Source organism: Schistocerca americana, chromosome 1, assembly GCF_021461395.2.
Source record: "Schistocerca americana isolate TAMUIC-IGC-003095 chromosome 1, iqSchAmer2.1, whole genome shotgun sequence".
Lineage (NCBI taxonomy): Eukaryota > Metazoa > Arthropoda > Insecta > Orthoptera > Acrididae > Schistocerca > Schistocerca americana.
Genome location: NC_060119.1, coordinates 801,456,975 through 801,745,332, shown reverse-complemented (window position 1 = coordinate 801,745,332; position 288,358 = coordinate 801,456,975). Strand labels below are relative to the sequence as shown.

At 41.0% G+C, this 288,358-nt stretch overlaps 1 protein-coding gene across 2 annotated transcripts; it reads left to right on the top strand.

The window, feature by feature from the left end:
• The first annotated feature begins 93,520 nt into the window (after nt 1-93,520).
• Nucleotides 93,521-268,177, top strand: LOC124612637 (ecotropic viral integration site 5 ortholog). Of its 2 annotated transcripts, XM_047140946.1 has the most exons (19): nt 93,521-93,963; nt 203,069-203,344; nt 217,501-217,598; nt 218,170-218,288; nt 218,585-218,713; nt 220,311-220,481; nt 221,851-221,976; nt 224,892-225,010; nt 229,249-229,363; nt 230,719-230,877; nt 239,968-240,204; nt 247,357-247,530; nt 248,232-248,393; nt 249,941-250,123; nt 251,337-251,483; nt 255,108-255,203; nt 255,329-255,427; nt 257,762-257,808; nt 265,614-265,748. In XM_047140946.1, the coding sequence occupies exons 2-19, from the start codon at nt 203,163-203,165 to the stop codon at nt 265,618-265,620; spliced, it is 2,370 nt and encodes a 789-aa protein (XP_046996902.1). In that variant the 5' UTR covers nt 93,521-93,963; nt 203,069-203,162; the 3' UTR covers nt 265,621-265,748. The 2 variants fall into 2 exon arrangements, with proteins under 2 accessions (XP_046996902.1, XP_046996894.1); XM_047140938.1 differs by lacking the exon at nt 257,762-257,808 and having other exon boundaries at nt 265,614-268,177.
• The last annotated feature ends 20,181 nt before the right edge of the window (nt 268,178-288,358 follow it).

Here is a 288,358-nt window from a genome sequence, read left to right as displayed (position 1 = left end):
GCAGGTGCACAATCACCATTGAAGAGTCTTGTGGAGAATATAGTAAATCCATAAACCACCACTTGTGCACTCACAAAGTTTCTGGAATTGTCCTTAGAACCAGCAATGCTGTTATCCAGTCCCTTGCTGAATTATTAACACACGTGCAAACACTATCAGTCCCTACTTCTCACATATTGTCCATGTACTATGACCAACAGAAACATGTGCAGTGAAACGTTACTTAATTTAAAGAACTGGTAACAATTACAATTTGGTAACATGAGAATACAATTACAAAGGTACAAAATACATCATTAAAGAACATAACAATACAGATAACATTTGTAGTAAAACAGGCGTTACAAACGAATAGAAATAGACATATACATCAGTGGAATTATGACATGAGTACATACATAAAGGATCACAATAACTTTTGAAACATCAACTTCACACATGAGCATTGAACAGAACAGAATTAATAATGTCTAACATCTTTACAAAGTAAATAACATATTATTAATGCCAATTATATTCGAGGATAACAGTATTCCTCATCATAGTGAATGTAGCTTAATATTAAAAGAAGAAAAAATTCTATGAAACTACACAGAGACAGGAAGAAAACAAATACACAAGGGTACACAAACACATAGTGGGATAACACCAATAGGAAAGGACAGGGTTCGTTTTCAGTGTCACATTTGGTACTGCAGTCCAACCCAAAATTTCATATATCTTTCCTCTTATTTCATCCTTTGTTTCCACCAAAAAAAATTCTATCTAACCATGCTTTCTGTATTTATATGTTCACACATTTCTTACCTCAACATTTATTTCCAAGAAAATCCTACCTAAACCTGTTTTCTGTATTCTAACCATATTTCTTTCAAAAGAAATATGGCTCATTGTGCAATACTCATTTAGGCCCAAATCGTTTTCATATAACTTTCAAAGCATTCTTTCCCTATTCTCCATAGTTAGGTTCTTATATAGTCTACCCCCTCTTAAGCTAACTTAAATCTACTGAGCTCAGATACTAAACTAAGGAACGAGGCAATGCAGCAGCACATAAAACAATTAATATAAACAGCAATAAAAAAATGGAAAATCGCAAAGCAAGCTACAGTAAATCTAAATTACCAAGCAATTCAACATTACAACTAATATGAGGCAATGCAGCAAACAAAAAATAAATCTGGCTTAGCAGAGTAACACAAATTAAAGTTCAGTAGCACTATGCCTGGCAAACAGCAGCTTATATCTAAACATGACATAGCTCAAGCAGAAAAAATAATACACTAAAGATAACAATGCAGATAAGGGAAATGTATAATCACATCTTAATGTCTAAGTAATTAAAGTGGTGCACCACAAGAAGTTATTCTACCAAAAAGTTACCAATTACTTGAAAAGAAAATTATGTGTCCAGTTACTGTTACTAGTCCCTTCTTATTGTTCTTTCCTTTCCAAGTGCTCCTTTTTTTTAAAGAATGTGGATCACAAAATTATTATTTAATAGATCTGTTGACAGAAAGTGTTCACATTAGCAAATGCATTTAATTTTATTTTATGAAACTAATGCTGTAACACAGCTGGAAAACAGGTATCAAATGAAATAAGCAATTACGCAAACCAAAGCATAAAAACATCATTCAATAGCTATGTGGCATTTCGTAAGTCAGCAGCTCTCAACTCTCGTAGAAAGACACTTGTCTTTATCAGGTGTGCAGATGTACGAATATTTCCCATCAATTCATAAGCATTTCAGTAATTATCACAAAGTACGAGTAATCATATGTTTTCAGGTAATGAGCGTGTAGGATTTGCGATGCTTTCTCTAAAGGAATGGCAATGGCCAGGATAATGGCCTCCCTTTTTTTTTTTGTTCTACCTGTGCCGCTGAAAAGGGCTCGCAATAATGGCTTTTTCTCCAGGCGTCTGACACAGCTGGGTGCCCGCGACGCATTACGTGCAGGTGGTCACTTAACTTTCGTACGGAAATACTTACGACAGCAGTTTCTGCTACTGTTGCAGTCTCATATAAAAATATTTCACAGGTCAAGAATTAGCGTTGCAAATCTGTAGAAACAAAATCCTATAAATATAAGTGTCCAAAAAAAATATTCGTCAGCATTGTGATACAGTCACACATTTCATAACTCTTAAAGTACGTTTCTTGGTTTCCAACATCCTTTTCATAAATCAGAGTCCCTAAACACTACTCATTATTCCTTACCTCATTATACATATACATATTCGTCGACACTTCTTCAATATTTCATCGTGAGAAATACGTAGCATAATAAACATTCCTCAACAACATAATACACATCGTCGTCGTAATAATAACATCATAAAACTTCAGTCAAATCTCAAAATCGTCGTAACTTCCTCCAATAATTTCTAAGCCTAAAAAGAATTCTCTGCTCATTTAAATAGTGTCATCTACCTCAAACGTACTTTAAAAATCATGATCTCATACCAAATACATCATTCAAAGCTCTCATAGTATCACAATGGTTCCGAAAAATATGAACAGTTTACAAAGTACAGACAAAATACAGTTTCATAAGTGTGAAGTTATCCAACTGTGTAATTGCGTAGCCCGCATCTCGTGGTCGTGCGGTAGCGTTCTCGCTTCCCACGCCCGGGTTCCCGGGTTCGATTCCCGGCGGGGTCAGGGATTTTCTCTGCCTCGTGATGGCTGGGTGTTGTGTGTTGTCCTTAGGTTAGTTAGGTTTAAGTAGTTCTAAGTTCTAGGGGACTGATGACCATAGCTGTTAAGTCCCATAGTGCTCAGAGCCATTTGAACCATTTTTTGTAATTGCGTAAACATGTGTCACTGATGTAGTAAAATAAATGTTTGTCTCTCTCAGTTAAATGATCAGATAGCTGTGTAGTTTGTGTGTTAGAGAAATATGGTACCGATGTGTAAAGTTGTATAAGCAAATACCATATTAGCTAGGGTTCCTTGTGCTTGCCAAACACATGGTACACAAAGTAGGCGTGTACCCCCCTGAGGATTAATGTAATTATACTCCCAGGTGTTACAAATTACAGCAATGGAATGAAATGTATCACGGAAAACTTTCTTTGTAATTAAAAAAAAATCTTTAAAAATAAGTGTTTTAAGTATAAGATTAATCACTGAAATGCGTGTCCTGTAGCGCTAAATGTGCATATTGTTGTAAGATAATCTCTGTGGAAGTGTCGTAGTTATTTTCCTCCGAAAGCTAAGTTCTGCAGAAGCCAATGTACTTACCACATGATAAACAAAAGTGAAATGCTTTGCGTATAGATATCGTAGTTATTATGCTTATTGGCGTGATGAAGAAAGTACTGTTCAGTAACGTATTGTTGTGCCACGAAAAAGGCTGTCTCATTGTTGCTATACCACAAAAGTTACTACTAAAACATGTTTTTCTTTCCAGAAGAATTCAGAAAACTGTGCAGATATAAAACAGATACACCGCAAAAGCAACATTGTAAATTGTCACTCATTAGTAGCGTCGTGATAAAAATCGTGTAGCTGTCACATAAACTAACCTCTGTGTCATCTGGTATCTCTCAGAAAGCACTTTAAATTCAGAATGTATTTTCAAATGAACCAAAATGTTGCATTAAAATCTCATTAGCAGTACTGGTAAATGTTCTAAGTATGTGAGCCTTATAGTCGTTACGTAATCGTGCAACAAACAAGCAAGAATACACACACAATAACACTGTGTCGTCTGTCCACAATAACAATGCATTCGTAATTTCTGTTTAAATAAGTTCTATTGGTTCTTGACTGGATATTTAACTTCAAACATTGTTGCATATTAACAGATTCTAAGTCTGACAAAGCATATTAGTAATGTGAAGCGAAAAATTTTATGGCAAAGACTAAGTTAAAAAGCAGATTATCTTTCAATAAACGGTTTTACATGTGAAATGTGGTGTAAACCTTTACTCTTCCTAGTACGCAGAGTTTCAACTTTAACGCAATTATCATGTGGTATGTGTCGGTGAGGAGTGCTAAAATTTTTCTCAAGGTTAGCGTCAATGTTATTTTTCTCTGAGCCAGCCGGCGCACGCGGCTGCCTGCGGTGTGAGTCATTGTCTGTTCCTTTGTTGGCGCGCGTCGTTATTGGGATTAGGAGACCTAGCTTCTACAAATTCACGTTGTCGAAAGTGCCCTGCTCTGTTTGAATCCCGCCAGTTCTGATGAAATTCAGGTCTGTCGTTATGATTATCTCATCTGTCGTCATGTCGGTAGTTCCTGTAGTTTCTTTCTTGTCGGTTAAGTGGTGGAGAATTTCTCCCTGAATCGTAACTGCGCGCTGGACCGTTGCGTCTAAAGTTATTCTGTCTCCCGTAATAATAATTATTTTCGTTCCCATATTGTCTGTTTCTCTGATTGTCTCTGTGATAGTCACTACCGCGGAGAGGTGATCTTTCCCTGTAATTATTACTACTCTGCCAACGGTTGTCGTACGGGTGGTGTCTATTTTGGTCACGATTTGCGTTGTAAGAATAGACCTGTTGTGCCAAGTTATTGTTTCTGTCGTCACGGAATTGTGATGGATGTGACCTGTAGTGATTGTTTTCCTGTTTTCGCATCCCGCGACTGTCTGTGTCAATTTCCAGTTCTTGTAACAGTCCCTGAAAAGCCTCAATGTCTTCTTTACAACGTCCTGCTAAAATAATATGTCGTAAATGTTCAGGCAATTTGAGTAAGCAAATGCGGATGAGTTCTGAGGGGCTGTATGGGTTTAAAAGATACTGATTCTTATGCAACATGTCTTCAAAATATTTGACAAGACTGGAAAATTCAGATTGTTCAAAGTGTTTTATCATCATGATACTATGTTTTACTCGGTCTTGTGTAGCTTGTGACCAATATGCTGAAAGGAAGGCATGGTAAAACTCTCCTTCACTGTGGCAATCGTGAATTACCGATCGCATTCTTACAGCTGGTTCATTCTCCAAGTAGCCACACATAAATTCTAATCTGTTTTCTAACGACCAGTTGGGAGGAAAACAATGCGAGAATTGATGGAGCCATGCTTGTGGATGAATGTCGTTGCCAGAATTCTTAAATGTTTTGAATTTACGTGTAGTAATGAACAGCTTATAGTCAAAATCATCATGTCGGCGAGTCGCATATCGGTCATTGTTAGGTCGTGTCGGCCGTTCCATCCCAAAATTCGGTGCACATTGCCAATTTCTTTCATAACTTCCGAAATGCCCTGTGTTATTATTTTGTGGCTGTTCCGTATTTCTGTGTCCCTCTTCCCGTATTGGGGCGCGAGTGTCCTCTGAAATACGTAATTCTTGTACTACTTGTGCCAACTGATCTTGCACTTCCCGGATTTATCTTTTGTACTGTATATTGATTTGATTTTGATTTTGTTTGAATTTTCTTATTTGTTCATACTCTTCTGTGTCAGTGAAGGCTACAGGTGTTGTGTCATTCAGATCATCCTCTACCTTTGTAGATAAGTTAGTGACCTGATCCGAAAGTTCGGCTACTTTCTCCGATAGTGTACTTATTTCTTCAGTGTGTTTTTCTGAACCAAGTTTCAGAATATCTACTGTGTCCTTAAAGTTTTCCTGAGTTTTTGCAAGTTGCGTAACCGAATCGGTAGATGCAACTGAGTCAATTTTAGCCCACAAGGTCTCATGATTTTCATGAACAATGGTTTGCAGTTCTTTTATGGCTGCTTCGTGATTCTGTAATGCATTTTCATGCCGCGAAAAAATAGGTTGAAAATGCTCACAAATTTGTGTTTTTACGTCATTACAGACTTTTTGACATTTCGATTCAATGTTATGTAACTCAGTAGTTAAATCTTCACGTGTTTGTTCAAGCGTGGTGTGAAGATTTTGTTCCATTGCGTCTAACTGTTGCTGTGTTTGTCTCTGGTGTTGTTCCATTGTGTCTAACTTTTTAAGATTTTGTTCCACTGTGTCTAACTTTTTAAGATTTTGTCCCATTTGTCTCTGATTTTGTTCCATTTGTTGCATTAATTGCAATAATAATGTATTAGTGTCTGGAATCTGTTTCTCTACGCTTTTCGGCAGTGCATTTGCACCGGCAACATTCACATTTTGACAAGCAGAAAATGTGTCTTGACTTATTTGAGAAAACGGTGATGACCCAAAACCTGAATCTACAGTATTTGCGATATTGTGTTCTGTCATTCCCGATTCCTGAGGCGAGCTGTTGCCGACCAATCGATCGATAACGCTTCCCTGTTCACTACCTGTTTCACTGTCTACACCATTGTTTGCCGCCCGCTCCATTTCCCTATGTGCAATTACCAAATTACTACTTTGAACATCAGTTAATTCATTACTCGGTGGCGCTAACACACTGCTTTCGTCTTCACTGTCATTTCTCAGTTTACTTTGGAGCCTAGTATTACGTTTTTCACACGCCATTATTGTCACAGTATTTCACACGACAACACAGAAAAACACAATTTGAAGATCAAAAATAAGAGAACACATTAACATAGCACTGAAAATAATATCTAGTTAATTGCAGCTGCGAAATACTTGGTGCAAATCTACATGCATGCCACAACTGTTTTACTGTACAACAATGAAAGTCTGCAACTACAAAGGAAATTATCTCTATAATTACGCGCTAGCAATAAACAATAGCTACACTAATTACACAAACTACAAGAAAAAAATCAGAAGATTCCAGTGAGGTATCCTCGGCTAAGGGTCGACATATGAAACGTCCCCTTTGAACAATTTATATATGACTGTGCTTAAACTGACACACAATATTTTGTTAGCGCAACGCAATCTGACTTTCAAAATTCCCTACAAAAGAATGGCCCTGACTAACATTAAACTATACCTTTCACAAATCACTTACCTCACAAAAATCTTCGCTGCTCAAGCTACTGCAATACAGCGAGCGCCACTACTGCCAGCTAAATAAAAGATTCAAACTATGGAAGGCACTAACTACTGATAGGGATAGTTAGCAAATGAAAGATATTAGTAGAGAACAAACAATGTATTTACCTTGATATCATCATATATAAATATAGCAGTTCATGACAAATTACAAATCTCCGCCATCTCTCTCCCCACATCCACCACTGCTGGCGGCTCACCTCCAACTGCGCAACGCTATGCGCTGTTCACATCCAGCTGCCTAACACTACAATGGCGAGTATTACAACAATGCAAAGCAGCCACAGACTGCACACAGCACAGCCAGTGATTTTCATATTGAGCGCTACGTAACGTTGCCAATAAGAAAACATAAACAGCCTACTTACATAGAGAAAACATAAACAGCCTACTTACACGTCATACTGATAAATGGGTTAGTACTACCAAGATCGTCGCAGTTTTGACTCGACGCTGTAACCACTTAAACAACATCATGCCGTTGTTGTGGTGTTCGGTCCAAAGACTGGTTTGAGGCAGTTCACCTTGCTGCTCTATCCAATGTGAGCCTCTTATCTCTGACTAGCTGCTGCAAGTTACATCCTTCAGAATCTACTTGTTGTATTCATCTATTGGTCCCCCTCTACGATTTTTACTCCCCACAATTCCTTTCAGTACTAAACTGATGGTCCATTAATGTCTCAAAATGTTTTCTGTCAACCAGTGCCTTCTTTTGGTCAGGTTGTCTCCCCAATTCTATTCAGTACCTCCTCATTAGTTACGGGAGTTACCCGTCTAGTCTTCAGCATTCTTCTGTAGTAACTACGTCATTTGTCCTCTCAATCTGTGAAATGTCATTTCATTTTCTCCTCCCTTCTGTGTGCTTCACTTTTTTGTCAAACTATGTACAGGGTGTGACGGGTATAAGTACAGATATTTCTTATGTGGTAAATTAATAAATCAGTGTGTTGGTTGATTTTCCTCTGCGTCGAACAGTATTCCCACTATCACGTCACAGACTTTACGACCAGATGATGGTGATGGTGTTGGATTTGTGGTGCGCTCAACTGCGCGGTCATCGGCGCCCGTAAAAAGCCTTAATTTTTACACAGTCCAATTTTTTACACGGTCCAATCTAGCTACTGTCAAGAATGATGATGATGAGGATGAAATTATAAGGACAGCACGAACACCCAATCTCCGGGCAGAGAAAATCCACACCCTGTCCTGGACGAGACTCTGTGATCCAGAGGTAGCAACACTAGCCAATACACGACGAGCTGAGGACCTTTACGGCCTGATGTTTTCATCACGGACGTAACTGCACCGTGAAGTGGATTATACTGTCGTTATAGACTACCCTTTTACCTCCATGCATCCATACTTCAATAGCTGACCTGTTCCAGAGAGGAAAGTAATCTTTAATTGCTTGCGTGTGCCGCGAATGTGTGGAGTTAGTACCCAAACGTAAAAACATGTGACTTGTAATAGCTATACTTGTTAGTCTGCAAACGATGTAATTAATAATTTAATGTTGTTCAGTACACCGTCCTCGGTCACCAATAGAAATATCTTCACTTACACCCAGTACATAACTCGTGCATTCGCGTATGTCAGTTGTAATAGACACATCAAAAATGTTTTGCATCACCTCGGTTCCGAGAGTTCCGGAACCTCTACATAAAAATCATTTACGCCATTGTTATTGCTCATGAAAACCACACATTGTATGTTGACCACCACACAGGGAGACCTTCAGAGGTGGAGGTCCAGACTGCCGCACACACAGCTACCTCTAATACCCAGTAGCACGTCCTCTTGCATTGAAGCATGCCTGTATTCGTCGTGGCATACTATCCACAAGCTCATCAAGGCACTGTTGGTCCACATTGTACCACTCCTCAACGGCGAATCGGCGTAGATCCCTCAGAGTGGTTGATGGATCACGTCGTCCATAAACAGCCATTTTCAATCTATCCCAGGCATGTTCGGTAGGGTTCATGTCTGGAGAACATGCTGGCCACTCTAGTCGAGCGATGTCGTTATCCTGAAGGAAGTCATTCACAAGATGTGCACGATGGGGACGCGAATTGTCGCCCATGAAGACGAATGCCTCACCAATATGCTGCCGATATGGTTGCACTATCGGTCGGAGGATGGCATTCACGTAGCGTACAGCAGTTGCGGCGCCTTCCATGATCACCAGCGGTGTACGTCGACCTCACATAATGCCACCCCAAAGCTTCAGGGAACCACCACCTTGCTCCACACGCTGGACAGTGCGTCTAAGGTATTCAACCTGACCGGGTTGCCTCCAAACACGTCTCCGACGATTGTCTGGTTGAAGGTATATGCGACACTCATCGGCGAAGAGAACGTGATGCCAATCCTGAGCGGTCCATTCGGCATGTTGTTGGGCCCATCTGTACCGCGCTGCATGCTGTCGTGGTTGAAAAGTTTGACCTCGCCACGGACGTCGGGAGTGAAGTTGAACATCATACAGCCTATTGCGCACAGGTTGAGTCGCAGCACGACGTCCTGTGGCTGCACGAAAAGCATTATTCAACAAGGCGGCGTTGCTGTCAGGGTTCCTCCGTGCCATAATCCGTAGGTAGCGGTCATCTACTGCAGTAGTAGCCCTTGGGCGGTCTGAGCGAGGCATGTCATCGACAGTTCCTGTCTCTCTGTATTTCCTCCACGTCCGAACAACATCGCTTTTGTTCACTCCGAGACACCTGGACACCTCCATTATTGAGAGCCCTTCCTGACACAAAGTAACAACGCGGACGCGATCGAACTACGGTATTGACCGTCCAGGCACGGTTGAACTACTGACGACACGAGCTGCGTACCTCCCTCCTGGTGGAATGACTGGTACAGATCGGCTGTCGCCCCTCCGTCTAATAGGCGCTGCTCATGCATGGTTGTTCACATCTTTGGGCGGGTTTAGTGACATCTCTGAACAGTCAAAGGGACTGTGTCTGCGATACAATATCCACAGTCAACGTCTATCTTGAGGAGCTGTAGGAACCGGGGTGATGCACAACTTTTTTGATGTGTGTTCATCGCTCCTTCCCTGGCTGCTTGTAACTCTTTCAGTTTAGTTTCGTGGTTTTATGAAACGTTACCGTCTTTATTTTTATCGTCTAGTATCCATTATTATCGATAAGGTGCTCACTTGAGCAGTTTTATCTGCACCACGATGTCATTTTCAGCGTTCTTGAAATAACCGAAGAAAGGATAGAGGGGGACGTAATTATTTCTCCCATCGGTGAATGGTATTGCGAACTGACTGTTTTTGTAACAAATTTACTTCAATAAAATGGCGAGTGTTAAGTTATCGTGGTGCGGACTACATTTATTGGTAATCTGTTCAATTTATTCATACTGATATTATCAGAAAGACGCTGAAAGAGAGCATATCCAACAAAGCAAAGAAAGGACTTTTTCTGCCTGTCACACTGAAGATTACACGAGACAATGCCAACCTCGAACACAAGGAGTACAATACAGCCTGTAGCAAAACATTGTCGTGTGCGTATTTACGGTGTAAAATAGACGGTAGACACCACGCCTTAAAACACTGTCTGAATTCAGCCGGGGTAGATGATTGATCTGGATAAAAGAGACGAGTTGTATGTTGAAGGCAAGGCATCCAAAGAAGAAAAGGATCGGACTATTGGAAGACAACTGCATTCCGTCTAGAGGCAGATCCTTAGTTTAAAACGACTTTTATGTGTCGACTGTAGAGAAGGAGAAAACATGGGAATGACGAGGTAGTAACCGCGGGCTGGCTGGAATCTCACACGGCCAGGTGCTAGCTGTGGCTCCAGCCAGCAGTCACACAGCGTCACCTTCTGCATGTACGCCAGTGTGCTGGCTGGCCGTTCCAGAGATTTGTGTGATGGCTCTGTGATTTGTGCACGAAAGAGTCACTGCACAATCTCCCTCAGAGACGACGTAGCAGAAAATTTCTGTTTACTACACGCAGCTGCAGCCAGACTGCCTCAGCGGCTTTCTCTGCGCATGTAAGGGCTTGACAAAAGGATGTAAACGCTGACCTGAGAGGTGCATTACAACCTTTGGCATACAAATAGTGATTGATCTAGCTGGGGATCGATTACTCTTAATCCAGAATGTTGTTGAATGAGGAACTGTAACAATCGTGGAAGAAAGATTAGAATTTTACGTCCGGTCGACAGTGCGGACATCAGAGACAGAGCACAAGCTCGGGTAACGAAAGGATGGGGAAGGAAATCGGCCTTGCTCGTTTCAAGGGAAGCGTCCCAACTTTTACATGGAGCGATTTAAGGAAATCACGGAAAACCTAAATGTGGATGTCCGCACTGGGGCTTTAACCATCATTTTGCAGAGGGCGATTCACGTGTGCTGAACACTGTGCCACCTTGCGCGGTGGAGGAGAATGAAAGGCTGTTCAGTGTTTTTCATGACAGTCCACAGTTTAACACTTCTACTTGATTATTATCTACTCGTCGGTAAAGTAATCCTCGAAACTTCGAAGACAGATGAACTAACTTATCAAAAGGGCATGTCATCTGATGTTATCTAGAATCATAAGTAGAAGGTTAAAACGAAATTTTTCTCCACATTACTGAAAAATTCGTAGATTGCCTGGATCTTCATGAAGTCTGCGGTTTACAGTGAAAGTGATCGGTTCCAGTTTTTAAATATTTATTCTTCCGTTCGTAACAGCTGATCAAATTCATCATGACACATTGCAAAGAGGTCGAGTTGTACAGTATGTCTTCGTAAAACAACTGACTGGTTCACAAATCAAGAAACATACTTTTTCACAACTTTAAATCTTAGTGAAATAATATTCAAGTAACTAACACAGGTTACACATCGAGATATCAGCTCAAACTGCCCGTCCCAGCAGCCTCGCTGCTTCCCTATTTATATATTCTAAATAATGTAAGTAGTAAAGAAGTTTTGCTATTTGGGGAGCAAAATAACTGATGATGGTCGAAGAGGATATAAAATGTAGACTGGCAATGGCAAGGAAAGCGTTTCTGAAGAAGAAAAATTTGTTTACATCGAGTATAGATTTAAGTGTCAGGAAGCCGTTTCTGAAAGTATTTGTATGGAGTGTAGCCATATATGGAAGTGAAACGTGGACGATAAATAGTTTAGACAAGAAGAGAATAGAAGCTTTCGAAATGTGGTGCTACAGATGAATGCTGAAGATTAGATGGGTAGATCACATAACTAATGAGGAGGTATTGAATAGAATTGGGGAGAAGAGGAGCTTGGGGCACAACTTGACTAGAAGAAGGGATCGGTTAGTAGGATATGTTCTAAGACATCGAGGGATCACCAATTTAGTATTGGAGGGCAGCGTGAAGGGTAAAAATCGTAGAGGTAGACCAAGAGATGAATACACTAAGCAGATTCAGAAAGATGTAGGCTGCAGTAGGTACTGGGAGATGAAGAAGCTTTCACAGGATAGAGTAGCATGGAGAGCTGCATCAAACCAGTCTCAGGACTGAAGAACACAACACCACAAATAATGGATGGTCACTTGGACCATTATTACTTAATAATGGGAATATATTTTTAATCGTATTTACAATTAAAAGTTCCAAAGCTAAGATGTTCTGATTACACAGAATAATACGTCTAAAATTACATAATTGAATAATATGTGAAATTTATAATGTAAAAATGTTTTTAAATGTAAAAATTCCATCTAAATATGAGTACAACAATGGACTTCACAAAAATAATTAATACACGCTAATTACACAACGACTCACATTCCTAACAATAATTGAAGCTGAGAGGGTAAAACGAAACATGTTTTGATTGATAGAATTTGTAACAGATGCCTAGAATTTTATAATTAGGCGTATATCTGGTTACAACAATGCGAGTTTAATTAATAAAGTCATTAAGACGGAATGTTCTTTACAGCTTTCATCCTGAATTTACGTTTTACAATATGTGCCTTCATTTGCAAGCGACAGAATAACTTCTTGGATAAGTAAACTACATTCGTAAAAGTCCAATTATTTGAGTAATTACAGTTAGTTATTAATACCATATATTATATTCCTACCATTCTCACTAATTCAAGTCTTTCCCATTACTACAATGAATGCCACAGTTTGTTAAAATAAGTCGTCGTTTGTTTTATTTTTTGATAATGTCTGTTATTTAGTCTCCAATTTAGTGTCCTTTTTATGAAATTCACGAATCACCACAATACCAATCATTTTAAAGTGAGGTATTGTACTACACGATGTCAGGGAATCGAAGTTTTCATTAAGTCTTTGTGTATTAGGTATATTACAACAGGAACTCGAAACTGTTCAAACCTAACGATTTTGGAGACCAGGGAAGACGTGCCTTGATGCTCGTCAAACTAACAGCAAACTGTCAAAAGGAAGTTCACTTGGAAAACATTTCCTAAACGACTGTACAGAGATGTGTATAATACTCTGTAGCTTGCAATAAGAATATGAGTTCTGAATGCCAAATTTTCAAACGTAAGGTAAAAACTTCCTTCTGATACACATCTTGTATTCTGCACAAGAGTTAATCGCAGAGTGCTTACAGCATTTTCTGTATTTTGTAGCTTATTTTTTCGTGAGTATGTGTACGTTTGGTCAGCAGCCTGTGAATCAAATGTATGAGAAAGGGTAGGCGGCAGGGGACGGGGCTGAGCGGCCGACCATGAGAAAGTTAAGCAATGCATCAATATTGTACTAGCGTGTCAGGTTGTCAGTATTATCAGAGCGATATGATAAGCCTTTGTTTGAGGGAAGGCGGCAGTTTAGCGAACGCTCGATAACTAGGTTCCGCGGTGACGTCATTCGGCAGCACGGCATTCCTGAGCCGTGACGTAGGCGCTGGGCACCTTGTCCACGCCGCCTGTTGCTGCTATGGAAACGACACAACGACTGTTCTGTGACAGAAGACAGTCTTCCGGAAGCGTGACCGCCTCCTCGCCCGGTCGTCACTCAAGCAACAAGCAGCCTTTCCGTGGCAACGCGTAAATCGAATGCTGCATTCCTCACTGAAAAATACTTGCTGTCAATAATGCCCTCTCAGCGTCTTCAGCTAACTGTTTTGGTAATCCTAGATTCCAGTTTCTATTAACGCCTCTTGCGTTGTGAACGACCTGCAACTCAATCAGTCCTTATTTTGTTACTAGCTTCTTGCCAGCCGCTACGCCAGCCTACATGTATGTCATACACGAGGTGTTCCAAAAAGAAAAAAGAGAAAAAAACACCGGCATACTTTAGGGACAGGTTCCTTATACAGAAATAAGCAAAAAATATCTAGTAAATATGGGGTCTAAAACGCGTACTTTAAGAGCTATGAGTACTTGTTCATCTTCGCTAGTGTGAAAAACATCTCTTCTAATGAAAATGTGTTCATAACTCGTAAGGTAAGCTTTTTAGAGCCCATGTTTACTACTCGTTTTTTCCTTGATTTTGTCCATACTACCTCCCCCCAAAATATTAAAAGCAAGCAGAAGAGATGTGTTTCATAGTATCGAAGGTGAACAAGCCGGCCGCCGTGACCGAGCGGTTCTAGGCGCTTCAGTCCGGAGCCGCGCGACTGCTACGGTCGCAGGTTCGAATCCTGCCTCGGGCATGGATGTGTGTGATATCCTTAGATTAGTTAGATTTAAGTAGTTCTAAGCTCTAGGAGACTGATGACATCAGATGTTAAGTCCCATAGTGCTCAGAGCCATTTGAAGGTGAACAAGTGCCAAAATCTCTTTAGGTATGCGCTTTACCACCCTTGTTTACTGGATTTTTTTTTTAAGGAATCTGTTTGTAAAGTTTGTCGGCGTTTTAATGAGACGACCATTACATTTCACGTTGGCAACTGATTGTCCGGTATTTAGCACTATGTTACTCCAGACAGGACGTTACATGTATCTGAGTATGATCTTTGGCCCGAAACCCGCTGACAAAATTCATGGCTTTCTATAGTGCTTTCTTGCGACCTAGTTGACACATTGAACAACGCAGAGGCAGATTGCGGTTCACGTTTTTAAAATATTCGAAGTCAATCAATTACAAGAAATAAATACTAACAGATAGCTTATCGACGTTTCTATATGTCACCCCTTCTCATCGTCACCCCTACCCATAGCGGTACTAGGAGTATCTTACTATTGTATTGGTTGCGTTAGAACAATTTATTGATTTGCTGCCGGTTTCGGTCAACGACCATCAACTGGAATCTGAGTCAACGTTAGAAAACAGAGATGACAACAAAATCTCAATGTGCAAAACGTCATAAAGATACGAAAATACAAAACGTAACTTACGAAAAATTGGCAAATTCAAGCCACGTGTCGAACACGTTGTACCACGCATTAGCTATCAAACTCATGAATTATAAGAGAGAGCCGGCCGGTGCGGCCGAGCGGTTCTAGGTGCTTCACTCTGGAACAGCGCGAGCGCTACGGCCGCAGGTTCGAATCCGGCCTCGGGCATGGATGTGTGTGATGTCCTTAGGTTAGTTAGGTTTAAGTAGTTCTAAGTTCTAGGGGACTGATGACCTCAGCTATTAAGTCCCATAGCGCCCAGAGAACAATAGTAATCTTCACACATCAACAATCTTCGTCATGCACACGCCACAGGACACTGGACATAAGTAATTTGGACACAGCATGAGCAGCCAAAGTACTTGTAACCTCAAAGAAGAAACCTCCATGAATCACGATATATAAAGATGAAAGCAGTCATATTACAAATATTACTGTACATACATAAGTCATATTTGTATAAAAATCTCAAGTATTAATTGTCAAAAACATTTTCGTATTTTTTGACAATTAATGTATACGCACATCACAATGAAGTATTTGTTTAATAGACATTATATGACAATAATGTAAATAACGTAAAAAGTGGCAAAAATCTTTGAAACATAATTAAAATGAAAGTGTTAAATTCTGAGTGCAGCGTATCATTCAGTGTATCACATGTCTCAACAGACGGGAACCCAGGAGCAATTGATTCAGATGTAGGTGCCCAGTATATCCCTGAGAAGTTACATCATCATTACACTTTTATATCAATCTTTCTCACACCCACCCTCGCCGATAGCGGTGTCATATTCCCAGAGTAATTTTTTCCAGCCAGCAAGGGATTTGTGTGCCAAGTTTGGTAGAAAATCCTTCAGGCATTACAGAGATACGCTGATGTGTCACCACATTTTCTCTCTGTACTCACACCCCTCCTCCTTCATTCCCTTTCAAAATGTTCAAATGTGTGTGAAATCTTATGGGACTTAACTGCTAAGGTCACCAGTCCCTAAGCTTACAGACTACATAACCTAAATTATCCTAAGGACAAAAACACACACCCATGCTCCAGGGAGGACTCGAACCTCCGCCGGGACCAGCCGCACAGTCCATGACTGCAGCGCCTCAGACCGCTCGGCTAATTAAATAAGAAGTATAAATAATGAGTCATGTATGTACAAAAATTGTTTGGTTCCAGATGTTTCTGAGTTATGCTTCCATCGCACCCTTTATTCATCTCCACCCTCACCACAATGCAACGTGGTGTTTCTTACCACCACAGTCGTTGTTCACCGCCATAACATGCGAAAGGGCTGGAGGGCCACATGACTACATGGTACCACTTCCACACTACCCAGAACTTTCCAAAGAACCCTGTGGGCCATTTTAAGTAATTTCTGATACATTGACGGAAAAAAAATCGCAACACCAAGAAGGAGTTACGCGACAAAAACGAAAGTTCGTAGGTGTGTTTCTACATCTGAAAGATGGTCTCCATTCACATTTCGCGCCAGTCGCCAAAGATGGCGCTAGGAGCGCCAATATGACGATGCCACTCAGGTTTGATTTAAATACACGTGTAAAGACCGTCAGCGTTTCTTACCTTTGAAATGGGACGTGGTGAGTCAATGTTAATCAAAAGTTTCTTTAAGGAGACAGGGGCGCCACTATCAACACTCACTGAGTTTGGATTGGGTCGTGTAGTAGGGCTGCGGCAAGCTGGATGTTTCTTCTGCGTAACTGCAGAAGGACTTAGCACGTATGTAGCCACTGTGCATAATTGCTGGCAGCAGTGGTCACGAGAATGTATAGTCTCACACTTTACCTGTCATTTTATCTCTAGTTGTCGCAAATGTTTATATGTAACTGAGCAAGTGGTCTATATGCATCAAAGACTAATTACGTCTACGAGAGAGAGAGAGAGAGAGAGAGAGAGAGAGAGACAGACTCATTACGACTGCGAGAGAGAGAGAGAGAGAGAGAGAGAGAGAGAGAGAGAGAGAGAGAGAGACTCATTACGACTGCGAGAGAGAGAGAGAGAGAGAGAGAGAGAGAGAGAAGGGGGTTATTTCTGACTCGTGATATAAAAACTCTGTGGATATAATGTGGAACGTTATGTGTACTCTGAACTTGTGATTTAGCAATTGTGAAGGGGAATCAGATGGTATGACCGCAGCTGAACTGTAATTAGCAGCATTGTTCGAAGCTGCCATTTTGAATGTGGAACGTAATTTGATTGATTATGATAAGATTTCATCTCACACAATTTGATGATGTATCCTAAAATCTAGCTATGAAAATCATTTATACAAAAATACAATTTCATGAATGGAAAAGGTACGTTCATTTCTTTGGTTATTTTAACTCCGCCCTTGCCCGTGGCTCATACCTTATTTGGTGTGTCGTAACTCGTAGGGAACATTGTACCCTGGGAAATCAGAAAAGCCTGAACCATGATCGTTTATGCTCTATTTTGAGAGATTAATTTCCGGACTTTTATCGAAATTAATACACGACATGGACACCGATTCCCATGCTGCAGAGTGAGTACGAAATTGCACCCAAGACGGCTTCCTCACGGCGTACGATAACGCCTCGACTATTTTAAGAATTTTCAGAGACGACGATCGCCGGAATTCTGAAGAGCCACAGAAATTTTATTCCAGATGCTGACTTCGGCATCGAGAGGTAGACAGATTATGATTACAAACTCTAAGTGACCTTTACATGCCATTAATCATTTTGGTTTACAGACTTCAGAATTAAAACAGAAATTAAATAAATACCTGGGAGAGTGAGAGATATTTATGTAAAAAATATTGGGGAAGCAACTTCTCTTTCGCAAAAGTTTCCGTTCAAGTAACCAGATATTTTTCAGTCTTCTTGCTCACACGCAATTAAAATCTTGTAATACTTCACAAACTACCGTTACAGAAGTTTGTCTACAGAATGATAGCAAAAATGAAAAACTATCCTTTACATAGAACAGCAACAGAGTGCTTTCCTCTTCCATCCATTTGGCAGACAATTAAAAATTGATTATGGATTATATCCTGAGAATTAGTAGCATACGAGAGAGGGACAGAAACATCGAATTCTCAGCGAGGAAAGTGAAATTTTGGATCAACGGTGCTTTAATGAAAGCCTCCATACCCGTACACGTCCATCCGCTCGATACAATGTGAAACGAGACTCGTCCGACAAGGCCACATGTTTCCAGTCATCAACAGTCCAATTCAGGCGAGGCGTAAAGCTTTGTGCCGTGCGGTCATCAGGGGTACACGAGTGGGCCTTCGGCTCCGAAAGCCCACATCGATGATGTTTCGTTGAATGGTCCGCACGCTGAAACTTGTTGAGGGCCCAGCACTGAAATCTGCAGCAATTTGCGGAATGGTTGCATTCTGTCACGTTGAACGATTCTCTCCAGTCGTCGTTGGTCTCGGACTTAGACGATCTTTTTCCGGCCGCTACCATGTCGAAGATTTGATGTTTTACCGGATTCCTGATATTCACGGTACACTCGTGAAAAGGTCGTACGGAAAATCCCCACTTCATCGCTACCTGGGAGATGCTGTGTCCCATCGCTCGTGCGCCGACAATAACACCATGTTCAATCTCACTTAAATTTTGATAATCTGCCATTGCAGCAGCAGTAACCGATCTAACAACTGCGTCAGACACTTGATTTATATAGGTGCTGCCGACCGCAGCGCCGTATTCTGCCTGTTTACATATGTCTGTATTTGAATACTCATGCCTATGCTAGTTTCTTTGGAGCTTCAGTGTAATTGCAAAAGGAATTCTTCCAGATGAAGTGAAAATCAGTGCGATAAAGTACTTCGCGGTGCCTCAGAATAAAAAGCAACTGAAAGGATTTTTGGGCTTAGTTTCATTCTTCTGCAGGTTTATGCCTGATCATTTCATGAATGCCGAACCGTTGTTAAATCTGCCCCGAAAGAAGGTGCAGAGGGTGTGGACCGATTAATGTCATCGAGCTTTCAATAACATTAAAAATGCGCTTGTGAACTCGTCTAATTGTTCCATCCTGATATTTCACTGGAATTTTGATTATTAATAGATTCATCACCTGCTTGATTAGGCACATCTTTGTTTCAAACTAGGATCATAGACGGCGAGTAAACCTTATGTCTGGTTGCGTTTGCAAGTCAGATATTGTCCAATTGTGAAAGAGCCTATACAGCAACAGGGAATGTGGTGCTGGCAGTGTTCTGAGCATTTGAAAAATTTCAATATTATTTATATCTATCAAGAACCACCGTTTATTGCAGCCATCAGTCTTTGAGTTTCCTGCAAACTTATAAACTTCTACACGCAAGGTTAGTCCGATGGAAACTTTCTTTTGCAAGATTATTGGTTAAAAACAGTCTTGGTTGCAATTTTAGTTTTTTATTTTTCAACGACGCGTTTCGCCTTATTTAGGCATCTTCAGGTTATCTACATAGAAAACAGAGAACAAATACATCTATTTAAGAATCGCGATCGCGTTGTGCAGACTTGGATAACCTATAAGCATGTATAAACAGATCACCTATTAAAAGAGCAAATACCTTAATTTGGTATTTCTTAGACGAATCCTTTAGTCAGTGCAGCCAAAGGGCATCGTCAAATGTATCAGGCCAACATCGTCTTCGTTAAACTCAGTAAAAACTAGAAATATAAAATAGTAAAATCATTAGCTTTTCTAGATGGACGCGAGAGGCACCAAGATGTGCATAAGGCGTTCCCGTTCACAGGAGCGAGTAACAGAGTAAGATGGGGGCTCAAGTAGTAAGCATAATGCGCCACAGCGTCGTGTGCCAGTACTGAAGCCTAATACAGAATCACCTCAAGTGGTGGCGCTGCGACGCAGCAGTGATAAAAATGGGAGATCGTAAACTGGATATACATACCCACAAAAACTTTATAAATGTAATGCACATAAAAACATTGATTAAATGGAATTACTAGGAGAAACACCTGTGCATAATTTATCCTAAAATTTTGACGAAGTAAAATATAAACGAAGGCGGTAAATTTAAAATGAGAAAACGAGGTGGATAATACAGCACACACATGCAGTACATAAACAGACTTTTCGTATCCTGTACCACTAGAACGAGAACATTAAAAACACAGGACTGTAATTTCAGGTAAAGAGGCCGCCCATATAACACTCAATACTGCGTCATTCGGAGCTAGAACTTCTAGCAAGAAAACTTTCTTTATAAAATACAAGTAAAATTATTAGGCTTAAAAAATACACACCAACGTGGAAGGTGGACGTTATGCGGGTAAACTCCCCCCCCCCCCCCCCCCCCCCGCCCTTTTTTTAAGAGCTACATTGAACTGTGTAAAATGCGTCATTTAAGGCGACAAACTCGCAATTATCCTATCTGAGTCAAAAAACCCTAATGGCTTGGCTAAGAAGACGACATAAGACCAGAGAGGAACAGGGCTCATATTTAGGCAGAATTACGAGAGCTCCATGATTACATTAATAACACCGATTTCATAACTTCTAAAAAGGCCTGATTGGCGCCAAATATTTGGCCGTTAAGGAGAGACAAATCTTTGTCTTCCATATGCCTAAATATTTCAATTTCTTCCAAAATGTTTAACTTCTTATCCTTTTGCGCAAAATTCAAAATCTTAAGATTTTGTACTTGCGGAGGACTATGGCCACTGGCTTTAAGGTGTTGGGCAAAGGCAGAGTTCTGTTCTACCTGTCCCCATCTATTAAGAAGATGTTCTTGCAAGAGTATAACTTTTAGATAGTTCACAGAAGTGGCCACTATGATATTGTTGCTGACGCCTTATCACGTGTGCCAGAAGGTTTTGACACAGGAAGTATGGGATGACGAACAGTCATCTGAGTTCCCAGTGTTGCTTATGGAAGACCAACTATATCGAGGGTATTACGTAAAGTGGTATAAAGATATTGCTAGTCTTCAACAAGAAGACACATGTTGGAGTCAGATTCGACAAAAATTAGGACAACCAGATCAACAGAAGATTAGTCAGCTTTACAAACTGGTGAATAATGTCTTATTCCCTAGATGAAGTGAATATGTGAAAACTAGTGTGTATGTATACCAGAGGAGTATGAAACAAAGTTAATCTGGTATACCCCTTATGCATGAGAACACCTTGTTGTACTCAAATGTGCAGCAATGCTAAGTACCTACTGTTATTTTCCCAACCTCCACAGAAAAGTGCAACTTGAGTTGAAGCATTGTGGTGTACGTCAAAGACCAAAGCTCGTCAATCGAGGACGAAGGCGCAGGCTCCATTCAATTCTTCCGGAAAAGCCTCTTGCGTTTGTACCAGTCAATGTTTGTGCTCGATGGAATTTCCAGAAAGCTGACTGGATGAAGTTTTCAACGGAACTGGATAAGACCATTCGATGGATACCTCCATCACATAATAACTATCAACGCTTCATTGGTGCAGTAACAGCTACAGCTAAAAAGTGTATGCCAAGAGGATACCGAAAAGAATATGTTCCAGGACGGAACGACGAAAGTGAAACACTGTACCAACACTTCCAGCAAAGTGTTGACCCAGAGATAGCTACGGAACTATTGTCCAGCTTGGACATGCCTAGGAGGCAGAAATGGACAGAAACAGTCGAAAATATGGACTTTACCCACTCGAGCAGGAAAGCATGGAGTCTTCTGTGAAAACTGGGAGGAAGTGCACCAGCATGCAGAAAAAATTCCGAAGTAACACCAGACCAAATTGCTTCCCACATCATTACTACCTCAAGAGTACCTCCTGACAAGAAACATACAAGACATATCAGACGACAGCTTCGTGACCTGAAAAAGAAGGTATCTCCCTCATCTGAGTATACCCATCCCTTCACAGTTTCAGACATTGACTCTGGACTGAAGGACCTCAAACCTCTTAAGGCGCCTGGATTCGATGGTATCCATCCAGAATTCCTGATCCATATGGGAGGAAAAGCTAAGAAATGGCTGGCAGAATTCTTCACTGACATTCTGCTGACTGGTCAACTTCCATCAGAGTTTAAAAAGGCGAAGATAATATCTGTTCTGAAACCTCGCAAACCCAGCAAAAAGGTAGAAAACTATCGCCCCATTTCCCTACTCAGCTGCTGCTACAAGCTTTTTGAAAGGCTAATATATAACAGAATAAGTAGCGCTATCTTAGAGAATGTTTCAGTTGATCAGGCAGGCTTCAGATCAGGGGGTAGCTGCTGCGACCAAGTATTGTCTCTCACATCCTTCATAAAGTCAGGATACCAAATGAAGCAGAAAACATCTGTGGCATTTGTTGATCTAACTGTCGCCTTCGACATTGTGTGGAGGGAAGGTCTTATCTTCAAATTTCTCTGCATCATACCCTGCAGAATAATGGTTAGACTGATTAACAGCATGCTAAGTGATCGGAAGTTCCAGGTAATCAGTGGAAGCAACATAAGTAAGGAGAGGAAGCTGAACAACGGATTGCCTCAAGGATCAGTTCTCTCACCCTTACTGTTCAACCTATATCTATCTGATCTACCTGACACTTCGTCCAGAAAATACTGCTATGCCGATGACCTGGCTCTAGCCGTAAAACACCAGGAAATGAAGACAACAGAAGAGATTCTAGCCAATGACCTGTCTGCGTTAGATAATTACTTCAAAATCTGGAGACTCCAACCCAGTGTGAGTAAAACAGAAGTGTGTTGCTTCCATCTTAATAACCGGTTGGCGAACGTAAAACTGGAAGTAAGTTTCGGAGGCAGAATTCTTCGTCATAATTGGAGCCCAAAATATCTTGGTGTCATCCTGGATCGTACGCTATGTTTCAAATAACACCTTCTTAACTTAGCTCAAAAGCTGAGGACTCGAAACATCATCCTCCATAAGCTATGCGGAACTACCTGGGGATTTTCAGCAACCACCCTGCGATCTTCAGCTCTGGGCTTGGTGTACTCAAGTGCTGAGTATTGTGCACCTGTTTGGATGAACAGTCATCATACAAGGCTTGTTGATACCCAGCTGAATACGACAATGCGCATAATATCTGGCGCAATCAGCTCTACTCCAGTTTATTGGCTTCCACTGTTAACCGGTATAATGCCTCCTGATCAACGCAGATGTACTGCCCTTATGAGAGAATACCACAAGATCTCCAGGAATTCTAACCTACCCGCGCATAGCGAACTGCCACTTTTAAATCGCAAGAGACTGAAATCACGCCATCCAACTCTGTGCGATGCTGCTGACATGGTTGCTAAGAGTTTCAAACCTCTTGAAGAATGGAAAGGTCGGTGGGAAGCAGTGACAGATGTGCACCTGCATAACATCTTCTCAGGTGCTAAACTTCCAAGTGGATTCGACTTACCACGCAAGACCTGGACTACTCTCAACAGAATCCGTACCGGCCATGAGCGATGCAGGGATGCTCTCTTTAAGTGGAAGAAGCTGCCTGATCCAGCTTGTGACTGTGGGGCTCCATACCAGACTGTTCACCACATTGTCAGTGAATGCAGGATTCGAGCCTATCACGGCGACAAAGAGGACTTCCTGCTAGCAACTCCAGATGCAGAGGACTGGATTGAAGGACTGGATATTCAGTTGTAAAGACAAAAGTTTCTTGTGTGTCAATATGTACATATGTATAGGTAATTTAATTTCATGATATGTCTGTATTAGCCATACGCTAAATAAATAAATGTGCTACGTTATTCTGGTCAAAAGCATGGTTTAAATATTTTGTGGGATTTTTAAACGCTTTTACAAAGAATGTAAAACTTTATCCGTTGAAGACAGCCATGAGTCACCCAATCATAAACAGATTAGTTAACGATTTTGTTCCAAAGGTTGGAAAGCCTGAGGCGCTTTTGTCAGGTAGTGCTGCAAATTTTACTTGTTACAAGTGGACAAGCACTTTAACACAAGAGGAGATAAAACAGATACTAGCTTCACGCTATCATCCAGGAGCGAACCCAACGAGCACGTCTCAAAAAATAAATAAATAAATAAATAAATAAATCTGGAAGTGGCAATTATCATACAATGGACCGTTTGTAATTGTGAAGACTCCAAACCCTGGTGTGTATTTATTGGTGCGTCCAGCAAGTTTCTACATCAGAAGACTGTATCTCAAATGGTTCAAATGGCTCTGAGCACTATGGGACTCAACTTCTGAGGTCATTAGTCCCCTAGAACTTAGAACTAGTTAAACCTAACTAACCTAAGGACATCACACACATCCATGCCCGAGGCAGGATTCGAACCTGCGACCGTAGCGGTCTCGCGGTTCCAGACTGCAGCGCCTAGAACCGCAAGGCCACTTCGGCCGGCGACTGTATCTCCATCAGGATGCTGAGAAATGTTATGTGATGTGATTAACTATGTGAAAAGGGGTATGATGATTAAATTCATAGTGATTAGGAATTACATAGTGAGGAGTGATGGACTACGATTAAATTTACAGTATTTGTGTTTGTTGTTGGACTATGATGCACTAATAGTGAGATCAGAGTTACTAATGAGACACTATGCATCACACAGTGAGTGCTTTAGAGAAATAATGTAGTGTTTATCAAGCAATTAACTAATTAATTCTTTTTATTGGTGACCAAGTCAATTGTTTATTTTTAGGAAGAGTGTATATGTATTTGTAAGGCTGTATGATCTTCAATTTTTGCTATTGAAGTTTTGATATAGGACGTGCCTATGTGTTTTAACTACTTAGGTTTATGCATCATAAGTTAGTCTTTTGTGCGAGAGGAAATGCACTTGAATTGACTGAACTTACCCGAAGGAGTTATTCTGATTTATAACGATGGTAACATTTTAGGAACTTGCAGGAATCTTCGACAATGTTTGTGTGATTAATTTCATTTCAAATGATCATGAATGTAAGAGCAATTAATTTGTCTATTTGCTCTAAAGTGAACTCAGATACGGACATGGTCTGAACATAAATAAGAAGACATAGGCATTTAAGAGAGAAATGTATGATGAAAACACAGAAGTGGTGTGAAGACAAGGTGATTTATAATCTTCGTTGGAAGCGTTTCCCAGGTGGAATATTTACTTTGGATATACAAAAAACTGCCCTGTCTTTCTATTAAGGATGGTATGTGATATCAATGTAGAGAGAGGAGTCCTAAAATGAAAGGAGACCCTTCTTGAATATCGGCTTATTCATATACATGTGGTATAATTTAGAAAGAGCACTGGATGATCTGCCGACCTCATGTAGTCCAAGAACACCCTAATGTAATGAAATGATCAAGAGAAGTGATTTCCTTTGGAAAGACTTATTTAAAAATAGATAAACTCGATTGCTATGAAGTGGACACTGCAGTGGATCATACCTCTTCCGAATCTACTGAATACATGAAGGATTCAGTGGAGAAATGTGCTACTAACCTGTTCTTTTGCGGTGCCTAGGAGAAAGGTCTCCGAAAGTTCCAGTGTTCGAAATTGTTTCATGTCCTATTGGTCCTGTCTGGAGCCACGAGGTTCGAAATTATTCCACTTTCCTACATCCTGGTTCCTGGTTCCCAAAAGTTTCGTCCTACACCAGTCTCCAACAATTCCAGTCAGCCTCCAACATCCAGCCATCCAACTGACGACCAACTCCATCCACCTCCATCAACCTTTGTTGAATCCGTATATTCAAGCCAACAGATCGTTACTTTGTATTTGTTTACTGAACTGTTTTAAACACACAAACTGCCGTTTATGTGCTTTTAGTAATCAAACACTTTACCAGACAGAATTAAAGTTTTAAGATATCCACGGTGATTTGTACATGCTATTTTCGTTTTCCGTTTTCTGTGTGTAATTTTCAAAATTTTAATATCCATCTTATTTACATATCGCGAATAGGTCAGTGGTGCGAGTCTCTATTCTGCTGTTTTCTATTGTTTCCGTCTGTAGTACAGCTCTCTAGCGGGTAGACCTCCATTTATTATGATCTTCCATGGTTGTATGGTAGAGTGAGATATAAGCCTCTTCACTTGTGAAAGTCAGCAACCTTGTACCACATGAGGTAGCTTTCGTGAACCCATGCTTCCCTAAAGAGAATGTTTAGAGATTTTGTAAAAATGGTTAAGGTACCAAGTTTTGGTCTGTTTGCAAATGAACGTGGTTAATAATTATTGATTCTCAGTAAACTAATAAAATTGGATAATTCCTTTTTGATTGGTAGCAACATAATTTAATTGGCTCCGGACGGCCACGTGGCACTGCCGAAGGGAATACCATCGTGTTCGGCGTATGGCTTTCGCGCATTGTACTGCATCTGCAGCAGCAATCTGAGCAGCAGTTGGCACCACACTGACACAACAAACTGTTACAAATCGGTTAGTTCAACGACAGCCCCGAGTCAGACGACCCGTGGCGTGCATTCCACTGAGCCCAAACCACCACCATTTGCGACTTCAGTGGTGACAAGCGAGAGCTCATTGGAGAACAGGAAGGAGATCTGTTGTGTTTTCTAATGAAAATTGGTTCTTCTTTGGTGCCAATGATGGCCGTGTGTCGTTGAGAAGGAGGGCAGTTGAGGGCCTGCAAACAACCCGTCTGGTGCTAGATAAACTCTTCGCACGCCTAGAGTTTACAGTATGGCCCAGAATTCGATATGGTATGGCATCAGAAGAGCCCTCGTGATTATTCCACATACCCTGACTTAGAATTTGTACGTCAGTCTGGTGTTTTGACCCATTTTGTTGCCATTCATGAAGAGCAATCCACGTAGTGTTTTCCAATAGGAAAACACTCGCCGACACACTGCTGTTGTAACCCGACATGCTGCCTTGGTCTGCTCCAACACCAGATCTGTCTCTATTGGGGCACATATGGGACATTATGGGATAATTCCAGCGTCATCCACAACCTGCGTTAACGGTCCCTGTATTGACCGACCAAGTGCAACAGACAATGAACTCCACCCCCACAAACTGACATCCGGCACCTCCACAACAAATACACGCGCGTTTGCATACTTGCGTTCAACATTCTGGCTGTTACACAGATTATTAATGTATCAGCATTCCACACTTTCAATGGCTTATCTCACACTTGCATTAACCTTTGTTCTTGTTAATCGCTTAAATATTTTACCTAGACAAATGTATTCCTGAAATTTCATTACTCTACTTTAATTAGTTTTTAGTGTTGCGATTTTTTTCCGCCAGTGTTTCGCCTGGTGAGCATAAGCTGTTGCACTTTGTAGTATTAATATATTCAACGTTCTTGTCGATTCTTCAAAAATGGTTCAAATGGCTCTGAGTGCTGTGGGACTTAACAGCTGAGGTCATCAGTTCCCTAGAAATCACAACTACTTAAACCTAACTAACCTAAGGACATCACACACATCTATGCCCGAGGTAGGATTCGAACCTGCGTCCGTAGCGGTCTCGCGGTTCCAGACTGAAGCGTCTAGAACCGCTCGGCCACGACGGCCGGCTCTTGTCAATTCTTTTACGTTTTCTCTAATATATGGAAACTATTGTATTCCTTCACCATGCTGCTGTCTGTACAAAGCGCTAATCTCTCTAGATGACAGACGGCATTAGAAGGTTACGCAGCATTCCAGGAACTCTGGACAGGAACTGTAAGCAGCTCCCAGTCGTTGTGGCCACAAGGCACCTGTGTTGGGCCGTTTCCGGCGTCTTCTTGAACCCAGGTACGTGGGAATCGTTACGGCGTCCCGCGGCCGCGGCGGTATCGACCGCGCCCCAAATACAGTCCAGCAGGGGCGGCCCCACGGCGCACTGCACTCCGACCCCTCTGGCCAAGTGGCCCACTCCGGGAGTCCTTACTGTCTCCCCCCACACGCCGATCAGCCCGACGCCACTCACTCCGACTTTCGGAACTGGATATCTGAGACGCAGAAACTTGATACTACTGCTGCGAGTCTCGTGCTCCTGACTATGCCCACTCAGCTAAGTTTTGAATTTTTGTCTATGATAAGGAATGGTATTTGTGAGTTAGTTAAATACACTCTAAGACCAAACACACACACACACACACACACACACACACACACACACACACACACACACACAGACAGATACACACACACACGCACGCCTGGCCTGCACACCGAAGGCACAGAGGATAGTGCGACTGCAAGGACTCATCCCTTGCACGCTCCCCGTGAGACCCACATTCCCACCTTAATGTCCACACACTACATTCGTAGTGCCCCTGCCCATTACAATCATTACTCGTTGCAGACAATCGCTATACGTGATGTGCGTGTACAGACAAACAAACGATAACAATTTCAGAAAATTTGGTGATTTATTCAAGAAAAAGAGCTTGACACATTAAACAAGTCAATGAAATGATAGTGCACCTCTGGCCCTTATGCGAACAACATCTCGGCCTGGCATTGATTGACAGAGTAGTTGGATGTCCTCCTGAGGGATGCCGTGCTGCCGGCCGTAGTGACCGAGCGGGTCTAGGCGCTACAGTCTGGAACCACGAGACGGCAACGGTCGCAGGTTCGAATCCTGCCTCGGGCATGGATGTGTGTGATGTCTTTAGGTTAGTTAGGTTTAAGTACTTCTAAATTCTAGGGGACTGATGACCTCAGAAGTTGAGTCCCATAGTGCTCAGAGCCATTTGAACCATTTTTTGATGCCGTGCTATATTCTGTCCAATCGGGGAGTTAGATCGTCAAAATCCCGAGATATTTGGAGGGCCCCGCTCATAACGCTCCAGTTCTTAGTATGAGAGATATCCGGTGGCATTTCTGGCCAAAGAAAGGTTTCACAAGCATAAAGACAAGCAGGAGAAACTCTCGTCATGTGTGGACGGCCATTATCCTACGGAAATATGAGCTCTGGATGGCTTGCCATGAAGGGCAACAAAACGGGTCTTAGAATATCGTCGACATATTGCTGTGTTGTAAGGGTGCCGCGAATGACCATTAAAGGGACCCTGCTGCGAAAAGGATTGGCGCCTCAGACCATCACACCTGGCATATGAAGATGGTATCTGTTCTTTCGGACATGTTCGAAAGAACAGATACCAGCGGTGACCATCCAGCACTCTATAATGGAATGATAATTCAATCAATATCCTACGCTGCCGACAGGCGTTGATATATATCAGTGGGGACAGTGGAAAATGGGTGCCCCGATCGGGACTCGAACCCGGGATCTCCTGCTTACATGGCAGGCACTCTATCAATCTGAGCCACCGAAGGCACAGAGGATAGTGCGACTGCAGGGACTCATCGCTTGAACGTTCCCCGTGAGACCCACATTCCCATTTTAATGTCCACACACATTCGTAGTGGCCGGCCGGAGTGGCCGTGCGGTTCTAGGCGCTACAGACTGGAGCCGAGCGACCGCTACGGTCGCAGGATCGAATCCTGCCTCGGGCATGGTTGTGTGTGATGTCCTTAGGTTAGTTAGGTTTAATTAGTTCTAAGTTCTAGGCGACTGATGACCTCAGAAGTTAAGTCGCATAGTGCTCAGAGCCATTTGAACCAACACATTCGTAGTGCCCCTGCCCATTACAATCATTACTCGCTGCAGACAATCTTACAGAGTCCCGTAAGAGTTTGGGTAATACGTGTGCATCCGCACACAAGAAGAAAGTCAATGGCTGGTGCAAGGGATAAGTCCCTGCAGTCGCACTATTCTCTGTGCCTTCGGTGGCTCAGATTGATAGAGCGCCTGCCATGTAAGCAGGAGATCCCGGGCTCAAGTCACGGTCGAGGCACACATTTTCCACGGTCCCCGTTGACGTATACCAACGCCTGTCGGCAGCGTAGGGTCTTGATTTAATTCTCATTTCATCGTACCTGGTTGTCGGGTGAAATGGCGGGCGACAGTCAGTTTGGAATCCTACCGCCACCCAGGGCGCCTCTAGACACCTCTTCGGCCTGGAACCTCATTGACTGGAGTACAATTTTCTTAAGTGATGAGTCCCGTTTCGAACTGATACCTGATGACCAGATGAAGATGTGTCTGGAGACGCACCAGACAGCGATGGGATACCAACCTGTCACCCGCCATACGGCCGACAACCAGGAGTGATCCTCTGGTGTGCCGTTTCTTTTCATAGCGAGATTCCTTGGTTGTCGTCTGCGGCATCCTTTAAGCGCAAATGCACGTCGACGATATTCTACACCCCGTTTTGTTACCGTTCGTGGTTAGCCATCTTGCTTCCCAAACCTTATTTTGGCCAGCAAGGTCGCCGCATCGCTTCCCAGTTGATAACCTCTGGAGCATTATGAGCAGGGCCCTCCAACCAGCTCGGGATTTCGACAATCTAATGCACCAGCTGGACAGAACATGGCATGATATCTCTCAGGATGACATCAAAAAACTCTGTCAATCAAAGCCAAGCCGAATACATGCTTGCATAAGGCCCAGCAATTGACCAATGCGTTATTGACTTTCTGAGTTTGTGAATCTCTTTCTCCTTTATAAATCATTTGTTTCTCAGTACACGTACATCACATCTACCGAATTCCGTCCCATTCGGATAATACTTTCGTGGTGTGTCTTCTCCTTTTTTACTTAGGGTGTATATGGAATAACTTATTGTCAAAGGCAGCTTATTCGTGAAGCACAGTACCAGTAGTGACTGAAATAATGGTCAACTGATACGATATAACCTTCCTTAATCGGTCACCAACTTCTTGCAGACAGGTGGTAAAATATGTCAGATAAACATATAAGCTGACTATTACATGAACAAACGAAAGAGGCACGTAGAGGACAACGAAACAAGCATATAATGTCAATAAACATAGGTCCGGAAACCAGTGGTTTCCCCGATACGACGTACGCACAGGTGCAGTCATGCCAAAATTACAACACTCTTAATGTCTAACATTCCTTTTATTTCGAAACACCGCATGTGAGTCGTAAATCACAACGACGTAAACTGCCTTCCATTAATTTTACCATCAGTATCGATACATATTAACGTGGTAAATGGCGTTTCGGCAAGTGTGTCTAATGTGGCTATGCTAGAGGGTGGCCGGATGTCCTTCCCGTCACTACCTCTTTACCCGCTGGGATGGACTTTCGTTTAACCGAGATGGGACTTGGGAACCAGACCGTGCTACACGACGTTCGTTGTTTTTATGGTGAATGCGCCCTGTATCTCACGTGTTAATTAATCATCTTCCAAACTAATGAATTAGGAATCCTAGGCAGGCGTTGACAAAATGCTAGTTAACCCTCCAAAACAATGAACTGGGAATCCAATGATTATTAAATGGTCTAAGAATCACACTTACATCGGTTTATTTCTATAAAGTTATTCATAAAACAATTCACGAAAATGGTAGTATTTACATTATAAAACCTTGGCACATTTTGCAAAGGGGCTCTGGGGGCGGGGGGGGGGGGGGGGGAAGGGGAGGGAAGACTAATAATCGAGCAAGTGAAATAATTGCAGTCACAAATATGCACTATGATTGTCTTTATGGTAACTGAAAGACAGAGAGTACTTCAAAAGGGAATACGTTATACCTGCGGTCGGAGAGGAAATCAGGCAATTCATGGAATCTAAATTTAAGTTTTCAAAGAAACGCTTCATATAATCAGAGCACTATAAAATGACTTTAATGTCCCTTCACGTCGTCTTGCTGTTACGGCTCGATATCACCACAGTAAATTGTAGGTGGAGGCTGAAGAGGTTGCACATCAGTCCTTGGAGGCACCAACGACCCTCACCAACGGCAAAGTGTAAATCTGTTCGAAATAAGTCCCTCTGGCGGTGGCAGGCGATGGAGGCTCCCAAAAATCAAGTTTCTTGAAGAGGATTGACCGTCAAGTATTAAGTGATGTCTGATCGAATGTTTTACAATTGTAGATGTCGCATTGGCGCGTTTTACTTTTCATACTGCATTCTGATTGGCTGGGCTTCTATCTTCCAAATGCGGACACGTTAAAATGCTCCTTAAAACACACTCCTCCCCTTCCCTAGGCTATCTTCTACTCGGTAAACTACTAATATGCAATCTGCCATTTTACTCTCTTTTCATCTCCCTCTGTGACCAATGAAGTAGCTCCTCGTCAGCAACGTCAAACGTCTAACCTCCACTTCATTCATGTTAGCCAATCCCTGCAGTTCTTGAATCGTGTAAACATTTGGTTATTGTGAAGTCAAACGTCTAGTGATGTCTCAAGCTTTCAAATGCCCAAAAGCTGCAGGTCCCTGTTCCATTCTTGAGATGTATATCTGAGGTGTCCGGTGCCTTCTGGAGAAAACTGAGCTGTCTGCTTTTGTGACAATAGTGCATCGGAGCGTGGAATGTCAGATCCCTTAATCGGGCAGGTAGGTCAGAAAATTTAAAAAGGGAAATGGATAGGTTAAAATTAGATATAGTGGGAATTAGTGAAGTTCACTAGCAGGAGGAACAAGACTTTTGGTCAGGCGAATACAGGGTTATAAATACAAAATCAAATAGGGGTAATGAAGGAGTCGGTTTAACAATGAATAACAAAATAGAAGTGCTGGAAAGCTACTACAAACAGCATAGTGAACGCATTATTGTGGCCAAGATAGACACGAAGCCCACGCCTACTACAGTAGTACAAGTTTATATACCAACTAGCTCTGCAAATGACGAAGAAATTGATGAAATGTATGATGAGATAAAAGAAATTATTCAGATAGAGAAGGGTCACGAAAATTTAATAGTCATGGGTGACTGGAATTCGGTAGTAGGAAAAGAGAGAGAAGGAAACGTAGTAGGTGAATATGGATTAGGGCTAAGAAATGAAAGAGGAAGCCGCCTGGTAGAATTTTGGACAGGGCACAACTTAATCATAGCTACCACTTGGTTCAAGAATCATAAACGAAGGTTGTATACATGGAAGAATCCTGGAGATACTAAAAGGTATCAGATATATTATATAATGGTAAGACAGAGATTTAGGAACCTGGTTTTAAATTGTTAGACATTTCCAGGGGCGGATGTGGACTCTGACAACAATCTATTGGTTATGAACTGTAGATTAAAACAGAAGAAACTGCAAAAAGGTGGGACTTTAAGGAGATGGGACCTGGATAAACTGACTAAACCAGAGGTTGTACAGAGTTTCAGGGAGAGCATAAGGGAACAATTGACAGGAATGGGGGAAAGAAATACAGTAGAAGAAGAATGGGTAGCTTTGAGAGATGAAGTAGTGAAGGCAGCAGAGGATCAAGTGGGTAAAAAGACGGGGCTAGTAGAAATCCTTGGGTAACAGAAGAAATATTGAATTTAATCGATGAAAGGAGAAAATATAAAAATGCAGTAAATGAAGCAGGCAAAAAGGAGTACAAACGTCTCAAAAATGAGATCGACAGGAAGTGCAAAATGGCTAAGCAGGGATGGCTAGAGGAAAAATGTAAAGATGTAGAGGCTTATGTCAAGAGGGGTAAGATAGATACTGCCTACAGGAAAATTAAAGAGACCTTTGGAGAAAAGAGAATCACTTGTATGAATATCAAGAGCTCAGATGGAAACCCAGTTCTAAGCAAAGAAGGGAAAGCAGCAAGGTGGAAGGAGTATATAGAGGGTCTATACAAGGGTGACGTACTTGAGGACAATATTATGGAAATGGAAGAGGATGTAGATGAAGATGAAATGGGAGATACGATACTGCGTGAAGAGTTTGACAGAGCACTGAAAGACCTGAGTCGAAACAAGGCCCCGGGAGTAGACAACATTCAATTAGAACTACTGACGGCCTTGGGAGACCCAGTCCTGACAAAACTCTACCATCTGGTGAGCAAGATGTATGAGACAGGCGAAATACCCTCAGACTTCAAGGAGAATATAATAATTCCAAGCCCAAAGAAAGCAGGTGCTGACAGATGTGAAAATTACCGAACAATCGGTTTAATAAGTCACGGATGCAAAATACTTACGCAAATTCCTTACAGACGAATGGAAAAACTGGTAGAAGCCGACCTCGGGGAAGATTCCGAAGAAATATTGGAACACGTGAGGCAATACTGACCCTACGACTTATCTCTGAAGCTAGATTAAGGTCAGGGAAACCTACGTCTCTAGCATTTGTAGACTTAGAGAAAGCTTTTGACATTGTTGACTGGAATACTCTCTTTCAAATTCTGAAGGTGGCAGGGGTAAAATACAGGGAGGGAAAGGCTATTTACAATTTGTACAGGAACCAGATGGCAGTTATAAGAGTTGAGGGACATGAAAGGGAAGCAGTGGTTGGGAAGCGAGTGAGACAGGGTTGTAGCCTCTCCCGAAGTTATTCAATCTGTACATTGAGCAAGCAGTGAAGGAGACAAAAGAAAAATTCGGAGTAGGTATTAAAATCCATGGAGGAGAAATAAAAACTTTGAGGTTGACATTGTAATTCTGTGACATCGTAATTCTGTCAGAGACAGCAAAGGACTTGAAAGAGCAGTTGAACGGAATGGATAGTTTCTTGAAAGGAGGATATAAGATGAACATCAACAAAAGCAAAACGAGGATAATGGAATGTAGTCTAATTAAGTCGGGTGATGCTGAGGGAATTAGATTAGGAAATGAGACACTCAACTTAGTAAAGGAGTTTTGGTATTTGGGGATCAAAATAACTGATGATGGTCAAAGTAGAGAGGATATAAAATGTAGACTGGCAATGGCAAGGAAAACGCTTCTGAAGAAGAGAAATTTGTTAACATCGAGTACAGATTTAAGTGTCAGGAAGTCGTTTCTGAAAGTATTTGTATGGAGTGCAGCCATGTACGGAAGTGAAACATGGACGATAACTAGTTTGGACAAGAAGAGAATAGAGGCTTTCGAAATGTGGTGCTACAGAAGAATGCTAAAGATTAGATGGGTAAATCACATAACTAATGAGGAGGTATTGAATAGGATTGGGGAGAAGAGAAGTTTGTGGCACAACTTGACTAGAAGAAGGGATCGGTTGGTAGGACATGTTCTGAGGCATCAAGGGATCACCAATTTAGTACTGGAGGGAAGCGTGGAGGGTAAAAATCGTAGTGGGAGACTAAAAGATGAATACACTAAACAGATTCAGAAGGATGTGGGTTGCAGTAGGTACTGGGTGATGAAGAAGCTTGCACAGGATAGAGTAGGATGGAGAGCTGCATCAAACCAGTCTCAGGACTGAAGACCACAACAACAACAGTGTCTCTTCCACTCCTGGGTTGCAAAAGGTCAGAACAGAGATGGGGGCCATGCACCTCAGGTGATCATATCTGTTTTTGCGCGATGCTCAGAGTGCCCCAGTGCGACATTACAAAAGGCTGTCCAGAGACCCATCCAGGCTTTTCAGCTGCACTTTCCCAATGCGTTCTGCTGCGAAATGGCTCCAGTGGTGTCGGTCTTCTATACTCCCCTGGGAGTCCGGGTGCTTCTGCACTCCCCTAATCCGCTTTCAATTGATTGACACACCTAATCATTATAAACGATTTCTATAAGGTATGCAAATCCGAATAAAGAGCAAATGAAGAGTAAAGTTATATTAGTCAGATAATGACAGTCACTAGTACTGTTATTTGTCATATTCCTCGGCATCGATTAAGTATTCCGACCAAATGGATCTTTCATTATGATTTTATATACGGGGACTATTTCTGGAAAAATGGTCACATAACAACTGGTATTCACCTAGTGAGAGACTGCTTGAAAACCACATCCAGGCTTGTCAGCACATCAGCCCTCGTCATTAATCCACCAGACTGATTCGATCTGTGGCCGGCATGGCCACCCAATTCCCTGAAGCACGTGATAACACACACGACTGTCCGGGCTGGTTCAGTCGTACTGCGTCATATCAGTGAAAATATCAGATTCCAGACTTATGTTTATTGCAATTATTTTCATCTTTTGTCTGTACCTAGGCATACCCCGCGTAGATGTACTTGAAATGTTCCCGTCGGATAGAATATTCTGTGAGCTTTACGGTGTGCATCCAGGACAGCAATACTTTCTCTTCCGACGTTTAGATGTATAGGTTTCATCCATGAGCTTAAGATAAAATCGTTGCAAGCGACAAATCAGAAGATCCACTGCGCTGTGTACCGTCAGATAAATATGCATGCTTGGACATGCATAACTTACCGCTGGATAAAGAGTTGTGGCAAACTTTTTCAATATAAAATTAAAAATTGCACCGATAAATGATATAACGCTTGTGTACTGGGGCTACGGAAATCATTGGTGCTCAGTGCTGTTGTTCTCTTGAGTTCAAGTAAAAGTGGTGCGTTGAATTTGCTGTAATCACTACAATGACCAGCAACTGGTAGAACGAAACCTGGTAATTTGTAGACTGAGGTAAAAAGTGTCATTCCAATTTGTAGACTGAGGTAAAAAATGCCATTCCAGTAGCTTGCGATACTACTTATTCTGGTAAATCACTTGTATCGAAATGAGCAATATCACAAAAGACCAATTATGTCAAAGGTTCCTACTTATCTGTCCCACGTTTGGTTGATGTACCTAAGGATTATAAACGCTTTTGTCCTCTTCTGCGCTAACGTTGGGCAGGTGAGTTCTAAACTGTACCACATGCGCCACTGTTCTCAGAACCTAAAATACTATCTTGATTGGCCGAAGATTTTTTTTGAAACGGAAACAGAAGATTCAACATAGTCTTCGTTAAGTCTGTAGAATAGGAGGTAGCCTTTTGACTAGGTTCCTCAGATCGTCATTAGCCCTCAGATCTTCATTAGGCTATGCATAATGGAAAGTATGTGACTTTCTCATATGGGTCAAGTTCGCTCTAAATTTGAATGCAGTGTAAGTTACGCAAGCCAAATACCTCATTCGAATGACATCACCAATTGCTTCAATTATAACCTGAAAAGTATTGATGACATTGGCTGCCCTGGGGTACTAGATGTGCATATATTTATTTTTGGGCCTGATTCATTCAAATATTAATGTCTTAATGACGTTGAGGATGTTTTGACTTGATGTTTTAACAAATTACCTACTGTGATGAAATAAAATCAAAAAGACCATTAAATCATCCACCTTGAAAATTGTCAAATTCGAACCAACCATCTAAGAAATTACATAGGTCATCATGCTCAGGCATAATAAAGCATCTGGAGGGAACTAAATAATGATAGCTCTTACAAAGATGAACAAAACTGGCTACAGTCATTACAATTGAGCCCTTAGGGAGTGCTAAGATACCATCCAAATGGCAGAGCCCACTCACCTACACAAGAAAGAAGATAAGATTCGAAAAGCATAGCCTATTGCACACAAGCTCCCTTCCGAAGTACTTCAAAACCAAAATCAGTAAAATTGAATCTATCAGAGGGCAAAACTATGTGGTCACATTTGTTGATTACAAAAACAACGTATACTCAATGGACCATATATGTTTATTCAATATTCTGGAAGAGATTAAGTGGTTGATACCAGCGAACTTCACAAACGCTGTGTCGAAACAAAAATTTATGAATGAGAACAATTATAGATAATACTGGTGTTAGACAATGTTATGGACTTCTTCCACATCTTCTCAATGGTGTTTCGAGAAGACATTTACCTGATTAAATGAAAATTACAAATAAAGTATAATAAACAACGAAAATTAAATGAGATGTTATATTCGTGTATTATGGAATTAATTTCATATCAGAAGAAGGAGTTAATTTAGTATTTGTTGGTTTAAGAGAATACTTCTTACTTTCAGTCATCTTATGTGTCAAGGAGTGCCAATGTTTTTATTAATCTCAGATTAACGGTCTAATGTTTAACTAAAACCTCAGCTTGACTTATACAGTTATTTTATACATAAATTTAATAAAGTATATCACATGTACTGTATTTCTACATACCTTACGTCACGTTCTATGGCCTCACATTAGCGCTGTATAAGAGCATGTATACCATGTTGGTAATAGCTCTAGTCCTGTGCTCGTAGCAATGTTTTCAATGCATGAGTGTTTTCTCATCATGTTCAAAGTTTGTCCCACGCAGATATACCTTTAGTGGCCCAAAACAAATGAAAGTTAAAGGCACCAGGTGTGGGATACAGCGTGGATGAGGCAATGATGTCCAGCCGAATCTGGCAGTGTGTTCCCGGATTCTGAGGCGTTGTGGATGTGTATTGTCGCATTTACACAAGATTTCTTTTGAATTCTTGTTAGACAAAACACGTCGGAAACAGGTTGAGTTTGTTCAGAGTATTCGTACACTGATCAGCCAGAACATTATGGCCGGCCGGAGTGGCCGTGCGGTTCTAGGCGCTGCAGTCTGGAGCCGAGCGACCGCTACGGTCGCAGGTTCGAATCCTGCCTCGGGCATGGATGTGTGTGATGTCCTTAGGTTAGTTAGGTTTAATTAGTTCTAAGTTCTAGGCGACTGATGACCTCAGAAGTTAAGTCGCATAGTGGTCAGAGCCATTTGAACCATTTGATTTGAAGAACATTATGACCGCCTACCTAACAGCCGGCATGTCCATCTCTGGCACGGATAACAGCGGTGACGCGTCATGGTATGGGGGCAATGATGTCTTGGTGGATCGCTGGAGAGAGTTGGCAACACATCTGCACACACAAGACACCTAATTCCCATAAATTTCCGAGAAGGTGGCGATGAGCTATGACGCCACGTTCAATCACAACCCAGTTGTGTTCGGTCGGGTTCAGATGTGGCGTGTTGGGGCGCAGCACATCAGTTGGAACTCGCCACTGTGTTCCTAAACAACTCCATCATACTCCTGGCCTTGTGACATGGCCCATTATCTTGCTGAAAAGTGCCACTGCCGTTGAGAAACATGATCATCATGAAGGGGTGTACGTCGTCTGCAGCCAGTGTACGACACTTCATGGCCATCATGGTGTCTTCCACGAGCTCCACTGGACCTATGGATGCCCATGTGAATGTTCTCCAGAGCACGATGGAGCCGCCGCCAACTTGTCTCCGTCCAGAAGTAAAGGTGTCAGGAAGCTGTTCTCCTAGAAGACCACGGATTCGCACCCGCCCATCGACGTCATGAAGATGGTATCGGGATTCATCAGACCATGCAAGGCCCTGCCACTGCGCCAACGTACAGTGCCGACGGTATCGCCTTTTCTTATTTCTAAAAAAGGCTATCGCTTGGTTGGAAGGCTGCGTCTGCACAGTAGAAAAATTCAACTGTAGTTTCCAACGAATATTACTTCTTTAGACTATTGTGACTGCGTTCACACAGTGTCCCAGTAAGACCATCGTCACTGTAACCTGTTGCTACGGCGTGTTCCGTCTGTGCTCCTACAAAGCTCTGTTACCACAGCACCTAGCAAGCGAGTTTGTGCGCTCTTTCTGTGCGTGACACGCTCTGATTTGAATTCTCGGAAGCGTCCGCCTCGGTTCCCGGAGATTCCCAGATAAATCGCGGCGTCGTCCATACTGCCTCTAACGACCTGCTTATCAACAGGAAGTTGAACTGTTGTTCTGTTCCTCCTACTCGCGTCGCCTGCCGAACGAGCCCCGATGACAATCTGTTCATAGCTTCCACTGGACACCGTATGACTACAGTAGAAATAGCTTTGAGCGATTCTTGAAGGCGACGACAATGGACCTCGGCAATAATTACGCTGCATTCCGCTAATAGGAAGGATGTACACTATAGGATGAAAAAACGACGTACAACGAAGGAATTGCCGAAATGTGACGAAAATCTGTAGATGTGATGTATATGTACAGGCAAACAAATGATTACAATTTCAGAAAAATTGGTTGGGTTTTTCGATAGAAAGAGCTTCACAAATTAAGAAACTAAATAAAGCGTTGGTCCACCTCTCGCATTTATGCAAGCAGTTATTCGGCTTGGCATTGATTGATGGTGTTGCTGGATGTCCTCTTGAGGGATAACGTGCTAAACTCTGTCCAGCTAGCGCGTTAGCTCGTCAGAAATCCAGAGCTAGTTAGAGCGCCCTGCCCATAATGCTCCAAACGTTCCCCACTGGGGACACATACGGCGACCTTGCTGTCCAAGGTGGGGTTTGGCCACCACGAAGACAAGTAGTAGATAGTCTCGCAGTGCGCTGAAACGTAAGCCGAGGGCGGGTTGCCAAGAAGAGCGAGAAAACGAGGCGCAGAATGTCGCCGATGTACAGCTGTGCTGTAAGGATGCCGTCGATGACCACCAAAGGGATCCTGCCATGAAATGAAGCGACACACCGGACCATCGTTCCTGGTTGTCGGGCTGTATGGCGGGCAACAGTCACCTTGATATCCCACCGCTGACCGCGAGTCTCCACGCACGTCTTCGCTCTCAAATGGTTCAAATTGCTCTGAGCACTATGGAACTTAACATCTTAGGTCATCAGTCCCCTAGAACTTAGAACTACTTAAACCTGTCCTTAGGTTGCTTAGGTTTAAGTAGTTCCAAGTTCTAGGGGACTGATGACCTCAGATGTAAAGCCCCATAGTGCTCAGAGTCATTTGAACCATTTGTACTGTGTTACGATTTTGGGGATTGTAGCTTCCTGACAGATTAAAACTGTGTGCTGGACCGAGACTCGAACTCGGGACCTTTGCCTTTCACGGGCAAGTGCTCTACCAACTGAGCTACCCAAGAACGACTCACAACTCGTCCTCACAGCTTCAATTCTGCCAGTACCTCGTCTCCGGGGATTGTGTTACGGCACTGTGTATTGAGAACATCCATCTTAAATACCGAAAATGACAACATTTACAACAGTATCAATTCTGTTTTCAACAACAGCCCACATTATTAAATTTGTAATGCGCAAACACACACACACACACACACACACACACAACCTCCACCCTCCTCTTCTTATTTATCACAAAAACTTAGTCACCATACCATACCATAAATAATTAGAAACCATGACATTCTCCAAATGAACAATGGAATGGCCTCATTTACAGATAGAGCATCACACCAACTGCTTGTACGCATCTGTCAGCTTGAGACTATGTGTATATCAACTAACAGCACAAATTTTTATTTTTAAAGCGTAACTAATGTATTACTCCAACCTTTACTTACTTATAACATGTAACAGATATAGTTTTAAGAAGCCACTGCTCTGAATAACTTTTCTGTCCTCCAGCACTCTTTTCACCCTCTGTATCTGAATCTCTCTCTCTCTCTCTCTCTCTCTCTCTGGCTCCATCCTCCCCTTCATATTTCCCTTGTATTAATTTAGTTATTTGCGTCTTTTGTTTGATATTTTCCAAATGAAAAATAACGTACCCAACTTACAAAACTCAGTTGACCAAACGAAATAAAACCAACAATTTGTACGCGTTGTCAGCCTGATATTACATATGTCGGCTCATATCATTAAGAGTATATCTATTGCACATCTATAACTCACTATTAGTATGTTACTTCAGCATTTACTGAGTTATAACGCGTAACAGACGTAAGTTTAACAAGCCCACAGCTCTAGCATATCCAAAACTAAACTCTCCATCTCGCAATCCTCCCGAATCCCAGACAAAACTTTTATTTGTGTACAGTTTTACCACTGTTGGGAACACAATTATTGTATTAGGGTTTGCAACATGACACTTAGTTATATAAACGAGTATGAAATTTAAGCTATATAAACTTGACAGAAAATGATTTGTATAACACTTGAAATATTTATTTTAACACATGTACTCATCAGCTCATGCAAAGATCTCCAAAATCCTTTAAAACGTATTCTCAAATAATAGTATTGTTTTGCTATATATTCTTTGCACTTCGAGATAACGTTTCTGTTTTGCTATATGTTATTTACACATAGTAGTTTCCAGACACCATTTCTGTTTACAAGGTATAACAGTTTATTTGTGATTTAGTACAACAGAGAACGGAGTCTTTGACCACTAGAGAAATTCTGCTTTATTTCTTTATTTTCACATTTAGATACACGTGTATTTTTAGTCGAAACCTTCCCAAAACCATATTCTGAAATAGTCTTCTTGTTTCTCCACTAGACAGTGTCACAGGTTACCTCAAAGTAGTGACACAGCATATACATGTCGCACTAACACATGTAAATCCACCTGACGACGGGCGTACAATCCTTCGAAACTCTTTGTGGATATAAATAGTGAGTGTTTGTAGTTTCATTCGACATCAGTAACACTCACGGTAACGACTAACCTAAAATATTCTCAATGAAGCTTAGTAGCTGATTTGAAAGTCAAATGCTTGGCATTTCAGAGCAATCACATAAAGTAGGTAGGAGTAAAACCACCTGTACTGTGCATATAAGGAAATATTACGTAGTGAATTTCTCATTTAGAAATAGTATTTGAGTATTCGTTGTATGTCTGAAGATTGTCTTACGCCTTGTGTAACAAGGAGAACCAGCTCGTGTCAGAATTCAGCAGCGATAGACTTGTGGCTCATCGAGATAGCTGTTTATCGTTCCGCGATATTGCTGGTAGCATTGATCAGGCATCGCACGACTTCCATGCGATAGGTTCAGGATGGTCATACTCAATATCATGCTGCAACTCAACGGCTCCATGTGATTGCCTCCCAAGGGGATTTTCTCATGTATACACTAAAAATCGCAACACGAAGAAGGAGTTGTGTGACATAAACGACAGTTGGTACCCATGTTTTTTACATCTTAAAGATAGTGCCGATTCGAATTTTGAGCCAGTCTCATAAGAGTGTTTATAGTAGCGCATCTATGAGGATGCAAATTAGGTTTGTTTTAAATACACGCTGTAACGGTCATGAGATTGGACGTGGTGAGTCCCTGTTAATCAAGAATGCCTTTAAAACGACTTAAACGCCGCTGAGAATTTTTCCGGGTTGTATGGCCGTGGTCCATGAAACGCTTCAATCCCTGACTTTTCGTCAAAGGCTACGTTGGACATCTCCGGAGGTGCTCCTGGTTGTGTTGAGTCGGCAAGACTCGGCCCAACTCGGAGCACCTCCGAAGATGTCCAACGTAGCCTTTGACGAAACGTCAGGGATTGAAGACTTCCATGGACCACGGCCATACAACGCGGAAAAATTCTCAGCAGCTGAAACATCCGGTCGCGAAAGTTTTCATTGTATGACTTAAACGCTGATATCAGCACCTCACTGACAAGGGAACCTCCCCATCGCACCCCCCTCAGATTTAGTTATAAGTTGGCACAGTGGATAGACCTTGAAAAACTGAACACAGATCAATCGAGAAAACAGGAAGAAGTTGTGTGGAACTATGAAAAAATTAGTAAAATATACAAACTGAGTAGTCCATGCAAAGATAGGCAACATCAGGGACACTGGGATGCAAGCTGCTCCGTGGTCCCGTGGTTAGCGAGAGCAGCTACGGAACGAGAGGTCCTAGGTGCAAGTCTTCCTTCGAGCGAAAATTTTAATTTTTTATTTTCAGTTTATGTGACAAACGCTTACGTTTTCATCACTATTTTGGGAGTGATTATCACATCTACAAGTAAAACAAAATCGGGCAAGGTAGAAGAATCTTTTTACCCATTCGCTAAGTGTGCAAGCAGGGCCGGCCTTAGCCATCCAGGTGCCCCGGGCGAGTCGTCCAGTTGGCGCCCTTTATTGTATAAATAGCGAACCTGGCAGTGCTTTGCAACACGGTATTTGACTGTTTTCTAGAAATCGTCTTAAGTGGTTAATGGCGTCATCTTATGATCATAACATGGTTTTTTCCATCGTAAATTTGAGTATTTTATTTTTTTAAATGGAAATGAAATCCAAATAATCTGAAAGCCCGCTAAGACGCTCCATGTGAGTCTTGTGTAGCCTGTGACGTCAGTCCAGCATGCTGCTGTCGCTGCCGTAACAGTCAGTATAGCAGTGATATATTGTTTGGGCATTCACGTTTTGGGAAATTGTCTAAAAATATTGCGTAGTACTGCACTGTACATCTACAACAACTCCAGAAAATTGTTTTTGCGTGTTCCAAACAAAGAAAAGGTGCGTAAAATGTGGTTGAAATAGGCTCGTATATCCCAAATATTTCTTTTCTTTTCTGAAGCACCCCTGTACTAAAGCGAACAAAACAAAACAAAAATTATTCAAATTGGTCAAGCCATTTCTTTGTTTTGGTGAGACTAATACACAACAATTGATTTTTATATATAGGAGGTAATATGTATAACGAAAAAACACTAATTTTGAATTGGGTACCATATTTTTATTGAATTTAATATAACTGTAAGCCATAAACCTATATTTTCTGTCAGTCATCTGAACACAAAACATATTACGCCTAATGAAAAACAATTATAAACGACTAAAATTTTACTTTTCTCTCTTTTCTGTCGGCAAAGTCTCTGATCAGATTAGCAAAGTCCAGGTTTTCTGCAACTTCATTTTCAATGGACAGTGAGGCCAAACTGGTTAGTCTTGTTTGAGACATTGTAGACCGCAAGTACGTTTTTATCAACTTCAATTTGGAAAAACTGCGTTCGCCGCTTGCGACAGTCACTGGTATTGTTAGCAAAATACGTAACGTTATCCAGATGTTGGGATATAACTCTTGAAGATTATGCTTTTTTATGAAGTTTAAGGCTTCAATAGGCGTTGCCTGGCTGTCTTCGAGATAGGGTTGCAGGCCTAAAATTTCGTCGCACAGCAAATTTCCATCAATATCTGACTTCATGTTGACAGTTAACTTTTCTTGTAATTTAGAACAGCATTGTATTAGTTCTTCTTTGTTTTGATTTTTTTTAATGTCAAACAAGAAACTCTACGTCGCAGAAAATTCTTGCATCTGTTCAAATCTTTCTTTCATGGATATGTGCACGGTGTTCAACAGTGCATTGAAAAACTCTACTTTAAACTTCTTTTTTGGGTCAGTTATTTGATCATCAACAGCCTCTTCACCCGGCCTGCGTTTAATACGTCTTAATCGCATTTGTGGTTTAAATAATGGCGTATCAAGATCCGAAGCCAGTTCAGTTGCTGTTACAATAGCTTGTTCGAAACCTGCTTGTCTATATGTTTCCAAATAAGAGCAACATTTGTCAAGGATTCCCATAAACTCGACAAAGTTGATTGTGGGTGACTGACTTGCTTTACTCACAACGTTAATTTGAAACAGAACATCATACCATGTCACGAGAGAAACAATGAAGCTGAAGTCTTTTAATAGTCCTCCTAGTGTTGTCGCTTCGTGTGACACCGCAGCATCGCTTTGTTCAGTAGCATCGGCCAAGGAAACCAAAGCGTCATGCATATCGCATAATTGATAACGAACCGCTTTGACACTATCAATTCGAGCTTCCCAGCGTGTGTCACTTACATTTTTCAGGGTGTATATCTTCAAATGGTCGGTCAAAATTTTCCATCTATTTACCGATCCAGCAAATAGATTAAACATTTTTTGTAACATTCCGAACAGTGTCACGGATTTTACTGATGATTTTGCCGCATCACACAATACCAAATTATAACTATGGCATCCACATGGCACAAAAAAAGCTAGTGGATTTAACTTCTTAATTCTGTTATGGACGCCTTTATTTTTCCCCTTCATGTTCGCGCCGTAATCGTAGCCCTGTCCTCTGCAGTCATTAATGTTAAGGTCAAGATCACTCAATGTTTTTAAAATGCTTCCTGTGAGGCCTTCACCGGTTGTATCATCTATTTGCAGAAATGAGATGAAATGTTCTTTTACACTTACGCCATCCTCTGTTATGTCGGCGCATCTTAAAGTTGTCTAAAGTTGTTCTTTGTGGCTTATATCTGGAGTACAGTCAGCTATGATTGCATAATACTTTGAACCCTTTATGCGGGATACGATTGTACACATAACGTGTGATGCCATGAGTTCTATTAATTCATTTTGTATATTTTTGCCGCAATAATGGTCAGCCAAATCACCATTCAATGTCAGTCTGACGTGCTCTTCCATGATTGGATCAAACTTTGCCAATAACTGTACAAGACCTAAGAATTTTCCATTATTTGGGGTAAATAATTTATCTGATAACCCTCTGAATGCCATATTATTTTCTGCCAAATACAAAGTAATGTGCATCAATCTTTGAAGCACATTGCTCCATCGTAAACTTTCTTTAGAAATTAGCTTTTGTTCTTCCTTGTCAATAGTTAATCCAGCTTTAAACCTGATTTCAGCTTCAGTCCATTGAGTAAATGCTTTTTTGTGGTTAGGACTATTTTCATGCAGTTTCAGAGCTTCACTTAAATGTTTCCAATTTCTGAAACCCACAGTGGTAGTCAAATTAGTAGTTGACTTTAAATCAAACAGTCGACAACAAAAGCAAAAGACACTGTCGTTTGATACAGAATAAACTAGCCACCGTCGTCTGATAGTTTCTTCGTTTGATAGTTTTCTTGTGTAATGAGTTGAAGAGAAATGACGCCCATTTTCACCTTTTGGAAAGTTATTTAGACATACTTGTGAGGGTCCACATATTATAATGCGATCTATATCTCTAGCATTAAGTACTTTTGGCCACGTACCTACATCAGAAACATTGTAATCTTTTATTGCAAGAACGTTGATACTTTCATCGACCACAGATGTCATGTGTTGATTTTGACTTGGAGAAATATCAGAGGATTCATGCAAAGATGTACTGCGCTGGTCAATTTGATCACCTTCAATAGGTGATTGTATATTTTTTGTGTATAATTGTTCACAGTCTGAAGAAATATTTGCTGATACATGGACTTTTGATTCAATATCTGAAGTATTTGCCTTAGAATTTCCTTTAAGGTACTTATAAATATTCATGTGCTTTTTAGTTTCTTCAAGAACTTTTTCTTTTTCAGCTTTTCTTTTCCGATTTTCTGAACCAGAAAGCTTTTTTTTAATCATTTCCTTCTCTTCTGGCATGATTTAATAATTTGACAAATTATTGCTTGGACACGGCTCTATTTCGCGACCACAATATTCGATCTATAACAAATAAAGAAATTCACCTATCAGTAGACGTAACTAGAAAAAAACCTGAACTGAAAGATAAAAATGTTTTTCGCACCTACCAGAAAATTAAAATGTTGACACAATCACGACACTCGTTTCACTCACAATTATTCAGCCACGAAAACATGACCGCTGCCTCCGACTCTTACTGACAATTACTGACATGCGGGTGCAAATCGTAGCGCTGCCAACATATGCAGTCTAACAAACATTGTGTGGCGCTGTATTATTTCCGTAAGTTAGAGGAGAATTCTCTATGAATGCAATGCACGCATTGTATGATCTGTTAATTAATGTACATGAGTCATTAAGTCACAAATATTCGATATAAATACATTCGTATTAATTAAATCATAATGTAATGTATATTTCACAGTCTGTATTTTCTTTTATTTGGAGCGACCGGTAGTTTCTGTTGTAAACGAGAGATGGTGCGGCTGCATGGGCTCTTCCTTGTTGCAGTTCTTGAAGCAAATAAGAGAGGCGCTTTGGTAGAGCCCGTGCTAGCCCGCGTCAAACATGGATGGTTGCAGACAATACGAAGATTGCATTTAGCATGATTTCTCTTCTGCTACCCCGAATTCATCGCGCATTCGTGAGATTAGCGACGTATGTTGAATGAGACTGAATAATATTTTAGTTTCGCGAAATGGGTGATTGTAAATTGTAATTTTTTTTTTTACATGCGTTTAGTACGTGGCGCCCCTTGGGCCCCGGCGCCCTGGGCGACCGCCCGAGTCGCCCCACCCTAAAGCCGGCGCTGTGTGCAAGTTAGGTGGGTCGACAACATATTCCTGTTATGTGACATGCCGTCACCAGTGTCGTGTAGTATGTATCAGACGTGTTTTCCTGTGGAGGAATCGGTTGACCTATGATCTTGCGATCAAATGTTTTCGGTTCCCATTGGAGAGGCACGTCCTTTCGTCTACTAATCGCACGGTTTTGCGGTGCGGTCGCAAAACACAGACACTAAACTTATTGCAGTGAACAGAAACGTCAATGAACGAACGGACAGATCATAACTTTGCGAAAATAAAGCAATTAAAATTTTCATTCGAGGGAAGACTTGAACCAAGGACCTCTAGTTCTGCAGCTACTCACGCTAACCATGGGACCACGGCGCTGCTGAGCTCGGGCTCTCCTTGATGTTGCCTATCTTCCATATGAACTACTCAGTTTGTATATTTTACTAATTTTTTTCACGGTTCCACATAACTTCTTCCTGTTTTCTCGATTGATCTGTGTTCAGTTTTTCAAGGCCTATCCACTGTGCCAACTTATAACTAAATCTGAGGGGGGTGTGATGGGGAGGTGCCCTTGTGAGTTTGAGAGAGGTCATGTAATACGCCTGCGAAAAGCTGGATGTTCCTGCTACGATATTGCAGAAAAACTTGATAGGAATGTAGCCACTGTAGATAATTGCTGGCAGTGGTGGTCACAGGAATGTACAGTCGCAAAAAGACCGTGCTCCGGAGGGCCACGTGGAACTACCGAGAGGGGAGAGCATCGTGTTCAGAGTGTGGCTCTGGCGCACCGTAGTGCATCAGCAGCAGCAATTTGAGCAGCAGTTGACACCACAGTGACACAATGAACTGTTGCAATTCGGTTACTTCAAAGACAGCTCCGAGCCAGACGCCCTGTAGTTTGCATTCCGCTGACCCCAACCCCCGCCATTTGGGATTTCAGTAGTGTCAAGCAAGAGCACATTGGAGGGCGGGCCGGAGGTCTGTTGTGTTTTCTGATGAAAGCTGATTCTGCCTCAGAGCCAGTAATTTCTGTGTGTTGGTCAGGAGGAGACCAGTTGAGGACCTGCAACCAACACGTCTGCGTGCTAGACACACTGGACCTGCGCCTAGAGCTATGATCTGGGGTGCGGTTTCCTACTACAGCAGGAGCACTCTCGTGGTTAACCCACGCACCCTGACTGCAAATTTGTACGTCAGTCTGGTAAGTCGACCTACTGTGCTGCCATTCATGAACAGCAATCCATGGGGTATTTTCCGAAAGGATAACGCTAGCCCACATGCCGCTGTTGTATGCCAACATGCTATACAGTGTGTCGACATGTTGCCTTGTCCTGCTTCATCACTAGGTCTGTCTCCAGTGGACCGTATGGGACATCATCGAACGACAACTCCTGCGTTATCCACAATCAGCACTTCAAATGGTTCAAATGCCTCTGAGCACTATGGTACTTAACGTCTGAGGTCATCAGTCCCCTAGACTTAGAACTACTTAAACCTAACTAACCGAAGGACATCACACACATCCAGGCCCAAGGCAGTATTCGAACTTGCGACCGTAGCAGCAGCGCGGTTCCGGAATGAAGCGCCTAGAACCGCTCGACAGCGGCCGGCTCACAGCAGTAACTGTCCCTGTATCGACTGGCCAAGTGTAATTGGCATGGAACTCCGTCCCACAAACGCACCGATACGACACAATGCATGCTCGTTTAGATGCTTGCATTCACCATTCTGATGGTTACACCGGTTATGAATGTACCAACATTTCACATTTGCAATGGCTTATCTCGCGCCTACATTAACATGTTATCTTGCAATGTTAATCACTTAAATATATTATCCAGACAAACGTATTCCCGAAATTTCATTACTCTACAGTAATTATTTTTTGCTGTTACGATTTTTCCCGTCGGTTTATTTTGTTCCGAACATACTACATACTCGAGCAGCTATTTTAAACAGCTGCGGGAACTGTTCATGAGTGATATTCTCGTAGAAGATTTCCCACTGAGCTCCGACCGTATTTCAGGAAACGTCTTTTCATACCCACTGCAAAACTAGTTTTAAAAACATTAAAATCTAGGCTATTAAATCCATTGTCAGTTTTTCTTGATGCAGTAATTTACCAACAGCCATATATAGTTAAGGCTCACCGGCCACTTGACCATCCTCTTCTTCTGTGCGAATGCACGAACAGTGCCCGAACTCTTACGGGAATCAGCAACGCGCCGCGAGTAATGAGTATAATGGGCGGGGGCACTACGAATGTAGTGTGGGACAATACGTTGAGAATGTGGGTTTCGCGGGAGGCGAGCCAGAGATAAATCCCTGCCAGTCGCGCTATCCTCTGTGTCCTCGCTGGCTCAGATGGTTGAGGGTTAGCTGCCCTCTGTAATAAAAAAAAACTGAGTTAATGGATCAACGATGAACTGAAACGGGTGTCTTGCGACGTCCGCCCCGAGCAGATGAAACGAACGAAAACGAACAAAATGAGATTAAAAAAAAAAAAAAAGATGGATAGAGCATCTGCAATGTAAGCAGGAGATCCCGGGTTCGAGTCCCGGTCGGGGCACACATTTTCATCTGTCCCCGTTGACGTATGTCAACGCCTGTAAGCAGCTAAGGGTGTTCATTTCATTGTAAAGCCATATGTATTGTAAAAATTTATTTTATGAACTTCTTCTGTGCTACCAGTTTCGGCATATTCGTAAAATCGCTATACGTGGAAGGAGCCATATAACTGGATCCGTGAATCAAATCGCTATGCAACAGCTCTTGGTGGCCAGGCGACACAGACTTCAAACCGCCCCAGTCTGTGTCGCCTGGCCATCAACAGCTGTTGCATAGCGATTTGATTCACGGATCCAGTTATATGGCTCCTTCCATGTACAGCGATTTTGCGACTATGACGTGTGGGGCCTGAAGATGGCATCAATGTAATGCCGGAACTGTAGCACATAAGAAGTTCATAAAATAAATTTCTACAATACATATGGCTGTTGGTAAATTAATGCATCAAGAAATAAATGCCAGCCGTTGTCCCACAGTCCATAATGGATCAATAAAGATTGTCTGTTTTCTCTCACAGCATGTACCACAGTAACAAGTTCATCGAATTCTTCGTTCACTGTCTCCTTCTCCAGATTTTTCCCATGTACAATTAGTCTAACGGTTGGAAAGTGCAAACACGAATTTTCTGAAAGTTACTTTGTCTTGAACTGAAGCTTTTAAGGCAACATGAAGTACTTGGCACCGTTTTAATACCCATTGAACGTCGTCAAACTCTTTTACTAGCTTTACTTTCATATTGATGAATAGCGTCATTTCTTTACGCATGTTAAACGTTCGAAAACAATACCTCGGCTCAAGCAGCGTTCTTCACCAAAATAAGGCACATCGCCATATTGACAGACGAATTCTTCTAGGAAAGATGTAAACTATCGATGCCCCAAGCCAATCGATGTGAGTGTTTGCGATTTATGACTGTAGATTTTGCTAGCAGTTAAACATGTGGAAAGCAGCGTATTGCTAGTATTTCCTGCTTGGTACCAACCTCTTTCGGCTTTTTTTCTTTCTTCATCAAAGCAACGATTCCACACTGGTGACCAGTCATTCCAGAAGTTCCATCAGTTAGGATCGTGGTTCAAACTCTCTGGCAGATTAAAACTGTGTGCCGGACCGGGTCTCGAAACTGAGACTTTTACCTTCCGCGGGCACGTATTGTACCACTTGAGATATCCAGCCATGACTCACGACCCGCCCTCACAGCTTTACTTCTACCAGTACCTCATCTCCTGATGGTACTTTCCAAATTTCACAGAAGGATACTGAAGAGGTCCACCCTTTGTTCCAGGAGTGATAGTCCCGCTAGGTATGCCGGGGAACTGTTAAGTTTGGAAAGTAGGAGCTGACACATTGGCGAAAGTAATGCTGTGAGGGCTGGTTATGAGTGGCGCTTGGATAGTGCAGTCGCCATCGGCGTGGTATCGGCCAGGGGTTTGCCAAAATCTGTAATTTAAAAAAAATGTAAAAAACTGAGGAAAGAGTTAATCGTTAGAGTTTGAGAAAGCGCCACACGACATCAGCACAGGACCGATGTCCCGCAAAAGAAAGACGACGGAGAAGCAAACGGGAAGAAAAGGTGAGCACTTGCCCGTGAAAGGTAAAGATCCCAGGTTGAAGTCTCTCTCCGACACTGAGTTTTAATCTTCCAGAAAGTTTCAAATCAGCTCACACTCCGACGCAGAGTGAAAATTCTTTCTTTTGGGAAAGTAAATATGTCGTCAGCTGTACACTGGGACCAAATCAATGAGCTCTTCACCACGTTGCACTCAGTGTCAATAACTCTCAGAAAGAAAGAAAGCTGAGCAACATCAGTTACCGAATGATTTCCTCCAATCTCTAAGATAAAAAAAGCATCTTTATTGCTGTCTTTCAACGTGGCCACCACGTCGTTCGCCATTCATCTAATACGTCTGCAAAACGAATTTCCACTGTTCATAAAATAGTTAAGCCTGCCACAAAGCAATAACTCATGAATCCTCCATCGCTGAACGGATGCGCTACTTTCATTATTTTGAGAGCGATTTGTTAGCTCAGTTTCTTTGAAGAACCATCGTGCATCGCATCTTTTTCTTCCTGCAAGAATGTTGCGAGAAGGAGATGAAATCGATGCCAAAACCACATAACGCGTTTACAATAACAGTAATATTTTATGAAAAATGACATACGCATACTTACTCCTTTCTCTCTGTTTTGATTTATCTCCATAAGATTGGCTTTCCTTTCTCCAGCTTTCAAACTGATACTAACTGCTCATGAAGAAGTTAGAAATTTCGTTTCAAATTGCATTTGTTCGCACGTATAATATTATGTCACAAAATAAACACTGAGGAACGCTTTTCTTTTCAATAGAATATAAATTTACTTCGCAGTGTTTGTTGAAACGTAAGGATTCATTACATTTTCGTTCTGAGGATCTTAACTCTTTCTCAGCCATATTTTTCTCCCTAGATACGTGTTATTACTACAAACGAGTCCTTAACGTAGACAATTCTAACGATACAACGTTACAACGAGCGTGTCGGTTTGTAAATAGCGGCGTTAGAAACGGCTGTCAGAGTTGGAGTTGGTGGGGTCTGAGCGGGAGGTGGGGGGGGGGGGGGGGGGGTATACAATACGGATTTCCCTGACTTTGGTATAGTTTCTACCACAAAGTTTTAAAATCTCTTTTTCCAATAATACTTTAAAGTTCTCAGGTTAATACTTAAGCTCGGGTTTGTATGTGTCTGGTTGGTCTCTGAAAAACTGGTATGAAACTGATATTGGTATCGGAATATGTAAATCTCAGTGCAAGGCGACATAACTGAGTTAAATTTAAATTTTGAACAGAAGAGGGTTAAGATACTAAACTTGGATCCGGGAGGAGCTGGTTTCAAACTTCATCAGGTCATCTAGATTTTTCGCGGTTATCGTAAATCGTGTAGCAACTCTGTATTCCTAGGACAGAAATGTATGTAACTGATTGTAAACATACGTGTGAAATTACTTCTTGTGTTGGTGATTCTATTTTCGTGTGATCTGATTCCAGTCATGGGAGTAGGTACTACCTAAGATTCAGATCGTAACTACAGTTCTTGGGAAAGGAAGGCTGACTGCTACGTTAGGAAGAGATCTTCCTGGAAACTTCCAGATGGTTTAACTTGCATACCTCTCCTGAGTCCTCGTCTGTTCACTTGGTCACGAGAAACGTCTGCTGGTGGAACTGCGGGGCGATTACGCTTCTGGAAAACAACGAGTCGTCTGGAATCGGGCTGTAGTAGAATTAACTTTCCCATAGCCAGAAGCATATGACACCCAAATATGGAAATTCCGATCTCAGCCTGCTTCTCGGGATATTTGATTGGAACAAGAACATGGTGGCACCAAGAGGACTCGCACAAGCGACGAGTTCGAAACGAGACATGCCACTGCAGGGAGAACATAACAACGGACGAACCAATGAGTCATTCACGTATCTGTGAACTTATTCCATGTGTTCGTACCTCCATTAACAGCCTGCTATGGGCCATCGTGTCAATTGCTTTCCGGAAATCTAGAATCATGGAATCTGCCTATTGATGTTCATCCACAGTTCGCAGTATATCATGTGGGAAAAGGGGCAAGCTGAGTTTCGCAAGAGCGATGCTTTCTAAAACCATGGTGATTCATGGACATAAGCTTCTCAGTCTCAAGAAAGTTTAATATATTCGAACTGAGAATATGTTCAAGGATTCTGCAGATAACCGAAGTTAGGGATATTGGTCTGTAATTTTTCAGGTGCGTTCTTTTACCCTTCTTATATACTGGAGTCACCTGTGCTTTTTCCCAGTCACTTGGGACTTTGTCCTGGACGAGAGATTCACGATAAATGCAGGCTAGGTAAGGGGCCAAAGCCGTAGAGTACTATGTAAAATCAAACTGGGTTTCCATTGGACCTGGTGAATTATTTGTTTTCAAATCTTTCAGGTGTTTCTCTGTGCCAGGGATGCTTATTACTACGTCGTCCATAAGGGATTCTCTGCGGTGGTCAAATGACGGTACGTCTGCAAGATTCTCTTGTGTGAACGATTTCTTGGACGTGAAATTTAAAACTTCGGCTTTCTTTCTGCTACCTTCAACTGTCACACCAGAGTGGTCAACAAGAGACTGAATGGAAGGTTCAGACCCACTTAGTGATTTTACGCAGGATCAGAAGCTTTCCCGGGTTCCTGTCAGTCTTTTGCAAAGGTGTGACGGTGGTAGTTGTTGTACGGTTGGCGCATATGTCATCGATGCACAGTCTCTACTAACGTTCGCTTGTCGTCGTTTGTGCATTCTCTTTTGAACCTAAAGTACAACAGCCTCTGCCTCCTCAGCGTCTTCCGAATTTCGTTGTTAAACTATGGTGGATATTTTCCATCCTTTATCCACTTACTATGCGCTCTCAAGACCACGATTTGCAATCTGCTTAAACTTTCCCCATAATTTCTCTATATCCATCTTACTGGAACTGAGTAATGTCGCCGGCCGGAGTGGCCGAGCGGTTCTATCTTACTGGAACTGAGTAATGTCGCCGGCCGGAATGGCTGAGCGGTTCTAGGCGCTTCAGTCTGGAACCGCGCGACCGCTACGGTGGCAGTTTCGAATCCTGCCTCGGGCTTGGATGTGTGTGATGTCCTTAGGTTAGTTAGGTTTAAGTAGTTCTAAGTTCTAGGGGACTGATGACCTTCGCTGTTAAGTCCCATAGTGCTCTGAGCCATTTGAACCATTTTGAGGAATGTCAGTTCACTGTGCAAGTGAAATGCTAACAACAGATTATCTGCTCTATCTAGCAGAAACACTCTGCTAGCCTTCTTCACCGATTTATTAACTTTCGTAATCATAGTTACTATAATGACTTCATGACCGCTAATTCCCGTTTCTATACTGACATTTGCCGATAAGGTCCGGCTTATTTGTAGCTACAAGTTCTAAGATATTTCCATTGTGTGTGGGCTGCCGAGCTAGCTGCTCAAGACAGATTTCAGAAAACGTGTTGAAAAGTTTTTCGTATGGCTGTCTGTATCCCCTGTAACGAATCCGTAGACATCCCAGTCTATACTCGATACGTTAAAGTCGCCTCCAAGTTGTATTTCATGCTCTGGGTATTTACACGCTACTGACCGTAGACTTTCTTCGCCTGACTCGGTGGCTGGTAAACTCACCCAAAAATTAACTTGGTTTCACCCATGCCTGTTATATGCGGTCAGATAACTTCACTATCACACTGAACTTCGACCTCAATAGAGACAATATGTTTGTCAACTGCAATGAACACTCCCTTCCTATGGGGTCTAATCTGTCTTTCCGATATACGTTCCATGACTCGCTAAGTATCTCAGAACTTTCCACCTCGGGTTCAGCCAGCTCTCGGTGCGAAGAATAATGTGAGCGCGAGAACTTTCATGGAGCGCAGTAAATTAGGGAATTTTACTAAGAATACTTCGACACTTTACCGATAAAATGTTGACGGTCGAAATGTCTTTATTCTGAACGCCGTCTGACTTCCTGTTGCCGTGAATCTACTGACGAGTGTTCATCAGAGCACGTCAAACTACCGCTAGCCTAAGAAACCCTCATGTGCACTCCACAAGCACTCTGCTACCCGAGTAGCTGCTTCCTTTGTGTAGTGCGCTACGGACCTATCAAGAGGAGTCCTAAAAATCCCCACACAATAATGCAGGCCTAGAAATCTGCAGCCAAGACCGTCACAGAGTCGACGAAGCCTTTGTTTGAGACCCTCCACTCGGCTCCAAACCAAAGGACCCAGATCAACTCTGGGAACTATGCTACAATTTCCAAGCACTGCTTGCACCCGGCACGTCCGATGGCAGCAGTCTTCACCACCTCCGCTAGCCTCCTGCATGAACTCAGAATGGCCTCAATGCTTCGTTCCCTGATGCATCACATTTTCATATCACAAATAATGGCTCTAAGCACTATGGGACTTAACATCTGAGGTCATCAGTCCCCTAGACTTAAAAATACTTAAACCTAACTAACGTAAGGACATCACACACATCCATGCCCGAGGCAGGATTCGAACCTGCGACCGTAGCAGCGGCGTGGTTCCGGACTGAAGCGCCCAGAACCGCTCGGCCATAGCGGCCGCCCTTCATATCACATTCCTAACATCTTCTCTTTCAGGATTGTACGAACACGATGGCGTGTTTTATTGGTTCTTAGTAATCAGTTTGGCGCCCAACTCAATGAATTCAATGAGCCCTCTGAGCGTAAACTAACCCCACATAAATAAAGTACTCTAAAAATTAAAGTCTGAAGATCCGTTTCATTAAATTAAAACAGTTGTATGCAGACACACCATTTCTGCGCCCAAGATGAGGTGAGACGTGACAAGTGATTGAGGCTTTTGACGGGATAGTTTCATTGCAAAAGTACACTGTAGAGTTCATACAGTCCAAGCTGGTATTTCGTCACTAATGACTACATCGTCGGTGGAGCGTTAAGCCGCTGTCTTTTCCGTCCTTCCATCGGATCCACAGACCCCTGGAATGGTGGCCTCCTGCCAGGCCCCGTGTACGGGGAGTCCCCGAACAGTTCATTAGGCGCGGTAATTGGCCGCTGCCGCGGGATGGGCACCTTCGAAAATAATTAATACGTCACGGGGGCAGCGGTGGAGTGGCGAGTGCGTGCCAGGGCTGCTAACGGTGTAGTGGCAATCTCAGGTGCGTCCGCCCTGCCACTCTGCCGGCACCGCCTGTCCCTAACCACCTCGTTACTCGCCCACAGGCTGCAAAGTAATTTCGCAGCGCCCGTAGAAGTAAACGTGCCACGTGCGTGCAGCGTTCCGATAGAAAGCGCGTCCATACGGAGTCTCACAGTCACGGATTGCGTTCAATGTTACTGTCTCTGTACACATTGGTAATACAAATTTCTCGTATCGTTATTGTGCAGGAGGTTTGGTTGGGCTTGGGGAGTGGGCGGCACTTCATCCTTTTCCTGCTGGCCGGCGTGGCCGAGCGGTACTAGGCGCTACAGTCCGGAACCACGTGACCGCTACGGTCGCAGGTTCGAATCCTGCCTCGGGCATGGAGGAGTGTGATGTCCTTAGGTTAGTTAGGTTTAATTAGTTCTAAGTTCTAGGGGACTGATGACCTCAGAAGTTAAGTCCCATAATGCTCAGAGCCATTTGAACCAACCATTTTGCTGCTGAAGACGAGCTTTCTGCATTCCGTGCTGAGGCGGCTTTTGTTACGACTGCTCTCCGGCCGATATGAAATACTTATCATCCTATTTTTCGAAATTTGTTAGATGAAAAAAAATTTGATTTTTGCACTTCTTACTGTCTAGGAACTGAATTCCTTTTCGTTATCTGTCATACTTACTGTGCAATATCAAGACGGCCGGTATGGCCGAGAGGTTCTAAGCGCTTCAGTCCGGAACCGCGCGACCGCTACGGTCGCAGGTTGAAATCCTGCCTCGGGCATGGATATTTGTGTGATGTCCTTAGGTTAGTTAGGTTTAAGTAATTCTAAGTTCTAGGGGACTGATGACCTCAGATGTTAAGTCCCATAGTGCTCAGAGCCATTTGAACCATTTTTGTAATATCAAATTAAGTACAACATTGCACGAAATTTTAAAGAGTTTGCAGAAGTAAAAACGCACTGCGCAAACTTTGCTTATGGTTGATTTCATTCCATACACTGCAGTGAATGAAATGTAGGTATGCTACCGAAATTTGAGAGGAGAAGGATATCTCATTTCATTCTCGAATTATTTATATCCGAAGGACGGTAGCGTGCGACGCGCTCATTCACGTCCTTGCTGTTCGCGAACCATGCGATCATAACAAACGTCATATCTCATAAACGGTTCGAGATACCGAAACGAGGTTTGCTGCAAATGATAGCACGCAGTGGAGCACTTACGTTGCACGATAAAAACTAGGAACTTTTTTATTCGCTGAGATATGGGAGTAACTCGTCCGCAACAGTGAGAGGTCGGCGGCTCAGGAGCATGCAGACGTCCATAGCACTGTAGGTAGACCCAAGCTGCGCCCGTGTGCACGTCCACAGCACCTGGGACACGGCATAGCAGGACGTGTATACACGCCCACAGCATCGAGGGTTAGCTTCGCAGTAAATGCTGAAATATATCAAAATTTTCTAGCTGATGCTGAATTGATATGTCTGTCTGACAGGACAGGGTTCGAGTACGGTTAGCACAGATTTTTTTTTGTAAGAATGGTGGGGGCGTTAGGTGCCAGGAGGGGAGGAGGGGGGGAACTACCCTTGCCTATTCCTCACAGTGTATGTACCTTGTATTTGCGTGTCTGCTACGCTATCTCCGATGTAGAGTACGATTTAGTGATATGTAGTGATGCATTGTCAATACTCTGCAGGATAAATAACGAAGAGTAATACGCAGTAATTGCCGCTGTTGAATGAAAATGTATCGCAGACTCTGCCATCGGAATAACTTCCTGAACCTTTTGCTGCCAGTGAAACCTTTTATAGCGCTCTAATTTTTTTTCTGTTTGTACTTTTGTACAGGAACTAGTTCTTGTTATTGACATAGCACCATATGACATCACTACTTTTCTAGCCCCGTTATTAACAGGAACAACTTCTATATACCTTCTTCTTTGAGCATATGAAGATTCTGTTTTCCATGCATGTCTTTAGTTGACATTACACTGCAACAAAGATAGTATTTTTGGAAAAACATTTCATCAACAAGCATCTTATCTTTTACCTACTTACTCCTTTCTTTTGTAATTTGCAAACACTTCGCAAGGATTATGTTGACCACCACAGTGAACCGCGTCTACTTGTCTTCACCTGAAAACTCGTAGAGGAAACATTTTTCAGTATGTCTGTCTCAGTACGTTTGCGTAGTGTTTCTTAGAAGACACACAGCTATAGTCCTTGCAGTTTCGTCTCATGTTGCACATGAAACCAGACAAGGAAGTGCAACTATGCACAAGTAAAAATGTCTTTTTATTGCAAAATTCGCTAAAACCCCTGCCTTCCTTATCAACATGAGCAACACAAAGATATCACACTATGCAGACACTTTAACACAAAAGCTTCAACTACACGGACTCTCATAAGAAATTACCTACACGAGAAAGCTACGGTGAAGACACCTGGCATACTAGACGCCCAAATGACGTCAATCAGAAAAGGCTTCTAATAGGCTGGAGCCGCACGAGGTCACCATGAGTCGTGCCATTAATGTGTGCTTTTGTGTTGCCGATAGAAAATAAATCAGTTTAACTTTAGTGCTTCATGTTCACAAAATAATGGACGAAGTTACAACTTAATCAAAACGATTTATTTTGTTCCTGCAGTTCATAGATAACATCACCGTTTTCGAGTCTTATGACAAGCTCTGATAAATTGTAAAAATATGTACTTAATTTCTTTACCTAATGGCTGCAAAATACTAGAAAAGTGGACACATCAGAACGTAAGTTGTCTGTTGTTATTCACTATGACAGAATTTAGTATAGATAGTAGCTAGTTAACTCCCATAGCCGTAACCAATCTTTGGCATCAAATGAACATTGCACATTGTTCCAGAGTGCATTTCCTGAAAGCAAAGCAGTTAAAGAAATTAAATTGCTGTGCATTTTTACCTGTGCAAGCGAACGATGCTCTTACATCTGCTTGTCGCTGATAACATCGTCGCACGACATGCTGATAATAGTTTCACCAAAAATGGTTAGTTTAAGTTTTAGAAACCTAAATAGATATTGTACCTTACGTTAATGTGTTTAGTGCTAATTTAAGTAATCCTACAATCCAAACATACTACACGATATAAAGCTGTCTGCAAGGAGTTTTGTTTAGTTTTTCTACTACACAGATGTCGTGTTAAGTGTTTCAAACAATTTTATGCTTGATTTTTTTCTATTTGTTTCCTTCACGGTGCATTGTTTATGTTTTATTCAGAGAAATATCGTTCTTTTATACTACACCGTTGTGAATTTTAATGAGATGATTTCGCTTAAGCCTAAATATGGAAGCATAACGCGAACATGTCAGAGATTTCCGTATCTCGATTAAAACTACATACTTCTACTACATTACAGTAAGTTCGTCGGGGTCTGGTGTTATATCATTCCAAATATCAGTGGCAAACACAAATTCAGATTATATTGTTCATAAAATGCTGCCGGAGATACAAAACGTTATGAAATTTTCTCGATGTAACTAGTCTACTGCTGTTGGGTTGCATGAAAGACTGTGCTGTTGTAGGAGTATCAACCATGGACGTAAAAATGAGGGGAGTTTTCATGACGTCAATATCTTGAAGCCGACGTTCGCCATCTTAGTTGCCACAAAACATTACCTTCACGTTTTTTTGTACAATCCACTGATGACAGTGCCACTATAGCGGAGTTCTGAACACGGTTCTCCGAAACTCCTTCACCAAAGAAGATGAATTAAATATTCCTGAATTCCAATCAAGAACAACTGCCAAGATGAGAAACACATAAGTAGATATCCTCAGTGTAGCAAAGCAGCTTAAATCACTTAATAAAAGCAATGCTTCCTGTCCAAATTGTATACCAGTTAGGTTCCTTTCAGAGTATGCTGATACAATAGCTCCATATTTAGCATTTATATACAATCGCTCGCTCGCAGCTAGTTCCGTACCTAAAACTGGAAAATTGCTCAAGTCACACCAATACCAAAAAGGGAAATAAGAGTAATCCGTTGAATTCCAGGCCCATATCACTAACATCGATTTGCAGTAAGGTTTTTGAACATATACTGTGTTCCAACATTATGAATTACCTCGAAGAAAACGATTTATTAACACATAGTCAGCACGGATTCAGAAAACATCGTTCTTGTGAAACACAACTAGCTCTTTATACCCATTAAGTAATGAGCGCTATCGACAGGGCATGTCACATTGATTCCATATATTTAGATTTCCAGAAGGCTTTCGACACCGTTCTTCACAAGCATCTTCTAACCAAACTGGTGCCTACGGAATATCGCCTCAGCTGTGCGACTGAATTCGTGATTTCCTGCCAGATAAGATATCTGTATGGTGCGGAAAGTGGCAATTGACCCTGAATAAAGAAAAGTGTGAAGTTATACACATGAGTACTAAAAGAAATCCACTAAATTTCGATTACGCGGTAAGTCACACAAATCTGAAGGCTGTAAATTCAACTAAATACTTAGGGATTACAATTACAAATAACCTAAACTGGTACGATGACATAGATAATGTTGTGGGTAGGGCAAAGCAAAGACTGCGATTCATTGGCAGAACACTTATAAGATGCAACAGGTCTACCAAAGAGACTGCCTACACCACGCTTGTCCGCCCTATTCTGGAGTAATTGCTGTGCGGTGTGGGATCCTCATCAGGTGGGTCTGACGGATGACATCGAAAAAGTCCAAAGAAGGGCAGCTCGTTTTGTACTATCGCGAAATAGGGGAGATAGTGCCACAGATGTGATACGTGGAGTGGAAATCATTAAAACAAAGGCGTTTTTCGTTGCTACGGGATCTTCACATGAAATTTCAGTCACCAGTTTTCTCCTCAGGTTGCGAAAACGTTCTGGTGGCACTCACCTACATGAGGAGAAATGATCACGATAAAATAAGAGAAATCAGGGCTCGCACGGAAAAATTTAAGTGCTCGTTTTTCCCGCGCGCCGTTCGAGTGTGGAACGGTAGAGAGGCAGCTTGAAGGTAGTTCATTGAACAGCTAAACACAAATCATGTAATTACATTGGACATACCGTTAAACAATTATAATATTTACCTCTAGTAACACATGCAGCTACATCGTCGTCATTGGATATACCATTACACAATTATAATATTTACCTCTAGTAACGTATGTGGCTACATCGTCGTCATTAATTTAAAAATCGCGTGCCATGCTCGTCAAACGTCCTCATCTAAAATATAAATATGCATGAGGTGAAAGAACTTATGAACAAAAGTATTACCGCGTTATTTAAATGTCGCGTCCAGCCATAAGCACTAAGAAAAAACACTTTCTTAGTTCTTCTGGCTGCATGTGACATGTAAATAACGTGGTAATGCTTTTGTTCTCGTACGTTCTTTCATGTCATGCACCCTTACGTGTACGTCCAGTGTAACCACAAGATTTGTTGGTAGCTGTTTTTTGCTACGGTGTGTTGCTATGCTTTTAGACACACTTGAAAATGGGCAATGCCCGAAACCGGTAACGTGAAAAAAAATTATACACAATCTGGTAGATAAATGTCGTTCTTTATATTTAGAACAGTGGGCTCTGAATTTGTCACACCCTGAACGTCGTCAGTTCCGGAGTACTGAAACTTTTGTTATAGTTAGTCACAAAAATCAAGCGATATTGTTAGTATGACACAGGGTTTGGAGGATTTTTCTCTGACTATAACACGTGTAACATTCAAATATTAAGTTCTTGTGGTAAATATAACCGTTTGCTATCATGAATGCTATAAGTGATTTGCAGTCTCTCAGTGACCGTATGTGTTGATGCACTTTAGATACGTTATCTGCTTTAAGTTTGTTTGGTCTAGTGTTATGTTTCCTCCGGTCTCTAGGTGTGCTTTCCCTGTAGAAGTCAATGCCTTTGTGAGAGCAATAAGACGTCTGTTGATGATGCCATACACAACCAAGACTGTAGGTTGACCGAACTGAACATCCTGTTTTTGTCCATCTTTATTAATACGCACCTTAGAGACATAAGTAAAATTATGACATGAAGCTTCAACTGGATTTTTCTTTGGTCTTCGTCCCTTCACTGGTTCTACACTGATAAGTTCAGTCAGGTGGGTTTTGTGTTCTATAGAAAGCCATTTCATTGAATTCTTTCATTAATCTACACTACTGGCCATTAAAATTGCTACACCAAGAAGAAATGCAGATGATAAACGGGTATCCATTGGACAAATATATTATACTAGAACTGACATGTGATTACATTTTCACGTAATTTGGGGGCATACATCCTGAGAAATCAGTACCCAGAACAACCGCCTCTGGCCGTAATAACGGCCTTGATTCTCCTGGGCATTGAGTCAAACAGAGCTTCGATGGCGTGTACAGGTACAGCTGCCCATGCAGCTTCAACACGATACCACAGTTGATCAAGAGTAGTGACTGGCATATTGTGACGAGCCAGTTGCTCGGCCACCATTGGCCAGAAGTTTTCAATAGGTAAGAGGTCTGGAGAATGTGCTGGCCAGGGCAGCAGTCGAACATTTTCTGTGTCCAGAAAGGCCCGTACAGGACCTGCAACATGCGGTCGTACATTATCCCGCTGAAATGTAGCGTTTCCCAGGGATCGAATGAAGGGTAGAGCCACGGGTCGTAACACATCTGAAATGTAACGTCCACTGTTCAAAGTGCCGTCATTGCGAACAAAAGGTGACCGAGACGTGTAACCAATGGCACCCCATACCATCACGCCGGGTGATACGCCAGTATGGCGATGACGAATACACGCTTCCAATGTGCGTTCACCGCGATGTCGCCAAACACGGATGCGACCATCATGATGCTGTAAACAGAACCTGGATTCATCCGAAAAAATGACGTTTTGCCATTCGTGCACCCAGGTTCGTCGTTGAGTACACCATGGCAGGCGCTCCTGTCTGTGATTCAGCGTCAAGGGTACAGCAGCCATGGTCTCCGAGCTGATAGTCCCTGCTGCTGCAAACGTCGTCGAACTGATACGAGGCCGTTGGGATCCAGCACGGCGTTCCGTATTACCCTCCTGAACCCACCGATTCCATATTCTGCTAACAGTAATTGGATCTCGACCAACGCGGGCAGCAATGTCGCGATACGAAAAACCGCAATCGCTATAGACTACAATCCGACCTTTATCAAAGTCGGAAACGTGATGGTACGCATTTCTCCTCCTTACACGAGGCATCACAACAACGTTTCACCAGGCAACGCCAGTCAAACTGCTGTTTGTGTATGAGACATCGGTTGGTATGGGTATACTTTCAAAACCTCAAAATGAAATTCAGAAATAATATCAAGCAGGTTAGTCTCGAAAAAGTGCAACAGACAAGTTCTGGCAAGTAATACTCTGGGAAATGAAGCTAATGGGCTGTGGTTAAAAAGATACAATAACTTAACGTGAGTAACAAGTGTGAAACGACGTGCTATTAATTAAACCTGTATTAAAATTTATATGAAACATCTTTTTAAGAAGCATGTACATGCTACAGTGGTTTGGCTATCATTACTAAAAAAATTACTTACATGCTTGTTGAACCAAAATATTCATTTTGCACGGTTTACGCTATTGACACAGTTCCTTTATTCACAATGCGGTCTTTTGCACCAACTACTATATGATGCATTAATTTTAATTCTCATTAACACCATCAGAGCTACGTATTGGCGACATTTTTTGAATTGCAAATTGCTGGAACTTGCTTTCTGTTACTGACCACACACTGAATGGCACTTCATGGGTAGAATTTCACAGTGAGAAGATGTATAAACTACCACGAAACTGAGGCATTGGCAGTCGAATAAAACAAGAACTCAGTTACCTCCGTGCAGCTCTGTCCGTTCGACATTTCAACAATCTTTCACTTTGTTGAGCTCCACGGGTTGTGAAAGCATACTTTGCTTACTTCTTTCCTCATTGCATACATCAAGGCCTAACGGGGAAAACGGAGTTTACTGCTAACGTGAACATAAACATGTTGTGCATATGATTTGAAAGTTGAAAATGTAACGAGTAAGAATCAGAAGGCAAACAAGCACTGTTTTTGCAGGTCAGATATCGACGCAAATACAGTGACGAGGATTTAAATGTATTACGAACGAATCCTTTTCATATCAGATACTTCTCTTCTTGGTTATTTGTAATGTGTCAACAAAAGAGAAAGTTATATTTGTGAGGGCAAATGTGTGGTATTACTGGATCAAATACGCATATAAGACCACAAAAACGTTTGAAAATGCCTTCCTGACACAGTGTTATTAGCGTTTTAGTACTGTAATACTTACTATTTAAAACGACTGTCGCGTGCACGCGACAGAAATTACGAACAAAAAGGAATCGTAAATAATTTCCTCGTAAACAACTGTCCACCAACGCCTTGGGGCATGTGACATGGCGGCACCGGTTCAAAACTGCGTAACGTTCGTTTCACAACACTTACCGCATGCGTGACGTCATGTACAATATCAACGACAGCACGATCGGTTACCGTCTTCGTGACCAGGAAGAATATGAATGCTATTTTTCTTCGTTTCAATCACAGCAATTTAAGCTCTTCTCTTAGATTCCTGCCTGCACTCGGAAATCGCCACATATTCGGAAACAAAAGAGACAAAAATTTGTGAGAAGAAAGAATACGAGTTTAATTGCAGTTCGTTTTAGTCGCAGCATTTAAAGCTGTATTCTTAGGTTCCTCCTTAACCATACACTCGGAAATCGCCACATATTCGTAAATAACAGCAAAATACTTGTAACATGGAAGAATTCATCCTTCCTTCTCTAATCAGACAGATGTCCAAATAATATCGAATATTGCAGAAGACACCTGCATTGCATCCATAACGAAGCCCCAAAACGTGTTAACAACGCCGAAATAAAAAAAAAAAAAATGCGTATGGCGAGATGCGAACCTCCATCTTTCTACTCCAGAAACAACGATTTTATTTACTGCGCTAGCACTTAAACTGTTGAAACCTTTGTCTCTAGTCTTGGCTATCACAATACCTTGAAGGCTTATATCATTGATGTGTTATTAACTGACATTAAATAATAATAGTGATGTGTTAGTGATAAATTTTCAGTGGTCCGTTACCTTGAAACGGCGTACTGAAAATTGTAATACAAGTGCGTTTCATGCTTAATTTGTAAATTATTGACGATATCAACTCACTCCTAAGAGAGCGCTCTTATATGGACGCATTAGCCATCAATAAATCATTATGTGATGTTATATTACAGCAATATTTATGATAAACCGTTCCAGGAATGACACGTTTTCATAAATCTCCGATATGCGTGCATGAAGCCTTGCGAGACCCGTGTCGAGGGCTAATGAGAGTCGACAACTGATCGCGCTGTCGTCGATACTGCGTGTGATATCAAAATGACATCAAGTATGCGGGAAATAGAGTGAAACGAGCATTACCCTCAAAACAAATTACAGCATAAGGCTGTAGCGCAATCTCCTTCTTTTTTTTTACCTCCATGCTGTCAAAGAAATAGTTTGTAAGGTCTTTGCTTCGAACAATGGAAAGGCGCATCAAGTGCGAAACAAAGTTGGTTCGCAAATATGTCAGTCTGCGTGAAGTGTTCTTGCACAGTTCGAGTAAAGCAGTTAAATATGTGGCAGGTCGGAGCAGTTGGTGAGTGACGAGAAGGGAAATTAGTAAAATTAAGTATGAATCTGAAGTTGAGTCAAACAATTTAACTAAACACTTGACGCTGTGTTATGATTTACGTACGTAGTGATATCATTCTAAGCAATATGCTGTGTTCTGTATTTCACACGGCAAGATTTCACGGTGCTATGGTGTTAACATGCTAGTGCACGATTCGGAGAAACCAAAGTTAACTTTTTTGTCCAGAAGGTCGTCATTATCCTTCTCTTCTCTAGAAATTTCGGGTCTAGTGTAGCAGGGAATACAACCCGTCGGCTTTGAACAATGACGTCACAAGTCGCCAGAGAGCATGTATTACAAAGATGAAAGAGCTGAGGAGAATGTTGAGAAACAAAGGAATGCGAGAGAGATAAACATTGATCTTGTCAAAAGCCGAGAAGCGATTCTTCTTAGTGTTGTAGCTCCCTTCAGTAGCTGATAAGTGTTTTTTGGCTTTAAAAAAAAATCTCACGAGATAGAATAAACTGATTCTACTTTATTAAGCAATCAATAAAAAAACTAAAACATAACAGCAAAAGCTCTTATGTTTTAGTTTAGTTTTTTTATTGATTGCTTAATGAAGTAGGATCAGTTTATTCTATCTCGTGAGATTTTTTTTTTAAAGCCAAAAAACATTTATCAGCTACTGAAGCATCTGTATCTTAGGATCAGTTTATTCTATCTCGTGAGATTTTTTTTTAAAAAAGCCAAAAAACACTTATCAGCTACTGAAGCATCTGTATCTTAGGATCAGTTTATTCTATCTCGTGAGATTTTTTTTTAAAAAAAGCCAAAAAACACTTATCAGCTACTGAAGCATCTGTATCTTAGGATCAGTTTATTCTATCTCGTGAGATTTTTTTTTAATAAGCCAAAAAACACATATCAGTACTGAAGCATATTGGTGGAATAAGAAAGTGAAATATGGTAAAATAGTGAAATATAGATAAACAATCGCTTTTAGATTCACATTCAATTATTTTAACGATAGCGCTTATTAGAACACAGAACTGCTTTATTATCTATGCCTCGAAGTGAAGACATTACTATCTACGACTAAGGAATGACGTCATTGTTCAAAGCCGACGGGTTATATCCCCTGCTACACTAGACCCGAAATTTCGGATATAATCGAAGTTTTCTAATTTTGACAAGAAGCTGTCAGCAAATTCTTCCTTCCTCTGAAATAGTTGCGTTACATTATTTGTGTAACTTTTCATAAATAACTGTAAAGTGAAAGTCCTACATGTAGAAAAGTTTTTTCAGTATTACAACGCGATTTTCTCAAGATTCGATAGATGGCACTTCAGTTGTCTTTGGAACTGGTGTAATGAGGTCTAGCATAAACAAAGCCACGTGGTACGTCGATAATTCCTAGAACTCTGAGACAAGGTTGCCAACGTTCCCTACACTTGAACTATATTGCAGTCTACCACTTTCATTAAAGGAAAATTTCTCCACGTCCGACTGTCGGAATCCTACAGGTCCAGCCCGTATCTTGGGGCTTGGAGAACAAGAGTAAGGAATGCCATCAAAACTGACAGAGCGACAACGACTTACTGTGACAAAACGTCCACCATAACAATGTTACGAGGATCCTTCGATGTTGAATCGTCTTATCTATGAACGGCAGATTTCCCCAGACGTTAAACTGTTATTCTTCGTTTCTGTAGGACAGCACATCTCTTTGAAAAATGGCGTGCAGAGATGCAAGGCTCTGTCGGTGAGAAATGTACAAATTCTGATAATTTTTAACTTCATTAAAAAAATCCCTTTTCTCTTGACGTGCTTTTTGTGATTTACTTGGTACGTTTAAGTTTGTACAGTTTCTTCATTTATGAGTTTTTTTTCAAAAACCATTTATCATTTCATAGCTCCTGATAAGCAAATCGTATCTCACTTTTTTGCTATGTCGTTTTCATTAAAACAAGCGTATATATTTGTGGGAGGACTGGACACACTGCCAGTCGCCAAGCAGTAGCTTAAAAAACGATTGTTAATAGACATTGTTTATCAGTTTCCACTTAGATTCTGGTTGCTTCTTAGAGAGTCTGTAAGTTCTCCTAATATTTCATTCTTACTGTAACACGAGGAGTTCCTCTTCTGTACCAAGTACTGTGAACAGTAACTTATCAGCTGGTAAATTAGAAGCGCCCCTTACTGCTGAGAAATTGTGTTAAGGAAGGCTTCCATAGTCTTTCAACTCTTTGTGTGTATGCGTATGCAGGAATATTTCTGTCAATTTACCTGCAGATTTTAGTACAATACCATCCTCCAGTAAAGTCAACGTCTTGATGTAGCTATTCCTCCCTGTCTCTTGCCATTCGCACCATTTCAGTGATTACACTGAGCAAATCGATATTGTAGACTTGTATCTCAATTTTCTTCTCAGTTTTTCCCCCTCAAAGATATTCTTTGGAAATTTATTATTGGGGTTATGTCTGAAATCACTTTAGTTTACCTTTTCTGTATGGTGTTAATCATTTCGTCGTATTTACATGAAGGATAGTCACGTAGTAAGTGAAGTGACCTTTCAATGAATGTTGCCACATTTGACTGCTTTTAACGACTCTTCATCAGTTTAATCTGGTCATTCTTCAAGACGTTTCCTAGCATTTCCTGTGGAGTACTGAATACATCAAATTACCTGATTTTAAAAATGGAAGAGAGTTATCCCGGAAGATCTCAACGAGGTAAAGTGTCCTTATCAACTTAGCAATTCATGAGCATTAAACGTATTTGAAAAGCCATAAACCACTGCGGACAGAACGTTATACAGACCTAGTCATTAACAAAATAGCTGCAGGTTTATTTTGTGTATAACGTTCTTATTGACCGAACACGTTTGGTAAAGATCTGTTTTCCTAGTGTTGCATACGTAGAAGTTCAAGTATTGCGTAATATTTTATGCTAGTGGTGTTTCATGTAGTCGAATTGTTAACCAGAGAGTAACACATGTTAGCGAGTACTGTCAAAGCTGTCTCTCAACTGAAATAAAATTTTAATTCTTATTTTTGTTACAGGTAAGGACCACTGGACGTTTATTTACTGTAGATCAGAGGGTAAGTTTACTTTGAAATTAACTCGTAGCCTTTCATGGTAAGCAGCTAAGCGATATTTTTCGAGATAAGGGAATCTGTGACTGCTTTGTGATGTTTGGTAAAGTTGATAGTTAATAACGAATATGCGAACGTATATTTATTTACTAGAAGTCAGTGGATAATTATTGGCGAGTTTCTTAAAGCAAATCAGTAGCATCCTCCCATCCATCGACAGTATTCTACAGTTTTGAGTTGCAAATTCTAAGCAGTATTGTGTTTGCTCTGAGTTCACAGTCTCGTAAAATTTTTTGAAAGACTTCACGTTCGTCATTTACTTCACGTTTATTACAAATCATTAGCCGTCTCTAAAAAAGACTTCCCTGGCCACCATATTCCCCAAACTTTATGTTCCTTCGGCGCAATTAGTAGAACAGGTTTCGGTAAACCGTCGGCGCTATTCGTTTTCTTTCATCGCCAAGCATGGCTGTGAAATCGTTAAAAACACCAACAAATTACTGTCGAAACAATGAATTCCAATTTATTTCATTTCAATAAATTCATGATCTTACTGGAATTGTTTTGTGTCAGTTCACAGAAAGTCAAAAAGGATTAGACTGGGTGAGTTCCTTCTTGGCTAACTGTTTAACAGACTGACAGAAAACACACAACAAAAATCACTGGACCTGCAGAAAGGTTTTACAATAACCACTTTCTGTTAAACCGGCTGCAAGAAAGAACATGCTAAACTGTGCTGTGAAAATGTGCGGTTTTCTTTTCCTTTTCGTTGTCATTTCTAGCAGATAACAGGAAAGTTGTGTTTATGGCTAATTTTGTAATCCTACCTGCTTGCAGATTAAAACCATATGAAATATGAAACATTGTCATGATAGCGATTGCCCTCACGGATCCATCAGATGGATAAGTGTCCCGTGTACTGATGATTCCAACCGATGTCCCTATTCATTTTGGCTTCTTTTCCCAATCAAGGTTCTGTTTGCAATATCAATAAGAAATGTCAGAGAGGGGGGGAGTAGGAGATGGACAGAGAAGGGGGGATGAAATGGATATAAAGAAGGGGAAGGAGGATATGGACAGAGAGATGAGGGACGAGGAGATTGATAGAGACAGTGTGGGACAAGATATGTACAGGGAGCGGGAGGAAGGTGATGGACACATAGGGTGAAGCAGGAGGAGGAGATGGAAAAGAGAGGAGCGACGAGGAGAGGGAAAGAGACGGGAGGAGGAGAGAGAGAAGGATATTAGAACGTATATACAGTTCCTACACATACTTAGCAAATGTGAAGTATTGCCGGATTCGCTACTTTCATACAATAATTGTCCGAATTTAAGATACTCTCATAATCTTATTTTACAGGTTTAACATAGTAAAACTAGTATTACTGTTAGAAACTGTGTACATGTGAAGTGTAATTCACGGCACGCAAACACCCGGACTTCATTCATTCAGTATTTTTAGAACGAGAGCACTTAACGACTTTCAGCAACTTAACGCCTTTACGAAACTGTTTCTTGCTGATACCCCCAAAAAAATGACAATAGAAAAAAAGTTTATCGCTTGCTACATTTCCGCTGTTCGTGTAGTCAGATTTCAGCATCAGGCATAGCGTTTTAATTTATTATTTCTTTACTGCTAATTGTACTCGAGACATATTTTGTAGATAATATCCCCAAGTCATATACCATTGAACGTACCCTCAAAATTATATCACTGTACGACGCATAATTCAGGAGATTTGCCGTGACAAACCTGAGATGCTTGAAAAATTAGCTGTGTGGAGAGCAAATCACCCACACTAATCTCATCCAGTGTTTTATTATTAGAGCTCATAGTGGTTTCCAACAAACTTCAAACGTAGTTTCAAACCTTAACTAAATTTTTTCGCCTAAGTGCATAACGTCAAATATTTAACACATTAACTCATGTGTAAAGTAATCACAAGCTTGATACTTTTTATATATGGGAGTTTGATTCTTTAAAGAAACGGCGGTTTATGGGTTGGAATATAAATCAGTGACATCGAAGTTGATAGTGGTGGATAAAAAATTTATTTTCTCGAAAAGCGGTTCTGCGGTTTATCCTGGCGCTTCGTCTCTCTGTACTTGTCAGGAAAGCCCATCTAGTGGTATCTTGCAAATCGCAAACATATACCCCAGATAATCTGATCTGGGAGCTCTGGAAAAAATTGTGTGTCCTAGATCAGAACACTACGTGGTTCATTGACATCTATGTTCGCGGAACTGCAAACGGAAAGTGTGTCATATCGTCAGGCAACTACTAGGTGAGAGGACGGGGATACCGCAGTGAGGTTCTCGAATTCATTTGCGCTAGGATGGCGCATTAATTGCCTCAGTAGTTCCGCTAGGTGCAGCCGGAATGCCCTAGAAGCACGCGGCGAAACGCCTCTCGCAGTCAGGCTTCATAGTTCACTGGCCACATGAAATGCTGACAGTTTCAGACTCTGCTCAACGTTTGTGTGTGTCACACTACATCTGCTACTGTATTACCAACCTGATAGCCTCCAGCAGAGCATATGCACACATATGACCAGGCAAATTACATTTTGTTATGGTGGTTATGCTGGTACACGTAGTGCAGCATGGTGTGCGGAACAGTTTTGTTTTATACGTATATTTGAGATAATTGTATTGTTTGCGTTTGTTACCGTTGTTAAGAATTTGTATCTCGTGTCGTCATAAAGTTCCTGTTACGAACTGTTTAAAAACGGAAATTAATCCAAATTTTGTTGGGTTGCTTAAAGATGTCTGGTCCTTAGTCTTTAACTGTTAATAAATGAACAGCTAAATTTAAGTTACTTGAAGAATTACAGCAACCAGCTGTTTTATCCAGTCTAGTTTATGCCAAAACTACACATCCCGGACAGTAATCATGGCACTTAGCAGTCTGTTGTGGTGAGTTTGCAGTAATAGGTCTTTGAACAATAAATAACTACTTTTTCTGTTAATAATGTTTCAACGTTAACAACTAGAACATTTCATGAGCCATACTCTTATTGAATCATACTGGCGAAAGAAAGAAACCTGAGTGACAGAAGGACAGTAAGATAACAGTACAGTCTGTGTCTGTGCCATACATGTTTCATCTCCGACCGTCTAATACCAAATGCTATTCTGCACTTTTTACAATATTCACATTTGTAGTTTTCTGTCCTGTTTCTCATGGATCTTCATCGACAGAAATACGACTGCGTTTTAATTCCGCTACTAATTTATTAAGTGTTGAAAATGGAGGATACTCTTTATCAACCTTCACCAACATTAAAAAAAATTGCAGTTTGTGGTAAGTTGCAAAAAGAAGCCAAAGCACTGCAATTTGTCACTACTAAATCTGCAACGCAGAACCACTTTAAAAAGTCGTGTAAGTGAAACTATACTACAGATTCGTTTGACTGTTGATTATTATTATTTATCTTATGGCCTTCATTGGAGCAGTCCAGTCAAATATACCAACGTTTATACAAGGAGCTGTTGTTATTCAATAGTAAAATTCAGTTCAATAATAATTCGATAATACAATTAAAAATACTGTGGTTATACAAGGGTTTTCCAATTTATTGTTATATAAAGGGTGTATTAGTTTTCTGTCAGCCCAATATTTCTTCATTCTTTCATATATTGTCTTTCTTTCTTCACCTGAGATCACTCTTCCTGTAGTCCTTTCATTGATCTTCGTTCATAGTGAGGTTTGTCTATCTTGCAGTATTTTGGGTTCTCTGATTTGTGTTTTACGTCACCTACGTAATTTGGAGTTCTCATATATCTTTCCTAATTTCTGTGATCCTTTAATGTTGGTCTTACTATTTCGAAATTTTTCTACTCCTCTCTTACTAATTCTCTTTTCAACGAGATGCGTTTCTTCCTCATTATGCTCATTGCTAGTTATGTTTCCTTGTATAATGCTTCATTTGAAGCTGTTCTCCAATGTGCATTTACTTGGCATTGTTTATTTATGGATTTCCCAAATATTTTTCTTTCTGTCTTGAGTATTTTGTCAATTTCTGCCGTATTAGTCCTTTTGAAGATGGTTACTGAAACGTATGTTATTTCTGGTTGTGAAATTGTTTTGTAATGTTTTAATTTTGTAGCTGTAGATACGACTTATTTGTTGTATGTTTTTGATAAAGTGATTTGCTTTCCTCTGTTTTTTAGTTCTGTTTTTGCATGTTAGTTTCTCGTTTAGATTGTATGTTATGACTTCGGATAAATACTTAAATTTATCAACAATTTTGATTTCATGTTCTTTATTGCAAGTGATGCAAGAGGTGGATCAGTTACATTATCTCTCTTTCTTCAAGTGATATTCTGAGGTTGATTTTCTGTGCTGTTTCTTGACTCCTGATATATCGGAGACAACATTTTGTAGATATAAACGACATCTCTGTGCATGGTAGCGAAATATTCTCCGTACCCCTGTAATCAGAAGTATAAGCGTAAGGTTCGGACCTGATGGGCAGGGGTCACAATTTGTTTTGTTACAATGCCCCATGCCCCCACAGAAGCATAACTTGTCGACATCCCTTATTTTAATGAACCAGATATGCCTATGATTTTCTAACTGTTTAAAAGAAGATGGCATTTTCCACCTTTGCTGTATTTATTTTATTAGTTCACAGCCAGTTTGTTGTCTTTTAGGCAATTCTCAAGTGATTTTCTGCAGTATAAAATTGTACCACATGTACGGAAATGGCAGCTTCTTTCAACGTGTGTGTTCTACTCGTCTTGAGTCACATAAATGATAAACTGTCGAAATGTCAAGCCAAAATGACAACATATGAGAACCAAAACAAGTAGAACACACAAATTTGAAGACGATGCCACCTCAGTAAATGTGGCACATTTTCTACTGCAGAAAATCACTTGAAACTGGCCCAATAGGCAACAAACTAATTGTGAAACAATAAAATAAAGTGACAAATGCCGCTTTTTTACTAAATTCATTGCTGTGGCACGCGCCACGAAGAAAATAAGTTAAGTACAACGAGATATGTAAAATGTTTTAATATACACACATTAAAAAAAGTTTTGCATCACCTCGGTCCAGAGAGTTCCGGAACCTGTACAGAAAGTGGAATAGAGATCATCACAAACATCATTTCCGCACTTTTTATTGCTAATGAAAACCACAAATTGCATGTTTTACTACCATAGAGCGAGACATTCAGAAGCGGTGGTTCAGACTACTGTACACACAGGTGCCTCTAATACCCTGTAGCACGTCCTCTTGCATTGATGCATGCCTGTATTCGTCGTGGCATACTATCCACAAGTTCATCAAGGCACTGTTGGTCCACATTGTCCCACTCCTCAACGTCGATTCAGCGTAGATCCCTCAGAGTGGATGCTGAGTCACGTCGTCTATAAACAGCCCTTTCCAATCTATCCCAGGCATGTTCGATAGAGTTCATGTCTAGAGAACATGCTGACGACTCTAGTCGAGCGATGTAGTTATCCTGAAGGAAGTCATTCACAAGATGTGCACGATGGGGGCGCGAATTGTCGTCCATGAAGAAGAATGTCTCGTCAATATGCTACCGACACGGTTGCACTATCGGTCGGAGGATGGCATTCACGTATCGTACAGCAGTTACGGCACCTTCCATGGCCGCCAATGGCGTACGTCGGCCACACAAAATGACACCCCAAAGCAGCAGGGAACCTCCGCCTTGCTGAGGTGCCTCCAAACACGTCACCGACGATTGTCTGATTGAAGGCATATGCGACACTCACCAGTGAAGAGAACGTGATGCCAATCCTTAGCAGTCCATTTGGCCTGTTGCTGGGCCCATCTGCAGCGCGTTGATGGTGGTTGCAAAGATGGACCTCGCCATGGACGTCGGGAGTGAAGTTCGGCATCATGCAGTCTACTGCGCACAGTTTGAGTCGTAACACGACGTCCTGTGGCTGCACGAAAAGCATTATTCAACATGATGGCGTTGCTGTCAGGGTTCCTCCGAGCCATAATCTGTAGATAATGGTTATTCACTGCAGCAGTAGCCCTTGGGCGGTCTGAAAGAGGCATGTCATCGACAGTACCCGTCTCTCTGTATCTCCTCCATATCCGAACAACATGCCTTTGGTTCACTCCGAAACGCCTGGACACGTCCCTTGTTGAGAGCCCTTCCTGGCACAAAGTAACAATGCGGATGCGATCGAACCGCGGCATTGGCCGTCAAGGCATGGTTGAACTACAGACAACACGAGCCGTATACATCCTTCCTGGTGAAATGACTGGAACTGATCGGCTGTCGGATCCCCTCCGTCTAATAGGCGCTGCTCATGCATGGTTGTTTATATCTTTGGGCGGGTTTAGCGACATCTCTGATCAGTCAAAGTGATTGTGTCTGTGATACAATATCCACAGTAAACATCGATCTTCAGGAGTTCTGGAAAACGGCGTGATGCAAAACGTTTTTTGATGTGTGTTGTATTAATAATTAGTTACGTACATCATTGATTACTACATCACTTTAACATAACTTGCAAGAAAATGCAGTTCAGGGCAGTATAGGATTCGAAACGTATTCCTCTGAAGAGTTGAGACTCGTGCATGTGTCATGCACTTGGTGTAAGAACTATAATAGCGTTGTAGTGTCTCTACTTCGACAAAGCCACGATTTCCGCAATATAAAACTGAAGCTTCCTCTGACGATTATCAGTATTTCATTTACAAGAAGAGCACACGGAAATTGGATTTTTGTATATTGTTATATTTATGGTAGTGAAGTTCAGAACTCAAACATCAGTCAACCAAAGCAAGTCAATGCAACTCTCAAACATTCTCGACAAGATCGAATTAAAGTTTTCAGACCGTCTTTAATATGCTAAAGTAAGGCTGTTTGCTGTTGACGGACCGCGTAGCTCTTTAGTAGAAAACTCGCCTGTCACATATGGTCGTAGGTTTGATTCCTGGCCGATGCAAATTTTTAAACAGAGGTTCATGTTGCACTAACATATCCATGAAGCGTAATGTACATGCAGGTAGAAAAAAAACAGTAGCACTCGAGACTGGTAATTGCTGGTTCGTTTCTCGTTTCGGTCACTATTTTTTCTGTTTCTTCCGTTCAATTTGAACACCTATATCATTAAAAACGCAGTTCATCAAATATATACTAATTAACAGATATGTAATTGTCATATTTATGAAACCTGCACGTCTGCTTATTTCTAATGTACACCACTGGCAATTAAAATTGCTACACCAAGAAGAAATGCAGATGATAAACGGGTGCCGGCCGGGGTGGCCGAGCGGTTCTGGGCGCTACAGTCTGGAACCGCGCGACCGCTACGGTCGCAAAATGGCTCTGAGCACTATGGGACTCAACTGCTGAGGTCATTAGTCCCCTAGAACTCAGAACTAGTTAAACCCAACCAACCCAAGGACAACCCAAACATCCATGCCCCAGGCAGGACTCGAACCTGCGACCGTAGCGGTCTTGCGGTTCCAGACTGCAGCGCTCTTAACCGCACGGCCACTTCGGCCGGCGCTACGGTCGCAGGTTCGAATCCTGCCTTGGGCATGGATGTGTGTAATGTCCTTCGGTTAGTTAGGTTCAAGTAGTTCTAAGTGCTAGGGGACTGATGACCTCAGAAGTTAAGTCCCATAGTGCTCAGAGCCATTTGAACCATTTGATAAACGGGTATTCATTGGACAAATATATTATACTAGAACTGGTGTGTGATTACATCTTCACGCAGTTTGGGTGCATACATCCTGAGAAATCAATACCATGAATAACCATCACTGGCCGTAATAACGGCCTTGATCCGCCTGGGCATTGAGTCAAACAGAGCTTCGATGGTGTGTACAGGTACAGCTGCCCATCCAGCTTCAACACGTTACCACAGTTCATTAAGAGTAGTGACTGGCGTATTGTGACGAGCCAGTTGCTCGGCCACCATTGACCAGACGTTTTCAATTGGTGAGAGATATGGAGAATGTACTGGCCAGGGCAGCAGTCGAACATTTTCTGTATCCAGAAAGGCCTGCAATCCGCGGTCGTGCATTATCATCCAGTGGCACCCCATACCATCACGCCGGGTGATACGCCAGTATGGCGATGACGAATACACGCTTCCAATGTGCGTTCTCCGCGATGTCGCCAAACCCGGATGCGACCATCATGATGCTGTAAACAGAACCTGGATTCATCCGAAAAAATGACGTTTTGCCATTGGTGCACCCAGGTTCGTCGTTGAGTACACCATGGCAGGCGCTCCTGTCTGTGATGCAGCGTCAAGGATAACCGCAGCCATGGTCTCCGACCTGATAGTCCATACTGCTGCAAACGTCGTCGAACTGTTCGTGCAGATGGTTGTTGTCTTGCAAACGCCCCCCATCTGTTGACTCAGGGATCGAGACGTGGCTGCACGATCTGTTACAGCCATGCGGATAAGATGCCTGTCACCTCGACGCCGTTGGGATCCAGCACGGCGTTCCGTATTACCCTCCTGAACCCACCGATTCCATATTCTGCTAACAGTCATTGGAACTCGACCAACGCGAGCATCAATGTCGCGGTACGATAAACCGCAATCACGATAGGCTACAATCCGACCTTTACCAAAGTCGGAAACGCGATGGTACGCATTTCTCCTCCTTACACGGGGCATCAAAGGAACGTTTCACCAGGCAACGCCGGTGAACTGCTGTTTGTGTATGAGAAATCGGTTGGAAACTTTTCTCATGTCAGCACGTTGTAGGTTTCGCCACCGGCGCCAACCTTGTGTGAATGCTCTGAAAAGCTAATTATTTGCATATCACAGCATCTTCTTTCTGTCGGTTAAATTTCGCGTCTGTAGCACGTCATCTTCGTGGTGTAGCAATTTTAATGGCCAGTAGTGTATATATATTGAAACATGCACGTCTGCGTATTTCTAATTACTTAAATAGTTTATTTTCTTGGTGGTGTCTTACACAGCAATGAAATTACTAAAACAAAGGCGGAATTTTTCACTTTTGCTGTATTTAATTTATTTTCCAAAAACTTGGAAAGCAATAAGTGTATAAACATGATGCTTTTATAAAAATGTTGGCGGAGTGGTGTGTCGCGAACCCCGGACCTCTTCCTTCAGTACCACCCCCCCCCCCCCCCTCTTTGATCGCCAACTGGTGTGAACGCCTTTGGCGCCGCTGGTGACTCAGTGCCCTGGCAGGCAGCGCTGAGGCCTGCGAAGGCGACACGGTCGCGATCCAGTGCGGCCACACGGCAGGCATGCGTGCCAGAGGCACACTTTGACACTGGGCGCGGTGCCTGAACGTCGTCGCCGTACGCTGGTAGGGGGTCACAGACAGACGGTGCCTGCGAGAGCCTTGCTTCCCGACCATTCAACTGACTTGCCTTCACTCTTTTTATCTCCCGACGCTGCCGAGTAGTAACCGCAAAATAACAGGAATGCTCACTACAGCGAAATGGAACTTCGGTGCACTATCTCCAATAACAGCGCACCAAGGCACACAACTTAATGATTACGTGGACTTCATTACAAGGGACGTAACATAGAAAGGACACTTACATAACAGCAATTTCAATGGATCCGATCACATCCCAGAACTTGAAAGCGAGGAAACGAAGCACGTGGAAAAGAGAACGGGATGAATCAAGACGGCACAGATTCCACTCGTGCTATAAATCTGCGACTTGCTCTCCCTACAGCTGGCTTACGGACAGCACATGGTTTGGATGACACCTGATATTCGTCATAAGAATGCGTTTCCATCATGCAAACATCCAAGTCACCACTATAGGATCAAGGACTAGTAACTCCTTACGATTCTACACCAGCAGATTATTTAAATCCTATATTCTGTTCGTGTAAGAGTTATCCTAATCATAAGGTCACCAAATGTGAGAGCCTGCCCCCGGTAGCTGAGTGGTCACAAACACCCCACTACGAAGTGGCTTGCTGTGTGGCAGGCAGTGAATGCCACCACCCTTGATACTGACGGCAATCTGCATGGTACGTAACTGTTAATGGGACAGTTGTGCCAGTCCCGCCTACATCACATCCACCTCCCCGATTCACCCTTGTGTGGCACATGCCAAGTGATTGACACGGATGAACATCGTTTCGAATGCGGGTCGGCCATGGACGTTTGGTATTTGGTGTGCCAGATATTGGCTTTTCTCACACGCACGACTCCCGACAGGATAACTGCCCGATCACTTCTTTTCCCCGATGAGATGTATTTCCCAAGAGCAGAAACGAACTCTGTGACGTGGATTAGCGGCCACGCTGTTCACTACCTGTTAGGTAATGGCGAAAAGACAGTACCCGATTTTTTGTATTACCTCAACGAACGACATTGTGCGATCGTCAAGAACCCTAAATACAGGCAATATTTTTCTAATTTTCTTTGGAGCGCATTCCATGATCCGCCACGCAGCTGGAGTATCGATGACATGAGAAGACAACCATAGCACCCCTTTACAGTTCCATTTTTTATGAGATTGAACAAACAACGGAAACAACACAGCATCGAGACGAAAAATTCGCAGCGGGCTATAGTATGGAGCATCCGTATGTCGTAACGGGACGACTTCCTATTGTTCTGTTTATGTAGCCGGAGAGGAACGGCTTTCCTTTATCCATTTGTATAAAAAAGAAATATATAAAAAAAAGTAGTCAGCGCGACAGACTGTCAATCCTAAGGGCCCGGGTTCGATTCCCGGCTGGGTCGGAGATTTTCTCCGCTCAGGGACTGGGTGTTGTGTTGTCCTAATCATCATCATTTCATCCCTATCGACGCGCAAGTCGCCAAAGTGGCGTCGCATCGAAAGACTTGCACCCGGCGAACGGTCTACCCAACGGGAGCCCCTAGTCACACGACATTTATTTATTACCAAATTTGAGAGACTAAGCAAGATGAAACTCAAATTTTACGATACTGTTCTTTTAATTTTTGCTGTACATGCCATTAAGCCCGCAGTATATTACATAAGTGATACATTACACAGTTAAAACAAAATTATGCAAATTTAAAGTGAAGGGGTGAGGAAAGAAAGGAAAGGTAAGAAACTATTGATATCAGCTACATCGGCACTTTTTGCGGAATCAGCAGCGACGAGTGAAAATGTGTGCCGGACCGGGACTAGAACCTGGGATCTCCTGCTTACTAGGCGGTTGCCGGACACAAGAATATCGCAAATGCGCTGACTATCTTGGCACGCTGTCCGGCCGACTGACATTCCCACCTAGCACCACCACTTGTCTGCAGTCCTCTCCGTGTCCTCCTTGCTCGCTAATTTTAGATTCCCGCCAGAGATCGAACGGAATATACAGGGTGGCGCACGAAAAATCTGCCCCGAGTACTAGACTGGTCTCTGTCGCCCACCAATCGCTTCGAAGTTGTTGTGTGCATTAACTTATTTGTTTTTTCTCTCCTGCCTACTCATTACATGTTTATCTATTCTGCTCGTAGCGGTCAACAAATCGTGCGTAACTGGCGAACAGTCTGTGCTCGGGGCCGGTTTTTCGTGCGCCACCTTATATATCCCCACTGAAGATTGTGGATTCATTGCTCATCGAGGCGAATCAATTATATAAATGTGTGGTGTCTGTTCTCTCGGACATGTCCAAAAGAACACACACCACGCAACAAATAAATAAAACAAAATTCTCGCATCACAAAACACAGTAACTTACAGAATCATTATTAACTTTTAGTCTGTACAGTGTTGACTGGAACACATACTTTGTTATTCTGAGGGTATCAGGGATAAAATACACGGATCGAAAGGTTACCTTTAGCTTGTACAGAAACCAGACTGCAGTTATACGAGCGTCACTCCAAAAGAAATGCACACTTTTTTTGTAAAAATACTGTTTTCGTTCTGCATGTGTGGAAGTTTTACAGTGTGTAGATACATCCTTCCCTCTTGTTTTCAAACTTAGTTCAACCTGTTCCCGTGAGTGGCGCCGTCACAGCCTGTCTTCAAGATGACTGCTACACTTGACGTTCGTCAGAAGCAACGTGCTGTCTTAGAATTCCTGTGCTGTGAAAACGAGACAGTGAGAAACATCCACAAGAGGTTGAAAAAGGTGTATGGAGATGCTGCTGTCGATCGCAGTACAGTTAGTCGGTGGGCAAGCAGGTTACGTGAAGAAAGCGGGCACGGCAATATTGAGGATTGTCCTCCCAGCAGCAGGCCTCGTACTGCACACACTCCAGACAATGTGCAGAGAGTTAACGAATTGGTGAGTGCTGACTAATGCATATGTGACGACAGTGAAGAAACTTCAAGCTCGACTGAGTCGTGTTCGACCACATCGGCAAAAGCAGGATGTTTTGCTTATGCACGACAATGCACGGCCACATGTCAGTCAAAAAACCATGGAAGCGATCACAAAACTCGGATGGACAACACTGAAACACCCGCCTTACAGTCCTGAGCTGGCTCCATGTGACTATCATCTCTTTGGGAAACTGAAAGACTCTCTTCATGGAACAATGTTTGAAGATGATAACTCCCTTGTGCATGCTGCCAAACAGTGGGTCCAACAGGTTGTTCCAGAATTTTACCGTGCAGGTATACAGGCGCTGGTTCCAAGACGGCATAAGCCAGTTGAGAGGGATGAAAATTATGTGGAGAAATGAAAATATTGTTCCTAAAGGATGTATCTACACACTGTAAAACTTCGATACATGTAGAATAAAACATGGATTTAACAAAAATAGTATGCATTTCTTTTGGAGTGACCCTCATATGAGTCGAGGGACGTCAAAAGCAAGTAGTAGTTCCCTCATATGAGTCGAGGGACGTCAAAAGCAAGTAGTAGTTGAGAAGACAGTAAGAAAGGATTGTTATTTAGTCCTTATATTGAACGAGTTGTAAGTGCAGTCAAGGAGAAATTTGTAAATGGAACTAAAGTTCAGGGAGAAGAAATAAAAACGTCTATTTTTGCCCTTGACACTGCAGTTTTGTCAAAGAACGCAAACGATTTGGAAGATTAGTTGAACTGATTGAATAGTTAATTACCTTTCCTTTGTGGGGATCACAGCAATGTAGAATTTTTTGAAAGAAATTTCCGTCATTTCACTGTTAATTGTTCATTTACTTTACACAATCATGATTTTGGCTTCATAGCCAACAAGAATAACAATTCAGCGAATGTGTAAAAAACTGTTTAGGAATAGCACTGAAATACTAAGCCCAAGATGAGGAGCAAGACAACGAGCGGAGCGAACGAAGTAGATGTTCCCGCTTCTGCATGTTAGCTACAGAGAAATTGCTAGATTCCAGGAATAAGTCAGCCCCCAGTTGTTCGCCTGTTGCGCGCAAAACTTGTTTCCACGCTTACCGTGCATCACACCATCAGCAGATTAACCAGCAGGAGTGCAGATGACGCGTAGTATTTCTGCTGCGCGGTTCAGATAGTAATGTGCTGGCTGCGGATAAGTAAGACGGAGTCTGATGGTTGAGAAGACGATGGAGTAAACATAAAGTGTGGTAGTCCCTACGTTTATCAGCACGATAATTGTTCATAGGCTGGAGTGATATGATCGTAATAACGATCGTCACAAATTTATCGGACGCTAGCATTCATCGCCAGTTCACGCCTGCGAGAGTTTCGTACGAAAGTCCTTGAAGAATAGCATCGCCATAGTCGAGAATAGGGAATGTTAGAGATTCTACGAGCTTCTTCTTAAGCTCGAATGGAAATACTTTTTTATATTTCTGTAGACAATGAAGGGATGCAGAAACTTTCTTGCAGACTGCAGTAGTGTGTTCAGTCCAGTCTAAGTGGTGGTCTAGGATTATCCCCTTGTTCTTTGCGGAAGGAGAAAATGTTATTTCGGTGCCATTTAAAATTAAGCATGGAAGAGATTCTCTGTGCTGTGTTGTAATAAGTCTTTTGTGTGGGTAAACGTCGTTTAATGAATTTTTTACAATTCGTTCATGTGAAAAGGGAATTACGATTTCTTAGACGGTTCAGGAAATAACTGAGTTGAAGAGCTAAGCTAAATTACCCCTTGTACAGTAAAGTATGTTAGAGCAATTTCTAGTGAAGTCAAATGATTCTCAAACAAACATTGCGGTTTGCTTCACTTTTGACATGAAACATTCCTAATCTTAATTATATTACTACTCTGTAACGAGCCACCGGAGATCACGAGACCCTCACACGAAAATACTCAGATAATTTCCCTAAACCACCTCTGGAATTTTGTAGGGGGAGTTCAGGTTGGCCTGTGTAATCCTTCGCTCTGTACTCGGCATTCTTACCGGGTTTACCTCAAGCGTCCGTTGTGTAAACTGATACCTTTACCGTATGGCTGCGACTTTTCCGTCTCTGAAATTATGTACTCGTAAAGGTGTATCTGTGGATGCTGTATCCTATTCAGGGTGTAACACGGGTAGACAAGAAACCCGCGCCACGAAATGAGCAACACGTTGCCAGCGATGTGGAAGCGGCTATGCGTAGGTATGCGGGCTGGACGACCCTTGCTGCCTTATACGGCTTCGCAGCACAGCTGTTCTCTAGTGCTGCGAAGGTCATTTGGGCTTGCGGAACATTCACGAAGCCGCTTTGAAGTGTAGAGTAACTGGCTTGCAGTTAGCTGTCGATGCCCCAGACTAGCGGTTTCAAGGCACTATTGTGAAATTAACTGCAAAAAAATCGCGTTGCTCTTACTTTTCAGGGTTTTTCTGGCAGTACCATTTTACAGTAGTGGCTCATTCCATGAGAACTGTAGGTTGTGTTACGCCTGTAACACTTCCTGTTCCTTTGCTTAGTGTCACATCAACACGGGTCGCAGCAATAAAACTTCGCTGTTTATTGTTCTTCTTCTTCTTCTTCTTTCGTTTCACCGTCTTTGGGGTACGCTGGATCAATCATTTCTTTGTGCGTTGTTCTTTTCTTAGGGCCCAGTATTTCTTCATTCTTTCTGATCTTCTTCTCCTCTCTTCTTCCGATATGAAGGATTTGGACTTCTGTGTGGATTTGTCTTGGAACCTTATGTTTTCATCTTTAGTAATTAATTTAGCAGTTCGATCAATAAGTGAATTTTCTGAATATTTAATTCCACTAGGTCTTTCTCAGTTTCTTTAAACCAGTTGGGCTTCGTTTTTCGGTTACGGAAGAAGTCAAAGATTTGTTTAGTTAATCTGTTGGAATTCATTCTGAGAAGATGACCATAAAAATTTATTCTCCTTTTTCGCATAGAATCTGAAAGTTTTTCAATTTTTCTTGTAGGGAGTTTCATTTTTGATGTATATAATCTTATTGTCTTGAAATTTTGGCCCAATGATTTTTCTTAAAATTTTTCTTTCCTTTACCTCAAGTTTCTCCATTTGGCATTTGAAATTCATGTTAAGTGTTTCTGCTGCATACAGTGCTTCTGGGTTAATCACTGTCTTGTAATGTGTAATTTTGGACCCCCATGAAAGGGATTTTTTGTTGTATGTATTTTTTGTTAGTTGGAAGGCCAATTCAAGTTTATTTTTTCTGGATTCCATTGCTTTGCTTTCCCCAGCATTCCAACTAATCCATTCTCCGATATATTTGAATTCTTTTACTATTTCAATCTTCTGTTCTTGAACTTTGAGGTATTTACATGAGTGCTTGATGTTTGTCAATATCTTAGTTTTTTCAGAGGAGATGTGAAGACCAATTTTAGCTGCTTGTTTCTTTAGTTCAAGGATTTGCTCCCGTGCTTCTTCCATTGTTTCAGCAAACAGGGCCATATAATCTGCAAAAGCAATGCAATTTACTTTAAGGATCTTCTTTTTGCAACCCACTCTTATACTACTCTTGTGTTCCATTCTCTGACTACTTTTTTTTGGGGGGGGGGGGGGTTACTCGTATTTCATTTCATAATACTTCGTTGCAACTGTACAAATGTTACGTTCGTAGCCTTAGAACGACCCTAGGGTGACAGGATCGGTTACATTTTTCTTAACACAAATACAGTTGCCACTGTAGTCAGGATTATCGGGATTATTATTTATCTCTTTTTATCTTCTACACGACACAATTCTAGAAATATTTCCTACTCCCAATTATTTCTTTTAATTACGGTATAACGTCTGAAATAGGACGCTTGCCATGAGTGAGATGTTACATCGTTATGGTAACTTCGCCGTAATCCAAAGCATCCGAAAATGTAGCGTTACTGGCGATTCTTATCCCGTAAATACTGATGAATATGAAAATAAATGTACGTAAGGAGTTTGAATGTTCTTTTATGCAGACACAAATACATGGCGATCAATACCTACACAGTTCATACGTGGACGCCAAGAACTGGAACATAAAATGATCAGTCATAAACAAACAATACTTGAGATCATCAACAGAGCATAGATGTTATCTTCTGAATATAGCGACTTTTTTGTGCTTGTGTACTTAAAGAGCTACTGCACTGTTACTTTTTTCCGCGGTTTAACTTAATGTGACGGGTGAAAAATCTGCATAAACTATTGAACTGCATCATAATACGGTTATGGCTGTCATGGGTTTTATCTTTGATAACAGTGTACATACCGAAATTGTAATAATAAAAATAAAACCCTTCACAGCCATGAGCCGAATATGACGTCCTTTCAATTATTTCTAAGCACCATTATTTTAATTTTGCATGTTAAGAATATTGTCCAAACTTTGTAGAAATTCTCTAAGTCGCTTTAAGACTTTTCTATTCAATATTGTGTGGAAACAAGTAGGTATGTCGTTGTTACAAAAGCAGGCAGCGTTCTTTATGTTACTAAAAAGTACCTTTCTCGTACTAATAAGTAACATCTGTTGACGATCTGTAGCATAACATCTGGTTAATGCTTTTGACTTATATCCTACCGCTGTGTTTGATTTTTTTAATTGTGTTTCTATTTTTTTCGGGGTATGTGTAGATTTACATTATGAGTTTCTTCATAACGAAACGCACAAAATCCCGCGAGACTTTACTTTCAGATGCCTCACTAACTGTAGGTCAAAAAATAGTAATGAGTAATTTTCACTAGTTTGATTTTCAGTGATGTTACAGTAACGAAGTAGCAGCTCACAAACACCACCATAACATTTACGACGTTATAGTGTAATAAAAATTCAGTTAGCAATGGGAATTATTTCCCGAAATGATTCGTTAAACGAACAAAAGAAATAATGAGTGCAGCCAAAACCGAAACAATAGTTTTCACAGTCACGGGCTTTCAATAGTCACTTTAAAATGGGCAAAAAGGTTAGAATGATAGAAGAATGTTAAGCGTGTAATCTATATACGTATCATTCACACGTACTAAGTGTGTTTCACCCTTGTGTCAAATGAAATTTCTGGAATGGAGCTGAGTGAGTGGTTCGGCATTTGCATAGGCGCCGACGACTGTAAATGTATTGTATGTAGGCCTATGTACAAGGTGATTCCGTAATGATGTTAGAAACTTTCTAGGTTGATGGAGAAGGATAAATCTATCAATTTGAGGTAAGTTTCCCTGTACCGGGAGCGAACGAGTCGTGAGTTATAAGATGAACACGTTCTTGTACCTCTCCGATGGAATACATGTATCGGTACTGTTTTTGCTTATACTGCAGGATAGGCAACTTTCAGAGACGAAAACAAGGAAAAAATGTCGAGTAAACTTGGGCTGTAAAATTCATAGCTGAGGAGTTATGGGAAATTGTTCGTCTTCGCTACTGTGACAGACATCTCCTCTATTAAAAAAAAAAAAATGCTCTTAGCTCTTAAGGTATGCATTTAAGAGCCCATATATACTAGACCCTTTTTTGTTTTGGTCCACCTACCACCTCTGAAAGTTACCTACGCTACAATCTTAATAACAACAGTATCGGTACACACATTCCTGTCAAAAATGTCAGAACGGTTTTCGCTTATAACTTTCGACTCGTTCCTTACCGCTACAGTAACTCAGTTGGTATAGCACTTGCCTGCGAAAGGCAAAGGTCCCGAGTTCGAGTCTCGGCCCGGCACACACTTTTAATCTGCCAGAAGTTTCATATCAGCGCACACTCCGCTGCAGAGTGAAAATCTCATACTGGAAACATGCCCCAGGCTGTGGCTAAGCCATGTCTCCGCAATATCCTTCCTTTCGGGAGTGCTACTTCTGCAAGGTTCGCAGGAGAGCTTCTGTAAAGTTTGGAAGGTAGGAGACGAGGTACTGGCAGAAGTAAAGCTGTGAGGACGGGGCGTGAGTCGTGCTTGGGTAGCTCAGTTGGTAGAGCACTTACCCGCGAAAGGCAAAGGTCCCGAGCTCGAGTCTCGGTCCGGCACACAGTTTTAATCTGCCAGGAAGTTTCACCTTTGAGAAGGTATTAAAAATGGGATGATTCTTTTAGATACACCCTGTATACCCGTAGAGACACGGTAAGGAGGAACATACCAAAATTACGTATACAAAATACCTGTCGTGACTCCGCGCCGCACAATGAAATTGAATCAAACAAACTTGGTAGATGACATGATAAAAATATTACAAACAAACTCTATCAGAGTCAGTTCCACTGGCTACTAGGTGAATGTTAAGGTCTATCACTCCACACACAGAAAGCCAGATACACCACTGAATGGCATGTCAGGTGAATGAGCAGGCTAATGTAGAAACTATATCTGCTGTTCCGAGTAGTACTCCTAACAACAGCCTTGATGCACTTGTGACGGTTGTCGTACCTTGAAATAGACGCGACCAGGATCACTCGTGGTACACCTTAACGTCGCACATACTGAAAGTCACTGTAATACAGAGCCCGAAGATACGTTTAAATTATATATATATATATATATATATATATATATATATATATATATATATGGAAACTTTTGGCCTTCCAGCGTTCTTCTTCCATCTTTGAATGGCTCTAGAAATGTCACGATGTCTTTTGCAGAGTTGCTTTTGTAACCAGTAAGTTTTTCAGATACACCTCTCTCCGGCCGCCATTCCATAATTTTCCCGTGTTGCCTTACTACTGCCTTACTATATACTGTAGCATTCTAAACAAGTTGTTCCACTTCCTCTCCGTTTCTTTATCCAAACTTGTTTGCATCGAATTCACGACGCCAGTTTTCTGCATGAAACGCACGCTGTCAGTAGCAGCTTAAGTCGTGGATAAACCACTCCGAGCCAATTTATCAATTAATCGTCATCCATCAAGTGTTTTAGGACAGTATTCGAAATACGTGTAATCCATGCATAATGCTGAAAGGATTGCATATATTAGTGCCTTGGTCAGTGGCAAATGAAACCTTATTAAAATGCTACGAATTTATTCCTAACACTTTGGAAAATGTTTCCTCGACGTAGTTCTTAATAAATTGCTCATATTTTTTTCTTCTTCTCAGAAAAGTGAGTTGTCACCAATATCATATTTCGCAGTGCCTAGTCTTGATAATCAAAGTGGGCAGTACTAGATAGGTAACGCATTTTCCTGTATCCATCGGTCCACATATCCGCTATACATCCATATGCATTCACGCCTATGGCCTGGGTAATGCTAGCATCATACTCGCTCGTATTTCATCGGCGTGTCTCTCAGTGTTTCGTGCTACCGTAATAGGGTGAGACAAAATGTTGGAAACGTTCAACATTACCCAATTCTGAACCGACATTTACAAGCTTCAGACATAAAGAGCGAAATCCTACAACTAATGTTAATGTAAATGGACAAAAAACTCTGGCACACATTTCTAGGGACCTTATTAATTACTGTAGCTTTCACTGAAACTACTAAGGCTTCAGAATGTACACTTTGTAGTGTTCTGTAGACTTGTGCCATCAGACGTTTGGTGGCGGATCTGAAAAACAGGACAGCAGAGCACTTGCCACAGTACCTGTAGCCGACATCCTTACCAGTCACTAACGAAAATCTCTCCTAAACGTTGTTACAACTATTGTTGTTCATGCTCAGGATATTTTATTTTAAATTAAGTTTCGCTTTCGCACTCTCCCTCCTCGCGCCTGCACGTCCCACCCAACAGCGTGCAACTGAGCGATGCTCTGGTAACTATAGTAGATTGTAGGACAATCCGAGGGTGAGACGCTCGAAATCGAGTGCGGTTGCTCCCGCAGTCCAAAGCGGCTGTATTGACGTCTGACGGACTTTCGCGGAACTACAAGCACCCAGCAATTCCAGCCAGAGTAAATATAAGATGTAGACCTCTAGTTCTCAAGAAAATGCCTTTCATCTCTACACCGCCTCTCGTTTACTGAACGGATGCTTTGGTGCAAATTTAAGCGAGGCTCGAGAAAGGGCACAATGTGTTGCCAGCCGACATATCACTCTCTCTATTGAGAACACATTAGAGGTGGCCGTGACTTTGATCTGCCACCAACGCCATCCTGTCCAAAGAAATGTAGGCACATGTCCACATGCATGCAACAAACTCTGGCGAATTACTGGGATGAGTATGGCACATCTGTAGCACTACTCCAATTTGTTGTGCCAACTGAACTCTCAAGATTTAGATTTACAGTCCACCAGTGATACGTGGAAACGTGTCTTTCATTCCATGCTAACTACTGATTCCATAGCCTATTACCAAGTTCCCAACTTGACTGGTTGCTTCAGACGAAAGTCTTCCTAACATGGTTCACAGTAGTACGTCTAATCAACTTCAGCTACTTCTATTGTTGTTGTTGTTGTGTGGCCTTAGGTCTATTATGTTCTATGATGACTTAATGGATAGCTTCTTTGTACAGTTCGACGGCTAAACGAATGAATATTGATAATCTCAGACCAATAGCAGCTGTTAAGATAACAATCGAGTCCACGAGAAAATTTTTTTAATCCTGATTCTTTCTGCTTTCGTCATCTTAACTATCTCTCTCCAATAAGTTTTCTGTATCATGATGCCGTTCCGTAATAGCCATTCAAGCTTGGTCATCCAAATCCTGAACGAGATTTTTGGATTTATCTCTTCTACCTTTGGTTAATTAGTTGTTTACTAATTTAGATTATTCGCAGTATGCTTCTCCAGCACCATTAGTCACAACCATCTACCTTACTCTCAATTTGTCGATTATCTTGTACATATGTCTGTGTTAACTTCAGCTGCAAAAAATATCCTGCTACACATAACGACCTGTCGGCACCTACGTCTATATTTGGCAATGACTTAGAGTGTGTGGCCGAGGATATTTCATGCGCCATTGTCGCTTACCCCCTTTCCTATTCCAGTCGTGAAAGGTACTCCGAAAGAACGACTGCTTGTAAGACTTAGTTGTTGTTGTTGTTGTTGTTGTTGTTGTTGTTGTTGTTGTGGTCTTCAATCCTGAGACTGGTTTGATGCAGCTCTCCATGCTACTCTATCCTGTGCAAGCTTCTTCCTCTCCCAGTACTTACTGCAACCTACATTCATCTCTTGGTCTCCCTCTACGATTTTTACCCTCCATGCTGCCCTCCAATGCTAAATTTGTGATCCCTTGATGCCTCAGAACATGTCCTACCAACCGGTCCCTTCTTCTTGTCAAGTTGTGCCACAAACTCCTCTTCTCCCCAATTCTGTTCAATAGCTCCTCATTAGTTGTATGATCTACCCATATAATCTTCAGCATTCTTCTGTAGCACCACATTTCGAAAGCTTCTATTCTCTTCTTGTCCAAACTATTTATCGTCCATGTTTCACTTCCATACATCGCTACACTCCATACAAATACTTTCAGAAACGACTGGCTGACACTTAAATCTATACTCGATGTTAACAAATTTCTCTTCTTCAATAACGCTTTCCTTACCATTGCCAATCGACATTTTATATCCTCTCTACTTCGACCATCATCAGTCATTTTGCTCCCCAAATAGCAAAACTCCTTTACTACTTTAAGTGTCTCATCTAATTCCCTCAGCATCATCCGACTTAATTCGACTACATTCCATTATCCTCGTTTTGCTTTTGTTGATTTTCATCTTATATCCTCCTTTCAAGACACTGTCCATTCTGTTCAACTGCTCTTCCAAGTCCTTTGCTGTCTCTGACAGAATTACAATGTCATCGGCGAACCTCAAAGTTTTTATTTCTTCTCCATGGATATTAATACCTACTCCAAATTTTTCTTTTGTTTCCTTTACTGCTTGCTCAATATAAAGATTGAATAACATCGGGAAGAGGCTACAACCCTGTCTCACTCCCTTCCCAACCGCTGCTTCCCTTCCATGCCCCTCGACTCTTATAACTGCCATCTGGTTTCTGTACAAATTGTAAATAGCCTTTCGCTCCCTGTATTTTACCCCTGCCACCTTTAGAATTTGAAAGAGAGTATTCCAGTCAACATTGTCAAAAGCTTTCTCTAAGTCTACAAATGCTAGAAAGGTAGGTTTGCCTTTTCTTAATCTTTCTTCTAAGATAAGTCGTAAGGTTAGTATTGCCTCACGTGTTCCAACATTTCTACGGAATCCAAACTGATCTTCCCCAAGGTTGGCTTCTACTAGTTTTTCCATTCGTCTGTAAAGAATCTGCGTTAATATTTTGCAGCCGTGACTTATTAAACTGATAGTTCGGTAATTGTCACATCTGTCAACACCTGCTTTCTTTGGGATTGGAATTATTATATTCTTCTTGAAGTCTGAGGGTATTTCGCCTGTCTCATACATCTTGCTCACCGGATGGTAGAGTTTTGTCAGGACTGGTTCTCCCAATGCCGTCATTAGTTCTAAGACTTAGTATCGACTAGAATCTCCCTAGTTTTGATCTGACGTTTAGCATGATATGGGTGGGAGAAGGCAATATACTGGTTGACTATTCTAGGAGCGGACACTCTCCAAATTTTAACAGTAACACACGTAACGTCCATGTTGTAGCCTCTACCACTGGAGGCGGATGAGTATCTCTGTGATGCTTTTGAGCTTACATAACTCTGTAGCGAAATGGGGTTATTCTTCTTTGGATCTTCTCTATTTTCTCTCTGTCTTACCTGTTACGTACCCCAGACTGACGAACAGTATTCAAATAGTAGTCGAACGAGGGTTTTGTAAGATAGCTCCTTCGTGGGTGGACCACTCTCCCTGATGTTTCTTCTAAGAAATCTAACATCCGCCTTTCTTGAGATTAGATTTATGCGGTTGTTCCACTTCTGTTGGTTGTTCCACTTCTGTTCGCTCCTTACGCGTACACCGAGATGCTTAGTGGGTGTAACTTTTCTCAATGATTGTTCGGCAGTAATGTTCAATCAACCTTTCCATGTCCTTGTACGCTGTTGGTGTGTACATTCACTCTGTTCATAAGTAATATATTATATTAATGAATGTATGCCATGTTAAAGTAAGACAGAAAAATATATGGATCGTATCCCAGTGTAAATTTCTCGGAAAGACTTACCCACTTAACCTCGCTGGCACAGATAACAAAAAAACGTCGTACCGCTGGGGAATGTAGTCATACAAAATAGTGTATAAGACGTGCACCTGAAAATAGCAGCTAGCGTCGAAACGCGTCGTACTGAAGTAAATGTAAATATTAAACATGAATGAAGCAGAAAATTATGCTGTTTATAAAATTCGTAAGAGAGCTCCAGACCTCAGATTCATGTAACACTGTTACATTTATTTATATACTGTCGTGTATTGATACTGCGGATACACAAACAGAATTTACACGTTTATACATCGCATACATAAATATAGTTAGTTACCTACGAATCTAATAAGCGCTGCCAGTGACTACCCTCTGTACTTCACGACGCTGTCAGTTCTCAGAGTGAGAACCGCGAGTCGCAACGCAGAAGGGCAGCGAACCGGCTGTCCAGCGGAACGACGAGCGAGGTAGGCGGCCGGCTGGTGTACACGGCCGCCGCGTGGCAGCGCCACCGTAGCATAGGAGGCGCTGCGTGGGCAGAGCTGTCGCCGCCGATCCAGTCGTTGTGTTGCAGTCGGACGGAGACAGTGGCAGGTGTTGGGGGCTTCGCGCTCGCCCGCAACGCTCGTGTAACGGTGCTCGCGCTTGCCAGGCTGCCAGGTGAAGGCCGACGTGATGACGTGTCGTTTCTGCGCTCCGTAAGCGAACAATTCCGCATAAGATTGCAACTTTCCCAGTGATATTAACAGCCTCGGCGGCCGCGGGTGGGCAACCGCCTGCTTGGAATGTGATCGAGCTGTAGGAGTCACCTGTTCGTTGGGAACTGTGAAGTGAAATTCATTTGCTTCGATTTCTGCGCATCGAACGGATAGCAGTCACGAAGCAAAAATTTTGGTCGGGGTGACTGGTTCACAGAAGTGTTTCTGTTTGTGTTCGTTTATTTATCCTGGACATCGCTTTCCATCTGTGACGTGACATTGTACTCTAGCAAGACCCAAAGACTTTAGGTAAGTGTTATTAAAAAGTTATTACATGTTACTCAAAAAGTATTGTGTGATAGTGCTACACACAGTACCATATTTTTGCCTGCGAATTTTGCAGAAATAACATCTTTGACCATTGACATTATTTGAATGTTTTGGATCAAGAAAATCTTACAATCATCCCTTCTTTAAACACAAAAAAAGCACGATATATGTTCAAAATACATTCGCTTTTAGTTCACGACCAGTGTTTACTCGCCTGTATATCGTTAACGTTCCTGTTGGGAGTTCTCAGGAGGGACAGGTACATGCGTGTGTGCACTTGCTAGCCACCTGCTGTGTGTTTTTCCGGTGCGCACAAAGGGACAGTCAGGCTCAGCGGGGACAGCATTGTAACGAGCTTATAAACGTGTCTACGCACTCACGAACAGTCATGCCAGGCTCTCCAATCATGAACCACTGGCGAGAACGTTGTTCTGCATACTCATCGTAAAAGAGTAGCGCATGCAATTGACGGCTGGGCATCTGAAACGCAACAGCTGTTTCTCGCACCTATATTGTCTTTTATTGTCGTGTCCACAAATTGGCCACGCGCGACTTTGCAGAAGTTTTACACGTTTCGGTAATACGCTCTTCTACTTGAATAGATTATTTTTTGGTCTATTAAATTTATACACTATAACGGATGGGCATTGGGTGGCGTTCGAAATGTTATTTTGAGCCTAGACCTGCAGTGTAAGCCAAGGGCGCCTGTACGGTAATTTTCTTTTTTTGGGGGGGAGGGGGGGCTAGACTTGGGGGTATGGAGTATTTTTAATATTTTGCAAGACGAATGGCGTCTTGTAAACAGCCAAAAGAAAGTTTGTTCCAAAACAGTTAAAAAACTACGTACCGATTTCTAAATCATTTCCTTAAAATAATTACAGCTGACTACATTATATTTTTCCCCTGAGAGATAGGGGAAGGGGGACCCCGTTATCCCCGGGCGTCGTCGATCTAGGTCGAAACTATGTTAATGTTTTCCCCCTGGAGACGATAGTTTCCAGCAAAAAGTGCTGTATTACTCAGTTTTCGATACCTCTATAATTCGCCGCTTCCCTATAAGTGTAGCGCCATCTGTGTCTTCGCAACACTTGAAGCAGTTTAGTGCATAGTGCTTCTTTACCGCAGTGGAGGTTCGGGCAACGAGTGCCGGTGAAACGGATGTTGAAGCGAGCGGCCCTCGCCGTAACGCGAGAGTGCGCCTGCACCCGGCGGCCGCTGTTGCATGCCTGGGCTAGCTTGGCTGGCGACTTTCATCTGTAACCTCGTTCCCTCCTCCCCCACTAGCGCGCTCCCCTGCTTAGCTCACTGCTTCGGTCGAGTCCCGTGTTGGCTTCACTTCGACGGTTCGATTCACTTTAGAACAGCTGCGAAATGTGGCTCGCAAATTATAACTGCGTGGCCACTTCTTATTTGTTGTTGGCTTTGCTATGTCCAAGAAAGACTTATTTACATTCATATGTAGACGAGAGAAAATCCTCGACTCTGAAGTGGAAAAACTTTTGTAGGTAATTAACGCTCTTCTTCTCGTAGTCTCCTTTTATGTCATAAATTGCTCTAGCTGTGGGTACAGGTCAGGAGCTGCTAAAATTAGTGAATGGGAAGAATGTTCCATAAATCTCATCTTAAAATCCTTCAGTTTTCTCTTTATATAAGCGTCTTTTGGCAAATACATTTTCTAAATTTTTACTAAAGATATTACACTTTTCATGTACTTTCTCTTTTATTTGGGTCAGCGGGCTAGCGTAACAAGCCGATTAGTGATTTCTCGTTCCCAAGGCAATCAGTAAGAGGAGCCCCTTTTGTATCGCAGCAAACATTGGCCATAGCCTTACTGGAAGATGAAACCGATATTTTACATGCATGGCCACCAACTTCGACATGATACTGTTTCGCATCGTGGCGGTATCACAAATCGTGAGTTGCAACAAGGACACAATCACCTGGTTTCTGTGTAACTTGTTAAAATATTGTCTTGAGACGTTCTTTTGCGTTTTATATTCGTCAAAGTTAAAAAGCTACGGCGTTGATTTTGCGAAATGCTTCAAAATGTTCAGCGGTCGCCTCCTTAGCCAGAAGTTTTTTCTAGCCTATTTGCTCAAGGGACTGGCCACCCTCATCGAGAGAATGTGAAAGATGTCATGCGACATCCTCAGAGAACTCCTGACAAACTAAAAACATGAAGAAACACATCCAAAGAACGAACACCAAAAGAAAATTTTTTGCATCGCTGCATTCTGTGCAGGACGATTCGGGTTCAATTCCCGGAACATTCTGCAGGTTTTTCTTTCTGAGATGGGGAGATCTGCTATGGGGTCCACTCAGCCCTTTTAAGGCCAAATGGGGAGCTGCTAGAATAAAAAAGCTGCGACATCATCAGGTTTCATCTACTGGCGATAATGGCTGGAGGGACTGGCAACCAGCTGATCAAATATCCCACGACCATAGATACTCGTCTCACTGCCTTTCAGGCAGCAGTCGAGTCAGGCCCAGGGTCTAATCCGTGAGTGTTGTTTAATGTTTAGGGATGAACTCGCCGTGCTCCATCTGTAAAAGAAGAAAAGATACCTAGCGTTTTATTTTAAAATGGAACAAATTCCTTAAATCTTTATGCTTTACATTTCTGTGTGTGGTCTATCGAGCAAAAGAGACAGAACGGTAAATGCTGTCTGAGCAGAACTATCCCCCGCTAAGTTGACTTCTGAGTTCAGTCTTGTGCAAAATTTACTAATTGACCCTGTGGTCATCTCTCTCAAGGAGAGGTCCGTAGTTGTAGGGTCAAGTTTTTGAAAAAAATGTGTACATTGATGTAGGTTAAGGTGCAAGGAATCACATCCTGCAACAGCTCGCCCTGGTGGGCCCTCTTTTGCGAGTAATCGATGAAAAAAAATCAGAATTTCGCATGATGATTTATAGTTTTAAATGAGTAACAACTACAGACTGGGAGCACAGCCTAATGGTGTCCCTCTGTAACGAAAAACCTGAGTGAACGGGTCAACGATGAACTTGAACAGGTGTCATGAAACGTCCGCCCTGGACAAATCCAACGAACAAAATGAGATAAAAAAAGTTGAGGTACTGACCTAACATGCAAAATTCTTCGGTTCTAACCTCGTCAAGTACATTGATTTTTTTATATTTTTAAATCTTTATCGAATGACTCTGATCATTTTTATTCGATTAATTGGTTAACATGGAATTTCTTTCACTTATATTCCTTTGTCTAAACGTTTTAACGTATAGAATTGCTCTTATTTTCAGTTCCAATCAATCTTTTTCCACTTGTAACCTTTGTGCATGTGAGTTTATTTTTATTTATCTATCATAATGTTTGAACATTTAAGTATGCTGATCTGTCAGTCCAAAACAAAACATAAAGTAATATATTTATATTTACTGTGCAGTGGTGTCAAAATGTATTTTTCGTTACAAGATGTACGCCTTTATGGATGGCAATTGTTATAGAAACATTTAAAAGATAAATTCTTATTACACTATGGACAAAATAACGTGAATCATGATTTAAATGAAAGCAATGATCATAAGTAAAACGAAATTCAAACTAAATGAGACAGAAATAATGAATGCAGTAACATGGACGGAAATGTCAGGCTACAAAATGGAAGCAATTAAATCGAAGTTAAAATGTAGCATTAACCAAAATCACGTGAACAAGGATTCCGAGTGGAAAAAGATTGATAGGAAGCAAAATGACAACTAATGATGTATTTCATATGATTACTAATATGGCGTGACAAATGAATAGAAAAATCTACATTTCAACCAGTTAACTGAACAGAAATAATAATCAGTCATTTCGATAAAGATTTTTAAAAATTTCAATGTACCTGACGAGACCCGAACCAACAATCTGTTGCATGTGAAGTTAGTACCTTCACCATTACACTACGCAACAACTCCGTAAATCGTTTCCATTTTTAAAGCTATAGAGTATCAAGCGAAATCTGAAATTGTTTTTCGTCGCTCACTTGCAAACGTGGACCCACCAGTGTAAATGGCTGCAGGGTGCGAATCGCTGGACCTTAATCTACATCACAATATACATTTTTCAAGAAGTCGATGTCAGCGCTGAGGACCACTCCTTGCCAGTGCTATAGGATTTGTCATCACAATACAAAGAAAATAAACGAGCTGAAAATGTATACACACACATAATATGTAAGTATGCTTTTGTGATGCTGGACAGGTGGTGGGCCGTGGCATTGGTGTCAATACTACCTCTGTGCAAACCTCGAGAAACCGTAGCCATGACGTTTGAAGGTCGTCGTGAACCCGAGTGTAGCAGTGTAGTATTAGTTATCACTATATGACTGTTGGTATTTAATTTGTCATTAATCTGAATTTACTGTTGTTGCCAATGACCATCCTCTTACTACTTTCACGAAAGATGTAACAAAATAACACTGGTGACTGAAAGAAAGTAGAGGAGACAGTATGTCAGATAGGTACGATTTACTAGTCAGGCATCTATGTTTCGGCTCAGTGTTTTGACTCCATGCTTGCACCTTCAGTGCGCAAGTTATGGCTGAGAAGGTGCAGGTAGCGATATGAGAGCAGTGATGACTGTACTGACCGGTATTCAGGACATCATTTGTTTTACCTGCGCTCAACTATGTAGAAATCTCACTGTCAGATGTGCATACTTTGTGGTACACAGACGGACGTTGTCAATAGTTAGGAAGGGGTGTGTCAGTTTTCGTCTGGGGGGGAACGACATTTTTATACATAGTACCCTCTAGCAGAAAGAATATTTGTGCTAGTTGCCAATTGCCCTTTCCTTTACACCATTACGTAAGGTTAGTTACAGTATGTGGAAGCTAAGCATGTTATAATAAGCTTTGTTCGTCGGCGTACTTTATACCAATATTTCCAGTTTCGCTTTGGGAAGTGACCAAACGTAAATTAACAGCTTTTACGTTCATCGTAATTCTACGTATATTCCATTCCTAATTGCTGCTTAGATGCGTCCGAGCTCGCCGTAATGCAGGTAGGACAAATTAGTTATACAGACAGTGAACAATGTTTGCTATTTACAATCGCTATTGCCCATCGTTCAGATCGCTGTCTGTTTACCACTATTATTCCAATGAATTCGCAAAAATTAGCGATGTTTCTATAGTGAGAGTGATTCGGATGAAAGCATGATAGAGAGAACAGGTGCACAGTTTGTGTTATGTAAGCAGAAAATGACCTTTCAAGACGTGACGTTGTTTCTCGCGTATAGCGTTGACTTGCTTTCGACGCCTGGGATCAATTAGCCGACCTTTACCGCCGAAAATACATTCATAATTTCTAGAACAGCAGGACTGTTGGCTTAATTAGAATATGATGACGCCGCTCATCGTTGTTAATTACTGCGTCCGTTCAGCTTTGCGCAGTGCTACATTTGATTAGTTGATTATAGTTAATTGATATTTTAATATTGTTGGCTTTTAAACGTCCGTTCGCTCGTCAGTCGAACTTCGTTTTGTGGCAGATTTCCGTCAGATCTGAATCGCTCATAACTACAAGACTAATAAGTAAACAGTGGTTGAGCCGTCAACGGATATATCATGTCTGTACAAGTTTGTCATACAGTATTTGTTTTGCCTGTGACGTTCTTCGCGTGATCGTTACAAATTACTGTGTGTGAAGTTGTAAACTAGTGTAGCAAGGAAACGCGTTTAGCTATACAAAACACTGATTCGCTTATCGTTGTGAATATCGTGCGTAGCACTGCAAGAACGCAAAGTAATAAACAAATATTCGCTGCAACAAGTTCAAATCGGTATTAAATTAAAAATTACAAAATAATGGAAGATGCAACAGCGTTCGGAATTATGGAAGATGCATGTAAGAGGAAAACTCGCATCGAAAGGAATCCAAATAGCCTAAAAAGTCCAGGACCGAGAGAAGCGCGAAGGCTACGGCAATGTCGAAAAGGAAACGAAAAAATCGGTACAAAGCGATCATACAGCAGTCAGCGACACTCCAACCTTATGGTAAGTCCACGCTACTACCATTATACTGCTATGTAGCTACTGTATTAAAGAGACGGATAATTACGTATATTAATACCAAACACTTGATATGATTTAATGCAGACGTTGTCACGAAAAATCTACTGCGTGAACTGAACTGCATTACACATTTTTTTTCCAAGAACTTAAAGGCGAATGGTCTCATCAGTATTAAATCATCATAGGTGACTACTTTTCCGGTCATTGAAACTTCCTGGCACATTAAAACTGTGTGCCGCACCGAGACTCGCGAAGTCGGGACCTTTGCTTTCCGCGGCCATGTGGTCTACCATCTGAGCTACCCAAGCACAACTCATGACCCGTCCTCACAACTTCAATTCTGCCAGTGCCTCGTCTCCTACTTTCCAAACATCACAGAAGCTCTTCTGCGAACCTTGCAGTTCAGAAGCTTAACATTTGAAATGAGATCTGCGAATTTTATTCATGCATTTTTCCAAAGGAAACTGTATGCTTCCAGAGACTTTTTTTCAGGTCTCAGCCATCTATGATGTATAAATGCAGACTCAAGCGATAATAGAAAATATGTACCAAGGTCGGGATTCGAACACAGGTCTACTGCTCACTAGCCAGATGTGCTGACCACTACGCTACCCTGACACCGTGGCTTTGCACAACTGCACGGATTATCCTAGCACAACTTCCTCCTCAATTCAAATTCCGCTACTTGGTGTTCCCCTTAACTCAAACAACATTGCAGAGGCTCTCAGATGTATTGGAATAGCACCTTACTATCGAATGAAACTCAGGCATAGGTGTTTTAAACAAAAGAAACTATATGCTTCGAAAGATCTTTTCAACTCTCAACCATCTACGACGTATATATGCAGACTGAAGCGACACACCTGTGTTGGGTTTCAAGCAGGACCCCCTGTATCATTCGATGCTGAGGTGGTATTCCTGTACAGTTGGAGAGCCTCTACAATGCTGTTTGATTTTAGGGGGAATACCAAGTGGGCTGAGGCGTGAATGGGAATTTGGATTAAGGAGGAAGGTGTACTAGGGTAGTTCGTGCAGTTGTGCAAAGTCAGGGTGGCGTGGTTGTTAGCGTATTAGTGAGCAGGACATCTGCGTTCGAATCCCGGCCTTGGAACAAATTTTAATTCGTCGCCTCAGCAAACATTCGTACTTCAAATATTATTTAATTTCAAGAACATAAAGGAGATGTTGCTAGAAAAGAATTCCGATAGCCTACAGATGTGAAATATACTTATGCAGTTGGGGATTGAAATCTTTTGTTCTACACATCGGCTCCTCATGTGGGCTGAATTAAAGAAGTTTGTCAGATGATAGTGACGCTACCCAAAACGGCCACAAGCAGTAGAAAGGAAAGTCTTTGCGATTAAGACTGTTAGAGATTACCGTTGTATTAAGTAAAACTTGGTGAAATTCCGACAAGTTTCCAAAATTTCTTAGATTGTTTTGTAGCTGCAGTACCGACGCAGCCTCTGTTAATATTAGTGTTTCGTTGCTGTTTCTCTTGTAGCAGTTAAGATCTACCTCTCATTCGTTCGATACAGTTCCGCACTGTCGCCTGATAAATAAAGTAAGAACCTACGGAATATCAGACCAGCTGTGTGCCTGGATTGAAGAGTTATTAGCAAACAGAACACAGCATGTTGTTATCAATGGAGAGACGTCTACAGACGTTAAAGTAACCTATGGCGTGCCACAGGGGACTGTTATGGGACCATTGCTTTTCACAATATATGTAAATGACCTGGTAGATAGTGTCGGAAGTTCCATGCGGCTTTTCGCGGATGGTTCTGTAGTATACAGAGAAGCTGCAGCATTAGAAAATTGCAGCGAAATGCAGGAAGATCTGCAGCGGATAGGCACTTGGTGCAGGGAGTGGCAACTGACCCTTAACATAGACAAATGTAATGTATTGCGAGTACATAGAAAGAAGGATCCTTTATTGTATGATTATATGATAGCGGAACAAACACTTGTAGCAGTTACTTCTGTAAAATATCTGGGAGTATGCGTGCGGAACGATTTGAAGTGGAATGATCATATAAAATTAATTGTTGGTAAGGCGGGTGCCAGGTTGAGATTCATTGTGAGAGTCCTTAGAAAATGTAGTCCATCAACAAAGGAGGTGGCTTACAAAACACTCGTTCGACCTATACTTCAGTATTGCTCATCAGTGTGGGATCCGTTCCAGGTCGGGTTAACAGAGGAGATAGAGAAGATCCAAAGAAGAGCGGCGCGTTTCTTCACAGGGTTATTTGGTAAGCGTGATAGCGTTACGGAGCTGTTTAGCAAACTCAAGTGGCAGACTCTGCAAGAGAGGCGCTCTGCATTGTGGTGTAGCTTGCTGTCCAGGTTTCGAGAGGGTGCGTTTCTGGATGAGGTATCGAATATATTGCTTTCCCCTACTTATACCTCCCGAGGAGATCACGAATGTAAAATTAGAGAGATTCGAGCGTACACGGAGGCTTTCCGGCAGTCGTTCTTCCCGCGAACCATACGCGACTGGAACAGGGAAGGGAGGTAATGACAGTGGCACGTGAAGTGCCCTCCTTTGGTTGCCTTGCGGAGTATAAATGTAGATGTAGAAGACAACGTTTGTGTTATGTTAGTTTTCATTCCCTTCTTCAGTGTAAAAAGAGTTACAGAATTTGTCGTAGATACTTTCTCCTGAACACAAGTCGTCGATATCAAGAGTGTGTGAAGCACGTCTCCCCAGTTCTGTGATAGCTGCGTCGGGAGTGCAGTTCGTAACGCCGAGATCAAAATACGTTCATTACAGCGAGGGGTGCGGAGCTTTCCCCGGCACTAGCTCGCAGTGGGCCAGTGGGTGTTGCCGTGAGGCACCGCTGGGTTACCAACTCTTCGCTCTTAGTCTCTGACGAAGCCGCCATCCCAGTTATTCGCTGCAGAAAAAGCGTGCCGGATGGGATGCACTGGAAGAGAGCTGACAGCATTATCACGATTCGGTCCTCCCTTACAACTTGCAATGGCCAGCGAGATAGGGTCTGGGAAACAGTGGACTTTGGCGCTAATTTGGTAACGTGGGAGAGGGTCACTGCCAGTTACAACTTCTGTCTGAGAGACACTCTGCAGTGCTGACCTTGAACAGCAGAGGCCTAAGGGCCGCTTTTAAACTTAAATGTCATTTCAAGGTTAAAGGCCCTGGAGAGTGGATTTCACTCTGGCTTCACGGTAACGCACGTCTGTTGAAGTATTGCCCATTATTTGCGACTATAAGTACATGCAGACAGAATTTGATTGTTTCCAGGTCTGGCTCTTCTTTTATTTATTTATTTTTTTAAGAACGCAGATGTTCCGGTTTCTTGTGTGTGTGTGTGTGTGTGTGTGTGTGTGTGTGTGTGTGTGTGTGTGTACGATATGCAGTGTGCAGACATCAGAATACTTGACAATCTCAGTTTTGAACTGAAGGTAAATTATTGGTGGCAATAATTGTCTTAAAAGTAAGTTAAAATTTATTAAGAAGTTTGAATGACTGTTGAATTAAAATATACATTAAGATTTACCCAAAGTGCAATATATAAACGTATTTTTGCTGAGAAAATGTATTTGTTGTAGAACAGTTGGCACGTGTTCCACTTCCCTGCAAGAAATCGCATGTTTGATACATTGGGTATATAGTTGGTTAGAAGTACTTTATTCTTGTACACCACCCACTCCTGCATATGATTTAAGACACGTATTCAAATGGTTAAGAGTTAGGGATCAGTCGCATTTTATTTTACTGAAATATGTTACTAATATAGTTAATTTATTATTATGTAGTACCTCCTCGCAAGACTTCATTTTTATTGGTATGAAGAACGGCTATCGCCCTTCCAAACATTTATTTGTGTGTGCCTTAGTGACTACAAGTGTTAGACTATAAATAGGAGGGTTCGAGCTTCGATGCCCAGTCAGTCATAAGGTTTTGTCTTAGTTACTGCTCCTGTCACTTCTGGCAATGCCTTGTATTTGCGAAAAACGTCAAGCTGGACCATGGTTAAGATTCCAAGCTCAAATATATGTGCCCTCCACCCAACCGTCCTGTCATTCGTTGGTTACGTCACTTCACAGGTCGCAGAAAGGCAAGGATATGTCTTCTTCAGGCGTGCAGCACCGTGGGATGAAAAACTTTACTTTGTGAATATTTTCAAGGCAGATGGAAACAGTTTGCAGTCTGGAAATCTCAAGGTATAACTCAGTACCGGCCAGACAGGGGTTGGATGCCAAACATGTCAACCGGCTCGTTTCTATACTGACAGAAATTACTCTTCTTGCTACGGTTTCTTTGTGCTAGAACGGATTCAGAAAGTCTTAAATATGTCTTTCGGAACCAGATGCCAATGGAGTATGACGTCTACGGTGATTACGTTACAGCCGCTTTCTCGGTACGTAGTCATTCTCTATTAGCGCGAGTGACCTAATCGTCTCCTTCACAGGTGTGATTCACATTGTTTAGCTGCTCTCTCAATGTATTTCTGGCGTTAACTTCATCAAATTACTCTACATTTACAAACCGGAACAGAATTGCATCTAATGCTCCGTTAATTCAGGAGTACGAACACATTACACAAAAACCATATTCCTTTTCTAGATACAACGTAGCTAACTGGAAGTTATGGGACATTGGTGAGGAGAGGGATAGGCTTAATTTTCAACTTTGAGTAAGAATCGTGGAATAATTAAACGCGGATAATCCATCTAGCCTCATGGAAGGGACAGACGTGTAATATTCAGTCTTGCACCGATGTTAGTATTAATTTACTTTGTTTTTTTACTCGTATTCGAAAGGAAGTTAGCTACACGGTGGTGTCAATATCATCAAAATAACTTTAGTTTCATTAAGAGTCACTTACGTATTCTTATGTTAATACACAAATTTTGGAGACTTAGACTGACGTTATATTACTTTATTATTTTGCACTTGTTGTCATTTTTCCTAAGGTAACATTCTCACTCTTTGTGAACGTATAAAAATATTTCCCATGTCAGAGAATAACTATTAACAAGCATATTGCATTATTTTCTGAAGTACGGTAATCAGTATTGTTGAAATAATAGTACTGTGTAAGATCCGTCAACATCTGGAGAAAAGTATATTTACTGAAAGAGTAGGTGTCGACCACGGTTTCGTACTCAGCTCATATCTCTTAAGTATCCCTATTTCAGTTTCCTACGAGGCAGACGAGTGTGACGACATTCAAGGGGCACCCTACATTCGTCCTAGACGTGAAGATATCTTTGATATGCGGGATATCCTATGTCCAGTTTACGCTATAAAATGTCTACACCGCGAAGAAATCTTAGCGACTGTTGTATTCAGTCATCCCTTCTCCTTACTCACAAGGAAACCTCCCCATCGCACCCGCCTCAGATTTAGTTATAAGTTGGCACAGTGGATAGGCCTTGAAAAACTGAACACAGATCAATCGAGAAAACAGGAAGACGTTGTGTGGAACTATGAAAAAAATAAGCAAAATATACAAACTGAGTAGTCCATGCGCAAGATAGGCAAGATTAAGGATCATGTGAGCTCAGGAGGGCCGTGGTGCCGTGGTAAGCGTGAGCAGCTGCGGAACGAGAGGTCCTAGGTTCAAGTCTTCCCTCGAGTGAAAAATTTACTTTCTTTATTTTCGCAAAGTTACGATATATCCGTTCGTTCATTGACGTCTCTGTTCACTGTAATAAGTTTAGTGTATGTGTTTTGCGACCACACCCGAAAACCGTGGTATTAGTAAACGAAAGGACGTGCCTCTCCAATGGGAACCAAAAACATTTGATCGAAAGGTCATAGGTCAACCGATTCCTCCACAGGAAAAGACGTTGATATATTCTATGACACTGGTGACGGCATGTGCGCCACATGACAGGAATATATTGTCGACCCACCTAACTTGTACACTTAGGCGAATGGGTAAAAAGATTCTTCTACCTTGCCCGATTTAGGTTTTCTTGTGGATGTGATAATCACTCCCAAAAAAGTGATGAAAACATAAGAGTTTGTCACATAAACTGAAAATAAAGAGTTAAAATTTTCACTCGAGGGAAGACTTGAATCAAGGACCTCTTATTCCGCACCTGCTCACGCTAACCACGGGACCACGGCACTCCTGAGCTCAAATTGACCTTGATGTTGCTTATCTTGCACATGGACTGCTCAGTTAGTATATTTCGCTTATTTTTTTCATAGTTCCACACAACTTCTTCCAATTTTCTCGATTGATCTGTGTTCAGTTTTTCAAGGCCTATCCACTGTGCCAACTTATAACTAAATCAGAGGGAGGTGCGATGGGGAGGTTCCCTTGTCAGTGCTCGTGATTTTTTTACTCTCCTCCCCGTTGCAGTTTAAGCATTTATTCTTATTGAAATTAAAATTTATTTTTTATTTTTTGGGCACTTTATGTTTTGGAGAACACGATTTTGCTCGAAGATTGCCAGAGTTGAGATGCAGAGAGCTTTGCGTGTGCTGTGTGGCTGGCTTTAGCAGCATCAGATGCAGGGCTCCGGCTATCGACCCCGGGCCGGCGGGCCGTCGCTCTCGCGGGATTGGATTTCCCATCCGTGGTCCTGCTATCAGCGCTCGCAGCAGGAGACAGATCGAGCGCTGGTTAAGCTATTTTCTACGCGCTGACCGCCCGTGCGATTGCGGTTTAAACATCTGGACTTACATGAACTGCAGTGCAGCACATTAACGTCGCTTATTGATCCACACGATCGTCTTTCAGCCACAGTTCCGTCAAGAAACGTGTGTATCAAGATGTCTTACAATTGTACGTATGGTGAAAAGCAGCGGCTCCTTTACAGTACGGCGCTCTGTTCGCTCGGATCATCAGGCTCTTGTGGCTCCCCGCTACATACCTTTCCTTAAATATGGACTGCGAGACAAGCACTGCACTGTGCCTTTTCCTTCGACTCACTGCCTTTTCCTTCGACTCACTCGGAGCGCTCCTATCCATGTTCTTGTAATAAACAGCTGATCTGCGAAACTATTCCAGATTGCAGTAAACGGAGTTGATAATCATCTGCATTGTGGTCGTCATTGTCAGTGTCGTCCGTCCCTCTCTGTGTACTTACACTGTGATGAGACGGAATTTTGTGAAAGGACAACATTGACACAGGCAGTGCTGACGTTAGCCGTCGATGGAGAGGATGTTGCTGTCACAAGAAGCCTGGACAGCGGGGGCAGCATTGCTCCTCCTACCAAACGCTGACATTGACATTCATCCTTAAAAGTTTGCTAATATGCCCGTGGACCGTCGTCAAAGTAAAATTGTTTGTGAGAAAGGACATAGCTCGATTCACTGAACGTATGTTATTTATTTCAGAAGGTGAGTACACCGGACAAAAAAAAAATTACATCCACGAGACGCCCTACTAATACCGTGTGACACTGTCTCTAGCTCTGATAATGACCTCTATACAGCTAGGAAGTGAGTCAGATTCGCCACTCTAACCGAAGCCACTCATTGATACTTAGATTCCGAAAAGCTACCATATTACATTTAAGTTTATTGCTACGTTCCAGCCACCGTTCCAAATAGTACCAACAATTTTGTTTAGGGGGGCCAGTAGAGGTGTGCAAGGGCGACTGAATGTTCGTCAAACCGGAAACGTATGCGTGCAGCCCTATGATCGTGGACGTTGTCATCTTGGAAGACCGGAGTGTCCACATCATATACATCATGACGATGTAGGAGGAGGGGCAACATTTGGTCACCGATAACGGTAAAACGAACAAATGGTTCAAATGGCTCTGAGCACTATGGGACTCAACTTCTGAGGTCATTAGTCCCCTAGAACTTAGAACTAGTTAAACCTAACTAACCTAAGGACATCACAAACATCCATGCCCGAGGCAGGATTCGAACCTGCGACCGTAGCGGTCTTGCGGTTCCAGACTGCAGCGCCTTTAACCGCACGGCCACTTCGGCCGGCGTAAAACGAACACAAAGCATTCGATGACATTCTTTATAGCGTGGTAGCGAAACTCCAAATCCGCAATAGCTGTTTATTGTGTTTTTACTGTATGACGATCAGTTTCATAACCTGGAGGTATATCTTCAGGTCATATAAAACTAGTACTTAATGTGTCACGACTTCCAAGGCGCTAGTGCGCACAAAACATGTCACTCCTAGGTAAAACCTTGGATGACACGGCAAATGGGCATCCGATCCGAACCATTTGATGATGATGATGATGATGATGATGATGATGATGAAAATGTAAAGTATTTGCAAATCCAGCAGGGATCCCGACCTAACTCCATCATATCAAAAACAAAAACAAGAAAAAAAGGCTCTGAGCACTATGGGACTTAACAGCTGAGGTCATCAGTCCCCTAGAACTTAGAACTACTTAAACCTAACTAACCTAAGGACATCACACACATTCATGCCCGAGGCAGGATTCGAACCTGCGACCGTAGCGGTCGCGCGGTTCCAGACTGAAGTGGCTAGAACCGCTCGGCCACACCGGCCGGTCAAATCGCCTCATCTCGTTAATCTCGTCTGTGTTAAAAACTTTAGACCGAATTTTTAGGCGTCTTATGGAATAGCGGTTACAAGTGATCAGCTTGTTACCTGATAACAAAGTGTGTATTCCGTAATGAAAGAAGCAAGGTGGATACTGTTTTCTAACAACGGACGTAGAGTGTACATTCTTAAATAAAATCTATTTGATAGCAGTGTTCCTGGGCTTACAGGGGCCTACGACGGTGTGAATATCAATTTACTGATGTACAAACTCCGTTCGATTGGGTGTTTAGTCCATTTCATCAACGGCTTCTACAATGTACTACACAGATGTGTCATTTAAGTACGAGATAACACTGTACGTTATAAAGGGGATTAACCGAAGGATCAATTTTAAATCCCTTTTACACCCATTTCACACCGTCGATGTAGTAAAGCTGTTTGGTCCTGTAACTAAGACCCAGAATCCTGATGTAGCCAGGCTCTTTGTAGCTGAATCTCAGCGCAGAATCCTTTGACAATGTCTTCGACGGTTCGCAGATAACTTTTGCCCAGCAGTGCATGCATCGCCAAGTTAACTTTCTTTGATCCATTTGATACTTAACATTTGTTTTATTTTAATTGCTGAAACTAAAGCTACGTTTTTGTGACGACTGATTAATACCCTCACTGTATAATACTCAACAAATTTGGACGTGATTTCGACCGCCTCTTTCGTCAAACTCCTGTCTCAGGTCACATGGATTTTAGCTTCCAGTAACAGCACGGGAACGTTCTCGGTATGGGGCTGTTGCACGGAGTTTGCAGCAGGGAAGGGCTGCGCGCCCCAGAGACAGAGGGAGTCCGCCCTCGTATCGATCCCATCTCGTCTCACTGCGTGACACATCCCTGTGCTCGCCTGATATCGGCAGTTGCGTTGCGATAACTGTAGCAGCGGGCGGTGGCAGACATGCGCGGGGTGAGTGTGATGTATTTTTCGTTTGGGGGAGAGCATATGCGTGACGTTCCAAGGGACAGCTGAGCTCCCGACTGGGCAGTGGGAAACTGCCGCGGCTCGTCACCAGCTGAGTCAGTTTTCATGGTGACGTCGGCTGGACGCCTGCCAGCTGCCTGCGGTTTCCGGGCGCGCCTGGTTGTCTGTGCAGGAAGCACAGAGAGAGAGAGAGAGAGAGAGAGAGAGAGAGACCAAAGGTATCTGGAGCTTCACCACAAATAAAGTTCACAGATACTGGTTGTTTACGGAGAATTGCCCAACATGTACGTTGGCCCGGTGCCTCAGTAGTAAACTGGCAGATTACGGACGCAAAGGTCTCGAGTTCGATCCCCGGCCAGTCTTAGTATTCTTATGTCACTTATCACTTCTTTCACTTCCGGCAATGTGAAAGATGCTGAGTTGCACCGTGGTTAGGAGTCCGCGTTAAACTAATAGGTCCCCATGTAAATCAGGTAAATCAGTTGAAAGTTCGGTGTACGTCACACATACATCACCTCCATTGTGACGATGTATGGTAAAGTACTGTGGTGTTCGAAACAGTCTTAGGGTCGATGACAGCATTACCTTACAAACAAAATAATTAATTATCCATACTACTGAAGCAGAAACCCATTGAAACAACAAGTTTACTGTCATAAATCATAAATTATTTTATTTCCACTACTTTCAGATGTTTACGGCTCCATCATTAGGTGGGTGTATTTGATTTACTAAGACATGTACGTGCTGCGTTTATGACTTTGAAGTAACCCGTGGGGTGTCTTTCGTGGCCACTGGTTACTTATTCTGTCACGTCAGTTACATATAACGTCGCATGAACTGAAGTGTTAACAAAAAACGTTCAGCCGGTCGCGATGGCCTAGCCGTTCTAGGCGCTTCAGTCTGGAACGGCGCGACAGCTACGGTTGCAGGTTCGAATCCTGCCTCGGACATGGATGAGTGTGATGTCCTTATGTTAATTAGGTTTAAGTAGTTCTAAGTTCTAGGGGGCTGATGACGTCAGGTGTTTAGGCCCATAGTGCTCAGAGCCATTTGAACTATTTTTGAATCTTGCCCTCCTCGGAGGATTAAATTGTTTATAAAACATGCGACCAGTAAATTTTTTTATCTATTCATCGATCGCGATGTTCTTCTGCATTACATGTGCTTCTTTGAATTTCGTACTGAAACAGTATGTCACAGTTGTGACTGCGTAATTTATCCATCTTGTCAGTCATATCGTTAATTGCAAAATGTAAAAACCCAGCGATTTGCAAAAATCTTTTCAGTGGCGTAGTTTCCTGACTGTCGGTGTTTCTGTGATGGCTCCTTTGCACGTGTACATCATTTTTTTAAACTGAGTCATTATTATGCATAATGCAAAGTATATTTTAATTTCATTACAATTGACAGGGATTCATGCCTCATCAGTTTTCTTTCTTGTTCTTTCATTGATCACTGTTCCGGGTAACGATTCGCTTCCGTGGCGTATTGTCCCAAAACACATTGTCGAACATTATATATATAAAAAAAACCTCTAACTCTCTTGCACTTCCAACAGACCGCTATAAATTTTTTGAGCATATTATTTTGTCTTAGACTAACGCGAAACCGGCCGTAACTTTTTTTTGTTAAGTCTTTTACAGCCAGTGCGGGGTTCAAAATACTCTAAAACTGGCGCTCTTATACCAAGAATTTGCATAGATTTTTGGCTTGTTGTTTTCTTCTTTCCAACTCCATTCCTCTGATGATTTGATACCTCTTCATCTTCGGTGTCATCTTCGAAGGTTACTCTTCTTGGACGGTTTCGTACCATCATTATGGGCAGGATTTACCGAATCACTAGCCGCAATAACTATATACTTACAACTACAGGGTGTTTCAAAAATGACCGGGATATTTGAAACGGCAATAAAAACTAAACGAGCAGCGATAGAAATACACCGTTTGTTGCAATATGCTTAGGACAACAGTACATTTTCAGGCAGACAAACTTTCGAAATTACAGTAGTTACAATTTTCAACAACAGATGGCGCTGCGGTCTGGGAAACTCTATGGTACGATATTTTCCACATATCCACCATGCGTAGCAATAATATGGCGTAGTCTCTGAATGAAATTACCCGAAACCTTTGACAACGTGTCTGGCGGAATGGCTTCACATGCAGATGAGATATACTGTTTCAGCTGTTCAATTGTTTCTGGATTCTGGCGGTACACCTGGTCTTTCAAGTGTCCCCACAGAAAGAAGTCACAGGGGTTCATGGTTCAAAAATGGTTCAAATGGCTCTGAGCACTATGGGACTCAACTGCTGAGGCCATTAGTCCCCTAGAACTTAGAACTAGTTAAACCTAACTAACCTAAGGACATCACAAACATCCATGCCCGAGGCAGGATTCGAACCTGCGACAGTAGCGAGGGGTTCATGTCTGGCGAATAGGGAGGCCAATCCACGCCGCCTCCTGTATGTTTCGGATAGCCCAAAGCAATCACACGATCATCGAATTATTCATTTAGGAAATTAAAGACGTCGGCCGTGCGATGTGGCCGGGCACCATCTTGCATAAACCACGAGGTGTTCGCAGTGTCGTCTAAGGCAGTTTGTACCGCCACAAATTCACGAAGAATGTCCAGATAGCGTGATGCAGTAATCGTTTCGGATCTGAAAAATGGGCCAATGATTCCTTTGGAAGAAATGGCGGCCCGGACCAGTACTTTTTGAGGATGCAGGGACGATGGGACTGCAACATGGGGCTTTTCGGTTCCCCATATGCTCCAGTTCTGTTTATTGACGAAGCCGTCCAGGTAAAAATAAGCTTCGTCAGTAAACCAAACGCTGCCCACATGCATATCGCCGTCATCAATCCTGTGCACTATATCGTTAGCGAATGTCTCTCGTGCAGCAATGGTAGCGGCGCTGAGGGGTTGCCGCGTTAGAATTTTGTATGGATAGAGGTGTAAACTCTGGCGCATGAGACGATACGTGGACGTTGGCGTCATTTGGACCGCAGCTGCAACACGGCGAACGGAAACCCGAGGCCGCTGTTGGATCACCTGCTGCACTAGCTGCGCGTTGCCCTCTGTGGTTGCCGTACGCGGTCGCCCTACCTCTCCAGGACGTTCATCCGTCACGTTCCCAGTCTGTTGAAATTTTTCAAACAGATCCTTTATTGTATCGCTTTTCGGTCCTTTGGTTACATTAAACCTCCGTTGAAAACTTCGTCTTGTTGCAACAACACTGTGTTCTAGGCGGTGGAATTCCAACACCAGAAAAATCCTCTGTTCTAAGGAATAAACCATGTTGTCTACAGCACACTTGCACGTTGTGAACAGCACACGCTTACAGCAGAAAGACGACGTACAGAATGGCGCACCCACAGACTGTGTTGTCTTCTATATCTTTCACATCACTTGCAGCGCCATCTGTTGTTGAAAATTGTAACTACTGTAATTTCGAAAGTTTGTCCGCCTGAAAATGTACTGTTGTCCCAAGCATATTGCAACAAACGGTGTATTTCTATCGCTGCTCGTTTAGTTTTTATTGCCGTTTCAAATATACCGGTCATTTTTGAAACACCCTGTACCACCACTATTACATGTTCTTTTTACTGACGTGGTAGGTATAGAGGTTGTTCCATTCTTTTAAGGAATTATAACCGACACATGTGAACGTGACAATGGAATACTCCTGACTGAAGTAAGAGAATTTGAGAACTGTTGAACTGCGAGTCCGACTCATGTTGTCGTTTGTTCCAACATAACACGGGCCAGAACGTCTTGTTTCCGTGGGGGTAACCACGAGGTATGTAGCACGAGGCAATTTCATGTTTATTGTTCACGGCTCAACTTCTTCACCACGAGTCTTACGCGGGGTTGTAGGCCAAGAAGTTAAATTACACAATTTCACGTCCCAAAACTTACGTTTATCTGAGCGTGGAAATACGTTGAACAGGCCATCTTTAACCCGTAGCTTTCATATGATTTAAAAATGTTTATGCTCTGTGTGTACGTTAATGGCAAATTACAGAACTAGTGTATTTGACATGCGTGAAATTGACTTCACGCGTGGAGCGTTTCAGCGTGTTCGTTAAAGCCGATGAGAATTAGAGCATATTCTCTGGAATGCCTACCCTCCTCAATTTCAGTTGTCGCAGAATGAAATGAACGTCAACTAACATTACATTGTTAGCGTGGAATTGGAATCTTAGTTTCATAAAGTAAGTAGACCAATCATTGACCCGAATGCTGGTTTGACTGCAATAGTCCATTAGCAAACTTTTGCTTTTCTTCCTACTAGAAAACTCGCTCAAATAACATATACGGACCTGTAGGTCAACGTCGAATACAGTTCATAATAGATCCCAATTTTTTTCATGCAAATGTCAGCTAATTGTCAGAGGTGAATGTCACATAAAGTTACATAAAAATAGGATTGAACCAGTATTTTTTTTTTATTTCACCTGAAACCACGAATGTCTTTAATCTTATCTGTGGAGTCGTAAAGTCATTTTTTTCACCATATGCAGAATTGCAATTTGAAATTGTACCCAGTAAATTTCACTTGATAATATTCGTTCACAACCCACTGGGCGTGACAGATCTGTAGTACATGTAATCTTTTATACAGTCTTATCAGAAGATAAGCTGTCTGCAGGTTTTTAAACGCTGCCGGACGAGGTGGAGTGTTAGTGTGCAGTCAAACTGAAAACGTGAAACGTCGCACGACTTCAGCAGTGTTTACAAATAATGTGACATGAGTGTCACCAGCGTCAGTGGACCACAGAAGAAATGACGTGAATGTGTGTACGACGTTACCAGTGCTATACCCAGCAACTGAAACTGTTACATGAAGAAAATGTGTTCTGTTTAACTATTTGCTACCATTGCGTCGCTACTTGTGCCACATAAAACCTTCATTGCAGGAGCTTTATAACGATCGTGTAAGTGACACAGTGAGACGTTCCATGTTATTCCCAGTTTTCTTCTTCTTGTTGATGGGAACACGGGACACGAACAGCTGTAAAAAGCATGTGGTTTTTTTCACCGCTCCAAAGCGCTGATCGCAAATCCCGGAGCAGGTGTGTGCGCGCTTTCTGCCCGCAGTGTATTCCTGTTTACGGCCCTGGGCTTTTACTGGAACAGATAAGCGGCGCAGTACGCTGTACTTAGTGTTTCTGTTGTACTATGGCTTCCCGTAGGAACAACGCACAATCGGAGAACAAACGGGTGACGCAGTCAGCCGAAAGCTTATCTCCGAATTCCCGACCGCGATTCCGTTGATACGCTGTCACCATCGTATCTCTGCAGCCTGCGTATCTATCTGTGCCGCCGAGCTTGTTTGCTCGATACTGCTGTTACTCCACAACAGAAGCTGAACGGGCATTCCTCTGGGCTTCTCTACAATGACTAGTCCTGCTGAGGAAAGACGGAACAGCTTGATTTACAGATGGTTGAGGTAAGTGTGCGAACACAGAGTTCTTCTGTGTCACCTACACTGTTCGTTGAATTCGCTGTGTTAAGATACGTGTGGATCTCAAAACATGGTAATACAGAATCTAGCTGCGATTCAATTTATGCTAATCACTTTGATACTGCGCTCCATCTGTGATTACATGAGTTTATGCTTACAGCATTTCCATGTGTAGCGATAATCTTCTCACTAGCAGTAACAGTCAAAACATTAGAAATTTCTCATGTTTTTGCGTGTCTACTTGTTCTGCGCTGAGATAGGATTCATTTTTACTCTGTGAAGTTACAGTAGTATGGTCAAAAGTTGTTTGTCGAGACTTTGGCTCGAAGTTCATGTTACCAGAAACACATTTGAAAATTTCTTTTTAAAATATAGGTTGATACAGATAAATTGGATGACAGTAGGTACAGTATGAAACCACTCAACAGAACAACACGGGGGGTGTCACTGTGATTGATAATGTCATTGTAAGGCGATCGTTAGAGCTTCAAGGAATCAGGGTGTAACCGAACGGTTCCGTTGACAACGCATTGTCTTCAGCTGCATGCGTCCTCAGTTCGTGCTCCAGTGGCTGGCGCTGCTACCTCTGGATCACGGGGTCCCGGGTTCGATTCCCGGCCGGGTTGGGGATTTTCTGTGCCCGGGGGCTGGGTGTTTGTGTAGTCCTTATCATTCCTGAAAGTGGCTAGATTAGACACTGTACATATTGGGAATTTGTACGGGTGCTGATGACCGCGCAGTTGAGCGCCCCACAAACCAATCATCGACAGCTACATGCGGGACTTACTAAACTTCCAAGACAGCTTGTTTTGCAATTTGACTGAATTGTTTAACCCTGTAACGAAAATGGAAAATGCTACACTACCCAAGTGGTACCGGTTGGTAATTCCACGGTCATTAGCCCGAAATATGGGGAATCCGTACCATCGCTCTCCTAGCAAAGAGTCTAGGAGTAATAGTAGAAGAAAATCTAAATTGGTCTGAGCAAGTAACTGCAATGTGCAAGAAGAAATCAGCATCTCTCCATGCAGTGCAAAAATACAAAAAGCTCTTCCCTCTTGACCAGAAAAAGAAATTTGTACAAACACTCACACTTCCAATTAATTGTTGGTTGCAGCAATGTTATCATAAAAGGTCTTTCTCAGGAAAGTTAACGACGCCTGGAACTGGTTTTGAAAGCCTGTTTCGTTACATCTGTGATGTTCGTCTTTTTTCATCATACTTCACCATCGCCGGCCGCGGTGGTCTATCGGCTCTAGGCGCTCAGTCCGGAACCGCGGGACTGCTACGGTCGCAGGTTCGAATCCTGCCTCGGGCATGGATGTGTGTGATGTCCTTAGGTTAGTTACGTTTAAGTAGTTCTACGTTCTAGGGGACTGACGACCACAGCAGTTGAGTCCCATAGTGCTCAGAGCCATTTGAACCATTTGAGCCCCACTCTGTTGTTCACGCAATTCCTCGAAGTGTACGTCTTTCCATCACATCTCAGACATTGTCTCATAGACATTTTAATCATTTTAGTACGATTTCTCACATTACAATTGCTATTTCTGAGCTAACTGTCATGTAAAAAAGGTACTGTATATGTGAAACACTGGTCTGTTGTAAGAGAGAGCCTGATAGCTGTAATCAGTATGAGGTGTAACCGACAGGTGCACGCATGAATTGTCGTCTTCATTTTCATTATGGCATGCAAACAAACAGCCTACGAATGTAATCTTGAGGATTTCCTTGCCATGCCCGAAACGCATACTGTCATTCATGAGGATTGTTGGCTACAAGTCGTGTAACCTCCTCTTCGCTTGCTATGAAAATGTGGATCTTTCCATCACATTTCAGGCATGCCTCATGGATGACATTTTGGCACAGGGCAGGACCGTCAAGGAACCGTTCATTCCTCGAGGCATTTGTGGTGTGATTTGTAGTGTAGGCTCCCTAATCTTATGTCAACAAAGTTTACGATTCTTGCTGGGTACTGACGACTGTTCGATCTCTCTTAAACTATTATCAAATACACGTTGTCGTATCCACTAGTTCCCCACAGAATGAGTCCAGGAACAGAATTGTCTACGGACGCTTTGGCGTCGGTGTTATTGCCAAAAACATAATCGACACATTGCTGTGTTGTTGAACCCCATAAAATGAAACGTAATGTCCAAGTTGACTCTGATTTTACAACATGCCCTCTGTTGTCTGTAATATGGAGCCGGCAATAAACAACGCATAGCAATTAGTTCACCAACATGCTAGTAATCCTGGCGGTTCGTGGTAAACGTTGATCTGTAACTTCTGCTCAGATTCCAGCTGTCGTCGACCATATATTCGTTACTTATTCGCATAATCCTAAGATTTTCTCGTAGTGTAGTCTTTCTGGAAGGATCTATGCCTATTTTTCTTGCCATACTGTCATCCTCAGTCCATATCACCATCTCTCGTTCTGCAGTAATATCGCTACAACTAGCGGTCTTTTGTGATCTGTCAGTATGACGCTACCCCGTCCATCATCCCAATGATCGGGTGTTACTCAGAGTTCTCTAGACAATTATAAACTGCACGTACACGTCCTCTGAGCATGCTGTGTTGAGATATCCATCTGAAAAGTTTCAGTAACGTTAGACGCACGCAATAGCCGTCATTTTTCCTCTGTAAGAATGAGGTGGTGTTTTTCTGTGTTGAAAATAAGCTCACATAATGATGAAATTTTAATCAGTAAATGTGGAAAGACTGGATTATGTTTACTAGTGTTCGATCAAACTATTCATGGTTTAACACCGTTCATTTCCGCCAGAGTTCATTAACGAAAGTACCAAGTGATGTCTGGCTCCAACCCGACATTTTCGTAGCTTGGAAATTTTATTCTCTTGCGAAGCAGTCGGATCGTCTCAAGTTGACACCAAAATTACGTAAAGTGCCTGTAGCACATACTGGTGAACGTGTTGTTACTGTGCTCGGCTGAACGATGCGGTGCTTCATTAATGATGCATTGTGACACTGCGTGCTCCCACCGTCTTCCACTTCTGTGTGTTAACGTAAAACAAACTTCAGAAACGAGTATGTATTACAGTCTTCCTCCGTAACGTTTTTTGCAGATCGTCCTTTTGTACTCATTTAGTGGACAGCAAGTAGTACTTCGTTCAGGCGTAATTCGGCCTTGTATTCCGACCACATTTAGCCACTTAGAAAAAAAAGAAGCTTATGGTTTAACGCACTATTGACAACGAAGTCATTACAGAAGACTGGTCACCTGTTGGGAACCAGTCCCTCCCGTCTTTCCTCGTACCCCTCGGATAACACTACCTTATCTACGTAATGTAACCGAAATGCTGGTGCTGTGCACCAACTACAGGTAATGAATGGGGTATCCTTCTGTAGTTTATACATATTACCGCAGATAAAATTTTTCATTCATTATATATCTTCAATTCCATATCGACTCTACGTGCAGGCATGCCAAACAATTACTTTCGTAAAGTTAAACAGAATAGCTTAAATGGTTTACGTGTGCAACGCGGTACAATCTAAATCGACATGATTACTCTGCTATTCACAATAAAGTACCTAGCAGAGGGTTCAATGAACCACCTTCAAGCTGTCTCTCTACCGTTCCACTCTCGAACGGCGCGCGGGAAAAACGAGCACTTAAATTTTTCTGTACGAGCCATGATTTCTCTTATTTTATCCTGATCATCATTTCTCCCTATGTAGGTGGGTGCCAACAGAATGTTTTCGCAATCGGAGGAGAAAACTCGTGATCGCAGTTTCACGAGAAGATACCGTCGTAACGAAAAACGCCTTTGTTTTAATGATTGCCACTCCAATTCACGTATCATGTCTATGGCACTATCTCCTCTATTTCGCAATAATACAAAACGAGCCGCCCTTCTTTGAACTTTTTCGATGTCATCCGTCATTCCCACCTGATTCAGATCCCACACCGCACAGCAATACTCCAGAACAGGACGGACAAGCGTGGTGTAAGCAGTCTCTGTAGTAGACCGGTTGCACCTTCTAAGTGTCCTGCCAATGAATCGCAATCTTTGGTTTGCTCTACCCACAATATTATCTATGTGATAGTTCGAATGTAGGTTATTTGTAACTGTAATCCCTAAGTATTTAGTTGAATTTACAGCCTTCAAATTTGTTTGAGTTATTGCATAATCGAAACCTAGTGGATTTCTTTTAGTACTCATGTGAATAACTTCACACTTTTCTTTATTCAGGGTCAATTGCCACTTTTCGCACCACATAGATATCTGAATCATTTTTAATTCGTTTTGGTCATCTGATGACTTTACGAGACGGTAAATGGCAGCATCGTACACAGAGTACGCAAAAGAACTTGCCCCCCCTTCTAACAGCCGTGTACCGCAAGTCTCTAGAGGAACGGAAGGTTCCAAATGATTGGAAAAGAGCACAGGTAGCCCCAGTCTTCAAGAAGGGTCGTCGAACAGATGCCCAAAAGTATAGACCTATATCTCTGACGTCGATCTGTTGTAGAATTTTAGAACATGTTTTTTGCTCGAGTATCATGTTGTTTTTGGAAACCCAGAATCTACTATGTAGGAATCCACATGGATTCCGGAAACAGCGATCGTGTGAGACCCAACTCGCATTATTTGTTCATGAGACCCAGAAAATACTAGATACAGGCTCCCAGGTAGATGCTATTTTTCTTGACTTCCGGAAGGCGTTCGATACAGTTCCGCACTGTCGCCTGATAAACAAAGTAAGAGCCTACGGAATATCAGACCATCTGTGTGGTTGGTTGGTTGTTTGGGGAAGGAGACCAGACAGCGTGGTCATCGGTCTCATCGGATTAGGGAAGGATGGGGAAGGAAGTCGGCCGTGCCCTTTCAGAGGAACCATCCCGGCATTTGCCTGGAGTGATTTAGGGAAATCACGGAAAACCTAAATCAGGATGGCCGGACGCGGGATTGAACCGTCGTCCTCCCGAATGCGAGTCCAGTGTCTAACCACTGCGCCACCTCGCTCGGTGGACCAGCTGTGTGGCTGGATTGAAGAGTTTTTAGCAAACAGAACACAGCATGTTGTTATCAATGGAGAGACGTCTACAGACGTTAAAGTAACCTCTGGCGTGCCATAGGGGAGTGTTATGGGACCATTGCTTTTCACAATATATATAAATGACCTAGTAGATAGTGTCGGAAGTTCCATGCGGCTTTTCGCGGATGATACTGTAGTATACAGAGAAGTTGCAGCATTAGAAAATTGTAGCGAAATGCAGGAAGATCTGCAGCGGATAGGCACTTGGTGCAGGGAGTGGCAACTGACCCTTAACATAGACAAATGTAATGTATTGCAAATACATAGAAAGAAGGATCCTTTATTGTATGATTATATGATAGCGGAACAAACACTGGTAGCAGTTACTTCTGTAAAATATCTGGGAGTATGCGTGCGGAACGATTTGAAGTGGAATGATCTTATAAAATTAATTGTTAGTGAGGCGGGTACCAGGTTGAGATTCATTCTGAGAGTCCTTAGAAAATGTAGTCCATCAACAAAGGAGGGGGCTTACAAAACACTCGTTCGACCTATACTTGAGTTTGCTCATCAGTGTGGGATCCGTACCAGATTGGGTTGACGGAGGAGATAGAGAAGATCCAAAGAAGAGCGGCGCCTTTTGCCACAGGGTTATTTGATAAGCGTGATAGCGTTACGGAGATGTTTAACAAACTAAAGTGGCAGACTCTGCAAGAGAGGCGCTCTGAATCGCGGTGTAGCTCGCTGTCCAGGTTTCGAGAGGGTGCGTTCCTGGATGAGGTATCGAATATATTGCTCTCCCCTACTTATACCTCCCGAGGAGATCATGAATGTAAAATTAGAGAGATTAGAGAGCGCACGGAGGCTTTCAGACAGTCGTTCTTCCCGCGAACCATACGCGACTGGAACAGGAAAGGGAGGTAATGACAGTGGCACGTAAAGTGCCCTCCGCCACACACCGTTGGGTGGCTTGCGGAGTATAAATGTAGATGTAGATGAAACAATCTAAGACTGCTATTAAGATTGTCTCCTATATCATTAATATAGATCAGGGACAATAGAAGGCCTACAACACTTCCTTGAGGAACGCCGGATATTATTTCTGTTTTACTCTATGACTTTCCGTCTGTTACTACGAACTGTGACCTTTCTGACAGAAAATCACTAATCCAGTCGCACAAGTGAGGCGATATTCCGTAGGCACGCAGTTTGATTAGAAGACGCTTGTGAGGAACGGTGTCGAAAGCCTTCTAGAAATCTAAAAATACGGAATCAATTTGACATCCCCTGTCGATAGCACTCATTACTTCATGAGCATAAAGAGCTAGTTGTGTTTGGCAAGAACGATACTTTCTAAATCCGTGCTGACTATGTGACAATAAATATGTGAGTGCCTTCTGCTTGTAATGTAGATTTGAACTCTTATCTGATTAATCTTGCTCATTTTTGACCTCTAAATTTAAAAAGGACTGCACAACATTCGACAGTTAAAGCATTCGGTAGAAATAATCTCCTAATTCAGTAATTTGTGAGAAAAAATGTTTCAAAAAACTGAATTTTAATATGCATCCAGTGTGAAGAAAGACTTTTATTAACCCCTTAATGTTAGAATAAATTTCTAGATGAAAGATAAAAATCAGAAGCCATGGTGCTTTAGAGATACCCGAAACAATCAGGAGACTGCACCACTTGTCAGAAGCTTCACTAGCTTCATGAAAAGTCAGCATCTACCTGCACTGGCATTCATAAACAGATGACCTTCCAGTTAGTAGCACTGCATTGGTATGATGCGATTTCGTGCCGTTTGGCATTAAGGGGTTGATGTACCAATAAAACCTCTAATTACCGCGTAGTATGATTTATAGCTAGTTCGGATGCGAGCATCTTCCGATGTTCATTGCCCTGATGGCAGCGTCTTGAAGGTTGACATTATTGCCTATCGGACCTTTAAACCTTTAACGTATTGGCGTCAGGGCAATGAATATCTGAAGATACTCGCGTCTTATGAGCGAAGATAGCTACAAGTCAAATAATACACGTCCTGTGGCCGTTTCTCCAGTGCATTAATTCCAGTCAGTCGCTGTGGTGTCCCCAGAGGTGATGCCTCCCTTCGCTAAGGCTTTTGAGAGTTACGGTAGTGAAGTGAAGTCATACGACCGAGATCGTTTGTATCTGCCTTACATTAGCTCAAAGTGCGTAGTCGATGTGGTCGGTACGTTGAGCATGTTAATTAAGAGTAAAGTCGTGTAGCTGTCCGCTTAACGTTGCCGCGAGAAACTAAGTGTTCTAAGATCACTGGGGAGAAGTATTTCGAGGCTGCTCGCTGCTCGTAGCACTGTCACCTGTAGAGATGCTTTACTGGTGTCGCGGTGCCTTATGAGGTTCAGATATCTGCCACTGCTCGACCAGCCTTAACAGCGCAGTCTTAGCGGGGGAGGTGCGCCTGCAATCTGCGCCGTGTTGTGTAACCTCGTCGTCGTCAGGCGGTCGTTTGAGCCATTATGGTATCACAGCCGTCCGGCGAAATTACCGTCCGGCCTGTGTAGGAGGATGACAACGCTATTTTAAGTCTGAGACAATCGCCTGCATTAGAGTCGCTGTCACGAAGCAACTGGGTGTCTTAAAATAAGCTACCGCTTTGGAACTGTGGAGTGCTGTACTGGGTCGTTTTGTGGTGGTGGACACTATTTTAGTGAAACTTTCGGATTCCAAACTTTATTACACCACAAATAAAAAATGTTATGACATATCTACTCAAATTAATTATCCGAAATTGTTCACGTCTGTTATACTTCATGCCGCGACTTAATGATTCTTAGAAGTAATAAGACTCGTTGCTGTTTTCAGTACGTAATTATTTATCAAGCGTGGAATTAATGTGTGGCTAACAAAGTTATGTTCATTCCAGATATGGTCCGCATATGCACAGTCACTTTGCTTGCCTCGTTAGTATTAATAAGTGGAAACGTAGTTATAGGTTGCACACCAGAGGATATGTCATATCGTTCATCTTCTTAGGTTTGGTCTTCTTGACTTCGTTTTAATTAATCTTCCTAGTCATTTGAGGACCACGTAAAAAACATAGTCGTCTAGTTACGTTTACAAAATTATACGTAATTTCTTTACCAGAATAATGTACAATTACTATAACACTCGTCTGAAACCGCAGAAAGATTGTAAATGCAAAGCAGCGTGACTGCGGTAGCCATTCTTGCACAAGAATTAAAGCAGCAACACACGTCTTCAACTTTTGCATTCACCGCAATTTTGGAAACTATTGCTGCTTTTTGTTTCTTTGAAAGTGAGAATCTGCGAGGCGCTATTTATATATCTGTGTTAACAATAAGCTCCCCCAGTGGTAAAAGTGCGCTGGTTGTGTGAAGTATCTTCTCATTCTTGCGAAAAAAATATGGGTCATTGCGAGAAAAAAAAAATTCTTTGCACTTGAAAGCAAATGAAACAACGAGAATGCAGCGTAATTGCGTAATGATGTAAACTTCGTGGGATGATGAATCAATTTGAGGTAAGGAACTGTCTTCCTAAAACGACCGAGATGAAAGTTACAAGCGAAAATCATTCATACACCTCTGACAGCGGACCTCTTCTACTGCAGGTTCGCCCATATTTTGAGAGGAGGTAGCATGGCTCACAAAAAGTAAAAAAGTTCAGTAGACATGCGCTCTAATGTGCACACTTCAAGAGGTATGGGCACTTGTTTATCTCTGCTACTGTGAAACGTTTCCTCTACTGATAGTGGTCATAGCTCTTAACATATGCACTTTAGAGCCTGTGTTTGCTAGACATTTTTCCTTGTTGTGGTCCATGATATCGCACCTCAAAATACGGAAGGCAAGGAGCTTGCACTAGAAGAGGTAAACTGTCAGAGATATAAGAAAGATTTTGGCTTCAGCCTTTCAACTCGGGCTTTGAATTACCACGGTCCCTTACCTCAGATTGATACATTTGCCGTTCACCACCAGCTCTCAAAGTTTATATCATCACGGAATCAACCTGAATGTACTTGTTCTGGTTTGAAAAAAAGTCTCCTAAAATAACCAGCTTGTGAATTTTCTTCTGTGCTTTGTAGACTGCTGAGTCTGCGTTATCTTTTATTTTTCATACGTATCAGTGTTTTCTATGCTTATTATTCTCAGTGGGACTTACTTTTTTGTATCATATGATCAACTTGTTTTGAATCTTCACTAACATTTGCGTGCTTCACGCTTTTTACGTTATAGACAATGACAACTCACTCCTGGGAGAGAGTGTTCTCTTATATTTCCATTACATCGAATATTACAGAACATACCTTCCTTAAATTAATAAGAACGTCTCAGAATCTGTTAGAAAAACAGAGGCAAAAAGAGTAGAAGGACGCGAACTACGAGGGTTGGAACTTAAATAGTGGCAACTATTTGTTCACGATCGATACAAAAGAGTTACTTGATGATATGGAACAAGAGCACCTAGCATCACTTCGTCCTTCTTACCCGACATCCAAAATGATTATTTTTGTAGGAACTACCAACATGCATTATTTTCTAAAGCTGTAAGTGTTCCTGAAGATTGTGTTCAGAGACGACGCCTTATGCGACAAGGAAACTTCCATGACTTCGATTCTTTTAATGGTTCACACGCAGTTGAGGTCGCGCGCCCATGCAGTTGGACTGATACACACAACTGGGGCCCCCTTACTTAATTCAACGACAGGGGAAGGGGTCTACTGCTGGTTACTGGGTTGTGTCGGTGTTGACGGTAACGTTCACGAAAACTCTCGGAATGGGCATGGAGAACCACTACGCGTGGCGCCCGTGAACAAACACGAACCGTCAATCTAACCGGCGAGCTGAGATTCCCAATCTGACAGACAAAGGGGCATCGCCAACGTCCGGGAAAACACGGAACTAAGAGCACGAATGCAAGAGAGGGTAGGCCGACTAAACAAGAGTCCGGCTAGAACTAGCAAGCGACTGATTCCAGAGTCCGCATGACCGGTCCAGGAAAGCTGAACGGGGCCTCGTACGATCAGTAATATTACGAGACCTTCAATATATCGACCATCTGAGTGTGGTTAGTCGACGACAATACCTGGGAGTGAGGTCGCTCCTATCTGTTTATCGTGAGTTTTTATCGTGATACTTCACGAGGACACGCCGGACCACTTGATACTCGTAATATATGCACAAATGTCTTAAAAACATTCATAATGCAATGCGTTTTCCGTAGTCACCACTGTACTTGTTTACTGCAACGGCATCGCCTGTTTGGGATAACGGGTAAGGGAGGCCAAGTGCAACAATATCGTGGTCGGATAATATTGTACTATTTTCAATACTAGAAATATTGATGAGAAGTATTGATGGTCCTCAAAATACTCTCAGTATTGTCAAGACACACTGCACATCTGACAAAGTACTGACGGTTTGATAATATTCTTGATTCAAATGTTGACAGAGCTTCGTAAACCAGCCACGTGATGTTAGTGTGCACTGTTTAAGTTTTCAATTCGGCTTTGTGCAGATTCAGTTTTTCAACTACTCTCTTAATACAACACAAATTAATAGATGTATGCGAGGGTAATCATTGAATAAGGTCAACGGACGTGTCTCTTACGCTGCTTACTTTATTAATTTGAAAATAAAGTATAGGTTGGTAAATTACGTAGTTTAGAAGAATCCTTCCACTTCGAAAAATAGTATCAGTTTCACCAAATTATTACGAAACGTAAAAAAATATGTTAATTACCTGAAAAAATCCTGACCAGTCAGATATTACTACTTCACAGGTTTCCACAGAATTTCATAACAGTGTTTTCTGATATTACAGAACTAAATTTCGAGCATTCGAATGATTTGCTTGTCACAAGATGTCTTGAATTTACTTCTAATCTCCCGTCGACGTATTTTGGATTTCTATTTTACCCCTATCACCAATAATGGTTCAAAAGGCTCTGAGCACTATGGGACTTAACATCTATGGTCATCAGTCCCCTAGAACTTAGAACTACTTAAACCTAACTAACCTAAGGACAGCACACAACACCCAGCCATCACGAGGCAGAGAAAATCCCTGACCCCGCCGGGAATCGAACCCGGGAACCCGGGCGTGGGAAGCGAGAACGCTACCGCACGACCACGAGATGCGGGCTATCACCAATAATAACTTGTCTTACGATGCGGGACCCATCGGAGGGTAGTTTATGAAATATTTCAGGGCGATGGTTCTGATTTGACAGTAAATTAACATGTACCCAATCACACTTTTTTTTTTTTTCTCTACCTACCATTCTAGGAGCCATGACCTCTTTTCCATTGTTTCCTGTTGCTTGCAAGCTATATCTAATATTATTGCAGCAGAGGCTTACTTATGGGTGTTAGACATCTTAATCTTACAAAACCGCGTTGTTAACTGCTAATTTTCGTAAATATTATTGAAGTCGCAGCAGTATACTGAAGGTTTGACAAACTAGTATTGCCAATAAATATCGAACGTGTGCAGGTCCCTTAAGACCCCAGAGGCTCTGTCTAATGTACGCCACAATGCGGCCGCTTACGGTGGAGTCGCGGATTGTTCCCTTTCTGGACCGTGTAGAGCTCCTCGTCTGAGATAATGGCGGGGATATCAGAGCACGAATTTATGTGAACGAGTTAGCGGATATAAAGGCTGAAAAATAAACTGTAATGGTATTGTGCGGTTTCACTACGCTCCATTACACCCTCGTTGTGAAATAATATTATTATGGGATGGGCGAACGAATAGCGGAAAACAGTCGAGGAAATCACAAATACGCTAGTGGCACATTTTGTTCCAGGCAAAAAAGTGGGGATCTGGCAGTGTATACTTGCTTTTGCTTAGAACATTACCCTTCACGCAATGCCCTGTTTAGAAATCAACTCGCCAAAATCGGATGCTTTTTCCACACATCACATTTCAATTATTAATTACTTCATTCATTCATTCATTCATTCATTCATTCATAAACACGCTCATACTGAGCAAAGAATAAGCCACTTAAGAGTACAGAAGATATTATTGTTCACTGTGATTACTACTAATTGTCATTTTAAAAAAGAATCTGGGAGTAGTTTAAAAATGTTTAGTTTTTTTTTCAGATTCGTTAGGATTCACAAGTTCTTGCTTTATGGTAGATGGTAACTTGGTGTTGACTTTTGCAGCAGGGTAAATAACGCCTCTCCCAAAGCGTAGACAAGGGGGTAAAGTCTACAGGGGAAATAGTATTTTCTGACTTGAATTCTGGCTGTCTAAATCACAGTTAACCTGACATTTTTTAATTAGGTAAAATCTCAATTAAGGAGTAAATGTAAGTGTACGATTTCAAAAACTTTCAAGAGGACTCTGCGTGATGCGCTGTTATCTGCACTACACACTGATTTATTATTATTATTATTATTATTATTATTATTATTATTATTATAGCGTCTCCTAGGTAAATACTCCATTTTGTTTTCGTGCATTGCCCTAGACAATAATTACATTAGAAATCAGGTAGTGCACGTCTGCAAGGTAAGCTGATTCAATGCTTATGAAGTCAGCACAAAATGTGCTGGTTTGAGCTTTTCAGTTAGTTTCGTTGTGAGGAGCCACCAGAAACAACACATGGTCCGGATTCTACGTTAAACTGGGGTAGGTTAGGGACGCCAAAGTCGCCGAAGTGCCTTCCAATAGAAAGACGTGCGCCAGACCTTTGAACCACACGAAATTACTACCTATCATTGCAACTTAACGAGCTGGAGAACAACTAATTTTAAACTTAGTGTTTCATTTAGTGTATGGAATTATCTATTTCTGGCACCAGGTCGTGTTTGTTCCAAACTGCACACTGTTTCTTTGCGAAATAAGGACCTTCCTCCTCCTATCTGAACCAGCTGCAGGACTTCTCAGCTATTTTCTGAAATAGCTATGGTATGACTGAGTTAAAATCCAAGTTAACATAAAAAACAGTGACAGTCACTTAGTCATTCGTAGGACGATACGCGTTTATTAAGAGGAGGAATGTATCTTGTAACGTACCCTGTGGGACTCCAGATTTTATGTTCCACCACGCTGATTTAAGTTTTATTAGTGCCACGCAGTGTCGACATGACTGTCAAACAAGTGCTTTATAAGCGGACCGGGACAAAGAGAGAGCTGTCGGTTGTGATAGTTGACAAGAAGAATGTTGTCTACACTTTGTCAGGAATCTTTCCAAACCTGCTACGAGAATAAGGGTTTTTCAAAAAGAACGACCTGATTTCAAAACCTCCATATTTATTACAAACTTCTAAAAACATAGGATGGATTGGAAAATGCTTAAAAAAACCTTTAAGTTTTAGCTGTGCTATTGCAAATAGCAGATGGAAGACAGGCGAAGATGGCACTAGAGGGGAAACCAAACACCAAATGCGCCATTGGACGGCCAAGGCAGCGCTGGATGGACGACCTGGCAAAGGACCTAGCAGCCCTGGGAATTGAAGACACCTGGAGGAACCGGGCACAAAACAGGAAGGGATGGAGGCAGTTTGTGGAAGCAGCGCGTGGTCTGCAGAGCCTGTGATCGCTGGATATCTGTCTATCTATTACAAGTCCTGTGCGCCCACCAGCAGCACCATGAACAACATTTTTTCACATTGTTACTACGGTTAATTCTCAGTGGGGAGGCAACATTTCATGTTAGTGGTAACATGCGCATTTGGAGACTGCAGAATACTCATGACAATATTGAGTACGAAGAGACTCACCGAAGGTGAAAGCTTTTTGCGCCATTTCTCGTGAAAAGGTGTACAGCCCCTCCATTTTTGAGGAAAACGCAGTGACCAGAATGAGATGGCTTCAAATGCTGCAGTATTGGCTTTTTCCATAACTTCAGGAGGATTCAAGTGATTTACATTTTTCAACAGGATGGAGCTCCACCGAACTGACACGACAACGTACGACAGTTTCTCAATAACACGCTGCGTCAACGCTGGATAGAATGTACTGCCCTGCATTCGTGGCGTCCAAGATCGCCAGAGATGACCCCAAGGATTTTTTACTTATGGGGATATGTGGAAGACAGTGTGATCGTCTCCCCATTACCTCGTGACATAGTAGTCATCAAGAACACAATAATACCAGCCATAACTTCTCTAAAAGCAGATACGTGTAAAGTTTATGACGAATTCATCTATCGTCTAGACGTTGTTCGTGCTGCTGCTGGACACATACAGTACATTGATTAGCCAGTACATTATGACCATCGACCTACTATAGATATAATGCCGTCCAGGCGATAGCAGCGTCACCTGATGAGTAATGACTGCTAGTCAGCCAGCCACATAGTGCATATAGTATCAGTGAGCGTGCCGTCCTTGTTTAGAAGAGGAAGACGCACGATCTATGAGAGTTTGACCGAGGGCAGATTGTGATAGCCTGGAGGCTCGGCACGAGTATTTTGGAAACTGCTCGACTTGTCGGGTGTTCGTAGGTGCACTGGTGTCTTCAAAATGTGGCGAAAGTAAGGTGAAACCACGTCCTGACGTGTAGGGGTTGGGCGGCCACCGTTCATTACAGATGTCGGACGTCGTAGCTGGACAAATTGGGAAAACAGGACAGGCAAAACTAAGATCAGACTTTAATGCTAGGCAGAGTACAAATGTGTGTGAACACACAGAGCATCGAACATTCCAAACGATGGGCCTCCGCAGCCGACGACGACCCGTGCTTGTGCCAGTGTTAACACTACAATATTAGCACATCGGCAACTACGACTGAAATGGGCACTTGATAATCGGCACTGGACGTTAGGGCAGTGGCAAAGCGTTGCATGATCTGATGAATCCTGAGACCTCTTTCATCATGCCGATGGGAGGACGCGAATCCGTCGTCTTCCAGGGGAATAACTTCTTGACATCTGTTATCCGGGACTGTGACAAGCTAGCGGCAGCTCCATTATGCTCCGGGGAACATTCACGCCGCAGAGCGGAGTGGCCGTGCGGTCGTGCGGTTAGGCATGTAACTGACTGCGCGGCGCCTCCCGCCGGAGGTTCGAGTCCTCCCTCGGGCACAGGTGTGTGTGTGTGTGTGTGTGTGTGTGTGTGTGTGTGTGTGTGTGTGTTTTCTTAGCATAAGTTACTTTGTAAGTCTAGGGACCGATGATCTCAGCAGTTTGGTCCCTTACGAATTCACACACATTTGAACATTTTTCGACAGTCACGCCGGCATTTTCATGGTTGCAGTGGAGCTCATGCAAGGCACCATGACGGACAAAGAATATCGTACACTGGTTGCAGACCACGTGTGTCCCCTTCATAATGACGGCAGCGGCATTTTTGAATAATGCGCCATGTCACAAGGCTAGGAGTCTGAGGGTGTCGTTCGACAGACCCAGTGGCGAGCTACAATTGATGTGCAGCCTCCCCCCTCCCCCCCCCCCCCTCCCGATCGAACACGTCTGGGATGTGCTTGAATGTGGCGTCAGAGCTCATCGTCCTCTTGCCCGAATTTATGGGAATTAGGTGACTTGTGGGCGCAGATGTGGTGCCAGCGATCTATCAAGGCCTCTTTACTTTCATGCCACGACGCGTCGCCGCTGTTATCCGTGCCGTATATTGACATTGGACATACCGGCTGTTCGGTAGGTGGTCACAAAGTTCTGGCTGATGATGAGGGTAGAGCATTCGTAATAGCATAGCTAAAACTTGATTTTGTTAGTATCTTGAAATTTATCCCATGTTTGTAGTATGTTTTTTACCAATAAATATGGAGTTTAGATATCAGGTCATTCTTTTCGAAATACCCTGTATTTAATCTAATGCTGAATGGTAGGTCCGCCCAAATCGAGTAAGGCAGTCATTCAGCTACTCCGCTAATGACCAGTTCACTACTTCACTCTCCTTCCCCACTCCCCGTGTCTCCCACCATATCCAATGCCTCTCGTTGCATCGTGTCGATTGAGAGTACATTTGATCATGCGACTGGTGACTATTACTGTAGCGGTTCTGCATTATTGGTACCTACGAAGGTCTCCAACAGATACGCTTTTATCTTGATAATAATACAATGCTAAGCAATTAAATAACAAGTCCGTAGCTCGTTACCAGTTTCGGAGATCAACGTTGACTAAAAACAGATAAGAATCTTTATCCTTATATAGTATTTTTCAGTAATGACGACGTATTCAAAATTCTTAGCAGACGTCACAACAGAGTAGCCGATAAAAAGTAATTGTTGTAAAATCCATAGTAACAGAATAGCGATTTTGGGATGACGCGGTCGCCGCACCAGGCGTTAACTCCGGTTACATCCAAGGTAATACTTCTTTTTAAAGTGTCCAGTTTCCACTGTGCGTTTAAAGTTCCCGTGGGACATCGTAGAATCTAAATCTACACGGATACTCTGAAAATTACCCTTAAGTGTCTGACAGAAGGTTCATTGATCAGATAAGTAGGATCGACAAATCTAATATTGATTCAAATGACAACCTTCGTTAAGGAATGCTGCTGAAATATACATGAAGGGGAGACTGGGAGACTGCCTTCAGAACTTATTTCAGTTACGTATTGTTTCGACGTGGAAACTATTTATATCGCACTGTCGAGGTGACATTACTTAAATTACTTGCTGTGTCGTTTCTATGAGGTGGTTAAAAAAGCATGACAGTCTTTTTTTTGTCATCAGTCTTCTGACTGGTTTGATGCGGCCCGCCACGAATACCTCTCCTGTGCTAACCTCTTCATCCCAGAGTAATGACAATCTTACCGAGTTGATAACCACGGGAGCTTTCTTTGCGATACATTCACTTTCACATATATGACAGTAAAATATCGCTGTTTTGTTGTTTGCTACACACACACACACACACACACACACACACACACACACACACACACACACACTCTCTATTTTAACTTTTGACTACCGGGTCTAGACTCCAGTTGGTAACCCCCTTCCCCCCCCCCCCCCTCCCCCCCGTGCCACGCACTCAGCCTATTGCGGTATTTGGATGAAAGAACAGTTTTACAATAGCCCGCTCAGCTTATTACTTGTTGTTCCCATATTTCACATCTGCCTATAAATAGCGAGGGTCCATTCTAAAAACTGCTGTCAGTTCGGTTCCATGACGTTTACAGACTACTAGAAAAAACCATTTGTCTCATTTGGGGACAGAAGAGAGTGTGCCCTGTTTTCTACTTCAACGACATATTATGCACTAGGTCTCATTCAGTGCACTGCATTTTTAAAACTGACTTGCTCCGTGGAAGTGGCATCATTGGGACGGCCTGCTAATCGTTCCAGTCAAGTCAGAGTTAAACACAACAAAAATTCGTTAAGACTTCGCTCCTCGGGCGATTGGTACAGCCTGCTGTTTGTAAAACACATATGTCGGTTATTCGCCTACGGCTCAGTTACATCATTTGCTGCATCGGCGGTTACTTTTCCTGTGTAAGCGTTTCTGTTCGGTGTCAACAGACTGTTGTTGCCGCCTGGAGGCCGACTTTCAGAATGTATTCTCAATTTGTGCAGCGATCGTGAACCTCTCTAGCCAGAGATCCTTTCCTCTTTGCTACTGGAAGTTGTGTACGAATTTTTTCTTGAAATATTATCTTCATTGTATAATTTTCCTTTTACTTTCTGTGATATTGGTCCATAGCTTCTATATTTTTTTTTTTAAAGTTGTCATCTTGCTTTCAGCTGTTTAGAATTTTACCTTAATGATTGCTGTTTCGGCAATAAGCCGTAACATCTACAAAACATAGTACAACGCAATGAGGACAATTTAACATTGTACATCCAAAAATCGTTTTTTCTATGAAACTGGAAAAACGACAGTCCATTAATTCTTTAGACTGGATGATAAAGAATGCCAATAGCGCTCACAGAATCGAAATATTTCGGGACCAAACCTGCACTGACAATATAATCCAAATAAATACAGTTTCATTTACAGATAGCTTACGTCTATTACGGGTATACAAGGAGAAGGGTGAGGGTGACATATATGATGATTTGCCAAAGTCTTTATTTGCATTTTCACAAACATGGTATGTGCGGTAGGCTATGATCATTAAGATCAATACTGAAGTTCAGCCTACATCCACAAAAGACAGCGGGTCCATCTAGTAGTGAATGTGCAGCGACAGATTTTATAGTATTCTTCTTCTTGCCAGCAGCAGATGTTGTCATTTCAACGTCTTCTATTGTTTTATATATTGTCGGTCTTGCACGACGACGATATCAGTTTATACCACCCAGAAACGCATAAGGAAGCCTTTTTTTTCACTCCATAACCAACAGAAACATTAATCTCCCATTAGAACAGAATGAAATTTTCAGAGTTGGGTATACTGAAACACATAGCAACAAATAACAACTACAATACTGATACTGTAGACAAAATTATACTACGCAATTACATAACAAACGCTACGATATGGTTCGAGAAATAATAATAAGAAGAGAAGCAGAAAAAACTAAATACATTGCTTTACCTTACAAAAGTGCCATATAAGACAAACCAGCCGATAATATTCGTAAAACTAATGTACGAACCGGGTACCATAAGAACAACAAAGAAGTGACAATAATCACACAAACAACAATAAAAAATATCCCTTTTTTCAGAAGTGCTAGTTCTGCAAGTTTCGCAGGAGAGCTTCTCTAAAATTTGGAAGGTAGGAGACGAGGTACTGGCAGAAGTCAAGCTGTGAGGACGGGGCGTGTCGTGCTTGGGTAGCTCAGTTGGTAGAGTACTTGCCCGCGAAAGGCAAAGGCCCCGAGTTCGAGTCTCGGTCCGGCACACAGTTTTAATATGCCAAGAAGTTTCAACAATAAAAAATATCATTTGCACAATCCAGGAGTTACAAAATCAAATCTGACGAATATAAAAATTTCTATGTGGGCCAGACAGGTCGATGGTTTTCTACAAGATTCAAAGAGCGCACAAACTTAAACAAGAACTGTAGATCTACATTTAGTATACATCTACGAAACTACAATCACAACACCAGCAGCAACGAGAAATTTTTAAAGGTCCTACAAAGGGCAAAGAAAGGGAGATCAATGGGCGCTCTAGAAGAAATTTAAATTTATAACGCCTCCAAAGAACAGCCACAATTTGTACCCAATGAACAGACAGATCTTAGAAACAAAAATTTTCTCGATTTTTTAGACATTCACTATAATGTATTGTAAGTGCACGAATTTAGATGTGTGATATATATATACAATCCACTCAAAAATCACAGTAGATAAAATGGAACATTGCCTGGTATCGCTGACTAGCTGTTCTTTGATGAGCATATTACGTTGTTATCTACGTCGAATCTTGTAAGTACGGTATATGAATGTCAGCAGACTACAAAATTGGTTGTACCTACTGTTAATTCCTATTTAAACTGTTCTCATTGTTGTAGGTTGGCAGTCTCAGCCAACACCGTGTTATTAGAGGAAGCCGAAAGGCACGCGTTTTAGCTCACGCAGGCTGGCGTGAGGTCTGGAACAGGTCAAGGAAATTACAATTTAGAAAAACGGACGTAGCTGGTGTAATACTTAACTTTAATCCATTAATGATGAGCGTCGCTCTTGACTGTACATTATTCACAATATAAATTGTAACTGAACATGACGCCTTGCTAGGTCGTAGCAAATGACGTAGCTGAAGGCTATGCTAACTATAGTCTCGGCAAATGAGAGCGTATTTTTTCAGTGAACCATCGCTAGCAAAGTCGGTTGTACAACTGGGGCGAGTGCTAGGAAGTCTCTCTAGACCTGCCGTGTGGCGGCGCTCGGTCTGCAATCACTGATAGTGGCGACACGCGGGTCCGACGTATACTAACGGACCGCGGCCGATTTAAAGGCTACCACCTTGCAAGTGTGGTGTCTGGCGGTGACACCACACTCATAACGTTGTATTATGTTTTTTAGGTACTCGAAAGTGGCTTAATATCAAAATTGCAATCGTAATATAAAATTCTAACAGCTGAAAGCAAGATGACAATCTTTAAAAAATTTTCCTTGTTTGTTTCAATTTCCGGGTCACTTGATCAGCTCATTTCATAGATGGAGGCATACGGTAATAGTACGAATCATCTAGTGTTTACACTTAAAAATAATAATCTTTTACCTGTCATTTCTCAGATAAAGGGTTGTGAAGGACTGTGACTCACCTAGAGAGTTGGAAACTGTGAATCAGTGCTAAGGAATGACGTAAGCAGCCAGACACTTCAGATGGACAGATTAGCATGTGAGGAGCTGTGTTCGACTAGTAAACTCTCTTGGCCTTCCCTGTAAGGTCGCTTGTCTGTTCCCGAACACTGCAAACATATTTTGAATGTGATATGAAGTGGAACATAAGTTATTGCATGCAGGCAGAAGTTTGTCCTCTGCTATCCATTGCCTCACTACTAAATCGAGTTGAAACTGAGCCAGTTACGCTAATGCAATATACTCTTTGTCTATAATAGAACATCCAGTCTTATAAATACTTACTATGAAACCAGAATGCGTGAATATTACATTCGGACACATCTCCCCAGTGTAAACGTGAATGATTCATATTTAAAGTTTTTTAACTGTAAACGATAGCAAATTATCAGGGCCAGTCTGTAAAGAGCGTACATTGAAATGAAACTCGCTGAAATATTAAAATTTGTTATGGATTGGAGCTGGAAGTCGTATCTTCGTCTCTTTTATGACCAAGACTCATTCTCTTGTGAGTGTAGAAGAGAATGTGTAGAAATGTGTCGAAGTCAGCGTGTTATCTAACGGTTCAGCTACTATGGACGTTGTTCATGATAAGCACACTCTTTTAATCAGACGAGTAGCTTTTACTTTGAGACGTACCTCTTCTTGATTGAAATTCACATCTCGAACAATTTCTTCATCACAGAGGAAAATTCTTTCGATTTTTATTTACCGTGTATAAATCAGTTTTAGTTGTTCAAACACGCTGATCTTCTTGTCACCGAGACCTAAATAAATGCCCTGAAAACATAAATAGCTTACGTGGATCCTCTTTGGGAAATATTTGAATTAAAAAAAAAAAAAAAAACTTAACGTGATATTAGGACGAGGAGAAAGTTCTTGGCCTGGCTGAGATAGCGTTGATATGTATAAATTTTTTCTGTGTTCGTACATATTGTGTAGGGTCAGCAGTAGATTGTTTTATATGCCTTGGGCGTCGTTGCTTTTTGTTATAATGGATAAGCTATACTTCCGTTATTCGAGGTTCATCGCCAGCTGACATCGATAAAAAATTTAGTTTTATAGAGTCTGCTCCTTCGTTATTAAGAACTAGGGAACAGATTGCTGAATTCAAACATGAACGTACTTCAGATTTTTCCAGAAGGTAGTGACCTACAGCGTGTAGGCACTTATCGAAAATCGTTTTGCACCACTAGCAGCTGCAGTGAAAACTTTCATTATTGTAACCTCTTTAGTTTATAGTATCACAATCATCGTCAGACACGGAAAGCTTGTCAATCACAGTATTTGTGTGCTTGTATACATGTAAGACATCCAATGACATTATCAATTAAGTAAAAAAGACAAAGTGAACACAGAGTGTGATGTTGTGATAGAATGTGGTTTTCGATTGACGTACTTCTGTCAAAGATGATTCCAGTGACACAGTCTGGAAACCGTAAACGCAGAAGAAACCAATTTCAATGTACGTGGTTTGACATCCGACGATCTCTGACTAAGGATGTACGAAACAGCCAAAACCGCAGTCACACCAAAAGAGTGCGGTACCTTTCCGTGGAGAAAAGAACGCGAGAAAGCTCTGTGAATGGTGGGTGCCGCATTTGTTGAAAGCGAAAACGAATTTTTCATTAGGTTTCGTCCATTACATAAAAAAGAATGGGTATGGTTTTGTTAGTCTGTTTGCTGCTGTGGGTGAGATGTGGACCGCCAGTTCACCTCTGAGACGAAACAAGAATGAAAACTGCTCCAGAAAAGGCGAAATCGATTTCATCTGCCGTAATCTCTCTGATTGCCTTGTACAAAGCAAAGGAATACATTTTGTATACTGTGCACATCTTCTGTACCAACGGGGTGAAAAAAAAAGATAAAGTGTGGCTCACATTGCCAAAGGAAAGACAATGCTTCTGCTCACAAAGATCCTTTGGAAGTGGAGAAACTTGTGGATTTTAAAAACGAGTAGTTGGTAGATCGTGAATATTTACCAGATTTAGAACCATCTGAATTCCACTTGTTACCTCAAATCAAAATGGCTCTGAGCACTATGGGACTTAACATCTGAGCTCATCAGTCCCCTAGAACTTAGAACTACTTAAACCTAACTAACCTAAGGACATCACACACATCCATGCCCGAGGCAGGATTCGAACCTGCGACCGTAGACTTGTTACCTCAGATAAATAATTTCTTGAGTCCAATGATCAGACTGTTGCATCCGTAGATGGGTGTTTCGCACATTGCTAAAATCGCACTTGCACAATGTAATTTATTCATCGGCACACTAAGAGGACTACATCGAAAAATACTTCACTTACTTTCCGATAAGTTGTTGCTCTTTTAAACGTTGATGTAGATAACGTTCTGCGTGCGGTGGGTAGCTGTGAGTTTTTGTGGTGTGGTAACAGTGAAAGGTTGGAAGGTGGAAAAGTCAGAGCCGCTGTATTTTCATGTTGTCGAAAAGGAAATACGACGCAGAATTCAATTTCGATCGCTTTAGGTAAGAGTCACATATTATAGTACCGTACGTTTTTAACCCGCAAGGTAGTGGGGTAAGTTTGGGGTCTTTTTATAATGAACCGAACCAGGTGTCCGTTTCACTTTATCTGACCACTTTGAACCACACCTCTTTTGAGCAGTATGGCACACACCATGTACTGAACATAAATATTTTTGGAAGTCAAATGCGTTTTGGAGTACATCGCAGAATATTTATACCATCAGATTTCCACTAGGGCAGTTGGGTTCGAACTGCGGAAAAATTAAGATGAGTGAGCTGTAGATTGGAAACTTGATAACAGTAGTATTAATAATGTGAAAAACGATAGGCGAATGGCACTAAAGGTGTTTGAGAAGTGGGTACCACATTAGTTGAAACAAAACTGAAAGACAGACGTCTCAGAATACGCATCTGGCTTATATTCTAATTCCAGTCCATAATTCATCAGACCAGAACACCAGTAATTATCCCAACCACGTGCTGCTTACAGAAACCTGCGGGATGAGTACAAGTTTTGATTCGACAAATGGATAAAGAGCGTTTTGATAGTGTTACGGTCCCGAAGAAAAGCTTTTCCTTAAAGGCGTTCCTCGCGTTTCCAGTGCCGTAAGATCATTAGCGCACTACGCGTGTTGGTGGCTATCCTTGATAGCGATGTAAGATACTTCCCGACAATGACTGCACTAAAGGACTTAAGAACTAGCGTGTCAATAATTTTGTCACGTAAATTTTTGTTCACTCGAAGTAAGCTGTTGCGTGATGAGAGTACATGACTGCATAAATCGCTGCTGACTGATAATTTTTCGTCTTCTAATACTTTGGTACACGGGCGTGGCGCGTGATGGAGTAACGGGCAACGTGGAGGCGGCTGTTGTCCTTCGCAGCAGCGTCCTATTGTTTACTCTGCTAAAAGCTGTTAGCACTTCTCTTGCAACTCTCCGCCGGCTCTGCCCTTGGCAAGAAAGGTGGAGATCTTTATTATCTGTAGAGACCGCCTGTTGTAGGAAAGCAGCTAGCATATTTAGCTACTCAGAGTATTCACAATGGTTAAGACAGCGTTCGCATTCCAGATGTGTTATTTTCGAAAAACTGTTCGACTATACTGTGCCATAGTGTGGCTGCGCTAGAACGCTTAAGGCGAATGTGAGCTGTTTACTTTTGAAGAGCCACGGCCAATTCCTTCCCTCACGGTTTTCTAATCCGAGCTTGTCCTTCGTCTCTAATAATTTCAACGTCAACGGAATGTGAAAAATGAGCTTAATTTAATTCCGCCACTATCGCGCAAGATCTACACAGAAAAACTGTGTGTCTACTAATTTATTTTTACTTTTGATGTTTGGGTTAGGGCCATTCATCATCCTGCAAAGCGAACTGTAGAACCGCTCAGGACAGCGGTATTGTCGTGTTTTTGTCCAAGAAATGGAGAGGAGACGTGGTAATAGCGTACATTACAGTATCCTTAAAAATGGAGCGCTATTAAAAGCTGCACGTCTATAGATCACTCCCCTACGTAGCATGACAAAGCTTGATCGGCACATTTGATACTACTGGTCAGACACTATGGAACATGTATTGACTGTGATGTTTATGAACCCACGTGTCGTATGAGTGAATCACTAGCCGCTTAACTATGATTCTTTACTTCTTCAATGTTTTCTACTTCTTCAATGTTTCTGAAACTGTCGTCTTATTCGCACACATGACACTCGTTTCTTCAAGCACCGATTTAAACCAAGCATTTTTCTGTTTGCTTGCTAGTCTTGAGATCCAGATCTGGGCGATAAAAGCTGTGTGAAGATTTCGAAAATCTGGTATTTCTTTGCACGGTTCATAATATCGCAGAAATTGTTGTTACGAACACATTTATCCATATCGCCAATTGTTGTGCAATATTCATCTGCACTATTCATCTGCTTTTGTCGGCAGATATTTCAGTCCAAATATGCTCACGTCCACGTTGACAATGCGAGGTAACAACGTGCGCTACTTTGTAGTGGAACGTGGCTATACCTAGTCATACGAGCAATTCAGCTACAGCTGCGGCAGTCCACAATTAATCTTGTCTAGTAATAACCGGCTCTATTTAAAAAAGCACTGGAGAAATATGTCCATGTCTATTGCAGATTTTACAATCCACATTCATATTACGCTGTTCCGTTGGCTACGTTTACTCAAAGCCTGCGCTATTTGCTAGTCTTCACTATTTGAATAATACGCCTATGCTGTTACACATCGCCCTGCTAATCAATAACCATCTGAACATTGGATGCATCTGTCAGATTACCGCATTGTCTTTTTTTTTTTTAAAAAAGGAACTTTTTTATGATACACTATTACCGCTTTTACTTTATGCTCCTTCCTTACTGTTTTTCAGACCCAACGGACCACTATTGGGCACATAAGTTATTCTGGTGGAAACGGGTTTGCTGATAGTAATTCCAATTTCTGTCCTGTAATACAATCCTGTTGACCGCTTACGACGTAGTTGAGTCATCGTAGCTGATGTGTTATCATCAGATACGTGTTAGACAAACAAAAATTCTACAACGGTAGCAGTTCAACGTCGCCAAACTAAGTGTGGAGAAAATAATTTTATCGGGAGGCTCCACAGAGGCTAACTAAAATAGGTAAGGAAACAATACGCAAACAAGAGCTGTTAGCACTGACCTGTATATAGCGTTGTCGATATTAGATAATAGTTAAGTAATTTCGTAAATCCTTTCGAAATACGTGAGGTGTTGCCTTCATATGCTGCCAAACTAAGAATAAAACGATTTTCCGGTGGTGGAACATAACCTCAGATAAATGCTTCACCATGAAAGTTAAAATGAAAAGTGTCTTACGTAATTTACTTTGTTTATATGGACCACAAATACTCTCGTTATTACCTGACGCGGTTCGGCCACGAGTTATCCTCAGGAGGACATTAATTCAATGTACTTTGAGTCGCAGTTATTGGGAATGCACCTGTTATGAACTCATCTTAATTGCTATTTAATTATGATGCTTGTACAATTTAATGGATAAGGTCTCATATGCGGAGAGGATAATTTGACGGCGGAATGGGCTTTGGACCTGGGAACATAATTTCAAATGGTATGAGTATAATAATAAATCCTGTGGAGGCCCGGGAAAAGAATAGGCCTCCGGTATGTTCTGCCAGTCGTAAAAGGCGACGAAAAGAACAAACCACTAATAGGGCTAACCCCCCTTTTAGTGTGATTACTTGGTTCAGGACAGAACTAAAGAAGCCTCGGACAAGCGCCGTCATGGTCGGGGACGACGCTTGAACCCTATGCCCGCCTACAATGGTAACGACACTGTAGCCAACTGGAAAATGATTCAAATCCAAATAAAGGTGTTTTGCAGGATATGCTTCCTGCAACCACCCTAGAAGGAAAACAAAGACAGAGGATGAGATGGTCAGATGAAGTTAATCGACACCTCATGTTCTGTTATTACCAAGCAACAAATGTAGGAACCAACACAACTGGATACAGATCACAAGTATACACAACATTTATTACCAGATACCCAGAATTAAAATTTTTAACAGAACAACGACTAGCTGATCAGATCCGTGTAATAATCAAAAATAACAGGATACCCCAGTCAGAATTAGAAAACATCAAACAACAAGTACAACAAATACTGGAACAAAATAATGTGCAATCCAACAAATACTGGAACAAAATAATGTGCAATCAGAAGAAGAAGAAAATACAGTAATGGACTCAAACATCCCAGAGCAAACAAACAAAGAACAAAACGCATCAATTAAACAGTCAGAGGAAAACGAAATCTTAAGACAGCCACCAGAACAAGCACAAATAGAACACGAAGTGGCATACATGTTAGATATAGAAGAAAAATTTCAGCTGACACATATAGAATGCAAAGACACATATACAGACATTAGACCATTCTTGCATAGACCACCAAATAACCCACAAGTCGAAACAACAATAAAAGCTATCAACACAATCATACACAACAAAATAAATGAAAACACAGCTATGGAAGAGTTACAACTACTGGTTTATATAGGAGCACTCACTACACTAAATATACACACTAGACAGAGATCAGAACCAACCAACACACAGAAGAAACCCACAAAACCAGCATGGCAACACAGGCTACAGATCAGAATAGAAAAACTGAGAAAAGACATCGGACAGCTAACAAAATTTATAAGAAATGAAATGTCAGAAAAAAACGAAAAAGGTTAGGTAAAATCTCACAACAAGAAGCGATAGAGCAATTAGATGAAAAGAAGCAAAAATTACAAGCACTGGCCAAACGACTTAGAAGATACAAAAAAAAAAGTGAAAATAGAAGGAAACAAAACCAAACATTCAACACAAACCAAAAGAAATTTTACCAGACAATAGATAACACACACATTAAAATAGACAATCCACCAAACATAAGACATGGAACACTTGTGGAGCAACATATGGTCAAACCCGGTACAACATAACAGGCATGCACGGTGGATACAAGCCGAAGCAGATACATACAAGATGATACCACAAATGCCTGAAGTGATAATTTTGCAACATGAAGTCACCCGAGCAATTAATTCTTCTCACAATTGGAAAGCCCCTGGAAAAGATAAAATAGCAAATTTCTGGCTAAAGAAATTCACCTCAACACATTCACATCTAACTAAATTATTTAACAATTACATTGCAGACCCATACACATTCCCTGATACACTTACACATGGAATAACTTATCTGAAACCTAAAGATCAAGCAGACACAGCACACCCAGCTAAATATCGCCCCATAACATGCCTACCAACAATATACAAAATATTAACTTCAGTCATTACACATAAATTAATGACACATACAACACAGAACAAAATTATAAATGAAGAACAAAAAGGCTGTTGCAAAGGAGCACGAGGATGTAAAGAGCAACTGATAATAGATGCAGAGGTGACATATCGAGCTAAAACTAAACAAAGGTCGCTACACTATGCATACATTGATTACCAAAAAGCTTTTGCTAGTGTACCCCACTCATGGTTACTACAAATATTGGAAATATACAAAGTAGATCCTAAATTGATACAGTTCCTAAACATAGTAATGAAAAATTGGAAAACCACACTTAATATCCAAACAAATTCAAATATCACATCACGGCCAATACAGATTAAACGTGGAATGTACCAAGGAGACTCATTAAGTCCTTTCTGGTTCTGCCTTGGTCTGAACCCACTATCCAACATGCTAAATAATACAAATTATGGATACAATATTACTGGAACATACCCACACAAAATCACACATTTGCTATACATGGATGATCTAAAACTACTGGCAGCAACAAATCAACAACTCAACCAATTACTAAAGATAACAGAAGTATTCAGCAGTGATATAAATATGGCTTTTGGAACAGACAAATGTGAGAAAAATAGCATAGTCAAGGGAAAACACACTAAACAAGAAGATTACATATTGGATAACCACAGCGACTGCATAGAAGCGATGGAAAAAACAGATGCCTATAAATATCTAGGATACAGACAAAACATAGGAATAGATAAAAATATAGACAAAGACTAACAAAAATACTGAAAACAGAATTGCCAGCAAGAAACAAGACAAAAGCTATAAATACTTATGCTATACCAATATTGACCTACTCATTTGGAGTAGTGAAATGGAGTAACACAGACCTAGAAGCACTCAATACACTTACACGATCACAATGCCACAAATATAGAATACATCACATACATTCAGCAACTGAAAGATTCACATTAAGCAGAAAGGAAGGAGGAAGGGGATTTATCGACATAAAAAACCTACATTATGGACAGGTAGACAATTTAAGAAAATTCTTTATAGAACGAGCAGAAACTAGCAAAATACACGAAGCAATCACTCATATAAATACATCGGCTACATCACTGCAATTTCATAATCACTTCTACAATCCTTTAGATCACATAACATCAACAGATACGAAGAAAGTAAATTGGAAAAAGAAGGCACTACATGGCAAGCACCCGTATCATCTAACACAGCCACACATCGATCAAGACGCATCCAACACATGGCTAAGAAAAGGTAATATATACAGTGAGACGGAAGGATTCATGATTGCTATACAGGATCAAACAATAAACACCAGATATTACAACAAGCATATTATTAAAGATCCCAATACCACAACAGATAAATGCAGACTTTGGAAACAACAAATAGAAACAGTAGATCACATCACAAGCGGATGTACAATACTAGCAAATACAGAATACCCCAGAAGACATGACAATGTAGCAAAAATAATACATCAACAGCTTGCCTTACAACGTAAACTTATAAAACATGTTCCCACATACAAGTATGCACCACAAAATGTACTGGAGAACGACGAATACAAATTATACTGGAACAGAACCATTATAACAGATGAAACAACACCACATAACAAACCTGACATCATACTCACCAATAAAAAGAAGAAATTAACACAACTAATCGAAATATCCATACCCAATACAACAAATATACAAAAGAAAACAGGAGAAAAAATTGAAAAATACATCCAACTGGCTGAGGAAGTCAAGGACATGTGGCATCAGGATAAAGTTGACATTATACCAGTTATACTGTCAACTACAGGAGTCATACCACACAATATCCACCACTACATCAATGCAATACAGCTACATCCAAATTTATATATACAACTACAGAAATCTGTAATTATTGACACTTGTTCAATTACCCGAAAGTTCCTAAATGCAATGTAACATATACTGTACAGTTAAAAGGAAGTCACGCTTGATCAAGGTCCGCGTCACCTTCTATTTTTAACTAGACATAACGTCTGAGACAAGAAAGAAATAATAGTAATTAATAATAATTTTTTGACCAGACATTACGTCTGAGAAAAGAAAGAAATAATAATAATATAGTATATTGAATTTGCCTTTGGAGTTACTCTCCTTTCTTGGTCTCGTACGAGATGGCTGAGTATGTGGTGCGTAAGACTTCTAATTTCTTTACATATTGCTTCTCATAAAATTAATTATAACTGTTAGACTAGCTCCTTAGAAAAGCTTATTACAGTACCATCTGCGTTCGTTTTTACTAATGCCAGATCAGTTTGTCTTCACACACTCGCTCTCTGCAGACTGTTTATGAAGACAGATCGCTCGAGTCTCATAACTGATGATCTTTGTCTACGGAAAGGAGAACCATAAGGTAGGCAGCGATGTGCAATTTGTTTTATCAGTCGTTAACATCTCAAGTCGAGGTTAATCTCTGAATTATTACCTGTCATTTTATGGAAAAAACTGTACGAATATAATTCCTATCCATAGTGGAGAGCGGCAAGCATATGAGATGTTACAGTCGGATTTTACTGACGTAGGAGCATTAAACAATAAGGCCAGTGTGAAATAATGGTCCAGACAACGACCATATATCTCAGTTGTTTCAACTCGGGCGTCGCTGATAAGTCCACGACTCTCGAAGCTGTCGATTCGACAGCAACGCTGCGTCAGGTGTTGGTGTGTCCTCAGCTGTTGATAATACCGCTGTTGTATCAGAGGGCGAGGCAACGGCCGCGTAGCCACGCCTCGCCCGGCGACTATTGCCTAACTAAATGCGTCTTGTGTAACACGGGCACGCCGTCAGCTGCTCCCGCCTCCAACCTAAACACGCTGCGTCGCGTGGCGGCGAAACGAGGCTACACGGGTCCGTTCTCAGCCAATGCTACTACACCGGTGGCTTACATTAGGGCTTCGTAATTCCTTTACTCCTATCTATGGTTGTCAGGTGCAAAAATTGAAAAACCAGGCTCAGTGAAATATTTCGCCTGACGTTTGGTCCATTAAGCCGAACCACCTATTTTAAATAGGAATAGAGACAGTTGGATATTTTCAGCCTTTTGTTAATAGTCTTTTTTTTTTTTAAGATGAGCCTTAAACGAGCTTTAAACTAAACGAAAGAATGAACAGCCTTTGACGTAAAATTTTATATAAATTGTCGGTGCCTACAGTATCACGTCTTTCAGTGTCACACAAATTTTTGTTTTTAAAGGCGATCACTCAAGACTATTTCCATGGGTTCGCCCCTCAAATTTCTCCCTCATATTCGTCTGATGTAGTACAAACCGAAAAAATAAGTTCCTTTTAAAGCACAGTTTCGTATATAATTTATATTCACCTTACACCTGTGTCACAGAACAAATCCTACATCGAGAATACTTTACACAAGTTTAAGGGAAGAAATGCTTCCGATAATTATTACATTATTTAAAGAACATCAAAATATGAACAGGCTGAAATGAACAAACAGTACATGAGACTATGTTAATCAATTCAACTGTAAAAGCTAAGGAGAATATTATTAGTAAAATGAGAAATATGCAAAAGTGAAATGCCAAAATGAGCACTTCTCAATTGGGAGTAAATCAGAACAATCAGAATGGCTGAAAGAGAGCACAATAACGTGAGCCATAAACGAATAAGAGCTAAGCAACTACGCAAATAAGAGAACAGACAAAAATGAGGGCTGGCCGAACTCCGTCGGCACTTATATACGGTTGCGCTCGTGGCGGCACATCGCGGCCCCTACGCAAGTTGTGGGATTGCTGTCGCAGGTCGACCCTTAATCTATGATGATACAAGCCGTATAATTTAGCAGTTTTGATAGCAACTAAGTTTTGAGTTTCCATAACTACCCAGTCTTCATCCTAAGATAATTTTGTATAAAAAACTAAAAGTCCGTCACTAAACTAAATAAAGAATTATCTATCCTAGGGGGAGTGTAAAATGAAAACATATTCAATAACTTTGGTCATTACAGTTAGCCTTTCATAGCAATAACAATCTGTAGGTAACCTACTTCAGGAAGGAGGTTTTTTTTTTTCTTGGAAAACATTTCTTGGGAGTCTCGACAGGATAATGTTGTCCACTGAGCGTTTATGAATCCAACGGCCTTGCCGCAGTGGTAACACCGGTTCCCGTCAGATCACCGAAATAAGCGTTGTCGGGCTTGGCTAACACTTGAATGGGTCACCGTCCAGGTCTGTCGAGTGCCGTTGGCGAACGGTGTGCACTCAGCCCTTGTGAGGCCAATTGAGGAGCTACTTGACTGAGAAGCAGCAGCACTGGTCACGAGAACAACGGCCGGGAGGGCGATGTTCTGGAGCTCATGCCCCTCCTTCCGCATCCGGTGACGCCTCAGGGTGAGAATGACACGGCGGCCGGTCGATACCGTTGGACTTTTATGAAAGAGAACACCCTTTCGATGTTGGCATTATGGCGTGGAATTCTAAGGAAATCTTCTGCGAATTTCAGTAATCCCAATAAAATTCTTGTGATTTGAAATTATTTGACCAGCACCGCTCGAGCGAGGTGGGGGTCGGGTGAGGCCTATTGGGATTAGCTGACTCGTACATTCTACCTTACCAGGCTCGGGGTGAGGCGTATTGGGATTGGCTGACTCGTACCCTCTACCTTGCCAAGCTTGATTAACGCGTAACGCAGATGTGACATTGTCTGTTAGGCTCGTTCGACGTATGAAGAACATTGGACACACAAACAACAGCAGTGGTACTTCTATATATCCTTTCGCTATTTCCTTGTTCATCTTTATACTTCTGTACTACTTTCTTCAGGCGCTGCAGTCTGGAACCGCAAGACCGCTACGGTCGCAGGTTCGAATCCTGCCTCGGGCATGGATGTTTGTGATGTCCTTAGGTTAGTTAGGTTTAACTAGTTCTAAGTTCTAGGGGACTAATGACCTCAGCAGTTGAGTCCCATAGTGCTCAGAGCCATTTGAACCATTTTTTTGAACTACTTTCTTCCTCATATCATTGGCTTGGAACTGGCCTCAGGTGTGCGTTCTGTACGTCATCACAAAAATAAGACCAACAAAAGCCTGACAGGGCGGGCTTCCACATATTTGGCCACACACGGCCGTAAAATGCCGGTCATGTTCGGCTAAAGCTGGACACCTACCCCAACAATATGTTAGTTGAATTCTGAATGTCTTCCACACACTTTATCTTAGACATCTTGATGACAGCACATCTTCCATTAACGGGGTACGTTCACAACCATTGGTGTAGTAAAATAATACACATTATGATAGAAATGTGCCGTATTTAGTTTGACATTCCCAGTTTAACTTCAGTCTTATACTGTTGCTGCGTAAATTAACTGAAACTGTCATCGGACACAAGTCTTCCAGGAAGAATCTAGTCAGTTCCTTAAAAAATTAAACTGGTCGCTTTGGAGCGCTGTACGTTCTGTAGAACTGAGCTCATGTGACACTCCACTGCCCTGAGTTACGCCAGGGATAAAGTGGTGTGTATGTGCCAATAGGTCGTATGAAAGCAGGGCAGTAAGATGGCTCAACGTGCACACGTGCCAGAGTGGCAGAAAGTAGCTATCGTGCATGGACGTGCCCATGATCACAGTGTGATTTGTTGGTGTACCCACGTCGACAGTCCAACGTGTACACATGAAAAGGTGTACCACCCACAGCATAAGACAAATGGTCGTAAAAAGATCATAACAGAGAGAAACCGGACAAGAGTCAATGACAATAGATTTCAAACCCGACAGGAACTGCTACTGATAGTGAATGCGGTCCATCTCATTCAGTTTCTGAACCAACTATGCACGGGAGCTGCAAGCGACGAATATTTGGAGTAGGGTACCTCGCAAAAGGTCACTGCTAACAGTGAGACAGAGCTACATGTAATCAGTGAGCCAAGAAACACAAACTGGGTAGTAGCTGACTGAAGATGTGTAGAGTGGTCCAACGAGGTGGAATTTTTTCTCTTTTCAAATGAAACAAGGAGTCGACTGCACCAACGACCCAATGTGACGTTTAATTCATAGTGTGTGGTGGTGGTGGTGGTGGTGGTGGTGGTGGCGGTGGCGGTGTTCAGGTCGGAAGTAGTTTTGTGATGTTATGGGAGTGTTTCCAGTACCGAAACTTTGGCACACTGTTTCACGTTACTGTGAACATGAACCGGAATACATGTGATCTCAGGCACCCCTAGAGATGGTCGAAAAGGTGTCCGCCGAAATGTCGTGGACTTCTGACGATCGGATCCGGTAGTATACCCGAGAACTATGGAAGCATGAACCAGGATGTTTATTTCAACATTAGCTGTGACCAAACGTGTAGGTCACTTTGCCAGTCTAGAGAATTTTTAATGTCTTGAGGAAAAAAGTGTTAAATGTTTTTCGTCGCTTTATTGTTATGATCACTATTGCGTTACGGTAACTGTTAAAAATGAGCGCCATTAACATCAGCCGATATTGACGTAGCAGATAATCCCGTGTTTGCTGAAAATGCGTGGTGTGTTATGTTTTTGTGTGGTTGCTACAAGAATTCTTGCAACCACTTCCGCCTCCCAGTCAACAGGCATAGAATACACTTCGGCCTTCAAGTAGCCGCAGAGGAAGTAGTCTAATGGGGTGAAATCAGGGGATTTTGCAGGCCAATGTACAGTTCCTTCCCGGCCGACCCACCGATTGCCAAAAGCATTGGCTATTTTTGCTCGGACTGATTCTGCAAAGAGCGCTCTCCTGGAGTCCCATAATGCTGAAACCACATCCTCCTCCCGATATCCAGGAGTACCTCCATCAGTTCATATACTTTATCTGCTCCACTCGAGTATTACATACGCATGCTCAATGCTCAACAATATGGGTTTCGGACAAAGGGTTGTTTTTGTCTCCTGTAACATCCCTGTTATTTTGGGCACTGAATTTTTGAACACCCTGTATATACAGTATGTTTTGGGCTCTGGCTCTCAGCGAAGCAAGATGTTTTTCCACTTTCCTCCCGCCTGATAGTTCTTAGAACATGTTCTGCTACCAAATGGCACCTGCCATGACCATCCCGACTGGCTTGTGGTCTATACTACAACCCGAGGGCGCGCCTAGTGGTATTCCGTATATTGTAAACTATGAAGAACGTTTAAAAACTCATTTCAGACATTCGCTTTCGACGCACACTATCGTGGAAGCACATTGTCACCGCTCTGCACCTGCACCTGTACAGTTGCCTTTTATTCTACATCTTAATGATGAATATAATTCCCGTCTTCCAAGAAGACAACAGCCGTGTTCACAGAGCTGCAGGCACACATTCCTTCACACTTCGACTGGGCCACTAAATCATTCGATCTTAGTCACGTAGAAAATGTCTGCAACTGGTTGGAGCAGGAGACGAAACGTGGCAAACTGCATCCCCGCAGTCTGGTAGCCTTACGGGATCTAATCGTTGAGTGCCTTCAGTTGGATAAGACGTGCGTGAAGAAACTTGAGGAATTTCTTCCTCGCCAAACTGGGGCCGTAATAAAGGCTACAGAAGATGGTGCACGGCGTTGTATCATATCTCCTGGAGCGACGGTTTTGTTTAGTGGTATAATTATCATTGGTATATGAATGAATCATAATCTGTTTTGTACATAGTGGTACAACGATATTGGAAAGCTTTTGTAGCAGTTCAAACCAAGACCGACACCATCTGCAAAAGATTTCTTTGCTACTAGGACGACTTTTGGCCCATAAAGATCGGAAACGGAAGTAACTGTAAATAAAGCTTCTGTGAAATGGATAGTGCTCCTAGTTTAAATCGTAGCCTGTCGCAAATCGAAAATCTACATGCATTTTGGAGGAGCTTTAGAATGTAAAGCATATCATAAATCTTGTAGAAATACAGTTTTAAATAGTAATTGCGAAGGAAACGTTTTGTAACGTACATTTATGTCCCCTTTTACTAAATTACGTCTTTATTACTTCGAAAGTGTATAAAATGAGTGTGAAATTCAAAAAATCTTGTTTGCCAGTATCGCTGAGAATGCCTCGCTGTTGTGTAGATGATGGATCGTCAGTCTTACACCAAATTTGCATATTCCTTTGAAGCGGCGTGCGTTGACTGAATTAAACCACCCGAAACCAGAGTAACTACTTCCAGTCACTCGAACGGAATGAAGTTGTCTTAACACACGACAACACATGTAGATATCTTAAAATATTTTGGGACTTCCTTTGAATTTGGTAGCGAGCTAATGATATTATGATTGATTTTATCTTGTCAGTGTACCAGCTTGATATTTTGTAACTACATTGATAATCTTGACATTCAGCGCACTAACACCAAAAATTACCAGCACCACTACCACTTCATGTACCATAGTCGACACAGTGATTATTCGGATTATCGGATAAATGAAATGTAATAGAATCGGATTTTTGTACAGCTGCCAAAAGCACTTTTGTACAATGGTTGGCAAAGTGAATATTGTGATGAAGCCATTATACAACATATTTTTGTAGTGTTTCGTTGCGTAATTTTTTGTGTTAGAAGCGTCGAAGACAAAAATTCCGTTTGAGGTCGTGTTAGATTGTAGACAAAGATAAATTTTCTAAAAGTTAATGAATCCAGCCCACGAAGTCGAACCAACAGCCTCAACACTCCTGTTCTGAGCGAATAGGTGGGAGTGAGACATATAGTTGGAAACTTCTGCTTCACTGGTTTCCGTCCTCCTCCAGTCCTTACAGCTAACATTGCGTAGCATTACATTGACATTAAATACTTTTTTGTCTGCGAATAATTCAGCTGTACTGTCTGTGCGACTAATATGTAATTTTTAAATAGTAGTAAGTTTTAAGAAACTTGACATGACGTGTAGTGGAAGTGAATCCTAAACAACTAGGTACTATTTTAATATTTTATTGCAATCTGTTGTCGCTGTCTATATAAAGGCACTTATATTGACACAATTGACAACTGTGTCCACTGATTGTCTAACACGCTCAAAACAAGGTGTATAACAGATAATGACTGCAGCTTCAGCTAAACGGGCACTTAGACCTTCTGTCAGCGTGTTGCACAATCATTAGCTCGCAGGTGCCACTTGCGCAATAATGTAAACGCACAATAGTTTCAACAACTTTTGTAAAACAATATTTCCCACACGGCAATATGAATATAGTCTCTAAACGTAAATAGAGTCAAACGGGGAAACGGTGCACCTGTGAAATTTTTGTCACGTAAAAGAGTATTTCTTTTTATTTTCTCAAAACACTCTAAAATTTGGTATACGAGGGGTATGAGAAAAGTAATGAGATTGACAGCAATGCGAGCGATTTGGCAACACTGTGTTGTTCTACTTGTGCAAACCAGGGTGTTAATCCCTTCAGATGCTCAGTTTCAGCTCTGTACACAATCACGCGATTTTTGAGAGCGCTGTCAGTGAAGCTGTGTTTTTGTTGTGTGTTGCGAAAATGGAACAGAGGAATTTAGAGTAACGCTATGCAATCGACTTCTGTGTTAAACTTGGGGAGCCCGCGAGAGTGATCTTCGAAAAGTCGAAACTGGCCTATGGGGAACGTTCCTTATCAAGAGCACAAGTTACTCGCTGGCATAAATCATTTTTGGAACGCAGAGAACATGTTGAAGATGAATCTTGCTCAGGCAGACCTTCAGCTTTAAAAAGCGACGAAAACGTCGAACGGGTGCATGCTCTTGTGGAATCAGAGCGACGTTTGACGGTAAAGATGTTGGATGGCCTGTTAAATTTAGACAGTTTCATTGCACATCAATTTCTGTCCGAAAATTTGCACATGGCAGAAAAGCGTATGCTGCATCGTCACAACGCCCATCACGTGACAACTCCCATCACGGAATTTTTGACCTCAAAAGGCATTCCTGTTGTTCCACAGCCATTCCATTCACCTGCTCTGAATCCTTGTGACTTTTTCTTTTTCGAAATTGAAAAAGTCTTCAAAGGACGTCATTGTGGGACTGTGAACAACATTCAAAAGAAATTGACCGACATGTTAAATGCGCTTCCATTTGAAGCCTTTCAGCGCTGGTATCAAGACTGGGAACGACTCCGCCGGCGTATAGCTGCCGAAGGGAACTACTTTCAGGGGGATAATATTTTTGTTTGAAAAATATATATATAAACCCTTTGGTAGATTAAAATCAGTCTCATTACTTCTCGCACGCACCTCGTACATGGTTCTTGTACACCATGTACTTATATCCCACATTTTCTTCATTTACCAATTAATGGTGCAAATAGCTTGTTTCTTGTCTAAATGACGGTAGTATTTTACTTTTTCGTTTGTGTAATTATAGTGTCCGTAATTAGCGTTCAATTGAAACTTCATGGCAGATTAAAACTGTGTGCCGGACCGAGACTCGAACTTGGGACCTTTGTCTATCGTGGGGAAGTGCTCTGCCGACTGAGCTACCGAAGCACGACTCACGACCCGTACTCACAGCTTTCATTCCGCCAGTACCTCGTCTCCTACCTTCCAAACTTTACAGAAGTTCTCCTGCACACCCTGCAGAACTAGCACTCCTGAAAGAAAGGATATTGCGGAGACATGGGTTAACCACAGCCTGGGGGTTGTTTCCAGAATGAAATTTTCACTCTGCAGCGGAGTGGTGGTGCAGAGGTGAGCAGGAGAGCTTCTGCGAAGTTCGGAAGGTAGGAGACGAGGCAGTGGCGGAATTAAAGCTGTGAGGACGGGTCGTGAGTCGTGCTTGGGTAGCTCAGTTGGTAGAGCACTTGCACGCGATAGGCAAAGGTCCCGAGTTCGAGTCTCGGTCCGGCACACAGTTTAATCTGCCAGGAAGTTTCATACCGGCGCACACTCCGCTGCAGACTGAACATTTCATCCTAGCGTACAATTAGTTACGGTGTTTAATTCCACCTTTATATCAACTAAAAAGGTGTCTTTATTTAACCATAGTGTACGGGTCTCGTTTCATTAATTTAAAACATCATCAGTGGTGTGGAATCAAACACATTTACAATTTTGACTTTCTCCTGGATACAAAAAAAAGTCCATCGTAAAAGATATTGAAATATGACTTTATGCGTTTTTGTTTGATTTTTGCAAACATACGGAAGAATCGTCTGCATACGCGTTTTGCGGATATGCGTGCGTTTAACACTCGTATGGTAGGCATGATATCGCTTAGGCTTGTAACACTATGCATTTCTCGATGTAAAACACGACAAAATATTTCACTACTGGTGTCTGTTAACGTTCTTCCAAAATCAGACGTGCAGCTTGCCAGGCTAACGCAAATAAACGTTAGGGGTGCAACATTTTGTAGACAGTTTCGGATGGGAGAGGAAATCAGATAAAAATGAAGTAAGTAAAAAATCACGCTTCAGTATCTTTTGAAGCGAACGGTTTTTGGATCTAGAAGGAAACAAAAATTACAAATGTTTGACTCCAGACTGCTCACTGTGTTTTAAACAAACGAAACGAATACGCTAAAATAAATAAACGCCTTTCTAGAAGTTTCATAGACGCATTTTTGAAGTACCTTAAACAACTGTAATTTAAGCTCGAGTTACCTACTCTGAAAGTCTGCAGGGGTCCCCTGTTCCGTAGCGCCCAGTTCGGTGTAGCTGACGGCTGCCGGCCGCCACCTTGGAAAATGTCAAAGCGGCAGACAGTAATGGGGTCGGTGACGCGCGACTAAACTTGTTAGCGAAGTGGCAGAAGCTGGACGTGCTTCTCGGCGTGTCGTGGCCTCCGCGAAGACCTTATTTGTGGCGCCGTTGCAGGCACACAGCGATAAGAGTGCCCGGGCTGCCCGCAGACCAGACCAGAACAGCACAGCTCAGCATAGCATAGCGCGCAGCCGCCTTCCAGACCCGAGGAGGCGTGCTTGGCCTTGAGCTGCGTGTCTTTTTGTTTCCCGGTGAGGCACGATCTCTGACTCACGCGGTGCCGTGTCCACAGAACCGGCATGGACAACGCCTTACAGCCATGTAGGCGTCTCACGGTCGTCAGCCCCTCATAGACCACGTCGCATCTCCCAACAACAGCCGTTCGTATCACAGTTTTTTCAGTACGACTTCCATGCTGCAGTACACTAATTCTTGACCACTGTCATTTAACTTACTTTTCTTCAAAATACGTCTTCGCTGCTCTAATCTTAAGTGTTCAAAATGGTTCAAATGGCTCTGAGCACTATGGGACTTAACATCTTTGGTCATCAGTCCCCTAGAACTTAGAACTACTTAAACCTAACTAACCTGAGGACATCACCCACATCCATGCCCGAGGCAGGATTCGAACCTGCGACCGTAGCAGTCCCGCGGTTCCGGACTGAGCGCCTAGAACCGCTAGACCACCGCGGCCGGCCTTAAAAGTGTGCTCAACATTATGTGGACAAGTAGTATTTCAGAAACAGTCAACATCTTAGAAGGAGATTCTCGACAAGTGATAGCACGTAAAGGCACGAGTACTTTGTGGTGTGTTTAACGCTCGTAGCTTTTTTGTACGCCGAATGAAGTAAAGAAAGAATTAAACTTTGGAGTAAACAGGCCAATATCTTAACAATTTTCCCCTTTCTGTTGATCCATTGTGGATATGGGACAGCGGCCGCTTCAGATATTTACTAAAGGAAAAAAATCACCAAACAGCCATAGGTTTCGGAGGTCGTTATTTTACTTAGACGACCAGTTTCGTCGTCTCATAAATGTAGTCTTGATGCGTGGGAGTGTATACAGACCAGAATATGGCTTTGAGATGCCGAAAGTAGTCGTCTGAATCAAATAACTTCTGAAACATGCACTTCTTTTGTGATCTTTCTTCGGTAAAATTTTTACACTTGGCTATGTGTGTTGTACAGGGTGATCAAAAAGTCAGTATAAATTTGAAAACTTAATAAACCATGGAATAATGTTGTTAGAGATGTAAAATTTGACACACTTGCTTGGAACGACATGGGGTTTTATTAGAACCGAAAAAAACAAAGTTAACAAAATGTCCGACAGTTGGCGCTGGACAGCAAAACTGCTACCGTGACGGGTGAGAGGTACGCCGATATGTCACAGAATCGCATCATTCCCAGCCTGGCTGATAAATACCTGCTGGAACGTACGATGTTTATGCAGGATGGCGCTCCACCCCATATTGCTGGACGCGTGAAAGATCTCTTGCGAGCGTCGTTTGGTGATGATCGTGTGCTCAGCCGCCACTTTCGTCATGCTTGGCCTCCCAGGTCCCCAGACCTCAGTCCGTGCGATTATTGGTTTTGGGGTTACCTGAAGGCGCAACTGTAGCGTGATCGACAGACATCTCTAGGGATGCTGAAAGACAACATCCGACGCCAATGCCTCACCATAACTCCGGACATGCTTTACAGTGCTATTCACAACATTATTCCTCGATTACAGCTGTTGTTGAGGAATGACGGTGGACATATTGAGCATTTCCTGTAAAGAACATCATCTTCGCTTTGTCTTACATTGTTATGCTAATTATTGCCATTCTGATCAGATGAAGCGCCATCTGTCGGACATTTTTTGAACTTTTGTATTTGTTTGGTTCTAATAAAACCCCATGTCATTCCAAGCATATGTGTCAATTTGTACCTCTCTATCTACATTATTCCGTGATTTATTCAGTTTTCAATTTTATACTGACTTTTTGATCATTTTCAGAAGATTTCGAAGTTTTTCATTAGTTCATCGTTAGTCAGTCAGGGATGGTTATCGAAACGAAATACACCCGCAGATATACCTTTAACTGTGCCGTATCATCTTCTAATGAAGGAAATTAAAGATCGTCTTAAAATATTTACATTAGAGGACGCTATAATGCAGCAGTAAGATATTCTTGCGTATGTTTTTCATTTCGATAACTGTGCCTGACCGTCTGAGGATCAAGCCATGAAAGACTTCGAAATCCATTGCAAATAAAGTACGAGCAAACACTTGTGAGCGGAAAATTCGTATGAAAAATATCCACCTTGTTCCAAAACATAATTTACAGCTGAAGTCACCATTATCAAGAGTCAGGGGAGCAAAAAGGAAGGGAGGAGCGTACATGCGAGTTCAAAAAATTCGTTACTACTGCCCGATGGCTAAGTGGGCGTCAGGTTGAATAACAAAGTTCCGAGTTTCTTTCTCAGTCGTTCCTATGATCTCAGTTTACTCAGCTAACGCTTTATTCGTCTTTGGCAGTTAGTTTCTTTATGTGAAAAATTCCTAAATTGCACAGTTGTACTGTCTCTCTGCTGAGATGCGTATACACTTCAAAAAAACTGACGCAGCGAGCCTCGTCTGAGCATCGTTGTGCTACATTGCTTGTAAGCGCGTAGAAAGTAGCTAATCCTCATATACGCCGTCAGTTCTAATGTGAATGTGTAACGTAAAGTGTTTCTGAAGTCAGAGCGACGAGAACGCACACTGTAGAGATACGTCAAATACTCTGAACATGCGTTTGAAAATCTAATGGAGTGGACAAACGCCACTTACGTCACATGCAAGTTCGTCTCGTTGCGATAAGGAGAGAGCTACGTGGCTGCCTATACACGAGGATAATTATGTTAAAAAACTTATGTATAGTGCGGCCTGTAAAACTAACCATAATAAGCAGTGTCTCGGAAAGGCCCTATCTCGTGTCTTCGACAAAAATGAAAGACTAGTTAAGCTTGGTCGTTTCAAGGAGTCGCCTGTAGGTTAGTCGGCAGTTGACGGTGGAGTGCACTGTAGTCGCGTATAATCACGTAGCTGTACACGTGCCGTGTTAACCCTCTGGATCGTTTGACCGTCCAACAGTCTGCTGTAAACTATGTTGCACGTTGAATGTCCCGTATGGAGATGCTTTTACGAGCCTGTAACTGTAGCATCCCCCCCCCCCCCCCCCCCCCCCCCCGACCCAGAACGACTGTTCGTATTCGTCGGAAAAGAAGATAGTACGTGCCTCGTGGCGAGCTAATCAAGAACAGATCGGGAGCAACGCACGCATCTGCAAGCGACCTGCTAAGCCACTCAGCTCGTTAGTGGACGTGATACAACTGGCCGGGCAGGACAGTTAAAGAGTCAGGAGAAATGCAATAGTAGACTGTTAGAGAATTGCAATGTTCATACCAACCTTCTGGCTGAAGTGAGTTTGTTACGTCACGCTAATAATTAGTTTAACGCTGAACCAACTAGTTTTAGGCTAGCGACACTTATTGCGCACAGCTACACATAGGTGAAATTATTGAAATCTTTGAACCCAATTGATCCAAACATTGCAGGTTTCGGCAAATCATTTTTCTGCTAAACCTTGTTGTTGTTGTCGTGGTCTTCAGTCCAAAGCCTGGTTTGAGGCAGCTCTCCACCCTGCTCTATCCTGTGCGAGCATGTTAATCTCAGAGTAAGTACTGCAACCTACATCCTTCTGAATCTGCTTAGTGTATTCATCTCTTGGTCTCCGGCTGGCCGTGGTGGCCGAGCGGTTCTAGGCGCTACAGTCTGGAACCGCGCGACCTCTAGGATCACAGGTTCGAATCCTGCCTCGGGCATGGATGTGTGTGATATCCTTAGGTTAGTTAGGTTTAGGTTTAAGTAGTTCTAAGTTCTAGGGGACTGATGACCTCAGAAGTTAAGTCCCATAGTGCCCAGAGCCATTTTTCTTGGTCTCCCTCTACGATTTTTACCCTCCACACTTCCCGCCAGTACTAAATTGGTGATCCCTAGATGCCTCAGAATGTGTCCTACCAACCGATCCCTTCACCTAGTTAAGTTGTGCCACAAATTCCTCTTCTCCCCAATTCAATTCAGTACCACCTCATTAGTTACGTGATTTGCCCATTTAATCTTCAGCAATTTTCCATAGCACTAATTTTCAATAGCTTCCATTCGCTTCCTGTCTAATCCGCTTATCGTGCATATTTCACTTCTGTACGTGGCTATATTCCATACAAATACTTTCAGAAAAGACTTACACTTAATTCTATATTCGATGTTCACAAATTTCTCTTTTTCAGAAACGCTTTCCTTGCTATTGCCAGTCTACATTTTATATCCTTTCTACTTCGACCCCCAGCAGCTATTTTACTGCCCAAATAACAAGACTCATCTCCCAATTTAGGTGTCTCATTTACTGATCTAATCCCCTCAGCACCACCTGATTTAATTCGACTAGGTACATTGCATTATCCTCATTTTCCTTTTGTTGATGTTCACCATACATCCTCCTTTCAAGATACTATCCATTCCGTTGAACTGCTCTTCCAAGTCATTTGCTGTCTCTGACAGAATTACCATGTCGTCGGCAAACCTTAAGGTTTTTATTTCTTCTCCCTCTATTTTAATTCCTACTCCAGATTTTCTTTCTGTTTCCTTTACTACCTGCTCAATATAGAGATTGAATAACAACCGGGATGGGCTACAACTCTGTAGCCAAACACTTCCGCTCGATGTTGTCACTCGCGTTTGCGAAGCAGCAGCTTCTTCTTTGTATCTCCCTCTAATGACCGCACTATCGACGAAACGTTAAATTCTAATTTTCTTTTTCTTCTCCTCCGTAGTGATCGTTGATTTAAAGATTTCCGTCAGAAGATAGAGGACTTTTCAAGCGTCTTGTAGGGAAGCAGCCTACTCACGCTGTAGTAAATTCACATCAGTTTCCGTTGTGTGCCAGCCAGTCTGCTGTAACTAGCTCTGACGTCATAAATGTTGCGCAATACCTTAAAAATCAAGCAAATGAACTAAAACTTTTCTAGCATGTCAGAAATAATACTAAATTAATGTGTGTTAAATATCAGTTCGATAACTTCAGCCATTTCCGAGATTTGGGCGTTTTTCTGGAAAAATCATTGGCGCAACAGAAAAGAGCTAGAGACTTCAAAATTTATATTTAGATTCATCTTTCATAATGATTTAATAAAAATAGTACTTTGGATTTCACAAATTAAGACTTTAGTGGAAATTCATGATTTTGTGGTTTTCGTCTCAAAACTGAAGGAAGCAAGATAGATTAAGTAGGCTAGTAAATAAGGCTAGGATGTTTAGATTTAAATAGGTTGGAGGTCCGCTATGATTATGAACATGTGTAAAGTTTCCTTTTAATACCTATAAAATTATAGCGATAGCGGATCTCAAAAGGGACAGTTCAGAGCTCATCTGCTGCGTGCTGTGTAATTTAATTAATTCTCTCGCCTAAAGTATTTAACTTAGCCACGTCAAAATTTTATTATCAATACTTACCTGCGTGCTGAATGCACGTTTAAATTAAGAGCTTCTTCGGCCATCAGCCAAAGAAGCTATAAATTATTATGTAACTTGAAGTGGTGCGTTACTAGCCCAGCGGCTAGTCGAGAGAGCCGGAAAGATCAGGCGTTCCCTTCGCCGTCCGCACCGCGGCTTTATATATAAGAACACTGCGCGAGGAAGCAAGGCCCCAGTTCTCTCCAGACGCTGAATGACACGCCATCTGTGTCGGTAGTCGCGTCGCATCAGTGTATCTGCTACAAACAGCCTCGGGTGCCGTATAAAGTTACTAGAGATACGCGGAACCATGAGAACATTTTATGTGAAGTGTTAATTCTGGAATGATTTTCATTATCTAGCTTCAGTTTGCGTTTTGTCGTATTTTCACGTGCCGTCGCGGGACAGTCATTCTACCAAATATTTAGCGTGGCGTTTGATGAAATATTTTCATCAAATTTTGGCGAGCATTCTTTTTAACATTTGATTCGGACATTTATAGTTGCATCAGCGCATTAGACTCTGAACTGTTCTGTTAGTTAGGTTGTAGGGATACTTGTGGTTTTTATTAGTGAATTTCAGAATATACTCAACTATCTTGGAAAACCGTTTTTGATTAGAAATCCCGGACAATCTCCTAATTCCTCAGAGCTATAAGCTGCAGCTATAAGAACATTCTCAGGTAAAGTGGGCACTAGGATATCTATTTACTGGCTCCAAGTTTTATTAAATCACTTTCTGGGGGTCACGGAGTAAATAGAGAGCCAGTGTTGAGAACGGCAAAAGACAGCAATAACAACATTCTAAAAGCTAGAAACTGATTCAACACGCAAGCATATATCCAACAATTAATTAGATTTTCTACAAACTTCATCCGCCGCCCCACATATGGTGCATCGGCCGGGAAATGTTACAACATTCAAACAAGGATACAACAGTAGATTTATTTCAAACTCATCCGCCGCCCCACAGTCTGTTACCGTGAAAGGCGACGCTCCTTGGATTGTATCATAAATCTTGTTGGTTGACATTGAAGCTTCAGTGATTTACCAAAATTAAGATCTGAAGTACAATAACTGATCTTGTGCCATACCGCTGGCGCTTCTCCTCCCTTTTTTATGGTTACATTTACGCTACTGAAAAGTTTGCTGTCTGTGTGGTTTATTATTACCATCGTTAGTCACATAATTGTGTGTAGGTAATAGAAAATGTTTCATATAATACATAGTAAACTTTAATTATCTCCAAAAACTTAGTGGTGATTTCTTGACGGGATAGGCCCGCAAAAGTTTATCGGAAATGCATATTTCCCGAACAGTTAATTACAAACCCCTTTTTATGTACAGTAAATCTTAGAAATTCTTGTTCAGACTTCATGAATTGTTCGTGAAGTATTTCTTAGAATCAATCACGTTGTGTTTGTCTTGTTCAAATGAATAGATTCGCTATCGAGGCGATCCATAACCTGCGGATATTGATAAAAGTTGATGCCGGCTTATTCTGAGTCGGTTTCTTCGGTTTGCGTCTGCTAAGATATTGAAGGTCAACTTCAAACACGGCTGAACGTCTCTTGAAGATTAAGGAAGTGAAACATTCCCAAACCTGCAAACACGCACTGGAACAACGAGAAAGTAGGTCTTCCGTGATTTCCCTAAATCACGTAAGGCAAATGCCTGGATGGTTCCTTCGAAAGCGTACGGCCGCTTGCCTTCTCCATCCTTCCCTAATCAGAGCTTGTTCTCAGTCTCTAATGACCTCGTTGTCGACAGGACGTTAATCACTAATCTCCTCCCCCTCCAACAACGAGAAAGTGCATATTATGGTAGACGAATATCGGTGATTAAAGGTGTGTAAAACAGCTGACGAAGTTGACATGTCTGAAGAAAGGATACGGACTAACTGCATCGGAGACTACGTGTAAGGAGACCTGAGCTGCAAAATAAAAAAAGAATGCACCACTTGCCCACGAATGTACTTTCACCGAGAGAAATGGATATTTACGTCTTTAAGCTTACAACGACCCCAAGGTTAAAATGTCTCAACACGCTCGATATGGGCTTCCGCAGCTTGGGAACCCCTGAACGATGCTGTATAGGCAACACGCTCGTCCGGGCCTTCTGTGAGACCTCTCGATCTCGTTAATGATTGTTTACATTGCGCGTCTACAGTTCCTTCGCAGCAAAACATTAGTCCAGAAAACTACCAACGAACTTAAACAACTAGCAATAAAGATATTCGCTGTTATTCTATCTTTGGAATCTACCAACAATATCGCTACGATAGTATTTGAAGGCAGCATGCAGTGCCCTCGCGACAGCCAAGCGCATTTCATTCAGCGTTTCTCTATTTGTAGCCCTATATTTTCACTTCTATGGAGCAGTAGTCGCTGTTTCTTTATAAATTTATTTACAGAAACAGTAAACTATAAAGGGTTCCTCCCGTCACGAGCTGTTCCCTTCTGTACATATCTTGTCCAGTGCTTGGTCAACTAGCTTTCTAGACTTGGGCGACAGTTCCTCTCTGTGCTCTTGCACAGAGCTAAAAATTTAAAGTTCTTCCTTCAGGCATAAAAATACAGCATCGGTATCTAGTTTACTACTTGTTTTATTGCCATTTGTTCTTTGGTAATCAAAGTTAGTATAATTGTTCATTGATACGTTTCAAGACAAACATTTTCAAAGAAGTTAGCACTATATCTTCCATTAGATCTGATATACATCCGTCTGAAGTCCACTTCCGAACTATGTTTTATGTAATTTCGTAGGAAAGCATAAATCATTTAGTATTCTTTCGCAGCATGTCTTGTCCCATCCGTCACTGACAAAATTGTAATTATCCCAATCGAGAGCTGATTACATTCACCTCCAGTAATGACATAAAAATTTGGGGACTTACGTGTCAGCGGATTGGTACTTTCACTAAGGTTTTCAAGTACATCCAAGGGGGAGTCTGCTGATCGATAGGATCCAGTTGTGTTACTGAATCTTGCCCAAACGATACTGCGTGCAGTTTGTTTCTATCTTGGTGGGTTTGACTTCCTTCGTTACTGCGACAAATACACAGCATACATTTCCCATTAAGTTATCCTTTCGATATATATTAAAATCCATCACAAAAAGTTCACTGTTCTTGATTTTGGACATTACACAGCGATCTGCACCTAGAATGATGTGAACTCCTCTGCTTTCTAGGAGCACTTCGAACTCTAGCGCTTTGCGGTTGTTCTGGCGGTTGATAACTTCGATTTTAACAGTCTCTCTTCTGCGAATTTCTTTGGATCTAGCATTAATGCCCAGAAGTCTCCTACGTGGACTGAATGGTGAATTACTTAAAAAAAAAAAAAAAAAAAAAAAAAATCTCGTTCGCACCGTGCACCCCACGCAGTCCGTAAATTCGAGAGCAGCCTCTGACGTTGTACATACTGACCCATTTAGAGGAACCCTTTAGTCGTCAGCCTGTTCGCACATGTCTTAAAAGTTACAGCCTAGCTTAGTAGGGACCACTCGGAGTTTCTGGTTGAAACCTACCGCTCGACTGACGAACCAAGGGGCCTCGATCAGTTCTGCGCACAATGCTGTACGGTTTGTAGTCCATTGAAATTCGGTGAGGAAGGCTGCTGTTCTTCTCAAACTTCTCTGCCAACTGCTGGAATGACCAAATATGACATCGGAGACGAGATGACAGACATCTCTTGTCCCAACGTTTTGTTTGTAACAGCATTCACAGCTACTCATTCCTTCTCATAACACATCCCTAGTCAGTTCTTAAGTACCCACTGGCTCTCCGCTGATACCTTTCCTGCTATAGCCAAGAGGTTACATTGCGACATTCTTACATATGCATGTGGGCAGTTATGACGTCACTTGTCTCGCTGGCTTTCACTTATACGTGTACGGTCAGCGCTTTGACGCGCACCGTTCCTGTCACAGCTTCGGAAGTGTATCTCACATAAGGATCTTGAGAGTAAGATACGAGGTTACTGCATATACGACGGCAGACACACCGTCATTTTTCCCTCGCTGAATACTAAAACGCCAAAGGAAAGAAAATCAATAATATATGTACGATGTACCCTCCACCATGCCCTGCACAGTGGTATACAGGGTGTTACAAAAAGGTACGGCCAAACTTTCAGGAAACATTCCTCACACACAAAGAAAGAAAATATGTTATGTGGACATGTGTGCGGAAACGCTTACTTTCCATGTTAGAGCTCATTTTATTACTTCTCTTCAAATCACATTAATCATGGAATGGAAACTCACAGCAACAGAACGTATCAGCGTGACTTCAAACACTTTGTTACAGGAAATGTTAATGTCCTCCGTTAGCGAGGATACATGCATCCACCCTCCGTCGCATGGAATCCCTGATGCGCTCATGCAGCCCTGGAGAATGGTGTATTGTATCACAGCCGTCCACAATACGAGCACGAAGAGTCTCTACATTTGGTACCGGGGCTGCGTAGACAAGAGCTTTCAAATGCCCCCATAAATGAAAGTCAAGAGGGTTGAGGTCAGGAGAGCGTAGAGGCCATGGAATTGGTCCGCCTCTATTACCAATCCATCGGTCACCGAATCTGTTGTTGAGAAGCGTACGAACACTTCGACTAAAATGTGCAGGAGCTCCATCGTGCATGAAGCACATGTTGTGTCGTACTTGTAAAGGCACATGTTCTAGCAGCACAGGTAGAGTATCCCGTATGAAATCATGATAACGTGCTCCATTGAGCGTAGGTGGAAGAACATGGGGGCCCAATCAACACATCACCAACAATGCCTGCCCAAACGTTCACAGAAAATGTGTGTCGATGACGTGATTGCACAATTGCGTGCGGATTCTCGTCAGCCCATACATGTTGATTTTGAAAATTTACAATTTGATCACGTTGGAATGAAGCCGCATCCGTAAAGAGAACATTTGCACTGATATGAATATTGACACATTGTTGAATGAACCTGTTATATCCTAGCCAGTAATGCCACCCGAGCCCGCTGCCAAAAGGTTGGCAGCATCAAAGTCCGGACGCCGTCCGCATAAGCAGCGCCAGCGAGACAGGAAATCGCCGCAAGTCTGCGCGCGCCACCGCTGGCTTCTGGTTTCTTAAGCGCTGGAGTCGCGAGCGCTAGGACAGTTCTGTATTCGCCGCTCAGTTGTATACTCGCCACCGAATTGTGTACTTGCTAGTCAGTTCTGTGTTCATCGCAGCAGAGTTGTTGTTTGTCGTCAGCCGACGCTGACCTAGCCGCTCCGACTCGAACTAGACAGATTTCTGTAGACACACAGTTCACTACTGTGTTTCTGTATCTTCGTTAATAAAGATAAGTACCGACTTTTATTTAATCAGAGTGTTTGGGTTTTCATCTTTCTGTTCACTGTTCCAGCGGACCGGTCGGCCCGCTATTAAAAGTGTGGCGGTGACTTCGTAAGCCGTTTCTATAGCGAATTGTTTGTCGCTACGAACGCCGCCACAAAAGAACCATTCGCAGAAGTGTACCCGTGGAGGCCAATCAGCTGCTGATAGTGCCTGCACACGCTGTTCATGGTACGGAAACAACTGGTTCTCCCGTAGCACTCTCCATACAGTGACGTGGTCAACGTTTCCTTGTACAGCAGCAACTTCTCTGGCACTGATATTAGGGTTATCGTCAACTGTACGAAGAATTGCCTCGTCCATTGCAGGTGTCCTCGTCGTTCTATGTCTTCCCCAGCCGCGAGTCATAGGCTGGAATGTTCCATGATCCCTAAGACGCCGATCAATTGCTTCGAATGTCCTCCTGTCGGGACACCTTCGTTTTGGAAATCTTTTTCGATACAAACGTACCGCGCCACGGCTATTGCCCCGTGCTAATCCATACATCAAATGGGCATCTGCCAACTCCGCATTTGTTAACATTGCACTGACTGCAAAACCACATTCGTGATGAACACTAACCAGTTGATGCTACGTACTGATGTGCTTGATGCTAGTACTGTAGAGCAATGAGTCGCATGTCAACAGAAGCACCGAAGTCAACATTACCTTCCTTCAATTGGGCCAACTGGCGGTGAATCGAGGAAGTACAGTACATACTGACGAAACTAAAATGAGCTCTATAACATCTTTTCTTTATTTGTGTGTGAGGAATGTTTCCTGATAGTTTGGCCGTACCTTTTTGTAACACCCTGTATATGAACGCAGATTTAGTTATATTAAACATAGTTCACAGCAGCGAGCTTGAGTCTTTTTTAAAGTCCTGAAGTTTAGCGCTTTTTGTTTAATGTCATGTCCTTTCATTGCTGACTTCGAACAGCCGAGTACAGGCAACGCACGTTGAAGTCGATACTGCCCCGTGGAGCACTGACAGACATGCAGCTGACCACATTGGCACGCTGTTTCGTTTGCACCGAATGTACTAGAGTATCAAGCGGCTACCAGCTGTTTGATACGGATTTGAGGAAAACATAATTATATGGAACTGAAGAACCAGCTGACATCACTGGTTACTGAACCACAAACTGAAGAGAGATGGATGCTCGCTCCGCTGCCATGGAGTGTCCTTATCTAAGTATTTAACTAAATAACTTTTCGCAACAGTGTAATCTGTATTCTTCACTGAGGTTATTCACTGGAACGGCGTCAGCTATAACACTTGGTCAATGCGCCGCGGCGCTTTAGGAGCGTACACTTTCGTGCCGAATGGTACTTGAGTGCATGCAGGTGTAGCTCGCAATGAGTTCATTGTACGCTTTGTGGCAGGGGCTCGGGTTAGGTTGAGGAGGAGAATGGAAGGGGTGGGCAAGCGGCCATCTTCAGCTACTTACGGCTGAAACTGATTTGATCACAATATCTTGTAGGTTTCCCTGGAACTCATACCCACTGTACGTCATAAATACTACGGAGATCACTTCTCTTGTGATCTTCTAGTGAGGGGGGGGACAGCTTCGACGTGAAACTAGTCTGCACAACAACGTGTGCGTCTGTTGATCGTTAGGCACACCCGATTGAAGACAGATAAAAAAGAAACTTTCTGTAAGCGGAAAAGATGAACGTTCGGCATTAAGGAATAATCGGACTATGTGGAATACCGTGATTTCTCATTCGTGAAGTGGTGCTCCCAAGCAGGAAATGCATGATCTGCTGAAAAATGTTCCCATGATTCTCCGTAACGACTCAAGTTCGTCTCCAGGCATCGTGTGAGTTACGGCGCAGAAAAATCGTTTTTGTTGTTTATTAAGAATAGTAGATGGTTACTTATTGTTCGATTTGCGGCCAAGCTGTTGTGAAGTCCAAAATGGCATGTCGGCCAATATGGAACATAGGTGGTGAGAAAGATGATGAGATCTGTGACTTATGCAAAATACATCAATTTAAAACTAATCACCTCTATAACGTAAACGAATAATTGTTTCGGAACTTTATTTTGAAGTTAATAAACTACAGATTATTGACATATTGTTCTTTTTAGAGTTGGAATTAAAAGCAGTCTCGGATAGTATTTTGTGTACACAAAATTTTTCTCCCAAATTTACATGATTATGTACATTTTTACAACCCTATTCTAAGTCACTTTTTAGAAGATTTTTCGGGTGTAAATTTTTAAATTTTATTAAGAGAAATACAAACAGTTGAAGTTTATTAGAAAGTGTGTCTGAGAGATAAGAATGGGTTCAATTTGGAAATAAAACTACAAAAGTAAATGGTATTTCATTATACTCGAACCTCATCTACTCTCAAATTCAGCAAAGAACCTAAAATTTCGCTTACTCAGCAACATTAAGAATGGCACAAATTCGAAAGTGATCAGTGATAAGACTACAGTGCTCAGGAACTTGAAAAATCCACATAACGCCATTTTTTCAGCATCATTTCATGTCGTCTATGTGTAGAATGACAGTATGTGAATTGTAGCAGGTACTTTATATCGTGATATTTTTAGTCCCAGAACTTTAAATTATGAGTTACGGTGTAGGTAGATTTCGCGATAGCTGTACTGGCTAAGTAACAGACTATTAACTGCCAATTGAGATTTTCAGCTTATTGTATAGATTTTTTACACCGGCACGATCATTTTTCCCTTCAGGGGTATCAATCCTAAGGCCATCTTCAGATACCGTGGTTTTCAATCTGCAACAACTCTTAATACGTCCATAGCTGCGAGGGAAGTTCGAATCGTGGTAACTACGCAGTGGTTTGATTGCCACGTCATTGAATGCCCCCTTCCCCTCTTGTTACCTTAACACACGACAGCAGGTGCATACCACCTACAGTTTGGCACCATATATTTAAGCACTGTGGGATTAGCAGTCTAATGGCTCTGCAAAGGGCCTGAAAGAGTTGAAATCAAATAAGTCTTCAGGTGCAGAAGGAATCGCAGTTCGATTTCACAGATAGGACTCAATCTTCGCTGTTGGCCTCATCCTTAGCTTGCGTTTATCGCGAATCTCTAGCCCGGCGCAAAGTCCGCGAGTGGAAAGAAGCGCAGGTGTCTACCGCGCATAAGAAGGGTAGAAGAAAGGACCCCCAAAATTACAGACCAATATCTTTAACATTGGTTTACTGCAGAAGTCTTGTCTATATTCTTAATTAGAATATAATAAACTTCCCAGAGATGGAAAACAGCCGTTGTGGGACACATTCTTGAGTACTGCTGCAGTCTTGATGATCTCCACAAAGTCCGATTAACGAAAGACACCGAGACATTGAGCGGGGTTCGACAACATCCAACTATTGCGAAAATGCTTCATAAACTCAAGTGGGGAATCCCTGGAACTAAGACGACGTTCCTTTCACGAAACACTATTGATGAAGTTTAGAGGAATGATCCTACAGTCACCATATAGACAGTCGCTTTTTATTCACTCGAAAGTGGAACAGAAAAAGGAGTGGCTGACAGTGGTACGAGCTACCATGCGTATGGTGGCTTGCGAAGTATGTATGAAGATCATAGCTACAATTAACATTATCATCAGCTTTTCTCTCCACTAACCTGACATTGAGCATCCATAGGTCTACCACTTCTTCTTTCCGAAACATTTATCAGTTATTCGTGACGACGTAGGCCATACCTCTGTGACTTGAGAAGTAATCACTGCTCTCTAAATACGTTGTCTTTCATAATATTGGCAGATTGTCCGCTGAGCTCTGTATCACAGACTATGGCACCTAACGATTCACACCTTGCCTGTTTCAGTTCACCAGTAAAGTTAGCCATTCTACTATTCGATTGCAGAAATGTTTGTTGCCATCAACTGTAATGTAATCGCTGATTTTGTTAATCACTGTTGGTAATATCATTCAATACACCATTGAGACTGACCACTTCTTCCATTAAGTGGTATGGTGTTAAGATTTTTTCTCTTTTCGTTAATGTTTGTCGCCTTGACGGTGACATCCGGACTTGTCTACAAAAAATATTTTGTAGATTGTGCCTTTCATTGAAGTCTTTGTTTCTGGCAAGAAGATTCTTCGTACGTTTCTTTTTGCCTAGATAATTGGGGAGAAATTTATAGCACCACAACATTTTCTGTTTTCGATCAAGCGATTATTCGTAGAAGCAATGTCTTATTTCTGGGATTTTGCTTACTTTGGCTATCTTTCAGTGGCTTCATTTCTAACGAACTCCAACCTGCAGCTCCGTCTTGATGACTGAGTTATCAATGGGAGAACCGTGATCGTTTCGATGTGCATTAACTTTGATAAACGCCTCGCACTTTCCTGCTTTTGCCAATGCAAAATTTCTGCAGCATTATGAAGCGACACTACAGAGTCAAATACGCATAGTGAAGTCGAAAACGCTCTGTAGTGATGCTAATTGGTATTTGCCTTTTCCTAGATAGGCGTGTATGCAAATAAAAACTGGGGGAGGGGAGGGGAAGTGCTTGAGGTATTTGGGGAAACCTCCCAATATCCCCTTTAATCTCCCGTTAAACGTGATTTCGTTACAGCCGTAAGGACCTAAATGTAAAGTGGTCAGCGGAACAATGATGTGGGTTCAAAATGGCTCTGAGCCCTGTGGGACTTAACTTCTAAGGTCATCAGTCCCCTAGAACTTAGAACTACTTAAACCTAACTAATCTAAGGACATCACACACATCCATGCCCGAGGCAGGATTCGAACAATGATGTGGTACAGTCGTCATAATTTCCTGGTTTACACTTTTATTGGTTCTCTATTTTTTTAAGACAGTTTTGGTAACTCCTTCAATAGTCACTATGATTTTGTGATTTGCTTATTTCTATCGTCGAGGAAACAAGGTAGGACTCCATTACTAAATACGATGACACTGACGAGACGTTAAACTTAAATCTTCGTTCCTTATTTTAAAAGACAATAGAAACCGAAATAGTAGATAGTATGTAACATTTATAGAAACTGCTCCTTTTCAGATAACCAACTGAAACAACTTTCTTGTTTCAACATATCTATTCTGCCGAGAAACAGCGTATTCGTATTATCGCCTTAAGACGTGCGGCATTAAGAAGAACTGGGTACATAAAGTCACCGCTGTAGCAAGTCTGCCGGCCGCGGTGACCGAGCGGTTCTAGGCGCTTCAGTCCGGAACTGTGCTGCTGCTACGGTCGCAGTTTCGAATCCTGCCTCGGGCATAGATGTGTGTGATGTCCTTGGGTTAGTTAGGTTTAAGTAGTTGTAAGTTCTAGGGAACTGATGACCTCAGATGTTAAGTCCCATTAGTGTTCAGAGCCATTTGAACCAACGTCTGCCAATTGTCAGTACTAGCTGCGAATGTTCCATGTATTCGGAGTATCAGTTTGGTACACTTCGCAAACTCGAAAACATAAAATAATTTCTGCTGTAGAGTAGCCATTTTGCAACACGGACGGTAACCAAGCGAACAGAAGACCTGTATCGGGACTGGATATAAACTAGACGATGTATTCATTCCTCCAATAACTGAGCTGTGGCGCAGCGATTGATAGTTTCTAACGCGTGTATTCTTTTTGAAACAGCCTGTATATATCTTTATAACCATTTGCGGTCAGTTAAGCAGAAGTAACAGCCAAATGCGAAAATATAGCTTGGTTCTGATGTCAGTAAAGTGTTTCAATTGGTTATTAGAGACTACGATTTACCATATGGGTTCCAAATAAGCAATTCTATCCCTATTGGCGTACTGGAATAATGCGTAAAAAAGTTACCGGCTTCTAATCTCCTTCAAAACAAAATAGAAACATTCAGATAAAGCGAGGAAGAAAGTTAAATAAGAATTATATGCTTAGTAAAGGACACAACTTATATTAAACTGACTATTTGCGGTCGCGAGAATAAGTTACAGCAGTAACGCCCGACATGCCAACAGACTCACTAACTAGAATGTGGTTTGTGCGAAAGCTTGAAAATATGACTGGATCGGGATTGCAATCTTTTAGTTACTCTTTATTTATTTGCCTTCTTTACTATTTCTACATATGACCTGCACCATAGAAGATATTGCATTTAGTGTTTCATGTTTATTTTTATTATTAAATTAGTTCTTACCATTTTGAGTTTGCATATTTGTATTCCGGTTGCTTTGGGTTTATTTATTGACTATCATTTTTATTTGTAGTTCACTATTGTTATTTTAGTTTACATATTGTCATTTGGAGGTATTGAGTGGAGTTGGGGACGCTAGAAAATGGACTGCCAAGAGGAGAAATCGGGACATTGCCGACATATTCTTCTGTTTAAGTTCAGTAGAGGGATGACAGAGCGAACCTAAACGCTGTTGTCAGTTCTCCTCGTGCAACCAATCAAAAGCAGTCTGCCTCAGATCCGCGTATGCGCACTGCAACGCCACAGCGGCACGAACTCGAAGCGGCTAGAAGCCGACACAGGCACGCCATTCTTCACAGTACTGAAGAGTAGTGAATAGTACGTAATACTGTCAAATTTCGCCGACCACAGGCTTCCATGAATGCATGATAATGATAGAATATTGACTATCCTGGAAACTGTCGTAAATGTCACATTATGTCATTTTATTCTCATTCAAATCGACGTCTTGTTTTGGATTTTACGTTTCGGATATGAGTTAGGAATGGAGTGTAGTACCATATTGTACAAATTTATCTATAGAAACATCCGAAAAATTCGTCATTTTTTCTGTTCTTCGTCGTTCCTTAGTTTTTTCAAAATTCATGGAGGTACGTTCCGTCTATGCAACTAAATGAAGGCAGTTTGTTTATTTCCATACGCGTATCGCTTTCTTTACTGTTGATGATGCTTCACAAATAAAAGAAGCGAAACGCATATAGGAATAAACTGCCTTAAATTATTTACATAGACTGAACACATCTCCACGAACCCGAAAAATTGTTTAAGAGTGTATCAAAGAATAAGAAGATGCGTAGAATGTTGTAACTCGCTCCTAGAGATCCAAATGATGAAGTAGCCTACTTCCCTATATGATGCATCAACGATTTGGTTCATAAAAAAATTAAAAATCGCCTTTTCGAGAGCGTGTGGCGAGTGCAGCTATAGAAGTTCGTTGTAGTTAACATGCATCTGATGAATCAAAATGTTTCATATATGGTGGTATAGTCTGAAAATAATGTGGCGGGAACCTTTCATCTCTGTCTACTGTTGTTAACGATTCGCTCGCAGATAAATACTTGTGACAAACTAGAGTATAAAGACGATTGCTGTTAGTTTCATTCGCAGTAATTTAGTTGCGCTCTTAGATTCCTGTCTAACCACACTCTCGGAAATCGCTACGCATACCGTCCCGCCCCCCCCCCCCCATCCCCCAAAAAAAGGGTGAATTATTTTTGACAAGAAGCAGTATAAATGTCACTGTCAGTTGTTTCACGCGCAGTAATTTCATCTTTCATTTCTTAAACATTGGAAGTCACGAAATCGGAGATACTCGTTACTGAGAAAGCGCGCTCTTATGTGTAACTTACAAAGAATATTTCATAAAAAAGCGTAACTTTGATGATTAACGAAGTCTTAGAATGTATTGCCAACACGAAGAGGAAAAAAAAATTCTGTATCCGGCGGTATACGAACCTACATCCTTTGCCACGGTAGTTCTCGCCTTACCAACTTTGTTACAATAACTCGGTTATTGTCAGTACTTTATTTTAGGTAATTGCATTCGAAAGAGACGCAGACTGATTTCGTTGCCGAATGATGCGGGCGTAAGCAGTAAATGCATTAAATGTTGGAAGGTTTGCTGTATCAGGCTTCACAAAATTCCTTCGCATGGTTACTTATAAGTTTTAAAGGCGTTTCGATAGTTTATAAGTAAACCATTTGCGGTAAAGAGTACGCGAAGTCGCTAGTAATTTCAGCTAACACTCATGTGACACTACGCAGAGCCGGAATTTTGAATTTTAATGATTTTTTGAACTCTTAATTACGTAAAAATAACAGGTATTTTGTGACAATATTGACCGAAACTGTTTTTTATGGTATAATCATTCACGGTAACAACGATACAAACTATATTTCTAACAAAGGAAAATAGTCTACTATGAACTCACTTTCCACCTGGACGCGTCCTGTTGATTCTTCGGTAACACAATCACTAAACCGGAAGCTAAAACCGCTCAATATGTTTAAAATAACAAATTCTAGGTCTAAGTAAACCATACCGAACCAGAGCGCCAAACCGAAATTCAAAACCTCTCGGTACAGTCGTCGAAAAATTGGCAGGAGGACCGACGGGTATCAGGTCTCAGCAACTTACTGAATAGGAACTTCGGATAAAAAACCAAAACTGACATCACTACCGAGGCTAACCCACTACACCGATCGGCATGAACGATACAGAATAGGGCCCCAGGCAGAAACTGCGCCACGTTTGGGGATAACGCCACTGGACAGAATACAGCAAGAAAATTATTTTCTCGTTTTGAGGAGGATCGTTTTGACAAGTGACTCCCCACGTTCAGGAAGACGTTGATGAAGATCGTTTATTTAAACGTATTAATTCACAATGATACATGCCAGTGTACTCGAGAACTGGCAGTGTGATGAACTGTGATCATTCCACTATCTTGCGTCATTTGCATCGAATGGGGAAGGTTCAAAAATCGGGTGTATAGGTACCGTGCGTTATAAGCAAAAATTTTAAAATTCAGCGGTGGCTATAAGTACATCAATGCTTGCTCGTCATCAAATGGCTCCTGAACAACACCGACCATTCCTATCTTGCATCGTTACTGGTGACATGAATGTCGTCTCTATGCTAACATAAGCAGTGACTTTCCGTACAAAGACCTGTTCTCGTCCACAAAAGATTCTTTTATTGCATCTGGTGGAACAGCAATGATGATGTGTACTACGAATTGCTCCCTCGAGGCGTTAGTCCAGTCAGATTGCAGAAATACCTTGCAAAAGATGGGGTAGAAGAGCTTATTTTTTCAACTCTTTCATATGGTTGGAAATAATAGAAAACCGAGTTTTGCCAACAAAATTTCGCTTGGGAAAACTTTCTGCAGTCAAAAAACTTGGAAAATTTCGGCTTTTTTCCGTTTTTTCAAAATATCTCAGTTTCATTTGCTCCTATGGCTTTAACGTCTATTTTCTTTTTTAAAGAGCACAAAATTCTCTACAAATTTGATTCTTGCCATTTTTTCCTACTCCCAATATCTAAGGCGCTACAGCGCCTCAAAAAATACCAATTTTTCAAATTTTGAGCATAGTGACAAGATACCTTATTTTTGAACACTATTTTTTCAGTTTCTGTTTGTGTAGTATAGATACATTATACATCATGTTATATGTTGGAATTTACCACCTCACTTTCAAGTATTCAATTTCTCTGTATGCAACATGAGGATTGCTGGGCACCCAACTATTGTGATTCTTACATCACTACCTGAAGTTCACTATGGGCCACCTCAGCCTTGGTATTTTAAAACTAAAAATATAAAAATACATCATTAAGACACACACACACACACACACACACACACACACACACACACACACACACACACATCTCAGGAAACTGAATTATTAGCTGGAATAGGCAACCTAATTAGGCAGGTAATTATTCTTGTGTATAAAAGCCACACAGTTGACATTAAAAATAAGTAGCTTTATTGCAATTAAAATGCATTGTCAGTTACTAAAAAATGTGACAGTTCTAGGTGTGTAATGCTTGTAATATCGCACATTAGCGCTCTTGAGACAGATATGAGCATCACTTCCAACGTTTTGATGGGCCAGGTTCCTCAATGTCACCAGAAATACCTTGAGTTACGGATTCAGAGTCTGTACCTAGTGTTGATCCCAGATTGACCTCTTCTTTAAACAGCGAGTCATCCTCAGCAAGTTCGTTGATTTCGTCAGCGGTTTCCTCAACATCCTCCATAACATCATCTTCACTGTCTTCATTTAAAAATTTTTGCACGTTTTCACGGTTGACTCCCATACATTTCTTGCAAATTGAAGAACATTTCAGACCCGCTTTTCTGCGGGAGCACGCTCCGCCACAGTTCAGCTTGCATGAAACAATGTGAAGAAGTGCTTCAGGTGCTGGATCTTGGCTCATTATAATGGGTATTGGACCGTTGTCACTGTGATTCCAGCCCCATTTCTCAGGAGGTTTCCAGTTTCCCATCCAACTTTGGACTTGTTGGTAAGTCCGCAACGAATGATGATGTGCAGCATGTAGTGTAGGTGGCAACCGAGCAAGATTCAGTTTGCTTTTTGTGGCAGACTTGGCGAATAGCTGGTACCGCAAATGGTCTAGTGTGTGGGAACTGCTGACACCTCCACTATACAATGCGATAGTAACCTGTTTTGTTGCTGTTATTATTTCTTCACGGGTAGCATGTGGTTTATTGAACGTGCGAGCGCTGACGTTAAGTGTTCATTTTTCGCAACAATATTGCAGCTCTTAATTTTTCCTTGACCAAAAAAAGCGGATGTTGTGTCACATCCGCTAAAGGCGTGAGTGAACAGAATATATTCACTGTCAAACATGTAAGATGCAGTGGAAAACCACTTGTATTCTGCATTTCCTCTTCTTGGATTTAAGAAAAATAAGTTTTAAATGCCTTGCCCCAAACCAGTCATGAGCACAAGCAGGTCAACATCTTCTCGTACAATGAAAACACTTCCAAAATCTTTGGTTCTTGAAATGACAGATGTTACAATCATAGCGTCAGCATCTTCTTCTGGCTGGTGCACTTCAACGCTACACTTCAGAAATTCCTTTTTAGGAAGTGTGATCAAACGCGTCTTGTTTCCTTCGTTGTACAAGAACTTGTCCTGAGGGACTTGGTTCACCATCTCTGACTCAACCACAACGTCAATCGAAGAATGTTTCTCGGACATACGAATCCTCTCAGCACTCTTTGTGCTACATTTGTCTCCCTCACATGGATACCCATCAAATACAATAGCAAATTGAGATCCAAATTGACGTTGCAGGTAAGAAACATAGCTTTGGGCTATTGACTTGAAGCAAACATTTCGAGTCCAAGTCACTTTGTGGATAAGGTACCCTCCATCAAAATTTCGTTTGGCATATGGCAGTCTTAACTGCTTGGTTAAAAATTGATCAGAATTCCCTTTTGCACATAAGAAGCATTTCTCTTTGAACTAGAACTGACCTTTTTCCTGCGACCGACGTAGCACGCCTGTTGGTTCCTGAGGATGTCGAAGGCTAGCTGCTATCATTCTCTCATTAATGTACTTATTGCAGCATGCTTCATGCACCATCATTTCACTGAGCGTTTTCAAAAAACGGGTGTGAGCAGACTCCCTGCGTTTAGCACTACAATCGATAAGTGTGCTCAGTCCTTTCTTTTTCACATTGCATCCACCACTCACCACAGTTTTTCCGCAAATGAAACACAAATTCGTGTCAGACATACTCATTTTCAGCACCACAACATATACTGAATGGAAGCGACTCCAAACTGTAGGACCCTTATTGTTGTGTGCTAATAGCTGTCAGCGCGCTGTGAACAATCACTAGAGATAATTGCCTTCCGCCCGCCAAAGAATAAATACGCTTTTGTCCGCTAAAGAACAATTCCTACATACTTTTTCTTATAACTGATCATTAACGTCAATCAACTGTAGAAAATGTACGGCACCTGCATGCAATCGTATTACATATTGTAACACAAATAAACTTCACGCAATCCGACCTGAATGTGTTCGTAGTTACTGAATATGATGCTGTTTGTCGTGGCCCTGCAGCAGAGTGAGATGGTAAATTCCAATGAATGACATGATGAGTAATATGTTTATACCACACAAATAGAAAATGAAATAAGTGTTCAAAAATGAGGTAATTTGCAACTTTACTCGAAATTTGAAAAATTGGTATTTTTTGACGCGCTGTAGCGCCTTAGATATTAGGAGTAGAAAAAAATGGTAAAAATCAAATTTGTAAAAAAGAAAAGACGTCAAAGCGGTAGGAGCAAATGAAACTGAGACATTTTGAAAAAACTGAAAAAAGTCCGAAATTTTCGAAGTTTTTTGACTGCAGAAAGTTTTCCTAAGAGAAATTTTGTTGGCAAAACTTGGTTTTCTGACCTTTCCAACAATATGAACGAGTTAAAAAAATAAAATCTCCTACCCCACCTTTTGCAAGGTACAGGCTTTTTTTCTGACAGTTTCACTGGATTACGAAACCATCACTGCTGACATTTATTGTCAACAACAGACGTCTTGTACGCAATCCAATAACAATGGTCAGGAAAAGAGCGTGAAGTGGTGTTACTCCCCGGTAATGCCCTCCCGCATTCTGCTAGACTGACAGAAATCACTATACGGGAGTTGGATTGCAAAGTTAAAAAAATATTAACATCTTAGTAAGAAACGACGTAGAAACAGTGCCAACAGAAGTCGCTACATCACAGGATGATCGAGAGCTCGAACAGAATCATAGATCTCTCAAACTGTGACGTACACTCCTCGAGCCGTTAGCCGCGTAAAGCTCTTCCGAAACGTCCGTGCCACGTGTCTCTACGCCACGGCACAACGACTCAGCTCCAAAGCTCGCTGCGCCTCCTCTGGTACGGACACTCACGCTTCAGCGCCGCTCTGCAGAACCTGTCATGTCACACCCTGCCATATGGTAATGGCGTGGCTGCTTGCAAACACAAGGCATAGTGTGCGGAGTTCACCGTATTTGTTTATTGATACGCCGCTGATATTTACTGTATAGCGATTGTGCGGGGAGTATATGTGCTATTGTTGGTCGCGCTTTTGTCTTTGAAGGCCAGAAAGGCATTCCGAATAGCGAGAGGCGTGGAGAGGTCTCGCAGAATGAGCGGAACGGGTCGTGCGAGCGCCGGCTTTATTTCCGCGGACCCATTGTTCGCCAGCCCTCAGCGGAGACGGCGGAGGTGGTGGGGGTGGTCCCCACTCTCGGCGGCGCCTCAGCCACCCTCGCGCCTGCAATTTGCGGCACTCCGCTACGGGCGCGCAACGCAAAGTGCTTACCCGTTCCTACCGGCTAACGCGTTTTTATCTCGCAGATCTCTCTTTTTTATGCGACCGTTTAAATTTGTCTCCCCATTTTCTGGGCTATACTTTGGGCGTAGTTCATTGCAGGGTGGTTCAGTATTCATTTTTCTATTCTGACGAATTTTTTGTGTTGCTTATATTTATCATACTTTTTTCCTTCGTTCATCTTCCTCTAATGATCTAGTTTTTTTGGAAGACTCCAAAGAATTGAATGATAACCCTCTTTAAATGTGGATAAAAGTAAGATAACGTGTAATAACAAAGAGAAAGATAATGAGGATGATGATGTTTGGATTGTGAGGCGCTCAACTGCGCGGTTATCAGCGCCCGTACAAATTCGCAACCTCTGCTCAGTCCAATCCGCCACTTTCATGAATGATGATGAAATGATGAGGACAACACAAACTCCCAGTCATCTCGAGGCAGGTGAAAATTCCTGACCCCCCGAGAATGGAATCCGGGACCCCGTGCTAGGGAAGCGAGAACCACGAACTGCGGACACTGAGAGAGAGAGAGAGAGAGAGAGAGAGAGAGAGAGAGAGAGAGAGAGAGAGCCGATAGTACCTGATAACAAGAGTATTAGTGAGCATCTTGAGCAGCAAACCAATGGCCGGCCGCTGTGGCCGAGCCGTTCTGGGCGCATAAGTCCGGAACCGCGCTGCTGCTACGGTCGCAGGTTCGAATCCTGCCTCGGGCATGGCTGTGTGTTATGTCCTTAGGTTAGTTAGGTTTAAGTAGTTCTAAGTCTAGACGACTGATCTCAGACGTCAAGTCCCATAGTGCTTAGAGCCATTTGAAGCATTTGAGCAAACTAATATTATGGAAGGTGCCAAGGGTAAAATCAAATGAATTTCTAAAGAAAACAGCACGATTAATTCTAGAGTACTGTTCCAGTGTTTGGAGTCCTTCTCATGTATGACTGTAGATACAAACGGATCAGGTTCGTGACAGGTCGTACACACTGAGGTGACAAATCATGGGACAGCGATGTGAACGTATACAGCTGGTGATAGTATAGCGTACACAAGGTAGAAAAGGGCAGCGCATTGGACGAGTTGTTAGTTGTACTCAGGTGATTCATGTGAAAATGTTTGCGACGCGAGTATGGCGGGAATAATAGTTCTCAACAGTGAGCCGAGAATACTAAATGTCAGGCATTACCTCTCACAACGGACAACCCAGTGGCCGACAGCCTTCACTTAACGACCGAGAGCAGCGACTTTTGTGTTATCAGTGCTGAAAGACAAGCAGCACTACGTGAAATAACAGCATAAGTCAATGTGGGACGTACGACGAACGTATCCGTTAGGACAGTGCGGCGAAATTTGGCGTTAATGGGCTGTGGCAGCGAGCGACCTGGCGAGTGCCTTTGCTAACAGCACGACATCGCCTATAGCGCCTCTCCTGGGCTCCTAATCATTTAGGTTGGACCCTAGACGACTGGAAAACCGTGGCCTGGCCATATGAGTGATTAAGGTGGTAAGAGCTGATGGCAGGGTTCTCGCACAGACCCCACGAAGCCATGGACCCAAGTTGTCAATAAGGCACTGTGTAAGGTGGTGGTGGTTCCATAACGGTGTGGGTTCTATTTACATGCAATGGACTGGGTCCTCTGGTCCAATTGAACCCATCATTGACTGTAAGTGGTTATATTCGGCTACTTATTTTGCAGTCATTCATGGACTTCAATGTACCCAAAGAACAATGGAATTTTTGTGGTTGACAATTCGCCATGTAGTCGCGTCACAGCTGTTCGCGATTGGTTTGAAGGTCATTCTGGACAGTTCGACCGAATAATTTGGCCACCCAGATCGCCCGACATAGAACATTTATCGGACACAATCGAGATGTCAATTCGTTCACAAAATCCAGCAGCAACACTTGCGCAATTACAGTCGGTTAGAGAGACAGCTTTGTAGACTTCGAGAAAGCTTTTGACAATGCTGACTGGAATACTCTCTTTCAAATTCTGAAGGTGGAAGGAGTAAAATACAGGGAGCGAAAGGCTATTTACAATTTGTACAGAAAACAGATGGCAGTTATAAGAGTTGAGGGGCATGAAAGGGAAGCAGTGGTTGGGAACGGAGTGAGACAGGGTGGTAGCCTATCCCCGATGTTATTCAATCTATATATTGAGCAAGCAGTAAAGAAACAAAAGAAAAATTCGGAGTAGGTGTCAGAATCCATGGGGAAGGAATAAAAACTTCGAGGTTCGCCGATGACATTGTAATTCTGTCAGAGACAGCAAAGGACCTGCAAGAGCAGCTGAACGGAATGGACTGTGTCTTGAAAGAAAGATATAAGATGAACATCAACAAAAGCAAAACGAGGATAATGGAATGTAGTCTAATTAAATCGGATGATGCTGCGGGAATTAGATTAGGAAATGAGACGCTTAAAGCAGTAAATGAGTTCTGCTATTTGGGGAGCAAAATAACTGACGATGTTCGAAGTAGAGAGGATATAAAATGTAGACTGGCAATGGCAAGGAAAGCGTTTCTGAAAAAGAGAAATTTGTTAACATCCAATATCGAATTAAGTGTAAGTCTTTTCTGATAGTATTTGTATGGAATATAGCCATGTATGGAAATGAAATATGGACGGTAAGCAGTTTGGACAAGAAGAGAATAGAAGGTTTCGAGATGTGGTGTTGCAGAAGAATGCTGAAGATTAGATGTGTAGATCACATAACTAATGAGGTTGTTGTTGTTGTTGTTTTTGTTGTTGTTGTGGTCTTCAGTCCTGAGACTGGTTTGATGCAGCTCTCCATACTACCCTATCCTGTGCAAGTTTCTTCATCTCCCAGTACCGACTGCAACCTACATCCTTCGGAATCTGCTTAGTGTATTCATCTCTTGGTCTCCCTCTACGATTTTTACCCTCCACGCTGCCATCCAATGCTAAATTTGTGATCCCTTGATGCCTCAGAACATGTCCTTCCAGCCGGTCCCTTCATCTCGTCAAGTTGTGCCACAAATTCCTCTTCTCCCCAATTCTGTTCAATGCCTCCTCATTAGTTATGTGATCTACCCATCTAATCTTCAGCGTTCTTCTGTAGCACCACATTTCGAAAGCTTCTATTCTCTTCCTGTCCAAACTATTTATCGTCCATGTTTCACTTCCATACATGGCTACACTCCATACAAATACTTTCAGAAACGACTTCCTGGCACTTAAATCTATACTCGATGTTAACAAATTTCTCTTCTTCAGAAACGCTTTCCTTGCCACTGCCAGTCTACATTTTATATCTTCTCTACTTCGACCATCATCAGTTATTTTGCTCCCCAAATAACAAAACTCCTTTACTACTTTAAGTGTCTCATTTCCTAATCTAATTCCCTCAGCATCACCCGACTTAATTCGACTACATTCCATTATCCTCATTTTCCTTTTGTTGATGATCATCTTATATCCTCCTTTCAAGACACTGTCCATTCCGTTCAACTGCTCTTCCAAGTCCTATGCTGTCTCTGATAGAATTACAATGTCATCGGTGAACCTCAAAGTTTTTATTTCTTCTCCATGGATTTTAATACCTACTCCGACTTTTTCTTTTGTTTCCTTTACTGCTTGCTCAATATACAGATTGAATAACATTGGGGAGAGGCTACAACCCTGTCTCACTCCCTTCCCAATCACTGCTTCTCTTTCATGCCCCTCGACTCTTATAACTGCCATCTGATTTCCGTACAAATTGTAAATAGCCTTTCGCTCCCTGTATTTTACCCCTGCCACCTTCAGTAGACTGGCAATGGCAAGAAAAACATTTCTGAAGAAGAGAAATCTGTTGACATCGAGTATAGATTAAAGTGTCAGGAAGTCATTTCTGAAAGTATTTGTAGGGAGTGTAGCCATGTACGGGAGTGAAACACGGACGTTAAATAGTTTGGACAAGAAGAGAATAGAAGCTTTCGAAATGTGCTACAGAAGAATGCTGAAGATTAGATGGGTAGATCACATAACTAATGAGGAGGTATTGAATAGAATTGGGGAGAAGAGGAGTTTGTGGCACAATTTGACGAGAAGACGGGACCGGTTGGTAGGACATGTTCTGAGGCATCAAGGGATCACAAATTTAGCATTGGATGGCAGCGTGGACGGTAAAAATCGTAGAGGGAGACCAAGAGATGAATACATTAAGCAGCTTCAGAAGGATGTAGGTTGCAGTAAGTACTGGAAGACGAAGAAGCTTGCACAGGATAGAGTAGCATGGAGAGCTGCATCAAACCAGTCTCAGGACTGAAGACCACAACTACAACAACGACACACAGTTTAGGAGATTTAGGGCCATAAATATTGAAACGCGCGAAAAAGAGTTTTTTCTTGAAAGCTTAAGTATTTCGCCGTTTCAGCAGCACAAAATGAGAAAAAGGTGTCAGAAGTTAGTTTTCGTATCGCTCTATCGTGTATAGTTGTCAAATTACAAAAAAAGAGTAGTTTCGTTTTTTACGTTTTGACTCGCACTGCCCGCGCCTAGGAAAACGTTTCACGCAGCGGCCTGCGTCGTACGCCGGAAGATGCAAGTGTGTTCCACAGCGCGCTGCGATAAATTTCCGCATCTCGGAAAACGTAGCTTAAGGTTGATGGTCATGCATGAAGTTGTTATTGTGATATGGAATTGCAGTGTAGCCTCCTACCAGGATGGCGATGAGTGGAGTGCAGGGAGGACAATGTTCCGCGTGACGTGAGGCACGAAGCCCGGCGAGCGCGAAGCCCCGTGGCGTTGTCGGGGCGCTGGGCGGCGGCAGAGGCAGCGGCGACCGCGGCTATTGATTGCGTGCTGACCCCGCGCGGGGTCACGCGGCCGCGCCGCCGCCAGCGGACGCCCCTGCACTTGTCCCTCCCTCTCTCTCTCTCTCTCTCTCTCTCTCTCTCTCTCTCTGCGCTCAGATTTATGACCAGGCCGCTCATCGAACTGTCCCAGCTCGAGGTCATTGTCTTAACCCCGACGGCAGGCCCAGACGGAACGTCTAGGCGCAAACAAGTGGTACTTACTTTTATTTTTGTCTTATTAGGTTCCATAGTGCCCCATGATCCATGGGAACTTGGTCATTAAACTAGATTTTAGCAGGGTCATTTGTCAGCGCATTTTATCGCTGTGGTATGCCGATTGGTCTACACTTACTGAAAACAAGCTTCGGGCCTTGAAACCTCTCCCCACAGCTCGGACGACCTCTTCACGCCCTTCTCGGCGGGAGGAGGTCGTTTTGGCCCAGTTACGGATTGGACACTGCCGGTTCAGCCACTGCCATCTGCTGACGGCTGCGCCGGCGCCGTTCTGCCCATGTGGGCAGTTGCTGACGGTACGCCACATTTTAACATCCTGTCCGAATTTTAATACACTGCGCATTGATCTTGGCCTGCCATGTACTCTGGATGAAATTTTAGCGGATGACCCAGGAGCAGCTGCTCGCGTTCTTCGTTTTATCCACTTGATAAACCTGTCTAAGGACATTTGATTACGCTGTTTTCGTTTAATCCCTAGCCTGTTAATGTGCCTTTTCTAGTGTTGTCCTTTTTAGTTGCTGTTTTAACATTGTACCTCGCAGTGCATTCATAATTTAGTCTGGGCGGTAATGACCACTGTAGTTGTGCGCCCTAAACCATAAAAAAGAAACAATCACTACGTATGCAGTGCCAAGTAAACAGTCATGATAAAAATTTTCAAATGTGTGTGAAATCTTACGGGATTTAACTGCTAAGGTCATCAGTCCCCAAGCTTACGCACTACTTAACCTAAGTTATCCTAAGGACAAACACACACACTCATACCTGAGGGAGGACTCGAACCTCCGCCGGGACCAGCCGCACAGTCCATGACTGCAGTGCCTTAGACCGCTCGGCCATCCCGCGCGGCGGTAATGATCATTATAAAGCTGCGAGCATGGGAAAAATGTGTCGCATGAGTGGTGTACGTGTAGAGAAAAAGATCGTCACCAACGATGGTTCAATTGGTTACAAAAGTCTGCTATGCAATTTGTCCTTAAACAATAAATTCGTCGTCATTTTGGAATGCGTGCCACGCAATGGTTTCTTAATCCGAGGAAAGAGGGACAAATCACTGGGTGCCATGTCTGGGGAATACTGAGGGATGAGAGAATTTGATAGACCAGAGAAGCAGTACTTGTCACGATGTGCTGTGCAGAATGATCTGGGGCGTTGTCATGGGGCAAAACACCCCATCCGCGACACTTACTGATTTCTTTCCGTATACTTTGAAGCATCCTCTTAGAAAAATTCATGAATTACTGTGCTTGGATACCCCTTACGTTATTTGATTTTCAAACAGCTGAGCACAACCGAATGTACTCAGACATTTTGCTTTTTACTTATCTTGATCAACACTAAACTGACACACAATATTTTTAGTGCAACGCAATCTGAATTTCAGCAATCACTAAAAAAGAATGGCCCTGACTAACAATAACCTATACCTTTCACAAAAATCTTCGTTACTCGAACTACTGCACTACAGCGAGCGCCAATACTGCCAGCTAAATAAAAGATTCTAACTACTAAAGTCACTAACTACTGATAGGCATAGTTAGCAAATGAAAGATTTTGATAAAGAACAATGTATTTACCTTAATAGTGTTCAAAAGTCATATATATATATATATATATATATATATATATATATATATATATATATATATATCAGTTCATGACATCCAGTCTTACAAATTTACTGTCTCTGATGGACACACGTCCAGATCATCCGCTCTCAAAACTCCGCCATCTCTCTCGCCACACCCACCACTGCTGGCGGCTCACTTCTAACTGCGCAACGCTACGCGCTGTTCACATACAACTGCCCAACACTACAATAGCGAATATTTCAACAATGCCAACCAGCCACAGACTGCACACAGCACAGCCAGTGATTTTCATACAGAGCGCTACGTGGCGTTACAAACATAAAAACCGAAACAGCCTACTTACAACTTTTCAGGATATTTTGGCTGTATGCTTCCGTGACAATTTGCCACTTACGAGCGTAATGTGTTAGCACCGCACTGGCAGTTCCCAAAAACTCTCAGCGTCATGGTTTGTCTTCGCCTTATTCGGCGTTCGTGAATCCACATGTTTCCGCCGCTTGCTTTGCTACATTATCTCGCGATCACAATGGTACACCAACCGCTCGACCGAAGTGATTAGACGGCTAAAGACATCACCTGGATTCTCCTGATAGGCTCCAACATTCCCCTGCTGCGTCTGTTTGGAGGCTTTTTGAATGGTTTTGAGCAGTCATTGAACCCAACGAGTGGTAACCTTTGCCCTGTTCAAAATTCCGTGCAAATGGTGAAAACTGACACACGACTGATTTTAAATTTTCCTCAACGCCCCGAGTGTGATAAGCCGGTCCTCGATCGGCGAGATCCCTATTTCCCTTACAACTCGCAGTTATTCACAGATACCTGACGAGACAAAAGTCGTCGGATACTTCGTAATATCGTGTCGGACCTCATATTCTCCGGCTTGATGTAACAACTCTACATGCTAAGGACTGAACAAGTTGCTGGAAGTTCTTTGCAGATATATTGAGCCCTGCTTCCTCAATGGCCGTCCATAATTCTGAAAGGGTTGTCGGTGCAGGACTTTCTGCGCGAACTTACCTCTCGATTAGGCTGATATTCGATGGCATTCATGTCTGGCGGTGTAGGCGGCCAAACCATTCGCTCAAATTGTCCAGTGGCCGAGCGGTTAAAGGCGCTGCAGTCTGGAACCGCACGACCGCTACAGTCGCAGGTTCGAATCCTGCCTCGAGCATGGATGTGTGTGCTGTCCTTAGGTTAGTTAGGTTTAAGTAGTTCTAAGTTCTAGGGGACTGATGACCATAGATGTTAAGTCCCATAGTGCTCAGAGCCATTTTTTTGAACATTACCATTTCCAGTCAATGATTAGTTCAATTGGACCAGAGGACCCAGTCCAATCCATGTAAACACCGTCTACACCGCTATGGGGCCATCACCAGCTTGCACAGCGCCTTGGGTCCATTCATTCGTGGGGTCTGCGCCACACTCGAACCCTACCATCAATCATTACCAACCCAAATCTGTACTCATCTGACCATGCGACGGTTTCCCAGTCGCAACAGACATGGTCACGAACCCAGGACCCCCCAGGGGGTCCACAACTCTTTCGTGGATACGTGCGTGGCGAGCACGGGGCCCCGAGCCATTGCAGCCTTCTTTCTCTCCCGGGCTGCATTTCCTTTCCCTTCCCCTCCTTTCCCCTCCATACCCCTTTCCCCTCGCCCTCTCCTCTCCCTCTATTGGTGTCCTTGCTTATGTTGGCCCCCGCTATCCTCCTGGTTCTGTTGGTTTTACACTCTGGCTTTGTTGCGTAATCATCTCCTCCTTTTGGCATTCCTTGGTCCCCCTCTGGGGTTTGACCTCCATTCCAAAATTTCTCTTCCGTAGTGTGAGCCATTTGTGGAAGAGCACCTTACCTAGTGTCTCCGACGTGTGCCCTCCTAGTATATTCCACCTTTTCTTCTACGTCGTTGTCTGATGCTAGGGTGCATAGCCAGCACGGTAGCCAGCCCGTGTGGTGGGGTCGCTATGTACCCTTTTGGTTGAGCCCCCTGAACACACAGGGATCACACTTCTGATACCTGAGCTGTGACCTCCTCATGCATGCCTTGGAGTGGTTGCTCGTCATCCTGGAGCATCGGAACTCCCGGCAATGGCCGCCGTGCCAGACGGCCCTTGCTGTGGCTGGGTGGCGCCCGTGAGGAGAGCCCCTGATCGGAGTGGGTGGTATCAGGGCGGACGCTATGCAGATGAAACGCATAAGGGTCCAAACCTCTGGCCGCTCTTCTGCGGCCGTCTCTCTGCGTGGTACTGATTCCTCAAGTGCTGCTTCTCTTGCCCCTTCGGCCTTCCCTTCCGTGGCTACCCCGTGGGAGGAGGGTCAGGCCCGTCGTCTAGGGGCAAAACCTTTCCCCCGTTATCTAGTTTGCACCAGGACTGATGGAGATACTTTCACCAGTGTCAAACCTTTATTCTTTGTGGAACACATTGAAGACAAATTCGGCGAAGTGGACTCCCTGAGCAAGATGCGGTCGGGTTCGTTACTGATAAAAACTGCTTCGGCTGCCCAATCTGCGGCCCTTCGTGCCTGTACCCATCTTGGCACAATTCCCGTGTCCATTACCCCTCACCAGTCTCTAAATATGGTACAAGGTGTGATTTTTCACAGAGACCTCATCCTTCAAACTGATGAGGAACTTCGGGACAATCTCGGACGGCGGGGTGTTCACTTTGTTCGGCGTGTTCAGAAGGGTCCTAAAGATAATCGTATTGATACTGGTGCCTTTATCCTGGCCTTTGAAGGGGATACCCTTCCTGAGAAAGTTAAGATTATGGTCTATCGCTGTGATGTGAAGCCGTACATCCCACCTCCTATGCGGTGTTTTAAGTGCTTGCGTTTTGGCCACATGTCTTCTCGCTGTACCCAGGACCCTCTCTGTGGTGACTGTGGACGTCCACTCCATGAGGGGAGTCCCTGTGTTCCCCCTCCTGTATGTGTAAATTGTCATGGTAGTCATTCTCCACGTTCAGCAGATTGCCCAGTCTATAAGAAAGAAAAAAAGATACAGGAGTATAAGTCTCTTGATCGTTTAAGCTACACAGAGGCCCGTAAGAAATATGCACGATTGCACCCTGTGTCCATGACATCTAGTTACGCCTTGGTTACATCTTCATCCCTTCCTCCCCCTTCCTTACCCCCGTCCCGGACCCCTCTCCTTCCCCCCTCCCCTGCGGCTCCCACACCTTCTCCTCTGGGCGCCGCTCCCCCTCCCCAGCCGGAGAAGTGTCCCACTCCTTCGGCGTCTGCCGGTCAAGGGCGCCTCTCCCGGGATGCCCCTTCCCGGCACCTTCCAGGTCAAAGGTCTGCTGCAGCGCGGCGACCGCGAGAGCCGCGGTCTATCGGCCCCCAGGTCGCCCGGTCTCTTTCTGTTCCTGATCTTGCTGCAGCTGGCTCCATTATGCCACACAGCCCTCCTCGATCTCAGCCTGAAAAGAAGAAGAAACATAAGTCCCGGGACAAAGAGCCTCTGGTGTCACCGGAGGTCCCTTCCCCGGCTTCACAACCGGATTCTGACCTGTCGTTTATGGATGTCGCCCCCTCCTTGTCGGTGACAGGTGGGGACCCGGCGGTATGACTGGATTTAACGTGTTCAGCCCTCATTTAAACCATCGTTCTGTGGTTCTCCAATGGAATTGTAATGGCTACTATCGTCACCTTCCGGAATTGAAATCCCTTCTTTCGTCCTACTCAGCAGCTTGTGTGGTTCTCCAGGAATCTCATTTTACTGATGCTCACTCACCGACCCTCCGTGGGTTCCGTGTTTTCTGTCGAAATCGGGTCGGACCCTTGCGGGCTTCTGGTGGCGTTTGTACGTTGGTCCGTACAGACATTGCTAGCACGTGGATTCCTCTCCAAACTACATTGGAAGCAGTTGCTGTTAGGGTCCACTTAGACTCTGCAGTCACAGTATGCAATCTTTATCTCCCTCCTGACAGGACTCTTACACCTGCTGCCTTAACCACCCTTCTTCAGCAACTTCCTCCTCCCTTCCTCCTCCTTGGGGATTTTAATGCTCATCATCCTTTGTGGGGCAGTGCCTTTCCATCTAGACGAGGTCTTCTTATCGACCAATTTATTGCAGACCACGACCTGTGCCTTCTTAATGATGGCTCCCCTACTCATTTCAGTGCTGGTCATGGTACCTTTTCTGCCATTGATGTTTCTCTTTCTTCTCCCTCTCTCCTCCCTTCATTACACTGGTCGCCACACGACGACCTTTGTGATAGTGACCATTTCCCGTTGATTATCACGCTCCCTTCCCGCTCCCCGATGGAGAGGTTACCTCGTTGGTCTTTCCACCGCGCCGATTGGCCTCTATATACTGCACAGGTCGAGTTTTCTCCCTCTTTGTCGGGTTGTATTGATGACGTCCTACGTGACGTGTCTGACGCGATTGTTCGCGCTGCTAACCTTGCTGTCCCGCGCTCATCTGGACAATTTCGTCGTCGGCAAGTCCCGTGGTGGAGTACGGCCATTGCCATTGCCATCCGTGATCGCCGTCGAGCTTTGCAACACTTTAAGAGGCACCCATCTGTAGCCAGCCTTTCTACCTTTAAGCGCCTTCGCGCTAAAGCCCGTTATTTAATCAAACAGAGCAAGCGGATATGTTGGGAACGATTCGTTTCTTCCCTTGGTTCCACTGTCCCTCTGTCACGGGTATGGGCTACACTTCGCTCTCTCCAAGGTTGCCATCGGCAGTCCACCCTCCCAGGCCTTCACCTCCCAGATGGCATTTGTACGGACCCATTAGTTCTCGCAGAACATCTTGCGACCCATTTTGCAGTGGCATCAGCGTCGGCCTCCTATCCAGCTGCTTTCCTTCATCAAAAACAGCAGGCTGAAGCTGTCACCTTATGTTTCACCACTTGTGAGTCAGAATCTTACAACGAACCTTTCACTGAATGGGAACTTCTTTCTGCCCTATTTGCTTCTCATGATACAGCTCCTGGCCCAGATTCCATTCATAACCAGCTGCTTCAACATCTCAGTGCTCCACAACGGCACCATCTTCTTCGGGTGTTTAACCGTATCTGGCTCCAGGGTGATTTCCCTTCTCAGTGGAGGGATAGCATTGTGGTTCCTGTCCTTAAGCCTGGTCAGAACCCCCTATCTGTTGACAGCTATCGGCCAATTAGTTTGACCAATGTTGGTTGTAAGTTACTTGAACGGCTGGTAGCCCGTCGGCTCACTTGGGTCCTCGAATCTCGGGATCTATTGTCCCCTTACCAGTGTGGCTTTCGAGAGGGACGATCTCCAATCGATCATTTGCTTCGCTTAGAATCCGCAGTTCGGCAGGCTTTTTCCCAGCGCCGCCATTTGGTTGCAGTGTTTTTTGACCTTCGCAAGGCCTATGACACGGCCTGGCGCCATCACATCTTACTAACCCTTCATCAGTGGGGTCTTCGGGGCCCACTCCCGATTTTTATCCGCCAGTTCCTGATCCATCGGTCATTCAGAGTTCGAGTTGGTACTGCTTTTAGTTCTCCACGGACCCAGGAGACGGGCATCCCACAGGGTTCTGTCTTGAGTGTCCTTCTTTTCCTCATTGCTATCGATGGACTTGTGGCCTCTGTCGGTCCCTTGGTCGCCCCTGCCCTGTATGTGGATGATTTCTGCATTTGGGTTAGTTCCTCCTCGATGCCATCTGCAGAACGGCAGCTCCAGGTGGCTATACGGCGTGCCTCTGCATGGACCCTCTCCCACGGGTTTCAATTCTCTCCTTTAAAATCGCGGGTGGTCCACTTCTGTCGCCGTACTACGGTCCACCCTGATCCAGAGCTCTATCTCGCTGCACAAAGATTGCCTGTGGTTCCACAGTTTCGTTTCCTAGGTCTTCTTTTCGACAACAAGCTCACTTGGCTGCCCCATATCAGACTCCTGAAGGTAGGATGTTTCCGTAAACTCAATGTCCTTCGCTTCCTTGCCCACTCCTCCTGGGGTGCGGACCGTTCCCTCCTCCTCCGTCTTTATCGTGCTCTAGTTCTGTCACGTTTGGACTATGGTTGTCAAGTTTATGGTTCAGCTGCTCCTTCCACACTGCACGTGCTGGATCCAGTCCACCATCGTGGTATCCGTTTGGCCACCGGTGCCTTCCCTACTAGCCCTGTTGATAGTCTCCTGGTTGAAGCTGGGATCCCCCCCCTTTCTGTTCGGCGGTCCCAGCTTCTGGTGTCTTATGCCCTTACTATCCGTTCTTCTCCCGCTCATCCTTCCTATTCTATCCTATTCCCAGACAATGGACGTCGCCCGCCTGACTCCCGCCCTCGGGCGGGTTTACCGGTTGGGCTGCGCCTTGCGTCTCTTACCCGTGATTTTCGGCTTCCTTCTTTGTCCTGTCTTCCTCGCTCCCTCCCTTCCACCCCTCCTTGGTTAGTTCCTCGGCCTCGAATTCGGATGGATCTCCGCCGCGGTCCGAAAGATTCCATCCCCCCGGTGGTGTTCCGTTCCTTTTTCCGCCAAATTTTATGGGAGTTTCGGGATGCTGTTGTTTTTTACACTGATGGCTCTAAATCTGCTGATCATGTTGGGTATGCCTTCACGTCCTTTGTTGGAACGGAAAATCATCTACTGCCACCCTCATGTGGGGTGTTTACTGCGGAATTGATGGCAATTTCCCGGGCCCTTACCTTTATTAAACAATCCCAACACAACCGCGTTTTGTTATGTACGGACTCGATGAGTGGCCTTCTTGCTATTGACCGGTGTTTTTCGCGCCATCCCTTGGTCTCTGCCATCCATGACCATCTCGCTGATCTTCACCGTGCTGCTTGTTCCATTGACTTCCTATGGGTCCCGGGCCATGTGGGTATCCCGGGTAATGAGCTCGCTGATCGTTTGGCTGGGGGAGCAGTTACTTACCCCCCGTTTTCTGTAACCCCTCCTGCAGCGGATTTACGGCTTCACATCAAATCCCACTTTGCACAGTCATGGGCCAATTCTTGGGAGGCTACTCCACTGTCTAATAAACTTCGTGCCATTAAGGTGAATACAGGCCCATGGCGTTCTTCCTTTAGCCTCTCCCGCAAGGACTCGACCACACTGTGTCGTCTCCGCATTGGCCATACCAGGCTGACCCATGGTTTCCTTTTGCGTGATGAGCCACCCCCGCTATGTGGTTGTGGAGCCTTCCAGTCAGTGGCCCACATTTTGGTTGAATGCCCCCTTCTTTTGGCTCTGCGTGCTAAGTACAGACTCCCCCACACTTTACCTCTGATGTTGGCTGACGATTCCCGGATGGTCTCTCTGGTTCTAGGTTTCCTCCGGGAGAGTGGTTTTTATTCTCAGTTTTAAAGTGTTTAATCTCCCTCTGGTGTTGGGGCAGGGCGGTGAGTGTTTGGGTGTCTCCCACTGTAGGCAGTGTTCAGAGATTCCCGATTCACCTCCCTGACCGGAATCCTCTTTTCTTTCCCTTTTACTCTGTTTTTACCCCTTCTTTTTAAGGCTTGGTTAGTTTTTCTATTCCCATACGTACTTTCTGCATTATAGCAGTTGTACCTTTTAAGTCACAGGTGGTCTTGCCTATGCTGTTTCAGCATAGTGTTGGGTTCGTTCTCTTGCCAACTTCCCTTCTTTGTTTTTACTAATGACAACGTGACTGCCCTTTTACGTTTCCCCTTTATCCGTTTTATTTTTCTGACTATACTGAGATGTCCCGTTAGCAGAATGGAGTCTATTTGAAACAAGGGACTGATGACCTTGCTGTTTGGTCCCTTTAACCTCAAACAACCAACCAACCAACGAACCCAGGAAGCCGCTGAAGACGATGCAATGCTGCTAGCTTAGGCACTCGGGTCGGTCGTCTGCTGTCATAGGAAATTAACGCCAAATTTCGTCGCACTGTCGTAATGGATACGTTCGTTGTGAGTTCCACGTTGATTTCTGCGGTTATTTCACGCAGTGCTGCTTATCTGTTGGAACTGCTCTGGTAGTTAAGTGAAGGCTGTCGGCCACTGCGTTGTCCGTGGTGAAAGGTAAAGCCTGAAATTTGGTATTCTCGGCACACTCTTGACACTGTGGATCTCGGGATATTGAATTCCCTGACAATTTCCGAAACGGAGTGTTCCATGCGTCTAGCTACAACTACCGCTCCGCGTTCAGAGTAACAAATTCCCGTTGTGAGGCCATAATCACGTCTGAAACGTTTTTACGTGTATTACCTGAGGATAAATGGCAGTTTCGCCAATCCACTGTCCTTTTGTACCTTGCGTACGCGATACTATCGCCGTCTGCATATATGCATACCGCTATCCCGCGAGTTTTGTCGCCATAGAGTATATAGTCTGTCACGGGGAATTGTAGTACATTCCTAGAATCATTATTTAAAGTAGTTATTACAAATAAACAAAACAGTTTCGGAACTATTTTTTGTAAGATAATTAAAACTTTGACTACGACTCTTCCTTTTGGATTGTCGAGTGACACTATTAGACCACCTTTTAGACAAAGTCATTGGTAAAGTAACCCTGTAAGTTATCCAACGAGCAGTCTTTGCGCGTTTCCCTTGTTGTTCTTTTGCTTCACGCAAAGCGGTTTGTCAGAGAAGTAAAAATAAATTATCGACGCTTTTTGGGCAGAAGTGCCGCTGTTTGACTATCCGAACAGATAAAATAATACTTCTGTCCATACTTAAATTTAGAGTATGAGATATTTTACTTGAGTGAGGGGACATACCAAGTCACCGCCAAATACGGAGCCTGTTGGCCGAGGACTTTATTTAGGGGTTTCTTACACCTAGAGAAGCTGTGCCTTCAATACGGCTGACGAATATCTCTGGTGTCATAAGCATGATAACAGCAACATAGTGCATAACTGCTTTTGGCTCTTCCAGACAATGAAATCATATGTGACGGACAATTACAACTGTGTCGAGACCGGTCGACATGACATAGTGCAACCATTCGCGGTCTACGTAACACAGTGGACACGCATTCAGCGGCCAGATCCGTTGTGATGAATCCGTGCAAACGACAATAACGGCTTGGATCCGCTCCACTCAATAGGAACCGGACTGCCGATATGTTTTCCAAGTCACATTTACTGCTTTAATGGACTGAGGGATGTCAGTGCTTTCGTCGAAAGACATCTGGACAACAAACACTGTGTTGGCATTGCTGGAAGGCGGTGATGAGGAATACATGTTTTGTAATATTGTATACGACCATTGCTCCACGTGAAGGCGTATTTCAGAGTTCTGATTATGAACCTATCATGGTAAATTCTTAAACGAGCACATGTAGAGGATGTGATTTTTCAGGAATGTAATGTTTCTACAATCAAGACGCGAAAGTACTTGTATTTCCCTGTACCCTAGATTCCCCAAATTTGAAACCAGTAAGAATATTATGGAAATACTTAGTTCGTGGCGTTCGTTGTCTGAATCTTCACCATGCACCCGTTAATAACTATCAGGGCCAATGTATACAGTGAAAACCTTTCTTTTAGGATTTGAGATGTGTCGCTCTCGTTTCTCGTTTCTTTTGCAAGCCTATTGTTAATTATTATCACCATCGTCGTCGTCGTCATCGGCACGGAAATTCTCCGTGAGTCTTGGCGTTCTGTTGAAGATAATTCCTTTCCTTCCTGTTTAGTGCCGAACACCTCCAGTTATGAATTACAATTTTCCTTATATTCCCTGTGGCCAGATTGCTCCCACTTTAGCTGTGGTCTTTCGACCGCCCATTTCCTTCAAGTGCTGAATCATTCTGTCGTTAGTTATCAGTACATCTATATTACTTTGTAAAGACATTGTTTAACGTTGTCACCATAAACCCTGAAAAGTTCTGGGACTAATTTACTTCAAATTTTTATACGATGCTCTAAAAACCATTGGAACATTCATAGTCTATATATTTTATATTTGTGTGTGTCCAAAAGTTTATCACATTAACATGTAAAAATTTAAAGTAAAACAGTTGATACTTTTTGAGATTTTTGCTAACGATGTTTCCTCTTCATATAATACATACATATTTATGTCCGTCCGAATGTACATTAAAATATTGTGAGAAAATCTAAAGTAAATCGGCCAAGAACTTTTCTAGATCTTTAGTAATAACACAGATCGCTTCGAAATTTTGACACAACGTTACATTCGAATACGCACATGTTTTTATACACGTATCTATGTTTTGAAATACCGTATATACATGAAATTGTGACGTTTGGGCAAATGTTAGTACCAAAAATCTCGGAAAGTACTTGGCCAATTTACTTAAATTTTTTACGCGCTCCGATTGGTCTAAGGCGCTGCAGTCATGGACTGTGCGGCTGGTCCCCGCGGAGGCTCGAGTCCCCCCTCGGGCGTGTGCGTGTGTGTTTGTTTGTTCGTCCTTAGGATAATTTAGGTTAAGTAGCGTGTAAACTTAGGGACTAATAACCTTAGCAGTTAAATCCCATAAGATTTCACACACATTTGAACATTTTTTTACTGGCTACTCTAATAATAAACATTCAGATGGTCACGGTTATTTCTTTCAGCAACAATGTAGAGGATTTCTGTTAAAATCAGCTGCGAAAACGAAAATGCTATGCCGTTCTGCGAAAAGGTGCGGTTTCATTTCCTTTCTCGCAGTCACTTTAACTACGATAGCAGAATATTTAGACCGTTTGATAATTCATTTACAATGACCTTACATAATAATTGTTTACACAATGATAAAATGTTATGTTGACCGAGACTCGAACTCGGGACCTTAGCCTTTCGCCGCAAGTGCTCTACCATCTGAGCTACCGAAGCACGACTCACGCCCGGTACTCACAGCTTTACTTCTGTCAGTATCTCGCCTCCTACCTTCCAAACTTTACAGAAGCTCTCCTGCGAAAGGCAAAGGTCCCGAGTTCGAGTCTCGGTCGGGCACACAGTTTTAATCTGCCAGGAAGTTTCATATCAGCGCACACTCCGCTGCAGAGTGAAAATCTCATTTTGGAAATGTTTTGTTATTTTTCTCGCAGTCAGTAGTAACAGTAAACAGAAAAGTTGTAATTATGGGCAACTTCGTAATCCTTCCCATATGTGGATTAAATCTATGCGAATAGAAAAGTTGTATGTGTGAGCAACGTCATGGTCCTACCTGTATGCCCTCGTCCTTACAGATCTCTCTCTCTCTCTCTCTCTCTCTCTCTCTCTCTCTCTCTCTCTCTCACACACACACACACACACACACACACACACACCGCGCTTACCAATGATTCCAACCGATTTAGCCATTCATTCTAAACGACTTCAATAACAAGACTCAATGTCAGAGAGACGGGGGAGAAGAGAAGACGGATGGGGGGGGGGGGGGAGACCTAAGGGAGAATTGAGGACGAGGAGGTGAACAGGGAGAGGGAGGGGAGAGGAGGTGGACGGGGAAGGGAGGGAGGAGGAGGTGGAGATTTTAGGACGTATGTCCAATTACTTCACATATTTAGCAACTGCGGAACATTGCAGAGTTCGGTAGTATAAATTAGACAATTCATACATAGTTCAGTCTGCTCCTCTAGACACTATTTTTTTCCACTGGTCCAAGAACTTTCCTCGAGATGTTTCTTTAAAACATGGGAAGTTGGTGTTAATCGAATTTAGTTAGTGCCCTGGTTTCACTACTGTATTTTAGTACTGGCCTCGCTAAAAAATTATTTTCGAGATGTATTCTGAGGCCATGGTAGCACTTGGCGGACAATATTCGTTTCTGGATTTCAGATCTGACGTCGTTCTTAGTGTTTGCTTCTGATCCAAGCAAGAAAAACTGCACAGGACCTCGAACTTACATGAACAAATTTCTTTGACCGGTGGTTTGTTAGAGTAATCTTTCTAACCTACAGGGCTACACTTAGTTTTTCTATTATTTGGCTGTAGGTTCATCTTGCTAGCAGCTCTTCCAAGACTTCTAGAGACTTCTTTCAAGGTGGGGATAGGTAGGCAGGGAGGAGGAACTTATGAGTAATCACTAACTCTTCTATTGCAGTGTACCTCTCTTTTCTGTTAATACTGTCGTTGGATGATCTGCAGTCTATAAAGAGGTGATATGTATCAATTTCTTACATTTTTCCAGTTTCTACCGCATCGCGACAGTCTGATAGACAGCATACGTCCTTGAAGAAACATGACCTATGTGGTCACTTTCATCATGTCTTTATTATCTTTCTGTCTTTATCGAATTCGGTCCAGTGTTCACTCATACACACGTGTTGAAGGACCTGCTACATGATTGTTGTTACGAACGGACTCAGTTTTTTTTAGCAACACGTAGTATAAAACCATATCCTATGTTGTTTCGAACACGACTGTAGCATAATTCTTGTAACTTACTGAGGCGAATGGACTTCTTCGAGCATTGTATAATAAATGGACGTTAAATCGTCAAAAAGAAAAAAAACGCAATTTGGAAAATTAGTCTTAAGTTTCCTACATCTTGTAGTCTGCTGAGAACCGAATTGTATTCAAGTGAAATGACTTTCGTTATGACAAGCACATTTGAGAAATGACAATCTCCTTTTCTTTTACCGACACCTGAATGCTAGACACTCTTGATGACCTGGGCATGCAGGTATTACATTGTTACATTGAGCTATCGTTAATGAATTTATACTGTAAAACTCGTCCACGTAAGCAATGGAGCCTCTCTGCGCTCTCTTAAGTGAGTGTGATAATGCATAAGTGGAGAACGTACCTATTCCGCAGCAGCCCAAACGACTTTAACGAAGGTTGTCTCTTCGATCTCACAAAAAGTCATAGTGTGGTTTCTTCTAACAATATACACTCTGCCGCATTCGTTTCGTATGTCCACCTGCGGACAAACTAAATTTCTAAAGTTTTTGGTGTGGATTAACTCTACTGTAGACTTCAATCGACCTGTAAGAGGATTTCAAGTAGCAAAGTTGCGGTACACGTCCGGATCATCGCGCTTTTTAGTTACCGGAATCTCTGTGAATCATAATAGTCAAACATTTTCCGTTCGTGTCTTCACACAGAAATACTTTGACTATAAGCGAAAATAAGTGGGAGGGGCATCCATACGTCACAGTATGGCTGATGCATATATTTGAGTGCTACCAAATTTGACTGGGAGAGGAGGAGGGGGTAGGTAAGTTGATAACTTAGATTCCCTGATTGAGTGAGCAGAGGCTCCGTGTTACACGGCATCAAACGGCGCGCCAGCAGCGCAGAAGGTGCGCCTACGCAGCCTCGCCGTTAACTCAATTGCCGAACCCTCGCCAACTAGCAGCCGCCACTAGGGCTTAGCAGTACGCCACTCCTCAAGCTCAGTCTGGCAGCCCTCTCAAGGCTCGGAAACCGCGTCGGATGAAAACGACATCGCCGGCGCTTAGAGCTCTGTAATATGAGGAAACAACCAGCTGATTTTTGCCGAGTGCAACTCTCACTCAGTAGGAATGTCTAGGAGCTACCACTGAGATGCGCAAACAGGATTTTTCAGTCGACATACATGCCTTCCAGGTCACGTGAATACTTAGCTGTGAAAAGCAACTGTTCCTCCTTCATACTTCGATTCGCAACATAACACTAATTACTAAACATTGCTATTACTAATGAAGGCATTTTAATAGCAAGGCAAATAAGCGTGATACTGAAAATGCGTTACGCAAGTCACTTTAGTATTCCAGTATGACGACGACATACGCGGTACGTTATGCTGACTCCGTAGATACTCCTACAATTCCTAAGCAACGAACATTTACAGTAGTGAAACAAATTTACTCTAAGCGTCCTCTTTGTTTTTTAAAGAACATTCTTGAATGCACTCAAAAACTAATGTTAGTCGCGAACACTGTGTTTATTAATTTTATAATGCTTTACGTGTTTCGCCCTTTCGTTCAAAAATCTGTAACACAATCTTAGATAAAAAGAAAATGAATGTGACAAACATGGATACGAAGGATATGATCTACATTATTTGACGAATTTGAGTGCTTTACAAAATGCCCGCAATATCTCACAAGCCATTTATGCATTCTGCTGAACCTTCTTGAACATGTCTTCATCGGTTTATACACAAAGAACCCTATTGGAGAAGAAAGAAGCATATTAAATATGCATGTATTTAGGCACTGCGTGGAAAAATCGTATTCCAAACTTTATTCATCCCGAAAATCTTACTATAAGACGACTAAAAGGTATCCAAGCAGATCAAACAGGTAGTGGAACTGAGTCACAGAATTTATTATTACTGAGGTTAATGATATCAGCAGGATAGGCACCATTCATACTATTAAAATCCAAATGAATAAATACAAAGATCTCAAGAAACACTTCCACCTTGTGTTTGTTGATCTCAAAAAGCCAAGACAATGTCAAGAAAGCTTCAGTGGCAGGATCGCAAATCAGTGTCTCCCAGACTTGTCCAGGTCGCTATGGAAACGTAAAGACATAAGTTGTATGCCGTACAGGCATCAGCGAAAAATTAGAGGTGAAAGTCGGGGGGAGGGGGGGGGGGGGTTTCCATCGAAGTTCATAGGCTATGCGAAAATGCCATTTAAAGTCAAAGGAAATAAATGTAAACGGGCGAGAAGCCCAGCTCTAATGTACACTTCTGAATGAATGTTGGGCCATGTGCATATCAGATGAACAGAAGCTTCAAATTACAGAGACAAGGATGCTACGCTGTTCTGCCAGACTGATCCTAAGATACAGAGTAAGAAACAACCACATCTGAGGCTCTTTTAAAGCAGGAAACGTTTCGGAAAGCATCCAAGACAATCGCCTACGCTGGTAGGCGCATGTAATGCGCGGTGAATCTACGCATATTACATTCTTGACATAAAAAAACGAAAAGAGGCTCCGGAAGACAGCGAATGTAGGAATGTGATTAGGACTCTAATGCCCGAGCTGAGAGAGACTGGACTCCACCCTGAAGTAACGCATTATTTCCAGTGTGATGTAAGAGCAGACACAATAAGAGCATCGACGCATACACAAAATCCTTTGTGGACCCACACGGAAAAGACCAAATATCCATTGGTGAAGTGGTGCATACTGAGATACATTTCGTCCAACCCAGCGCAGACAATTCTTGCTTCGAAAAATTCCCTCACTGGAAAACGCCACTGCGGTTGAGGTGTCTTCTTGAAAAAATGAAACATTCATTGCCTTTCTGTAGTGGCAGAAAGGTCCATCTGAAGGTATGGATGTTCGGAAACAGTATCCACCTTGAAGGAACTTTTTCCGCGCAATAGCTTACAAATACAATAAAGGGACCTTCTGTCTTGTTCCACTGCAGCACTGGAGCGTTGTTTTCGCTGGAAACCCAACTCAACGAAAAATTTTCATTCACTTCATACCTTTCACTACCTACTATTGAAATACTGTTACTTCACCAGTGTCTTGAAGCGTGCAGACACACCCCAGCGTTTCCCGCTACATGAGCTTCTCTTCTTTTTTTAAAAAAAATAGTCACAAAAACTTGAACGCTCAGCGCAGCAAAATCACTCGGTTTGTTATAACAGTTCGCGTTCGAGGCACAGTTTCAGTAGCGGGCTTGCCGTGTGAAGTAAATCTGCGTTACTCCAATCTTACACGCTCTACTGAAGTTAAAGAACATCAGATGGAACTTGGAAGGCACCCTCGTTTTACCTGTCGGTGACAAGTCGCTGAAGTTGTGAAGCTACAGTTTTGTAATAGTCTGTTACGGAGTTCATCATTTGACAGTCACATCTTCAGGTTTGCAAGAGCTACAAGTCGTCAGGTGGCCTAGAAGCCGCGTGAAAAGACTCGGAGCACGCCTCCATAACGTGGGGTATCAGAGATAACAGAATAGTGAATAGTTGTCTAATCTCATGGGATGAGTTGAGCCTACCGAACCCGGACATGGCCTTTACTGTCGTGGTCGTCGTGGTCGTCGTCGTTGTTGTTGTTGTTGTTGTTGTTGTTGCGGATGACATCACACGTGCGCAACAGATCGAACAGAACAGTGACACTATTTAGTTTGATTCTATACTGTTTTGGGATGCAGCTCACGGTAACAAACTGATTTGTAGTGTATCCCGACGGCTAGGTAAGGTTAAAAGTTCACAGTATGGCTGACAGTTGGTGAAGCCAACACATGTCACGAGAATAACTATAATTCTTGTTATGACACTGTTTTACGCATGCTGGAATCGATGAGGGGTTTCGTCCGCCATTTTGATGGTGCCATGTGATCACAGCAGATGGATGGTATCAGCAGGTTGTATATTTCCTTTCGAAGTTGTCTTCACTGTTGGTCAGCGAAGGGAAGCACCAGCTGCTTGCAGACATTCTATATATGTTCATAGTATGCAATAAATACCACTATCTAAAAACAAGAAAAGGTGCTGAGAACCACAAGCGCCCAGAGAACAGAAGACAAGTTCTGAGAGAAACGAATGTTTCTGGAGATGAAATTTATAGTCGAACCTCCAGTGTCATAGATCTGAATTGTTTGTTAACAGAGTCTCAACATCCTATAATTCCTATGAAAAAATAATCTACCCAATTTGTTACAGAAAAGTAAAATTTAAGATTTTATTTATTCTTAATGTTAAGTCATAAAATATCCATTTATGGGCTAGTGACACTATCTTCTGACTGTTGTAAAATTCGCAATTAGCGAGAAACTGGAATCAGAACTTTAAGAACAGATACTAAATTCTCTCTCTCTCTCTCTCTCTCTCTCTCTCTCTCTCTCTCTCTCTCATATGACCCATTCCAACACTTCGTGGTCCTCGTTATCAGCATTTCCATTAAGCACATTCTGTGGCTGGAGGTTCAGATAAAACTGCTTATATACCTCCGATTATGAAGTAATACTAATATGTATACCGACTACCCAAAACATTATGACCTCTGTCCCCGCAACGTTCGATGCTGCCTGGTGGCATTGCGGGCACACGACGGAGCAGACACGGACGGGGGATCATCCTAGGAATGGGGAAATCCATTGAGATAAGCAAAGAGCAGATTACCTGCGTTTGCACGGATCCCGTGGCGGTAATCGAAGACCTGCTGACAGCTGCGAATCACCTGCATCCCTTCACGCTTGATGTCTTCGCCGACGGCGATGTTATCCTTCGGCAGTATAATTGCCCGTGTCTTGGAGCCAGAACGTGGTACAGTGGTTTGAGGAGCATTATAGGCAGTGATGTTTCGGCGACCATATTCGCCTGATGTAAATCGTATGGAACCCATCTTGGTCGCTATCGGGCCCCATTACAGCGTACTCAAATCAGCGGCTCGTTATTTACGCGAATTACATGACGTCTGAGTATACATTTAATGCCACATACACCACAAACCTACCAACAAACTGTCGGACCCCTGATACGTAGAATCGGTCGTGATTGTCCGCGTTCGGAGCGAAATACAAGCCGTGTAGCAGGCAGTCATAATATTTTGGCCCATCAGTGTACGAGAAGAACGCACTAAATTACGTTGTCAACCCTAGATAACAATCGGGCAGCGTAGAGCAATATTATTATGCTTCGTGCTTTGGGCCGATAGGGAATAGACAAAACTCGTTCACCATAAGATCAATAGACGTCAGAAGCAAGCTTGCATACATGACAGAATTCCAAAATCGATGACGGTGTGCTTTAGGCTCTTGTGGTTCTCAGCACGTCAAGTGCGCTGCTCAGTGTTCAAAAAAGTCACAGATTGGTTTTATCTTAGAGTAATTCATAGCTTCTTGAAGGGGTCCGTTGCCGAATGTATAGGCCATTGCATTCATTTGCATGCCGGGGACCACCTCAACAACTCCATCCTTGTGCCTGTATCCAGGATATCTGGGACCAGTTACACGACAAATGAAATGATAAAATGATCGTATGGCATTGTTGGCCGGGAGGCCCCATTCGGGGGAGTTCGGCCGCCGTATTGCAAGTCCTTTTTAGTTGACGCCACTTCGGCGACTTGCGAGTCAATGATGATGGTGATGGACACACAACACCCAGTCTCCTGCGGAGAATCGAACCCGGGCCCCCTGCGTAGTAGGCGGTAACGCTACCGCTACGCTACGGGGGCGGATAGTTACACAATTGTGAACTAACTTGCCTCAGGAGAGGATACAACGGTTCTATGATACCGTTCTCAGTCGAATCCGTACATGCATACAGGCCAGAGGGGTGCAACGCCATATTGATAAGTAGGCTCATACTGCCAAGTTCTTTGTAAATTTGGCTAGATATCATAATCCGTGATATATCACAAACCCTCTCAAACCGGTGAAAATAAGTTTCCCCTGTCCTCCTGGTCACTTGAAATTTTGCCATTTATTGTAATGGTTCAGTCAGAATAATGTACATTGTAGACTCATCTCACATTACTGTTCCCTTATCATTACAGAATTTCGTTATATGTAATACAGTGTTTTATGTTTTATAGTGAAGTCCGACAAATGAACTGCTTCTCAAATGCGCGAGGACAGTAAAATAAAATAGAAACGGCGAGTGACAGGAGTGGTGTTCGGCTGTGTCGCAGGTTAGATTCGCGCCCTGATGGCCGTTCCGAGGCGGTGCCGGCGGCCGCGCAGCCCAGTGCTGGCAGCTCCGCAGCCGCGGACGCTGCCGCTGCCATGAGCGCCATGGTGGCGCACCTCGTCGACACCAGCAACAACAACAACAGTAGCAGCCTCTGCGGCAGCGGCGGCGACCACGCCGGCAACAACAACGGCGGCGAGCCCGGCTTTCAACTCGACACCGCGGACCCTTCACCCGGCGACCTGGCGCTCCTCGCCAAACTGGAGGAGGCCAACAGGTGCGCTCATTCCCACAGTTCCAACACTGGTCTGATGCAGCTCTCCACGCAAACCTTTGAATAACTACGACAATCTACATCCATTTGAAACTGCCTCTTGTTCTCGAGCTTAGGTATCTCCCTGCAATTCTTATCCTCTATAGCAGTGGTTCCCAACAGGTGATCCGCGGACCCCCAGCGGTCCGCGAGCTATGCCTGAGGGGTCCGCAAGATGCTATTAGAATAAAAAATATATACTAAATATATTTCGTATAACAGATTTTTTGTTTTGGCCGCTTCCTGCGTGAGCCAACTGACACTAGCACACTCTAGCGCAAAACTAGAGATCGACAGAGGTAAATAGTTCTGTATTATGCCGTTAGACTGCGAGCGCTGCCTCTTTGCAGCTGACAACTGACAATCACTTTACACAGCAACTCGGATTTCAGACGATAATCAGCCATTGTTAATTTATTGCCAGTGCAGACCGTGTTGTTTACATATTCATATTTTGTATAAAAACAATTGAAAAAGTTTTAAGCTCAATATTTTTTTCAACAATGAATATGTCAATGTTTTTTCTAAGTACCAAAAATAGAAAACGTATAAAAAGACAATTTGGCATTCCTTTATGCCTCAGGTCGTGATCCTTTCTTTCAGTCAAGTTGTGCCATAAATTTCTGTCTTACCCATTTCAGTTCAGTACCTTCTCATTAGTTTCAGACATACCCATCTAATCTTAAGCATTTCAAAAGCTTCTGTTCTCTCCTTGTCTGAAATGCTACGTCCACGTGTCACTTCCATGCAGGTTACTCCTACGCCCGAGACAGTTACCTTCAGAAAAACTTCCACGCACTTAAATAGATATTAAATGTGTGATATCACAAACCGATACAACCCCACAGGCGTCATCAAATTGGCAAAGGAATTTCAAGTTTCTGCCAGACTCCGATATATCAGTCGTGTGAGACCCAGCCAGCCCACCAGTGGCTCTGGACTACTAGCGTCCTCTACCGCCGCCCTTAGGACGGCGAACGGCAACCACACACCCTTTCGCGCTTGGAGCCGCTTCGCTACGCAGGCGACACCATCGTTCGTGCTTTAGTTCAGAGCTCATCCTTGTTGCTGTTGTATTCTTTAGCTAGTCTCTCTCTCTCTCTCTCTCTCTCTCTCTCTCTCTCTCTCTCTCTCTCTCTCTCTCTCTCCATTATTTGTATTGGGTCTTCATACACTTATATTTCTCCAAGTTAGGTAAGGCTCTTGATTACTGTATTTGCTTGCTCGCTAGTCATTCCCCTTCCTGTCCAGTTTTCCTTACGAAGACAGTTGTTGCACCATTCTGTAGCCTACCTCTCCTTACCGTTGTGTACGAAGTCATGCACAACTAGGTGTTAACAAATCTCTCTTTTACAGAAATGATTTTCTTGTTACAGCCAATCCGTAATTTAAATCCTTTCTATTTCCGCCACCGTCATTTAATTTGCTGCAAAAATCTAATATTTTCAAAGTCCTATTTCGTAGTCTATTTCCTTCAGTGTCGCCTGATTTGGTCTGACTACGTTCCATTACTTTTGTTCTACTGGTGTAGTTGTCCCTTTCCTAATTTATTTTCAAAACGTTGTCCATTCCACTGAATTGATCTTTCACGATCGTTATCGTCTCTGAAACAATTACAATGTCATCAGCAAACCGCCGGCCGCTGTGGACGTGGCCATGTTGCTGTGGCCCATAGCAACATGTAAAACAAAAACGCTATGAACTTGTGCTCCAACCTAATACATTGAAGGTAAACTTGCGTTCTCTACCAATCATTGATCCTATGCAGCTTACTCGGCATTTCGCCGGCCGCTGTGGCCGAGCGGTTCTAGGCGCTTCAGTGCGGAACCGCGCTGCTGCTACGGTCGCAGGTTCGAATCCTGCCTCGGGCATAGTTGTGTGATGTCCTTAGGTTAGTTAGGTTTAAGTAGTTCTAAGTCTAGGGGACTGATGACCTCAGATGTCAAGTCCCATAGTGCTTACAAGGGAACCTCCCCATCGCACCCCCCTCAGATTTCGTTATAAGTTGGCACAGTGGATAGGCCTTGATAAACTGAACACAGATCAATTGAGAAAACAGGAAGAAGTTGTGTGGAACTGTAAAAAAAAAAGCAAAATATACAAACTGAGTAGTCCATGGGCGACATAGGCAACATCATGGACAGTGTGAGCTCAGGAGCGCCGTGGTCCCGTGGTAGTGTGAACAGCTGCAGAATGAGAGGTCCTTGGTTCAAGTCTTCCCTCGACTGAAAATTTTACTTTCTTTATTTTTGCATAGTTATCATCTGTCCGTTCGTTTATTGATGTCTCTGTTCATTGTAATAAGTTTAGTGTCTGTGTTTTGCGACGGCATCGCAAAACCGTGCGATTAGTAGACGAAAGGACGTGCCTCTCCAATGGGAACCGAAAACATTTGATCGCAAGCTCATAGGGCAACCGATTCCTCCACAGGAAAACACATCTGATACATTCTATACGACACTGGTGACGGCATGTGCGTCACATGACAGGAATATGTTGTCGACCCACCTAACTTGTACACTTGGTAAATGGGTAAAAAGATTCTTCTACCTTGCCCGATTTAGGTTTTCTTGTGGATGTGATAATCACTCCCAAAAAAGTGATGAAAACATAAGAGTTTGTCACATAAACTGAAAATAAAAAATTAAACTTTTCACTCGATGGAAGATTTGAACCAAGGACCTTTCGTTCCGCAGCTACTCACGTTACCACGAGACCACGGCGCTCCTGCGCTTCCAGAGTCCTTGATGTTGCCTATCTTCCCATGAACTACTCAGTTTGTATACTTTGCTTATTTTTTCACAGTTCCACACAACTTCTTCCTGTTTTCTCAATTGATCTGTGTTCAGTTTTTCAAGGCCTATCCACTGTGCCAACTTATAACTAAATCTGAGGGGGGTGCGATGGGGAGGTTCCCTTGTTAGAGCCATTTGAACCATCAGCAAACCTCCACCTTTTTTTTTAATTCTCACTGAACTTTAATTCTCTTGGTTTCCATGGCCTTTCTGCTGTGATAACAGTGTTTCCCGTCACATCACCGAAGTTAGGCGCTGTCAGACTTGGCTGGCACTTGGATAAGTGACCGCCGAGGCTGCCGAGTGTTGTTGGCAAGCATGGTGTATTCAGCGCTTGTGAGGCCAATTGAGGTAGTGGCTCCGGTCACGAAAGCTGACAACTGCCGGGAGAACGGTAAGCTGACGACATCCCCTTCCATATCCGCATCCAATGACTCCCATCGGCCATGGATTGTATCCTTTCGCCAGACTCTCTCTCTCTCTCTCTCTCTCTCTCTCTCTCTCTCTCTCTCTGTCTCTCTCTCTCCCTCCATTATTTGTATCGAGTCTTCATACACTTGCATTTCTCCGAGGAAGGCCCAACGGTCGACACCGTTGGGCCTTCCGAAGCTGAGTTTATTTTGGAGTTATCTTTACTGCTTGCTCAATGTGTATATTGAATAACATTGGAGATAAGCTACAACCTTTGCCCACTCCCTTTTCAACTACTAATTCCTTTTACTGTTGTTGTAATCTTATAATTAGAATCTCTGGATTCTGTACAAGTTTCAATTAACCTTTCGCGCCCTGTATTATATTCTTGCTACCTTCGTAGTTTCCGAGAATGTGGTTCAGTAACACTGTCAAAAGTTTTCTCGAAAACTACCCATGCTGTAGGCGTGGTTTTGCCTCTCATCAACCTATCTTCTAAGATAAATTACAGGATCAGTATGGTATTACGTGCTCTTAAATTCCTCCGGAATCCTAACTGAATTTCCTTGAGGATGGCCTCGACCAGCTATTCCCATTATTCTGTAAATAACTTCCGTCATTTTTTAACAAGTTTGGCAGATAGTTATCCACCACCTTCTTCGTTTGTTCATATCAGTAGCTTTCATTTCGTTATTCCCTACCAATAACACAATTATTAATAAAATTTTCTAGTATTCAGCACCTGTAGTTTTTTCACTCATTGTGATTAAACCAAAAATATTTATAATGGTGATAATGTAATGTTGCTTGTTCGTAAATTGTTTCAAAACAAACTTGAACAAACAGTATCGCAGGTCGCCGACAGTGATTCGTTGTTGGGATACTGGGGAAATTCAGTCAGTCGACAAAGAATACTGCGTACTAAACACTCGTGCTACCCATCCTGGAATGTTGCTCAAGTGTGTGGAACTTACACTAAATAGGACTAACAGGGGATATTAAACGTATGCAGAGAAGGGCAGCACGAATGGACGCAGGTCTGTTCGACACGTGAGAGAGGGTCACGAAGATGCTGAGAGAATTGAGCTGGCAGACACTTGAAGATGAACGCAAACTATTCGGTGAAAACCTACTTAAAGCTTTAAAAACCAACTTTAAGTGATGAACATAGCAGTATACTACAATCTTCCTATGTATCGCTCCCATGCGGATCGCGAAGACAAGATTAGAATAATTATAGCACGCACAGAGGCGTTCAAACAATTATTCTTCACGATTCATAGGTGAATGGAACGGGAGTAAACCACAACTGGCAAGTGCAGCTTTTAGGAAAAATGAAGCATCGGTACGAGACTCCTTCCAAACCTCCACAAACTTTGAAAATTATGGCACATCCATTTCAATGGAACACATTGCAATTATTTAAAAACATCGTATAAATAAAACTATTGCATACTCCAGCTAGATCACTGGATTCGACGTTAATTTTATTAAAATCTGTTGAGTAAAAAAAAAAAAAAAAAAAAAAAAAAAAAAAAGTGTTAACTGCGATTCCTAACGTTTCGTCCAATACTACGTTGGACGAAACGTTAGGAATAGAAGTACTCCATGGACCACGGCCATTTAACCCGGAAGAATACTCAACAACAGTATCATCCGGTCGTGAAAGCCTTCATTGTAAGTTAACTGCAAGTTGACCAATCAGCTTCCTACTTCTGAAATAGTAGAAGCCGGAATGCTTGGGTCAACAGTAATTTATTTTTGGCTGCTGCCGCCGTTACCTGTGATAGTATTAAGAGAGGTAGCCATTGTTGTCTGCTGTGTTGGATGCACTCCGTTTCTCACTGTTTCCTGTTCTTATGTTAAGTGTATGTGATTGTTGCAGTTATTGTTTTATTTAAACGTGCAAATACATAAAACGATTCCAGTTTCCATTCCGAACGTTTACGGGGTTTGTGCCTCCGGAAGTATGAAGCACTGATTAATGTGTCTGTACTGCGGGCGCGAGGCGTGGCGTATCTCCTCATGCCCCCAACCTTCTCACACAGACTTGCTTTCTCGGCTGCTCGCCATCTCTTATCGCACTTAACGAACTGCTAACAGACTACACGGTGTTCCTGGACTCAGGTACAACCGACAGCGCATCTCTCCATGCAGAGACAACACAGCTGCTTAGACAGTGATGATGTTGCCTACCATTTTCCTCGTTTCAGTTATACTTCCTAGAATGAAGTGCATTTGAAACTTCATTTTGTGTGCTGCTAGTTACAACACTCTCGGATTTCCACCTACACCCATTCTGGATTAAGATTCTTTCAGAAATTCCGCAGCTGCCCCACGAAATATATAATTTGAAACCAAAGAAGCTACCTTTATTCTATACTGTAAATTTAGCTCCGCGTGCACACTGTCTCTGGAAACCCATTAAACACTAAATCATACAAATATCAATGCTAATAATGGTTTAAAATCATTTACGGCAATTAAAGTGCATATGCTTATCCGGTGTCGGTTGCTGTGGCGTTGCATAGGCATACGTATCTTAGGAGTAACCGCGTGATGAACGATGGGACCTGAACACGATGAATCGTGAGTCCTTTGTCGGTAGAAAATCATAATGTTTGTTCGTAATATTCTATGGTTCGTAAATTTAGCTATTTTGTTCTAGTAGGTTAAAATTTAATCACATCTTCGGAATTTTCAGTAAAGTTTGAATTAAGACATACAAGTGGTTATTGGAACGACAAGCGTACCGTACATCTTGGGCTGCATTGCACATCGATCTGTCACGGCGGTTATATTTTCGTGTTAAAGTTTATTGGCTTCGCCAACTCACAATCAAATTGCCACATTCCAACCAAACCTAGCTCCTGGCATCGCTACAGGTTAGTCTGTCATCATATGTAGTTTCTTCCTATCGCCAAATGAATACGAAAATCAGTAACCAACCTTAAAATTCATAACAACGCGATCGGTAAAAGCTTTACTGGCGCTAGCCACAGCGATTTTATCAATTTGTATCTTCTGCCAAAATACATATTAGGATCAGCGATTCTAATTGGCTACCGCATACCATTATTGGATTGGCTACGACCAACGTCAACAAATTGCCAACTTCAGCACATGACGCAAGAGCTACCGAATTAACAGCCTTCGGACATAAACTATTCAGCATCTTCTCAGTGTGCAATCGGTTTACAATGTTTGTCGAAGAGTATTTCATGCTACTTTTCATACTAATGTCAATAATGCTTCGTATAAACCGTTTCCATGTTCTGCATATTGTGGATCTCATTATGGATCCATGGAACAAAACGTACATCTAAACCAAAAAGAGCCACATATTTTGGTGTTTATGATCATGATCACAGACAATAATTTATTCACATTTGGTTTATATGATAGCTTTTGCCTCACTGGAAACGCCTTTGAAACACTCTTTCTATCCATGCAGTTCTTGAGTTGCCAAGGAGGGTGCTCCTAAGGGTAAGGTGGTGGACTAGAGCAATCCTTCGACCCCGATACGTAATTTATGTAAGTCATTTCCAGTGAATCCCAACCTGACAAATTGGAAAGCAAGCCCACGCAACAGGGACAGGCAGTGTGTTTCAGGGATCCTGCAATGTACCATGTTAATGTGACCACCTTTTTCCAGTCTGTGTGCACTCTTCTTGATAGCCATGTATTTCACTCTTTTATGACAAATATTCCCATACTGCTAACATTTGCACCCATCTGTCATCATAAAAGGTTTCAAAACTGAAGACTGATTTACTGCCTTGTTTTACATCACTTACCCTTTGTATAGACAGTTAAAGATTAAAGGCAAATGCCACAGTTATATATGAAAGAACAATCTTTTCGCCATAAATGCTAGGCCTACATCATTGCATTATTGGAATCATAATGAGACCCTGAAAGGCAGAAAAGACAGTTAAAGTTTCATTTCATGTTTGTAATCAGCAGTTAATCATTGCATCTGGCATTACTTACCAGATATTTAATTAGAGTATTTAGGTGGCATTATTTTCCTCGAACGAGAGTGCCTGTGTACTTTGCTACTGATATTTTTTCCTCGACTGGTTGATTGAAAATTTTGTCTGTTCGTGGAATTTTTGAAAATGCTTTTCTAACACTTTCTGTCTTTCAAGGGAAATTCCTCTCACTTCCTCCATCAGCTCTTACATATTGTTGTACTTAAACATTCTTTTAGGTATTACAGGAGATTACTTGTTTTATTTTGCTGTAAGTTTTGTCATTATGATAACAGACTATTTCAGTGTTCTTTTCAAATAGTGTTGACTTTCTTCCTCATTTATTCTTGTCACTGACAATTATTTCGTTTGACTTGAGAATTCAAAGCTTCTCTTGTTGTTTATGTTGTAGGGCTAATCTTCATTTGTTGTACATATTGCACATAGCCTCTTTTCCCAGAAGTTTCACCTGAAGTAACCATGTGCTGTGAAAGCCTACGTCATACAAGTTGTATATGTTGAACTTCATACTGGTAAATGTTTGAGGTTTTCTTCATATTTAGATTTTCAGCTGCAATAAAAAAGTCACAGCACACACAATTTGCTACTATGAAAGCTAAGAAGCCTCAAGTACTTGTTTTTTAGTTTGATATTTCCTATAATCATGTTAGAATAAGTGACAGCAGATTCATACATCATCATAGGCTTTCAGTGTTGGAAACGGTGTGATGACCTGGTCTTCTCTCACCATACTGCTCATTTACAATGAATCACATTTTTAAATATAAAAAAGTTCCACTGAAATCGGTCTCTCAAGTCACTTCTAGTTGAACTGCATCTATGTCCTTCCAGAGGCAATAAAACTTACATTGCAGTAGGTAGGCTACTTCTTTGTGCTTCAACCATGAATGTAGTGTACACGGGGAAAATGGTAAGTAAGTTGTCATGTTGCTATTCGTAACTACCACTCTCAAATAATTTTAGAGTAATATTTCTAATAGGAGATGCCTCATGCAGCAATTTATGTAATATATATGGGACCTAATACAGACTGAAGATGTGTGTCTTTGCAATACATCCATTCTGTGATGTTAAATGTCAGTTCTTACAGTCTTTGTGCAGATTGCTTGTGGCTGTCCCTCACTCACAACAAAAAGAAAAAAAAGTGGATTTTATACCTTGCTATTATTCAACTGTTACTGAAAGAAGGGATTGTTCAGTTACTTGAAGTTTTTTCACATGCAAACTTGGAATTATGTCTTGTATTGATTATCTAACTTAGTTTACGGTGTTGAGGTGTTCTCTTCAGTGTGTCGTAATTTTATCAGCAGTACAACATTGATATGATATCAATATCAGATACTGCAGCAAGCTCATAGCCAGATAAAGATTTGTGCCATTCGTACTATGGCTTTGAAGGAAGATTGTAACCATGTTCATAAATACCAATTTCTCTAGTCCATTCAGTTTTAAAATAACAGACTTCAGGTTTGTTGTTGAAAACTAATTTTGAATGCCTTTAGTGTGATATTTCACACACCTTTTAAACCGTACACTGAATTGGAGTTAATCTGTATTTTAACTGAACAGTTCGGAGTTATTTACACACTTGTGTTTGTGCACATGATTCTGAAGGTAGGCCTAGTTGCATTTTCATGTATGGCTAATGTGTCCTGCCATCCTATCCTCATAAGACTACGCAACCCATCCTCATAAAGCATATTATGTACTGTGTCTGTTGTGTTTTGAGCTATTGATTTATATTGTATTACCTTATGATTACTGTATCACTGTGAGGTGATCCTTGGGGGTTTGGATGATGATGATATCCAAATTTGTCAAATGTTTTCTTTTTTATATGGACGAACTGTGAGAGTGCTGTGAAAATTATCTATTATTTGTTAAATGCTTCAGTGACAGCATCGCACATGTTACAGTTAATTGACACCATTCCCCTGAGAAATTTGGCAAATAAGTGCTGTCATTTTTGTTTGTTCACATTATACACAAGTCCTCAAACCTGTGGGATCAAAATTGAACAGGATTTTTAAATGGACATGAACAACTTACATTTCATTGCAGCAATATAAATACATAGCATTTGCAAAGAGTGATGACTACCAGTCTCATTGCATGTATTATAACATATTTCATTGACACTCGTGAGCTCTGGGTACAGAACCATTCTATCTCATTGGGTCTACACATTAATAGTAGAGCTGTAACTGGTGCTCAACCATTACTCACTACACTGTGTGCCATGAAATGTGCATTTCATAGGCCCGCTGAAGGGTGCTTATTGATGAATCTTATCCCCAGGATTCAGCATTGTGCCTCAAATCGTACTGTGTAAACAGTTTTTTGTTGAGAACAGCTGTAACAATCTAGTTTCTCTTATGTTTCTACATGTTGTGATAAATTTCTTCCTGGTAGGATGATACATAGATTTGTTCATATTTCTGGACACTTTATCCTGCTGTGCCACAGACATACCACAGGTGGTTGTATATTGTTTTTTAAGGTGGCTCCATCAATGTAGGTTCAACAGGCTACTATTTGTTAGTTCCACCTGATACACTGGCTAGTGACCATTGGTTCCTTATCTCAGAATAATCCATCTAGAATTTTCTACAGTCAGTTTCGTTTGGACCCTAAAGGCTATAGTTTTTATCAGTGTATTTTTACGTCTGTCTGGATATTTTTTATCTGCACATACGGAGTTTGTTGTTATCTTAATATCTTCAAAATAACTCCATTGCATGACTTGTTTAGGTGTTTGAAATTATTTGACAATCAGTATGGATAGTATAAGACACTAGCTAGGTGCAAACACCTAGCGTATCTATTATTCTTGCAGTGTTATGAATGTGTGTTTGTAACTACCGTATGTAATTTTATTGTAGCCAGTAATAATGAACTGCAGATTGACACAGTAAAATACAGTATTCATCCAGAGACATAAACAATGTTCAAAAATTAGGAATAGGTAACCACTCACTTGTTGATCATTGTTGTGCAGCACATAGGTATACTTAAGAGATAAGGTCACTGTGTGTTTTCTGCTCAATTTCCTGTTTCAGTACACTTCCATTAACACAAATACAAACATAAGTAAGCAAATTCTTAACTCTTTAGTACGTAAATGCACTCTTACTGTGAAAGGGTTACCTTCCAGTGAGTATTTGTGTCATTTAGTTGCTGACAGAAAAATGCGCATTTATTTTCTGTTGACATATTAAAAACCTTCCTTATCAATATAATGTGTTCTGTGAATAAAAAAATCATTCATAAGGTCCCATGCAACATTTCATTCTTTTCTCCTGACAATTTAATCAATGATTTTCTATCTCTTTTTTTTATTGTTCCTTAGTTACACAGCTGTCTAAGAACCACAATAACCTTGCAACTATGATGACAGTTTTCTCGGTTTTTGTTTCTTCATTTTTTTGTTTATTTCTAGTTTTGTGTTCAGCTACATAGAAATGTTAATCATGTCCTGATAATAAATATGACAGAATGTCATAACCTATGGGGATGAAGGACATATTACGTAATATTAGAGACAAAGAACTAAGTTAAGAGGAAAATACAATGTAATTGCAGACGTATGGGTTATTCAGGAATAGATCGCGCAACAGTCCGTACCAGTTATTGTGTGCCAAAAGAATGACTAAAACTTATGAAACCATACAAGAACTGAATGTCAGTTTCTAGTAGAACATTATCATTTAAGATAATGACTTCGTGAGTAAACATGTATGCCATTAGAACCCTTAAACACCAATGTAATACATGTAATGTAAGTTACACATCATCCCATGCTAAGACCATTGCGCAACAAAAGTAGTGCGTTTGTCAGGAAATAATGCCAATAATTTGACCAAAATATGGGTGATGCTGATTAGGAAGTCCAAATCTTGCACCATGTAATTTCCATCTTTGACAACCTGAAAGAACATCTTGGTGGAAAGAGAGATTTCAGCAGTGAAGACATTCACACAGCCTTTATCAAATCACTCTGTTACCTAGGTGCGAATTTCTATCACTGAGGACTTGAGTTCATAGAGATTTCAGACCATTATTTCAGAGAAACGTGTTTAAGTGGTGTTGCACGAGTGGGAATAAAAATATATTCATTAATGTGTAATAGTTTGTGCATGTCCTGTAAACTGACTCATTGCACATCATTTTGATAAAAGAATAATTCAAATGATCTATAGAACTCTTAACTAACTGAGACTTTGTGACCTTTTATATTTATCACTTTGAAGAGTAGTGCAGCATTAAATAAAATTTATGTAGCCTGCTGTACTAATATGTAACTTACTTTTCTAAGTTCCCATGTACCTAAGTGAAGCATCTTTTGAGAGATTAGCACTGGGGTTTGTGAAATACAATCACAATATGTTTGTTACGTTCAAATATACGATGTCGGTGCTTGAAATATGACCCCTTTTGGGCATCCATTGAACATATAATTGCAGAGGGGAAAAAGAGGAAGGATATCTGATAAGTTGACATCACACACTTTCAATGTTTATTATATGCTATTGGTACCATTTGTTTTATTGTGAGCATGAATGTTCAGTGTTATCATCTCACAGATGCTGTGTTACAGAATGTTCCTGATATAAACATGTAGGCTTCCATGGCTTGTGTCAATCTCATTGAAATCCCTCTGGGTGTGCTGCTGCAGCATCTTATAAGGTACTTAAGAAGCTAAAATATTAAAATAACTGGCATTTCAGCTGCATTGCAGTGGCCTTGCTGAGAGCATAGACTAATTAGCTGGGTTGCAGGTGCAGCAGCTTTCCAGGTAATATCAGTTGTTTAGTATTTCAGCATTTAAAGTATTTTGTAAGATAGTGCAGCAGTGCACCCAGAAGAATTTTAGTACGGTCATGTTCCCATTATTGTGATATCAAACTGTATATTTGAAGTGTTGCAGTCGACAGATGATGAAAGTAGACTGAAAATGTTACTAAGCTTTTGGATAATGTCCTCTCCAGAGTTGACAAAATACGCATATACACACTGCCTATCTGTAAAGATCTTAATAAGATCTTTAGCTACTGGACAAGGAATTGTAAGTCACTACAGATGTGCTGCCTACAGGTTGACAAACTGTACAGGAGGGACTTCTTAGTCGAGGCACCCATTGGGGGCCCAATTGCAGTGATCCGAAAGTCCCCTTAGTGGTACGCTAGAGGTCTTATTAAAGCCCTCACAGGCTGGCAGTACTCTCCAAACCTAGTCCACACACAGACCTCTTGTGCTGTATCCACTCACACACCTATTTCTCCTACCACTGTGACATTCCACTGCAAAGTTAACACACCCATCATTTTCCATTATCACCATAGACTGTAACAACTTAACCACATCATCTGCTGGGGCTCTGATCATATTTCATTGAGGTCTAAAATGAGGAATATCATTCTCAAAATCCTTCCTTCATCTTCCAAAGTGATGCTCTAACCTGCTTGGTTTTCAGTATATCACAGTCCAGTTGTATGCTGCATCAGATCCCACCCCCTTTCCACGTGCCTCATATTCCAGTGCAAGATTTCTCACCTTATTTTACTATTGTTGATCCTACAGATGTTAATTATGTTTCTAGTCTTTTGCTTTTACTATTACAGATCTCATCTCCATCTGGCTAGAAGGAATTACTTATTCCATTACTGTCTTCCCACTGCATGCAACTGTCAGGTGGTCAGATTTTAGTCTTATATGAGCCGTGTGGCAGCCCTCCTCTGCCCTCTGACCTGCATACCAGTCTGACCATATACTTTTACCTCTCATTCAATTATTTCTCATTTCTGACATCAATATTGCTTTAATTGCCTTAATTTTACCACTAATACATATTATCTCAGTTGAAATTTCTGGCTGATGTCACTAACTCCGGATGGACTGTCTCATAAATGAGATTTCCCACCTTGAACATCCTGTCCCGCCTCATCCCAGGTGCATGCTACCCGAGTAGGACCATCTATGGCAACAGTCATGACTTATATGGACTCTGCCGCAACCAGCTGTCAATATGAATTAATGTAAATCACTAACCTGTGGCCATGAAAAAATCTGACCATCCAGTGGCAGAACACACCACTGGGGATGACTTGCTTGTCTATCACTATAGTCTACATAATAATCTTGAGAGAATCAGTGACTGTTTTAAATGGTTAATATAATTCTCATATATTGGTCCTTCGCAGGTGCACATTTTTTTTAATTTTATGACATTTTTCCATCTCTCTGGATCATCTTCATATCGAAGTAGTTGCATCTGCATCCCATCTTGTCTACTAACAACCAAATATCAGAGTGCTGCATAGAGTAGACTGCTGTGCAGGATGGAATGCTGCTTATATCTGAAGATGGTCCAGTGACATCGAAACATGTAATCCAATTAAAAAATGTAGAACTGAGATGGAACAATGAACGAGGATTATCTTGATGATGCTTGTCTTTGTCTGCTTCACAACCCATGACATCTGGAACCCGCCCCCCTCGCCCCATGCAACTTCCGTCTCCAAAAGTTCGGCAACATTTTCAGTCTCATTTGTATATCCACCAACATTTACATGTCTGTCGACCATTCAGAATTCCTCAGTTATACGATGAGTGATTACCTTTATTCTTTCTGTTATCTGGATTTACATGAATTTTCAGTATTGTATCAGCTGTTATATTTTGTACTAAAAGTTGACAAGTCTAAAATAAGATAGTAGTTTATAACCAACTGAATGAAATTTTGTTTTATGCGTAACATCCAAGGCAATACAATTAGCCTAAATGTTCATTCTGTCTTCTGAAATCCATTTATTTTTGACTTTGTTTTCACCACTGGTACAAATTGATAACCATAAAATGTATCATTCTTCATAATAATGGAAATTTTGTTGTGGTACTAAAGATCATATAAATTTTCCAGGCTTATTGAAGCCGATGCCAAATCCTTAAATTCTCTTTCTGGAAACAGTGGCCATTCCAGAAAGAGCTCAGACACATCCCAGATATCTTTGACATCAGGCAAGTCTAAGCATTATAGTCTCTATAGAGTTTTCTTTAGTTGTAGTCTGATCAGTGTACAAACTTTTGTATGCTTTTTTCGGGTTTTATTACTTAAATTTTCACAGTAATTTTCAGCAATGTATGAAGTATTCTGTTTATCAACAAAAATAAGACATTTTTTAATATAATGTAATTAGTTCAGTAAAAAATCAACTCATGAAGTGGCAGCAGGATAGCACACATATAAAAGTATGGAAATTTGCAAGCTTTTGCAGCCAGTGGCTCCTTCTGGCAGAAGGGTTAAAGGAAAAGGAAGAGGAAAGAACTAAACCTCACTAGAGCATTTCATTCTCCCCTCTTCCTTCCCCTTCAACTCTTCTACCAGGAGGAGGCTAGCATATATATATTTTTCCTCTCTCTGCCGCTGTGTGAAAAGTATATTCTTTGTTTAACGTACTTCTGTGACTTCAAGTTTCTGCTGCTGCTGCTGCTGTTGATAATAGTTGTTATTGTAGTTAGTCTATTTAATAGTCTCACGTAAACACTGGATTTAAAAACCTCTTTAAAGCAGTAATGTTGTTTCATGCAGGGACCAGTTCAAGTCAAGAAAGAAATGAAGATGGTGGTGAAGAAGATGTGTGGAGCTTATGGGGCCGCATTTCTAATGACTGGGAGAATTATTGGAAAAAAAGAAACCCATTTGTCAGAGTGAGTTTTCTGTTTTGCTGAAGACAAAGGTGGAATAAATTTTCTTATACTGATAAGATACTATACTCACACGACGACATCCGATATGACAAATGAACTTCTGTCCTAGGAGATTACAATTAATGCATTGAATAGTACATAACAACACACAGTTCTGCAGACTTTGTCTGTAAACTGACCTGTTAATCACATTAATAAAAGTGTGCTAATCTGTGTAAATATATGCATAAGACAGATTCATGTGCTTCCCTTTTTATGTATGTATGCCTGAGATCTTAATTTATCTATGCCTGCAGGAACTTGTTCGAAAGGGTGTTCCACACCATTTTAGGGGTATCGTATGGCAGCTGCTATGTGGTGCCCATGATTCTCCTGTTAAGAAACAATACGCAGACTACATCAAGGCAACATCTGCATGTGAAAAGGTACCCCTGCTCTTCACAATTATTTTAACTTCCTCAATTTCTTTCAAGTTTGTTATATGAAAGTATTTTTCTAAAATTTTGCATAAAAGAATTGAAAGTAGATGTGAGCTTCTTGTGAAACAAGTCAGGACAACACTATATATTCTTTTTATGCTGATACTTTCCTCAATAGTAGCTCTAACAAGAGAGAGAGAGAGAGAGAGAGAGAGAGAGAGTAGGGGGAGAGGGGGGGGGGGGAGGGAGGCACAAGAGGTTCTAGGTTGGGATGAAATTTTACATGAATGTCAGTAACTGACATAAAAGTATAGCTTTCAATTCAGTTCTTCGTAGTTCATGAGAAAATTTACATGAAAGTTCCTCTGTATCCCTGACTCTTGTTTCCAAGACTATAAACACTAGGCAAGCTGGTTGTTTCAGCAAATAGGGCAAGTGCCATATATTGGACTCTGATTAAAGTCTCCAGCTTGGCTTTACTGAAATTTTCTAACACAAAATATCTCTGTTTCTCAAACTTAACAACATTTTAACATTATTATTTGTTTGATTCATTTAGTGTAAAAGAATCAGTGAAGATTAACAAAATTTGCATATTTATTTCATTAATAATGAATATTTATTTCATTTTGCCTTATGTATGTTATGAACCGAAAGTTGGATATCATAACAAAGCAAAAGTGCATTACTTTGTGATGTTAACCTAATTGTTACTTAGAAGTTCTGCACTTCAGAAACCTTAGATCAAAAGTTTTCTTAACGGAAACTGAATCTAAGACTTCTCTGCAGAATATGCAGCAAGTGAATAAAACTGATCCACCTTATTCACTGTTCTGCAGAACCACACCTGACAAACATACTTATTAATGATGTACAAAACCTGTTGTACTCGGCCGGCCGCTGTGGCTGAGAGGTTCTAGGCACTTCAGTCTGGAACCGTGTGACCTCTATGGTCGCAGGTTCGAATCCTGCCTTGGGCATGGATGAGTGTGATGTCCTTAGGTTAGTTAGGTTTAAGCAGTTCTAAGTTTTAGGGGACTGATGACCTCAGATATTAAGTCCCATAGTGCTCAGAGCCATTTGAACCATTTGTTGTTCCCTATTTTACATAAGAAATAAATTTCGACAAAATGAGGATATGGCCTTTAACCAGAGCCCACAGATCTTTGCTATGAAGCATTCACTGCTTACCTATCTTTCTGACTGGCCGTACTAAGCGTTTAGTGACACATTAAATTTCTGTATTGATTGTGTCAAAAATTAAATAGTCTTAAGCAAAAAGCTTAAATAGTTCTTGACTTTTATTTGAATGAAAAACATCTGTGCCATATTTCATCCAAATTCACAACCAGCAACTGCCATCCTCTACTTGAAAGTTTAAAGCTGTCTAAGAATAGAAAGTTTGTGCCAAAAAAAACAAACAGAATCTGAATTTCACTTTACCTAATTGTGTGAGGGAGTCACTTCCTCCTTAACACTTATCTTCCCCCAATTATTTTTTTCCCTCCAGTGAGAGATGCGCCCTTCTATTAGCAACTGGAAGATAGAAAGCATATTTCTTAATAATTTATTCAGCCAACCTTATAAGTTTTTCTTGGTGCAGGTGATAAGGCGAGATATTGCACGCACGTATCCTGAACATGACTTTTTTAAGGAGAAAGATGGCTTAGGACAAGAAAGCTTGTTCAATGTGATGAAAGCTTATTCATTACATGATCGTGAAGTGGGCTACTGCCAAGGTTCGGGCTTCATTGTTGGACTGCTTCTTATGCAGGTATGTCTATATTGCTAAGAGATCTATAGTTGATATGATAATAAAAAATACTGCATGGAAGGAAATAATATGTAAACTTTACACACATTTCTTGTGTACTTTTAAGTGATGTGCAGTAACACACCATAAAACAACATACACTAAGTCTGAAAGTGCTTGTATGAACCAACCTTCTACCAAGCATTTCACTGCAAGATATGTTGTAGTTAAGCTGGTTGTAGATGTATAGATCTGTAATGCAGGCAAATACCTCTACATACTTGGGGATCATCTTAGTTCCCTAAAAATATAAAAGTCTATCCCTGTAGTATTCGTGTATTCAGCCATGAATATGTACTGTCACCTTGAAGGGAATATACATTAAGTTGTTACGCGCAAAACATATATTGCAATGTTTTCAATTCTGAATTTATTCAGTAACAGAAAATGTCACATCATGGAGGATATTGATATCTTCAGCTAACATTGTAATAAACAAAATGTCAGAGAGTCATTACAGCATTACTAACACAAATATTTTCTGAAGCAGCAATGAGCAACAATAAGCACTTCATTTGGTCATCAAATTAGACATATGATGTATGTTTTTCTTTGATACTGTAGATCAGGTTACTTTCATTGAAGTCTACTGGTGCTGGAGCATGCTGCTGAATTAGCTGTAAGTGACTGTATCTCGTACATTTACAATTACAAATCACTGAAAAGTCATGACCTTCTGTGATGTGAAGGCGGATCATTTGTTCCAGGCAGTGAAAGGTTAGGCATTGTGTTGAAATAGTAGTGCGGGAGTCATACTCAAGGACCAGTAAAGCATTTCATCGTTTTCTTTTCTCAGGAAGCATTCACTACTGAGAGTATTTGTGCTTTATAGTAGATATTACATCCAGCGATACTTTGGAAGACACTATCGTGTGTGTTATGTACTTATTGTAATAATCTAAAAAAGCACATTTGGATGCATTAGCCCCTGTAGGATTCTCTCATGGACACTTCGCTCACTACAGTGAAAGAAAATGTAAAGCTGTCCACAACCTGAAGACTGGTTTGAAGACTGCACTACTTTACTAGACATTGCCATGTTGTGGATGATATGCTCTTGCCTTATTCTGATCTTTGAATTTATTTGTCCAGCCAGTGTAGCAAGGAGCAAACCACAGAGTAGCTTGGAATTTTTGACATTAACAAATGGTTGTCATAAATGAAAGAGATGTGAGTCACTGTGGCTTTATTGTTTCACATTTCCGTGTTCCATGTTTTAAGTCCAACATCATTGCTAATTATTTGTTTACATCCATTGATTTTAATGTACTTGAAGTTCTTGCTGTGTTCTAATATTTTTTTTTTTTTTCTCCACGATTTATGTTGGTAGATGCCTGAAGAAGAAGCATTTGCAGTTCTAGTGAAGCTTATGCAAGAATACAAGATGAGGGACATGTTCAAACCAACTATGGCAGAACTTGGTCTGTGCATGTATCAGTTGGAGAACCTTGTGCAGGTATTCAGTTTGTTGTATGATTATTTTATTTTAAATTAATAGGGCCTGTTATCTGTACCATAACCTGCTCAAAGGTCGCATATTACAGTGTTTATAAAAACCTTAATACAACATTTTAGAAAGCAATGGAACAAATAATGCTAGCTTTGTATCACTTGCTGAAACAGAAGTAGTTCAAATAGGATAAGAAGAAATACAAAAGGGGTGAGACATTGAATCTCAGACTTTCAGAACTGTAACTTGATTGTGAGCAGCAGAGCTTGAAAAATGGGTCTGTGTGGACAGGAGGAAATGTCACTGAAACTTTGAGTGAAGTGAGAGTAAACAGGAAGATCAGATTTCTGGAGAAATAATGGTTGGTGTGCATGCATATTGCTGAACATTAATAATGAGCAGCAGATAGTTTATGGTAAGCCAGTAATCCATTAAGAATGAATGAATTGTGTCTAAATTGTTCGTTAGGTTTAGAGTTCACAGCCAGTCAGCATTCGGAGTGTCCTGTTGTAGAACATTCATGCAACAGAATATTGGACACACATGATATGTTTCATGTGGGTTGTTGTTGGCTCTTTGTTTCTGGGTATTAATTATTTCACTGGCCTGCCAATATCTGTGTGGGCCATACTTAGCTTCCATAGTTTTATTCTTGTATCTTCATCATCTTAGCCATTTTCTGTGTAATGTCTTTTTAAATTTTTATGTTCGACATTTTTTGCTTCTTTTCAACAGTTACTGATGCAATTTGTCTGACTCTCGCTTTCTGTGTAGCATTCTGATCCCATCCGAGTTTAATCAACAACATTCTATTGTGCATCCATATACTGTGATATAATTCTATTCACCTCACTTATTCTTTTCATAAATCTGAGAGCACTTGTTACTAATCCACCTATTCCAAATGGATTGCTTCAGACACAACTTTCTTTTTCTCTTTCATAACCTAAATTCTGCATAATAAAGTTTGGTTTTGATATAACATAAGATTTTTGGCTTCTAAACAAAGTTGCTTGAAATTATCCATCGCTTTTTATACTGATCCATTCACTTTATTGGTTTTCTTCATGAGGCTCATTTTCGCATTTGGTTTCTCTTTTACAAATCATTCCCAGCTTTCCTAATGAGTTTGAAGTCTTAGCCACCTCTTACTGTAGCAACATAGTAGATTTTGTGGGGGATGGTTCCCATCAGCTAATACCACAAACCCTGATATGAGAACACGGCTCATCTTAATTGTGACACATTTAGAAAATCCTGTTAATACTCCTGATGGTTAGTTTCACTTAAATGATGATATTTTAATTACTATTTATTAATTAAAATGCTGACAAAGACATATTGATGACTTTCATAACAGTTGACCTAGATGAAATAAAATTAGTTTTGTAATTCTGTGAGCAAATGTAATCATTTGATTTTCATTATAACATTTTGTCACATTCTTGTTTGGACATTCTCCTAGCAATTTCTGTTTTCACATGTTTTAAACCATTTCAGCCCGGTTTAACCAAAACATTATAAATGCATTTGCAAGCAATCAGAACAGACAGTTTGTGAGGGACTGCCCATGTCATTTGGATGCACTAAACTATCTGTATTGGTAGCCATCAGCACAACTTAAATGACACCATACTTAATTTGTGCCCATGAGACATGTAATTCTGTAGTATGATTTGTCTGACACTAGTCACTAGAATAAACACAGCAGTCTCCGCTGAAAGGAGGTCTTTTTGGCTGTAGCACTTGAGTGGGCATTAGTTGCACTGATAGTCTTTGCAGATGCTTTGACAAATGTCAGATGTGCATGTTTCCAAGATGACGCTGCCTTGTTTTTGCCTAGGGTGGAGGTGGAAACATTGACCCACTGAAGCAACAAGATACTTCAGTCATTCAGAGCACTGATCTCATGAATTTCATGAATGGAACACTAATACAACAAGACAATTTGAAGTGTTTCTTTATGAAATGTCATGGCTGCAAGTTGACAACTGCCACTTCACCTGAAATTTCATGGAACCATGTTTGTTCATTATTTATAAAGCGAGAAGAATACCTCAAACAAACATGAAGCTGTGGGGAATCTCCATTGTTATTGGGGTCCGAATTAATGCTAGCTTAACTTAATAATAATGACATCTCAGTGTATAGTGTAGACGCTCACTCGCCTCTTGTTTCAAGTCTGTCTGTCTCTCTCTCTCTCTCTCTCTCTCTCTCTCTCTCTCTCTCTCTCTCTCTCTCTCTCTACATCTGCAGTGACACAACTCACACCACTGCACTGTACATTATAGTTAAGGATGCATATAATTCCAGAATGAAATTTTCAATCTGCAGCAGAGTGCGCACTCACATCAATGCACACACTGCTGCAAAGCGAAAGTTTCATTATGGAAACATCCCCCAGGCTGTGGCTAAGCCATCCATGTCTCCACATTATCCTTTCTTCCAGAAGTGTTAGTTCTGCAAGGTTTGCTGGAAGTTAAGTGTGGGAAGGTAGAAGATGAGGTACTGGAGGAAATAAAGCTGTGAGGGTGGGCCATGAGTCGTCCTTGGGTAGCTCCGAAGTTCGAGTCTTGGTCCAGCAAACAGTTTTGCTCTGCCAGGAAGTTTCAATGTATATAATTCTTAGAGTTAGTGTCATAAAAAAAACCAGAATGTTTTTGTTTTAGCATCAATATATCTTTGTCACTGTGCATAGCCATTCAGTTGCTGTAAGCACTTTGTATCTGGTCAGTTCTTAAAATAAAATTAATATGTATTTATTAGTAAGGTTATAGCATAGCAGTAATGGCAGTTCTGCAATAATTAGAAAGTTCATAATTAATTCATGAGGCTAGAATCCTTGGAGGTGTTTTTAACTCAGTGGTATTATATGAATATAGCATATGAATGTCTTCTTCAAAATAGAAATGTCTTCGCAGGAGCTGATTCCTGACCTGCACATCCACTTCCAGTCTCAGAGCTTCCACACAAGTATGTACGCCAGTAGCTGGTTTCTTACACTCTTCACAACTGCGCTGCCTCTATCAGTTGCATGCAGGTTAGTGAATGTGAAATGTTGGAAAAATATGATTTTTATCCTGAACAGTGGAAAGGCCAGGATGGATAGAGCAACATACTAAAAACATGCACTTACGGGCTGTGAGTGTGAGCATGATGGAGGTGGTGGTGGGAAGCATTTGTAGGTCACTTACTTATGTTTTCTTCAAAACCTCAAAAACTACAGCTTCTAGTGACAAAATTAAACTGCCTTAAGTTCCCTACAAAAAAGGTCCTATCCATTTTTTTTCTCTAGGATTAATTGTTTCCCTGTTTTGGGGGAAGAAAAAATCACAGATTATTGAAAATAGTGTTTTGAATGTGTAAAATTACTGGTTACTATTAAATGAAGTGGGTTAAGAACAAAGATGAAATGTTTGTGGTACCATGTCTAACTGAAGTAGAGCCTAGTTCACTGCATTATAGTCATGCGAAGCAAATGCAGGGTGTTACACGAAGTTATACCGACCTTCTGCAGTGCACTCTATGAATCATTTGCGATGCAGTACAGAGACATGGTTGGGGGGGGGGGGGGGGGGGGAGGTTGAAGGTTGAGGTGTGTTTACTTTCCACTAAGTGCAATAATGCTCAATGGAATACATATGTGAGTTACTAATAATACTAATGCCAGAAACACACATGGACAGAATCTATGTAAACCTTTTCCCACTTTCTACACTGTTAGAGGAGGAATTGGTTTCAAGTCATTCGTTACGACAGCTATAGGATTCTTGTGCGAATCTCGTATGTGAGAAGACAAAGTAACATCACTGAACTTGTGTTTATATAGTCGAATTATTTTTAAGTTTATTAAATGAGTACTTGTGTGCAGTTATTAAGTGAGGTATTACGCAAAAAAGTTAAACAGCTGGAGCTGGCAACTTTCAACCATATTGAAGTATCTGTCCCAAATGTTACATTCTGTCATTGTGCATTTGACAGTGTTGATCTGATTGTCTTCATTATTAGTGGTTGGAATACATTTCACAGCTTTTGGGGTATGAAATGCAACAGATCTGCCTCAGCTCTCCCGACACCTGAGGTTTAAATTGTCTCTCTCTGCTACAAAAGTGTGTCACTTAGGTGTTAGGGTACTTCATAACTGGATCATGACCAGGCCCATTCCATCAGATATATTTAAGCCCACCTGTGTGTGTGTGTGGGGGGGGGGGGGTGTAAGTGGCTCCACTCAGTGTAGAGATTTATTCAGTCTATCAGTAACACAGTTAATGGTGAGGGAAGTACCATAACTTTGTTGTTATTCAGTAAATCACCACCATCTGACTACACTAATGTAAAATACGCTGTCAGTAATACGGTGGCAAGTTCCATGTTTACCAACCCAATGCTGATCCCACCAACATTACAAAAGTTACTAACATCATCACACTTGCAACACTTCTTAGCTATAATTTATGGGAGCATACTTCACATAAAATCTCACATAACAATTCGAAAGGTGCTACTCACCATAAAGCGGAGATGCTGAGTTGCAGATAGGCACAACAAAAAGACTGTCGCAGATAAATAAAGCTTTCGACCATTAAGGCCTTCCTCATCAATAGGCGCACGCGTACACACACACACACACACACACACACACACACACACACACACACACACACAGGCCTTAAAGGCTGAGAGCTTTATTTATTTGTGACAGTCTTTTTGTTGTGCCTATCTGCAACTCAGCATCTCTGCTATATGGCGAGTAGCAACTTTCCTTTTCATAGTACTGTTACATCCATACTGGATTTTCCATTGTTTGATTCACTTAACAATTGTAAATAAGTACTCATTTAATAAACTGAAAGTAACTCAATTATATAAACCCAAGCTCTGTGACATTATTTTGTCTTCTCACATAAGAGAACTGGATAGGAAATACTGGGGGGGGGGGGGGGGGGGGGGGTGTATCATCCATCTGTAAAGTGAAAAGTGAGCAGCATTCATGGTGGGAGTAGTCGCCTCTGCCGGAAAAACATTACAGCTCCCATACATGACGAGTTGATGACTAAGAATCAAGCACTTGGGCGTGGTACACGTATTTAACATTTGTTTTTGAACCACTTCATTTACCACTAAACAGTAGTTTTATACCATTAAAACCCTTTTTTTAATAATCTGCAATTTTTCCATTCTCTGCAATGTGGAAACAATTAGTTGTAGCGGGAAAATGAATAAGACTTTTTTTTGGAGGGAAATTTAATGTAGTATAATTTTGTACTGGGAAGCATTTTTCCTAGAAGTTGCAGTTTTAGAGTTATTCAAGAAAAACTTAAAAGAAAAGATAGCTTAAAACACATCCAACTCCTACACTCGTAGCCTACCGATGAGGATTTTTAATATGTTGCTCCTGACACTCTCTTAATGACATTTTACAAAAATTTGTAACTACATGTAGGTTTCCTTGCAATTTCGAGAGTGGGAGGGGTGCAGAAGAGTGTGATCTGATATTTGAATTTTTTGGAGCTGAAATTACTTTATGTGATACAATTTTAATGGATGACTGTTTGCAAATATGTAAAATTTTTGTACTAAAACTGCTTATTACGATTGCTTTTCTTCATTTTTTAAACATTGCCACAATTCTTTGTGGTATTTCTACCATTTTTCAATATGATTTGTTAATCTAAGGCAATATTGAAATTGTGTTGATAGGAAGTAATTTTGTAGACTCCATTTGTGCAGACTGGTCTGGTGAGGTTTTCACCTTTATTTTTTAATGCATTAAAATAATTTTCACTCAGCCATCTGCTAGTTACGATATTCATATTTCAGGATTAAACTGTCTAACTTTCAGATGTTTGTAGTTGTTCTGACTAATCAGAATTTGCATGCATCATTCAAACTGAAATGACATTAGTTGATTTCAAAAACTGTATTATAGCTGAGGTTTTTGCTGTTCAAAAATCTGCACTGGTCTTCAGATCTCCACGGACTGCCTAGTTGAAACTAGGTCTACATTAGAATGAAGTTAATTGTAATCTGTTTACTGTAATGATGATAATATTTCATGTTACTGAAGTAAAGTTTTCAATTCAATTGGTTTTTGCCCTGCTTTTTGTATGTGTTTCAGAGCTATGAATAATTTGTTTTGTGACAGCCTACTACCATATTTGGACCTGTGCTCTGTAGTTTTTTCATTCGTGTCAGCTTGTATTTCTCGTCATTAAATAACTTGCTCACAGGGTGCTACATTGAAGCACTGAGAAAGGTGTTGGCACTATTATGTCTACCACTAGGTGCTCAGTGTGTGATGTGTCTCTAAAAGAACTCACTTAAGCCCAGCTGTGAGGTCTAACTACATATACACATTGGCACTTCGTGGCGCTTAAGTTAAACTTTTGCTATCTCTACCTCAGTACTGGATGAGAGAACTGATCAACATACAGCTAGAGAAGGAAATATAAGAAGTGGATTTAATTTATGGGTGATCTAATATATCAGAAAAACTTAGCAGCAAATCTGTTGCATTATTGAATGTCGACCAAAAAAAGAAAAGAATGGGAGGAGAGGGGGAATCCTGATTAAGTGAGACATAGTGAGTTCCTGCATGTAAATGACTGTCAATATGCAAAATCAAAGCAAGCAAAAGCTGTCTTAGTTGTTGCTGTGCAGTCAACTCAGTTTGTCATTTGAAAAATGGCTTTCTCATTTGTGTGTTTGATAACTAGCCTTTGGATTAGTCTCAACAACTCCTACAGAACTAAAATCTGCAGAAGTTATAGATCAGCTTTTATACATGTATACACAAGTTATAATTTTTAGTGTAACCCTTAAAATGAGCCTATAATTACTCTTTTTTTCCTTTTATCTCATGAAACATATACTTAGTCACTAAAAATACTGTGCAATTGATACAATAAAACATTTTTGTAATAACACCTGTGTTAATATTATAATAAGTGTAAGCTATGTGTTGGTAATTCAGTTATATTAGTTTCTATAAAATTTTCTGTCATGTATTCTGATCAATTGCCAATAGTAAAATCACCTGGGAAAGTTCTTTTACAGCACTGTGGCAACTATTTTGCTAATCCACTTCATTGATACTTCATAAAAATATCTTTAATGCAGTCTCTGTGAATGCAACATATGACTGCTTATATCAAGTAATGTATTTCTGCAGGAGATGTGGCCATTTTTAGAACATTACACATAGTTTGATTTTCTGAATTCTTGATGATAAACTTTGTTTCAATAGCTACACAAAGGTATTTTTTTTTTTCATTTCAGGATTATGGATGTGTTCTTGTCCGAAGGCATGGAAATAATATTTAAGGTAGCTCTTGCGCTGCTTACTCTTGGGAAAGAAGACCTCCTGTGCCTCGATATGGAGGGGATGTTAAAGGTAGGGTGCATAAGGGTTTTTGTTTTATTAAGCTACGTATGTGATACAACTTTTTATTTCTAGGTATATTTTGAGACAAGTTGTTTATATAATCAAACAGATAAACAAGACAGACTGATTGTCTAGAAGCATACATATGGGGAGGGGGTGATATTCATCATTGTTTTCTACATTACAGTAAAATCTCTCACACCCCATGTACACCAGTCATTAAGTTCTTAATTTGGTCAGTTAACAAAGTGAATTTTTTATCAGTTTGCAAAATTTCTTGGTTATCATATTCACTCACAGGACCTCCAAAACATCATTTTCAAAATTTAAAATATTTGTGATGTTCACTCTGCAAGATTTTGCTCACTACAGATAGCACGGAAAATTGCTGATGAGCAACATCAGATTTAACAAACGTGAATGAAGCATCTGCTTTTACTTTGCTCAAAGGATATACACAAGTCCTGAATGTAGACAACTTCTCATTTCAACAGTTTCTAAATTCAATTTCTTTACATCCACATTGAACAGATTTGTTGCCCATCCAGAATTCTGTGTGGCTACACGTGTGGTTCGAAAAGGTATTTCTGTTACTGCTTTTGTAGTTGCCATTGTTATTACTTAGTGAAATCATTCAGCGGCAATACAGATCACCTGCATAACTTAAGGTACATGTTGTGATGGATCTTTGGTAAGGACATGTTACATCCTTCCTAGATCCAAGCTTCCACTCAATCGTTGACCTCATCACTGACAAGATGTTAAGCCTTGATCTTCCTTTCTTATTATTCTGGTATAACATATCTTTTGTTTCACTTTAATTTTGTCTTTTTAATTCTAGCTTAGTCACTAATCCTCTATCTCTTGGCATGTTGTGTTTACAATTGTACCTGACAAACTAAATAAAGTTGGTCCTTATAATTTGGCCTTATAGTGGCCCACAATGACCAAGGCCCACTGTGACCTAGATAGTGCAGTTGAATTTGGAAAATGCAAAAATCAAAACCCTGCCAGGCCACACCAGTGTCCCTGATGTAATATATTCAACCACTGCAGGTGAGTGCTGATATTGTTTCTTCAACACATTCATGCCAAATTCTTAACTCTTCAACATCAAAGTTTCTAATACATTGCAGATCAACTGAGTTCTAATCCCCAAATCACAAGTTCTATAAGCACCTGTACCTGTAATTTTCACATGATGATCACTTCAGTTTTTGAGTTACACTCAAATCTGTGTGTGGAAATTTCACTGTAAGCAACACAAACTAGATATTACTTACATTAATGTATAGATTGAGAGAATTGTATTCGTGTTTTACCAATCAAATGATTCAAGCAAATTCTCTTTCTTTGTCTTTCAGTACTTCCAAAAGGACCTTCCCCCAAAAGCAGAAGCTGATATTGATGGCTTAATGCAACTTGCATACAATATCAAGTATAATCCAAAGAAGATGAAAAAGTTGGAAAAAGATTATACTGTAATGAAAACAAAGGAGCAAGAAGAAATGGTAGAATTACGGGTATGTACAATGTAGCAGTTTTCATTTCTACAAAAAAAAAAAAAAAAAAAAAAATTTATGAGTGGCCAGAGGCTTTATTTATTTTAGAATCTTTTGTAGGTACCATATTTACTCGAATCTAAGCCGCCTTTTTTTTCCAGTTTTTGTAATCCAAAAAACCGCCAGCGGCTTAGAAACGAGTGCAAAGCGGAAGTTCTTTCAAAAATGTTGGTAGGTGCCGCCACAACTAACTTCTGTCGTCGAATATATGTAACGCTTTGCAGGCACAAAGATAAATACTGGCACCAAAACCTTTGCGTCAGTAAATAAATTTTAAAAAAAGGTGGAAGACGAGCTTTTTTTCTCCGCCCTGAGTTTTGACCACTGCATTTTCATACATTATCCAACGAAGTAAATACAAATTCCGTATTGTTCATCTTCGAATGTAGCAGCATTTCAATGCACCATGAAAATCCGACTGGCAAGACTGATTAGGATGTTTGTCAAAATTGCCAACTCTGCGTTCTGAATTTATTCCTACCTGTGAGAAGAGATGGTTGCTAATAGGAACTTTTATAAATTGTGAATCACATGCAGTATTCTCTTCACCATAATAATAATAATAACGAATATAAAGATTTTGCCATGTATTCTTTCGTGTTGGCTGCTATCTCATTTAAATCCTGTCTGCCTAATAAACTACGAAACTAGAGTGAGACAAAAGCAAACGCGGAAGAATATACATATCATGTCATGTTTATATTCGTATTATTCTTATGCCGAATAGTGATACAGTCAGAAATGAAGCACGGCAATTGATTTAGATTTTTAAATCTAAGATGACTCTAATTTCTGTGCAGAATGTAATGTACTAAAGAGGCATCTGCAAAGATTTTCAACCGCGAAAAATTTTCGCTAAACTATCGTTCAGAACATCTTCTATCATATGCAGTCTATTATTTGGTTCTTGTTGATCATTATTAAAGAAAGTGGCAGTGTAAGTAACAACAAATAGCAGTCTCTTGCCATTGTTTCGCTAATGAGACGATTCCTCTCTTTTTTTTAAAAAAAATGTAAGCAGCGGTAGCGCAAACAAAAGCAAGCAAGCCATGCCGCGAGTGGCGACAGGTCATAAACACTCATTATCAGAATGCGACAAACAATGCATGGCACAGTACAGTAATGCATTTTCAGCTTTTAGTGATGTAAACACCTATACAAAGAGAACGGCACTTATCACATCAAAGAAAAATAAGCAATCAATTCAAACCAGACAAAGCACGTGAAAAAGGAAGGGTACCCGTATAAATACGGACGGAGCGCCTGACGCATAGCAACGGCTACCTGGTAAAGCTTAAACTGCTAAGCTTACGACTCGAACCAAACTACTATAGCTGTATCGTCATTCATCTGACCTAAATTGTGTCTCATATTACAATGGACCAATTTTGTTTCGATTTGGAGGTGCGACCTAAAACTTTTCTCTCCCCTTGAATTTTGAGTCTCAGATTTTTGGTGCGGCTTAGATTCGGGAAAATTTTTTTGTCCTCGATTTCGAATCTCATTTTTCAGGTGCGGCTTAGATTCTAGTGCGGCTTAAATTCGAGTAAATACGGTAGCTATTTACAGCTGTCCGGCATTTGAAGAAAAGCATTTTGAGCCACCAGCTGCACACATGCAGCTTTATTCTCAACTGCTTTCAGTTTTAGCAACCAGCATCACCAGAAGACTACATTATAAAGAAGCAGAGAATCATATGTAGTATACACAGACAAATCCTTTAAATAAAGAAAAAAAATTGTGGAGAACAACCATCTGGAAAGCATGTACAAAGCTGTACAGCTATATATAAAAAATACATTAAATTGAAACGGGGTACAACTACATGTTTAGTACAAACTTGCTTCATAGTAGCAAGCATGAACTCAATAAATTTCAAAATACTGTGAACTGTAAGTTTAACACAGTGTGTAATAGATGACTCTTTAACAGTTAATGACTACATAAGTTCAAACTTACAAAGGTGTATATTACACACTAACTGTCAAAGACAGTACTATTAAAGATAACAAAAAATATGAAAATCCACAACCAAAGAACATGGATCTATGCTTTAGTTTAGGTCGATAATAAACTTCAGTTGGCAACAAATAGCATCCATAACATCAATGTGTTATAGAAGTCTATAGTGACATTTTGTCGAATCAATAATTTATAAAATCAAGACTATTAGAATGTGGTTAAAAGAATTTTGTGTGAATAAAACTGTGTATATAGCAGTTATTAAATCATAAAGCCACAATATGGCAGGAAAACATAACGACGGTTTTTTTTTTTCTGTGAGATGTTTAACATTGTTTACAGACAGTGCCTATTAATTAAGTTATGATGTTCTTAAATAATACGGACATGTGCTGTGTCTGGTTATTAGTTACCTGAGTTCTGTGTTTGATGTATTGCCTAGCATGTTTGTGTTGGACATTTTGTCCGATGATCAGCCCTTATATGGCTACTCTGCTTTTACATGTACATTTATTCCACTGATGGATTATGTTTTAAGAAGCTCAGATGGATAGCAGTCTACATCTACATCTACATCTACATCCATTCTCCGCTAGCCACCTGACAGTGTGTGGCGGAGGGTACCTTGAGTACCTCTATCAGTTCTCCCTTCTATTCCAGTCTCGTATTGTTCATGGAAAGGAGGATTGTCAGTATGCCTCTGTGTGGGCTCTAATCTCTCTGATTTTATCCTCATGGTCTCTTCACGAGATATACGTAGGAGGGAACAATATACTGCTTGACTCTTCGGTGAAGGTATGTTCTCGAAACTTTAACAAAAGCCCGTACCGAACTACTGAGCGTCTCTCCTGCAGAGTCTTCCACTGGAGTTTATCTATCGACTCCGTAACGCTCTCGCGATTACTAAATGATCCTGTAATGAAGCGCGCTGCTCTCCATTGGATCTTCTCTATCTCTTCTATCAACCCAATCTGGTACGGATCCCACACTACTGAGCAGTATTCAAGCAGTGGGCAAACAAGCATACTGTAACCTACTTCCTTTGTTTTCGGATTGCATTTCCTTAGGATTCTTCCAATGAATCTGTCTGGCATCTGCTTTACCGATGATCAACTTTATATGATCATTCCATTTTAAATCACTCCTAATGCGTACTCCCAGATAATTTATGGAATTAACTGCTTCCAGTTGCTTACGTGCTATATTGTAGCTAAATGATACGGGATCTTTCTTTATATGTATTCGCAGCACATTACACTTGTCTACATTGAGATTCAATTGCCATTCCCTGCACCATGCTTCAATTTGCTGCAGATCCTCCTGCATTTCAGTACAATTTTCCATTGTTACAACCTCTCAATACACCACAGCATCATCCGCAAAAAGCCTCAGTGAACTTCCGATGTCATCCACAAGGTCATTTATGTATATTGTGAATAGCAACGGTCCTACAACACTCCCCTGCGGCACACCTGAAATCACTCTTACTTTGCAAGACTTCTCTCCATTGAGAATGACATGCTGCGTTCTGTTATCTAGAAACTCTTCAATCCAATCACACAATTGGTCTGATAGTCCATATCTTCTATAAATTGAATGTATTTTTAATCTATCAGTGTAAAGCTTTATAAGTACTTACCAGTCTTTTTGTTGTGACTGTCTGTGACTGAATGTTGTCTCTGTATGGTGAGTATGAATGTATCCTTTTCATAATATTATGTATTTTCCATTGGAAACAATATTGCTGGCATTAACTTTTGGTCTGTATATGTGCTACCTTGTGTGGACGCTGCTGGTTGACAGTATTGAATTTCATTGCCAGCCTCTACTTGAGCATACATCCCATATTTTTTGATTGTAGATTTTTGTGTGTTTTGTAATCTTTGACAATGTTGTCGTTGACACTTACTTAGTCTATAATTGTGTACATTAGTAAGCTTGTAATTACTAGTTGTTAACTGCTGAGAGTCATCAATTATACACAACTGTACTTTTATGGTTTATAGTATTTTGAAGTGTATCGAGTTCATGCATGCTACTACGAAGCGAGTTTGTATTGGACATGCAATTCTATCAGTGTAAAGCTTTGTAAGTACTTACCAGACAATCATTCTTCATACAGGTGATTTCATTATTTGAAAGGTTTGTCAGTGTATACTAAATATGACTTTCTGGTTCTTTACTTTATAGTCCTCCAGTGAGATGCTAAAATTGAAACCAGTTAAGAATAAAGGTGTATACATACAGCTGATGGCTCAAAATTTTTTTCTTCAAATTATTTATTTCCATTAAATCTTATTACTTTTAAGACATTTTGTCCCATATTTCAAATTTAATTTGTGAGAAAAGTTTCTGGGACTAAATTTTTTTTTCTTTTTTTCTTACTATATAACAAAAGCAGTTCTTTCTTCTCCTTTCTTGCAGTGGAGTGGTAATACATTAGACTCCTATTCACACATGACAAAATCCAGATACCACCCCACTTTGTCTTATTATAAAATTTTATATGTTTTCTGTGGAGATCTTGTCAGTATGATATCGAGAAGGTCGTAGGTATTGGTACCAAAGTTGCCTTGAGTTTGGGAAGGTATTCAATACAGTTCATGCATGCTTACTTAGTGACCAGAATAAAATGGTATAGAGCATCAAATGAGCTTTGTCTCTGGATTCAGGACTTGTAGCAGATAGAGTTCAATGGTGCGAAGTTACCACACTATGGTAACATTTCCAGGGAAGTGTTACAGGGCTGCTACTTTCACATAAGTGGAAATGATGTGGCGAATCACATCATATGCCCTGAGAGGCTGTTAACACAGATGATGCTGTTGTATCTAGGAAAGCTGCGACATTAGAAAACTGCAGTGCGTGTAGGAAGACCTGCAAGGGATCAACAGTTAGTGCAGGGACTAACAGTTGACATTTAACATAAATAAATGTGATGTACTGTGCATAACTAGGTGAAAAGATTTAAAATTATTATTGTTTGATTACTGGAAACAGTAACAACCATAAAATATCCAGGAGTAACTGTCTGGTTTCACCTTAAATGTAATGACCAAGTGAAATTAGTTACAGGAAAAGGAAATGCCAGTCTGACCTTTTGGAAGAATGCAATGGAAATGCAATTCATGTCTGAAAAGAATGGTTTACTAGTCAATCATTCATGCAATTATTCAGTTCAGCTCATCAGTCTGGGATCCTTAACTTTTCGCATTAATAGAAGAGAGGGACAAATTTCATAGGAGTGGTGTGTTTCATTATGAATTTGTTTAATAAATGCAAGAATATTATGGAGATACTGTAAGAAAGGTGTTGTGCATCACTGAGGTTTTTTTTTGTTCCAATTTATAGGTTTCATCAACAACTGTTGTTGTTGTGGTCTTCAGTCCTGAGACTGGTTTGATGCAACTCTCCATGCTACTCCATCCTGTGCAAGCTTCTTCATCTCCCAGTACCTACTGCAGCCTAAATCCTTCTGAATCTGCTTAGTGTATTCATCTCTTGGTCTCCCTCTATGATTTTTACCCTCCACGCTGCCTTCCAATACTAAATTGGTGATCCCTCGATGTCTCAGAACATGTCCTACCAACCGATCCCTTCTTCTAGTCAAGTTGTGCCAGAAGCACCTCTTCTCCCCAATACTACTCAATACCTCCTCATTAGTTATGTGATCTACCCATCTAATCTTCAGCATTCTTCTGTAGCACCACATTTCGAAAGCTTCTATTCTCTTCTTGTCTAAACTATTTATCGTCCACGTTTCACTTCCATACATGGCTACACTCCATACAAATACTTTCAGAAACGACTTCCTGACACTTAAATCTATACTCGATGTTAACAAATTTCTCTTCTTCAGAAACACTTTCCTTGCCATTGCCGGTCTACATTTTATATCCTCTCTACTTCGATCATCATCAGTTATTTTGCTCCCGAAATAGCAAAACTCCTTTATTACTTTAAGTGTCTCATTTCCTAATCTAATTCCCTCAGCATCACCCGACTTAATTCGACTACATTCCATTACCCTTGTTTTGCTTTTGTTGATGTTCATCTTATATCCTCCTTTCAAGACACTGTCCATTCCGTTCAACTGCTCTTCCAAGTCCTTTGCTGTCTCTGACAGAATTACAATGTCATCGGCGAACCTCAAAGTTTTTATTTCTTCTCCATGGATTTTAATTCCTACTCCAAATTTTTCTTTCGTTTCCGTTACTGCTTACTCAACATACAGATTGAATAACATCGGGGAAAGGCTACAACCCTGTCTCACTCTCTTCCCAACCACTGCTTCCCTTTCGTGCACCCCAACTCTTACAACTGCCATCTGCTTTCTGTACAAATTGTAAATAGCCTTTCGTTCCCTGTATTTTACCCTTGCCACCTTCAGAATTTGAAAGAGAGTATTCCAGTCAACATTGTCAAAAACTTTCTCCAAGTCTACAAATGCTAGAAACGTAGGTTTGTCTTTTCTTAATCTAGCTTCTAAGATAAGTCGTAGGGTCAGTATTGCCTCACGTGTTCCAACATTTCTACAGAATCCAAACTGATCTTCCCCGAGGTCAGCTTCTATCAGTTTTTCCATTCGTCTGTAAAGAATTCGCGTTAGTATTTTGCAGCTGTGACTTATTAAACTGATAGTTCAGTAATCTTCACATCTGTCAACACCTGCTTTCTTTGGGATTGGAATTATTATATTCTTCTTGAAGTCTGAGGGTATTTCACCTGTCTCATACATATTGCTCACCAGATGGTAGAGTTTTGTCAGGACTGGCCATCCCAAGGCTGTCAGTAGTTCTAATGGAATGTTGTCTACTCCGGGGGCCTTGATTCGACTCAGGTCTTTCAGTGCTCTGTCAAACTCATCACGCAGTATCATATCTCCCATTTCATTTCATTTCATCTACATCCTCTTCCATTTCCATAATATTGTCCTCAAGTACATCGGCCTTGTATAGACTCCTTCCACCTTTCTGCTTTCCCTTCTTTGCTTAGAACTGGGTTTCCATCAAAGCTCTTGATATTCATGCAAGTGGTTCTCCTTTCTCCAAAGGTCTCTTTAATTTTCCTGTAGGCAGTATCTATCTTATCACTAGTTAGATAGGCCTCTACATCCTTAAATTTGTCCTCTAGCCATCCCTGCTTAGCCATTTTGCACTTCCTGTCGATATCATTTTTGAGACGTTTGTATTCCTTTTTGCCTGCTTCATTTACTGCAATTTTATATTTTCTCCTTTCATCAATTAAATTCAATATTTCTTCTGTTACCCAAGTGTTTCTACTAGCTGTCGTCTTTTTACCTATTTGATCCTCTGGTGCCTTCACTATTTCATCCCTCAAAGCTACCCATTCTTCTTCTACTGTATTTCTTTCCCCCATTCCTGTCAATTGTTCCCTTATGCTCTCTCTGAAACTCTGTACAGCCTCTGGTTCTTTCAGTTTATCCAGGTCCCATCTCCTTAAATTCCCACCTTTTTGCAGTTTCTTCGGTTTTAATCTACAGGTCATAACCAATAGATTGTGGTCAGAATCCACATCTGCCCCTGGAAATGTCTTACAATTTTAAATCTGGTTCCTAAATCTCTGTCTTACCATTATATAGTGTATCTGATACCTTTTAGTATCGCCAGGGTTCTTCCATGTATACAACCTTCTTTCATGATTCTTGAACCATGTGTTAGCTATGATTAAGTTATGCTCTGCGCAAAATTCTACCAGGTGGCTTCCTCTTTCATTTCTTAGCCCCAATCCATATTCACCTGCTATGTTTCCTTCTCTCCCTTTTCCTACTCATGAGTTCCAGTCACTCATGACTATTAAATTTTCATCTCCCTTCACTACCTGAATAATTTCTTTTATCTCATCATACATTTCATCAATTTCTTCGTCATCTGTAGAGCTAGTTGGCATATAAACTTGTACTACTGTAGTAGGCGTGGGCTTCGTGTCTATCTTGGCCACAATACTGCGTTCACTATGCTGTTTGTAGTAGCTTACCCGTAGGCCTATATTTTTATTCATTATTAAACCTACTCCTGCATTACCCCTATTTGATTTTGTATTATAACCCTATATTCACCTGACCAAAAGTCTTGTTCCTCCTGCCACCGAACTTCACTAATTCCCACTATATCTAACTTTAACCTATCCATTTCCCTTTTTAAATTTTCTAACCTACCTGTCCGATTAAGGGATCTGACATTCCACGCTCCGATCCGTAGAACGCCAGTTTTCTTTCTTCTGGTAATGATGTCCTCTTGAGTAGTCCCCGCCTGGGATTGTTTTACCTCCGGAATATTTTACCCAAGAGGACGCCATCATCATTTAATCATACAGTAAAGCTGCATGCCCTCGGGAAAAATTACGGCTGTAGTTTCCCCTTGCTTTCAGCCGTTCGCAGTACCAGAACAGCAAGGCCATTTTGGTAAGTGTTACAAAGCCAGATCAGTCAATCATCCAGACTGTTGCCCCTGCAGCTACTGAAAAGGCTGCTGCCCCTCTTCAGGAACCACATGTTTGTCTGGCCTCTCAACAGATACCCCTCTGTTGTGATTGCACCTATGGTACGGCTATCTGTATCGATGAGGCACACAAGTCTCCCCACCAACGGCAAGGTCCATGGTTCATGGGGGGGCATCAACAACTAGGAAGTATAATATTACTTGAAACAAGCCATGTTCTGTATGAACTATTTTTTATATAAATACTTGTTCCAAAAAGTTTAAAGAATGATTTCATGGGACTTATGGGAGCTGCTGATGCCTGTTGGTAGGTTATGCAGAGCTTCAGCACCGTGTTTGACTTCACTGTTAATAGGAACTAACACACTTTGTAATTTGAACTTTTGCCAATAAATGCAATATAAGTATGGATTGCATGTAGTAATAGAAGTAGGGGAGAGAGAGAGAGAGAGAGAGAGAGAGAGAGAGAGAGGAGGGGGGGGGGGCATAGATAAGAGTTTTAGAATAACATGGTAGCAGTTATAGTTGACAGAAGACCTTGTTAGAGGTCTTATACTGTCTTCCTTCCTGTAATGATTCAGAAGTAACTAGTAGTAATTTACCCGCAGTATTAAAAATCATTTTGCAGAGACTTCGCACAGAGAATCGCCTTCTCCGCCAACGGGTGGAACTACTAGAAGCTGAGTCCAGTGAGTTGGCAGACAGGTTAGTCCGTGGGCAGGTCTCACGTGCTGAAGAGGAGGAGACATCATTTGTTGTTCAGCGGGAACTAGCAGCACTACGGCACACTCACCTTGAGACTTCACATCAGCTGGAGTTAGCACATGAAGAAATTCGAAATCTTTCCTTGCTTATGCAAGAGACGGTTAGTTTGAAATACATGCAAAATTATAATTTTCTTTACATTTATTGTCTGTGATATAGCAATCATTTGCTGTAAAATAATACTGTAGTTTGAATAACTCTTGACACAGCCCAATTGCCCAGTTGTTTTGCCCCTAGTCTTATATTGACATAGATTCTAAGTTTTGTTGTTTCATTAAATATGTTCTGTATTGTAACAACATGGAAGATGTTATAAAAAAGCAATACTCACACAAGGGTAAAACAATGATGAATTAATGCCTTTCCACATGTTTTTTATGAGTTTGTTTTTAGTTTTATGGTTTCCAGTATAATTTCTGTTTGCATACATGAGAGTAAATCTGGTTATTTATCTGATATGTGTATCATTTTCTCATGCATTACTGATTACATTGTAAAGAGTGAAGTTACATCCTTATAACCAAAGTAATATGATGCATGACTGTATGCAAATTTATTGTGACTAATTTGGATTGGGGACATTAACACGTTAAAAATAATGAAATGAATAACTGTATCAAAAGAAATAATCACTTCAGAAAACAGTAAGACAGACTGGTTGACCAGTACTTGTCTTCAAGTGCCAAGATCAAAATACTGTCAATATAAATTGAAAAGTAGAGAAAATATTTACCTAGCTTTTGAAACTGTTAGCTCCTTCATCTGTGAGGAAAAAGGGATAGGTTGGGGAATATTAGGAATGAGGAACAGGTTACTTTGACCACAAGTTGAGAGATTTACACCTTATGAGGACAAGGGTGAGATGAAGATGAAGGGGAAGCATTGAAGGCTGCTAGAGGCTAAAGGTAGTACATTGGTAAGCACTGTGGTAGGTTCAGTTCAGAGGTGGTAAAAAGGACAGAATGAGAATTGAAATGAATAGCCCTCTTAAAAACTAGATGGAAAGAGGAAAAAGAAACAGAGAGGAAACTAAAATTATGTGGCAATTATGTTCCCATCTCTGGAATCCATCAAAACTAATATTGTCTGGGAGAAACAAAATAGCCTTTGTGGTGTAGTGGGCACTACGGTTCCTTCGGTGACATTGCAGAGCAGGCATGTTCATCAATCAGGTTGTGTGAGCTGGATTTTGCTCACACCACAGCAGTGTGATCTGCTGGCTCACAGTGACATATTATGCGGGAAGGAGTGCTGAATGGAATGGAGGGGAAGGAAGGGTCGGAATAAGATAGCTTTCCAACAAATCTCAGTTCTACGGCCACTAATTTCATGTTATATCACTCCACCATGTTTCATTAATGTGTTTCATGGCAAATTTATTGGAAGTTTCTTTTATTAATGAGAAACAATAATGAAATGAAACATCTCTTTTTGACATTTTGATGAAGTACAGAAGATGATAGTTCTTATGCTTGATGATCCTTTATGATGAATGTTGTTTTAGGGAGGAATTTAAGTTGAAAGACTCTTATTTCATTGCCATTATATTTAAAGGTTAACCATGGAAACACAGGATCTCAATAAATATTACTTATTTTTCTCTTCACTAAAGCATCAGTGTGTGATACCACTTTTTGAGCACAGCTATTTCAAAGGTGAGCTTTTTAATTGAAGTCTGTCAGTAAGCTACTGTGGGTAGGTTTCATTCTCTTAATTGCAGAAAAAAAATGCATGCACAGTTATGTAGATCCAAACATTGATGCAATTGAAGCTGCAGACTTATAAAGCCGTGGAAGGTAATGGTGAGGGAAAGTCTTATAAAAGTACGTGAAACTACATTTGTTATGAAACTTATTATGTAACTGCCTGTCACACTGTAGCTCCCTATTTTCTAACTGTACTCAGTCAAGATATTGTCAACATCAACTGATAAGGGAAGCGATAAGACATTAAATTTTTCATCCAACTTTTAAAAATCCTGAAAATGAATCTCAACTTCGTGGAAATCATCAGTGAGTATATTTTGATACTGTTCAAAATTCCACTCTGATTCCATCATTAGTGATGACAACTTGACCAAGCTGTCTATTCCACAAAGGGAACTTCATCCTAAAATCGTGAATCCAGCTATACCTCTCTGAAGTTAACATATTTTTATGCTGCAATGTTTTAAATGTAGCATTCACATCATGTGTATTGCCACAGAGGGAGGTATGCAAATAGGTAGGGTGGTTGGTTTAAGGTCTCTCAGTGAGGTCATTAGAGATGGAATCCCAGTTCATATTAGGGAAAGATGGACAAGGAAATTGGCTATACCCTTTTCAAAGGGACCAATCCAGCATTTCACTGGAGCAGTTAAGCAGAACTGCGTAAAACCTAAATCCGGATGGTCACATGGGGATTTTAACCATTGTCTTTCTGAATATGATTTGATTGTGGTAACCACCATGCCACTTCACTTGGTTTGTCACAGATGAAGGTCAAACCTTGTATCCAGCATTCATATACTCTCTCAGGAACTGTATGTTCAACTACAGAGACTAAGTGTGTCTTTATAAACTCTCCTTCAGTGAAACTGTGCAACACTTGGGCAATCTGTAAAGCAATATGGTTACTTGCTCACACTAGGTTTATTTGTTGAATGTTCCTCCTAAATATACAGAGTGGAGCATAAATCAGTTGTCTGTCACCATCATTAAATTTTGTTTTGCCTAGCATAGCAGTAGTCGCTTCTGAACTTGATCAGTGAGTAGTTCCCACAAGTCAGTTGACACTAGCAGTTTGAAGCCGTGTTCATCATTAACTACAAATCAGCATGTATTTATTTTGCAGTCATTATGGAAACATGATCATAATTACAGTGATGATTGTGAATTTGTGTGGAATGATTTCCAAATGTATAACCACCGTCTTGACGTGTATTTGTGAATTAAATTTAAGATTTGAAGAGACTGGACTGGTTGCAGAGCTTCCCCATTCAGCTCAATCAGGTAGGTAAACATCTTTACTGCAGAAGAGGATCTTAATGTAGTCATGCAATGTTTTGTGCAGTCACCAATTAAACCTGAAAGAAAAGTGTCAAAGGGGTATGGAATAGCAAGAACAAGCCTAAAAGTGATTAGAGAAAGCTGAATTTGGGGCCACATATGTCTGCTTCATATCAAGACCTGAATGAAGATTATCTGGACAGATGTATGGAATTCTGTGAGGTAAATGCAGTTCAGCAAGAAACCGGTTCCAAGGTTCATAAAAACATTCTTTGGAGTGATGAAGTGACGGTTAAGGGGAAAGGCAGAGTGAACATACGCAAGTGTATGTACTGGGATTCTAAAACTCCTCTTGCGATGATGGAGTAAAACTCTCCTGATAAAAGTGTGTAGGCAGGGATTTTCAGAGGTGGGTATTATTTTTTTTAAGAGCACTGTCAGCTGAATAAATTATCTAGATATGCTTCAAGAATTGCTGTTAGAATTGGAAAATAGTCCACTGTTCGTATATTGGTAGCCGGTTAAGGGAAAGTTGATGTGGCAACAAGATGGAGCACCTCCACATTGTGTTGTTATTGCATGTCACTTTCTAAATGAAAATTTTTATGAATCATCTGGCAAATGGGATACTGTTGAATGGCCTGCATGATCCCCAGATATTACGCCCATGGATTTTTTATATCTGGGGTGTACTAAAAAATTAGGTTTTTCTTCAAGATTCATAATGTTGAGCATTTGAAGTAACGAATCCCATTTGAAAATATACAGTTCTGGAAGAATTTGCAACAAAATCATTTTTGAGAAGATGCCGTGTTTGCTTAGAACAGCATGGAAACCACAATGAGCATCTGTGTAGGTTCACTGAACATTGTGTGAGTGTGTTCGTAATAAATTGGTATTTTAATATGTGTAGTGTTATTGCACCAAGTGCATTTTTGACAACTGACTTATGGCCAACTCTGTACTTTCATATTGAAAATGTGGAAAATTTTTCATATGTGCACATTTTTGTCTGCTCCCATATGATGAATACTTATTTCAGTCACATTGCTTAACAATGTTTTCTTTAATTTTCGCACTTCTTCTCACTTTTCACCTTCAAAGTGTGTAGAACACTTTGCATGGAGGATGTTGTAATGTCGCCGTAAATTGAATTATTTTTATTGTGTTAAGTGCTTCCAAACACACTAAGCATCTTGAGACTCCAAACAATGGGAACTCCAGTTTGGTATATCAGCAGTGTAAGGAAAAGATGGATGACTACGCACTGTTAAGATGAGGAGTTGAGTTGCAGACAGGCACAACAAAAAGACACTTACATATTAGCTTTTGGCCAAAGCCTTCATCAGAAAAGGAACATGCTCTGGAATGAGAGACATCCTACCCAAGATTTTTCTCACCCTTCTAAAGTGGTGTTTCCTCACACACCCAAGCCCATCATCATCCTAGTCCATCCCTATGCCACTCCCAGTCCCTGTGGAAGACCCAGGTGCAAGACCTGCCCATCCACCCATGCAGTGCTGCCTATTCCAGTCCTGTCACAGGCTTATCTTATCCTATCAGAGCCAGGGCAACCTATGAAAGCAGTCATGTCATATACCAGCTGTGCTGCAATCATTGCACAGCTTTTTATATTCGTATCACTTCCAACCAACTGTCCATCAGGATGAATGTCCATTGTCAAATTGTTGCCAAGTGACCCTGTGGCATAATATGTGGCTAAGTGTAACATGCTTGATTTCAATGGCTGCTTCACTACGTGAGCCATCTGGATACTCCCTTTCACCTCCAGCTTTTCTGAACCATGCAGATGGGAGTTATCCGTACAACATATTCTCTGCTTCCAAAGTTATCCTGGCCTCAATCTACGGTAACCTACTGTCCCTACACCCTCCACCCAACAGTTTCCAACCTCTCTGATGTGTCACCACCTCCCTGTTCCCATCTCCCACTCTCTTTGTGTGCTGCCCTCTGCCAATGCATCAACCTGTTTCCCCTTCCCTGCTATTCTCCTTTTTCATGCGTGCTCCACAGGCACTGTTCTTTTCTCCTCCTGCCTGTTCCCTGCTATCCTTCCCACTTCCCTGCCCTCTCCAGATTGCTGCTTCTGTTCTATGTGACAGCTGCATTCCAGTCTGAGCTGCTGGAGATGGCAGTCGTGTGTGTGTGTGTGTGTGTGTGTGTGTGTGTGTGTGTGTGTGTGTGTGTCTTTTTCCTTTTCTGAAGAAGGCTTTGGCCAAAAGCTAATATGTATGTGTCTTTTTGTTGTGCCTGTCTGCTACTCAATGTGTCTTCTTTATAGTGAGTAGCAATCTACCTTTGCCTTACATTGTTCATCCTCAGACTCCATTGCATAACATAAATATATAGGGTTCCTGCAGTAACATGTTGTAAATTGATGATGTTGTGTCTGATCCTCACTTTGAAGTTTGTAAGGCAGTCATCGTACTGAGTTTCATTGATTTAAAAAGGGCAGGCCTTAGCTTCAAGCACGGCAATGCAAGTGTATATGCTTGAATCCAAGACTGCGGTAAATCAAATTTTGGTCATTCCTCTGAAGACAGAACATAGTTTGCACTTACTCTGCACTAGTTAATTACATCTGACCACTCCATTTTACCACAAGTGCTCACTCCTCAGACAGTGAGGGAGCAGTAGTGCTCTTGCTCGCCTAGTAATGTCCTGAAATGGCCTGCTGTAGAGTGTGCTCTGCAACTGGGTACAGACACTTGTTATCTATCCATTTCTGTATTCTGCTACATCAGTGGTGGTTGTTCCTATGTAAAAGTTTGTGCAGGGAATATGTGCTAGCTGGCAAACAATGTGGTGTGGTTTCACATGCTTATGTTATAGGGTTTACTAGTGATGGGGCTGCAGTAATCGTAGAGAGTGGATGCACTTGTGGGTTCAGCAGCAGTAAGGATTACATTGGGTAGGTACCTAGGGATGAGAATGTAGTCTGGAATGTCATATGGTTTGATAAGGATGTTATAGCTCTTATAAGAGCGATAGAATGTGGCAATGAGTGCTATTGGGAGAATACCAGGATGATGGTCTCCTGTGAAAGCATGTGTGTTGTTTGCCACTAACATGTCCTAACTGGTTGAGTACATGAATGGACTCTGAAGAACTACCCACCTTACGAACACCTTGTACTCAGTTGGTGAATGTGTTTCACACAGCAGGATGTGAACCTGTGTGTGTGTTGTACTACATGGGTCATTCGGATCCTCCCACTCTGTTGTAGTTTCCCAGGTGTCTGGAGATGGAACCTAGCTTTCCAATACATCCTCACATCTCACCATACTCTTAATCTCCACCTCCATCAACAATCCCTGCCTCCTCCCCCCCCCCCCTCTCTTTTTGTTTTAAAATGTAATTACTTTTTTACTTCATCTTCATTTTTTCCATTTCTTCCTCTCTTGCCCACCTCGTCCTCTTTGCCACTCAATCTCAAACTGTAGGTTTGGCCTCCATCACTCCACCCATTCCTTCTTTCCCCCTCTCTCTGTCTTTTCTTACTAGTTCATAACTGCATTTTCATTCTACTTCCTCTTAATTGACCTTTACTTCTCCATTGTCATTACATCTGCCCCGGACTGAACCTGGCACAGTGTACTAACTGTAGCATTCAACTCACTCACCTGCAACCTCCCCCCCCCCCCCCCCCCCTCCAATTCTCATAACAGACAACAGTTATATCCCTCTCATTGTTAAGTGGTTAAACACTGGACTCACATTCTGGAGGACGACGATTCAATCCCGCGTCCGGCCATCCTGATTTAGGTTTTCCGTGATTTCCCTAAATCGCTCCAGGCAAATGCCGGGATGGTTCCTTTCAAAGTGCACGGCCAACTTCCTTCCCTGTCCTTCCCAAATCCGATGAGACCGATGACCTTGCTGTCTGGTCTCTTTCCCCAAAACAACGCAACCCCTCTCATTGTTAGTATAACATCAATAAGCATACAAGAAAAAGTCTCTTGCACAACAGGTCAGTTTCATAACTTGTCTGAAAATTATATTATTACTATTCGAAATTATTTTTCCGGTAATGACACTAAAGTGTTCAGTCAGGTGAATTTTCTAATTATCTTCAGAAAGTAACTTATTCATAGTAAACTGTCTGTTAAAAATAATGGTTGCTATACAGAATTTCTTCTAGTAACATGGAAAAAAGTTTTACGTTTAAGTAAGCAGTGATGCACATTGTAGTGAAGTAGATTACTAAATCTGGAGGAGTCACATTATAAATAAAACTGTTGCAGAACTCATCACGCCAGTCTTCATTGGAGGAAGTCACTCACAAACGTGAGCTGCTGAGTCAGAAGGAAGAACTGATAGAATGCCTTCAGGATGAGCTGGTAAAAGTGCGCTTGAGAGAGGCAGAGAACGATGCACTTATTCGTGATCTCCGTGCACGTATACAGGAGTTGGAAGAGGTAGTTACTACTTGCCATTTTGTAATGACAACTTCCTGAAATGATTTTAATTAAAACTATGTCAGACGGCTGCAAATGTAGGTTGTGGATTTATTGCACGTCAATCTATATTCACACTATATTGTTATGTACATTTAATTTTATACTGTTTGATACAGTTTCTAAAAAGCAGGTATGTTTTTCAGTGAGGATCGTGTGACCAAATTGTGTATTAGAATATAAGTGGCGAATGGGTGATCACAGTACATTACCATTTTAAATACTTATGCCAAAAAATTAGCTACTTCCTGTAGCTGAAAAACATTTCAGTGCTGTCTTTTTGTGTTTATGATACGTTGATTACATTTACATATCTTGAAATTACATTTGGTTTGTAATTAATTTGTCATGTACAAGCTACAGGTATGCAAAATTAAACTTTTTGTTTACTGGTTGAACAAGAAGTCATAAACATATTCCCAGTGGCTTTTTAGTTTTGATACATAAAAGATTATAAATTACCTTCTTATTTATTTATTTATTTATTGTTTTTAATAGAATTTGAGTGGTCACTTTTATTCAGTCTAAAGTTAGCAGCAATTCAAAAGAGCAAGCATATCTCAATCTTTTAAATGTTGTCATTCTTTGTACTGATAAAACATTGTGCAACAGCATTTTGAAATAATCTTGTTTCTGTGAGTGAGACGTTACAAAATTTGCAGGATAAGAAAACTCTTCGTGAAACTACTCCAGACAATTCCGTGGCCCATCTCCAAGAGGAACTGATAGCTGTCAAACTAAGGGAGGCAGAGGCAAACCTCTCACTCAAGGACCTGAGGCAGAGAGTTTCGGATTTAATTGCACAGTGGCAGAGGCATTTGCAGGTAATGTTCATCACCAAATTTTGTCACCTATTACAACTGTTCTTTAATACAAGCAGAATTAGGAATCAACGAAATCCATTTCAGGCGATGATGACCGTGCAGTTAAGTGCCCCACAAAGCAAACATAATCATCAACAAAATCCATTAGTAATAGCCCTTTAGCCTCATAGAATTTCACATAGAGATTCAATGACAAGTTTGTGCTCACAGAATACAGTGTGTCCAAGAGAAAAGTGGTCCATGTCAATAATAGACACATTCAGTCATGGAAAAACATTCTGTTTATCATCGTAAAATATTTCTAAACTTTACGGGGAGCAACAACTAGAGTTGTGACAATTAATATTAAAGTAATCAAAAGACAAGACAACCAGGAACTTCGAGAATAAGGTGTAGTTTATGATGTGGGGGTTGCTTCCCTCTTGGACATACTGTATTTTGTGATTTAACAGGAGAGGTGTCACTTTTGAACTAGAGAAATATGCTTTGTGTACATTTAATTGAGAATTTCTAAGAGCATAATTCTGTCCAGAGGTGTGAATTGGCATGTTGTTGACACAGATGAGGTAAGATTATTTTTCATGGAGTTCTCTTTTAATCAAAAGCAAACTGTCACAAGAAACAATAGCCATTAATCAGTTAAATATAACAACTTGATAAGTCTGGGAGAGAACCTTTAGTGGTTAAAATGAGGGACTCTCTTTGAGAGCAATGATGTTTAAACTCAAACCATCTTGGTGTATGATTTTCATGATCCCAATGTATCATAATGTGAATGTTGGAATAATTTTTTGAACAAGACCCCAGTTGATGAAGTCCTCCTTCAATTGTCACGTGTTGGCATGTGCTCAGTCTATAGCGAAGACTATGCCAACAGGACATTAAACTCTTTAATCTTCCCCCACCTCTCATTTGGAATGTAATAGCTAGACATATCTCAGTTCAGTAACATGTGCTTTACTCACACTTACGTATAAAGGGTGCACATACATTCCACTATCCATGAATTACACTGCTGTGATTAATCCGTTTCTGTTAGTGCATTTGTCAGCCTTCCGTTAAGAAGAAAGTCATATATTTACATTTTGCTTCATCTATCACTTCTTTCCTTTTGTATCAGTAGTCCTTAGTTATTTCCTTGTATTTTCTCCTCCCCTTGCCCTCCCATTCCAGCATACTCTCGCTAATACTGGTTTAGAACATGAATTAAAATCAAAAGTACAAGAAGCACAGATCACAGTTGGTACAAAAGTTTTTCTCATGTACTTATTTTGTTAGAGGGTTGAAAGACAGTTGACATTTAGTATGTGATTGATTGTTTCTGTTTTATGTGTCTTATTCATTTAGTAATTAATTATAACATATGCAGTCTCCTGTCATTTTTGCACTGACAGTAAGTTTTGGACTGGGAGCTACAATAAACAAAAACAAAATACTGAAAGATTAGCTACAAATGTTTTAGCATGTGAACAACTACTGGTTTGAACATCACATGTATTTCCCCACTGTTACATTGACTTTATGAATGTAGTGAGTGATTTCTGCAGGAACATCGAATGGAAGCTCAGCCTCCACCTGATAGTACACCAAAGAAACTGCTTTTTTGGGAAAGTCGGGGAAATGAGACACAACGTCTTGAGGAAGACCTGATGACAACACGTCTTCGTGAAATGGAGGCACTCACAGAATTGAAAGAACTCAGACTAAAGGTTATGGAACTTGAGACACAGGTATTGTGCAATATGTGTTTTAAAGTTCTAATAGTTCTTTATGGCTCTGATGTCTCTGATGTAGACTGTATGTTAAATCCCCAATTCTGTATAATACATTATCTGAGTGTTCAATGTATTCTAATGGATAAAAGCTCTATCTTTACTTATTAAGTTTGTAAGATTTTATACATTTTATTTCTGTGCTAGGCTTACCTACATTTGTACTAAAAGGTTTTGTACAAAAGTGTCTCCCTTGGAATAACAACTTGCCTTTTTTTGAGGCAGCTTGATCACTGAACTTTCCTAATGGGTTAGTTTTCCCATTTCAGTGCAGTTTCTTTCATGAGTAAAGGACCTAGATCTTCAGTAAAACAAAATTCCTTGTGTGTATTTCTTCAGGTTATAGAGCCACATGAATATGCTCTTGAAAAAGATGTTATTTTTATAATAAACATTGATATATCATCAGCAAAAAGACTGCATTTGTACAATCTGCATTAGAAAATTACTAATCTATTGTTAGTGCAATAGGTTTGTCATTGTGCTAGATGCCAAGGATACAAAATGCACATGAAAATAAGTAACTAAACAGTAATCACAGTGACAAATAACTCAAACCTGAATTATTTTTGACATAGAACTTAATGCAAATCTTTGCCTACCATGGAAAAAGTGTACATCACCAGGTGAACATTCTTCACAGTCTGACTCACAATTTATCATTAACCAGTTTTTGTTATATTTTACAAGTGTGCTCCTGATGCATACTGTTTCTTTTGGTCCTGGGAGTAGCAGAAGGTTAACACTGACAGAAAGCCTGTGAAAGACAAAGGTCAGAAGCAGAGTTCTGGTCTGCAGCATAGTTTAATTTTGCACATTTATCAGCAGCAGTGCACAATTCCCTTGTGACTTAAATGTTCATTTCAAAAGACACAAGAGTTCAGACATAGGTAACCATACTTGCAACTAAATTACACTTAATTTCAAAATTAAGTGATTTTCTCTTCAAATATTTACATTGATGTTGAGGTAGCTGGTTTCCGTTATGCACTTCTGTACATATAAAGTTCCTTCCTGTGATGAAGTTGAATGCCCTGCCACAGATAATGTAGAGGTAGATGTGCAGATTAGTGACAAAATGTAAAATATGGTTTATATTTTTTCAAATGCTCAGTACCTAGCAAATGAAAGCCTATGGTGGATTATTGTTGATACGCCTTTTTTTTTCTAGGTCCAAGTAAGCACAAACCAGTTGCGACGACAGGATGAGGAGAAAAAGAACCTTAGAGATGAACTTGATCAGGTTATGACACGTGAACGAGAATTACAGTCAAAGCTCAAAGAACAGCAGAATAGATACTCTGATCTTGAATCAAAGGTGTGTGTATATTTTTTACTAGTGTTAATGTATCAGCCTTGTTGATGTATGATAGCTCTCAGAATTCTGACTTGTATTTCATTGCTAAATCGAAAAAAAAATTATCAACAAGAAAGGAAACATTTACAAGGTGTCCTGTTATACTGACCACTCCAAATGACTCTTTTTAAATAAAAAATGCACCAAGGAAATGTTGGTTAGCTGCCAAGGAAATGTTGACCAGGAAGACTGCCTTCATTGTAACTTTGTTCTTTATGAACATATGAACAGTAGCACACCTTTTTTAAGTAGCACCCTATATTTTTTATTTGGTAATACATTTCATTTTCAAGACCTTTGTACTATTCATGTAAACATGATGTTTTTAAAACCATGATACAACATTGACTTTGACCCTCCTGCACGACCACACAGTGCAGTACAGTGTGCAGTGCACTGCTGCACAATGCACTACATTACATGGAGTAATGTAACTCCTCCACTTACAGCAGTTGACAGTAAACTAATGGCAAAACAAGGAAAATGTATACCAGTCATTAAATCAAGTTCATGAGTTCACTGCACTGTTCATTTCAAAAGGCTGTAGATTTCACATATTGGAGAGTGATGTGTTTATCTGGCTATCTAATTGGTCAATAAGTGGAACATAGCATAGTTTCTGTGGGGGACATTCTTCCATGGTCACAGCACAGCTCTAAGCCATGATGTCGGAGAACAAGCAACCAGCCCAAACTGTCAAATACACTAATCCGTTGTCCCATCTTACAGATATGCAGCACCCATGTACCTTGTATTATCTGCATGTGTTAATAGACAGTTCTCCCACAATTTGCTGTCCAAAACTTTACTGCTAATAAAAAAATCTACTAAATACCACAATGATCTTTAATTGTTTGGGAGGACACAGAGTGCAAGCCGTCATTTTCCATAAAATGGTGTTTACACCCCAAGGGTCAGTCACTTTTGTATTACATTTCTAATAGTGTAATGTTTATGTGAATGGTATAATGTGATACATTTGTGAAAGGGTCTTGAGAATGGGAAGCAGATTTTAAAAAAGTGGTGTTTTAAAAAGGTGTACTGCTGTTCTTCTCTCTGTGAAGAACAAAGCTGCAAGAAAACAAGTATACTGGTTAATGCCCCCTTGTGGTTAAACATAATTTGTTTGATACATTTTTTTCTTTTTCTTCTGGACAAAAAGTTAATAGGGGTTGTCAAGATAAATAATATACTTTGTATACAAATGCGCGCGCGCGCGCGCACACACACACACACACACACACACACAGAGATAGATATAAATAAAGGTTTTATGTATGCAAGCTTTTGGAGACAGTGGCTCCTCCTTCCAGCAGAAGGGTTGAAGGGGAAGGAAGAGGGGTGAAAGAAAAGGACTGGATAATTTAGGAAAAGGGGTACAATTCAGAAAAGTCACCCAGAACCCCAGCTCACGGAAGACTTGCAGCATGAGATGAGAAGGAAAGACTGATCATTATGGACTCCACTGGACCTGAGAGCTTAAAGATGGAAGACAGGGTAATATGCAAGCCAGAGATTACTGCTAAAACATTGTGCACAAGTTAATAAGAGTGAAAACCAAGTGCATTGTATAATAATGAAAATAATCAATTATTGACAATATAAGATAAATGCTGTCTGGTAAGTGTCCCCTGACCTGGGGTCCTGGATGACTTTTCTGAACTATACCATTTTTCGTAAACCTCTCCAGTCCTTTTCCTTCACCCTTCTTCCTTCCTCTTCAGTTCTTCTGCCAGAAGGAGAAGCCACTGGCTCCGAAAGCTTGTAAACGTTAAACCTTTTTGTGTGTGTGTTCTCCTGCCACCGCTTTGTGAGTAGCTTTTTTATCTATCCACTTATATTTAAGTGCATTGTATGTATTAGAGGTAGCAGGGAGACTATGAAAAATGCACAGGTCAGAAAATGAAAGATGTATAAAACTAAACAGAGTGGAGAAAGAAGTAGTCACTTAAATCAAAGAAATTAACGTAAATAAAGGCCAGGTGGGTGGCGAGAACTAAGGACATGTAGCGCTAGTTCCCATCTGTGGAGTTCCAAGAGAAACTGGTGTCTGGGGGGAAGAATACTGGTGGCGCGTTTGGTGAAACAGGCACCAAGGTCACGACTGTCATGTTGTAGAGCTTGCTCTGCAACAGGATATTTCTCCTCATCAGCAATAAATGGCTGACAGTAAATGTGCCTTCACACTATAAATACTTCTGTAAGAAAGGTGATACTATTTTCTTATATTTGAGCTTATTTTCACTATAAAGTTCTGTTAATACTTTAGTAGTGAAGGTAACAAATCACCAAACAGCAGAAGTGTTGAGTCACCAACAGGAACACAAAAAAAAGTGCGCATGTGCACTCACTTATACAGCTACATTGTGCCAGCTGAACACACATCAAGACTGCAATTAGGCGAGTGGACTGGAGTAAGGGGCTGTGGCAGGTAGTGGGTGAGGGGAGAAAAGAGGTGGGAAGTGGGAGGGAGGTTAGGAAAAGAGTACATGACGGCTCAAAGGGAGGTGGCAAGCGCGAGATCGGAATGCTGGAGGGAGAGGCAGCAGGCAAATGGTATCAGAATGTGACAGTAACTGGAGCTGGTGAGTCTGTACTGCGTGTGATGACCATAACAGTGATGAGGTGGAGTGGATTGGAGGGGAGCAACAGAAAAGGAGGAGGAAGACTGTTGTGAAGAGGGTGTGGATGCAAGGATTAGTGGAGATTGAGTTCAGGAGAATTACAGTAACGAAGGAAGTGTTGCAATATTGTTTATGTAGTTCAGGAAAGGTAGTGCTGGGAGAAAGAATCCGGATGGTGCAGGTTGTAAAGGAGCCATTGAAACTGAGCATGTTGTTCTCAACAACATGTTCTGCAACCGGGAGATCAACTCCGTTCGTGGCTACAGTTTAGCAGTTAGAATGGAGTGAGAAGGTTGTGGATAGGATGTACCTTATTCCTGGGCATGATGATAGTCAAAGCTCTGATGAAGGACATGGTTCAGTTATTCAACTTTGGGGTGATATCAGGTGATGGTGTTGGTTCAGTTGCTCCCATCTGGGGTGATGTTGGGTGATGATAGTGTACTCCATTGAAGTTGGTTCTTGGGTGTGATGGGAAGATTAGTGGTATGTGAGGATATGGTGCAGAAAATTTACCATATTGTTAATGTTTGTTGCTGGAAGTAAGGAGAAACACGGTAGCTGACTTTCTCATAAAATTGTTTAAGTGACAACCATGGGCTCTCTGGAACAGGATTGTGAATTAAACAATTGAAGGGCCAATCGATGCATTTGAATAACGGTGCATTTTCATTAAATTAATACACTAAACACAACATAGTGATAGAAAGTTAAGACAAAATTAAACAGGCACTGTGAGAGGCGAGAAAGAAAGCTCTGCCTGTATGCATGCAGTGTCAGCCACTTTGTAACCCCTACTTGAAGTATTGTCAGTAAATTACTTCATAAAATTGATTGCAGTAATTATGGTTGGCTACAATGAGAATAATTAGTCTTCTGGTATTATCTATACTTTTATTAATCTTAAATATTATTTTCTTTGTTCCATAAGATAAACTACTTACAAATATCTCTCTTCTAGATGAAAGATGAGCTGATGATGGCTAGAATAAGGGATGCAGAACATACACAATGTGTCGCAGAACTTACCCAGAAAATCTCGGTTCTCGAATTAAAGGTTTGTTTTCTTATTTATGCGTGCTGCTCAGCAAAATATTTAGTTTATTTGATGAAATACTCTTTCATAACTGGTAGAAATATGGAAAATTAATTAACTCAGAGAAACTATCCATGTTGTTATAGAACCAGGAGATGGTTGCAGAAGGAGAACTACGTAGCAACATGGATGACAGTGAAAAAGTTCGTGATTTACAAGACAAGGTTGCTGACCTCAAGGCTGAGGTTTGTAACATTGATATTATACATATAGCTGTTTTTCCAGTGATAGTGCATTGAATAGCCGCCAGCTTATGCGGTTTCTCTTACCCTTGCCAAGCTTTAACAATGGTAAACAATGTCCTTGCGCTTAATTTTGCACTGTGGAATAGTTTCCTTTTGCTTTTTTGACTGATAAGTGTTCTGTCTATTCAGTGTGATTATGTTCATCCAGTATCAGAATTTGCACTTTTTAGAATTGAAGTTTGTTTTTAATTTAATATTCCACAAAATTTGTCTGTGTTTATTGATAGTAGCTGTTTACTTTATTGTAGATGAATGCTGCTGATTCAGCAAGAACCGTGAGAATCTTATGCAAAATCATTGTAAATGATTTTCATGCAAAATTAATAAGCTTGGCAAACATGAATATTTTCAATCCCTTTATTTTCTTCATACCTACTCCAGAGGTTTAGTCCAATGTAACAACTTATATTTTGGGGGGGTTTATCATTACAAACAGCCAATGTCTTCAGGTTTTTGAGGGCCTCATGTAAAGTAACTAATGGTTTATTGCTGCTGTCTTAGAAAAACCAGACCACAAATGTAGTGAACCATTTTCTTATTCTTAAACATGAGATTAATGTGTCAATTCCATTCCCATACAGTTGCAGTTTGGGCTCTGTATTGGGAAATTCTAAAGAGATTCTTTCTAAAAAGAAGTTCCTTCACATCTGTTTTGTGCTGTATATGATGCTGATATGTACTGGCAAAACTTGTTTTTATTCATATTGTTTCTGTAATGAAAGTTCATTATTGCAGGCCATTAATTGCTTCACTGTTGCATAAACATCTGAATAAACTGTGACACTGTCTTTTCTTCTTGTACTGCACAGATATTCCTTGGACCTTTTATTTAATCACTGCATAGATTTCACACTCTAAGTTGCATAACATGTGCACTTCAATATTTAGAAGGATGTATGCATCATATGTTTTAAGTAGCTTGTTTGATATTGAATATCATAAAAAAAACTTCTGTGCATACAGAAATGCACAAGTACCAGCTTCTATAATGAACTTTCATTTATTGATAATCACATGTCACAATGCTTACCTTATTTGTAAATAACTAAAATGTCACTTGCTTATTGTAATGCACAGTGTTCTATTTTATTAAAGAATAATAATCTGAGAAATTATTTTGTACGAGGGGTGCCTGAAAAGTTACTCGTTCACAAAAAGTTACATTTGAATGGAATAGTTGATTTTGTTAAGGTACCTGTACCTCATGGCAAAAAATATGAATTTCAGTATTACTTCTCAGAGCTTTGCATTTTTATTACTTACAAACCAGGTACAATGCCATGAATCCACGAGGTTCTCACTTTATTAATATCTAGCCAGGGAAGCTACCTTAATAAGGCCACAATAAGTTTCATTCATCATATCCATCTGACCTACTACTGTCTCTAACAAACATGATATCCACAGAGCATTAAAATGTAATCTTCCTTCATGTGTCCGTAAGTACTTTTGTAATGCCAGAACATTACCAAGAACTGTAATTTTAGGTGATTCCATTACTTTCCTTTTCTTTTTTGTAACCTCAGTAATTTAAATTGTGAGTCCTCCATGTTTGGAAAGTTATCAACAGCAATCTCTTAAATTCTATTTTTCAGTGTGTAGAAATGAGGAGGCTGTTTTATTAGGCAAGTGTATAGCATTACTCAATATGTAGAGCTCTGTGGTTGTACCTTAATATAGTGTTTTTAAACTCTAAATGTTCTCAGAGTTTCTCATCACCTACTTCACACACTATGCGAAGCCACTTTAATATTAACTTTTTTGTCAACAATTCATGAAAAACTGTTTATTCCAACTATTTGATGAAAACTCTCTTCACACTTAGCTCCATAGAAATTGGCTATTCCTACTAGATGTCATAATTTTAGTAGTTAAAGATTTTATCAGTGCACTTTTTTTAAAACCATTATGTTCCCTAACTGCACAACGGCATTATTTATTAGAAAGTTGACATAAATAGCAGTTCTAACTCTTTTTTTTGAATTTCGGTTAAAAGTTAATCATGCAGAGTTCTGCTCATATCCATCGGATCATGCATTATATGTAACTGTGCGTTACTTTTCAGCTGCCTCTCGTATCATCTGCTGTACATGAGAATTTGCTTAATCACTTTACTGTTGTACTTTGAGAGTGATAACACTGTTGTTTTTGATTGGCATTCTTGTCATCATAAACTGCTTTATATAGTAGCTACATCTGAAACAGGAATTTAAAAAAATTATTTGTGTGTTTGTGTGTGTATATGTAGCTATACTAACACAAGCGTGTCTTTAGTTCCCCACGCCCACAAGCCCGGACGTTGAGCCCTGGAAATGGCTGGAGTAAGTGAAAAGACAGCTTACTTGCTTGACTTGGCTCCAATTGTTTACCTTCAGTTGCATGTATCATCTTACCTTTAACCATTACCATCCTAGTCCCTCATATGACCCTATTTTCTGCCAGTCAACATTCACTGTTGCATATTTTGACAGTGACAATCCTAGCAAATCAATATTGTAATCATAAATTTATGCAGGTCACTGGACAGAGCAAATTTATTCTGTTGATAGGAGAGCTGTACTGAGTAGATGATGCCATTTTTATTCTTAGCATTCATCACTGAAAGATGGCTGCCAATTGTTGTTGAGTAGCTGAGACTTTAGAATTACGTCCTTGTAATATGACAGCTATTTGTGAGTTCTGATTAGACCTTTTTGAAAATTCGGCAGCTTTTCTATTTAATTAGCAGTATGAATCAACTATACCTTCACTACCAAATAACATACTATAAAATCGGTTAAAAATAGCAAATTTTCAGATATGATTAAATCTTGTTATAACTATTACTTTGAAATGAACGTTTCTTCGGTCATTCTTGATTATGGACTTAGATATGTGTATTTGAAGTTATGAAACATTAAATGAACAGAAGATACTATGATTCACAAGTAGAATTCAATGAATGGAACAGCTTGTGCGAGTTTCAAAACAGTCTGTTTCTCATCCTAACTGTTAGGAGAAAGAACACATTTAAATGTGTGTGTGTGTGTGTTTTTTTTTTTTTTTAATATGCTCCACGGGTAGTAGTAAATGTAATGTGCATTTATTACTTGGCATGATTTTAACAAGTGAGCAGTGAGTGTACATTAAGGGAGAAAAATTTAATTTTACATTGTTCCACTACTGACAATTGGATTATGAATTACAATCCAGTATAAGAAAATTTTCTGTCATCATTGATCAGCATAAAATTCCCCTACATGTTTTGAAATGATAAAAGTATGAAATAACCGTAACAAGAATTACAGAATTGTTAACTGGTTATTATACAAACACTATATGACACAATTACGCTGTATACAGATGTTTCCAGAACCTTATTATTAATTCATAATTTAATAGGATTCTTTTGATAAAAGTGAACAATAACAATGATGTTGGTATCAGTTGGTTGTGTTTACTACCACAGGAAGAAAAATTTAACCATAACAATGTAATTGAAAAAATCCAATGTATTATTTGTAAATCTATAAACCCATTGAATATAAGTATTACAAAACTGGGCTCCATCACTGCAAAACTGGACCAGAGAATGAAACTGATGGACCGTCTGTTACAGCTGACTTGAATGTCTTGGTAAAAGTTATAATTAAAATGAAGAAAAATGTCTGATGACTGGCAAACTAAAACACACACATTTTCAATGCAAATTTTAGAAAAGAATAAAAATATTTGTGGTCCACCTCCTTAACTGGCAAGCGAAGGTTCCTGGTGAGATTCCCAGTACTGCCAGGGATTTTTCTGTGCTGGGAGGGCTGGAACAGGGAGCACTCAGCCTCGTGGTGCCAGTTAAGGAGCTGCTAGAATGAGAAGTAGCAGCTCAAGGTCACAAAAACTGACAACAGCCAGAACATTGGTGTGCTGACCCATGCTCCTCCATACCGCATCCAATGACGTCATTTTTGGTGGATGACACAGCGGTCAGTCTGGTATTCATGGGCCTGGCAGGACTTATGAACACAGTTTATTTTTATGGTGATATTTGTAATCAGCAAAAATATGATCTCTAAGCTACAGAAAATTCTGTAATAAGGAGTTGTCAGATTTGAGGAAACATTCATATTTGCAGTGAGGAAAGATAACACACCTTTTATACAGTTACTGGTAAACTAGTGGGAAGTTATATGAACAAGAAGTTGATTAATTTTCTCAGCCATTTAAGTTGCTTGAATTCTCACTTCCCCTTCTGTTCCAGTTACCTTTACCTCTTGATTTCTAAAGAAATAAGGTATAGTTTGAGGCAAGTGCTAGTGGTAGAAGGGACAACAGGAAAGGGGGGGGGGGGGGGGGGGTGAAGAAAGAGAGAGAAGAGGCTGTGGTAAATCCAGCTGTATAAATTGTGATGTAATTTCATAATTGAATATTGGGTACTGAAGCAAAGTCAATCGCTACACTTGGCAACCAAATCCTTGACCCTGACACCAATTTATATCCGGTGTATTCCATTTTCTTTTTCATATACATAAGACCTATTTCTAACAACGGTACAAAATTGGTGATGGCTTACAGATACCATAGGTATCTTACAGGCCTCCTGAAATTGTGTTTTAGGGTTCCTCTAATAAACTAATGCTTCAAATGTTGAAACCATTTTAATACAGGGACCCCTATTTTGCTATCCAGAAATGAGGGTCTAGAATGGATAAAGATCATAACAGGATAATACATTGCATGGTGAACCTACTCCATTGACAAATTCTAGAAGTATATTATGGATTCACAAACGGATCTCTTGTACAAAAATGACAGTTTTGAAAAGTAACATTCGTTCATCAAATGCTGAACGTCAAAAGATGATGATCTCACACTGTAACCCAGCCATATCAACTGAATACTATTACTAAAAGATGAATAATAACATTAAATTCTCCTTAGTTTTGGAAAGTATTACAGCTTCTTAGAATTGTAAGACCTGTTTAAGAATCAGCACAAAAATTCCTTTAATTTTTTTTTCTTTTTTACAAAGTGATTCTCTGTAATTTTAAATTTCATGAAAATTTCACATATTTTATTTTGCTAAGATGGCAGACAGGGTGGTAGGTTATGATAGTGGACTCAAGTGTGGTTGCAACCACTTTAACAGATATTCAAACAAATTTGATATGCAAAAGAAAATTTTTTTAAGTTAATACCAGTATAAATTAACTATGTCATTAAGTACATGTTAATACTTTGTTTTTGTGACCTCACATCCCTTAAACTGGTGGGGAGAGGGCTGTTCTTAAATATATTTGTGATAGATGCCAAGTGTCACTTCGGAGTGAATTGATGGTGTGATAGGTCTTGTTGACCTGCAGTGCTTTTAATTTCTGTGAATGCTATTCAAATGTTGGTTGGCAACCATGCCCAAACATGTCCAATAGCAGTTGTTACTGTGATCATCTTTGTTACTTTAGAAAATAATTACATGCTGTGAAGAAATGTTTTGATCTACCAGTATTTACATGGCAAAAGTTAGAAAAACTGATCGCACACACAAACTCTGGAACCAGAAACTTGGAATCAACTACAGCCATCAAAACAAAACGCATAAAATAAACAAGTTTGATTTGTGACATGATTGAATTGGGGCTCAGATATCATTTATGTCGGCCCCAAGCATATGTGACATCATGAAGTGGAGTATTTGTGGTTGGTTGAATATAATATTACTTAAAGTGCTATCAGAATTGGAAGTTATCATTCAGAAATGTAGAAAACAAATGTTGGAAAATACCAGGTAAAATATTCTGGAGTTATGGGGGTGTCTCGAGAAAATGACTGTGATATACTTCTTCCTGAGTTCATATCATGAAGATGTTAAAATCATTACTCTCAGTTTCTGGGAGTTTTTGTATTTTATCAGCTTGTAATTTTCAGTGCTAAAAATTGATTTAAGTAACTTTGTTCGCCATTATAAGTTTTCAATTTTGTCGTCACATCGAAAATTATCTGATAAAAATCAGAAAATTTTCATGAAACATTTGAAGTAAACTTTGATGTGACTTGAAGGTATAGTGATCTAAAACTAGTTGAAAAGCTTACGGACAGTGAACAGTTGGAATAGATGATATGTGTGAAATAAAGATTGTAAGATCCTTTGTAATGCTGTGTGGCTTTCACCTCTGTCAGAACTTCACAGGTGGTTTAGGTTCATATTACATTGTGGATTATGCCATCAAATTTCTGGTGGGCTCTTTCACACCTTGGAGAAAGTCAAATATTCTTCAAAGTTGCAATATTTGCTGTATTTTACAAACCATGGATGTAAAATATAATGGTGGAATTGCATAAAAATACAAAGTGTTGAATAAGGTTTTATCTTTCTGAGAATATTAATGTTGTATAGCAGTGTGAACTTCTGCCACTAGGAGTGTCTTCATGTGTGTGGTTCACTTACAATTCGTCAGGCTTGGTTTACGTAAATGCAAAGGTGTGCTGGTTCTTTGTTAGATTTGGTATGCCATGTTCTACTCTTCGAATTTTGAAATGGTTGATTTGAAGAGTTTCAAATTAAGGAATCACACTTAATTTGAAGGGACTTAAGATGAAAAATCTTTTAGGTCTGAAAGAAAACTCGGAATCTTCTGAGGGTTGACTTCATTGTAATTGACCTTAATTGTGCAAAACTCCAAAAACAGTTGTATGAAGTATCTGTGAAGATAGACCATACAGAATCCACAATGTTAGTATATATTGTTAGATTGTCATACAGTAGTAGTCAATATATTTTGGCAGTAGAACTGAACATGGGAAAATTGTTATGCAATTTGTTTCTCCTCTTTTGAAATTAGATCAGAGAACTGATTAGGTTTAGCACTGTATGAGCTGCAACCAACAATTTGCAGCCTGCCAGTTATTAATAAGAAGACAGTTATGATACTGAAATGAACCAATGGTCTTTCCAGTGAATGTTGCCATCAGGTAACATGGCTCACTGTTCAAAACATTTTACTTATATTCTGTTGGAATGACTTTCAAATCCAAATCTGAATTCTCAAATTCAGATGTTCCATGATTTCCCCAAATAACTAAACATGAGAGCTAGGATGGTTCGTTTGAGAAAGTCAGAACAAATTTTCTATTAAATCCTTTCAAGTGTGCACCTGTGGTCTGTCTCCAATGACTTGGTCATCAGTTAGCATTAAACCTGAATCTCCTTACTGTGTGAGATATCAAAAAGTACCTTTCATCATTGTTGTGAAATTAGGACTTCGAAAAGGGTTGCTAAGATGCTAAGACTTAATTTTGGCAGTGTATACTTGTTTTAATTCTGTTGAATTCAAATGTTTACTAATATGATCATGAGGTGTATAAGATACAGCATACTTTTACATCAGAATCAAATGTAAAACACTTTTCAAAAATATAGCTGGATTGCATATTTTGTAATGACTTCAAAATAATGACATTGAAGTATGCAAGCATTAGCAGTTTTTATGATGGATTGTTGTCTAACTATGGATAGAAAGGCAAAGAATTTAATTTCTAATAAAGGTGAAACAAACACCATCACTTCTGTTTTAGCATACTCATGGGCATTTTGAACTGTTGTATGTGATGACTATTTTTTCTTACAGTTCTCATGTCAACACTACTTTTCCCCCTTCCTTGCATAGTTATCTTTCCATCCAGTATGGCAGTGTCTGTTTACATGCACCGTAATCATATATATATGTTGCATGCAAATTTAAAGAATAGTTCTTTAATATCATTTTAAAGTAAATACTTCATGAGAGGACTAATTTTGAATATTGTTAATTGGAAGTTGTATTTTGGAATGATTGTCTATACATCATTTTCATGCTAATCACTTTTTGTTACTAAAGAAGTCAAGTTTCTGCACTTTTTTATGTGACAAAATTGGATCTGTCTTCTGGATCAAGAGTAAGATTAAGGTTTTATAATATCAGAATATTCTTTCAAATTGTTTGGCTGTGACAGAGTAAATCACAAGATGCCTTCCCTCAAAATTTAATTACTATGTACAAAGTAGTTCGTCAGTGGCCACTGCAAGCTGAGACACATTTCCATCCAGGAAAAACTGCTAAAACTGTGGTTTGTGGGAGCTGTATTGTTGTAAAACTGTGTAGCGACCACAATAGATAAATGACAGTATTACTCAATAAAATTATAACCAATTTGTAGGTTAATCTCATTTCCTCATAAAGTAGTTTTTGTAATGAATTTTTAAAGGTATCACAAAATGTATGGACTATAAGAGTAATTATGCATTCTGAAAGAAATTTCTTATCAGGTCTGAATAAAATCTTGGAGCCAAAAATAGTTTGATTGGCCAGTGTATTTGGTTTATGAAGATGGCCCCGTAGTGTTAAAAATGTATCATGTAAACTATTTAATGTGATGTGTTGGGACAGGATCTATATAGTTTCAGAAATGAATATTATGAAACTAATCTTGGAAAAAATCGAAACACAATAAATTTAAAGAATTCAAATTCATTTTTTAAATAATGAGTTTAGGTTATCTTGTATTCCTCAATCCCTGATCAATCTTAAACACAGTACTCTTTGATTAGTTAGTTGTGTCAGATTTGTAATGCCTTCCATTGACATTGCCAAAGTAAAAGGTGGAAAAAACATCAAATGTTTGTTATGTAATGCATGCCTGTTTGTAGTGCAGTGTGAAGGGAGATGTGCCACTATTGTAATAAATGTAAGTTATTAGATGTTGGTTTTCTGTTTTGTCATCTAATGTACCCCTAGGTTATGGGCATGCACGGATTTGTTGCCTTATGTTTCTGTTGCTATGCAAAGAAAGGTTCTTTGAGAAATATGTTTTGTTTCTGAAATGATTTCTTATTTTAGTTAAATTTATCTCATCCCTGTAACAGTTAATTGGAATCAAAAACTGTAGTTAGTAGCAAAATTATAAGACTTTCACTGTTGCAGAATGATGATTATCTTTACTTTCATTATTGACTGATCCATTTTGTGTGTGAATGTCTTAAAAGGAAGATACAGAATCCTGAGCTTGCATGAGGAGCAGTTAAATGCCTTCTGCTCATATACCATAGATGTTTCATTACTAAGATGCATCCTTTGCTTTAAATTCTCTTCAAAGACTAATTGTATTTCTGATGTCACATACTCACTGAGTCATCATTTGAAATCATTGTAAAAGAATGGCAGTTAAAAGCTGTGACAGTGGCTCTATGGTACAAATGGTGTTGAGTGGTGAAAGGGTAAAGTGCTCTCCTTATTAGAGGGAAAATATTTTATTTTGGTCGTACTGCAGCCACTATGATTTAGATTTTCAGTGGTTTCCTCATATCTTTGCAGTGTAGGATAAGATAATTCTTCCAACAAAGTTTCAGCTAACTCCTTTTGTTCTTATAAATGTTCCATCTGATATTATTTTCTTGGAGTTAATACACAGACAAAAAATTATATAAACCTACATTTGATAGGTGACATTCTGAGTAGTAAGTAGAATAGGCCAAAAAATTCTTGACCTTAGATTTTGGGATGGATAAATAGTTACTAATCACATAGAGGAAGCATTAAGTTGCAAAAGAACTCTGGTTCTTTGAGGAATGGCAACTCGAGCACACCCTTGTGAGAAATATATTATTAGAAGCTAACAGTGGTCACTTTCTATGATTTTCCTGCTTAACAATGTCTGGCCCTGCATTAAGACTGCAGAAAGTTACTGTCACAACTCTACATCAATTTATTAAGAATTATGTTTAAATGTTTGAACATCCCGTGGACCAAAAGTGGCTTAGATGTTGACCTCAGTTTCACCAAACCCAGTGGAAGGATCTGACCATGTTCTCAATGCCAAAACTACTTAGGAATCACATAGTGAAGCTGCAGAAAACCTGAAGCAGCGTGGTTGTTTTAGGCCTTTACACTATCTCTTTCTGAGTATGTTTCCATTCGCTGCCATATCACTCACTTCTTTTTTTGGTGTAATTATCCATATAATTTCATAGTCGAATGTAAGTTACCCATGGCAGTGTACAGAAAATAGTAGTAATCATGTTAATAATCAAGTTTTGTATTGTTTGTTACATTATTGCAACAGTATTCCTATTTTACATTGAGTGTCACAGTATTAATTAAAATCTGTACACAATTTTCAGATCATGAGGCTAGAAAGCTGGAAAGAGCGGTGGACAGGAGGTACCCGATCACAAGCCTCACGCTCAGCATCAGTGGATACAGAGAGTGAGCATGATGAGCCATCTGATCTTCATCTCCACCTTAATGGTAGTGGCAGTGAAGCTCCAAGTCCTGAGGTCTGACCATGGCCGCTGGCCGGCAGGTTCGGCCTGATGCCCAGAAGGCTCACCACCGTCCGCACAAACTGTATGTGCAACAGCACTTTCGTTCTTTCAGCAGAAGCTGGAACTCCTCGCTGACCTGGAAGGATAACTTGCAGTGTACTCAAACTTTTAGGAATTGTTTGAGAAAGGCATCTAATTCTCTCGAACTGAACTGGACTCGGTAGAACTGCAGTCACCTTCCTGCTAATAAACAATGATGTTATGTTCCTACAAACAAATCATTGTGCATTTATAAGTAAATGTCAGCAGTTATCCTCGGCACACGCTGACATCAAAAACTTTTTTCATGTTCTGCGTAGCAGATCCACTTTACAGATCTTTGCAATGAACTTGATATTCATGTGATTATTGACTGAATATTAATCAACGTTTCGATAGACTTTTGAGCTCTGTTAAATCCATTATATAAAAGTTTTCTTTTCATTACTGTGGTTCACTCAGATTTGAGGTTTCTTAATTTCTGATGTTATTGTGATAATTGTAACAACTGTGTAACTTACAGTCCTGCCATTGTTTGGTTTCTATAACTCTAATTTATAAGCTTTATACTATCCAAATCTGCAGCTTCTTGAGACTAAAGAGCTTTATATAACTGATTTTCCAATGTATTAAATTTTGTTCCTGTCGTTGTTTGGCTTCATGGCAGCTGTGACTGTTCAGCGATTTATGATGAAGTGGGCTTTGTTTTGGTCAGTTCCTCAGTTCATGAAAGAATATTGGTCCTGTTGTTCCATCATGAAAATATGAAGTGATATTTGGCTTTACATAATCTATTTCACTCTTCTCAGAGGAGTATATTTTTCACATTTGTATTATTAGTTGCCACTAAGGGGGAGGGGGGTGGTATGACACAATCTTATGAAATACTATGCAATCAGTTTTGAATAAAGCCTTCCTTTTATGGAATTAATTCTTGTGTGGCAGTGAGATAGTTGCTAAGATCTAGTAGCCATTATTTCTATGATTATATTTTGATTTTTTGTGCAAACTTAAGTACTGCTCCAATAATCACTGTTACTCTATATTCTGCAATACGGGAACTAATAGACATCAAACTACTGTGATTTCAGAAGCATCTGTCAGATTTATTTGAGACAGCATTAATTTTACTTAAGAGCATACACATACAGAATTCATAACGAAATGGTGCTATTTCTGTAATAAACTAAATTTTTTGTTGGTGTTGACACCCGTTAAAAACAAAATTATAATTTAAAGCAGGAGTTTTTGTGGAATGTTAGTTAAGACACCTATTTGTCATTTTTGGTGACTTGCTTTCAGTGGTTAGAAATGCAGCTGAAGTCAGCCTTTTGTGTACTTAACAACAAAAATTATACTGTCATTGTGAAAAATGATTTGTCTTGAATTTTGTGGATAGCCTATTTAGTGTTTGATTGTCAGAATACAAATGGTGTGACTTTCATGACATCAGTCTGAAAAATAGTGATTTACTGCATGGGAACTGAAAACATTTGTTCCTGTGCTTCAAAATGAGAGGACCAGGAAATAACTGTGCATTTGTCAGTGAGTCTGTGTGACAGTATTTTCATTCTGTGCTGTAAACTATATTCAATGTTTATATGTGTTACATGTGTCATGTGTAAATTATTTAATAACACTTATTAGATGGAGCAGCCAGAAATGGCTGTAGTTAGGCCGACAGTGCAATGATTGACAGGATGAGACAAGGTGCTGTGATACGTATGTTTACCTGTATATGTGGCTACTGTCTACAGTGTTATACAGCCATGCCAAATTGCAACATTGTGGTTTCAGTATTATCACTGTGTACTTGATAGTTGATTTTGTTTATAGGTGGATATTAGCAGCAGGATTGGTAATACTCAAGTAAATGTAGTGGTTTTTACATTTAAAGGAGAAGTTTAGAACTGCTGATCTTTTAAAAACTTTTGTTTGAAGTACTAAATGTATGCAGGAAGTGTCATTGTAGCAAAGGTAATATATATCTCATTAATTTGCATAGCAAAGGCTGTTAAATCTACATATTCAACCATTTAATTTAGAAATGTACTTACTTTTTTTAAAACAAGCATTTAGAACTGTTAATGATATTTAATACTAAAGTGGCATCCTGTTTGTTTTAAAAATCTCATTCATTCCAAAAAGTGAGTAGTGCTCAGCCTTGATCAATGCAGTGGTATCAGTTCCAGAATTAGCTTAACATTTTAGCTACTAGGCATAGGCAGTACTTCAACATTTTTTTCTGTACCTGTTCTGATTAGTTGTTTGCTTTCTGTGTCTCATTTGTAAATTAATTACTGTTGAAAATAATGGGTCCATTTCCCTGCAAGAGTGGCTGGTGATTTGTTTAGTCAATAAAAAAAATTTAAAAAATGAAAGGTTTGTGATTAAGCTTTGCCTATCCTTCATGACATAATGGTTCTGGATTTTATGATTATCTTAAAAGTGCAGTGTTAATTTTAGAATGTAACTTCATATTGCAATAGCAGTGTTACAGTAGGCTCTCCCGCAGAAAGCCACAGTGATACTGATGCATGTTTGTGTTACTGAGGCAACAAAAATGTGTAATTCTCCTCTAGTCTTTTGGTTATGTCACAGAAATTGGTGCTGCTGTGAATAATTACAATATTTCCACTTACAATCTATGAACCACCAGTTTTAAAAATGATGATAACCTGAGTGTGATAAAAAGAAGCAAGCAGAAACAGTCAGTGTCAGAAAAAGTCTGTGTAAACATGTTGACACTGTACAAAAGTTGTTTACAGACCCAGGAAAGACATACAGTATACAAAGTGATTAACATGTTGGGCAAAAATAAAGTAAATTTTTGATTCAGCTAATTATAAATGTAGGAATGACTGTACTAGTAAAGAGAATGCTGAAGAAGTGAAGGAACCTCGCAGATCATGTGAAAGAATAAAAAAAGCAAGAAAAAAGAAATACCTTCACAGTGTATTTATGAGGAGGATGATACCACAATTTTCACAAGAAAGATCATTCTCCCAAATTAAACATTAGAGAATTGCAGCATATTGAAGAGTGGGCCTACAGACATTACTTTAATGAACATTTTGATCTGTTTCTACTTGCTCCAAAACATGTGAATAATTTAAAATTGAATTGACTGAAAATGAAGGACAAAGGAAAACATTTCAACAGTGCTCCTGACCTGGACTCCGGAAGGTAGGCACAGCTAGAGAGAGCCTCAGAAAAGCAAAGAATGAAACAGTGGAAACATTTATTTTCAGTTTTGACTTGGTGAAAACATTAATTCGTCTTGACATGTCAGAAAACTACATAGCACTGCAGACAATAACACAAGAAAAATCTTTAACTCGACCTTGTGGGCAACAAGGTTACGTTGTTTGGCCCTCTTGAAGTAAGGATGTCATATCCCAGACAAAAGTGGAGCATTTATAGTTCGATGCTGTGGTGAGATGCTGAATAGAAGCATAAAGAATAGTGTAATGTACAGGGTGATTCAAAAAGAATACCACAACTTTAGGAATTTAAAACTCTGCAACGACAAAAGGCAGAGCTAAGCACTATCTGTCGGCGAATTAAGGGAGCTATAAAGTTTCATTTAGTTGTACATTTGTTCGCTTGAGGCGCTGTTGACTAGGCGTCAGCGTCACCTTTCTTCGAAGGTGCTGCTGTAACTGGACTACAGTATCTGAAGATGTTAGAGAATTGGCTGTTCCCTCAGCTCGAACAAGAAGCACAACAATTCATATTTCAGCAGGATGGAGCACCACCACATTGGCACTTATCTGTCCGTAACTACCTGAACGTCAACTACCCGAGGCGATGGATCGGCTGCCAGGCAGCCCGTGACAGAGCACTTCATCACTGGCCTCCAAGAAGCCCTGCTCTTACCCCCTGCGATTTTTTCTTATGGGGGTATGTTAAGGATATGGTGTTTCGGCCACCTCTCCCAGCCACCATTGATGATTTGAAACGAGAAATAACAGCAGCTATCCAAACTGTTGCGCCTGATATGCTACAGAGAGTGTGGAACGAGTTGGAGTATCGGGTTGATATTGCTAGAGTGTCTGGAGGGGGCCATATTGAACATCTCTGAACTTGTTTTTGAGTGAAAAAAAAACCTTTTTAAATACTCTTTGTAATGATGTATAACAGAAGGTTATATTATGTTTCTTTCATTAAATACACATTTTTAAAGTTGTGGTATTCTTTTTGAATCACCCTGTATTCTGTAAGTTGTGGCAGTGAAAATCCAGACTTTCTAGTTAGCAAAAGGGTAAGGAGTTCTGAGCAATGATGCAAGAGAATAGATTGGAATCTTATCCCAAATGGAGATTTGCTGTCATTGAAAAATTGGGGTACATGCATGGTATTCATGTGTCTGTCTGTAACTACCATCAAAACTTAAGAAGTATAAACCATTTCAGGTAGTAAGAATACAAAAAAAGGAAAAATATTTCTGTCACTTGGTGAGAGGATTACAGTGTCTGGAATTCACAGAAAGATGGCTGCTGATGGACAGCAAGTACTTGTTAAAGAGTGCAAATTCAGGGATTTCATATAGGAAATATCCATCGAATGATACAATTTAAGTACTGCTTATGTAACATTTAACATTGGAATTTGCTAGATGGAAGGCGGTGGTTTTCATCTTGCACAAGCTGGAGCCTATGGTGTCAATTACTGGTTTATATACCACGTGTCCTGTGCCTTCTACCAGCATCTAATAGCAGATGATGGAATTAATGAAGCAGACTGTAAATAACTTGACAAAGATGAGTAAACCAGTAACTCCAAAGGACATTTTATGGTTCATGAATGTTTGGTTATAGTGGCAACTATTGATTCACAACTGATACAAAAGAGTTACATGTTTGCATCTGTTACTGTCCTTCAAAGTAGTCACCAGCATTGTGTAGAACCTTTTCCCAGCAATGTGGAAGGCGTAGTATACCGTTAGCAGAGCCTGTACTGTTGATGGTGCGAATGGAGCGGTCTGAAGTTATGGTGATTCTTGTATACGACTGTGATGATGTTATCCTAACACATTACATTCCTCCATGGCAGACCGTCAATGCACAGTATTACTGTTCGTTTTTGGAGCATCACCAGCTACCAGCTTTGCGAAAGAAGTGGTGACACTTTTTGTGCATCCCACCCATCATTTTGCACGACAGTGCGCAGGCACTTACAGCGCAAGCTGCGGCTGCTCTGTTCAGTCGATGGGACTGGGAAGTACTGTACCATCTACCATACTCCCCGGACTTAAGTCCTTGTGACTTTGATTTGATTCCAAAGATGGAGGAACCACTTCGTGGCATTTCCTTCAGAACTGTTCCAGAGATTTGACAGGCAGCAGACCTCTCCATTTGCACCATCAACAGAACAGGCTCTGCTAAGGGTATACTATGCCTTCCACATCGCTGGCAACAGGTTCTACACAATTCTGGTGACTACTTTGAAGGACAGTAACAGGAGCAAACATGTAACTCTTTTGTATCGGTTGTGAATAAATAGTTGCCACTATTAAAGTTCCAACCCTAGTATTTCAAACTTAACAACTCACCATTTAGCATAGATGCTGAGTCGCAGATAGGCACAACAACACCCACACACCTGCAAATGCAAGTGCAGTGGCGGATACATTTGGGGGGATGTGCCCAATCCCCCCCCTCCCCCTCCTTCTTGGGGGGCGTAGGCTGCACGCATTGCCAACCCCACCAGTCAGCCCACACACTATTTGTTCATTTCCTTCATCAGTTGACTCGACTAAATCGAGTAGTTGTAATTTCCTATGTAGCACGCGCGTCAGCATCGTCATATTTTATGTGTTTCTGTCTGGCACATAAATAGCTAACACGTACCTATGAGAAAAATTGTGGCTTTTCTAGTAGTCTCGATATGTTATTCTGTCTGGAATTTGTTTGAGAAAAGTCATGAATATTCTACTGTTTACTTGTACAGAGAACCTTCGATATATAGCATTATATACACGGACTATTTGCCAAATAGGAAACTAGGTTACATTCAGAAACAGAAATAATAAGACTGAAGAATGAATAAGTAAAAAGTCAGTTAATAACAAAAATTACACTGGACTCGCATTCGGGAGGACGACGGTTCAATCCCGCGTCCGGCCATCCTGATTTAGGTTTTCCGTGATTTCCCTAAATCACTCCAGGCAAATGCCGGGATGGTTCCTCTGAAAGGGCACGGCCGACTTCCTTCCCCATCCTTCCCTAATCCGATGAGACCGATGACCACGCTGTTTGGTCTCTTCCCCCAAAACAACCAACCAACCAATAACAAAAATTCATAGTAAAATTGTCAGTAAAAATATTATGTGACTCATAACAATATTTTTACTAATAATGTAACAATAGTTTCCCATACCTAAATTGTAATACGTGTTAGGCAAGGGAAAGTATTGATGCGTGTATGCTCAGTAATGGTGACTTTCGAGAAGATTCCAAAAACATATTTATATCAGAAGATGGCTCTTCCGTTGTTTTATTTCAAACTTATTGTGATGATGATGATGATGATATGACCCAGTTTCCTTGAAATCGTGGTAGCTGTACAGTAAGAGTCATAATTTTTTTCTACCAAATGATCCTGAAAGGCAAATTTCTTTTATCTATATTATTCCAGTGTTAATGATGATCTGACAAGTAAAACAATGGAATGAGAGGAGGTAATGTATGGTTGAGGGGAAAAGGAGACTTTGATGGAATGGAAAGTTTGGAAGGGTAGGTGATGATTGGGAGCAAAAGGTGGAAAGCTTATAGAACAGGAATGTGGCATAGTGAGCTAGCTGTGGCACAATGATGGGGACAAATGGGGAGAGACGTTGAAGAGTGGAGGGTGCAAAATGAGTTGAACAGAACTCAGGGAGCAGGGTCTGTGATGATTACAGAGTAGCGGTCAAGAGAGATCAAGGCCATGAGGATTATATGATTGAAGAATCTGATGCAAAGACAGATCCCACCTACTTAACTGAGAGAAGCTGGTGTTAGGGAGAATGGTCCAGATGACACTGGTTGTGAAGCAGCAGTCGAGTAGTATTCCTGCCCTCAGTATTTGATGGATCCTGTGCTACTCTCACAGCCACACGTGGCCCCATGAGCACCACATTTCCATCCCATGCACCTGATGCTTCTCCCACTTGTGCATCTCCCTCTTCCCCCCCCCCTTTCCGCCACAACCCCTTCCCCACTCTCTCCCTCTTCCTCCCCCCCACACCAACTTGCCAAGTGTGTGTGTGTGTGTGTGTGTGTGTGTGTGTGTGTGTGTGTGTGTGTGTGTGGAAGGGGGGGGGGGGGGGGGGGGGGGGAGGCTGTTTACAGTGATCCGTAGGTCTGCATACACCAGAGATGCTACCCTGTCATTTTCTTGCTGTTTCCGCTGCAATGCTCAACTCCTACAACAGCCGCAGACCACTGTACAGTTCTGGAGATACAATTAATTAGGTCACAGGTTTTGTTTTGGTGGCTAATAGAGGGGGTCTTAAGTTTTTCATCATTAGTAGTAGTTGTCATATTTAATATTTGGACTGCCTTATCACTGTCTTATTTATTTTTCATTGTAGAAACTCACAGATGTTCACGTAGTGTACGCTTGACACAGTTTACTATCTCTGGTCCCTCAATATTCAGTCTGAAATTGTCTAGAACCAACTCACAAATTATAGAGCCAAACAAACTTGTGCAAGCAACCACAAGAAATGCTTTTAGCTTGAAGATATTGTTTTTTTTTTGGTCGTCAGTCTACTGAGCGGTTTGATGCGGCCCGCCACGAATTCCTTTCCTGTGCTAACCTCATCATCTCAGAGTAGTACTTGCAACCTACGTCCTCAATTATTTGCTTGAAGTATTCCAATCTCTGTCTTCCTCTACAGTTTTTTGTCCTCTACAGCTCCCTCTAGTACCATGGAAGTCATTCCCTCATGTCTTAGCAGACAACCTATCATCCTGTCCCTTCTCCTTATCAGTGTTTTCCACATATTCATTTCCTCTCCGATTCTGCGTAGAACCTCCTCATTCCTTACCTTACCAGTCCACCTAATTTTCAGCATTCGTCTATAGCACCACATCTCAAATGCTTCGATTCTCTTCTGTTCCCGGTTTTCCCACAGTCCATGTTTCACTACCATACAATGCTGTACTCCAGACGTACATCCTCAGAAATTTCTTCCTCAAATTAAGGCCGGTATTTGATATTAGTAGACTTCTCTTGGCCAGAAATGCCTTTTTTGCCATAGCGAGTCTGCTTTTGATGTCCTCCTTGCTCCGTCCGTCATTGGTTATTTTACTGCCTAGGTAGCAGAATTCCTTAACTTCATTGACTTCGTGACCATCAATCCTGATGTTAAGTTTCTCGCTGTTCTCATTTCTACTACTTCTCATTACCTTCGTCTTTCTCCAATTTACTCTCAAACCATACTGTGTACTCATTAGACTGTTCATCTCCGTTCAGCAGATCATTTAATTCTTCTTCACTTTCACTCAGGATAGCAATGTCATCAGCGAATCGTATCATTGATATCCTTTCACCTTGTATTTTTATTCCACTCCTGAACCTTTCTTTTATTTCCATCATTGCTTCCTCGATGTACAGATTGAAGAGTAGGGGCGAAAGGCTACAGCCTTGTCTTACACCCTTCTTAATACGAGCACTCTCGTTCTTGATCATCCACTCGTATTATTCCCTCTTGGGTTGTTGTACATGTTGATGTGACCCGTCTCTCCCTATAGCTTACCCCCTACTTTTTTCAGAATCTTGAACAGCTTGCACCATTTTTATATTGTCGAACGCTTTTTCCAGGTCGACAAATCCTATGAAAGTGTCTTGATTTTTCTTTAGCCTTGCTTCCATTATTAGCCGTAACGTCAGAATTGCCTCTCTCGTCCCCTTTACTTTTCCTAAATCCAAACTGATCGTCACCTAGCGCATTCTCAATTTTCTTTTCCATTCTTCTGTATATTATTCTTGTAAGCAGCTTCGATGCATGAGCTGTTAAGCTGATTGTGCGATAATTCTCGCACTTGTCAGCTCTTGCTGTCTTCGGAATTGTGTGGATGATGCTTTTCCGAAAGTCAGATGGTATATCGCCAGACTCATATATCTACACACCAACGTGAATAGTCGTTTTGTTGCCACTTCCCCCAATGATTTTAGAAATTCTGATGGAATGTTATCTATCCCTTCTGCCTTATTTGACCGTAAGTCCTTCTTCCCTAGGCACCACAATATTCAGCATTAATACCATATCTGTTGTAATCTGTAATATCCTATGATATTAGTGTTGTTGCTTGTTTAAGCTTTAAGTTACTAGCAAAGATAATGTCTGTATTCTTATTTTGGAATGCCACTTAAATTCTTTTTCACAGTTAAATTCACTTTTCTTCATTCCAGAACTGAAATAGTCAGTCTAGCCCTGCAAAAGTACCCTTCATAACACTTTCACCCCAATATTCTGAAATAAAATCATATCAAATTCAGGATAACTTCAATAATTCAAAGATGTTACTATCTGGCATCAGTTCTTGTGAGAAATTTTAAATGGCCCTTTAACCTAGACAACTTTACTTGATCTAAAAAAACTTTCATGCAAATGTTCTTCTGGTAGGATTAAAATCTTCAGTTTTTGAATCTTTATTGCATTACTTTTAAACACCCTGGTTATATTTCCATGTCAAACATGAACAAAGTGCATCAATTCCTTCCAGAATCATGGCCAAGGCTGAACATGAACTGAACACATTGTTTAATTTTACAGTTCAAAGTACATTTTTTTTCTTTTGTCGTTGTTATTAATGCGGTATTGGGTGAGTTGCTTCAGGATGTGTTCTCTGGAAAACTACTGTTGATCTGACACCCATTTGCCCAGTGACAATGGTTGTGTTATGACAGAAAGACTGTTTCTTCCATCACTGCCACACCCAACGCTTGTAACTAAAAACAGAAAAGACAACATACATTTTTCCAGCACCATATATTCATACAAAATATAAGAAATCTCTCCTTTTTGTTAACATTGTGAAACTTAAAGCTATGTACTATCCACGCATTTTGTGGCAGAGAAATAGCAGAGGTACAGCATACAACAAATCATCATATCCACCATCCATCTGCCCCCCCCCCCCCCCACACACACACAGAGAGATAAAATACGTCTGCTTGTGTCTGTATATGTGTGGATGGATATGTGTGTGTGTGTGTGTGCGCGAGTGTATACCCGTCCTTTTTTCCTTTTTTTTCCCCCCTAAGGTAAGTCTTTCCGCTCCCGGGATTGGAATGACTCCTTACCCTCTCCCTTAAAACCCACATCCTTTCGTCTTTCCCTCTCCTTCCCTCTTTCCTGATGAGGCAACAGTTTGTTGCGAAAGCTTGAATTTTGTGTGTATGTTTGTGTTTGTTTGTGTGTCTGTCGACCTGCCAGCACTTTCATTTGGTAAGTCACATCATCTTTGTTTTTAGATATATTTTTCCTACGTGGAATGTTTCCCTATATTATAACTATATATATTATTTTGCTAAAAAGCTCATCAATATTGTATCTTGTTTACATGCCTATATGTGGTGGACTGAACCGCTCAACTGTATTTTCAGTTATTACCTTAACTGCTTCAGTTGTTTATATTCCATCTAGGATACATATAATTAAATATATTCTAGTGTGCTTTAAGTTTGAACATTTATGCTCAATAATATTCATGTCTGGGGAGTTTGGTGGCCAGCAAAAGTGGATAATTGATGACCTAGATACTTGGATTTCAGGTAACAGCTCACTGGAGTTATGATTTAGTTCTGTAATCTTAATGAAGATAGTCATAGAAGAGGATGTGAGACTTTGCAGCACAAAAAAATTAAAGACAGCAAAACAACTGACTAACTGATATGTTCAAGAACTTACATTGTATGTAACGTAGAACAGTACAAAATCCAAACAACATTGTTTTGTGGTCATTAAATTAATAATCAGTAGTATGTATACACAGGTTTAGCTTTTTAAGAAATGTCCTGTTTTCATGATTTACTGACTTATCGCAATATTTGATTATCCTGGTCAAATTCAGTCCCAAATCATGCAGATAATCTAAGTTCTACTGTACCAAAATTATTGTTAAAGAGATTCAAGTGTGCTATAATCACATGTGTACAGCATGCATAATACATTAATAAATACTTCATTGCTTCAAGTGTGTGCATTTCCCACCGGTGTAATGAGGATGAATATGTGCACAATGATGAAGGTACGATCATTTTTTTTATACTGCCAATTACACAAAGCTCAAATGCCATTCTGGTGCATAGCCAGGAAAGAATAGCTACAAACAATAACAAATAGTATTGGAAATTCAACTTCCTTAAAACAAACGATCTATGGATATCTATTATAGAACACAATAAAATTATTGCACCTGTTGCTACAATTAGTCAAGATGTTTTTAGTAATGTAGACCAGACTAGACACCACTAGGAGACTAGTCTGGTATGTGTGCTGGTCAGAGAAGTTTCTGAATATCTAGGTGTCTGCTGAGTAATGTGAGAAATATCTGTTAGGAAGAGCATCTCTTTCTGATATTGAACTGTTTGCTTGATGTTCTGGATATGTTCACACTGTTCAACAGTCAAATGGGGTACAGGGTAAGCTATGGCTCTCCATAGTGGGATGCCTGAAGTTTGGCTTTGTATGTCATTGCCTTATGACCTCTAGCAGTTGCTGCTCTTCTGGCTGATAGTCCATTTGCAAACTTTTTATACCAAGGAAGAATCACTAAACATAAACTTGTGTAATTCATCCTTTGCATTGTGTCCACCACTAAACCATAAGAGGCCAGGTGCATGTCGATATGCTTTTGTACAATGGACATTTCACATGCAATTTGTTGGCCAGTTCTTTAGACGGATCATCCAGCCTGCAGCAGGCCTATTGGTAGTTGTACATATTGCCCAAGAGTTTCAAAAATGATTTTGTACACACATGTGAGAATATACTGCTATGTAACAATAGAAAGAGGAAAGAACAATAACTATCTGAGTTTTTGGGCACAGTGGAATCTACATACAATGTTACACCACTGTACACACTGGCCAAGAACCAATTATCCAGCCAAATGAATTATTCGAACATATCCTTCACTCTCTCACCCCCGCTGACCACAATGTCTACCATTCCATATTATTGACTTAATTGCCTCTACAACCCTTCCATCTCTCCTCTGTCATTGTTATTCTAAACCATACTTTGGCCCGCAGTCATAGCACCACACTCCTTGGATCTTTTCTGCTTCACCCAAGTTTATTTTTTTCCATATCTCTTCCATTTGGCTTAGCTTTTCTCTCTGTCCCTTGCACTTTTTTGTGAGAATTTATCCTAGTGCTCCCTATATGGTGCATTACATAGACAACGGCCACCTCCCCGTCATACACTCTTCCCTGTCTTCCCACACTTCCTTGTCACACCAGACCTTGTTAATGCCTTCTCCTGCCACCATTGCAACATACTCCATACACTCTTCCCTGTCTTCCCACACTTCCTTGTCACACCAGACCTTGTTAATGCCTTCTCCTGCCACCATTGCAACATACTCCTATTTGGTCTGTAGTGACCTGTCATGTGGGCATTATGTTCCACCTGTAATTTACAATAATTTTAAATTAAGATCCATGGTGTAGTGCATGAAGCCTCAAATGTGACAGGCTGCTGCTTTTCCATTCTTCTAGGATGACAGTCTATAAGTTTTAATTTTATTACAAAAAATTGTCTTCACTTTTTACTTGGCCATATGATGCACTGTGTCTCAATAAAACTTGTGCTAGCCTTTGATCTTCTTGTGTGTTCCTGAACATTATTCCTGCAATAATAATAATAATAATAATCATCATCATCATCATCATCATCATCAAACTGAACCCTAATTCTTTTCTTCCTCCTCCGCCCCCCAACACATACTTCTCACTCCCCAACCGCTTCCTCTCTGACCCCCCCCCCCCCCCTCCCTCCATGTCCTCATCTGCCCTCCACCATATCCCCCCATTTGACTGTCCAGATTTAGGTTTTCTGTGATTTCCCGAAATTGCTTAAGGAGACTTGCACGTGAATAACTGTTAAAAAATCGAATTTTTAATTTTTGTCTTAAAACTTTCTCCGTAGTTTTCTGGACCAGAAAAAGTTTACTCCCAAGAAAAAGGACCACAGAGAGTACCAAAATTAGAGGAATTTAAAAGTGGCTGCACGCACCACAACATCCCCATGGCGCACAATCCGATTTTTTAAAAATAAAGTTTTACTCTCATTTGTCTGATTTTTTTAAATTTTTTTTTTATTTTTTTTTACTTTCTAATCCCTTAAATTGGCTGACCTGCAGAAGCTTTTCATTTGCTTATTTTTTATTTATACAGAGACTTTAGTATTTGTTTGCTGAAGTTTTGGCACAAATATTTTGTTTATAGTGAAGTAACTGTTGTGCATGAGTTTCTTATTTCACTTGAAATCAATGGGACGAATTAAGAAGTTTGCTGTTAAACAATGTAAATTTTATGGAAATCGTTCACCAGACAGATTGACCCTGCTGATACTGAAATACAATGTGATACAACACTTGAATCAGCTTCAACTACTCCAAGTGCTTCAGATCTAAAACTGAAATATTTGGACAATGGGCTTGATAGTATTAATGCTGATAATATAGAGGTGTTACGAGTATTGTTGAACACCCTGCTCTATCTGAACTATTAAATAAAGCTTTGCAGTGTGAGGAATGCAGCAATAGTGGTGTGAAGGTAGTTCAGGAGGTACGTGCTACAAGAGGTTGTGCATCAAAATTAAGAATTATTTGTAATTTTTCTGATTTAAGTGAAAGTGGTTATACTTGTTGCATAACCAAACAGTGTGTGTATATCACAAATATTAAACTTTCTTATGCTATGAGGTACAGAGGTGCACAATTTTTTTTTTTTTTTTTTTTTTTTTTTTTTTTTTTTTTTTTTTTTTTTTTTTTTTTTTTTTTTGTGGGCTTACCTCTCCCTACAAGGTTTGACAGGCGCAATAAAATTATTCTACAGATTTTAGAAGAAGTAGCGAATGATAGCAAGAAAAATTCTGTTCAGGAAAGTGTAGACATGAATGACAGCAATACATGTAAGTCTGCAGCCCTGAATGCATTCTGGCAATTAAGAGACCATAGTTCCCTAAATGGTGTAGTGACAGCTACCTCCTTGGACAACGTTAAAGTCATTGATGTGGAATGTATTACCAAGTACTGTCATGGCTGTAATAGTGGATTAATATTAGTGGTTATAGTGGAGGGATGGAATCTGAAGGTGTTGTAAAGATATTTCAAAGATCAGTGGAGAAATATGGTGTGATGTATACATCTTACCTTGGAGATGGAGACTCGAAAGAATACCAAAAAGTTTATGAATCTGAACCTTATGCTGACACAAAACTTGAAAAAATGGAATATGTTGGACACATCCAGAAAAGGTGAGGAACTTGAAGTGTAATTCGAAAGGAAAGAAGTTAGCAGGTGGTAAGTGCATTAGTGGATGTGATTAGCTTCAGACGAAGTAGTTGACTGGTTGCAGTATTATTTTGGACAAGTCATAAGACAAATTAAAAATGACCTTGAGGGAATGAAAAAGGCAATATGGGCTACCTTCTTTCATAAATCCTCCACAGACGACAACCCACATCATGCACTCTGCTCGTCTGGCAGTGATTCATGGTGTGGCTACCAGAGGGCTGGCTTCCCCTGGTACTCGTGGACCAGTCCCTTGAAGGCAAAATCTAGGATAATTCCTTTGAAAGGATACGGCTTGTTTCCATTCTCACCCTTCCCTATTCTGAGCATGTGTTCTGTCCATAATGACATCATTGTTGACGAGCTGGTAAACACTAATCTTCCTTTCTTTCTTCCTCTGCTACCCACCTTGTTCTTCTCCACCCCCACCTCACTCTCCTCATCCTCCTCTAGCTCGGCACTTTTGCTCATCCTCCTCCACCCCCACCTTGCCCCCCTCTGCCCTGCACATCTCCTCGTTCTCCTCCACCACCCCACTGCTCTTCATCATCTTCTTCCTCTGTTGCCCCCAGACATCGTTGTCCTCTGCCACCACCAGGGGTGGCTGATTCTAAAGGGCCAGAGGGGCCCACCTCACCAAAAATTTTGTCATGTGTATATTTTTTCAATTTTATATAAAAAAGTTCGAGTTGGACATGACTTGGCATATTATGACTGACAGAAGCCTGCTCTAATCAGGCCCAGTTCTCTCTGTTGCAGACAGACGCAAAGCATATCGTTTTGGAGTCACAAACCAGTTTTTCTTTTCCCCTCTGTTCCAGTCAAAGTCGAGGGCCAGTGGAGGGGTGGCCTGTAACCTCGTATTCCCTCCACACTCCTGGCCTGCACAGTGACATGACCAAGCAGTTTCTACTTTTTCACTTAGCCTCTCGCCAAAACACAGCTGCAGGCCAGCAAGCACAGGCCCCGGTGGACAGGCCACTCCAACACAGCCGTGCCGTGGGGCCAGTGTCAGAAGGCTGTTACTCCCTCCACACAACCTGCCTCTAAAACTGCAGACACAGTGATGTGACCAAGCTGTTTCCCTTTCTTTACCTGGGCCCTCACCTTAGTGCAGCACAGGGCAGCTCAACAGGGCTCGGTGGACAGACTACCTCACCCTTTCCCTGCATCCCAGTGAACCCCTGTCCCTGCCACATTCCCACTCTCCTCCCCTTGCCCAACAGTCCACAAGTCTTCTCAATGTTCTGGGCCAGTCACCTTTGGCCCACAGTACCTAACTGTAGTTGCTGTCATGTGCCTTACTGCATTCCTTTTCCCCCTACTGCCATTCATCAACAGGAAATGTGGAAAACAGTGAACAATGCCACTTCTCGGTAGTGTCCCCTATTCTGGAGCTGAATGCTTGAAACTTGAGTGTTTATACAGTTATTTTAAAATGAATAAAGTAGATCATTTGCTTAAAATGCCCTTTCATTTATTAAGTATGAAAGAGAAGCTGCAAAAGAAAGAAGTTAGATGTACATCAACCAAAAGATTTCTTAATGTCGCAACTCAACAGAAAGAAGCAGAAAACTTTCTACAACACATGAATCTGTAAAAAGTCTTGGTTAACAGTGAGTGAAGAGAAACAAAAGTTATTTCATTTCTATTGTGTGTTATTTGGTGCTGAAGGATTGTGGCCAACAGTAGGATGTAAGGACCTAAAGCATTTAAGTGAATGAATTAAGAAATATGAAGAATGTGGACTACATTTAGAAAGTGATTTACATTTTTCTCTTCATCATCTAAGGAAAGTGATTTGTTACAGACACTATGCAACAAGAAAATTCCTTCAATGTCTTCAACAAGATCGATCTTCCAGACTCATGTAATAAATAAGGTTCAAGAAAACAAGTTACACTTACTGGAATGTTTTGATAAGACTGAGGAAGAGGAAGAAGATTTTGGAATGATATTACAATAAGTGAAGCTCTTAGCTTAAGAAATTTACTCCACAATCCAGACTTTTTGTTCCTTCCAAATTTTTTCTATCAGTTTATGTAACCTGTTGATATGTTGTACAATGCACTATCTCATTTTGAATTGGCTTTTTATGAAATACGAGAGAACATTTGAAGGTGTCAAGTTTCTGAAGATGAATGTTTTACTCCTTCAAGAAAATGTTCCAAATATAACACTGAACCTAACCTGACAATAGATGCCAAAGAAGTGTGTGACATTGTGACCAACCAACTGAAAGGAAGATTCCAAAACTCTCATGTATTCAGCAGCTTTGAAATTATTAATCCAAAAAAGTTTGCTTCTTTCAAAGAACATTTCCCAGCCACTTTAGTCGCTATTTTTTTATTAAGTTACAATCCTTTCATTTACCATTATAAATTGAAAAATGAACTGTCAATGATTTATTGAATTGATAGTGTTAAAGGCATTACATCAGTTTGTGAGGTAGTCACCTTTCTTGTGGAGCATCTTTTTGAAGAATTATTCACTGAAGTGCACAAAACAAAGAAAATTGCGCTAACTACAACTGTTTCAACAGCAGAAGCCGAATGCAGTTTCACCACTTTGAAAACAATTTAAACCTTCTTCAGGAACAGTACGGGTCAGAAAAGGCTGAACTCACAAGCCACTTGTTCCATACACAGGATGACATAAGTAACATTCCAAATGTCAACAACAGAACAATCGACATGTTTGCCTGTCACAAGAATAAGTGTGCACAACTACTGTATAAGTAACCTGCCAGGACAGAGACCTCATTAGTTAACGTGCTAGTAGGGTAAAATAAGTGTGAAACCACTCCTAGTCAAGATTTTCCCCCAGAGTTTTTGCCCTGGCAGTAAGGCAAAAGCCAGGAAGGTCCCCTTATTTGCTCTCTACTGCGTCCCCAATGGGGAAGAAGTTACATGCTTCCTCCCACAGTTACACCATTTTTAATTTTAGACCACAATCAGACTACAGAAATGCAACTAGAGTAAGTACAAACATCAGCAGAAGGAAAGCTGGCGAACTTCGGTTTGAGCACCTCTCACGTCTACGAAAGTATATGGAAAACCAGAGAAGCTGGTTATGGTTACTTACACACACACACACACACACACACACACACACACACACACACACACGCGCGCGCGCGAGCGCGCGCGCGCGCGCGCGCGCGCGCGCGTGCATAACTTATACGTAAGTGAGCATCTCATAAAACTAATTGCATCATCATAATCAGGAACATCAATAAAACTCAAATTTACATGGGACTTTACCTACATAACATTATCAAATGTCTTTGTATATATTACATATTGTGTGTGCAAATGTACTGAAAATAGAATAAAAAATGAATAAAAAATTTGGTTATTCATGAAAGTAGAAAACATAACAGCTGGAGGAGCTCTAACCTGTTAGCCTCAGTCTGGATTCAATTCAATTGACTATATAGTTCAGGCATTGAGTGGTCAACAGGTACAAAAACAACGTTAAGAACCGACACTGTCATTCTTTCTGTCCAAATAATACTGTCCATCCCTATCCTCTTTTTTTTTTTTTAATTCTGTACACAAATAACTGCAGTTAAGATAACTTCAGATGCTTTGTGAAATTTCACAAGATGGAAAAATATATAAATCTTTACTTCTTGGTTTCCATTGCCATCAATCAGAATTGTATTGGTCTGCTTATCTATTAGTCTCCTCAATGAAGACATTCACTTAGCCTGAAAAACTGCAAAATATATTCACATCTCGGGACTACAAATTGCAAGGCCAAAGATATAGTGAACAATAAATAAGGTGGTGCTGTAACAGGTGTGGATATACCAAACTTGCAACTGCTACGTACGTGACAAATTCTATGATGTTGAAGAGGTGGAGCTACAAGCATCAAAATAAAGACTCATATAACACACTTCCGTATTGCAAAATGCACAGACTTACTGATACTTGCATATCAGTGTACAAAACTCATGGACTCTTCACTGTGCTACAAAGTATTGGAAGTATTTTTGTCAGCATTTATTGTCCCACCTGTTACAAGGAATACCAGTATCACACAGAAAACCAATGTGGTAAAATATGTACTGTAATCAAGCATTATACCATGCCTTTGCACATATTCGTGTAAACATGGAGTCCACATTTCTATCAAAATGACGTTTATTGGTCTCAAATGGTTCACAGCTTTTGTGATCTGAGCAGAACGTTTGACTGTGTGGACCATGATACTTTACTGAATAAGCTATCCTATTATGGTTTTGCTAATAGCAGTGTAAATATGATTAAATCCTTCCTTGAGAACCGCCAACATGCATTAACAGGGAGAAGTCAGATCTGATTAATGTTAGGTCTGGTGTGCCACAGGGCTCAGTACTTGGACCTCTATTGTTTTTTCTTATGATTAATGACCTGCCATCTTTTGTAAACTCTCACACAATAATGTATGCCAATGACACAACTTTTTTAAATAAAAGCTCAGATTTAAACACACTAAAAATATAGTTAAAGATACCCTTGCTGAGAGTTCTTTATGGTTTAGAGCGAACGGTTTTCTACTAAATGAAAATAAGACCCAGGCACTTTCCTTTAGCTTAAGAGAGAATCATGACTTGGAAAGTATAAAATTTTTAGGTGTTATAGTAGACAACAAGTTGACATGGGAACCACACGTCAAACATTTATCTGCCAAACTCTCAAGAGTTATCTATTTAATTAGAAACTTAAAAAGACATGTCCCTAATAGTTATATAAGATCAGCATATTTTGCTTTCTTTCAAAGTATCATATCATATGGAATCTTATTGTGGGGCAATAGCAGTCACATAAAGGGCATTCTACTTTAACAAAAAAAAAATTTGTAAGAGTAATAACCGACGCAGATAAGTTAGAACACTGTAAACCCTTATTTGTTAAATTGCAATGCCTGATGGTAATAAACTTGTACATCTATAATGTTCTATTGTATGTTAGGAACAATATTTCAAATATATCATTAAGAAGGGATGTACATAGCCATAAAACCAGGAACAAATCATGTTTAGATATACCATATCAAAGACTATCCAAGCCACAGAATTCATATTTTGTTCTTGGATTTAAGTTGTACAATAAGTTAAATATAGATTTAAAAGAGTTACCTGTCAATATCTTCAAAGTTAAGTTGTACAGAATATTAGTAAATAATCCTTTCTACACAGTAGGCGAATTTTCTGAAACTGAAAATACTGTCTTTCAACACTGTATCTAGCGGATGGCCTTATGTAATCCAAACTAAATTGTATTTAGTAATTAATGTTAAAAATATAAGTTATATTGACGTTGTCTATTCCTTTATGATATGAACGACAACAAAATTTGATTGATTGAGCTTGCAAGGATAGCTAGTGTATTAGAGAAGGAAGACAGAACTGCAAAGAAAACGCAAAAAAGTGTGTGCGTCCGAAAAATGTCATTACCCAGGGCGATATTTTCGTACTTCTGGCACTAAATATGGATTTTTATAAAAGGTTAATAACTGGTGTTACATTATAGGACTCTATTTATCTTTTAAAACCAACCAAAAATCCATTAAATAAATGAACAATTACTCTTCTTGTGTGAAGCGCTTTCTCCCTCTCTCTTTTTCCGCTAGTTTGCACACTTCTCCGTTAATTCTCTTTCGGTACATGCTGAGATGAGGTGAGTTGAGATGAACAGAAAATATGTAAGATAAATTTTTTAAATTGTTTGCTGACTTGATCACCTGCTTTTGACGCATACATTGTCGCTTGTTGGACGTATTTTTTTTTTTTTTTTTTCACCGGAAATATTTGTCGTCATTCGTTAATTATTTGAATTTTGTTTATTTAATACGATACAATTATATGAATCATCTTTGTAGATACAGCATATCGCACGGAATTTATTTTGATGACTTTTTGTCCAGTCATTTCTTCCATTCCCAGGACACTGAGCGTTTTGCATTTTGATGCCGACACAAAGTTCACTATTAAGTAAACTGCAATTGATGTTTAAACATTGGCTAAAAACTGAACTAAAACCGTTTTATTGGTGCTCAATGATAAGCAAAGATCTGAACGACAATAATATCACTATTATAATAGGAGGGAGAGCAGTCAGCTATAATAAATTAACAATGGCGAAACGATTGTAGTTCACGTTGAATGCGCCAAAGATCAGGCGATGCTCTTGCAATGATGGCTAACAGAAAGGCAAATTGTGAAGATTGTAATGATACAGATAAAGTCAGTTTGCAGAATTACGTAGCGACATTTAAGAGGAAAAGTGCTCATCTGAAAAAAAGTGTGCATGAAATCGCGAGCACGTAATAGAGATCTTTAAAGTCAGTTCTCATCAACGAAATGAGGTTTGCACGATGAATAAAGTAATAAAAATGTACATCTGTCTCGTGAATTTAATACTGGGCAAAATATTTTCATCTACCCAAATTAGAAGTTTGTTACAGAAATCAAAACGGGTTTGTTAGTTGAAAGAGTACACTTGCAAGTCATTTCATTTGCGCGTCGCTTTGAGGAAAAATTCCAATTTTGTCCTGTAAAAACTCGGATACTCTCTACCTGCAGTGTCAACCTTGCGTTCGCGAATAAATTGCAGTTTCAGTTGCCACAGTTATTTTGATTAATGTTTTAATTACATTAGCTCATTCAGACGCTTTCCACAGCAAAGGCGCTTGTATAATTTCTAGAGTGTAAACGACAGTGTCCACGTATTACTTTTAGTTTTTGTTTTTAAGCTTGTGATGAATACAGAACGAAAATGAGCTTTATATACTGTATATTTTGTTTAGTCATTAAACCTTTTCTCAGATCCCATTTGGAAAATTGCATGCTCATCTCAAACATTTACTTCGACAGAAAACAGCAAAATGAACAGGTACTCCGTGCTATTTTTTCGCGTTTCGATCCGATAGGTGCTTGATTTTCTTTTTAAGTCAGCAGTGTTTGTTTAAAAGCTGGGTAATTTTCATAATGTAGCAGTAACACTCTTAGCAGTAGCTGAATAGCAATTTACATTTAATTTCTTCAGTCTGAGGTTCGAGTCCTTCCTCGGGCATGAGTGTTGTCCTTAGCGTAAGTTAGTTTAAGTTAGGTTAAGTAGTGCGTAAGCTTAGGGACCGATGACCTTCGCAGTTTGGTCCCATAACACCTTACTACAAATTTCCAAAATACTTTATTGATGCTCTAGCCGAGGCAAACGATCTTTCTTAGTGACGTCACAGCATCAGCCAATAGCAACTTTATTTTTCTACGTATCGTGTGCTCTATCAACGAGCTAACCGAGCATGACTCACGACCCATCCCCACAGGTTTGCATCTGGCAGTACGTCATTTCCTACCTTCCAAACGTCGCAGAAGTCCTCCCAAATTTTGGAAGATAGGCGATGGAGTACTGGCGGAAATAATGCTGTGAATCGTGCTCAGGTAGCCCAGTTTGTTGAGCACCCGAAAGACAAAGTTTCCACGTTCGAATCCCCATGTGGCACGCAGCTGTAATCTGCCAGGAAGTTCCATATCAGCACACACTCATCTACAGAGTTAAAATTCACTCTCGGATCAAGTTAGTTGTAAACTATTTTTGTTGGTGTAAAAAGTTTGCCGAACAATGGAGCATGAGGGCTCTTTAAGGAGCTATAACAATCTAGAAACAAACAATTTTAATAACACTGAAAATTTACATTCGCATGGTTTGCATGAATAGTAAATCACAAATATTTCTTTAAAGGAAATATTTCCAGATGATCTAACTGTGCTACTGTCATCAGTATTCGGAAAATTACTCAGTGAATAATAAAGTTATATTAAATATATCATGGATAAAAATTTAGCCATTTTATGTAACTATGATTTTTGCACTATGTGTATTAGGGGAAGAATTATGTATTTAAGGAAATTAATTGCAGCAAGTAAAGCTAGCCTGACTTGCTAGGTCTCAAATGCCTGAAATAATGATTCTCTTAACATAGCAACATACGGTTTACTTAAACACCTTACCCCATCCATCTGAGCAACAATTATATCCCTAATGATTTCAGCAT

Excerpts from the sequence above, each read along its gene's own strand:
- LOC124612637 (XM_047140938.1), top strand. The coding sequence starts at position 203,163 with ATGAGCGCCATGGTGGCGCACCTCGTCGACACCAGCAACAACAACAAC. Across the intron at positions 247,531-248,231 it reads GTATACAGGAGTTGGAAGAG|GATAAGAAAACTCTTCGTGA; the intron begins GTAGTTACTACT and ends CAAAATTTGCAG. Across the intron at positions 248,394-249,940 it reads AGTGGCAGAGGCATTTGCAG|GAACATCGAATGGAAGCTCA; the intron begins GTAATGTTCATC and ends TGATTTCTGCAG.